Source organism: Solea solea, chromosome 2 (genome assembly GCF_958295425.1).
Source record: "Solea solea chromosome 2, fSolSol10.1, whole genome shotgun sequence".
NCBI classification, from domain to species: Eukaryota; Metazoa; Chordata; class Actinopteri; order Pleuronectiformes; family Soleidae; genus Solea; species Solea solea.
In genome coordinates this window covers 39,718,861-40,005,501 of record NC_081135.1, presented here as the reverse complement: position 1 = coordinate 40,005,501, position 286,641 = coordinate 39,718,861, and the positions used below count along the sequence as shown (strand labels likewise).

Here is a 286,641-nt window from a genome sequence, read left to right as displayed (position 1 = left end):
ACAATCTGGAACCTAAAAGAGAATAAGAATGTACTTACCTGGGACAATTCGGAACCTAAAAGAGAACAAAAAGGACACCACTATTACGTATAAGGCCAATTCTTGGCTACGTAATATTCTCATAGGGGGTAGTGACTGTTTTTCGGAGTGCTGGGCAGTACCAAGGGGCGCGCTCAGACGTGGCGGACTCCGGGAAGGGACGGTGTCGTTGAGAGTGCACTGACTCCTCCCCCTGGGGGGGATGTCCTCCTTTTCCCCAACCTTACCCGCCAGGTCACGCACCGTACCCGCTGTGTTTCACAGATTGACTGGATCCGCCACTGAGGGCGTGCCCTGAGGCCTGTTTGGCGCTCTGATCTTGTTCATATCCCTAACCCAAATTACTTATCCTAACCTTACCCTAATTGGAAGCCCTGCCTAAACCTAAAACTCAATCTTAAACTAATTTGGCCCCTTTCTAATCCAAACTTAAACCCAATCTATCCCACCCCCCTTAATTAAAATACCTAATAATCTGGATCCTGCCTGCCTGAAAACCGTCCTGAGCCCCATGAAGCCTCCTTCAGCCTCACCTGAACCCCATCGCCCCCCCCAAAGAGGAGAGTGAGGCCAATTAAAGGGGAAAGTAATAGGTGAAGGCAAAAAGAAGGACTAATGAAGGCAATACTGGAAAGGACGAAAGCAGAGGTCAAAGGTCAGAGGGCAAATTATGCCAGGGGGAGGAAGAAAGGGAGAAGGAGAGGAGGTGAAAGCCTTAATTGATCACAAGCTGCTGTGCCCGCCCTGCATCCAGAGGGGCGTGTTTAGAGGGAGTACTTAAGGAGCTGCATCTCAGCCTCCAGCCTGTGGGTCCTCGCCTGAGGAAGGGCAATTCAGCCCGAAACGTCGCGACAGGGCCCACATATGAGCTCGTTTATTGTTTTAGTTTGTTATTTTTGGGGAATCAAAACAATTTGACACTGGGGAATTCACAAATATGCAATAAACACAATACAGTGTTATTGACAATAATAAAAATACGTAGTACTCACCTTATACCCACCATACTTACCTGGGAAAATCCTGGAAATACTTACCTGGGACAATTTGGAACCTAAAAGGGAATAAAAATGTACTTACCTGGGACAATCTGGAACCTAAAAGAGAATAAGAATGTACTTACCTGGGACAATTCGGAACCTAAAAGAGAACAAAAAGGACACCACTATTACGTATAAGGCCAATTCTTGGCTACGTAATATTCTCATAGGGGGTAGTGACTGTTTTTCGGAGTGCTGGGCAGTACCAAGGGGCGCGCTCAGACGTGGCGGACTCCGGGAAGGGACGGTGTCGTTGAGAGTGCACTGACTCCTCCCCCTGGGGGGGATGTCCTCCTTTTCCCCAACCTTACCCGCCAGGTCACGCACCGTACCCGCTGTGTTTCACAGATTGACTGGATCCGCCACTGAGGGCGTGCCCTGAGGCCTGTTTGGCGCTCTGATCTTGTTCATATCCCTAACCCAAATTACTTATCCTAACCTTACCCTAATTGGAAGCCCTGCCTAAACCTAAAACTCAATCTTAAACTAATTTGGCCCCTTTCTAATCCAAACTTAAACCCAATCTATCCCACCCCCCTTAATTAAAATACCTAATAATCTGGATCCTGCCTGCCTGAAAACCGTCCTGAGCCCCATGAAGCCTCCTTCAGCCTCACCTGAACCCCATCGCCCCCCCCAAAGAGGAGAGTGAGGCCAATTAAAGGGGAAAGTAATAGGTGAAGGCAAAAAGAAGGACTAATGAAGGCAATACTGGAAAGGACGAAAGCAGAGGTCAAAGGTCAGAGGGCAAATTATGCCAGGGGGAGGAAGAAAGGGAGAAGGAGAGGAGGTGAAAGCCTTAATTGATCACAAGCTGCTGTGCCCGCCCTGCATCCAGAGGGGCGTGTTTAGAGGGAGTACTTAAGGAGCTGCATCTCAGCCTCCAGCCTGTGGGTCCTCGCCTGAGGAAGGGCAATTCAGCCCGAAACGTCGCGACAGGGCCCACATATGAGCTCGTTTATTGTTTTAGTTTGTTATTTTTGGGGAATCAAAACAATTTGACACTGGGGAATTCACAAATATGCAATAAACACAATACAGTGTTATTGACAATAATAAAAATACGTAGTACTCACCTTATACCCACCATACTTACCTGGGAAAATCCTGGAAATACTTACCTGGGACAATTTGGAACCTAAAAGGGAATAAAAATGTACTTACCTGGGACAATCTGGAACCTAAAAGAGAATAAGAATGTACTTACCTGGGACAATTCGGAACCTAAAAGAGAACAAAAAGGACACCACTATTACGTATAAGGCCAATTCTTGGCTACGTAATATTCTCATAGGGGGTAGTGACTGTTTTTCGGAGTGCTGGGCAGTACCAAGGGGCGCGCTCAGACGTGGCGGACTCCGGGAAGGGACGGTGTCGTTGAGAGTGCACTGACTCCTCCCCCTGGGGGGGATGTCCTCCTTTTCCCCAACCTTACCCGCCAGGTCACGCACCGTACCCGCTGTGTTTCACAGATTGACTGGATCCGCCACTGAGGGCGTGCCCTGAGGCCTGTTTGGCGCTCTGATCTTGTTCATATCCCTAACCCAAATTACTTATCCTAACCTTACCCTAATTGGAAGCCCTGCCTAAACCTAAAACTCAATCTTAAACTAATTTGGCCCCTTTCTAATCCAAACTTAAACCCAATCTATCCCACCCCCCTTAATTAAAATACCTAATAATCTGGATCCTGCCTGCCTGAAAACCGTCCTGAGCCCCATGAAGCCTCCTTCAGCCTCACCTGAACCCCATCGCCCCCCCCAAAGAGGAGAGTGAGGCCAATTAAAGGGGAAAGTAATAGGTGAAGGCAAAAAGAAGGACTAATGAAGGCAATACTGGAAAGGACGAAAGCAGAGGTCAAAGGTCAGAGGGCAAATTATGCCAGGGGGAGGAAGAAAGGGAGAAGGAGAGGAGGTGAAAGCCTTAATTGATCACAAGCTGCTGTGCCCGCCCTGCATCCAGAGGGGCGTGTTTAGAGGGAGTACTTAAGGAGCTGCATCTCAGCCTCCAGCCTGTGGGTCCTCGCCTGAGGAAGGGCAATTCAGCCCGAAACGTCGCGACAGGGCCCACATATGAGCTCGTTTATTGTTTTAGTTTGTTATTTTTGGGGAATCAAAACAATTTGACACTGGGGAATTCACAAATATGCAATAAACACAATACAGTGTTATTGACAATAATAAAAATACGTAGTACTCACCTTATACCCACCATACTTACCTGGGAAAATCCTGGAAATACTTACCTGGGACAATTTGGAACCTAAAAGGGAATAAAAATGTACTTACCTGGGACAATCTGGAACCTAAAAGAGAATAAGAATGTACTTACCTGGGACAATTCGGAACCTAAAAGAGAACAAAAAGGACACCACTATTACGTATAAGGCCAATTCTTGGCTACGTAATATTCTCATAGGGGGTAGTGACTGTTTTTCGGAGTGCTGGGCAGTACCAAGGGGCGCGCTCAGACGTGGCGGACTCCGGGAAGGGACGGTGTCGTTGAGAGTGCACTGACTCCTCCCCCTGGGGGGGATGTCCTCCTTTTCCCCAACCTTACCCGCCAGGTCACGCACCGTACCCGCTGTGTTTCACAGATTGACTGGATCCGCCACTGAGGGCGTGCCCTGAGGCCTGTTTGGCGCTCTGATCTTGTTCATATCCCTAACCCAAATTACTTATCCTAACCTTACCCTAATTGGAAGCCCTGCCTAAACCTAAAACTCAATCTTAAACTAATTTGGCCCCTTTCTAATCCAAACTTAAACCCAATCTATCCCACCCCCCTTAATTAAAATACCTAATAATCTGGATCCTGCCTGCCTGAAAACCGTCCTGAGCCCCATGAAGCCTCCTTCAGCCTCACCTGAACCCCATCGCCCCCCCCAAAGAGGAGAGTGAGGCCAATTAAAGGGGAAAGTAATAGGTGAAGGCAAAAAGAAGGACTAATGAAGGCAATACTGGAAAGGACGAAAGCAGAGGTCAAAGGTCAGAGGGCAAATTATGCCAGGGGGAGGAAGAAAGGGAGAAGGAGAGGAGGTGAAAGCCTTAATTGATCACAAGCTGCTGTGCCCGCCCTGCATCCAGAGGGGCGTGTTTAGAGGGAGTACTTAAGGAGCTGCATCTCAGCCTCCAGCCTGTGGGTCCTCGCCTGAGGAAGGGCAATTCAGCCCGAAACGTCGCGACAGGGCCCACATATGAGCTCGTTTATTGTTTTAGTTTGTTATTTTTGGGGAATCAAAACAATTTGACACTGGGGAATTCACAAATATGCAATAAACACAATACAGTGTTATTGACAATAATAAAAATACGTAGTACTCACCTTATACCCACCATACTTACCTGGGAAAATCCTGGAAATACTTACCTGGGACAATTTGGAACCTAAAAGGGAATAAAAATGTACTTACCTGGGACAATCTGGAACCTAAAAGAGAATAAGAATGTACTTACCTGGGACAATTCGGAACCTAAAAGAGAACAAAAAGGACACCACTATTACGTATAAGGCCAATTCTTGGCTACGTAATATTCTCATAGGGGGTAGTGACTGTTTTTCGGAGTGCTGGGCAGTACCAAGGGGCGCGCTCAGACGTGGCGGACTCCGGGAAGGGACGGTGTCGTTGAGAGTGCACTGACTCCTCCCCCTGGGGGGGATGTCCTCCTTTTCCCCAACCTTACCCGCCAGGTCACGCACCGTACCCGCTGTGTTTCACAGATTGACTGGATCCGCCACTGAGGGCGTGCCCTGAGGCCTGTTTGGCGCTCTGATCTTGTTCATATCCCTAACCCAAATTACTTATCCTAACCTTACCCTAATTGGAAGCCCTGCCTAAACCTAAAACTCAATCTTAAACTAATTTGGCCCCTTTCTAATCCAAACTTAAACCCAATCTATCCCACCCCCCTTAATTAAAATACCTAATAATCTGGATCCTGCCTGCCTGAAAACCGTCCTGAGCCCCATGAAGCCTCCTTCAGCCTCACCTGAACCCCATCGCCCCCCCCAAAGAGGAGAGTGAGGCCAATTAAAGGGGAAAGTAATAGGTGAAGGCAAAAAGAAGGACTAATGAAGGCAATACTGGAAAGGACGAAAGCAGAGGTCAAAGGTCAGAGGGCAAATTATGCCAGGGGGAGGAAGAAAGGGAGAAGGAGAGGAGGTGAAAGCCTTAATTGATCACAAGCTGCTGTGCCCGCCCTGCATCCAGAGGGGCGTGTTTAGAGGGAGTACTTAAGGAGCTGCATCTCAGCCTCCAGCCTGTGGGTCCTCGCCTGAGGAAGGGCAATTCAGCCCGAAACGTCGCGACAGGGCCCACATATGAGCTCGTTTATTGTTTTAGTTTGTTATTTTTGGGGAATCAAAACAATTTGACACTGGGGAATTCACAAATATGCAATAAACACAATACAGTGTTATTGACAATAATAAAAATACGTAGTACTCACCTTATACCCACCATACTTACCTGGGAAAATCCTGGAAATACTTACCTGGGACAATTTGGAACCTAAAAGGGAATAAAAATGTACTTACCTGGGACAATCTGGAACCTAAAAGAGAATAAGAATGTACTTACCTGGGACAATTCGGAACCTAAAAGAGAACAAAAAGGACACCACTATTACGTATAAGGCCAATTCTTGGCTACGTAATATTCTCATAGGGGGTAGTGACTGTTTTTCGGAGTGCTGGGCAGTACCAAGGGGCGCGCTCAGACGTGGCGGACTCCGGGAAGGGACGGTGTCGTTGAGAGTGCACTGACTCCTCCCCCTGGGGGGGATGTCCTCCTTTTCCCCAACCTAACCCTTACCCTTACCCTAACCCTAACCCTAACCCTAACCCTAACCCTAACCCTTAACCCTTACCCTAACCCTAACCCTTACCCTAACCCTAACCCTTACCCTTACCCTTACCCTAACCCTAACCCGTAGATAACCTTTTTGATCACCCTTTCTCATTCTCTGGCTCTGCCTTACTTTTATTTAAATCAATATTAGAGAGGAGGGTGATCATATTTCTAAGGCATACTCAAATATTTTCTATATATGTTTATACAAATGTTTAATAACATTTGGAATTCTTTCCTCTAATATAATAATTTCATAAATATACCCTAACCCTAATTAAGTTATTTTTATAATAAAAGCATCGTGTACTATACACACCACAATAAAGCTACAAGCTTTTATTATGGCAATATTGTATGTTGCTTCACAGACCTGAAAATCCTGGGGGAATCTTTTAGGTGTTGTTTGTCTTTCTCTTCTTGTCTGGAATACTTCAGACTGGGGAGAGACAGGGAAATACAGACAACAATTAATAAATTCATAATTTAATTAGTTAATTCATAATTTTATTAATCTATAATTCATTATTAAACAATTTCATTTCATTATTAAAATACTTACCTTATTGATTTTAGAAATACTTACCCGATATATATAAATTTATACATATATATACGTATATATACAAACTAATTCACAATTTATACTTACCTTTTTAAGTCTCTTTAACCCTCGTTAGGGGATTTCTTTAGGAATATACAAATATTCAACTTTTAATAATTTATTTAATGTATACAATCCTTAATTATAAATAAAGGATAGGTCCAGGGGTGGACATTTAAAATATTTATATTTTTTTGGTGTCAACACATAACTCATTCTGAAATTTACATATTTATGTATGTACACAAATATTGTTTTATTTGTGGTTGACTGTGTACCAGACTGTAAATAATTTCAGTGCATTTTTTTCTGGATTCAGTAACCCATCCTTACATGACAGAATATGTCCTTGTCTTTATATTTCCATTTTTGTTCACAGGGGGATGTGGTTTATTTATTTACTGAATGATGTATTATGATTATTATTATTATAATTATTTATCTATTTTTGCACTATTTTATTTTATTCTAATTCTTTATTGGGTCACAGTTCACAGTAATATATGTTATCTCTTTATTTATTTATTTTCAGTGAGATTGGATTTTATTATGATTTTCATAGTCTCTCTCGTTGGGCACCTGCCTGCCAGAGGGCGCTCTATTCACTTTAGGACTTTGTTGTTCTGAGCGGGAGGATGGCGTCATGTGACGTCACTTCCGCCCCGCGTAAAGTTCAGCAGAGTTTCACTCCGAAGGAGAGAGCGCTCATCGACGGCTAATTGACAGTTGTTCAATCTGCGGATTATTCGCCTGAGGAAGATCGATTTTAGATCGAAACGTAGCGACACTGTGTGTGCGAGTCTCACTTTTATTATTTTGTGCATCTATTAGTGTTTTTTGTACATAGTTTTTTTCTGTGAAAAAATAAAAGTTTTCGTGTTTGGAAGAAGACGTTCACCGTTTCTTTCTTCACGGTCTTTAAGTGTTTTTTGCACAATTAGTACTGTCCCGGCCGGGACAAGTACAACTTTGACCGTACACATGGACGCATACGAGAGAGACGATGATGACGGTGACGGTGAGTGGATTCTCGTTCGTAGCGGACGCGGCAGACGGCGCGGCACGGGCGGCCGTTCACAGCCGCGTTACGACGGCTCTTATCCACGCCGCTTTCCCACACAGCGGCGGAGTTATGCTTCGGTCACCAGAGGTGATTCTTTTATTGATGGCCGCTTCAACACCGGACCTCGTTACGCTCAGCAGCCCATGGCAAACAGAGCGTCCCGCGTTCCTTCCCGCACGCGGCAACAGTGGAATAACGGAGAGCAGCGGCGGGATCGCCAGTTTTACCGCACACCCCCACAGCGTGCGGAGGAGACATACTGGGAGGATCGCCGACCACAGCAGGGTCCACCACAAGGGCGACAGCGACAGCAGCAGCAGCAGCAGCAGCGGCAGCAGCAGCAGCGGCAGCAGCAGCGCTATTTTCAGCAGGGACCACAGCTGCGCGAATTTCAGCGGCAACCGCCGCCGCGGTCACAGCAGCAGCCACCGCGGCGCCAAAACCAACGGTTGCCACAGCAGTTACGTCAGCCACAGCGCCAATTTCAGCGGTGGCCACAACAGCGACGACAGCAGCGGGTTGCATGGCAACGCCCACAGCGACCTCAACAGCGTCCACAGCAACGGCCGCAGCAGCGCCCCCAGCGGGCACATCAGGTAGAGAGTAATGACCCGGATTTCATTGAGAAGGTGCACATTTTGCACAGGATTATTAAAGCTGCACACCACCTTAACAATGTTTCCGGAGAGGCTCCGCCCCCCAATATATGCCGTATGACTGAGACGCTGGCGCTTTTTATTAAGCCAGCTTCTCCCAGTGAAGCGACAGCATTACTATTGGAGGGAAATGCTAAGAACTGGGAGCACACCTCCATCCTGGTGCTACAGCAGCATTATAAGGGGATTATCCGGGAGGATGTGAACAGTTTGGCTGTTTTTAATGATCAGAACTGGCAGGATCCATTCCAGGTGGCTTCTTCTTGGGCAAGAAGAAATATTGGGAGAAGGTTACTGCCTGAGACTTTACAGCAGGTGGAGGCAGAGATTATGGTGCGGCTCGCGGAACACGCCACAGCTCCAGCTGCTTTAATTCCAGCAGCCTCACCGCCAGTTCCAGCCTCATTGGTGGCTCCAGCTCCAGCTCCAGTTCAGGCTGCTCCAGCTCCAGTTCAGGCTGCTCCAGCTCCAGTTCAGGCTGCTCCAGCTCCAGTTCAGGCAGCTCCAGCTCCAATTCAGGCAGCTCCAGCTCCAATTCAGGCAGCTCCAGCTCCAATTCAGGCAGCTCCGGCTCCAGCTCCGGCAACTCCAGCTCCAGTTCAGGCAGCTTTGGCTCCGACAGCTCCTGCTCCAATTTTAGCAGCTCCAGTTCTGCTACCAGCCGCAGCTCCGGCTCTTTCAGCACCAGGGATAGCTCCCATAACAACTCCAGCTCCAGTTTCAGTTGCCGCTCCTGTTTCAGGACCCTGGACAGCTCCAGTCACAGCTCCAGCTCCCTCTACAGTAGCAACTTTGTTTTCAGGACTAGGGACAGCTCCAGCTGCAGCACCTTCTCTCACCACCTTCAGCACCATCGTCAGAGCGCAGGTACACCAGAGTGTGGGCACAAGTATGGTGTCTTCTGCCACAATGACAGACTTTGGTCACGACTGGAGCCCACAGCGGTTGGACATGGGCAATGACACGCCTCCTCCCATTCTTACCCCCTTCCGCTTACCTGTTTCACCTCCTCCACAGACGATGACAGGAGCGTCCCTACGGACTTCTTCTGCCCCAGCAGCAACCTGTGTAGGGTTTCTTCCTGCTCCTGCCCACGTTTTTTCTCCTCCACCGACTTCTGCACCTCTCATCTCTCCGCCTCTGGCACAGAGGCTCCGGAGAGCGAACACGGGCAGGGCGGCAGTGACAGCAACACCTGCAAACCCCTCCACCCCACAGCCACGTAGGGTTCTCTCTGCTTCTCGGGCAGAGGCCGTGTTTGATGTGGACACTATCTCGGTCCTTGTTTCAGAGGAGGAGGAGGACGACACTTTCAGCCTTCAGGCTACACCACCACACCCCCCTCCCCCTCAACGACCATCCAGTCTCCCTGCGAGACTATTTCAGCCCACAAGCAGCCCCAGCAACACTATGACCAGATTTCTGGCGGCTCGGTCACCGACAACGGGCATGCGTAGGGTGACGAGACACGTGAGCACCATGCGCAAGATGAAGGAATGGGGATTGAATGTGAGGAGGAAGAACCTCATTATTGGAGACTCTAACCTTTGCAGGTTTCCAGCTTTCCGGGAGCAGCACCTTCAGATAGATTGCTATCCTGGGGCCAACTTCCGGCATGCTGGGGCGATCATCTCCAAGGCCACCTGCACCACACAACCGGAGAAGATCATCCTGGCGTTCGGTCTTAACCACCGCTCACAGAGGCTACCTCCCACCTCGGTGAAGCAACTCCAGGCAGCTCTACGGGCCACGAAGCTGCGCTTTCCAGATGCCAGGGTCATGGTACCCATCATTAACTTCTCCCCTTCTCTCCCTCAACAGGAGAGGTTTGCATTACAGGCTCTGAATCGCTACATTTTCGAGAACTGCGAGTCGATCGAAACGATTCAGAGGGATAAGTTCAGCACGGGACCAGACAACGTGCACTGGTCCAAGGAAACGGCAAGTGCCATATTGTCTCACTGGTGTGAGGCATTAAACTAGGGAGCCCCTCAAGCTCTTGTTTATATGAGGGGTTTAAGAATGTTTTGGTTTTGTCTAATTCTGTTCATTTGTCCACCCCGCAGCTTGCTCTTCTTAACAGAGGCCTGACCTTTGTCCCCACCATTAATATTAATAGTAATATCAGGCAACAGTCTAGATTCGACCTTCAAAATTACCATAGAAGATTAAAGTTGGCAGCTTTCTATGGTGATGAGGGTGATTCCAGGCCCCCCCCTTTCACTCCCACATCTGATTGGGCCCCCCTCGATGCACAACTACCCCCCCAAGTTGTTAAGTTAATCAAAAAGGACTCAAAATATCTGGACCGTCATTTCAGGATCCAGCATGTGACTCCAAATTTGACAGGGGAAGAACAATTAGCACTAAAAGAGTTGATGAATAACAAAAATATTATTATTAAACCTGCAGATAAAGGCAGTGTAGTTGTAGTTATGGACCGAGGGCAATATTTGTGGGAGGGATACAGACAATTAAACGATAAAAACTATTACATTAAATTACAAAAACCAATTTATCTGGACACCATCCCATTAGTGACAAAAATCATCAATAAACTTCATGAAAAGAAGTTTATTAATTGGAAACAAAAAAAGTATTTACTTGGTGATCCAGAGCCCAGACCTAGACGTTTTTACATGTTGCCAAAGATACACAAGGACCCTGTTAAGTGGAGCAAGCCACATGTGATTCCCCCAGGTCGCCCTATTGTTTCTGACTGCAGCAGTGAAACCTACAGAACAGCAGAGTACCTGGACTTTTTTCTGAATCCACTGTCCACTACGCACCCTAGTTACATTAAAGATACATATGATTTTATAGATAAAGTAAAAAATATACATATTCCGGCAGATTCGATCTTGTTTACTATCGACATTGATAGCCTCTACACTAATATAGACATAAAGGAGGGAATTCAATCTGTGAAGAACATTTTTTCCAAAAATTATGATAAAAAAAGACCGGATAAAGAACTATTACAATTATTAGAGATTAATTTGACTAAAAATGATTTTGAATTCAATGATGAATATTTTTTACAAATTAAGGGCACAGCAATGGGCAAGAAATTTGCGCCCGCATATGCCAACATTTTTATGGCAGATTGGGAGGCAGGAGCCCTCCGACAGTGTGACAAGAGACCCATACAATATTATCGCTATTTAGACGATATTTGGGGCGTATGGACACATTCAGAAGATGATTTTAAGGTTTTCCTTAACACTCTTAATAATTACAATCCGTCTATTAAGGTTAAATCCACCATGGATCGAAATTCTGTAGATTTTTTGGACACAACCACATTCAAGGGGCCCACTTTTAATCAAACTAATCGATTGGACATTAAAGTTTTTTTTAAAGAGACGGATACACATGCATTATTGCACAATACCAGCTTTCACCCGAGACATACTTTTGCAGGTCTAATTAAATCGCAATTGTTACGCTTCCACAGGATCTGCACACAGAAGGAAGATTTTCAGAAGGCGTCTAGAGTTCTCTTCACTGCCTTGGCCAGCAGGGGGTACTCTAGGACCTTCCTTAGAAATTGTTACAAGAGGTTCCTTCAAATTAAACCCCAAATAGTGTCCTCTATGGTGCCCTTTATCACCACTTATTCGGACTCCACGGTGAAGCTGGTCAGAGAAGTTAAGAAAAACTTTGAAGATTCCTTTAAAGAAAGGGGAATTTTATATAATCATAGGATCATTGCTGCATTCAGAAAAAACAAAAATCTGAAGGATTACCTGGTAAAAGCAAAAATTCCTAAATTTACTGATCCCAAACCAAGGCCACTGGATAAATTCTTTAAACAGCAAGTATGGGTGTCTAATAATAGGACCAAATTTACATACCAAATTGATAATAAGGGAAATATTAATTCCAGAAACTGTGTTTATATAATAATTTGCAAACAATGTGGACTTAAATATGTCGGTGAGACTGGAAACACGATTCGCACCAGATTCTCACGACATAGACATAACATTTTAAGAAAGAAAGACATCCATACTCACTTGGTTAAACACTTTCTTCAGCACGGCTGGGATTCAGTTCAGGCCTCCGTTCTTGAATCAAACCCGAATTGGAACGTGGCCCAGAGACGGAGAGCCGAGAGGGCCTGGATAATGAAATTAGGCACTTTAATTCCACATGGTCTTAATGAGGTCTAGTTGTGGTGCTACATAGGACTGGATGGAGTGTGCACGAATTTCATCACTGCTTCGCAGTGATGAAATTCTCTTTTTTCCTTCCCTACCCTAACCCTTACCCTGACCCTGTCTCTAATCCCTAAACTTAACCTCTCTGTCTCCTTTCTATCTCTAACCCTGTCTTTAGTCCCTAAACCTAACTTATCTGTCTCCTGTCTATCTCTGACCCTTTATCTAGCCTACCTGCCTCTTCTCTATCCCTGACCCTGTCTTTAATTCCTAAACTTACCCTATTTATTTTATGTCTGTCCCTACCTCAAAATTAAGAAAAATGAAAAAAATTGTGGGTTGTAGAGGGTTGTGAGGCCCTGAAGAACTTGGTTTCGGTGCGTCCAATTGAGTTACTTTGAAAAAATGGATGAAGGAGCCAGAAAAAATCTGCCTGTTAGGTTGCTGGTTGAGAGGACAGCTGGCCTGCAGCGCCTGGCTCCGGTATGTCTGGAGCAATTTCACTCGGGGGTGTGTCTTCAACTCCTGGAGTATAAGAGAGGAATTTGCCTCTTGGAACTCACTCCTTTCACAGCTCTCGAAAGGGGAAGATTATCCTTCGTTAGCAGTGAGTTCAACTATCAGTCCACGTTCATTTTGTGCCGAAAAAACCGCCTGAAGAAGACCTTTTTTACGGTCGAAACGTTGCGGGTTTACGGCACGCGTACACATACATTCACGCACACACACACACACACACACACATACTTTTTCACCTAATTTGTTTTCCTTTTTTCCTTTTTTTCCACTCCCTTTCCTTATTATTATATATTATACCTAACTATAGATATCTACTTAATAAATAATTCATAGCTTCCTATTAAATAAATAAATAAATAAATAATTATTACATATGATACAAAGCTGCCTGTAAAAACATTTGGACATAATAAATACATAAATAAATAAATAAATAAATAAATAATTCATATTGATCTAATAAATACATAAATAAATAAATAAATAAATACCCATTGGATTGGGACTCAGGATGGTCCGTCCCCAAGAAGGGTTATGGACGGAGGTGCGATATGGGAGGAGAAAGAGGAGCCCATACGCTCGCACTGCTACCCACACAAAAAGTGTGAGGTATTTTGAGGTTGCTGGTCCTCGGTCTTGGGAGAGGGGGCGGGACGCTGTTCGGGGGAAGGACCGTGCTTTTCCTGTCTCCCGCTCAGGTGGGAGACAGGCTCTGCTTCCTTCACCTAACCCTTACCCTTACCCTAACCCTAACCCTTACCCTAACCCTAACCCTAACCCTAACCCTACTCCTCCCTCTGGGGGGGATGTCCTCTTTTCCCCAAACCTAACCCTAACCCTAAATCATAGCAATAATTATTAATGGCTAATCCTAAATTTAGGTCTATACTTGGCTGGCTTAATTTCTAAATATTCATTTAAAATAACAATTGCCCCTGACTATTAGATTAATGCCTAAGCCTAATTTATATTAATGTAAAATAATAAAAATAATGAAATAAATAATAATAATTAAAAAAATAATAATAATAAAAAAACAAATTCCTGTTTGGTTAAAATCTCATTCCTGGTCTTAGCAGAACCTCATGACTTGTTGGTGTGTGTGGGGGGGGCCCGGCCTTTCCATACGGGGCGGGCTTTTCATGGTGCGTGCACTCGCTCCGCTGCCCCCCGTGGGTGGTGGGGCACAACTCTGTATCCTAACCCCAGTGCACTGACTCCTCCCTCTGGGGGGATGTCCTATTTTCACCCAACCTAACCCTTACCCTACCCTTAACAGATTTTTCGGAGTTCTTGGCTGATATTATGCCCAAATATGACCGAGTCCTTATGGTTGGAGATTGTAATATTCATGTGTGTTGCCCTGAAAACTCTTTGGCACGAGACTTTTTAAACATCGTTGACTCTTTTAATCTTGTGCAGTCTGTCCTTGGCCCTACACATGAACGTGGTCACACACTGGATCTTGTTTTATTTTATGGTCTGCCTGTTCTTAATCTGGAGGTCTGTGACGCCTTTTTCTCGGATCATATGCCTGTATTGTTTGAGGCTGCTGTTTGCTGTCCCACAGTTAAACCTCGCGCTACTGCTCGCAGATGTCGAGTTCTTAACCCTTCCACTGCTGCTCACTTCTCCGCGGCTTTCAGTGAGAACTGCGTCATTCCCGAGTCTATGTGTGAGGATACAGAAGCTCTTAACTCATGGTTTCTGGACACCTGTCAAACTGCAATAGACATCGCGGCTCCATTAAAGACCAGGCAGCAGAAAACTAAATCAGAGCCTTGGCTGAATGAAACCACCCGCACTGCCAGACAGGATTGTCGAAGAGCTGAACGAAAGTGGAAAAAGGACAAATTGCAAGTGTCTTTTCAAATACTTAGGGATTGCTGGCGTCATTATCAATCCGCTGTGAAAGACGCTAAAAGAAAATATTTTTCTGATATTGTTATTCTAAACTGTCATAAGCCTTGTGTGATGTTTAAAGTGATAAACTCTATTCTGAATGCTCCACAGACGGGAATTGAGGCCGCCCCTGTTCTGTGTGAGAACTTTCTTCACTACTTCATTGATAAAATCACTTCTACCAGAGCACTTATTTCACCTCCTGCTTCTGATCCTTCAGTGTTTGCCCCCTGCTCTGCTGTGTTGGACACTTTTGAGCCTGTGACCCTGCCTGTTGTAAAGGAGATTGTGAATCATCTGAAGCCCTCAGGTTCTCCTGACGATACTGTCCCGCCCAGATTATTTAAGGAGGTTTTTCCCACTATTGGGCCATCATGTCTCACAGTTATTAATAGCAGCCTGTCCTCTGGAGTAGTCCCTGTGAATCTTAAACATGCAAATGTGCAGCCTTTACTTAAAAAAATCTGAACTGGACCCTGCTGTTTTGGCAAACTACAGGCCTATCTCCAAATTGCCTTTCTTCTCTAAAATCTTAGAGAAGATTGTATATTCCCAGCTGATGGACTTTTTAAATGAAGAAAATATTCTTGAGATTTTTCAATCTGGTTTTAAAACATTGCATAGCACAGAAACAGCGCTTTTAAGAGTTTTTAATGACATCTTTTTAGCTACTGACTCTGGTCACTGTGTTGTCCTTGTACTTTTAGATTTGACTGCAGCCTTTGATACAGTGGACCATGAAATCCTGATTGCTCGTTTGGAGCAGTGGGTGGGCATCAGTACTAGAATGGTTCAGATCCTACCTGTCACATCGGACTTTCTGTGTCAGCCTAGATGACTGTGTCCTGCACTGTTCCTCTTTCATATGGGGTCCCACAGGGCTCTGTGCTCGGCCCTCTTTTATTTTCTCTCTATCTTTTACCACTTGGTTCTATCTTCAGGAAACATGGCATTTCTTTTCATTGCTATGCGGATGACAGCCAGATCTATGTCCCACTCAAAAAGGCTGATTCCTACTCTGTTGACCCACTGCTGAAATGCTTACATGAAATTAAAGCTTGGATGTCTTTAAATTTCCTGAATTTTAATGAAGAAAAGACAGAAGTCATGGTCTTTGGTGGCACTTCTGTGACCCGCCCCCAAGTTGATTTGTCTTCTCTGGCACAGTATCACAAGCCAATTGTGAATAATCTGGGTGTAAAAATTGACTCGGGCCTTAAATTTGACAGCCAGATTAAAGCTGTAGTGAAATGTAGCTTTTTCCAGTTAAGGCAGCTGGCAAAAATCAAGCCAGTCCTTCAGAGACAGCAATTTGAAACAGTAATCCACGCCTTTGTGACCACTAGGCTGGATTACTGTAATGCACTTTATATGGGGGTTAGCGGGTCCTCCATTGCGCGCCTTCAACTTGTACAAAACGCTGCTGCACGTCTTTTAACTGGCACAAGCAAGTATGAGCACATCTCACCTATTTTAGCTTCACTCCACTGGCTGCCTGTTCATTTTAGGATTCATTTTAAAATTCTTTTATTTGCTTTTAAAGCCTTAAATGGCTACGCCTCACTGTACCTCTCTGAGCTGCTGCACCCCTACATGCCCAGCCGATTTCTCAGGTCAGCTGACCAACTGCTCCTGACAGTGCCTAAAGTCAGGCTTAAGCTCAGAGGGGACCGAGCATTTGCCATTGCAGCTCCAAAGCTTTGGAATGGTCTGCCGCTGCACATTAGACAGGCTTCCTCTCTGGCTCATTTTAAAAGTCTTCTTAAAACTCACCTCTTTTCTTTGGCTTTTAACACCACGTAGTGTTGATTTTATGTGACTGTATTTGTTTTATGTGTACACATGCGTATTTTATATTTATTTTATCCCTGTTTTATTCTTTGTACAGCACTTTGGAAACCTTGTGTTTGTTTAAACTTGTGCTATATAAATAAAGTGGATTGGATTGGATTGGACATTTAAGTGTTAAGTGTCTTTGCTGTTTGTTTCTGTGTGGTTGTGATGAGTTTCTGTTGTACTCACGCCAGCAAACCGAATCCATTCGAGTCTGTCCATGAAACCTAATCCAGGGTTTGTAGCAGGTTTGTAGCAGGTTTGCATTGTTGCTGCAAACAGAGAGTGAGACACTAACACATGACTGTGATTGTTTCATTAAAGACCAGAGATAAGAAGAAGACTGGTGTCAGTGAGGAAACAAAGTAACGTCAAACTTAGATCTGTCAGCATCTCCTCTCCCTCTGGTGCCGTCAACACTTCCAGCTTTTATAAGGAGTTTGAATATTGGCACGAATGGTCAGCCAATCAGGTGCGAAAGCTTGAATTGTTTGGGTCGTGGCTTTTTATTGAAAACAGGTGCGCTGTGACTGATTTGTTTTTTAACCATAACTTTATTTAAAGGCCCCATAGACCGGAAGCTCCAATTAACGCTGTGTGTGTGTGTGTGTGTGTGTATCTGCGTCATTACCTTGTTTATGAAACCCTAAAGTTTCAGAACAAACAGTTCAGCCACTGCTGAGAAAATAGTGTTGTATTGTTTTCCTGGGCTCTGCGAAGTGGATCGGCACTTCCGTAGTTTGATGTTGTCATCAGAAATCCTCACCACTCCTCTCACCACCGTAGCGCCTCCTGGTGTGGGCACTAGTCCGGGCACATCCGGTTGCGTACATTCAACCGCAGAAGAAGAAGAACTACTCTCGTTGTAGCTGCTGAGATGCAGAGCATCCACCGTGCCAGAGGGGGAGCTGTGTATCTGAGAGCTGGCCTATCTATTACGTCACTTCCAGGTACCTGGCCAATCACAGGACAGTGGGAAAGCTCTCGTTGGCTGGCCGATCACAACACAGTCCACGTTCTGGGGGTGTGGTTTTGGTCTGAAACAGCGCGGCTGACGAGAGCATCAGTGAGGAGATATTTTGATCGGCTCGTTTGCAGCGATTAGGAGGATTTTAACCATGAAAACAAGTTAATATATGTAAGTAGACCTCCATAACTAACATATATGTGACCATGAAAACAAGTTAATATATATAAGTAGACCTCCATAACTAACATATATGTGTGATACAAGCATTCTATGTCGCCTTTAAAACATTCCACAGACGTTGACAAAGAAACAACATCCCGTTCAAAAAGAGGAAAAGGGGATGTTGTAAATAAACAAGTGCTAAGTTGTAAATAAACAACTTGATATAAAATAATTAGAGGCAGTTTGTGGATGCAGTTGACAAAAAAGATAATTTTACATCAACGTCACACTTGAAACGTCTTTAAAAGTTTGATATTATTCTTTATAATAACTGTTCTCTTTAGTGACACACAGGATTCAGATAAATACATAACACACTTGTATGTCTCCTGTCCCTGGGGGGACACGGTGGACGGGTGGGGGCATTGTTTTGGGGGTCCATGCACACTCATTACATTACATTACATTACATGTCATTTAGCAAACGCTTTTATCAAAGCGACTTACAAGCACTCACACACACTAACAGACACACACACATCCCACTACATTATACAATAAATGTAGAGTGATGAAGCCATTGGAAGCTCAGATCGACCCTCTCGCTTTCTCTCTCTCTCTCTCTCTCTCTCTCTCTCTCTCTCTCTCTCTTCATGTGGTTGTTAACGTTACCATAGAAACTGAAACTATTATTTCTATAATTTCTCCTGTTGACAAAATGTCCTGTCACTCGTGAAGACTTATAAAGTTCACAGCTGTTACAAACTCATTAAAAACACACACAGAGCCACCAAAAACAATACATGTGCTGAAGTGATCAATTGTAATTAGGAAACAAACCATCAACAGTTTCATTTTTCAGACAAAACTACAGGCCAGTAGGTGGCAGTGTTTACCTGTGATGGTGTTGTATGGATGTGTAATAGCAAATGTGAGCTGTTCATCTTTGTTTACAGGTTGACAAGGACAGAGTAACATTTTACAAAAAGACATAAGATTTAATGTTGATATATTTATTGAGCACTTGACAAAAAACATATATTGTTAGATATTTGCTGTTTACATACTTATGTCTCTCAGATGCTACAATATTATTTTTGTCCACCAGATGGAGACAAAGTCAAATGATTGTAAGGTTGATTTAATTTGTGTTTAAATGAGTGTCTGTTTTGTGTCTGATATCAATATTACAAAAGTACACATACCAGAATCAATCACATCTTTTAACCCTTAAACACTGATTGATCGCTGACCACACGCTGGCACAAGCACACTTTACGTTACCGTAGTTACGCCACAGTCTGTGAAAGCTGAGAAGTGGCACGTCAAAGTCGACATGTGGTTATTACAGTGATTTGTGTAACGAACAGAACTGGTGAGTGAAACACATGAGCTGGATCAACGTGGACGTGGACACGGACTGGAACAGCTAAGAAGAGTTAACAAAGGCACTGAAGCACTCACGTGCATAAATCACTAACTGGATAATAAAAAACAACAAAACGGAGCGGAGAGCTAAAAAAAACGTGTTCACGGGGTGAGTGACAAAGGAAGAGGGTGTGGTTATATACACAGAGGGGATGAGGGTAAAGACCATGGATATATTATAAGAACTGGATAGAGCTCCACCCCTTTGGCTCCTTTAATTCCTATGGAGTTGCTCACCCAGCTCATATTCCAAAAACATTTCTGACTTCCGCATTTATTTCCAGGTTGTGCGGCCCACAGAGCATGTGCAGTAGTGTTACTCCCATAATGCCTATCGGATATGTGAACGAATTATTGTTCTTATTATGATGATTATTATTGTTCTAATTATTATTATTATTATTATTATTATTATTATTATTATTATTATTATTATTAATAATAATAACAATAGTAATAATAATAATAACATTATTTGCAAACTAAGAATAACTAGCAAAACTGCTCTTAAAAATAATTCAAACTCATTTTAAAAAACGGACATACCAGCAACCAACTGTTTGAGCTAATTCAAGCCACACATCATGGACAAAGCAATAACAACAGGAACATTCCCACCAGGCATGAACATATTTTATAAAACAGCCACACGCAATAAAATACATACAAACACAACACAATGACAGTATTACAGGCTCATTATGTCTCTACAATAACCTCCCTCACTCCTGAACCTGAACCAGAAAACATTAAGGCCCAAGACTGAAGCAGCGAACACTGCAGTCAGTCCACCACCACCTCCTACCGATTCAGCAACACCGGAATACAACCATCCCCCACAATGACCAACCCCCCCCCCCCCACACACACACACACACACTAAGATGCATCAATTTAAAGTACCTTATTGGAGTGAAATGGGAATATTTTTGATGCAAAGTGACAATGCACATACCTACAGATAGCTTAAGCCCTGTGTAATCCAACAGTACCACCACATCCATCTAGGCCACTCCCACCAGAGTGAGGAAAGTTTGCGGTTGAGGGTGATGGTTTTCATCCCTTACTCTAAATTAAAAGACACTGAAGGAAAGACTCTGTGACATATTTTTATGAATTTAAACACATATTACTTTGATATGTACACTCGACAGATAAGCCTCTAAACACACAACTCTATAGTAACTGTAACATTTAACAACAGCTTTCTTGAGCAGGAAATGAAGTTGCAACAGCAGCAATGTGACAGACGTTGCTCTAAAGAAAACCACGCGATGAATCATACTTCCTCTAACAGTCAGGCCTCCACTCTGCATTCATTCTCTCAGAGGACAGATGGCGGGTGCAAAGTAAGATTGCATTAAATTACTCCACCATGATCATAATTTCTGACTTGATGGTTCAGTTTTGACATTTGTTAGTGTCATGTTCATCCGAACATTTCTCATTATTACACTTATTTGTGTGTCAACCCTCACTCACTGGTGCGTAATAGATAAGAACACAAGAAAATGTCAAAATGAACTTAACATTCTTTTGTTGAACAGATAGATGAAGTTTAGTCTTTCTTCACGAGGAAGTGTTAATGAAAACTGTTTCTTCATAAATGTTTAGGTGATTACATTATTACATATGCACAGACTTATGTAAGGACATTATTGCAATAACTCTCAAATACGGTTGTTTGTTCAATTAAGAACACAAGGGTTCCAAAACCGGGCAAGGATAGCAGCATGTAAAAATGTTTCAGTTGTTTTGAATAATTCTTGTTACCGGATTTGATTCAGATTTAAATCTTAATGTTAATGTTACAGGATCCTGACAAGGACTAAATAGTCAAAGTAAAAATTATATTTATTCTTTGAATATTAATATGTTAATTAATATTTTAACTTTTCCAGAAAAAGTGTTTTTACCACTAAATAAATGTAACATAAATATCAAACTTACATGTTAGAGTTGGTGACAGTGAGGAGAAATTTTAAATACTGGAAAAATTATCCACATTTATCAACATTTATCCAGGTTGAGAACAAGCAGCACACACACAAACACACGACTCAATCATAGAGTTTAGTTCATCTTTACATTCATTTTAAACTCACTTCTGTTTCTGGGTTAAGGTTAGTCAAGTCATGTGATCATGTTTACATTCACTTCTACATGCAAAACATAATTTATATCCCACTATATACATTGTTATGTCACATTACAAAAGATTAACAATATCAAATCCTCGGCTCAACTAACAATTCAATTTTCAGGCCTCAACTCTTTTACTTTCACATGTTTTTTCCTTTAGCAGAAAAACAAGTGTTTTGTAACAGTGAAGCAACTCGAGCTGCAAACAGGAACCACACAGGAAAGTGTGTGTGTGTGTGTGGTTTCACAGGTTCAGTAATAGTCTTTGTGTCCTGAAGACATATTTAATTTTGATCTATGTAAAACAACGTCATTATATTTGGATACATACACATAAACACATACTTTAGCTTATAATTGTGAAAACATATGTGCAAGTGGGCCGAGGGGCATTTTGAGTTATTTACAGATTCTGAACAGCAACAACATCAAGCACATGAAGATGTGAACATTTATGTAAATGTAGGCACTCCTCAAACTGGTTTAGAGAGACTTGTACTTACTTATATAGACGCCATGTTTAGTTTACATTACTTAACATGTCCTTTAACATGGATGCAACATGTTCGAGCATGAAAATTCTGTCTGTTAGCTAACACTTATTAGCTCAGTTTCATACTTTTTTCACAAGATCAACTGTATGTATGTATATACATATATATATATATATATATATATATATATATATATTTGTTTGTAACTTTTAATGTTAAATAAGGTCTGAAGGAACTTTTGGCCCCTGGGAATCTTCACCTTGTTTAAAAAAAGTGTGGACACCTGTATGTTGATGTATATAATATATATGTTTAAAATATATATAGTTTACTACTTGTGCCCAAAACAGGCTCTTCACTCAAACACAGTCAGGATGACTGAGTGAGTTACACACAGAATCAAGAAAAAACACTGAATTAAAATCAATTCATTTGTCTTCAGAGTCACAAAACTGCAGAATCAGCTGAATCAGCATCAACAGCTGAGCTCAGTACAGCTGAGAACCAAGAGTTCACAGAACTGTGGAGAACGTCTGAGTCAGTCCAAGTCCATGGTCCTTCAGGACTCTGACCTTCCTGAAAAACCGGTACGTTAAAAAGCAAATGTGTTCTACTGATGATGTTCCACACACACACACACACACACTTGCTCTACTGATGTTCTAACGTTCTTCACAAACGTGATCTAACGTTCTTCACGATCGTGTTATAACGTTCTCGACGAACGCGTTCTTACGTTCTTCCCAAATGTGTTCTAACGTTCTACACAAACGTGTTCTAACATTCTTCACAAACATGTTCAAACATTCTCCACAAACCTGTTCTAACGTTTCTTATTCACCATGTTGTATCTGTAGATCTCTCGCCATCGCAGGAATCAGTCTCAGTACAGTGTAATTGTGGGAGGAGCTACAGCATTTGAAACACAGGTAATGTCTCATTACACAATATGGAAGTGTCAAGTCACATTCAAATCAATTTATTTGTATCGTGCAAAATCAAAACATAAATATGAAGAGCTATGGGTAGACAGAAAATAGTCCTACACTCTAATACTTCAAATGGGTGGGGCTAACTATTTTATAGTGGGTGGGATCATCTGCCTCAGCTGGTTGAGGTGAAAGGAAACAATGTGGGAAAGGAGAGAGAAGGCTGTAAAATGGAAGTAATCAAAACTTTGAATAATCCAAGCAGCAGCACCGACCGTTTCCTCTCTGAATAACATATATTTAATGTATTCTGAACATTATTCTTCATTCAGAAACATATTAGTAGCAATTTCTTTATATCTTACAAGAGTAAATGTTTCCAAAACATATTTAAATTACAATGTTTCCAGACTAATATAATCAACCTCAAAACAAATTTGCATTTACAAATCTTAAGATTTGGTTTCAAAGAACCTCTGAGTTTCCAGAGGTTTGTTCCAGACTTAGGTATCCCTTAAGTGGTTCACAACATAACAGCAGATCACAAATGTCTTTTGGTGCTTGAAAAAGTCCAATGTTTGGATCTGATAACTGGAGATCTGAAAACTGTTTATCATAATAAACAAGGAGACAGTTCAGAGACACAGGAGCTTTAAAAAAACACTGGGTTCTGTGCTCACAGGTCAAAAATGACAAATGATGAAAAACATACCAGTGAAACACATACACTGAGGTAAAGACCATGTGAATGCTTTGTATGCACAGGTGTCACAACCTGGCTCAAAGTATGTGACAAAAAGGTTGACCACACATAGTCTGCACATCATTTAAACATATGTTAATTATATATTACATTAAAGTAATCAAATACTTAAACATAATGTGTAAGCAAAACAGGAACAAATAATGTCAGTTGGCAGGCCAGAGGAAAAGAGTGAGCATTTATGGCAGGTCTGCTTAAATAGCCTCCTGAGCTGTGTGCAGGTGTACTGCATCACTCAATCAGCCACAGCTACGCCCACCTGAAAGAGAAGGAAAACAGCAACAAGGGAAGCAAACATGGCTCTGAATCCGTCACGCAGGTCGAGAAATCAATCATACCCATGGAAATTTGACAGGATGTTGACAATGAAAACAAACTGCCAAAATAAAGCAAGAAGTAAAAAAAATTAACACAAACTGTGTGATTTGTCAATTTAAAAGGAGTGAAGGATGCAACACTGACTTTGTAAATGTTTCTATGATTATGATTTTAAATTTGGCATTAACATTAAATCTTTTTATTATTTTAAGTTGTATCTTTATTTATCCTTTTTTTAAAGAAACATTAAAGGTGTGTTTGTGTGTGTGTACGTGTGTGTGCATGTGTGTGTGTGTGTACGTGCGTGTGTGTGTGTGCGCAGGAGGACTTTAGAGGTGAACAGCTGAATGTGACAAAGATCTCAGAGAGGGGTAAGAAACAGAGAAAGAACTGGACTTTGATGTGGTCAGTGTTGAAATCAGACCAACTGCTGTTTTACAAAGACAGACAACAAATCACAGCTCTGGTACGTATGTTTTCATGCTCATGTTTTCATGCTCATGTTTTCATGCTTATGTTTTCATCCTCATCCTTTTATCCTTCGTGTGTGTGTGTGTGTGTGCTCATGCATGTGTGCGTTCACACTCAGAAACCAGATGGGAGGACTGATGTGGTTCAGCTGTGGGGAGCTGTTATTGAGTGGATTACAGAAAAGTCAAGCAGGAAAAATGTGTTCCAGGTAACAATAGAACTTAAAGTTAACACAGAGAAAGTGACGATGAACACATTTGACTCCTCACCATTTATACCACCACCTCTTTATAACAGATCACAACAAACACAGGAAGTGAGTATCTGATTCAGGTTGACAATTTCTCGACTGCCAACAAATGGTATGATGCCATTAAAAGGGCCATCGACTCCTCAGTAAGAACTCACTTGCTTTTAATGCAAAAAGTAACTTTTCTTATCAGTGTAAAGATCCAGTTTTTGTTGTGATACAAATGCGTTTCTTTTCAGACTAAAGCAGATTTTCATCTGCGGAGATCAAACAGTACAGAGAACCTGCACAGACACTGCTCTCTGCCTGGATATGGCTCCGCCTCCACAAATACCAAACCATGCAACCTGGGTCACAGACGTTCTATCAGTAAGAGACATCATCACTGTGATCATCATAAAACATCAAAACCACAGACATTAGTTAACTATGAAACATACATGTTATACAGTGCTGTGCACATTCAGACAAACAAACAAATTTCAAACAAATGCTGGACCTGAAAGCAAACTAAACAGACACAAAATTAAACATTTTATAATAGCTTTATTCTCTTATATGCTAAGAGAATACACTTATAATAGACAATGAAGACTATGTACAGTACACACTAGAGCTGATGTGTCGACTCGTTGATGTCAGTGGCACAAATCGACAAGTCGGGTGTTTTTCCCCCTCTGTGTGTGTGCTTGTCTACACAATACTATCTCTCTTTGTCACCGCACCATGATGGTATTAGAGGTTCCGAGTGTGGCAGCGGGCGAGTCCAGTGGGGGGTGCAGTGGGGGGTCCAGTGGGGGGTCCAGTGGGGGTGTGGAGGCAACGCTGTCGAGTGGGTACGATGGGGACGCTGAGTATTGTTGGGGTTTGGGACGAACAGATTGGGGGAAGCACACCTCCGGGTGTGAACGTGGCCCAGACTAGAACCTCTGGGAGAGATCTTAATCACTTTCTGTTGTGCACTTAAAATGACCTGAAAATTCAAGGTATTAACCTTTGTTTTGTTTGTTTTCTTGACTTTTTTTACTGTACATGTTGACTGTTAATGTTACAGAGAACTTTAATAAAAGTTGCTCATTGCTGTACAGCTGTGTTCTTCCGCTGTGTCAATGTGATGACGTTATCAAACCACTGGTCGACACGACTTTGACTTTATTGACAGATGTTTATCTGAAACAATGTCATTAATGCCCTAGTACATACAGTATATGTACAGACTGTCCTAATCAGAAGGATATGGCCTCTTCTAACCCAGAAAGCGGCACAGGTTCTGGTCCAGGTTCTTCTCATCTCACGCTTGGACTAATGCAACTGTGACCTGTGGTCAAGTGGAAAGGGAACTTGGCTTGTAAACGGAAGGTCGCCGGTTCAAGTCCCCACTAGGTCGAAAGGGCTGGGGTACCCCTGAGCAAGGTACCCAACCCCCATTGCTCCCCGGGCGCTACTCAGTGTGGCAGCCCACTGCTCCTAATTCTAGGATGGGTCAAAATGCAGAGAATAATTACCCTAAGGGGATAATAAAGTATCTAAAACAAAAAAAAACTCCCTCCTGGCTGGTCTCCCTGCGTGTGCCATACGACCTCTGCAGCTCATCCAGCATGCAGCAGCTCAACTGGCCTTCAAGTTACCAACCACTCCTCCGCTCCCTTCACTGGCTTCCTGTAGCTGGTCGCATACGCTTCAAGACTCTAGTGCATGCGTTCCATGCTACAAACAGATCAGGTCCAGCCTACGCCTAGGACATGATCAAAACCTACACCCCAGCCCGCCCACTCCGCTCTGCAACCCGATGTGCCCCCTCACTGAGAGGATCGCAGAGGTATTCACTGAACTCACAACTGTTCACTGTCCTAGCTCCTAAATGGTGAAACAAGCTCCTCTTGACATCCGGACAGCAGGAAGCCTCCACATCTTCCGCCGCCGTCTAAAAACACATTTCTTTCGACTCTAAGACGACAACAAAGAGAAAAAAAGAAAAAAGCGCTTATACGTCGCACTTATGACTAGCACTTCATAGTTTGGCTTACTTGAATCACTTACTTATTTCTAGCACTTGTTTGTACCCAAATGTTTAAATGCACTTATTGTAAATGGATAAAAGTGGATATTGTAAATGGATACATTTGGATAAAGGGTCTGTTAAATGACACGTAATGTAATGTAATCTTTATATTCATAGACATGTTCAGCAGCTCAAAGCTGAAACACAGTTCATCAGACATTACCGACAAGAACGGGGTGAAGAACAGACTGAGGAAGTTCATAAGTCGACGTCCGTCCATAAAGACGCTGCAGGAGAAAGGCCTCATCAAAGGTTCCACATGGTGACACAGTCGCCATCTTGTCTTTACTCATGCAGCTTTTAAGTGGTTACAGTGAAACTAACAATTCATGTTCTTCTCAGATCGAGTGTTTGGCTGCAAACTGTCAACTCTCTGTGAACGAGAAGGAACCATTGTGCCGCAATTCATCCGAATGTGTTTGGACGCAGTTGATAAACGAGGTGTGTGACATCAGTACAGACGTGTAACAGCAGTACAGAAGTGTGACTTCAGTACAGACGTGTAACAGCAGTACAGATGTGTGACATCAGTACAGGCGTGTGACAGCAGTACAAACATGTAACATCAGTACAGACGTGTGACATCATTACAGACGTGTGACATCATTACAGACATGTAACATCAGTACAGGTGTGTGACATCAGTACAGGCGTGTGACAGCAGTACATACATGTAACATCAGTACAGACGTGTGACATCATTACAGACATGTAACATCAGTACAGGCGTGTGACAGCAGTACATACATGTAACATCAGTAAAGACGTGTGACATCATTACAGACATGTAACATCAGTACAGGTGTGTGACAGCAGTACATACATGTAACATCAGTACAGGCGTGTGACAGCAGTACATACATGTAACATCAGTACAGACGTGTGACATCAGTACAGACCTGTAACAGCAGTACAGACGTGTGACATCAGTACAGACGTGTGACAGCAGTACAGGTGTGTGACAGCAGTACAGACATGTAAATATTGTGTCAGTTTTGAAAATACAGACTGAATGTATATTTTCAGGTTTGGAAGTCGACGGTATTTACAGAGTCAGTGGAAATTTGGCCACTATTCAGAAACTTCGCTTTATCATCGATCAAGGTTTGATATAAAACACATATTGAACTAAACTGTACTAAAATGAACTCATTCGAACTAATGCAAACTCACTGGAATTAATCCCAAACTGAACTAACTGATACTATCCTAAACTCATTAAACCGTACTAATCTGAACTAACCAAGTTTTGTTTTCTTACAAATATCAACCATTATTGAAATAAAATAGTAAATTGGTAAAATGTGTTTTTTCTTTATCCTCTGGTACCATGTGACTCTACATTGCCTCTTGTGGACACTGATGAACAGAGGAGCAGCTGGACCTTGACCAGCATCAGTGGGACGATGTCCATGTCATCACAGGAGCTCTGAAGATGTTTTTCCGTGAACTTCCAGAACCACTGTTTCCCTTTACCTTCTTTCAGCCGTTTGTGGATGTGATCAGTGAGTTTCCAAAATTAACTTAGTACAGTAGCTGGGAGTGGAGCTACTGAGCCAGAGGGGGGAATTACTAAACCAGAAGGTGGGGCTACTGAGCCAGAAGGTTGAGTTACTGAGCCAGATAAAAATATAATTCTGGACTTTAGAGACTTTTGACATTTATGCTGGACAAATTTTATGTGCCCAACCATGGCAAGTTTCAGTTTTTTCCAGAGACTTGTTTCTGGGACAAGTCTCCCAAGGGGCATTTCAAAGCTTTTACAACAATGTCTAGCAAATCTCAAAATATTTGAAGATCATGTGGCCATTTGAATGTAGGCACTCCTCAAACTGGTTTAGCTGATATCTGTTAGCCCACAGGACAGAAACTATTGTAGTAGTTTGAACAGTGGTTATCAATAACAGGCTTAGGGACCCCAAGGGTTCTATGAAGAGGTCCCAGAGGGTTCCCAGAGAAAATGGATTACATTATTACATTATTTTTTTTGTAAAAAAAAAGAAAAATAAATTGAAATATGAATATAAATTTCATAAAAATGAAAAACTAGAAAGGTAATTTACTTAAGAGTTAGAAGGATCAAATATAGATACACATTTCTAATATAAAATAAAGTAAAATACATTTAAGTGGCTCTTCGGTGTAGTGTGTGTAGTGTATGAGCTAAATGAGCTCCTGGCTGATGATGTGCTAACTCTCAGCTAGTTGCTAAATCATTAGCATCACAGTCAAAGCTGTGTCATTCACACATTATTCAAGCACATCAGGTTGGTTTGCTATTCATATTAATAGCAGATGCTCACATGCTCCCGTTACAGCTTATAATATGATCATGTGATCCAACACAAGTTTCGATGTGCGTAAATTTGCATTTTAAATTGACAATACTGAGCTAGCTAATAACAATGTAGCCACGTAACATTCTGAAACGCACAGTAGATTATTAATAGACAGCGTCCAGCATGAAAAAACATTTACTAACGTAACGGCGTTAATGAAAACTCACCCCATAAGAAGATAGGAGGTTCATCAGAGGTTTGTGGTCCTTTCTTTTCATCAATGCCGTAATGTTGTCATCGCAGAAGTAACTAGTGTGTCGGTTCAGTTATTCTTATGTCCTGTCACTCTCTTTATGCCGTTAAAGAATCTATCCGTTTGTTGTTCATAAGCTCTGGACAAAGTTTACGGCTACATTTTGCAGTTGCTTCTTCCAAGCATAGCAGAAGTGAGATCGGCGTTGGGATCACCAGAAGTCTCTATATTCATTAAGAAGTACAGCCAAAGATTTGTGCTGTGACAGCCATGATTTCCTTGTCCATCTTCATTCACCGATGAAAACACACAGCTTCTGAAGCAGCAGTAGCAGTGAGGAGTCTCCATGAAGTAGCCATGTGTTTCCTCTGTGACGAGCAGCTGAAAAAACAACAAAAGCACTGGAATGTGACTTGTTGCTGGTTTTCTCATGGCTGGTCACATATATGTGAACATATATGTAAACAACTGTTTGTGTCTCTGAACAGAGATCAAAGACTCCAAACAAAAAGTTCAGGCTTTGAAGAAACTGATCCATGAGCTGCCAAGAGTCAACCAGGAAACTATGAAGCTGCTCTTCACACACCTGAACAGGTACACACACACACACACACACACACATATGATGGTATATGTATATGGTGACATATGATGGTACAGTGCCCTCCTACAGTATTAGAACAGTGAGGCCAATTCCTTTATTTTTGCCATAGACTGAAATCATTTGTGTTTGACATAGATGGACATTTCAGCTTTGACGTGACAGTATTTACATCTGGATCTGATTCACAACATAGAAGATAGCACCTTTTGGTTTGAACCCACTCATTTTTCATTGACCATCATGCTATCACCTTTAGTGTTCCTGCTCATGTTCCTAGGCGAACCATTACATTCAGGAACATCAAGGCTATTGGTGCACCGGCCTTGTCCAGTATGATTGCTGACCACTTGGACTCAGATTCCTCCATTCCTCGCCTGATGACATGGTTGCCTGTCAAATGCCTCCTACAGCCTGGACTCTCTTGCCCCTCTGAAAGTTCGGACTGTTTCATACACCTGTCCTCCCCCTTGATTTACCACTGAGCTTTGTTCCATGAAAACCAATGTCCAGCGGCTGGAGAGGCTTTATAAAAAAACTGGCCTCACTGTCCACCAGCTGGCTTTCAATTATGCATTGTTAATACATCTTTTCAACAAGGTACTGTACAAATCAACCTGAAAACTGCCTCTGTCACCACCATCCTGAAAAGGGCAGGTTTGGACTGCCGACCTTAACAACTATTGGCCAATTTCTAACCTTTCTCAGCAAGATCCTAGAAAGAGTGCAGCTGCATCATCACATGTCCACCAATGAGCTCTTTGAAACATTCCAATCTGCCTGCAGGACCCACCATAGTACTGAAACTGCCCTGATCAAGATCACAAATGATCTTATGATGGCTGCTGACTCAGGTTGCTTGATCTCACCGCAGCCTTCAACACTGTTTCCCACTCCATTCTGCTCAAGCACCTTTCCACTCACCTTGGACTTACTGGTACTGCTCTGTCCTGGTTCCACTCCTACCTTTCTGACTTTCTACTTTGCATCACGCCTGTTACGCTCGCGATAAAAGAGCGGTTTAACTACTAGTTGGATCCGAAAATGCAGAGGAGACAGATCTGGAATTAACAAGGTTTATTGCAGCAATGTATATAACTAACAATGGCACGGGGGAACGTGAGAGTGAGGGGGGCTCAGAGCGATGACCGATGCAGCTGTGCCGGGACAGTGGCGAGAGCCCAGGGCGAGAGTTGGTGAGCAGTGAAATCCAGAATGGAACAAACTCACAAGGGTGAATGGAAACAGGGGAAGTTCCAACTGCGGAGAAGGAAGGTGGTAATCCGTTGCTCTCGGGGAAACAGGAGACGTGGCGACCTGAGGCAGAACACACGGGGTGAGTAGTCCGGAAGTCAGAGTTAGAGATATCAAGAACAAAGTCATAGACGTTACCACTGGTAAAGCAAAAACAATCTGATGCTGGTGACTGGGACGGCAAAGGCTTAAGAAGCCTCCTGATTGCTCATCAGGAGCAGGTGAGGAGGAGCCGCTGCAGGTGTTGCTGATCACCAGAGTCCTCAGCGGAAGTAGGTCAGCCACGCCTCCTGCAGAGAGGGGAGGGAGAGAGCAGCACGGAGGAACCCCACAACAATAATAAAAGGTGGAGGAGAGTGTGATCGTGACCCAACGCCTGGACTACTGCAACACTGTCCTGTTTGGTGTCCCCAAGAAAACCATCGATAGGCTCCAACACATCTGCCAGAGTTCTCACTCAGACCAACCCTTGGCAACACATCAACCCCTCGCTGAACCAACTGCACTGGCTCCCCGTTAGGTTCCGGATCATCTTCAAGCTTCTCCTCCTTTGCTACAAGTCTCTCCATTCACTCGCTCCACATTATCTCTCTGACCTCCTCCTTGTGCACTGTCCTTCCTTGGTCTCCTCTCCATCCCCGCATCTGCAGGCAAAACTTTGGCAAAATGGCTTTCAGTGTGGCTGCGCCAACCCTCTGGAACTCCCTCCCTCTGGAGTTTGTGTTTCTGTTCTATTTTGTCTTTTTTCTACGTTTTATAAATCAAAGTTATTATTATATGTATATGATGGTAGATGAATTTTATTGAGTGAAGATGATTCATTCTCATATAAATGACACCATTCACTTCCTCCTCCCTCTCATTTCGTTTATAATATATGATCATATATATTCTATATAACCATGTGTGTGTTTGTCTTTCACTTTTCCCAGAGTTTTAGAATTCTCCAAGAAGAACCTGATGTCCACTCAGGGCATGGCAATCGTGTTTGGACCCACACTGATGTGGCCGGAGCTGGACGGAGGAAACATGGCAGTCAACATGGTCTTTCAGAACCAGGTCGTGGAGTTGGTCCTCAGGGAGAGTCCAGAAATCTTCAATCCAGACAGAAAGTGACAAATAAATAAAAATTAAAAACAAACAAACATGCTCCTGGTATTTTATTGTTTTATGCACTGCCTTGTCCACCTGCATCCATCATGCCTACTGTACCAGCCGCTTTGGTCTTGTTGCAGTTGGTCAGGTTTAAGTTCAGCAACATTCTGAGCCCAAAGAATGAGGTCAGCTGACACCTGAATATACTGAATGAGCAGATTATTCTTCCCTGATTGCACAAGCATATTCCAACATGACAATTCCAGGATTCACCGGGCTCAGATTGTGAAAGATTGGTTCAGGATTTTCACCACAGAGTCCAGACCTTAACCCTCTCCCATCATCAACACAAAACCTTAATGTCAAAGGGTTACCCTAACCCTAACCCTAACGCATCACTGGCCGCAAAGAAATCTGGTGACAAACAACGCCACAGTGATTGAGAGCCGGAATCGAAGGCAGTCCAACCAAATATTACAGTGTCTGTGTCTGTGTGTGTCTGTCTGTGTGAGAGACAGTGATGTCTGTCTCTATGTGTTTGACCTTTGATGGACTGGTGACCTTTGTCCAGTGTGTGACTCCACCTTGGCTCCAGCGAACCCTGTGACCCTCATGTGGAAGATAAAGTGGTAGAAAATGAATGAATGAATATCAACAAACATGAAACATGACAAGGTTTGAAGTTTATTACATCACAATTAACACGTTCATACATTAACATGTTCATACACAAAATCCCTGATCACTTTGACAAAGTAACATTTATATAAATACAATATCAATCATAGAAATACCACATGATGATCACATGATTCTCATTATTCTCATTTACATGATCACATGAACACATGATTCTCATCATTCTCATTTACATGAACACATGATTCTCATCATTCTCATTTATATGGTCACATGATTCTCATCATTCTCATTTACATGATCACATGCACACCTAATTCTCATCACTCATTTACATGATGATCACATGATTCTCATCATTCTCATTTACATGATCACATGAACACATGATTCTCATTTACATGACGATCACATGATTCTCATCATTCTCATTCACATGATCACATGATTCTCATCATTCTCATTTACATGATCACATGAACACATGATTCTCATTTACTTGATGATCACCTGATCAAATGATTTTTATCATTCTCATTTACATCATCACATGATTTTCATCATTCTCATTTACATGATGATCACATGATTCTCATCATTCTCATTTACATGATCACATTAACACATGATCACATGAGTCTCATCATTCTCATTTACATGATGATCACATTAACACATGATCACATGATTCTCATCGTTCTCATTTACATGATGATCACATGATTCTCATCATTCTCATTTACATTATGATCACATTAACACATGAACACATGATTCTCATTATTCTCAATGACATGATGATCAGCTGATGTTAAACGTGTATTTACTTGTGTCAATGTAAACATGTTGATACTTCATACATTTGTGATGATCAGTCATTACAAACACAGGCACACTAACACAAGTACACAAATACTACACAACAGTCAATAAAACAAATATAATGTATCAAAGTGTGTAGAAATAAATACTATATATGTATATACACACACGTGTGTGTATATATAAACAATCAAAGTCATTGTCATCATAAAAAATCCCAGCTTTAAATTGTTAACGTAACAAAAGTAACAAAAACATTTGTATCTCAAACCGTGTTTGTCTGTGGGTGTGTGTGTGTGTAGTAAAAATAAAGAAAAGTGAGAATTAAAACAAACATTTAAAATAAATAAAAAATCATAAATAGTTCAATAAAATAAATGAAATCATTATTTTGGTTATTTTCAGATTTAGATTTTTCACGAATTATAATTTTATTTCCTTTTTTATTTATTTTGGTTTTGATTCTCGTGTTCTTCACCCATTCATTTATGAAGTGGTGAATCTAGAAGATTCAGGCGTTCAGTGTTTGTGCTTGTTGGTCTCTGGGCAGTGAGTGAAAGGGTTAGTAAGTGAAAGGATTAGTAAGTAAAAGGGTTCGTGAGTGAACGTCATGGCGTCGCAGGAAATGGGCTAAAGGTTAAAGGTGAAACAAAAATGGTCAAAAAACACCAGAGGTGACAAGCAAATAACAAAAACAGGGTTACAAAAAGGAAACAAAAGTCTGGACAACTGCAAAAAAAAAGGTAGAACTAAAGGCGATAAAACTAACAACACAAAACATCTCGAGGACAAACAGGAATCACAAAAAACTACACGAGGAAACAAACTGACGATCTGACGCCGACAGAGGAAACTGCACATCTATGAACTGTTAATGAACTACATTAGGTGAACCAGAGCTGCCACACTCACAGTCACAACAGTGAAAGGGTTGGTGAGTGAAAGGGTTAGTGAGTGGGCAGATTGTGTAATGACAATAATTACAGTGTTAATGTAATAATATAATAATAATAATGGTTCTATTCTAAAATCATCATCTGATGATTTTTATTGTAATTACTAATTCAATTCAAATAAACCAAAAAAATCATCACACTCATGATTTCATCGTTCGTTTTTAGGGTCATTAAATAGGTTTTTATTCTGATGTAAAAGAATGTTTACAATAATACTTAAATATTAATATACTAATAATACATTTTTTAAAGGGGTAGTTAGGTGGAACGGTGGTTAAGGTGGAGACGTAGTTATAGTGGAGTGGGAGATAAGGTTAGTCGGCGTTAAGGTGGAGTCATGGTTATAGTGGTTAGAGTGGTAGTTAAGGTGGAGTGGTAGTTAAGGTGGAGTCGTAGTTATAGTGGCGTGGTAGTTAAGGTGGAGTGGTAGTTAAGGTGGAATGGTAGTTAAGGTGGAGTGGTAGTTAAGGTGGAGTGGTAGTTATAGTGGAGTGGTAGTTAAGGTGGAGTCGTAGTTGTAGTGGAGTGGTTCCAGGGAAGCCATTTCTTCATGTGCGACCTGAGAAAAAAGGAAGTGATGAAACTTATTGAAAAGTTTTTGGTCGTCATCAGTGGTGGTGGTGTTGTTGTTGTTGTCTTGTTGTTGCTACGGTAACTCACCTGCAGCCTACTTGCTGTGGCTGTGATGGTGTCGATGTTGCAGAGGAGTGATAGAGTGATGGCGTGGGCTGGATGAAGCTCCGCCCCCTCTGATGGGCATTCTGATGGGTGGAGACGAGGAGGGTTGCTGATGCCCGGCTCTGATTGGCTTAGCTTCATGGACACAGGTGACATAATAAGAATAAATTTAAACAGTACACAATACGTCAATAGAGAAAACTCCTCTACTGCCCCCTTCAGGACAAACCTTCCTCACCTATCTGAGCAGAGTGGCCTCTCCTGGGGACGTTCTTTGAATGGAGAGCTTCTTTGATGCGCTCCACTTCCTGTTGGTATCGCTTGCGGTCCTTTGCCGCTGCCTCCTTGGCGTTCCTCAAAGCTGTTTCTAGAGATTTCACTCGCTCTGCCGTTGCTCGCAGTCGCTTCTCGATCTTTGGCAGCTCACAGCGAAGGTCTGCGTTGTCCTGCACCAACTGCAGGAGACAAATGTATCAACATGATGTTTTATTTTAAAACTAGGATGAATGATGTGTGTGAGACAGACGATGGAAACAGTGGCTAAAGTTCAAGTAAAACTTGAAAATTAAAATATTTCTATGGTGGACACACAGACTATCAGTGATGTCATCACTCGCCTGTTTGTGGACACGACTCAGCTGCTCCAAGTTATTTTCTAAGAAGACGATTCTCTGTCTCTGAGACAAACTGCCACCGGCCTCATCACTGTCGCTTTCCAAACTCTGATTACACACAAACAAACTTGGGTTAGGGTTAGTTAACTAACTGCATGCACAGGCGTGTAATCCTGTAAATGTGATGATGATGATGTACAACCAGACGTTAGTGTTTCATCTGCTGCAAACCTGCAAACTACCATAACTCACAAAGTTTCAGAAAGTTTGTTAATAAAATAATAAACTTCTCTTTTTTTAGTGAATGATCCGTTTCTTTGATTCCTGACTGAATCTGCTGTTTGATTGTTACAACCCCAGTGGTCATGACTGTGTGTGCGTGTGTGTGTGAGAGTGTGTGAGATGGGTTGCAGGTGTGTATGCTTGATTAAATGCTGTGTGTGTGTGAGTGAGTCTTTCAGCTGGGAGTTGATTGGTCCTGCACAGGAGGTTCTGAGTGGACTTCCTCTCCACTCACAGTCAGACTTCCAGCATACATTTAGTAAAATACTTTGTTTAGTTTGTTGCTGGTTGCTAAAACCCCCCCCACCCCCCCCAATCTAATCGACTTTAATCTAATCGGTTCTGAATTGATCTGCTGTAATCTGCCCTGATGATGATAAATCTAATGTTCTCACATTTTTCATTCTCATGCCAAAGTCCTCGATGAACAGTTTACGAAGTTGACTCAGCGTCTGAAGTTCTTTGGCCTGAAATGAAATCAATATTCTGTTAGTGAGGAACAAACACAGAAACAGAAGATGAAGATGTTCATCATCATGACATTTACCACAGTCTCCTCCAAACCCTTCAGATCTTCTTTGGCTTGTTCTCTCTTCTCGTTCAGGAACCTGAGTCACACAAACGATCAATCATGATGTCATGTTTTTAAACTGTGGCTGATTGGCTGTCACTACACTATTGTTAAACACACAACTTTCTGTCAACAACACTAAAAGCAAGGTCAATTAAACTCAATGTCAACAAAGATCGAAACAACCATAAACTTACTGTAGTTTCTGAAGTTTTTGCTCTTTTTTCTCGTCCTCACATTTGACTTTGTCAAAGTCTGAGTGAAGCTTTCTGTTCTCCAGCTGTAGAGCCTGATGTACACTGTAACACAACAGAAACACAACGGAAACACACAAAGGAAACACAACATAGACACAACGGAAACACACATGGGAAACACACAAGGGAAACACAACGTAGACACAACGGAAACACAACAGAAACACAACGGTAACACATTGGTAACACAACGGAAACACAACAGAAACACAACGGTAACACAACGGAAACACAACGTAATGTTCACAGAAGTGTTGTTATATGTTAAAAATCATTTACAGAACATTAACATGTATGTAAATAATTTTCTCCATAAAGGAATCGACAGAGATAATACCTGTACCAGAGTTACTGTATCAGTAAAATCAATAGTTACTCTTTGAGCTGATCAAAGTCTCTGCGTTTCTGCTCGATCTCGTCTCGGAGTCGACTCAGCTGTTTCTGATGAACTTCTCTGTGGTTCTTCATCTGTTCCTCTAACGTTCTCTGCAGAAGGAGAAGATTTTAGACCTCTGACCTCTGATCCCTGACCTCTGTGAGTTTACCTTCATGTCATCAGCATCCTTTAATCGGTCCATGTGTTCTTTCTCTTTATCCATCACTGTCAGCTCGTGCATTTGACCTGAACACACACACACACAGCTATGATGTCACTCTGTAAGCAGTATTATTCTGTAACCATGGCGACCTCTGACCTTGAGCCTGAAGTTTTGCAAATTCCTCCATCAGAAGGTCATGACCTTCTTCCAACTGACGCTTTTTTTGTTCCAGCTGCTGCAGGTCAAAGGTCAGAGATGTTGTCTTTGCCTGTAGCTGAAAAAACAACACAAACTAACAATAAAATATACAATAGAACAGGTGTGTCTCACACAGGTGCGTGTCTGTTGTGTGTCTGTTGTCTGTCACTCACAGGTGTGTGTCTGTTGTCTGTCACACACAGGTGTGCATGTCTGTTGTGTGTCTCACCTGTGAGACGAGCAGCTGCAGACAGCTGATCTCCTTGTCGCTGTCCTCTCTCCTGCAGTTGTTCTCCTTCAGGTTCAGCTCCAGCTGTTTACAGCGACTCACCACAGATTTGACCTCAGACTTCATTTTACTGATGTGGAGACGAGCGGTGGTGAAGTCGTCCTCCATCACTGTACTTGTCTCCTGCAGAGACAGGTGATCAGCTGATGATCAGTCTCCTGCAGAGACAGGTGATCGGCTGATGATCAGCTGATGATCAGGTTTGTAGCGCAAGTCTTACAGCTTTGACTTCGCTGGTTCCGAGGATGCTGCCGACTTCACTGATGTCTCTGAGCAGCAGGTTGAGAATCTCTGACGATCTCTTGCGTTGATGACAGCTGACGCCCTGCAGAGAAGAGAAATCCCTCTGCAGCGTCTCCAGACTCACCTGGAAATAATTGACAGCAGGTAAAAAAAAACAGCTGCAGGTGTTGCAAACCTTGTTGTTTCTGTAAACTTACAGTTTTGAGTGCGAGCTCCTCATTGAGCTGTTGGTTGTAGCGATTCTTGTCGTCTACCTCCTGACTCTTGTGGTCGTAGTTGACGGCGAGCTCCTCCAGCGCCTGCAGCACCTCCTTCACTTCCTCTTTGGCTGAATCGTTGTCCCTCTGCAGCCGCGACAACTCGTTCTGCAGATGCTCGTAGTCGTGGCGACTCGATGTCAACAGCTGCAGGAGTGACAGGGTTACTATGACGACACAGGTGAAGTTACATGAATGACGTTTACTTACCTCGTCCTGATCAGTGAGTTGCTGTTTCAGTTTCTCAGATGTCTGACTGTGCTGGTTGATCTCATCGTCCTGAAACATCAATCAGCAGATTTTCAGTTTGTCACCACACACACACACACACACACACACACACACACACACACACATTCATGTATGAATCACCTTGTCGTCCAGCTGTTGGTACAGTTTGTTGATGAGTGTCTCATATTGTGTCTTTTCTTCATTGGACATAGGTTCAGCGGGCGGGGCCAAGCTGTCCATCACTGCTGCGTCACTGTTACTTTTCTTATTTCTGCTGCTCAGCTGCTGCTCCACAGGTACACACTCACCTAAACCAACCAATCAACAACTCCCAGATAATCAATCAATAATACAAACAAAATCAATCTATAATCATGTTGGCATCTTTCTAAATAATAAGGATTAATAATCAATGAAATCCGTGTTACATTTTTGTAATCAGTGAGAATAAATAATCCATAATAACCAATAAACATGTAAATATTGATGATTGAAGAACTGGTTCATATATTATTGATCAATGTTGATCAATAATCAATAACACTGTTGGTACCTTTCCTCCAACGTTTCAGCTCCTGCTCCAGTTTCTGGATCACTAGGTTCAGACTCCGGGTTTTCTCTTTCTCCATTTCATATTTCTTCTTCCACTCTTCAGCTGTGAGCTCCAGGTTCACACACACTGTGTTCTTAATAGTCTTAGCTCTGACACACACACACACACGCACACACACACACACACGAGAAAATGAAATAATTAATATCTTTTAGTTTAGTTTGTTGTTCCATCTGTATACAGTACAGTGTACAGTACTCTGTACTAACCCTAACCATGTGTTATCATTGACATGTTAACGATAACACGTCAATAACACGTCAATTATCAATGACGTGTTATCATTGACATCTTATCATTGACGTGTGATCATTAACGTGTGAACATTGACGTGTCATGTTATCATTGACGTGTTATCATTAACATGTCACCATTGACGTGTCATGTTATCATTGACTTGTCACCATTGACATGTTATTATTAACATGTTATCGTTGACGTGTCATCATTGACGTGTAATCATTAACATGTCATCATTGACGTGTCACCATTGACATGTTATCATTGACGTGTTATCATTGATGTGTGTGTGTGGGTTTTTCTCGTGTGGCCTCGCAGAACATTGTGTCTATGGGAGCGACGGACGCAAGTCACCATATTTTAAACAGAAGTAACGGGAATTTCATTTCACCATCAAGCAAGTCCTTGTTGGAAACATCTGCAGAGAAGAAACTGCCGTAACAACATCTTTAGTGACTGTTTACCACACAAGTGAGATAGCTCATGTGTCGACACACAAACATGATACGTTTCCTTCTCCATGATTAGCAGAGTCTTTCATGACATCATCCAGACAATCTCAACGCTGATTGGCCATCGCGTCATTGCAATTTTTCGCAAAAGTTGAAACATTTCAACTTGAATCAAGGATGCGATGTGTGCAATATCGCCCAGCTGACACATCTGTCCGTTGACTTTGATTGTCAACAAATTCATGTTGCATGCAGTGTGAACACAGCCTCAAGTGTACCTCTGTCCAAACATGAGCGTGGACTTGGTTTCTGTCTCGTTGTAAACCGATGGTGAACAGCAAATGATTATCGTTGTGCGGCAGTTTCCTCCAAGAGAATCCTGAAGGATTCGAGTCATCTTACTGTCTCTGTAGGGGACATGTGTCTTCTGTAGATGAGTCAGACATGAGACAAAGGTCAGAGGGACATTACTTAAAGCAGGAAAAGACACAAGGAGACAGACTCACCGTTCCTTCACTCAGAGCAGCAATGACGTTCCCCAGCGCTGACAGAGATTTGTTGATGTTCTTTGCTTCGTCCAACACAGAACCCTCTGCTCCCGTCTTACTCACCTGGATAACAGGAGAGACAGAGAGGTGAATACAGACAGGGAACAGACAGGTGAGGACAGACAGGTCATGTAATAGGTGAGACCTTCTCACTGCCAGCCAGGTCGACCAGGTAAAGTTTTCCTGACAGTTTTGTCTCGGTGTCCGTGTTTTCCTGCTTGATGTTGATCAGAAATATGCTGTGACTCCGAGAGCTGTGCTCATTCATGTCTGCAGGAGACAGACAGACAGACAGACAGACAGGTGAGGACAGGCAAGACATAAAGGTGAGGACATACAGACGGGTACTCACTGGTCACGGCCACATGTCTGTTTGATTTCCCTTCATCTATGACGTCCATCACTTCATCAGGACTAGAAACAAAACGTTCTGTGCAACCCTAAAAATAAAACACACATACACACCAGCATCAACATAGGTACCAGTACCAGGACCAGTACCAGGACCAGGACCAGGACCAGGACCAGGACCAGGACCAGGACCAGGACCAGCACCAGAATCAGTACCAGTACCAGTACCAGCACGAGTACCAGTGTAACAGGGTCAGTTACTACAGTATATTTTTTTAAGGTACTGCAATTTATTAAATACCTGATATTTATTTTATTTGCCTTTTCATTTTATAATTACACAAAATGTATGTTTTAAGTTTTTATTTTTATATTTTACCCTGACACGGCAGGTTAAGTTGTCCATGATTTTTTGTCCCCCATGTTTACTTTTGAGGTGCCCACCCAGTATTTAAGGGTGTCTGCCCTCACCTCTCCCCTTCTGCTGCTGCATGTTGTGGGAGAGGTGCGCTTGTGTGATTTCTGTATTGTTAAGCATTGTCATTATGCTAATATGGAGATTATCATGCTAAATTTGACAAGCTGTACATGTTTATTTTATAGAGGGCACGTTTCCCGGTGTTTCACATGCTGATGGGCGTTTTCTTTCACTTGCCTTGTGTCAGAAATAAACGGAGACTATCTCCGAAAGATATTTATCGTACGGCGAATTCTTCACAACGCACACCGCAAAACTACACCGGTTACACCAGCACCAGAATTAGGAGTGGTACTGCACAACGAAATGTCGAGGTCAGATGGAGGGTTGATCAGAGCCGCTGCGACTGAGCGCGCTGCCACAAGGGACCAACCTGACTGAATGTAACTAACATTCTAACATGTTTTGATTAGTACCAGCAACAGCACCAGCACCAGAATCAGCACCAGCAACAGCAACAGTACCAGCACCAAACTAATTCACTGTAGTATCAGTACTTTACTGTAGTCTCAGTACTCTAACTGTAGTCTCAGTACTTTAACTTTAACTGTAGTATGGATCACATACCTTGACGAAGGGAACCCGGTTCTTGTCCTCGTGAACAGCCAAGTTTGTCTTTGACACTGAAACATAAAATCAAAATATTTAACACAGTCATACAAATATTCATGTTATTAACACTAACTGTAGTACAAGTATTCTTAACTTTAGTACAAGTATTCTTAACTTTAGTACAAGTATTCTTAACTGCAGTAACAGTACTCTAACTGTAGTATCAGTACGCTAACTGTAGTAGCACTACTATAACTGTCATGATCTGTCACTTCCGTTAAGTATCTTGTTTTGTTTCTCCCTTCATGTTCCATGTCTTGTCTTCCTGTTTTATTTTGAAATCACTCACCCTTGTCTCTGTTTCAGGTTCCTGTCTACCCCGCCCCCTTCCTTGTCTGCGTGCACCTGATCCCTGATTGTGTCTACTACACCTGCATCCTATCACTCCCTAATCAAGCACTGCTTATATTCCCCTCTGTGTCTTGTCTCGTCGCCAGTTCGTTGTAGTTCATAGCTCACGTTCCAGCACTCTCGTTTCACAGCCATAGTTTAGTCTTCTCGTGTTTTGAACCATGCCTGCCTTTTTTGACCTTGCCTTTTTGCCTGAAGTTTTTGTACCTCTGCCTGATCTCTTTGACCTCTCGTGTACCGAACCTCTGCCTGGATTCAACTTATTTAATGACTGAATCGTGTCCAGAATCCTGCATTTGAGTCCACTGTTCTGCTTTGCCATAGTTCACGACATAACTAGTATCAGTATGCTAACTGTAGTAACAGTACTATAACTGTAGTATCAGTACTCCAACTGTAGTAACAATACGCTAACTGTAGTATCAGTACGCTAACTGTAGTAACAGTACTATAACTGTAGTATCAGAACTCTAACTGTAGTAACTACTCTAACTATAGTAACAGTACTCTGACTGTAGTATCAGAACTCTAACTGTAGTAACTACTCTAACTATAGTAACAGTACTCTGACTGTAGTATCAGTACTCTAACTGTAGTAACCACTCTAACTATAGTAACAGTACTCTGACTGTAGTATCAGTACTCTAACTAGTACCACTAGTAGTAGTATCAATACTGTGTCTGTAGGGTCAGTACTGTGTCTGTAGTATAAGTGCTGTGAAAGAGCTTGTTCCATGTTTTTACCATCAAGGAGATCTCTGATTTTATCCAGATAGATTTCAAAATAAGAGACCTGTAAAGACACAAGAGCAGACAGTGAAAACATGACAGTGAACACATGACAGTGAAAACATGACAGTGAACACATGACAGTGAAAACATGACAGTGAACACATGATTGTGGAAACATGACAGTGAACACATGACACATAACATCACACCTGACATGTTTCATCAGTAACATCATCACCTTGATGTGAAACTCCAGGTTTTCATCCATGGAGTAGATGTGGTCAAAAATGTCTTTAGAGATACGAGGAATGATTCCCATCTGACGAGCGTCATGCAGATTTCCCTAAAAACAAAAACATTATTATTATAATAATAATTATTATTGTTGTGTAATTAAATCTTATATTATTACATTTACTCATTATTCAAATGATTCTAAAGGAATTTACTCACCTCCATGGTGTGAGTTTTTCCTGATGACGTCTGACCGTAAGCAAAGATTGTCCCGTTATATCCACCCAACACATCTGAACCACACAACAACGACAACAACAACAACATTAAACACCACAACAACAACAAACAACATTTATTTGGCCGGGAGCTCCCGTTTTTCGCTGCCTATCATCTCATCAGCTAACCCAACAACAACATTAACAACAAACATCAACTGTGTGTGTGTGTCAGTGTGTTTCAGTGTGTGTGTATCTGTGTGTCAGAGTGTGAATGTTTGTGTGTGTGTGTCAGGTGAAGACGTGTGATTGGCTGAACTGACCTCGGACTATTTGTTTGGCACAGACGTCGTAAACCTGAAGTTGTTCCGAGTTTGGAGCGAGAACTTTGTCAAACACATACGGTTTCCCCTGTAACAGGAAGTACACTGTCAGAATAAAAGCCTGATTCAACTGATCATTGACAAGATTGACAAGGCAGTCCCCTTCAAAATAAAAGGCTTCACTTTCAGGAAGAACATATTCTCATCATCGGTCACATGACCTGTGTTGTCCTGGAAAAAACACTCCATCCTTTTAAAATAAGATCAGGAAAAACTGAAAAAACTTTATAATTATGCGTGTGAACACTAATCCACATGTATGTACATATATACAAACACACACACGTGTGTATGTACATATATACAAACACACACACGTGTGTATGTACATTTATAAACACACATGTGTGTAAGTACATATATACAAACACACACACATATGTGCATATATACAAACACACACGTGTATGTACATATATACAAACACATGTGTATGTACATATATACAAACACACACACATGTGCATATATACAAACACACACGTGTATGTACATATATACAAACACACATGTGTGTATGTACATATATACAAACACACAAAACCCTAAACCCTAACCCTAACCCACACACACATGTGTATGTACGTATACAAACACACGTATGTACATATATACAAACACACGTATGTACATATATACAAACACACACGTGTGTATGTACATACATTTATGTTTGTTACTCTCACCTTGTCAGGACCAGTCATCCTCATGGAGACCAAAACCTGGTCAAAATGAGGCAGAACCTCATTTCTGAGGAACTGGTTAAGTTTAGGACTAAGATTTGAATAGTGGTTGGGTTTGGGTTAGTCATTAACTGGTTATGGTTAGTGATAGGGCTTTGTTTAAATGGTTAGGGTCTGTTTAAATGAATGGACGTCAATGTAGAGTCCCGAGAAGAATAGCTGCATAAACCTGTGTGTGTGAGAGAGAGAGACTCAGGTTCTATAGTGTTTTCATTGTTACTTCACACAGACAGGGTGTGGCCGCAGGTTGAACCGTAGGTAACAGACGTCAGCAAACACTCACCGCCACCACCACCGTGTCTTCTCCGTTAAATTTGGGGATGAATTTGTCTCCGCGGCTTCGCTCGGCGTCGTTCAGCGGCCTGAAGCGACACATCACCTTCACTCTACACTCCGCCGCCGCGTCCATCACCGACACTGAGACGAAACACCGACACTGAGCGGAAACACCGACACTGAGCGGAAACACCGAAACTCAGACGAAACACCGAAACTGAGACGAAACACCGAAACTGAGTGGAAACACAGTCACTGAGAGAAAACACCGACACTGAGCGGAAACAGTCACGTCAGTGGACCAGAATCTATCCTCTCTCCATCAGAAGAAAGGATGCAGAATGAGGGGACACGCCCACCCTCAGTCTGGACCACAGAGCCGCGGGGAATCATGGGAAATGGAGTCTCTGCTCCAACACATAAACATCCACACAAAGAAACTTCTGTTTCACTGTTTGATGATGTCGTGAAACCAGGCTTTTATTCATATCATATTAATTATCACTTTAATCCATTAATCCTTCGCCAGTGATTGAAACATTGTAACTGTTTTATCTTTAATTATCTGTTTAAATGTTACAGAAACGTATGGATTCTCAGTTACAGCTGATGCAGTGACGTCATGACGCCACTAGAGGTTGATATGACATCACACATCCTGCAACGTTTGACTCAGAAAAGAAACATAATATACTCACACGCTCATAAACACATACATTCACACGTTCATAAACTCATACATTCTCATGTTTATTAACACATACATTCACACGTTCATAAACTCATACATTCTCATGTTCGTAAACATATATTCACACATTCATAAACATGCATTCACATGTTCATAAACACATCCATAAACACACATTCACATGTTCAGAAACATACATTCACACATTCATAAACACATACATCCACATTCATAAACTCATACATTCACATGCTCATAAACATACATTCACACATTCATAAACACATACATTCACATGAACTCATACGTTCATAGACACTGTTACGACCAGGCCTAGGGGAAAACCTGATCACAACATGAATAATGAGACTCCTTCTCAACTCCCAAGAAACCACCAGCAACAAGTCAAACAAACCATTTTACAGGTTTATTAAAATCAAGCACATCATGTCTGCTTGCAGTCTGGCTGTGAGCGGTTTGAGGAAGTTCACTGCACCTGCGATGTTCAGGCCTCTTATTCAGATTCCTTCCGGGCAGGACCAATCAGCTCCCAGGATCCACCTAGACTCACTCACACAGGTCAATCACTCTAAACATGCACACCTGCAACCCGTCTCACACTCACATGCAGACACATACACACAGGGAAAAAGCAGTCACGACCCTGGGGTCGTAACAACACATACATTCATATGTTCATAAACACATACATTCACACGTTCATAAGCATACATTCACACATTCATAAACACATCATCATTCTTTGAGGGTCAGACCATCACACTCTTCCTGCCACTAGGAGGCTTCCTGAGCTGTCAGCAGCTGAAGCTGCTGTTGCTAAGCGACAGGAGTTCAGCAGCGAAACATGTTTCCTGTTCCTGTGTCCAGACGCCGCAGGATCCGGACCTGCTCCGACAGAGTCTCAGCTTTGTCTCTGAGTCATGATGAAGAAAAGTGACCTGAGAGTTGGCAGCATGTGGACATCACACAGAGTTTTTGTCTGAGACAAAAAGTGTCTCTGTCTCACTGAGTGGACACAAACTATGTGTTTACAAGTCGATCTGCCGCCGCTTTGTTTACATGACAAACTCACTGTTGTACGTTTCCTCTGTTAGTTTAATGTTTGTTTGTTACATAAAGACGATGTCACTGCCTTTGACCAGACGCCTGCAGAGCATCAACGTTTCACTGTCCAAACACGTCCGCTGTGTCCTCAGTGTCCACCGTGTCCTCAATGTCCACTGTGAGAGACACAAATTAAACCTGATTTAAACACAAATTTAAACCTGACTTAAATATGTGTCCATGAAGGGTTCTTACATTGCATGTACTCTATGTATGTATATATATTATTTTAATTTTAGATACTTTATTAATCCCCTTAGGGAAATTATTCTCTGCATTTTGACCCTTCCAGTTACAAGCCAAGTTCCCTTTCCACTTGGCTCCCGCCTATATATGTATATATACATATACCTATATATGTACTGTATATATATATGTATATATACATATACCTATATATGTATATATACATATATGTATATATATATACAGTATATATACAGTATATACATATATATCAACACAATTTCATGTAGTACGCAGTGAACCAGGTCATTTATGACCACAGGTACCCTCACATGTACTGACTTAAATAAAGGTTGCACCGTCTCTTTAAATGTATTAATATTATCATTCTTTACATTCTTGATATTATTGTAATTCATTATAATTATCATAATTATAGTTAAATGTGAGTAAATAATGATCAGTAAGGAGAGGATTTAATGTTGAAGTTATCAATATCAAAACCACGTTAAAACAAGATGGATTCCGAGCTGCTTTATTAACATGTTGAATAGAAAGAATTGATTGTGAATTACATTACATTACATTCACAGCTGTACGAAGGAGTATTAGGGCTAGCCAAAAAAATAAAAAATTAAAAATAATCCGCTACAAGGGGAAAAAGGCAGGCAAAAAAAATCCGGCACAAGAAAAAAAAATGTCAAGCAAAATAAAAAATAAAGTAAGGCATAAAAATAAATTAATTTAGAAAATATCAAAGTGCTATAGTCGATGGCCATGGCTGCCTCTACAGATGCATCGATTAAGCATCGATTACTTCAAAATCTGCTATAATAATAAGGAAATTCTCTCTCTTTTGGCTCATAAACATGGTGTGGTGATAAGTATTAGGACGCTGAAGAGACGGAAGTGTCGGAAACTTGGTTTCTTCAGGAGGATAAACTATTCAAACTTGGAGGAGGTGGCCGCATTGATACAAAATGAAATAGCTGGAACGGGGCAGATGCAGGGGTAACGATGGTTGGGGTTAGGGTTCGGGGTTCCTAACCCTAACCCTAACCCATAGTTCTGATTGTATCTGTCTTCAGTACGAACTCTGGTAGGAGCTCAGAACAAGGTGCAGGAAGACGGTAAACTGGTTTCTGTGTTTTCTAATGAGGACGAGACAGATTAAGAACAAGGCTTTCAAAAGATGAATATCCTGGTTTGGGTCTGAGGTTGATTAATAATCTAGTATTAAAAATGGCTGCTATTGGACATCACACAGCTCTAAAATGTTACAAATAATCTTTGTTTTTATAAAATCAACAAATGCAGTGGTTACTAATGTTGCCTTACAGCAAAATACCCAGGTACGTGATCCAGTCTGTGTGTGTGTGTGTGTGTGTGTGTAATCCTCTGAACACTTATCAGTACTAAATATTTTTATGCCACCTAATCTGACCCTTTTAACAGATTAACTGTCATTTTACTGTCTCACTTTTGTCACACATACACACACACACACACACACACACACACATGCACATATTTCATCACATTTGTGTTCAAATAGATTTTCATCTTTTTTTAATCTTATTTATTATTTTTTGGAGTTTCTTTGTTAATTATTATTTTTAAATGTTTAATTTAGATTGATTTGATACTTGATGTCTTTTAGTTTGAATGAAAATTAATCTAATTATGACATTTACACAATTTTAACTCCAGGAGGACAGAAGACAGACAATAGGACTTGTTCAACATAAAAACATTTTTGTTTAATTTTCATTTAAATGAGCATTTTTTGTGTTTATGATTTGATTGAATTTGGAGCTTGTGTTTGTTTTATTTAAATAAAATAAATGAACTTAATTAAAGACAGGTCTTTAGAGACGTCTGTCCTCATCAGCAGAGTGAGATTACAACCATCTGAACACACATGTGAAAATCCAGAGAACTCTGAACCAAGTCTGTCCTTCTGTCTCTTTTTGTCTCCTTGGACACCAGACATCAGAAATGAAAATCCCTGTCCAACAGGGACATTTTAAAAACATAAAAAGGTGAAGGGAATCCATCCAAGGACTGTCTCACAATGTGGACAGTGAGGACATAGTGAGGACACAGTGTCTGTGGACAGTGAGGACACGGTGTCTGTGGACAGTGAGGACATAGTGAGGACATTTTGATGACATGTGAATGTTGAACAAGAACTTGGGTTTTTTGTGGACAGTTTGTAAAGTGAGGGACACATAAGCACATTTAAGACATGAATAAATATTGAGTTAATGTTTGTGTCAATAAAAGGACAGAAGGATTAAAGAGTGATGATTGTCCCCATGTCCTCTGTGTCTCGGTGTCCTCAGCGGTGGTGGGGGTTTGATCCCCGGCCACAGGAAGTTTGGCAGCAGCTTGATGTTTATTAATATTTTTGAAAGACTGAGAAAATCTACTTCCTGTCAAAGATGGTTGCCATGGCGTCTGAGAGCTGACACAGCACTGCATGTGTGTGTGAGTAAGTGTATATGAGTGTGTGTCTGTGTGTGTGTCTGTGTGTAAAATGAAGCAGACTGTGTGACAGATGATGTGTTTGTTGTCTCACTTTAAATCTCACTATTTGTGTTTGTGCAGGAATCTGAAGGTTATTAAAAAGAGCAGGTGAGTGTGTGTCTGTGTGTGTGTGTGTGTGAGAGAGAGAGAGAGAGAGAGAGAGAGAGAGGGACAGACTGTCTCTCACTCTGAAGACTCTTGGGTTGAGACTCAGGTAAAGACTCAGGTAAAGATTCCTGGGTAAAGACTCCATGAGTGTGTGTGTGGGGTCAGAACAGATGTTTCCTCACCCTCATGAGTTCCATCATTATTCATGGCTTCACCTCATTGTCCACAATAAGCAGAACTATGTTAGTCAGTCATGTTCAGATCCCTGAGGCCACAGTCTAAGTCCTGAATCAGACAAAAGGCTTGTCTGTTAACGGTGTCACTCTGTCCACATGTGTCCGCGGGTGCTCACATTAGCATATTGACTTGGAGGAGGGGATTTTTGAGAGTCAGTAGACAAAGGTTCCAGTAGGAGTGGTGATAATGTGTCCACTGTACAAATGATGGAATTTATGACCAAACCTCGTTTACACAAAACTCTTTCTCCAGCGCAAAATATTTTTTAGTCTGAACAAATAGATCTACTCTGATGCTCACTGAGGCCCTGTGTAACCCTAACCCTAACCCATATATACATATATGTGTGTGTATATATATATATATATATATGTATATATATATATATATATATATATATATATATATATACACGAGTATATACAGTGTAATCCTAATGGGAACACTGATACTGTGATGAGTGTAATATCCTTATAAACTCCCCCGATAATCCCCCCTCACACATACACACACACATTGAAATAATCCCTAATCTCAGCACAGATTGCATTCACCTGAATGTGAGGTGATTTATATTTGATGTCAAATATATAAAAATATAAATCTAATATGAAACATTATTGAACAGTCTACATTTGGAGTGAGCACGTGACAGGTCGCCTGCGCATGCTCTCAGGTGAAATCACCTGCTCAGGTGAACACAGTGTAACAGCCAATCACGTGCTTTGGCGCTGCCGTTTGTTCGTGTCTGTGCAGCGCGCGCACATGGTGAACCGGCACGATCTCCTCCTCTCACCCGGAACAAAGAGTGACGATGATGATGAGGAGGAGGATGGGGAGGGGGGGCTCTCCTCAACTATCCCTCTGCGTGCAGATAGGTGGCGCGTGTTGCCACAAGATCTCGCCCCTGTCTATGTTGCTGAGAAGAAACGGTGACAGGCTCTGGAGGGAGGAGCCTAACACACACACACACAGCCCCGACCTGCTGCATCTGCGGGACTTACCGGGACTCACCCGGACTCACCGGGACACACCAGGATTTACCGGGACTTATCGGGACCGGGACTTGCCAGGTGCCCTTTTTTTCTGGGCAGCGGGTGCAGTAGCAGTTGTCCCTGGTGGAGTTACGCGCGCGCACGTGTGTGTTGGTTTTCTTTCAGGAGCCAATCAGAACGCAGCGTTCACCTGCTCTCACCTGAGTCAGGTGAGAGCAGCTCCTGGCGCGTGCTCACGTAGGTATTTACCAAAGAGAGAGAGAGAGAGTGAGTGAGTGAGTGAATGAGTGAGTTTTTGTGTGTGAGAGAGAGAGAGTGAGTGAGTGAGTGTGTGTGTGTGAGAGAGAGAGAGAGTGAGTGAGTGAGTGAGTGAGAGTGTATATGCGTGTGTGTGTGTGGTTGAGTATATGTGTGTGTTCACAGTAAAGTGGAATTTACCGTGTGTGTGTGTGTGTGTCAGGAGTGGGTCTCAGGTCCGTGCAGACTGACTGATCAATGAAGACGGAGATCATGGCGGAGGAACATCGTTACAAGAGACGTAAACAGGCCAACCCACGCAGGAAGAATGGTAACACACACACACACGCACACACACAGGACAGATGGGCGAGACACATTAATAGACAGTGAGAGAGTGATCACTGGAAACTTCAGATACTGGAGCAAAAAAAAGTCCAAACTAAAGTATTTTTTCTTAAAGTGTGAATTTGTCTTAAAGGGATCATGAAAACCCTTATGATGACTTAAGTGAAAATGTTTTAACAACAATTTTGAAATTTGTTTCATTAAATATTGTTTATTTAGTTTGTGTTACTCAAGAGCGCCCCCTACAGTCATCACAAACCTGTCAATCATCTTCCTCCTTCTTCTTCTTCTTATAATAATAATAATAATAATGATAGTAATAATAATAATGATACACTGACGGTCACCTTCATGAAATGTGGGAGGAGTCTGTGATGCTGAGGTCAGGAGGGAAGAGTCTGTGATGCTGAGGTCAGCAAGGAGAAGTCTGTGATGCTGAGGTCAGGAGGGAGGAGTCTGATGCTGAGGTCAGGAGGGAGGAGTCTGATGCTGAGGTCAGCAAGGAGGAGTCTGTGATGCTAAGGTCAGGAAGGAGGAGTCTGTGATGCTGAGGTCAGGAGGCAGGAGTCTGTGATGCTGAGGTCAGGAAGGAGGAGTCTGTGATGCTGAGGTCAGCAAGGAGGAGTCTATGATGCTGAGGTCAGGAGGGAGGAGTCTATGATGCTGAGGTCAGCAAGGAGGAGTCTGTGATGCCGAGGTCAGCAAGGAGGAGTCTGTGATGCTGAGGTCAGGAGTCTGTGATGCTGAGGCCAGGAGGAAGGAGTCTGTGATGCTAAGGTCAGGAAGGAGGAGTCTGTGATGCTGAGGTCAGGAGGGAGGAGTCTATGATGCTGAGGCCAGGAGGGAGGAGTCTGTGATGCTGAGGTCAGGAGGGAGGAGTCTGCGGCTGAATGCTCTGCTTGGCATGGTGACGAGATGAGCAGGAGAGACAGTGAGGAAGAGGAGGAGAATCTGAGTGTGTGGGCGGGGAGGAGTGAAAATGCCTTCTTCATGTTCATCTTCTTCTTCTTCTTCTTCATTCTCATGTCTTGGTCTTCATGTCCTCACAAAGCTCGTCTCTGTTCCACCAACAATAGAAACTCTTCCTTCTTCGTATCCCATGATTCAGTGGACTGATGTTGGTGTGAAACTCTGGTATTTGTGATGTTTCAAGGTGACTGACACACACACACACACACGCGTACGCACGCACAAATACACGCACGCACACTCTCTCTCTCCTGCGGCAAGGTCGACCAAAATGGAACATTCAATAAATGGATAAAGGGGTCATGACCTCTGTGTGGGTGTATGACCCACTGACTCCACCCACATTTAGATGCAGGCCACACCCACCTCTGTATGAAATCAACTCCAGATCAATGACAGCGGTATTTACTCGGCTGTCCATGAACGTCTCGTGCAGTCCACATTAGGACCAGGTGATGAGTTCAAGGACATTCTGGAGAAAAGGTGAAGTGGTGATGCAGTGGGTGAAGGGGTGACTTAAAAACCTCTTCATAGACCATCTGATTATAAACATTAAACATGTTTGTTTGTTTGTTTTTGTGAGTCACAATTGTGAAATAAATAAAGTATCATCACTTCTGACCACACCCACACTCATCCTTTTAATCCTTAAGTGTTTGTTCACTTATTATAATAATATAATTATATATTATAATATATTATATAATTATATAATCACGACCATGTAAAGAGCCTCGAGTTTATTATAGTTTATAAGTGATTTTGTTTCAAATATTCAAAAAACGACAGAAGGACCAGGAACAAGACCAGAGGCAAGACCAGGAACAAGACTAGGGGCAATACCAGGAACAAGACCAGGAACATGGTCTGATGGTCTGTGTGATGGTGTGAAGGTGTGAAGGTCTGATGGTCTGTGTGAAGGTCTGATGGTCTGTGTGAAGGTCTGATGGTCTGAAAGTCTGTGTGAAGGTCTGATGGTCTGTGTGATGGTGTGAAGGTGTGAAGGTCTGATGGTCTGTGTGAAGGTCTGGTGGTCTGTGTGAAGGTCTGATGGTCTGATAGTCTGTGTGAAGGTCTGATGGTCTGTGTGAAGGTCTGATGATCTGATGGTCTGTCTGATGGTCCATGATGTTTATGATTGTCTGTTAGAAGATGGAGAGAAGTTCTGGAGGAAGAAGGATGAAGTCGTAGAGATAGTTTCCAGAGAAGAGATGATGAGGAGATGTTAGGTAAGAAGAATTGACAGATGGTTCTGGAGTTTGCAAAAGTGGGTGGAAATGTCTGGTGAATACCTATTTCAGGAAGAGGGAGGGGCTTAGGGTGACCAATAAGAGTAGAAGATGCTCACAGGTAGACTATAGTGAGACAGGAGACAGGAACAAGGTGATGCCAGAACGAGTGAAGGAGGAGCCAAGGGTTAAAAGATGGAAGCTGAAAACTTGGGAAAAGCTCTTGGAGGTGTTTGGTGTTTCCTCAGGAAACCTGGTCCCAGGGTGTGATTGACAGTGAAGATATCAGGAGTAAAGAGAAGAGAGACACAGTGGAAACTGTGTGTGTGAGGTCACTGAATCGCCGACGGCTACATGCTAACAGGATTAGCTGCTATGTCAGTGATTCATGTGCATAGTTAAGCTAACATCATCAATCAATACATTGTGTGTGTGTGTGTGAGAGAGAGATCAGGTCAATCAATGTAACAGCCTAAAGCTTGATAACATCTGATGATGATGATGTTGATGTTGTCTGTTTCCTGTTACATTGTTTTGACTTCAGTTTGACACAGTGTGACCTGTTACATTACATTACATGTCATTTAGCAGATGCTTTTATCCAAAGCGACTTAAGTACAAACTGCCAGGGGTGGAGTTGAACTTGCGACCATGATGTCTTTAGCACACGGGGTACAAGTCTTAACCACTGAGCTACCCCCACCCAGGGGTGTTCACTCTGAGACTGTTGTCCTGTTACAACGTCATACACACACATAGCATTATGGGATTATTGATGATAGATTATTGATGATGTCCACATCATCCATATTTGGTGAAGACCCAGTGATGTTAAAAGCTTGAACTGGTCTTCACGGAGACCTTAGTGTTGGCTGGGGTCACATGATGACGAGTACCATGAAGAGTGGGAGGAGTCTTAGAGAAAGTGAAGTGATGAATATTGGGGATGTTCTTCATCATCATCCTCACACGCCCCACCCCTACACAAAAGTTAATTTGTATACATGAATGTGAACGTGTGAGTGAAAACTGCTGACCTCAGCGTTTCTGTTCCTTTTGTTGACCTTAAAGAGACAGTCAGCGATTTCAGATCCTTAAACGTGTTCCAGGAACACACTGTGTGTGGTTAAGGTTAGTGTTAGTCATTAACTGGTTAACCCTGACCCTAGTAAACCTCTTTCACACCTGGACTAAGGTACGCAGGGTCAGAACTGCTCTTTGTCCTACAGAACAGCTCCAGTTCACTGACATGTGACATGTTGCTGTTGTGTTGTCATGGTAACACAAGGCTGTTGTGTGTTGTAGTGTTGAACTATGAGAAGTTGGTCGAGACGAGTTCTGAGACGGACGAGGACGATGGGATGTTTGTCCCCAAGGAGGTGGGCATGGTCACTGTGGGGACGTCACTCTGCGATAACAGCTGGACATTCAGAGACAATGACAACACTGGTGAGATGCGCACACACACACACACACACAAAACAAACAAAGTGTAACAGTGTTTTCTACACGATAGTAACGTGTTACCATCGTGTCAAACACGTTACATTCATGTTTTCGTTTCCTGTGCTCAGTGCGGCAAATGAACGACGTCTCCAAACTGGACGAGTTTTTCTGCAAGCATAAACCGGACCTTGGCGACAGTCGCCTGGAAACCATGGCTGAATACCTGCAGCGCAGCGGCACTGCAGTCATTTACCCAGAAGCCCCGGAGGAAGTGACGAGACTGAGCGCGCGCGACGTCATCGGTCAGGACGAGAGCGAACATGGTGAGAAAAACAAACAAACCTGTAAACATGATCATCAGAATCACAATAAACACACTTATTGAACTCTGACCTTTGACCTCTGCAGATGATTTCACTCAGCTGCTCACGTGTCCGTACTGCGACTGCGGTTACAAGCGGCTGACTTCGCTACAGGAACACATCAAATATCATCACGACAAAAACCAGATCAACTGTTCCCAACTGGAGCATCACATGACCCTGGAGAAACCTACCAGAGAGCAGGTAAGACCCACCCCCCACTTAGTTAAGTGACTCAGACTCATAAGACTTCACTTAAATGTGTTGTTATACACTTTAAGAAGATTCTTTGACTCACAGTTAGACACACTTTGTTTCTTTTTTATGGACTTTGGTGTGAAAGGGTGTACCCAACAAACTGTCACTCAGTTAACCCCCCCCCCCCACCACAGGTACCATCACACAGTGAAGACAATGGAAACAGGAAGTTCAAATGTAGTGAATGTGGAAAAGCTTTTAAATACAAACATCACTTGAAGGAGCATCTACGTATTCACAGTGGTGAGACACACACACACACACACATATTTGGTTTGGAAATATTTTTTAAGGTAAGGTAAACTCTTACTTTGAAAACCATGGTGTCTGATCTTGACTTCCTGTTGTTTCACAGGTGAAAAACCATACGAATGCTCCAACTGTAAGAAGCGTTTTTCGCACTCGGGTTCATACAGTTCACACATCAGCAGTAAGAAATGTATCGGCCTTCTTGCCATCAACAGACGAATGTGCAATGGAAACAACAGCAAACCTGGCTCCTCCCCCAGCTCCCCAACCTCATCATCAGGAAGACCCACCCTCACCCAGCTCCGCCACAAACTAAAGCACAAGCGATTGTCTGGACCTCCAGATCAGCAGGGTCATCCTAGTGTCAAATCCAAACAGATGGACTTCAGTGAGTACCAGCTGCTCATGGCCTCTCAGCACGGGTTTGGAGGACCTGCGGTCTACCTTAATGGCTGCAGCAGGAGCATCCACATCTCCTCCCACAGCCCCCTTCAAGACCTGAGAGGTATAGGACTAGAGCTCCCTCTGCTGGGCTATGCAGGAACTCTGGGGAATAATCTGAGTGAGGTTCAGAAGGTACTTCAGATCGTGGACAACACTGTGTGTCAGCAAAAGATGGACTGGAATTCAGAGGAGATCTCCAGGCTGAGAGTGTACATGAAGGAGCTAGGCGCACAGATAGATGACCAGAAGGTGGCGCTGGGTGGTTTCCATGGCAACACTCTGGAGATGGACAGCAAGGTCAAGGGTCTGATTGACAATGCAAAAAAACCAGTGGAAGTCAAAAAGGAGAAACCAAACCACTCAGCTTACCTGAGCAGGGAGGAGAACCACCGACTGCTTTTCTCCTGCCAGTACTGCAACCAGGCATTTCCTGGACCCATCCCACTGCACCAACACGAGCGCTACCTGTGCAACATGAATGAGGAGATCAAAGCTGTCCTGCCACCAGGTGATGGCAGCACCACATCCTCTGAGCCTCCTGGCAATGAGCAGGCACTCAGCCCCATCAACTGCTTCAAAGACCACATGTCCGTACCAAAGGCGCAATTCACTATGAACGCTGAGCTGAACTCTGAGGAGCTGCTGAAAGTTTCCAGCACTGTCGGTCTTCCTCAGGAGTTTGTGAAGGAGTGGTTCTCCCAGTGGAACCACCATGGTGGCAGGAAAACACTGCTGCTTCCTGACCTCAAGCAGAGCATGAGCCAATCACTTCTGTCACTTCCTGATGTAGATTCACACGGACGTTTTGCTGGCATTGACACTTTGCACCGACTCAACAATGGTCACCACTTTTCAGCCAACAGGCAGACGACAGACGAACAAGCACTGGACCCACAGGTGGCCCAGCTGAGGAGAGACACGCCTTCACCTCTCAACCTTTCCTCCGCATCCTCCAAAACCTCTCAGAGCAGCTTTTACACCCCGAATAGCCTCATGGGGGACAACAGGGAAATACCACTGGATCTGTCACTGCCCAAATCCACAGTGACACAGAGGCTCATGGTAGAGAAGCAACCCAGAGCTAACGGTTGTATCTTGGAGTACAGCGCTGAACATGGGACTGCACCCATAGACCTGATTAGCATCAAGACAGAAGTCCTGGGCTCTGATGGCAGAGCATCCTCTCTCCACCAGCTGGAGGAAAGCTCCAATTCAATCTTTGGGATAAACCCCTTCGCTGGTGGTCCCATCTACACCTCACGACAGCCACACAGTGCTTTTCCTCCACCCACCTTAATGTCTCCAGCCCAGGCCACCGTCCCGGGCCTCAGACCCTTCCCCAGCCTTGACCCCATGAGCTTCCTGCCCCAGATGGCCTACACCTACTCCACAGGCGCCGCCACCTTCGCTGACCTGCAGCAGCGGAGGAAGTCCCAAAAGAAACCAGGTTTCCAGGTAAAAGCTTCAGATTCAGATTCAGACTCTGATTCCTGATTGTCCCGTTGTCCTGATGGTAAATAAACATCTGGACAAGTCTTTTTAATAGAAACTGTAATTTCCTGTTTACACTTTTGTTTATGATTTATTAATAGACCACGCCCTCTTTGCGTGTGTTTCCTGGATGAAAGGCTTTTACCTTTAAGCTCTCTCCAGACTTGTGATCTTGGAAACGTGTGAGGGAAGGTGTGGGATTAACAGACAAGTATGTGTGTGTGTGTGTGTGCGTGTGTGTCAGAGTGAGCTGCTGGATGGACCGGCCGGGGGGACAGAGGTGGACTTCCTGTCCAGCCTGGACGACCTGACAGACAGGAAGAAGATGAAGAAGACTGAAAGTGGTATGTACGCGTGTGACGTGTGCGACAAAACATTCCAGAAGACCAGTTCCCTCCTCAGACACAAATATGAACACACAGGTATATAAACTGTATATATACATATATATGTATGTAAATATGTATGTATATATATATATATATATATATATATATATATGATGCTTTTGTGTCCCTGTCCTCATCTCTCATGTCCTCATGTCCTGTCTTTCTTTTCTTTACTTTAAGTCTCAGCTTACACCCTTTCTGTGTTTGTGATTATATATTATCTGGCGTCCTGACCCTCAGTCATCCCTCTCTTGTGTCTCTGCAGGTAAACGTCCTCACCAATGTCAGATCTGTAAAAAGGCTTTTAAACACAAACATCATCTCATCGAACACTCGCGTCTTCACTCTGGAGAAAAACCGTATCAGTGCGACAAGTGCGGCAAACGCTTCTCACACTCAGGCTCGTACTCGCAGCACATGAACCATCGCTACTCCTACTGCAAGAGGGAGGCAGAGGAGCGACAGGAGCAGGAGGAGCGTCAGAAGCGGGAGGAGCATCAGGAGTGTCAGGAGCGGGAGGGGCACCAGGAGCGTCAGGAGCCGGACAAAGGAGGAGGAGGAGATGTGGTGGTAGACATGGAGACCACTGAGCTGCTGATGAGGACTTCGTACCTGCAGGAACTGGTCACATTCAGATACTCTGACCCTGATGTGACCCTGAGGGACAGCAGAGAGGGAGGAGGTGGACAGGAGGACACCGAAGGAGACAGTGAGATGTTTGAGGAGGTGACAGACAGATTGGAGCCAAGTTTAAGGTAAGGAGACGAGGAAGAGGAGGAGGACGAAGGCAACAGTAGGGGCCAGAAGGACATGATGAAAGACAAAGACAGTGAAGACACACTGCTGCTGATGGACTGAAAATATCAGACCATAAGAGGCGGGGCCATTGTGATGGGGGTGGGGTTACATTTGTATTAAGTCAAACTAATTTCATCCACTAAAACAAATAGTTAGGATTTTATTTGTATTTTTTAAAGGTAATCATGGTTTGTGCTAATGCTAGCTCAGATTGATGCTAGTTTGCATCATGCTGAACTCACGCTAACATTAGCATGAGTTCATGCTAAATTCTAGGTTTTGATCTAATGGGATGCTAACTGCTACCCGCTGCTAGCCTTAGTCATGTGATCAGGTCATAGGAATTAGAGTAAAAGAAATTATGCTAACAGTTAGCTCAGTGATACATGTAGGTGTTTGACGGTGATGTTGTTGTTTGGTGAAACCTGTCGACAAAAAACACAAATAAACAGTTGCTAAACTGTTTTATCTTCAATGCATTTAAGGTCAACGAGCAACACGGGCAACGCGAGCAACACGAGCAACGTGAGCAAAGCAATAAACCCACATTCAGGTTTTGAACCCTTCAAAGAGGACGAGCAGCATTTGTCAGTGTGTATTGTTACTGTGACAGTTGCTGTATGTTATTGTAATTATAGATCATTTAGTGTTTGGACTGTTCCATTGGGGCCGGGGGTTAAAAATGTACAGGTGCTACTAAGTTCTTCGAAACACGACAGAAAAGAAACTTCCTGTTATTGTGTTTACTGTGTTTGTTTGTTTTGATCTTAGCTTCCTGCTGTTTTCTACATATGAACCAACATTTGAACCTGTGTGATTTTTAAAATAAATGTCATTTAATAGATTCTTAAAAAAGGAGGGGCGGGAACATGAAAGGGCTTGTCAAGGGGTGGAGCCATTAGCATGTTAGCTTCCAGAGAAAGTGTTATTATGCAAACCTCAGCACATGTGACTCAGCACTTCAGTATTATGACTACAGACGTTGACTTTTGTCTTAAAATTATTTCACCACAGTATTTTTTGTCAGTATTAATTTTGATGGAGTTTTTATTGCATTTGTTTTTTGTTTCCATTTTATTTATAAGACTTATTTTATGTCCTAATTGTATTTATTTCATTCTGTAATTATTTACACAAACACACATGTCTTTAACATTTAGATCAAAAACATTCATGTTTGTCAAATATATGATGAAGATGGTGGTGTTGATAATGATGATGGTGACCGTGATGATGATGATGATGATGAAGATGATGAAGATAGTGGTGATGATGAATGTGATGGTGATGATGAAGATAAAGATGAAGGAATCTGTGAAACGATATTGTTACATTTTCTCTGAAATGACGTGGGTCAAATAAATGTAGCCAAATACAATTTAAATAAAGTTGTTATTGTTTCTCTACAGATGTTATTGTTCACTTATTGATTATGTCACAGATCTCCTTAATATTGATTTCACTCACTCACTCACTCATTCACTCAGTCACTCACTCATTCATTCCACACATCCTGCATTATTCTATTATTATTATTATTGTTATATTATTATAATATACAAATAATAATAAGTAATTAATGTTGATTTATGAACCACCTTTCACAGAAATAACAGAAGTAATTATTCACAGTAAAAACAGTGAAGTTCATAATAAACAGCAGAAACAAGAACATACATGAGATAAAATATAAAATTAATTAATATTATTATTTATTATTTATTATTTTTATTATTAAACCCTTAAAATAACAAACATTTATAATAATTATAAACCCTCGGTAGATAATGATGGATAATAATAATAAAATCGTGATCCAAACACTTCCTGTCTAAGGAGCGGGACGTGATGACGTTTGACGTGAGGACGCACACGCCGCCGCCCACACATGCAGTCAGAGGTGAGTGTTGTTGTCGAGACGCTTTGAGAATGATTTCCTATCTCGTTGTCTTCTGTCTCTCCTCCCGTGTCCTCTGTGACGTCGTCATGACCGAGGACAGACGTTTCTGTCCCGCGTGTTTGTGACAGTTGACTCTGCGGAGGATTAAGAAGATTTTATTGAGGAAAGTGTTGTTAGCTGATAGCATGTAGCTTCCGCTAGTTTTCACATTTACTAACTTCCTGTGCACGAGTGAGTCACGTGATTCCACTCTTTGTCTCAGGTTTATTTCGTCATTTTTTGTTTCCATTGAAATGAACAATTGTGACTGTTTTTATAAACCTTATCATTTTATTATGATCATAACTTTAATTTAACCAGGAACAAACAATATATACAATGACGTCATCACAGATATAAAACCACATAATAAAATCAATAATGTTAACTTGTATAAAGAATATATACAATGACGTCATCACAGATGTAAAACCACACAATCAATCAAATCAATAATGTTAACTTACATAAACAATACATACAATGAAGTCATCACAGATATAAAACCACATAATTAATGAAATCAATAATGTTAAATTATATAAACAATATATTACAATGACGTCATCACAGATATAAAACCACAGAATCAATCAAATCAATAATGTTAACTTATAGAAACAATATATACAACGACATCATCACAGTACAGATATAAAAACACAGAATCAATCAAATCAATAATGTTAATTTATAGAAACAATCTATACAATGACATCATCACAGATATAAAACCAAATAATCAATCAAATCAATAATGTAATAATCAATAACAGCCTCATGTTTCTGTTTGAAGTATGAAGTCAGTGTTTTAACATGAACTGACACATCACTGCAGTCACAGACCGACAGGCAGACAGACAGAGAAGGCGTCTCACTGAAGACACAGAAGCTGTCTCACTGAGGACAGAGAAGGCGTCTCACTCAGGACACAGAAGCCGTCTCTCTGAGGACACAGAAGCCGTCTCACTGAGGACACTGAAGCCGTCTCTCTGAGGACAGAGAAGCCGTCTCGCTCAGACTCAGAACTGTGGAGGACTCACAGACTCACGTAGACCTGGACCCCGTAAAGGTCACAGAGCCGCAGAGAGTTCATCACAACATCTGTGACTCGTTCACATTTTCATATTCACATTATTTGGACACATTCAGAAATAAATTGGACTCTTTTCACACAAAAGACGACACAATGCTTCACTCTTTAATCACATCTGTATTTGTGCCGTTGAAGCTTCGCTCATTTCCTGCTGCTGATACGAGACGACACGCTTCCTCTTCCTGCTGCTGATACGAGACGACACGCCGCCGCCCGCTTCAGCTTCTATTGTGGAGTTAAATGGAGGCAGATTATGGTCTGACACGCTGGAGGTTACGACCTCTGCAGTAACTCACTGTTGTTTCTTCCTTGTCTGTCAGTGTCGCAGTGAACAATCCTTTATTTTCTCTGTTTATCTGTGAATTGATCAATCAGTGGTTGTCAAACCTGGAAAACAAAGATATTTAATTATTAATCAACATATCACACTTTAGTAATAATGAGTGTAAAATGTGATCATTACTTTTATTCTTTCATATTTGTCGTACTTTTGTGTGTTAACGTTTAATTTGATCAACTTAATAATTGCATTAGTTAAGTGCCGTGTCTTAAACATTATTGTGAGTGGACAATTAAGTGGACAGCATTGTCGTCCCTCTGACAGAGCAGTCCTTCTCCCAGTGTCCTGCTGGTGGAGCCGTTCTATGGCGGATCACACAAACAGCTGATTGACCTGCTGCAGGAAAACATCGACGGCTGCGTCGTCTTCTCGCTGCCGGCCAAGAAATGGCACTGGAGAGCGAGAACCTCGGCGCTGTACTTCAGCCAGAACATCCCCACCTGTCCCACATACAGGTGAGTGTCCCGTCTCTGCTCTGCAGCTACACCATCACCCAACACCAACACCAGGTTCTGCATGTTTGTCTTCAGAGTTCTGTTCAGCAGCTCAGTCCTGAACCTGTGTGAGCTGGTGGCTCTCAGACCAGACCTGGGTCGTCTTAAGAAGGTCCTGTACTTCCACGAGAACCAGCTGGTTTATCCAGTCCGTAAAGAGCAGGACAGAGACTTCCAGTATGGATACAACCAGGTGTTGTCATGGTAACGTCCTTTCATGTCTTTTCACGTTGGTTGTGTGTGGTTGTGTGTGCACTCACCAGACCAAGACGTATTTTGAATATGAAAATAAGTCATAATAATTGGGTGTGTGTCCACGTGTCCATGTGTCCACATCTGTTCTTCACTACAAACACATTTTGTGGAAGTGTATTGTGAGTAATAACGTTGCCACGGTGATGTTTCACATTGATCTTAATGAGTGTCAGGCGGCTGGTGATTGTGATGATGTCATTCATCAGCTGTGTGACAGTAACGAGCCGCTCATCAATAACAGTCTGCACTAATGTCGTTAAATCATTACCCTCCTCTGATTGGCCGACAGCCACAAGCACTTTACTAAAGTCCCCGAGAATCAAACGATCGATTGATCAGCTGATCAAGACAAACACATTTATATTCATCCGTTCACATCAGGGGGTAGAGTGGGTCAGTGGTTAAGACCGGTACCCTGTGTGCAAAAGACATCATGGTCACAATGGTCGCAAGTTCGATTCCACCACTGGCTGATTGTACTCAATTCCATTGTAAGTCGCTTTGGATAAAAGTGTCTGCTAAATGACATGTAATGCAATAATATCAGTTCACTTTATCAAGAAAAACAAAAGTCAAACTTCAACAGTTCATGAGTTTATGACAGAAAACAATAATTAGTTCATCGATCAATCAGGTGACCTTCAGGTGTGTCTCTTTGTCGTCCAGCCTGGTGTCGGACGTGGTCGTCTTTAACTCGCGCTTCAACATGGAGTCCTTCTTGTCCTCCATCTCGCTCCACATGAAGAAGATTCCAGACCATCGGCCCAAACACCTGGACCAGCTGATCCGGCCCAAGTGTGTGGTCCTGAACTTCCCGGTCCAGTTCCCTGAGGTCAGCAGGTCAGTGATCGTGGTTCCATCGCTCAGCTGTCAGTCATGTGTCTTTGTGTTCCATTAAAAAGTAACATTGTTTGTTTGTTTGTGTGTTTGTTTTATTGTTTGTGTGTTTGTTTTATTTTTGTGTGTGTTTGTGTTATTGTTTGTTTGTTTTATTGTTTGTTTGTGTTATTGTTTGTGTTATTGTTTGTGTGTTTGTATGTGTTATTGTTTGTGTGTTTGATTGTGTGTGTGTGTATTTGTTTGTTTGTTTGTTTTTGTGTGTGTGTTTGTTTGTTTGTTTGTTTGTTTGTGTGTGTGTGTGTGTGTGTGTGTGTGTGTTTGTTTGTTTGTTTGTGTGTGTGTGTGTGTGTGTGTGTTTGTTTGTTTCAGGCTGTTGCCCAAACACAAGGTGGCGCTGCAGCAGCGTCAGACTTGCAGGTAAAGACAACTTATCAACAACAGCTACGTGTCAACAAGGAGACATTTGTAACATATGTCACTGTTTGTTTACATGTGGATTATTAACAGTTGTGAGGGTGAATCTGGACCAGGACCAGGACTGAAGCAGGAGTGTGGAGAGCAGATGAAACCTCTTCACATTGTTTGGCCTCACAGATGGTAAGTAACCTTTTGAATTCATGGAGTCATGAGTTTGAAATGAAGTGGTGAAATAAAGTGGTCAGATGATGTGGTGGGATGAAGTGGTCAGATGACGTGGTGAAATAAAGTGGTCATATGATGTGGTGAAATGAAGTGGTCAGATGATGTGGTGAAATGAAGTGGTCAGATGATGTGGTGAAATGAAGTGGTCAGATGATGTGGTTAAATGAAGTGGTGAGACGTGTTTTAAATCAGATTATTGGACACAAAGTGCAGCCTGGTGTTTTTCACCTTCTCTTGTAATCTGAGCAAAACACAGATGGATTTTTTCTGTTAATCTCTGATTGAAGCTGTTTTTCACTTTAATCTGTGTGTGACCTGGATCCTCAGATTACACACACACACACACACACACAGCCACACACACACTCAATCACACAGTCTTATTGCTGCTGCTGATGGAACAGCTGTTTCAGGTGAAGATGATGCTGCAATACAGCGTGTGTGTGCGAGTGTGTGTGTGGTTAAGAGCTTTATGATGATTGAAGTTGATGACAGAGAAACAGCAGGTTGTGATGAAACCTCAGAAGAAAGAAAACGTTGTTAATCCCTGGGATTATTTAACCCTCAGATTTCAGATCAGTTCACACGGAATTTTCGACTTTTGAACGTGTGAAGAAAAAAACGTCATCAGCTGATTGTACATCACACTGAACTTTGATTCAGTGACAAAAATCATCAACTGTGTGTTTGTGTGTGTCTGTGTGTGTGTGTGTTTGTGTGTGTAGGGAACATGATAAGAATCCTCAGCTCTTCTTCTCGTCGCTGCTCAAACTGAAGGAGAAACAACTCGACTTCCACGTGTCTGTGATCGGAGAGACATTCACTGATGTTCCAGGTACACACACACACACACGCACACAATTTTAATGATCAAACACACTCTGTGATATTGTTGTAAATTCAATCCCATAATGACAGTGATTTTAGTAAAAGGGTCAAATATTGATGATTATTTTCACCTCTGTCATAAATAGAATATAAATAATAATATCATGTTCTTTATGGTCCTTAGATGACTTTTATTATAAATGACCACAACCTGCACACACACACACTAAAAATCATCACAACAACAAACATTAAATAAACCGAATATTTCATGGGTTTAATTGTGTAGTTGAAAATTACTCTGAACCACATGTAGACCAGGGTTTTGGACTGAAGTGGTCTCTGTGATGCACGTGCGGATTGTGACCTGTAGAGGGAGCCAGTGTCATCTGTGGGTACTTCCTGTCAGCATCTAATCTAGATGTAACAAGTTCTACAGGTGGATGAAGGAGGTTCTGATGCTGTGAGCTGACTCCGCCCCTTCTCCTCCTGCAGAGGTCTTCGTGGAGGCCCGGCGTGAGCTCGCCGACCACGTGCTGACGTGGGGTTTTCAGGCGAGTAAAGACGATTACCTGAGAGTTCTGTGCGAGGCCGACGTCGTCGTCTCCACCGCCAAACACGAGTTCTTCGGTGTCGCCATGTGAGTTTGTTTTTCTCTCAGACAGGAAGTGTGGACTTGGATTTCAAAATAAAAGCACATGAATCACAGCAGTAAAACCACTTTGTTCAGGTTAGAAGCTGTTTACTGTGGATGTTTACCCGTGTGTCCAAACACTCTGGTTTATCCTGAAATATTCCCAGGTAAACAACAACAATGTTTCTAAATATTACAACACTGCACAAGTCTGATCCTCCTTCCTCTCCTCCTCCTCCTCCTGCAGCTCAGTACCTGTACTCCACACCTGAACAGTTGTGTAAACGTCTGCAGGAGTTCTGCACAAGGCCGGACATCGTCCGCAGTCACGTTGTCATGGTAACAACCTAGCTTTACATTTACTAATATAGTCATCAGTGATGTTGTGGCCTGTTGTGTTCACTTGTGTTCACTTGTGTTCCCTTGTGTTCCTCAGGTTGACACTGACTCGTTCTCCTGGACTCGGTTAAAGAATCACTTTCAGACTCTTCTGACTGATGCAGGTCCCTGAACATAGACCAGAACTCAACATGAACCATGAACTGCTCATGCCAATCTGTCTCTCTCTTTCTCTCCAAGACTCTGCCTGTGCTGACGTTCACTGTCTCTGTCTTTGTGTTTGCAGATTATTTGACAATGTTACCAACGCCTGTCACTGAAATGTAACTACTGTCCTCAGAGACATCACATGGACATGTCCTGTCCTCAGAGACATCACATGGACATGTCCTGTCCTCAGAGACACTTCAGACAAAGGATTGAAGAAAAAGATTAACAGTGAAATAAAGAAAACAAAATTGAACACATGAGTGATTGTTGTTGCTCTGGTCGTCCACAACTCTCTCTGTTGTCACTGTCTCTCTCACAGTAAATGCAGACAATGAAGCTCGCTCGCTCGCTCGCTCACTCACTCACCCACCCACCCGTGCAGCGGAGTGTCTTTTTTTAAAACATCAACACTGTAACTTTGTCTCTGCTGCAGTGTAACTTTGTCTCACCGTCTTCAGCCTTTGATAAATTTAAAGGCTAAACAAACTCCTCTGTCTTTAAATAAAAATGTTTTTTTTCTACTTTTAGAAAAATCAAAGTAACGTCGACTGAAGCAGCTCTTTCTGAATGAAGACTGAAGATTCAGAAGACGACGTCTCTCTGGAGACAAAGTGTCCCCTGTGGAGACAAGCAGCATGAAAGGTGTTGTAATTATCAGAGAGCTGCTACATGCTAACTGCAGACATACACTGTGTCTGTGTATCTCTCTGCGAGTGTGTGTGTGTCTCTGTGAGTGCGTGTGTGTCAGTGTGTGTACAGATAATCTGATGATCACAGAAACTTTCCTTCATCACAAACGTTGACACTTCATCTCACAATCTTAAAGTAGAGCAGATTAAAGGGGAATTACAACATAATCTTAAATAATCCAAACAGCACGGACGAGTTCTGACAACTGTCAATCAAATTAGCACCAAAACTCCCTGTTAATGTGTGTGTGACACAGATGATTAATCCCAGAGAGGTGTGTGTGTCTCAGGATGACCGTGTTGACTCAGCTGCTCGTCCTCAGTATCATGTCCTCTCTTAAATGTGGACAAACATTGTCCCGTTGTCGTGGTGGTGATCACATATCAGTGACATCAGTGATTGAGTCCCTACAGTTCTCACCTTCCACACACACACTGACACCTGAGAGCAACACAAACACAGAGAGGAAGAGCAGGTCAAACACTCTCTGCTCAGGTTCTACGTCCTTGGCCGGAAACACATGTGACAGGAAGTGAGGTTAGCTGTGACCTTTGGAATGTTAGTGAGGTGTTTGTCAGGTTTTATTTCTCAAGTAAAAATGTCTCCAACATCTTATTAAAGGGACAGTTCAGGTGTTTCAGAGCTCACGCTCCCACACACACACACTCTCACACCAAACCCCATAGAAAAAGTCAGTGATTTTAGCTGCTGCTCCTCTGCTGCCTCGTGTGGTCACTCTGTGTCACTGACGTCAATCTGAACACTGAAGAGACAAAATCAGACATTTGAACTTAGTAATGGAGGCAGCAGTGTGTGTGAGTGGTTTACAAACTTCAGTCTCACAGTGAGATAAAGACGTGATCATGTGACCTTAAACTGACGAGTCTTTAGTTCAGTGGATAAAATCAGTTTTTCTTGTGTACCTGCTGGCAGCCATTTCGTTATTGTGTCTCAGACACATAATGGCTGCCTGTCACTCAACGAAGTGGACAGAGGACATGTTGAACATCATCAGTTCAGGGCTTCATGTCTTCAGACGGTCAAAGGTCAAAGTGCACACCATGTAATGGCTTGTCATTAGCAGGTTATTATTAGTTATTAACGGAATCAAATCTCCAACCTTCAGCTCAGAAGACAACGCTATACCCCCGAGTCACTTTTATTCTGAATAATCTCATCTGAAACATCATAATCTGAACTCAGTAAAGAGATTACTGGTTTCTATGGAAACATATTCAGTTTGAGTACAGGGTCTGACCACAGATGTTTGTCTGTCTGTCTGTCTCTCTCTCTCTCTCTGTGTGTCTCTGTGTGTTTCCTTGGTGAAGTTCTGCCCTCTGCTGGACACTCTGCATCAGTGCAGGTGACATTATATAAAAGATTATTTGTGATAATAAAAATCATTATAAACTTTTCACTTTTATGACAGTAAAATTTTAAATTATCATTACTTTACTTTTAGTTAGTTAGATAGTTAGATAGATAGCTAGGTAGGTAGTTAGATAGGTAGGTAGATAGTTAGTTAGTTAGAATGAATGAATATAGTTTTATTTTGGTTACAATATAAATACTTAAATTATGTGCAGTCAATTGACAAATACTACCATACATACTTCCACTCAACATTTTCTCACAACCAAATTTTTAAGCAAACTCTGTAACCGAAAAAGGAATAGGCTGAAGCCAAGGCTTATTTTTGCCTGTCCTGTGCAATCGATAAAATAACCCAAAATATCAGTTATACAAATCAGAAGAAAAAAAAAACATAACAAAATTTACTATAAATTCTTACTTCTTAATCATTTCACATTTCAGTCATTTTACATTGTAATCCTTAAGTATTTTACCTTTCAATGTTTTTTTGAAACTCAACCGTGTTCTACACAATTTCACTTCATCACTAAGTCCATTCCATAATTGAACTCCCAAAAATGAAACACATCTATATTTAACATTAGTTCTCACTTTACATATTTCAAAGACACACAACCCTCTTAAATTATAGTTTTTTTTCTCTCAGTTTAAAAAAAATGTTGAATACAGGTGGGAAGACTTTTATTCTTTGCTCGAAATAAAATTTCGAATGTTTTTATATGTACAATGTCTGAGAATTTTAAGATGCCAGACACTAAATAATTTATTAGTGGTTTCACGATAGGAAGCTTTGTTATAAGTGAAAAGTATACTATACGCAGACATTTATTGTTCAACAAATCCCCTACTTAAAATAATACCAATAGATTTAGCTCATTTCTGTATTCTGTATGTGGCTTCCAACTTAATTTATGATCTAAAATGACTCCCAAGAATTTAGTCTCATATACTCTTTCAATTTTTACTCCATTCAGGGATAAATTAATTTCACAATTAACCCTAACACCACCAAACACCATAAATTTTGTTTTATTTTTTTATTTAAGGATAACTTATTAATATCAAACCATTATTTTAACATGAACAACTCCTTTTCTACTGTTGTCAACAATTCTTTAATGTATAGTCCTGAACAAAATAAAGTTGTATCATCCGCAAATGTAATGAATTTCAACTTATTAAATACTGTACAAATATTATTCAAATAAAGTATAAATAACTTAGGTCCCAATACTGAACCCTGTAGTACACCACAAGTTACTAAATGTGACACTGTATTATTAATTTGTACTGTACATACTGAAACCTATTATTTAAATAACTTCTTGTAACACCTCTTATTCCATAACACTCCAATTTCTGCAGTAGTAAGGAATGATTAATTGTATCAAACGCTTTACGTAAATCAACAAAAACACCTAACCCTAACCCCAGCATCTATATCCGTAGCTATATTTTCTACACATTCCATCACTGCTAAGGATGTTGATCGTTTGCTCCTAAAACCATATTGATGGTCACTCAGTAAGTCATATTTCTCCATAAAATTATCCAATCTATTTCCAAACAATTTTTCGAGTATTTTTGAAAACTGAGGTAGCAAAGACAATGGTCTATAATTTGATATATGTTTGTCACCATTTTTATAGATTGGGACCACCTTAGCCATTTTCATCATATCAGGAAAAATACCCGTTTGAAAAGATTTATTACATATATAAGTAAATGGTTTGAGGACACAGTCCATTACTTCCTTTATAAGCGACATATCAATTGTATTATCCTCTGTGGATTTTTTACTCTTAAACTTCTGTACCACTTCTAATACATCACTCTCACAAACTCCACCAAGATACATTGAGTTGTTACTGTTGAATGCAAAATCATAATTATGGTCTACATCATTAATTTCCCTTGCTAAATTTGGGCCTACATTAATAAAAAAAAATCATTAAACTCATTAGCAATTTTCAATAATTGAATTGTCATTACTTAGAAAATATGTTGGAAAATCATTTTTACTACGGTTTTTTATCAAACCATTGAGCACTCTCCAAGTACCCTTAATGTTATTTTTGTGTTTTTGCAGCAAATGATCAAAATAGTATTTTTTGTGCAGTCTCATAATAGATATCAATTTGTTTTTATATTTTTTATACTTGTCCTCCTTTTCCTTTGTTCTGTATGTGATACATTCCCTATAGAGCCTATTTTTCTTTTTACAATCTTTTTCCATCCCATTGTAAACCATGGTTTTCTCTTCTTTTTTGGATGTTGTCTATACTCTTTCAATGGACAATGGTGATCATAATATAACAAAAATGTATCTAAAAATGCATCATATGATTGATTAGTATCGTCTACATATACTTCCTGCCAGTCATGAGTCATAAGGTCTGCCTTGAGTGCCATAATTGCCTCTTGTGATTTTATTCTAACTAAGTTATTAGTCTGTGTATTTGTTCCCATTTTTAATCTTTTGTTCATTTCTAACCCAACAAAAACAGGCAAATTATCACTTACATCAGCCACTAATAATCCACTAACTATTTTCACATCAGTTACGTTTGTAAAAATATTATCAATCAATGTTGCAGCATCTTTGGTTATTCTGCTAGGTTTTACAATTAACGGATGGGTTAGGGTTAGGATTAAACTCAAACTAAACATAATATTTACAAACTCTTCGGTTTTCATATGATCATTAGATTTCAGCAAATCAATGTTGAAGTCACCACAAACTAGAATAGTCTTATCATTATGTTTTTCATATCATTCAGAAATCTTCTCATTAAATTGATCAAAACATGATCCTAGTGTTCTATAAATGCAACTAATTAATATATTTTTAGATCTTTCAACCTCAATTTCAATAGTTATACATTCCATCACATTGTCAATAACAATGGTCATATCCCCAATAACTTTGCATTTAAAGGCAGTCATCACAAACAGGGCAACACCCCCTCCCCTTTTATTACCCCTATTTTGCCAATACATTTCATAACCCTCTAATCCATCCTGTAGATTTTTTTCCATCGCTCAACCAAGTCTCTGAAATTGCTATTATACTAAACTTTTGTTGAAGCTACTTTTAAAATGAATCACTGAAAAACCCTCCATCTTCATACTGGAATTAAACTCATCTTCAGAATAATAATCACAGTTCATGTCAATGTTCTGGTAAAAGTGGATCTCTGGATCAGTGTCATTTTCCAACTCATAAAGCTTGTGATCTTCAAAATCATAAAACTTAAAATCTGTGTGTTCACACATTTTTACCATATTCTGTCACTCACAAACAGTATTTCGCCATATATCTGTTTTCCATGACACAACATAAATGTTAAACATTTCCCCACTATGCCACCTCTTTATCTTGTAATTCATCATTTTCATTTGTATTGTTCCAGCTCATTAATGAACCTCAAAAATGGCATGAAATAATCATACCAATTGAAAGGTCTCTTTCTTGCAGAACTGAAAATACAACTCAAACATGTGGATTTCAAGTTATTTTCCTGATTTTTGATGGATTGGATGCAGCATGCAGCAGCTCCTCCATGCAACACCAGCTTGCCAATCAGTCACGAGTGTGTTGTCGATTACCTCTGTTCTGCCAAACTCTCTCCACTGCTTGGACTCCACGCCCTGGGTGTACAACACAACCATTGGGTCAGATTTGGTAAAAGTGTCTCGGTCCATGAGGTTCCGGAGGAGGTGGACTGGTGGACAAGGCTGGCAGGCAGGTTCAGGATAAATGAGGCAATGAGGAGACTGGAGGCTTCAAAGAAGTGGACCTTGGTCACAGGAAAAAGCTCAAATTAGTCACAGAAAAAGATTAATACTGATACTAGAAACAACAGAAACAATGCCTTAATACTATGTACATGCACAATTTAGTTAGTTAGTTAGATAGATAGATAGATAGATAGATAGATAGATAGTGATTGGTTCTTTAGTTTGGCTGTGAAACCTGTTTAGACCGTGTTTAGATTAGTCCAAGACGTTTTGTGGTGTGTGTGTGTGTCCACGTATTAATAATGTTGTGGGGACCTAAACCTGTTCACACACTCACATTATGGGGACTTGTTTTCCTTGTCAGATATGTTTTAAGGTTAGGTTGAGGTTAGGGTTAGGATTAGGCTAGTAGTAATTGTGGTTAAGGTTAGAGTAAGTCACCAGGAAATTAATGTAAGTCAATGCAATGTCCCCTCAAGTCATAAATGTCAAACAACATAACAACACAGATCGTCATAACCCGCAAAAGGCATGTTTTTGAATAATGTATATGGTTTCCAGAGGGGGAGGGGCTTCTGCAGGTCATCATCTTCATCACCATCATCTTCATCCCCAACTTCATCATCATCACCATCTTCATCATCATTATTGTTTTTGACGGTGAGAAAAAATGTGTGTTTGCCAGCACCAGTGGCTAATGCTTATCTAGTTAACGGTTTAGCTATTTCAATATTAAATTGAGTCTTTGTGTCGTGTTCTGTCCAGATTATTCTTCCCTGATGGCACAAGCATATTCCAACATGACAGTGCCAGGACTTCCTGTTCTCCTCAGAGGACTTCCTGTTCTCCTCAGAGGACTTCCTGTTCTCCTCAGAGAAAACCCAGCAGATTTCTGTAAGTAAACCTTTATCATGGTTTGATCGTTTGTGTGTTTGACAAAGATTGTGAGCAAATTTTGAAACATGTTTGTTTTATAAACCAATCATTCATGTGATTACATTTTATATCTTAATGTCACTGATTGTTTCATAACAAATATCATGATGACGTCTTCTTGCACCTGGACATTGGGATCATCTTCGTTTAAAGTACGTACATGTACTGTATGTCCATGTATGTACATGTATGTCCATGTACGTACATCATCCAACAGCAGAGGAGCTAAAGGTAGTGAGGACTGGGTCTACACCACACCCCCACCCGACACTTCCACTGAAGACCAGGTTCAGAGACCGCTGAGAAGATCAACAGGTTTCATCACCTCCTCAGGATGAGCCTGGCTCTGCTGTGGAAGACGTCCGGTCTCGTTCCTGTACTGAAGACCCTGGAGAGACTCATCCTAGACCAGCTGTGACCCGTGGTCAGACTTCAGCTGCTGACCTCTGTTTCACGACCTCATGCAACCACACGTGTGTTTTTAACAGCAGAGACGAGTCAGCATCTTTCAGTGAGATGAAAATGAAACAGCTGAGTCATGGTTTGGTAACAGTGGTGGTTGTCGTGGTTACCAAACTTACACAGAGTTTGAACTGTGATAAAATGAGTGAAGAGGAGGAGGAGGAGGTGGTGAAGAACAGGAGGTGTGTGTGTGTGGGGGGGGGGAGTTCCGGGGGTGGGGTATAAGTGTTTGATTGACAGGCACAGCCTCTGCCTCCTGTTGCTCAGCAGTTATTAAATGTCTTCCTGGGTCTTTAACTTTTAGTCAAACTCTTTGTTTGTGTCTGTCTGTCTGTCTGTCTGTCTGTGTGATCAGCTGTCAGATGAGCAGAGACTGATCCTGATTAAAACCAGGTCCACATTGAGGCTGGACTGTTTCATAAATGGCTGCCATGTCCCATCATGCCCCCCTGAGACCGCTGATCGGCCAATAGGGAGGTGAGTGTGGGTGATGATGCACCCCCCCCCCCCACAGTATAAAAGGTCACAGTGGCGTGTGGGCCCTCCTGAGCAGTTGGAGCATTCCCAGCCTCGCCTCGGGTGGAGGGAATCAGGACTACTCTGCGTCAGGGGGGAAATATTCCGAGGCTCGACCGTTCTCACCTGGATTTCTGTGTCAGGATTTTTTCAGGATAAGGAGACGCAGTGAGTTCTGAGTCCACCGGGCTTCGTCCCAACAGTCCCGGCACTCTTGTGGAGACAAGTGAGTAATGTCCACATCATGTCCCCACACGTCCCTACATGTCCTCTGCACCTGTGTGTGTTGGTTGTTGTGGTTTACAGGGACTGAACGTGTCCCGTCACAGTCGTGTTTCAGTGTTTTTGGTGTGTTTTTGGCGTGTTTTTGGCGTGTGCAGTAAACGCAGCAGCAGTGATCTGAGAAAGGCCCAGAATAGCCTGGGGTGTGTGTGTGTGTGTGTGTGTGGTGTGGTGTGGGGGGGTGGCTGGGTGAGGGTTGATGGCTTTTTAAGGGAATCAGCTCGGGGTCGGTCACTCAGTTATGTGCCACATGGTGGCTGTCAATCAAAGAAGCGGGGCAACACGGGGGGGCAGCGGGTTATTTTTGGCCACTGCCTTTTCTGTCGCTCAGATTCCTGCTTTAAATAAATATCAGCTGATTCTAACAGAGTTAAACTCTGATCACATCAATATCACTTATTGATCGTCAGTCAGCTGATCTGTTTTAATGTCACACAAGCTGCTTCTCGTCTTATTGATTATTGATGAATGTGAACATGAATTAACATCACACACACACACACAGTGTTGTGTTGAAGACATTTGTGATGTGACACATTTAACAGATTTAAAATCAGGACACATCGTCATGACAACTGTGAAAAAGGGTAAATACATGAATGTTTGTTTGTTTTTATTTTGAATTCATAGAAACAAACATGAAAGTGAATAAAACTGTTAAATAACTTCATCTCAGTGAAGATGAAGACGAGTTTCACTTAAATATAGTCATTCGTTTTGTATAATCATGTGTAATGAAGGATTTATAAAGTATCAATAACATGGTGATTCACTTTGTATTTCTATTATGGTTTAAAAGATTATTAATTATGTTTCAACTCCATCGTAATTCATGTTATCATCAGTGACGTTTAAATAGTGCGTGTGTGTGTGTGTCACAGTATGTGTGCTGCAGCTGCTGTGACTCATCACTTAGTGCGACCTTTAACTTTCACTAGTTTTCACTAAGTTTAGTTTTCTTCTTTAAAAAGTCTGTAAATGTCCCTTGAAAATCATCTGTGATTTTTATAAATCACATTGATTTGACATTAAAAAGGTTTAGTCGGATATCAAATGTTTATTTTCATTAAACTGATTTAATTTGATTCACAGATTTAAAAAATTAAACATAGTTTAAACTGAAAAGTTTTAGTTTATTTGTTCTAAAATAATAGAAACAGGACTTTTATTCTGAAAATATTTAAAAACTGTTACATTCTGACAAAGGAATGATGTCATTAATAAAGTCACTCTGTGTGTGTGTGTGTGTGTGTCACTGTGTGTGTGTGTGTGTGTGTTCCCATGATGCTTTGGGAAAGTGTAAAATGAGTCAAGGATCTATTTGTGGAACAGAGAAGCAACAATGTCTCCTTTTCTGAAGGTTCCTCCTGTATTTCCTGAACTCAGGAAGGAAAGGAGACAAGTTTTTTTTTTCTAACTTCCTGTTTTGGTTGGCAGGGTGCCGCCCATCATGTCAACACAAGCGCCAACATTCACGCAGCCGCTACAGAGCGTCGTGGCACTAGAGGGCAGTGCCGCCACGTTCCAGGCTCAAGTCAGCGGTAAGAATCTAATCTAAAAAAAATTTTTAAACCGTTAGAAACGTTCGACACAAACGTTACATTAGAAACTTTCAACACAAACGTTACATTAGAAACGTTCGACACAGACGTTACATTAGAAACTTTCGACACAAACATTACATTAGAAACATTCGACACAAACGTTACATTAGAAACAATCGACACAAACGTTACATTAGAAACGTTCAACACAAACGTTACATTGGAAACTATCGACACAAACGTTACATTAGAAACGTTCGACACAAACGTTACATTAGAAACGTTCGACACAAACGTTACATTAGAAACAATCGACACAAACGTTACATTAGAAACGTTCAACACAAATGTTACATTGGAAACTATCGACACAAACGTTACATTAGAAACGTTCGACACAAACGTTAAATCGGAAACGTTCGACACAAACGTTACATTAGAAACATTCGACACAAACCTTACATTAGAAACATTCTATCATTCTATGGTTCCTCTGTCCACAGGTTCTCCAGCTCCTGAGGTGAGCTGGTTCCGTGATGGTCAGGTTCTTTCCGCCGCCGCTTTGCCCGGCGTTCACATCTCGTTCAGCGATGGCCGCGCTGTTCTGAAAATCCCTGCTGTGACCGCCGCACACAGCGGAAGATTTTCCATTAGAGCAACCAACGGTGCTGGACAAGCCACAAGCACAGCTGAACTCCTCGTTACAGGTGAGACTCAGGTAGACTCATGGTCGCAGGTAAGACTCAGGTAGACTCATGGACACAGGTGAGACTCAGGTAGACTCTCTGTCACAGGTGAGACTCAGGTAGACTCGTGGTCACAGGTGAGACTCAGGTAGACTCATCAATCTGTTTCTCTGCAGCGGAGACGGCGCCACCTAGCTTCCTTCAGAGGTTGCAGAGTTCTACAGTGAGACAGGGCAGCCAGGTGAGGCTGGACGTGCGGGTCACAGGAATCCCCACACCTGTGGTGAAGTTCTACAGAGAAGGAGCTGAGATCCAGAGCTCAGCCGACTTCAGGATCCTGCAGGAGGGCGACCTCTACAGCCTGCTGATCGCTGAGGCCTTCCCAGAGGATTCTGGGACGTATTCTGTGACCGCTACCAACAGCAGTGGACGGGCCACGTCCACCGCCGAACTGCTGGTTCAGGGTGAGAAGCTTCATCCTATTGTTATCTGAGAAGGTTGAAGGTTTTAGCTCAGGTCCAGGATCTGTCAATTTAGCACCGAGACAACATGATAACAGCTAGGTTCATAACTGGTCATCTCTGGCAGACAAACATGTTTGGTAAAAAGCTGATAATTGGCTGACTGGAGGACAGGGTTGGACATGATGATGATGTCTGTCTCTGTTCAGGTGAAGAAGCCGTTCCAGCAAAGAAAACAAAGACCGTGATTTCAACATCTCAGATTTCACAGGCTCGTCAGACCCGAGTGGAAAAGGTAACGACGGTGACGTTTAAAAAAATGTAAACGTGGACGTGTCTCTCCGTCTCACCGCCTTTGTCCCTCTTTGCTTCTCCTTAGAAGATGGAGGCCGGTTTCCAGGCAACTGCCATGATGGAGATGCAGGTTGAGGGGGCGGCGCTGGCTCTGCAGCTCGCACACAAGACTCCGCCCAGAATCCCTCCTAAACCCATGTCAAAGTCCCCGACACACCCCTCTCTGATCACAAAGGTGACCGGAGGACGTCAGCAGTCACCGTCACCTGTTCGACACGTGAAAGCACCCACGCCCACACCTGTCAGGTGGGTGGAGTCTATATTTAGATTGTAATTGTTGTGATTGTACGGTGGCCCTGAGGTCTCCCTCTGCCCCTCCCACTAAACAAATCTCTGTCTCCGCCTTCAGGCCGGTCAAGTCCCCCCTCACCATGCGCCGACAGGTCGTGGTCGGTGCAGACGTTCTGCCGCCGTGGAAACAGGAAGGTTACGTGTCAGAGGTCAGCTACAGCGGCGTGAGCGGCTCCATCACTCAGCTGAGTCACGAGCAGCGCTGGGAGCAGCAGGTCACTGGGGTCACTGGGGTCACCGGGGTCACCAGGGTCACCGGGGTCAAAGAGGTGAGTGAGGAAGTGGGGTCAGTGAAGGGCGGAGTCAGATCATAACTTTGAAATCCTGTTTTTATGAGGTTTCACTGACAACCTCCATTTTAACTGACCTTGGACCTTTGACTGTTGATGACTCATTTGTATTACACAATCTGTGTGTGTGTGTTTGTGTATTTGTGTGTGTGTGTGTGTGTGTGAGCACATTTATCGTACCAACATTAAAAACGTGACACATCAAAGTCCAGACGTTATTGAAAGGTTTTGCAGTTTGAAAAGGATGTGGCCACGGCAGCCGGGTTAGGGTGACACAAGACACAAACTTGCCGGTTTGAATTTAGCCGCCATTTGGCCATGAAACAGGAAGTGGCCTGTAACTTGGCCAGGGTCAGAGAATCGCTACACTCGACGACCCTTTCATGAGTCTTAGTTCTTCTTCTTCTTCTTCTTGTCTTTTTCTCTTACTCTCACTTTCTTTTTTGACTCCCTGAAGCGTTCGCGTATTTCCTGGTTCATGTGATGGCGAGTGAGTTAGCATTCTGTGAGCTAGCACTCTGTGAGCTAGCACTCTGTGAGCTAGCACTCTGTTTCTCTACTGTGAGACTTCTGTGCTGCCTGTTGTGTCTCCAGGCTGTAGGAGGTCAAAGAGCCGGGGCAGTGGCCACTGTAGTGGCCGCAGTTGACCACGCTCGTGTTCGTGTGCCTGTGCATGGCGAGGGCGATCGAGCTGAAGAAGAGGAGGAGGAAGCTGTAGATGCAAAGTTAAAACAGCAGGTCGCCGCTGCTGCTGCTGCTGCTGCTGCAGATCAACAGTATCGTGTCGGGTGGACAACAACAAAAACTCTTACTGCGCAGGCGTTCGTGCCTGAACCACCGCTGCAGCCTCAGGTTAGGGAGGCCACGAGAAATAACCTCTGCACAGTCAGAACCGCCGCTGCCTCATCAGTGTTGTTAATGTTCTGAACTCTGTTGGTTGCTGCAGATTCAGAAATTGACAGAAATCCGCTCCCATGAGGACACTGGTCTCGCCTCGTCCTCAGGTCCACAGTTCATTGTCTCTAAAGTTTCTGTCCCAAAACCTGAGGCTAGCGCTGAGGTAAGACGTGAGGTAACTTCAGGCAACGTCAGATAAGTAGCTGAAAAGTCTTTGATTTAAGATTTGATCACCTGTAACTAACGAACCAGTGCGCTGATGCTAACTGATGCTAACATGTCCAAATAGAGATTTAAAGTTTAGATTATATAAACTGAAATCACTAAATGTAGCCATTAATCAGATGTTGCCTGAAATGCCAACTTGGTGTGAGCTGTAGTGTAGACGTAATAAACTAAAACCACATTAAACTTTGTTTTTCCTTTGCTCTCTTTATCAATAAACACATTTAATCCAGTTTTCATTAATTAATCTGGCTTTATCTAAACTTTGCGTATCTTTAATCAAACTAACGCTGTAGCTCGTCTCTGTTGCTGCTGTTTAACACAAACTTTTCAAACGTACCACGCGTATTCTTCCTCCTCTTTGGCTCGGTCAGGTGTCCATCGCTGGCTCGGCCATTGCTGCTCTGCACAAAGAGTTTTCTGCATCGACTGTCACCACGAGAAAGATCATCAAGCCGGTCAAGTCTCCCAGTCCGAGTCGTAAAGCAGCGGAGGTCCGACTGATGTCAGAGTCCATTCCCCCACCATTCAAAGACTCGTCTGGGAAATATCAGAGTCTCATCGGAGTGGAAGTACAGAGGGGGGCACATGAGCAAATACACGAGGAGTGGAGAACCCAGGTTTGTGACAGAGTCAGACATGATCTGGACCTTAACAGGACTAGAAACCTGATGAATACATTAAGGTTAGATAGTCCATTCAAGGCTTTGTCCAACAACCACTGGCCTGAATCTCAGAGGCGGGGTTTTCTACTCCATAGAAGCTGAACCATTTGTGATCATTTAGCAGCAAACTTTACGTTTTCATAGAGAAGAACCAGCGATGATTTCTGTGAGAATCCAGGATGAACTCGCTTGTTGATGCTTCTGACACTTCATCACCTCTTCAGCTCATCCTGTGTTGTCCTCCTCACGTGTGTCTTTGTTTGTGTCGTTGCCATGTTGTGAATTTTAGAACAAGACGTGGTTTGTGTTGTTTTTCTCTGTGCTCACACATCTGTGACTGTACGACAGGTGGTGGAGGCAGCAGCCGTAGCTTCAGTCAGCGGTGACAGTGTGGCTCCACCGACGCTGGTGTCAGTAAGTAACGCCGTCCTTTCCCAAACCTTTACAATACCTCGCTGCAACTTTGCAAATGCGTAATCACTCTCTCTGTGTTCTTAGGGTTTGAAAAATACAAATGTGACAGAAGGCGAGTCGGTGACTCTGGAGTGTCAGATCAGCGGACACCCGACACCGGTCATCATGTGGTTCAGAGAAGATTATAAGATAGAGAGCTCAATTGATTTCCAGATCACCTATGAGAAGGGATTTGCCCGACTGGTGATCCGTGAGGCGTTTGCTGAAGACAGTGGACGCTTCACTTGCACCGCCACCAACGAGGCTGGAACCGTCAGCACTTCATGTTACCTGCTAGTCCAGGGTCAGTGACAAACCATAGACCAGGAGAAATGTCATTGTTCTTCTCCATGAAAATGTTTCGTGCAGTCACTTCTGTCTCCATTGAATACTTTACAATGCAGTATTTTATCGTTACCACCATTGCTATAGTAACATGATGCTTACCTTTGAGACCAACTCTTTCCCTTTCAGTGTCCGAGGACATCGAGAGCAGAGAGGAGTTTGCTGTCATCACTGAACATGAGAAACTGTGAGTCTCATACAGGGACAGTTGTGTTTTGTATGGTTGTCAGCAGCAGGGGGCGCTCTGACTTTGTCTGATTGCCCCTTTAAAGATAAAAGCTTATAGCACCATTTGTTCATGAAAGTCCTAAAATGAGGTTTGTATTTGTAGTTTAACTGAAGAATCCAGAGAAGAAACCATGTCCCAAGTGAGCGCGGCTGAGTCCGACACTGCGGCCGCCGCCCCCTTCTTCATCAGGACACCCAGTGTTCAGAAGCTGGTGGAGGGAGCATGTGTCATGTTTGAATGTCAGGTGGGCGGAAGCCCCAAACCACACATTATCTGGAAGAAGAGTGGCATCCCACTCACTACTGGATACAGGTATGTGAGTGTGCAGAAGATAAAGTCCTGCCCCCTCCTTAGGGGGGCAGGACTGCGGCCTTTAGAGGTCATAGGTCAGATCATTCCCTTCTCCTTTACCTTCAGGTACAAAGTTGCTTACAAGAAGGAGACTGGAGAGTGCAGGTTGGAGATCTCCATGACCTTCGCTGACGACGCTGGAGAATATTCTGTGTTTGCCAAGAACAAGCTGGGAGAAGTCTTTGCCTCCACCAGCCTGATGGAGGAAGGTACGTAATCTGCCATCCTGCTGAAGAATGACACAGAGGAAATGAAGCTTCTGACTTTGTCATGTGACATAAATGTGTTTGTCCAACAGAGGAATACGAAGCATACATGAAGAAACAAGAAATGACCTTTATGACCGAAGTAACGACTGTGGTGCAGGAGCCGACAGTGGGCGACGTCGCCCCAGTCAGTGTCACGACGATGCAGCACATGACCACCACTATTATCTCAGGACAGGTGAGGTGTGGGCCCCCTGGTGGGCTGTGAATGCACTGCATAACAGACCATTCAAATAAATGTTAAACTTCTGGAAAGTAAAAGGGGGGCCAATCAGAATTATGCTTGAAGGTTTTGGTTCCCACAGCAGAATTTCAGAACACTCCAGGTTCCAAATGGACTTAGACTTGTTAGAAACCAGGACCCAGCAGATTATGGATCGATAAGCAGTGATTCTAAATCATAATTTATAAAATAAGAATGTACTTGTCTACAGGAGTTCCACCTCTCTGCCATTGAGCAGAGGATAATCCAGGAGATTGAGTTCTCCATCATGAAGATAACCTACAGAGAGCTTGTGACAGAGGACGGAGAGTTGATGGTGACCGCCGCCGCCACAGAGGCCACACAGCCGACCTTCGACACACCTGTCAAAAACTACAGGATCATGGAAGGAATGGGTGTCACGTTCCACTGCAAACTGTCAGGACTGCCACTCCCCAAGGTACGACAGGTGTCACTACATGAAACCTTTTTGAAGCGTTGGTTCTTCCAAGTGGTTTTATCTTGACATTTTGTTTTCTATCAGATCGTTTGGTACAAAGACGGCCAGCGCATCAGGCCCGGCGACCGTTACCAGATGGAAGTTCTTCAGGATGGACGAGCTAGTCTTCGTCTGCTGGTGGTGCAGCCAGAGGATGAGGGCGTGTACACTGCCTTTGCCACCAACATGAAAGGAAACACCGTCAGCTCTGGGAAGCTCTACGTGGAGCAATCTGGAGCTGGAGCTCCTCATAAATACACAGCCCAGCCTGCAGTGCAGAGGATCAGGTGAGGTGCACCACAGTCACAGGTGAGGTTTCATGTATAATGCTCAGGTATTGACTTAGAGTCTTCTGTCCTAAGGTCCACCTCTCCTCGCTCTATGAGCCGCTCACCTGGTCGCTCTCCCAGTCGCTCTCCTGGGCGTTCTCCCGCTCGCCGGCTTGATGAGACGGATGAAGCTCAGCTGGAAAGACTCTACAAACCTGTGTTTGTCTTGAAGCCTTCGTCGTGCAAATGCTCCGAGGGTCAAACTGCCAGGTTCGACCTGAAGGTCGTTGGCAGACCAATGCCCGACACATACTGGTTCCTCAATGGTGGGTAAACATTATTACTTGCCAATATTTGTTAAGAGAATTTGAGCTTCTTTTTTTTGATCATTGATTTGTTGTGTCCTCAGGACAACAAGTGGTCAGTGACATCACCCACAAGATTGTGGTTAAAGAGGACGGTACTCAGTCTCTGATCATCGCACCGGCAACACCACAGGACTCTGGAGAGTGGACGGTCGTGGCTCAGAACAGAGCCGGACGTTCTTCACTCTCTGTCACCCTCAGTGTTGATGGTAATATTCTCTAAGTCTTTTAGCAGGAGATAATTTGACGACTGGATTATTTTATTTTTATGACAATCTTCCTGTTTTTGTTGCCTCAGCTAAAGAAACCCTGGTGCGACCGCAGTTCACTGAAAAGCTGAGGAACTTGAGCGTGAAGCAGGGGACTCTAGTGGAACTCGCTGTTAGAGCCATTGGAAACCCGCTGCCCGACATCGTGTGGCTGAAGAACAGCGACATTATCACTCCACACAAACATCCCAACATTAGGTACATTCTGTTATCTGGACCCAAAGTGTTCAAAGATGAATCACCGAACAATACAACAGTGGTTATTGTTTTATCTTGAAACATGATTCAAACATGATGAAGAAATTTCTCCAGTAGATGGCAGGAATGTTGTAGCTTTGTTCTTTGTTTGTTTTCAGTCCTTTAGAGAATTTAAAAACCAACATTCCCAGAACATTCTCTGAGATTTCCAATTAAAAAAGGCTGCAGCAAAAGTTATTAAGGTTATTAAATAGGTCCTACCTTCAGTAATAGTTGGCTGGCTGCATGACTCAGATGTGGGAAGTGGCGGCCAATCAGTCTGCATTTGTTTTCTCATCATAATAGAATTGAATAAAATGAACTTTGAACAGTGATGTTGTTATTGTAGCTAAAATCCACCAATGTTAATCTGAAAATGACAAATTCATGTTCCAGGATTGAAGGAACAAGAGGAGAGGCCAAATTCCAGATCCCGTCTGCGGCAGGTGTGGACAGCGCCTGGTACACAGCCACAGCAATTAACAAGGCAGGCAGAGACACCACCCGCTGCAGAGTCAATGTGGAGCTGGACTATGTTGAACCTGAACCAGAGAGGAAGCTCATCATTCCCAAAGGAACCTACAAAGCCAAAGAAATCAGTCCTCCAGAGGTGGAGCCACTCCACCTGCGTTACGGTCAAGAGCAGTGGGAGGAGGGCGACCTTTACGACAAAGAGAAGCAACAGAAACCACTTTTCAAGAAGAAGCTGAACTCTGTTCGCATGAAGCGCTTCGGTCCAGCTCACTTTGAGTGCAGACTGACTCCTATCGGTGACCCCACCATGGTAGTGGAGTGGCTGCATGACGGCAAACCGCTGGCAGCTGCTAACAGGCTGCGCATGGTCAATGAGTTTGGATACTGCAGCCTTGACTATGAAGTCGCATACGCTAGAGACAGTGGTGTCATCACCTGCAGAGCCGCAAACAAGTTTGGAGTTGACCAGACCTCGGCCACCCTGATCGTCAAGGATGAGAAAGGTCTTGTTGAGGAATCACAGCTTCCTGAAGGCAGGAAGGGGGTGCACAAAATGGAGGAGATTGAGCGCCTGGCCCATGAGGGTCCTACAGGAGTCACTGTTGAAGAAGAAACTGAGAAAATGAAACCTGATATTGTCCTTCTCCCTGAACCAGTCAAAGTTGTAGAGGGTGAAATAGCCAGATTCCGCTGCAGAGTCACTGGTTATCCATCACCGAAGGTCAACTGGTACCTAAATGGACAACTTATCCGCAAAAGTAAAAGGTACAGACTTCGTTATGATGGTATCTATTACCTGGAAATCACTGAAATCAAGTCCTATGACTCAGGAGAAGTCAAAGTGGTGGCCGACAACAACCTGGGCTCCGCCGAGCACACGGTGAAGCTGGAGATTCAGCAGAAAGAGGACTTTAGGACTCATCTGCGTCGAGCTCCTGAGGCCAAACCAGCCGTGGTTCAACCTGAACCTGGGAAAGTTTTATTTGAAGTGGTGAAAGCAGAGAAACCAGCAGAGGACTCTCAGCTTAAAGAAGTGGTCAAGCTCAAGAAATCCCAGAGAATTGTTCATGAGAAATCCACAGAGGAGTCGGAGGAGCTGAGGAGCAAGTTCAAACGCAGGACTGAGGAAGGCTATTACGAGTCCATCACAGCGGTGGAGCTCAAGTCACGGAAGAGGGATGAAAGCTATGAGGATCTGCTGAAGAAGACAAAGGAGGACCTGCTTCACCATGCCAAGGCGAAAGAGGAGGCTGAGAAGAAGAAAGAGGAGGAGCGTCGCAAGCTGACAGCTAAGGCTCTGAAGCCAGAGAGGGTCAAACTCTCAGCCAGCATGGAAGCTCCCAAAATCCTGGAACGCATCACGAGCCAGACAGTCGCACAAGGAGACGAGGTCAAGTTCAGAGTACGAGTTGTTGGCAGACCAGAACCCGATTGCCAGTGGTTCAAGAACGGTGTTCAGCTGGAGAAGTCTGATCGTATTTACTGGTTCTGGCCCGAGGACCATGTGTGTGAGCTGGTGATCAGGAACGTTAGTGCAGAAGATTCTGCCAGCGTCATGGTCAAAGCTTCAAACAAAGCTGGAGAAACTTCAAGCCACGCTTTTCTGCTGGTGCAAGGTAATGTAACTTTCTCAAGTTTACTTAAAGGTTTACATCAAGGTTGGGAACTAAAAGTCAGTTCAGAGTTGGAACTGGTCCCATGTGTGCCAGGTAGCCATGGAAGGAGAACTGTGGTTCTACTAAAATGTGTTTACATTTTTAAAAATGTTTATATGTGTTGTATCAGGAAACAACACTGAACAATCACTGAACTGTGCCTCAGTACAGCAAGACCTAAGAATAAAGAACCAAAAACAAACACATTCAGGGAAGATGAGACCTGAGTCTACATCAAAGTGTTGTCTTTACTATCAAATACTTGTTGTTTTTGCAGCAAAACAAGTCATCAGCTTCACGCAGAAGCTGGAGGATGTCAACGCCAAAGAGAAGGACACCATGGCAACCTTTGAGTGTGAGACCAACGAGCCTTTCGTCAAAGTCAAATGGCTGAAGGACAACATGGAGATCTTCTCTGGAGACAAATACAGGATGCACTCGGACAGAAAGGTTCACTTCCTGTCGGTGCTGGTGATCGGCATGAGGGATGATGCAGAATTTACATGTGTAGTCATTGACGACGATGTCAGAACAAGTGCCAGGCTCAATGTGGAAGGTGATTACATGAATGAATTTCTCATATTAATGTGATCATTTTAATATTATAATGGACTATATTATATAATAATATATGACTGTCCCTGACTGTTATATATTATAAAATAATAAAGGAATTTTCTTATCTAATTCCTTCTGTATGCAATGAACCTTTTTTTGTTCATTTTTGAAAGATTCCAGAAAATGTGCAGATATGTGTTTGTTTGAAAACATTAACATTTTAAAGTGAAAAATAACATAATTATAAATCATGAGTGTGTGATTTGGGGGAACTGTCTTTCCGTTCTGCCCATGTCCAAATGTGCAACATCACCTTTATTCTTCACTGAGCAGGAGCTCCCCTGGAGATCCTGGAACGGTTGGAGAACACCGAGGTGCCGGAGTCGTACTCTGGAGAGTTTGAGTGTCTGGTTTCCCGTGAGGATGCGGAGGGAAGCTGGTTCTTTGGAGAAAAGTGTCTCTCTCCCAGCAGCAAATACGTCATGTTGTCCCGTCGGGGACGACACTCCCTGACTGTAAAAGACGTCAAGAAGGAGGACCAGGGAAAATACACCTTCAAAGTGGGCGAGTTCAAGACGAGTGCCTCACTCAAGATGAAACGTGAGTTTGTGTGGTTTGGATATGGAGTTGTGATGTGTCCAGTGTGTAACAGGTTTGCTTTGGTGTTTTAGTGCGTCCAGTGACCCTGATGCAGCCTTTGACCGACCTGACGGTCTGCGAGGGCGACATCGCTCAGATGGAGGTCAAGTTCTCTCAAGAGAATGTTGAAGGTAACTGGATGAAGAGCGGGCAGCAGATCACAGCCTCAAGCCGTGTCCACGTCGTCGTAGACAAACAGAGCCACAAACTCCTGATCGAAGACACAAGCAAGGACGACTGTGGAACTTATTCATTTGTTGTTCCCACTCATGAGATCTCAACCTCAGCAAAGCTGCTCGTTCAGAGTACGTTGTCTTAGATTCAAGGTGACACGATTTCTTCTAACAAACTTTATCATTTTAAACAAAACACCTACATTTCCTTTTCAGCGATTGGTGTGGTGATCCCACTGAAGGACATGAGTGTTGTTGAGGGGACAAAGGCTGTGCTGGAGACAAAGATCTCTGCCCAGGACATCAGCTCGGTCAAATGGTACCAAAATGACCAGCTGCTGGTTCCCAGTGACCGAGTCCAGATGGTGGCAAAAGGAGTTAAGCAGCGTTTGGTGTTGACCAGGACGTTCGCCTCCGACGAAGGCTCCTACAAACTGATCGTTGGCCGAGCCGAGACCCGCTGCAGGTTAACTGTTCAGAGTAAGTCACACGAGTACCTGTTAATCTGTTTATGTGTTCACAAACAGCTCCACCCACTGGACAATGCTTTAAACCTGGTTCCATCTCTCAGCTGTTCAGATTGTGATGCCAATTAAGGACAAGGAATGCTCAGAGTCAGACAACGTCATCTTCGAGGCTGAGGTGTCTCACCCGGGTATTGATGCCTTCTGGACCTTCAAGCAGCAGCCACTCAAAGCTGGTGGCAAGTATAAGATGGAATCTAAGAACAAGTGCCACACTTTGACGGTCATGAATGCCATGAAGGACGAGGAGGGCGAGTACATGTTCGCCGCTGGTCAGAAGACGTGCAGTGCATCTCTCACTGTAACAGGTACCAGGAGTTCACTCACTTATGCTTAATTTAATCCCAGTTATTAAGATTTAACTGGAAGTTACCATTTATTTCCTGTCACCAGGTGGCGCTATCAAAAAGCCCCTGCGGGATATGGTGGTGGCTGACTCCCAGACTTCTGTGCTGGAGTGTGAGGTCTCTAACCCGACTGCAGAGGGTAACTGGCTGAAAGATGGAAAGCCTGTTGACATCAGCGAGAACGTGGTGAGCGAGGTGGATGGCACCGTCAGACGCCTCGTCATCATCATCACCAAAGCCACCGACATCGGAGAGTACACTTATCAGGTGGCCTCCTCCAAGACCTCCGCCACCCTAAAGGTTGAGGGTAAGTCCACATTCAAGTGCCCATGGTGATGGTTGCTCACATCATCAAATGACCCAACTGTGGATTAACTATGATGTTTGTCACCACAGCTGTGAAGGTGAAAAAGACTCTGAAGAACCAGAATGTGGTTGAGACCCAGGACGCCATGTTCATCTTGGAGCTGACCCACGAAAATGTGAGGGGAGCGCAGTGGATCAGAAATGGAGTGGAAATCCAGCCCAGTGATAAATGCGAGATTACCATCGAAGGCACTGTCCACACCCTGAAGATCAACAACTGCAACACACAGGATGAGTCGGTCTACTCCTTCAAACTGGGCAAACTTTCAGCCAATGCCAGGCTAAACGTTGAAAGTAAACAAACACTGATTTATTAAAACACAGCAAAGCAAGAGTCATACAGTTTTTAACTGAAACATTTCCCAACAGCGATCAAGATCCTGAAGAAGCCAAAAGATGTGACATCACTTCTGGGTGCTAGTGCTACGTTTGATGTCAGTATCTCAGAGGAAAATATTCCTGTGAAATGGATGTTCAACAAAACGGAGCTGATGCCAAATGAGCACTACATGATGATCTCAGAGAAGAAGAACCACAAACTCATCATCCAGGAAGTGGACAGCAGCAAAGAGGGCGAGTACACTGTGCAGGTCGGACACCTGCAGTGCAGCGCTCGTCTCTTTGTGGAGTGTGAGTATCAGCACGGCAGCCATCTTTGAACATGTAGAGACTCTTCTAAGTCTGAAAGATTCCTCTTTATACTCTTCTTCAGCACTGAAAGTCACCAGGTCCATGAAGAACGTGGAGGTGCCAGAGACCCAGGTGGCCCTGTTCGAGTGTGAAGTGTCTCACTTTAACATCCCGTCCACGTGGTTGAAGGATGGAGTAGAGATCGAGATGAGTGAGAAGTTCAGGATTGAAGTTCAGGGAAAAGTACATCAGCTGAGGATCGTGAACGCGAGCAAGAACGACTCTGGAGAGTACACCTTCGTCTGTGGGAGTGACCGCGTCTCGGCGACACTCACTGTCAGCCGTAAGCCCCGCCCCTCACCAAGTTTACACACTTTCGACCTTCGTCTGAACATTTTGTTGTTGCATTTTTTTCAGCTATTCTGATCATGATGATGCTGCAGGACCTGAACGCGCAGGAGAAGGACTCGGTCACATTTGAAGTAAATGTTAACTACGAGGGAATCACTTACAAATGGCTGAAGAACGGCGCAGAGATACGGTCCACAGACCGCTGCCAGGCTCGCTGCAAACAGCTCACACACACTCTGAGCCTCAGGAACGTCCACTTTGGAGACAGCGCCGAGTACACCTTCATGGCCGGGTCCGCAGTCACCAGCGCCAAACTCGACGTGGAGGGTAAAAACCTTTACTCTTCAAAACTAGTCAGTGAAAATTATTCATCTGTGGAAATCTTGGACTTGACCTGTGACCCTGCCCTTCGCCCTATGTCAGCTGGGATGACATAGCAAGCTTTGCAACTTAGAGCAAAAATGAAGGACCTTTGACTTACCTTTGGTGTCTGAGGTTGTGAGTTTGAGCCTCTAATGCATCAGGGCTCAACAGCAATTGTCATTTATTTGTTTTTCATCCAAAGTGTGAAATGTGTGTATGTAACACGTCGATGTTCTATCGCAGCTCGTGTGGTTGAGTTCACCAAAAATCTGAAGGACCTGAAGATCACAGAGAAGAAGAGGGCAACGTTTGAGTGTGAGGTTTCTGAGCCAAACGTCCAGGTGATGTGGATGAAGGACGGTCAGGAGCTGGAGATGTCCGACAGGTGTTATGATCACTCACACTCACCTGTTCAAAGAAAAACATTAGAGAAACTTAATTTTCTAACTTTCTGTTTCCTGTAGATATAAAATTAGCTCCGATAAATTTGTGCACCGTCTGGTTCTGCCGTCCGTCCGTCTGTCTGATGCCGGAGAGTTCACCGCTGTGGCCGGGTCCAGCATGTCCAAGGGACACCTGAGTGTCGAGGGACGGGACATTAAAATTTCTGCTCCTGTTAGCAGAAACATCACTGTGAGCACACACACACACACACTCTCAGGACTGAGGTCCTGAGATTTGTGTCCATTTTCACAGCAAACAAAAACAAACAAACAAAAACAAACAAACAAACAAACAACGTTTTTAACTCCGCCCACTCTGACTTTCTTACAGGTGATTGAGAAACACAGAGCAACGTTTGAGTTTGAAGTGGACGAGGACGATGTGGAAGGTCACTGGATGAGGAATGGCGTGGAGATCCAGATCACAGAAGAGGAACGGTTCAGCTACGCTGTCATCAGGAAACTGCACCGTCTCACCATTTCTGAGACGTACAGAAGCGACGCCGGAGAGTTCACCTTTTTAGCCGGGAAAAACAGGAGCACCATCAACCTGCACGTCAAATGTAAGAAACTCAAACAAACAACTGCTATAAATTTGTAGGGATGTCCCGATCCGATATTGATATTTGTCTGATATCAGCCAAAAAAACGAGTATTGGATAATATCGGACTGCCTCTAAAATCTCCGATACAACAGTCAGCTCCAGCACTTCTATCCAGCAGCGCCCGTTGTGATCACATGGGCTCTGTGTGTTGGATGCATGTAGATCACATGATCACAACAACAGTGTGTGTGTGCTACTGCTATTTCAGAGGTTATACATGTTTTTTTAACCTCTGATATCAGAGGCTTCGAAGCGCGAGCTAGCCGTTAGCACCACACTAGCTCATCCTGAGGCGAGCTGCTAAAACAACATTATTTCATAAACCAGCAACCAGAAAGTTGATGATGAAGTTCTGTCCTCTGTTTCCTGACTGAAGTTCTGTCCTCTGTTTCCTGACTGAAGTTCTGTCTGTTTCCTGACTGAAGTTCTGTCTGTTTCCTGACTGAAGTTCTGTCCTCTGTTTCTTGACTGAAGTTCTGTCTGTTTCCTGACTGAAGTTCTGTCTGTTTCCTGATTTAAGTTCTGTCCTCTGTTTCCTGACTGAAGTTCTGTCCTCTGTTTCCTGACTGAAGTTCTGTCCTCTGTTTTCTGACTGAAGTTTTGTCCTCTGTTTCCTGACTGAAGTTCTGTCCTCTGTTTCCTGGCTGAAGTTCTGTCTGTTTCCTGACGGAAGTTCTGTCCTCTGTTTCCTGACTGAAGTTCTATCCTCTGTTTTCTGACTGAAGTGCCGGAACCTCCTGAGATTGTGCGACAGATGACACCACAGACGGCGATGTCCGGCCGGTCAGCACGGTTCTCCGTGCAGGTGACTGGACTCCCTCAGCCTCAGGTTTCCTGGTACAAAGACTCTGAGGTTCTTGTCATCACCGACAAAATCAAGTTCCTCCACGATGGCAGCGAACACACGCTGCTGCTGCTGGAGGTCTTTGTGGATGACTCCGCCGTGTACAGCTGCCAGGCCAAAAACGACTTTGGAGAAGCGACAAGCTCCGCCTCTCTCACTGTGGAAGGTACTTTATCAGAACAGTGTTGTCTTCGTGTACCAGCTTCACTCACACAGCAGATTATCATAATCTCTGGTGTCTGAACTTGATCAGTAACTATGTGTGATTGATTATTCCTCATAGTCCCTGAAGTGGTGGAAACCATGGCTCCGGTCTTGGCTCCAGTCCTCATCAGTCCACTGCAGAATGTCGTGGTCTCTGAGGGAAGCCCCGCCAGGTTCCAGTGCAGTGTCTCTGGAGAAGGTGACGGTCATTTGTTTTTCATGTGTATTCTCAGACATGTTTACCTGTCCCTGACACATGGTTAGCACTGACTGTGCTGTGAGTGCCCCCTGCTGCTGAAAACCAGTCTGAGATACAGAACTCCACTCTCAGTGAAAATATGTCAGAGACACAAGAAACAACAGGTTTTATCCACTTTAACAAAAGACTCACGTCTTTATCTCGCTGTTAGACACTGTTTATGTTTAATTGTGTATGTTCTGAGAACACACGTGTGACATGTAACCCTGATGTTTGTGTCCAGATGTGCAGGTTTCCTGGTTCTGTAAACACCGGGAGCTCAAACATTCAAAAATCTTCACCATGTCTCGCGTTGACAACGTCTGCCAGTTGGACATTTCTAAAGTTCTCCCTGATCACGAGGGTGAATATTCATGTGTTGCCGCTAACTCGGCAGGAATGGTGACGTGTGCGGCAGCGTTGCATCTCGACGGTGAGTTTAACTGACTAACACTGTAACATCCACGTCTGTTCATCAGAGAGACGCCAGTTTATTCAGATCAGATCAGATCACATCCTTTATTAACCAGCCACGGGGATCTGAGCGTCTGTAACTGGTTAATGTGTTTTTATGGTTCACTATTAAATGCAGAGATTATTTTAAAATATAGTTATTTGAACCACAGTAAATTGAAATGATTGTGAATTGTTTTCTGTCACAGCATTTTATTTAATTTAATCTAAAACAATAAATAATTGTTATTTACAGCAAACCAGAGTTTATTTATAAGAGAAAGAAGTGAACAGCAGAAGATCTGAGCCAAGAGTTTCAGGTCTCTACAGCTTTGTCAGCCTTCAAAGACTTTAATACTCCAACACTTAACTTTAGCCCTGGACTGTATGTGCTAGCATATGTTCGCACAGGTGATAGCTGTACAGGTGTGTCACATGATGCATGATGTAATCTTGTCCAGCCCTTTTTTTTAAACACGTCTTGACTTGAGAAGAACACAGAACTGTCAAACAGCTGGTTCCTCTGGGTTCCTCAGGGTGCCTCAGGGTGGCTCAGGGTGCCACAGGGTTCCTCAGGGTGCCTCAGGGTTCCTCACACTGGAGCATGGACACGGATCAATAATATTATTTTTGATGTATTTGATTCATTTTTGGTTTTAAATGACGTCTCCAGTCAAACTTGCATGATTGACAGTGGACACCAGCGTCCGCCCACTCCCTCACTGATCCTGACTGATCCTCCAAGCTCCACCTTCATGAAGACATCAGCAGAATCATGTGTTGACCTAATTCTTCTACTCTTTTTACTGCCTAGATGAAAAAGCCGTAGCTAGTGTGTGGAGCTGTGCGTCCGATGCTCAGCTAAGTGAGCATCTGGAGGCTCACACTGAGAGTTTCAGCTCTCACTCAATGGTACAAACGAGCCACAGTGTTGACTTTACTGAAACAGTCTCTCAGAGCTCGTCTGTGTCTTGGAGGACGGTGGAGACTCAGATGGAGAGTGTGAGTCTGGTGGAGACGAGCTCCGAATGCAGCTTTAACGTGGAACTCTCAACTTTCCCCAAACTGCTGATGGAAATGAGCGATATTTGGGTGAAAAGCGGTGAAATGGCAGAGTTCAGCTGCCTGTTTGACGGACAGCCATTCACCACGGTGGTGTGGGATCATAATGGACAGAATCTGAAGGACACAGAGCGGGTGAGGAGCTCTCAGAGCGAGGGCTTGTTGTCTCTGCTCATCCAGGGTGTTGGTGTGGCAGACCAGGGTAAATACCGCTGCACCGCCACCAACCAACACGGTTGCAACAGCTCCTCCGCCCAGCTCACTGTTGAAGGTGGTTAATATTATTCTTTTTTTTAATCAGTCTGTCACATCATCCGGTCCATCCCATCGCTCCTCCGACCCCCCCCCCCCCCCCCCCCCCCCCAATTAATTATCTCATTGTAGACTGTAACCTGTTAGCATAATAGAATAACAAGCCTTGTAGTCGTATTGTCCTCTTCCTCCTGTTGCAGCTTTGCTAATTTCATCATCATCATACTAACACCTTCAGTGTGTCGAGTAATAGCTTTGAACTCTGACCCCTAATTACTCTCCCTAACTTTATTCTCACCCAGCTAAAGAAGCAATTCTCAAAGCAGAAACCCCCGTTTCTACAGATTCTGTACGCAAACTGTCTCAGATTGACAGGGTGTCTGTTAGAGACTCTCCCGAACAAGACCAGCAGGAGGCAGTGGAGAAACCGGGACCTTTGCCTCCGTCTTCTCAGAGACCGTACAGCTTCATCAGCCTCCCGTATTTCCCTGATGTCACACATGTCGACGAGCGAGGCCTCAACTTCCTGGTCAAACTGCCCCCGGAGCTGCTGCTCACAAACAGAGCCGGCGGCTCGTTGGGTTGCGTTATAAAGGGAGTTCCGTCTCCCTTTGTCATTTGGCTTTACAACCGTTTGAATGTAGAAGATTCTGTGTCGTACTCTGTGAAACGTGACGGCCCTCTGTGCTGTTTAAACGTTAACAATGACACATGTGGACAAGCAGACGCTTACATTTACAAAAAACTCTTCTCAACTGGAGATGCTGAGAGCAGCCCAGTCATGAAAGGTTGGCATCTGCATGCTTTTGGTCTTTTGGTCTCTGTGTTGCTTTGATGAGCCCCACACTCATCTACACTGCTTCCACCCAAACATTCAGCAGCAGAGACACCACTTCCACAGGTTTAACCCCAGTGTGCAGGTCAGCAGAGGTCACTGACCTTTACTCACTCAAACATGGACAGTGATACAGACAGACAGACAGACAGACTGACAGACTCACAGGTGCTGCACACTAAAGGCCAACAGAAGCATGCAGGAATGTCAGTCACGTGACCAGAGGGATGATATGGATGCACGTCACTGATTCTAACAGTCTTGCACCATATGAGACTTTATGTCCAGTTGTGAGTTTCAGCTTTTAATCTGTGAACCTTTGTGTTTTTACAGTAACTGAAGTGGGAAAAGAACCTGAGATTCAGGTCCAGGACAAAGTCAAAGGTAAATAAATGTCACATTTTGTCTGGAAGAAGAATCTTTTTATTCATTTGACTTTGTTTCCAGGTTGAAATGGTGGGAATTTGTGAAGCTAAGATTAGAACACATCACAGTCTCAGGTCCTGTCCTCTTTGAACTGAGATACAATAACTGTCCAGATCAGCAGGTGGCAGCATTGCTGAACCTGGAAGACTCACAACACAACACAGCTGAACCTCACACCTGTTTATACAGTTGTTACTTCACTGCAGCTGCAGTCGTTTGTTTGGTTTCATTATTTCCATTTTTCTTCTGAAATTGATTCAAACTTGAACACTTATGCATAAAGTAAAACACAGTCCTGACCTTTACACTTGTACACTTACATGGATCTTTTTCAAAGGTGACTGCGGTTTGTCTCACATGAAGTTAAACTGTCTTTATTCCACTCAGCCTTTTCTAGCTCAACCATCACAGTGGAAGAAGAAAGGTCGTTCCACACCGGCCTTAAACTACCAGACAAAACCAGAACACTTGAACTCAAACCAGAATCTAAGAAAAGAGAAAAGCCTGTTTTCCTCAGTGAGTTGTCTCCTGCAGCCGCAGCTGCTGGAGAAACTGTGATGTTTACAGTCAGAGTGTCTGGCTTTCCTAAACCCACCGTTCAGTGGTTCCACAATGGCCAGACCATAACGAGCTCGTCAGTCTATGTGTTCATTCACGAGCAGGATGAGTACAGTCTGGTCATTAACAACATCCAGAGGGAGAGTGAGGGCGAGTATAGCTGTACAGTGGGAAACAGGTTCGGTCAGTCCACGTGCATGTCTTATCTGCACGTCCAGCTGCACGAGTCAGAGAAACATGTCGTCCCAACAGGGAAAGCCCCAGAGTTCAGTCAGACCATCAAGTCGATGCAGGTGTGTGAGGGAGGTGACGCGTCCTTCAGGTACACAGTGAGTGGAGATCCTCTCCCTCAGGTTCAGTGGCTCCGAGGTAGAGTCCACATTCAGCCCAGCGGCTTCTGTATAATCGTAAACAATCCAGACGGGTCGGGTCATATTCACATTAAGAGTGTCCAACAGGAGCACAGTGGTGTGTACACATGTAAGGCCTCCAACACACAAGGGGAAGAGTCTTGTACTGCAGAGCTGCTCGTGTTCAGGAAAGAGCAGCCTTTTGTGAGAAAGACTACAGGATTAAAGTTTTCCATGACTCAGCAAAGCTCAGGGTCTCTGTTACATGAGGAAAGAAGCCGCTCTGATCAGATGATCTATACCATCAGCACCAAAGACGGGCAGATTATTCCCAGCGAGGAGGCGGGACCACTCAGAGATCTCGATATCTCTGCAGCCACTCCTCATCGAGAGCAGTTAACCCAGCAGGCAGCAGTTCTGCAGTCTCTTGAAGTCCAGGAGAGGGTTTCTGTGGTTCCCACCCAGCCTGTCCAGGTCTCCGCTGTTCCTGTTAGGCAGCTTCACACGGCCACCTTCTTATCCTCTGTCCTGGAGAGGCAGAAGATCACCGAGCAGCACTCTGAGCGCATCCTCAGCCCAGAGGTTGTTGAACTCCAGTTAGCCAAAGAGCAGCCATCCAAGCTCATGTCGGCTACATCTGAACAGGTCCTCCCACTCACCACAGTGAGAGCTGAGGCACTGACAGACCAGGTTCCAGAGCACATGAAGACCTCAACTGAGCCCAGGCAGCTTGTTGTAGGTCCTCAAATAGAGTTGACTCTACCCATCCTCGAAGAAAGATCGGGTTTTATTCACAGACCAGAGGAAGAAAAGAGTTTCAGGATAGCAGAAGGGGTTAGGATTTCATACTCAGCTCAGTGTACAAGTCAGCAGCCAATCACAGAGAGGCACTCTGAGCTGCTGCCAGCTGTAGATGCAGCAGTCCAACCCCTCATTGAGAAAGAGATGGCTAAAGCAGCGGTGGCACCTGTGAGCGAAACTAGAATGGTTTTATCGAAAGAGCAGAGATTTGAGATCCACAGACCTGAGCAGGAGAAAATCACCTCATGCAAAGACATTCTTTACAAGTCAGCTGTAGCTGCTGAAGAGAAGTATGAACTCCAGGCTGAACAGGTGGGACAGGTGCCAGGTATCGAATCCTCTGTATATTTACAGCCTCAGCAGGAGGGAGAGAGAGTCCTGAACCTGCAGGTCATAAGTACACAGGATATTTTACAGTCTGAAGGTAGGTTCAGCAGTGAAAAGCCTATCACAGAGCAGGCAGAGGCCAGGAGCAGTCCGACTCTGCTGCATTCAGTGAGTCAGGAAGAACAGAGGACTGTTGTTTGTGAAGGAACCTCAGAATTAGCAGCAAAAACAGATGCTATGTCAGTTCAACCAAAGAAAGAACTGCCACAAACAAAATACCTTCAGTCCATTCATTCTGTATCAGTTTTACCAAAGGAAGGCAAGCTTACTGTCACTAAACCCGACCAGCAGGTGGCGATACAGAAGCAGGAAAAGGCCAAAAGGCACACAGCTATTTCAGAGGAAAGAAGACAGATCACTGCAGATTTTCACAAAGATATGGATCAGGCAGTGAGTGGCATTCAGTTGCAGCATCGCACTGAACCCAGACCTTCCAGCATCCTCGCTGTCTCCTCACAGCCCAGGCAGCTCCCAAAAGAGGAGCCGTTTACTGCTGATGTGAAACTGCAGCGAGCGCTGATCCAGAAAGAGGACTACTGGAATATCATGCAGTCTTTGAACGTCACAGACACTCAGACCCTCAAGGAGGGTCACACCATTGCTCTCAAAACCGATGAAAAGTTCAGGCCTCAGGTAAAAATTGAGCCTAAAATCCCTAAAAAGCCTATTTTCATTGAAGAGAAGGCTTTGGCCACTGAGAGCTGCCAAATCTTAGAAGCTGCTGAGCAAGACTTTGCAGTCCAGATTCAGGAGGGTCAGTCAGTGCGACAGTCGGTTCTACTGCAAGAAAAGCAGGTCATTGTTGGAGAGTGTTCAGGGGAAATATTTAAATCTGAGGGTTCATCTGTGAGCGTTCTGACGCAGCCCAGACATGTTCTGTTTGTCCATGAGTCTCAGGACACACAGGTTCTACCTAAAGAACTTACCTTTGTTATTCCTGTCCCTAAATCATCCAGTCTGAACATACGCCGTCAGCTCAGAGACACCCTCCAGTCTGCTGTGGCCAGAGACCAGCCGCTGTTACTGGCTGATGTTGTAGGAAGGTTAGCTACTGTGGAGGTGCAGGAGGTGAAGCGTACGAAAGAACCAAAACACACCATGCACACTTATCTGATCACAACACCAGATACTCCAATGGAGATCACACTGTCATTTGAGGGCAAGTACCCTCAGACCGCTGACCTCAGATCTGAGCTACAGGGTGCTCTGCATGCCATGGTTTTCCAGGAGCAACAAAGTCTTACTTCAGACCATCCGGGCACCATGCAAATTGAAAAGCCTGGTAAAGTGCAGGTGACCACAGCAGCCTCTAAAGAGGTGTTGTCATCTGTGGTGGACACAGTCATGGTGGCGGAGAGTGCTGTCGGGTTTCCTTCAACTGTGTCTCAGTCTGCAGCACTCAAGACTGAAGAGAGGGCTTCTTTCAAAAGTGCAACTGTTAAGAGTCAAACTGAAATCTGTGAGTCAGGGAGGGAGTTCACCACCACTGTCTCTGTAGGTGGAGCCTCTGTTCAGCAACATGTGGATCTTACTGTCCATAGCGAAACCAGAGAGGAGTTCCTCTCAGAGGCCGTCATGATCAGTGAGTCTTCAGACAGTCTGCTAGATTATCCTGCAGTTGTTAACGCTCTGAGAGACATCTGTGCTGAGGAAAACAGAGAGGCAGTTTTTACTGCCACCATCAAATATGTCACCATTGTCAACTGGTTTTTCAATGGACAGCTGGTGAAATCTGGCAAAGAGTTCAAGTGTTCTAAAGATCATGACACATACAAACTGGTTATCAACAAGGTTGTCAAGGAGAGGCATCAAGGAGAATATGTGTGTGAGGCTGAGAATGAAGCCGGCCGGACTACAACGTCTTCAAGACTCACTGTGGTCTCCAGAGGTTTGATGATGGGCATTTCTTTGATTTCATCATCAACTAACCCAGCACATTTACTGTCTGCAAACCTCAACTGTAACTCAGACTTTGTCCAGTCTTTTTTATTAGAAATCTAAAGTTTTAAAGTCTTTTCAAATCAAAAAACAAAGTCTGGAGGTTCAAGGTTTTTACCAGACAAAAGCCATATCCTCACGTTTCTCAGCTTGTTAGGGTTGGGTACTGTTTATATTTGAATCAATACTGGTATTCAACTACAGAACTGGTTCAGGTTTAACTCAGTCTGGTCTCTCTTGGACCTGAGCTACACTGTAGCATCTCTCACTCAAAGTTTTGTTAAGCTGTTTTCAAACTGTCCAGATAATGTCCACGTATTTATGTCTCCGTCCATTTTCATTCACATATGAGACAAATGCAGAGGGACATTATCAGAGTGAGAGATGTTCACAACAGCAGGAGAATCTCTGGAGAGTCTTGGTGAGCGGGTGAAGCCTGGACATTCACCTGCTCACTCACTGTCCAGATTTCTCTAAAAATGTAGTTGATTTCAAATAAATCTGAACCTCGGAGCATGAGTGTAATCTGGTCTGGTACCCATCCCTACTGCTCAAACACCTTCATGTCATTACCTTGTCCTTTCAAGAAATCACCTTCCCTTTAAACATTCATTCATCCTGGTCCACTCGTCTCTGCACGCTCTCTTTTCTTCTCACAGAATTCCTGTTCATCATATCTTCATCCTAAACCAAATCCCATTTTCCTCATAACAGGATATGTCTGTGTTTTCATCACAGGTTCACTTCATCACCCCCTTCATCTTCTTCTCTGTTTCTTCCTCTTGTGTCTGATAAGATGTTCATTTTTTTCTTCTTCCTCTCTTGCAGTGAAACCTGTGTTCAGACACAGGATTGAACCTGTGGAGGTCAACATCGGCCATCACGCCAAGTTTGAGTGTGAAACCGAGGACTCTCCAAACGTGAGCTTCAAGTGGTTCAAAGATGGAAACCCCATCAAAGAGGGCGACAAATACCGGATTATCAGTCGCTTCAGCACTTCTTCACTTGATCTTTTGACACCAACCAAGGAGGACAGTGGTGAATACACCTGCAAGGCATCCAACCAGCACGGCAGCGATGAATGCTCTGCTTCCCTCATTGTGACAGGTAGGAGCGACGCATGTTTCCTCTTTCTTGTTCTTTGCTGGTTGAGTTTGGAGCCGTTGTGGTGATGAACCGGCCGTTACTGGTGCTTTGGCCAGTTCATGTACGTTAATGTTGTGCTACTAACATTTTCTTTCTCCCTCGATTCCTATAGAAAAATATCCTCCTGCCTTTGTGAGTAAACCTGACCCTCAGACTGTGTTTGTGGGTAAGAGGGCAGTGATTCAGTGTGTCATAATGGGATCAGCTCCTCTGAACATTGTCTGGCTCAAAGACAACGAGGCCTTGTCTAAAGAGCTGAAACGCTACCAAACCTCTTGTGAAAAGAACAAACACACTCTTGAGCTCAGTGAGCTGGAGGCAGCTGACAGGGGGCTCTATGTCTGCAGAGCATCTAACGATGTTGGGACTGATGAGTGCAGCACGGAGCTGCGTGTTATTGATAAGCCCAACTTTGTGAAGCCCCTGGGTCCTGTAGCCGCTGTGGTCGGCACTCCTCTGCACCTGGAGTGTCAGGTGGATGAGGACACAGGAGTGAGTGTGACATGGACCAGAGATGGACGGAAAGTCCACCAGTCTCCCGACTGTAAACTGTCCTTCGAGAATAAGATGGCCACCCTCGATATTCTTAAGACCACACTGAGGGATTGTGGAAATTTTGTGTGTACAGTGACGAATGAAGCCGGGAGTGCGACATGCTCCACTCTGGTGAAGGTTCAAGGTAAGATCTGTCCCGTTGATTTTCATGGATCGTTTTCATAGACATGAAAATGAACATTGTTTATTTTGAATGAACATAACACCTTTCACATTTGCTGGGTTGTTTCTGTTTTTCTTTGACCTAATGTCGGCTCTTTTAAACCGTGCACCTCTGCAGAGCCGCCGGTCTTTGTAAAGAGGCTGGAGGGCACCACTGTGTGGAGACAGGGCACTACTGTACGGCTGCAGTGCTCTGTCAAAGGTTCCCCCGAACTTCATACTACTTGGTTCTTTAATAACAGCGAGCTGTCAGCAGGGGGCAGACATGGCATCAGTCTGAAGGAGGGCGTTGCCACTATTGAGATTCAGGAAGTTGCTCTGAGTGACAGTGGAAATTACACCTGTGAGGTTCTCAATGAGTCTGGCTGTGAAAGTTGCAGCACTAAAGCCACAGTCAAAGGTGTGTACGCAGAGCTCATTTACACTTAATCAACAAAGATGATTTCATTGTTCGTATGTTGTTAAGCAATGCACCACTAGAGGGCAGTGAATAAAAAAGGGACAATGTTTTATTTCTTAGCAACTCGTCAAAACTTTAAACACGTCTGTTTAGTACGTTATTAGCTTTCAGGAGAGATTCATTCAGTTTTATATGTGCACATGTATGAAGACGTGTACAACATTACCCATGAAAGCTAATTATTTTAGCTACATAAAGGTACATGATAGAAACTCATATGTTGAGCGTTTATCACAGAAAGTCTTTATTCCTCTGTAGCACCGCCGTCTTTCAAAAAGGAGTTAGCATCCGTGGAGGCGGTCAGAGGATCTGTGGCCGTGCTGGAGTGTGAACTCGCAGGTTCCACGCCATTTGAGGTTTCCTGGAAAAAGAATAAGAAGCGTCTGTCCACAGATAAGAAGTTCAGAATAGTGTCGCAGGGTTTCCTGACTTCTCTGGAGATCCACTCATTTGAGAGCGCCGACGCTGGCGAATATGAGTGCGTCGTGTCCAACGAGGTTGGCTCGGTCAATTCAAAGTCTGTGGCCAAACTGAAAGGTCAGTGACGAGTGGAATTTAAACGCAGGTACGTTGTCGGTGCGACAGTCACTCATGTTACTGTGACTGTTATTTCAGAACCACCAGTATTTTCAAAGAGGATCGAGAGCGCTACCGCGGTGTTGGGAAACACAGTGAAGCTGCAGGGAACTCTGAAAGGCTCAGCTCCCATCACTGTGAAATGGATGAAAGACTCTGAGCTGCTCAGAGACGACGATCCAAACGTTCACATGACCTTTGAAAACAATGTAGCCTGCATTTCCTTTTCCTGTGTTGAGATCAAACATGGAGGAAAGTTCACGTGCCTCGCTGAGAACGAGGCAGGGCAACAGAAATGTGAAGCTGTGTTAACAGTTCAAGGTCAGAACTTTTAAATACCTTTGCAGTTAAAGGGATATTTCATGCAAGTGTATTTGTTTGAGATATTGACACAAATTAATAATGAAAACAAAAAGGTTTTTTTTGATGAAGATAAAAATAAAAAACTATGACCCCGCCTTTCACCCTATATCAGCTGAGATTGGCACAGCGCTCTCTGTGGCCCTGATGTGGAGGATAAAGTGGCAGAAAATGTTTTTATATTTTTAATCTGAACTGAAATTACAGAATTACAGTCGGTATCTCATGCAAATACATCAACATAAACCCTATCACTTTAAGATACAGATTATTCTCTCTTCTAAAAACCGTGTTATAATTTTAGAACCAGCCAGGATCTTAGAGAAAGCAGAGTCCATCAGTGTGACTGCCGGAGAGTCTGCCACTTTGGGGTGCACAATTTCAGGAAGTCCAGAACTGAAAGTAAAGTGGTTTAAAGATGGAAGGGAGATGATCAGCGGCCGCAAATATAAGATGATGGTGAAGGAAAACACGGCCATTTTAAAGATCCTCTCAGCAGATAAAGGAGACACGTCACAATACAAGATGGAGGTTTCCAATAAAGTGGGCAAAGACGAGTGCACCTGCTCCGTCACTGTTATAGGTCAGTTTCAGACAGACACACAGAAGTCGTCATGCCTGAGGGTCAGACAGATTCATAGTTACATGTTTGACATGTTTGTCCACACAGATCGCGCAGTTCCACCGTCCTTCACCAAAAGTCTGAAGAAAGTGGAAGCAAACATCGGCACTAACGTTACTCTGCAGTGCCGCGTCTCCGGCTCTCAGCCGATGCTTGTTTGTTGGTTCAAAGATGACAAAGAAATTCATAGCAATGACAAATATCAGGTGGATTTCACTGAGAGCACCGCTTCTGTGGTGATCATCAGCCTGAACCAGAGTGACGGAGGAGTTTATACATGTCGAGCCTCTAATGATGCTGGCGAGAAGGAGACCAGTGGTTCTTTGTCCATCAAAGGTCAGAGCAGTGAACTGCTTCTCCTCAAACCTGAGATAAACCTGAGTTTATCAATGACTGAAGCTCACATTTTAGGTTTTAAGCATTCATGTTGTTTTTTTCCCCCTAAACTACTCCAGAACCTCCAGCCTTTATGGTGAAGCCTGAGTCCCAGGACACTTCACCAGGTTCCAACATTGTCCTAAAATCAGCCTTCACTGGATCAGCTCCTCTGGTCATTAAGTGGTTCAAAGAGGAGAAAGAGATTTTCACTGGAGGAAAGTGTTTCATAAAGAAAGAATCTTCATCCAGCTCTTTGGAGCTTCACTCAGTGAAATCCAGTGATTCTGGTAAATACACATGTCAAGTGTCCAACAATGCCGGGAAGGTGGACTGCACCGCAGTGCTCTTTGTGAAAGGTGCCGTTTCATTCTTTGTGTTAGTTTGTGCTTCGCTCTGTTTACTCTCTTTAATTAACCTCTTCCTCTGACTAACTTTGAATTTACAGAAGCTCCAAAATTTACGATGACGCTTGAGCCGTCAATGCTGCTGAAAAGTGCACAGCCTCTAAAGCTGTCGTGTAAAGTGCAGGGAACACCTGTGATCACGGTCATGTGGTTGAAAAACGGCTCTGAAATCACGTGTGACCACAGACACGTGACATCTTTCGATGGCTCAGTGGCGTCTCTCGAGATAGAAGACTGTTCTGTAGGAGACAGCGGACAGTATGTGTGTGTGGCCTCCAGCGAGGCCGGCAGAGACGAGTGCAGCAGCTCGGTGACCGTCAGAGGTGAATCCTGCTTTTTCTTTGACTGACATCAGCCCTGGTATAACCTGGTCCACGTTCTTCTTTAACATGTTCAGGGCTGACTTGGGTACTGTTTGCATTTAAATCTTTAACCCAACTCTTTAACCCAACAGTTGACTCACTGTCGTCATAAAAACATAGTGGAACTTTTCACTTTCAGTATGTTATTCAGTTGTTCCACAGTCAAGAGTCCAGATCCTAATCAGACACAAAGAGTCTTTGTTTTTATTTTTTATTTGAAATTTAAAGATCTATTCATATTTTCCACATCTGTGATGGATGTCTATGATGGACTGTGCAGATCCTGTGGTGATGAATAGATGTTTTGATGACACATTCACTGGACCCTGAACATCTAAAGGAGCTGTGTGGACCAGACTGGCTGCATGAGACCAGAACCTTCTAACATTCATCATGTGTTCTCTTGTAGAGCCTCCAGTGTTTGTGAGGCCTTTCGAATCAGCAGAGCTTATGAAGGGATCTGGTCTTATCTTGGAAGGAACTGTTTCAGGTTCTGTTCCTTTTGAACTCAGTGTTTTCCTCAACGATAAACTGATCAGAAATGACAAAAAGCACAAAATCAGCCTGGAAAATGACACAGTCACTGTTGAGGTGTTGGACTGTGATAGTGGAGATGCTGGGACATATCAGTGCTCAGTTGTGAACGATGTCGGAGAGACGTCTTGTTCTTGCCAGATTTCACTGAAAGGTCAGTCACAGTGTTGTTGTTGTTGCATGTTGTCTAATGTTTCCATCAACAATGTGTTTGAGGTCTTTAAATCCAGGAACTGAGACATTTTCACCTGCACATGCTTCCGTAAGTATGCTGAATTTGACCTGTGACCTTCTCTCATCAGAACCACCATCATTTGTTCAGAGACTCGAGGACATGTCCATTATTGTGGGCTCTGAGGTCTCTATGAGGTGCATGTTGTCTGGGTCACTGCCCATGACTTTCTCCTGGATGAAGGACGATAATGAGCTCATGGAAGACGAGCATTTTAAAATGTCCTTTGATGCCACGAGTGCAGTGTTGACTTTGAAAGATGCTCAGTTGTTACATGGAGGCAAATATGTGTGTCAGGCTCAGAACCGAGCCGGGACCCAGCGAAGCACTGCCGTGCTTACTGTCACAGGTTTGTATGATGTTCATGTTTCACTGCTGTCGCTTTTCTGTCGAGCTTCTATCTACCTGTGATATTAACACTTGTGTGTGAGGAACAGCTGATTCACCTTTGGATCACTATGTTGTCACAGAACCACCAAGTATTTCAGAGCATGCAAAGTCCATCAGCGTGACTCGGGGCAACACGGCCCGTCTGGAGTGCAGGTTCTCAGGCAGCGAACCACTGACGTGCAGGTGGATGAAGGCAGGAAAAGAGCTGAGCTCAGGTTTGGGATTCAGAGTCCAGATCAGTGACAGCAGCTCTGTGCTCAGCATCAATAAAACTCAGATGAGTGACTGTGGCGGATACACCTGTGAGGTGTCAAATGTAGCCGGGTGCAGTTCTAGTGAAGCATCAGTCACTGTGTTAGGTCAGAGAATGAGAAAGTTGTTTACATTTGTTCCTGTTTGTTATATTTGAACCAGGTTAACATTTCAGGTTTTCATACTTCAAATGTAACAGATCAGATCATTAAACCCACTTTCACGAGAAAACTGAAGCAGACCGAGGGAATCAAAGGGTCCTTTGTTCACCTGGACTGTCTGGTCTCCGGCTCGCTGCCTGTGACCACGCAGTGGTTCAAAGACGATCGACAGATCCAGACTGACGAGAAACACAAATGCACCTTCTTTGACAATGTTGCATTTCTGGAAATCACTAATCTTGATAGTGATGACGGCGCCAGCTACATGTGCGTCGCCACAAACGTGGCAGGAAGCGTGTGTTGCTCCGCGCTGTTGCTCGTTAAAGGTTAGAGTTTTATTTTAAAGTTAACACAGAGTCACATCGTCAGTGTGATGTTGTAACAATGTTGTTTTCCCAACAACAGAGCCACCCAGCATTCTTGAAAAGCCTGAATCCATGAATGTTATTCCCGGCTCAAAAGTCCAGTTTCATGTGCATTTCTGTGGAACACTGCCGCTGAACATCAGATGGTTTAAAAATGGGAAAGAGGTTTTTTCTGGCGCCAACTGTTCTGTGATTAAAGATGACAGCTGCAGTTCAGTGGAACTCTACTTTGTCAAAACAAGTGATTCTGGAGACTTTGTCTGTGAAGTGCAGAATGATGTCGGCTCCACTTCCTGTCAGGCGACACTTTTTGTCAAAGGTTTATATTGATCCTCATCACCTTCTTTATGTTAATCACCACTGAAAAGTCACTGTAATAAATGTGGTCATTTGTTTTCAGAGCCAGCGTTTTTCACTGACAAACCTGCAGGTGTGTCAGTGGTGAAAGTTGGAGACAGTGCGACGTTTGAGTGCAGGGTTGTCGGTTCTCCTCCGATCTGTGTGCGCTGGTTCAGCGACGCAGTCGAGCTTCAGCACAGTGTCAAACACAAGCTGGCGTTTTCCAATTCTGTCGCCACGTTAAAGATCTGTCAAGTTAGTGAAGAAGACAGTGGGAAATATTTCTGCGAGGCTCGCAATGAAGCAGGCGCAGAGAGCTGCGGTGCCGAGTTAGACGTTAAAGGTCGGTTTTCCTCTGAGGTTTTTCATGAACGTGTTCAGATCCAGTAAAATGTTGAAGGAGATGAAAAATTGATTTATTCTGTTACTTTCAGAACCGCCTGCATTTGCTGAAGAGCCGAGATCTCTTCATATTGTTAAAGGTTCCACTGCAGCGTTTTCTTACCATGTGACAGGAAGTGCTCCACTGAAGATCACATGGTTCAAAGATAAAATGCCAATCATCTCCGGTTCCAAGTATTTTATCAGTGATAGTGAGAAGGGAGGCGTGGAAATCCAGGACTGTAAAGACCATGACGTTGGCTCATATCGGTGTGTAGTTACCAATCAGGTTGGAAGCTGCACCAGCTTTGCAACTTTGTCTCTTAAAGGTTGGTTTAGTGAAGATCACGTGACCTTTACATTACTATACACTCTCTGGTATTAAAGTTGTCTTGTTTGTGTTAGCACCTCCCACATTTGTAAAGAAGATGGAGAACACGTCTTGTGTGGTAGGAGACGAGGTGGTTCTCCACTGCATTGTGGACGGTTATCTGCCTCTTGCTGTTCATTGGCAGAAAGATGAAAAGTGGATCTCAGAAAATTCAAAAACTAAGATAAAGTTTGAGAAAAATGAGGCCACGCTCGTGGTTCCTGCGTGTGAGGGGGCTCATGGTGGTCGGTACACCTGCCAGGTCATCAACGAAGCTGGACAGGACCAATGCTTTGCCACTGTCGTAGTGAAAGGTACTTTTTATTCCTGCACAGTTTGAATACTTTAGCTCTAATAAGTACACTCACCTGTTTGTGTTGGTGCTGTAGAACCACCTACAATCCAAGAGAAGCCTGCAGAAGTCAGAGTGACACGCGGTGATCCGGTCAGTCTTGAGGTCAGAGTCTCTGGAACTCTGCCGATCAGTGTGCAGTGGAGCAAAGACGGTAAAACATTAGAGTTGAGTAGAAAACATCGTCTCTTGTACGAGAACCACCTCAGCTCCTTAAACATCCAGTCCTGTCAGCTGGACAACAGCGGACTGTACCTGTTTGAAGCGACTAACTCTGTGGGAACATGCAGCTGTAAAGTTGTGCTGGTTGTTTTAGGTTTGTAAAATATTCCTCAAATCTTAAACAAATACAAGCTGCAGAACTTTTCTTTCACTGACTCAATGTTTGATGCTGTTTTAAACAGAAAAGCTTGTTCCTCCAACATTTGGGAGGAAGTTAACAAACATTCAGGCAGTTTTGGGTTCAGTGGTGAAGATGGAATGCAGAGTGTCTGGTTCTATTCCGCTGTCAGCTGACTGGAGCAAAGGGAAACAGAGAATCACAGCGAGCGCTAAACACAAACTTCTGACCACTGAGGATTCTGTGTCTCTGGAGTTTATTCTAACTGAAGGCTCTGACACTGGAGAATATTCCTGCAGAGTCACAAATGAAGCCGGCAGCTGTGTGTGCAGTGCTGTTCTCACAGCTAAAGGTTAGCATTCATTCACTGTTAGGTCAGAGTTGACTTTTCGTTAGTCATGTTCCGTCATCTTGTTTTATCTTGTGGTTTTAGTGCCACCAATGTTCGTGTCTGAACCCGAGAGTCAGACAGTTCTTCCAAACTCTGCAGTTGTCTTCAGAAGCGTCTTTGAAGGCACACCTCCGTTTATCATCACATGGTTAAAGAGTGGCAGTGAACTGGTCACAGGGCCGTCCTGTGTGATCCGACAGGAGACGTATTCTTCGTCTGTAGAGCTTCACTCAGTCGGGATTCTGCAGAGTGGGACTTACTTCTGTCGGATCAGCAACGGAGCTGGTGTCGCGACATGTGCAGCAGAGTTGCTGGTGGAAGGTTGGACTGCTCTTTTTTTTGTCCACTGTCGCCATTTGATCTTTTAGTTTTCACGTTTTTACAGTTTCTCTTTCTTCAACATCATTATCTTCTTTCCAGATGTGTTGTTAAGATCACCCGTCCATTCTCTATCCATCGCTGTGATGCTCCACTGATGCTTCCTCTCTCATGTTAACGTTATCTTCTTTTTTTATGACTTTTCAGAACCTCCTCAGTTTGTCCTCAAACTGCCTCCCACCATCTTCGTGAAGCAGGGTGAGGGACACCGTTTTGAGTGTAAGCTAAAGAGCTCACGCTCCGTCAATGTGAGCTGGTACAAAAATGACCAACAGTTAAACGATGGAGGAAACTATAAAATACTGCTCGTCGACTCCACGCTGCACCTGCAACTGCTCACCACACGGTTTGAGGATAACGGAGTCTACAGCTGTGAGGCCCGTAATCTTGCTGGCTGCACGAGCTGCTCCAGCGTTCTCACAGTACAAGGTCAGATATGGATGCTCTGTGTCGCCGTAACATTGTTCCTCTGAACGTTTGTAGCATGAAAAACAAAGAATGAAAGATCTTGTTGTTACAAGTTTCAACTGTTGGAGAATCTGGTGTAAAATCATCAGCAAAGATCAGAGTTGACTGTCAGCATGATACTGAGCAGTATTTCTTTTTTTCACATTAACATCTGTTTGACCTCGACGTCATGTGACCTTTCCTCCCACTACAGCATGAGCGTTAGCGAGTGTTCCTCTTCTCTCACTAATGATCTTTGGTTTTTTTCCCATCGTTCCTTCATTGGATCCTCGAGCATGGACTGAACCTCAGCATGACCTTCAGTCAGGACTGATTTCCCGTTTGCCTGCAGCAGCAAGGACGTGTTTCATATCCAGTTAATGAATTTCACTGTATTTTCCAGAGTCTCCGTCTTTTACTAAAACTCCGAGCCCAGTGGAGGGCGTCACAGGCAAAGATGGCAGCCTTCACTGTGAGATGTATGGAACTCCACCTCTAAAGATCAGCTGGTACAAAAACAAAAGCCCCTTAAAGGAGAGCAGGAAATATAAGATGGTCAGTGAAGGCAACTCTGCTACACTGCACATCCTGAGACTGGAGCAGGACGACGCCGGCCAGTATGAGTGCAGAGTCTCAAACCATGTTGGAAGAAATTCTTGCCAAACCACCGTCACTATTAAAGGTTAGTGCAGAACCCGAGCCTGTTTCTTAGCAGCCCAGTCTCAGTGCAGTCTTTTCACCTTCCATCTGTCTGTCCTCACTCAGAACAACCAGCATTTGTCCAGAAGCTGGTTGACCAGTCAGTGAGAGTTGGCGAGCAGCTTATACTCACAGCAACAGTAAAAGGCTCCGAGCCACTGACTGTGTCCTGGGTTCAGGACAAAGATCACATTCTCAGAGATGGCGACAACAGGAGGATCACGTTTGAGAACGACGTGGTCACCCTGGTTGTTCCTCAGGTCGACTCCACCACAGGTGGTAAATACATCTGCCAGCTCAAGAACGACTCTGGTGTTGCGGAGTCTGTCTCCCAAGTCACAGTTCTAGGTTTGTAACATCCAGACGTCATTTCTTTGCCCTTGTGATGGTGTTAGGCTTCATTTCGCATAATATCTCCTCCCTCACTTTCTAGAACCCGCTGCAGTTGTGGATAGCCCAGACTCTTTGAGTGTGATGTCAGGAGAAAATGTGACTCTAGAAGTCAGAGTTTCTGGTTCTCCAGAACTGAAATGTAAGTGGTTTAAGGACAACAAAGAGATCTCTGCTGGTGCCAAGTGCCAGATGTCCTTGACAAAGAAGGTCGCCACCCTGAAGCTTCGCTCTGCTGACAAACCCGATGCTGGAGAATATAAATTTGAGGTTTCAAACCATGTTGGTGCAGCCACATGTGTAACTCAGCTCGTTGTCTCAGGTTGGTAGTTAAAGTGCAAACCTCATTTGATTATTTTCTTATGATATCTCGATTCTTTAAATCAGCTCTGAGCTCAGGAATGCTCTCTAACATGTCACGTTTGTTTTTTGACGATAGATAAATTGATACCTCCGAGTTTCATAAGGAAGCTAAGAGACGCTCACCTGGTTGCGGGTAAGCCTGGTGAGATGGAGTGTAAGGTTACTGGCTCAGCACCTTTAACTACTTCCTGGTTCCACGACGGCCAGGAGATCCAAAGTGGACCAAACTATGACATTAGCTGTTCTGATAACAGCTGCAAACTGAAACTTCCGACTATAACAATGTCAGATTCAGGTAAATACACCTGTAAAGCTGTGAATGCTGCAGGAGCCAGTGAAACCAGTGCGTCCATGAAAGTCACAGGTCAGTAGGTGTTAAAAAAGTTCTCTCCTTGTCAGCACGTGATCCAACAGAAACTAAAATGATCATCCAACAATTCATCTTTTTTTATTTGAACCAGAACCTCCGTCTTTTGAGGAAACACCCAAAGCGGAGGAAACGTTGCCAGGCAACAATGTGTCTTTCTTAGCCAAAGTGAGAGGCAGCTCCCCCCTGAGGGTGAAATGGTTCAGAGGAGCCAAAGAATTGCAGCATGGACGACACTATGAGATCAGCTTGAAGAACAATGTAGCCACATTGGTTCTTCTTGGAGTTGAACCAGCGCAGGCAGGAGAGTACACCTGCCAGATCATTAATGACGCAGGGAAGGAAAGCTGCGAAGTTTACCTGTTTGTCAAAGGTTTGTCTCTTTTTAACCCAGTGTGAGCTCTGAAAATGAAATGAGTGTAACTGACGATGGGATTGCCTCTCTCAGAACCTGCCCGCTTTGTAAAGAAGCTTCGGGATGTTTCCTGTGAGAAGGGAAAGCCGCTGAGGCTGGAGGTCACGTTCAGTGGAAGCCCCATCGTCAATGTGTCCTGGAGGAAGGACGGTCAAGTCGTCTGGACTTCGTATCAATACAATGTGATCACCACTGACTCCTCCTGCATCCTGGAGGTTCTTAACTCTGACAGTTTGGAGGCGGCAGGTAGATATTCTTGCGAAGTCAACAATGGATTTGGAAGCGACAAATGTGACGCTCAAGTGTCCATTCTAGGTAAAATAAAACTTCCGTTGTTTCATTCAAGGCCGTTTGTTTTCCTCTGAAACTCATCTGTCGTCACATTAATCATCATAATCACATCTTTCACTTTAGAACGACCGTACTTTGTTGAACACATGGAGCCAGTGGAGCTAACGGCAGGCGACCCTCTTACACTGAAATGTCGCGTAGCTGGAACTCCTGACATTTCCACAGCTTGGTTCAAAGCTGAGGGAAAATTGCGCAGGTCTGACATTTGCTCCATGGAGTTTGCAGATGGCGTCGCATCTTTGCATCTTCTTACAACCACCAAGCTCAATCATGGCGAGTACGTCTGCAAGGCCGAGAACCGGGTCGGTTCTGCCGCCACCAGCTGTGACGTGACAGTGAAAGGTGATGCTTGTTTTCTATATGTATATTTTTGTACAATAACAAAACAGACAAGTTGTGTTTCAGGATTTTAGGAGTGACTTTAGATCAGGTTTCAGTGATTCATCCTCAGTTTACTCTCTTTAATGTGCTTCCTCATAATTTCTCATCAACATAGAAGCTTAGCAGTGCATGGCGACTAAACATGTTGACATTTCTAACATCAGCATTGCTTCCCTCAGAACCTGTGCACTTTATTAAGAAGCTGGACGACACAACTTTCATAGTCGGTCAGCCACTGAAACTCGTCTGCACGTACGCCGGGAGCCAACAGGTCTATGTCACATGGAAGAAAGACAACAAGCTGATTTGGGCGTCTTATCAGTATAACGTTAGAACCACTGATTCCACCTGCTCTCTGGACATCCTGAACAGCGACAGACCCGACGCAGCTGGAACGTACACTTGTGAAATTTCCAACAAAGTTGGAAGTGACATCTGCCACGCTCGTGTCAGCCTAGGTAACTTCACAAACGCCACATGCTTTCAATTCATATATTAACTGTTGAAGACGAGATGACTGCATGAGCTCCAAGCCCTGCCTGCTAGCATGAGATGGTGTTAGCTACATGCCGTTTACTTTCTCAGAACAGCCAGGCTTTGTCAAAGAGCTGGATGGACACGAGTTTCACATTCAGGTTCACATACTCCAGAGAGAGTGAGCATGACCTGGAACATAAAAGCACACACTCGTGAGCAAACAGCACTTTTTTATTGTCATCACCAGTAACCGATAAAAGCACTCACGTTGACTTTCCACCATCAGTGGCGCTCTGAACCTGCACGTCAGGAGATTGTGGACTTGCGCAACCGTTTGTTTTGTGCATGAAATATTGGACGGACTCGCCGGGACACAGCGCCGTCTCCTCGTCTTCAGTGTTTCTGCTTTGACTCATGTCAACGTTACTTCTCTCAGAACCTGTACGATTTGTCAAGAAACTGGAGGACGTCTGCCATGAAGTGGGCAAACCGCTGAGGCTGGAATGCTCATACACGGGCAGTCAGCGAGTCAACGTCACTTGGAAGAAAGACGATAAGCTAATTTGGGCGTCGTACCAGTACAACGTCAAGACCAGCGAGTCCTCCTGCGCTCTGGATGTCCTCAACAGTGACAGAGAAGCTGCGGCGGGAAAATACACGTGTGAAATTTCCAATGCAGGAGGAAGCGACGTCTGTCACGCTCATGTTAAAATAGGTAACACACTAACATGCCATTCCACTCGTGTTGCTGTCATCCCTATGGTAAACTCGTCTAACTGTCGCCCTGGATCGTGTTGTCGTTGTTTTTGAGATCATTAGAGGCACTGGTTTTATGAACTCATGTGATCCATGTCACTTTGGTGAATCAGATATTTTATTTGTAGCTTGTCCCTGTATCTGTTTGCTGTTGCGTTGCAGGTCTTGTTGCTGTCTCAGGTGCTGTTTTGTCTCTGTGACTCTGGTGTTGGCCCAGTGGCCCAGTGGATGATTGGTGTCCGAATTCGAACCACAGTCACCGTGTCGCAACATGATCTGACTTTCTTCCTTTCTCCCCACAAACAGAACGCAAAGTTGCTCCAAACTTCACCAAGAAGCCATCAGAATCCATGACGGAGTCCGTGGGTAAGATGGTGAAGATGGAGTGTCGGGTGTCAGGCTCGCAGCCGCTGAGCATCACCTGGTACAAGGACAACGTGGAAATACACGCCTCTGACAAGTACGACATCAGCCTTAAGAACAATGTTGCTGTACTCTGCATCAGAGACTCCACCGGCTCTGACAGAGGCGTGTACACCTGTGAGGCGTCCAACGAAGCCGGCAAAGCTTCGTGTCGGGTTTCCCTCTCCATCTCAGGTATGAGGCCATCGCTGTTTCTGTGACACTTTCCAAATATTTACCCGAAACTGACGAAAAATCAGGGGAGATCTATATTTGTTCACTGAAGATGTTTGGTTCTGTCCATCAAATAACTTCTGTCAACAGTACTGGAACCAGTCCTTAGTTCTGGTTCCTGGGTGGTCTGCAGTGTTGCTGAGTGTCTGTACAAATAATGCTGCTGTTGATATTTGTGATATATTTACTGTAACTTTCTCTAATAATGACAGAGCTGACAGATGTTGTCCTGCCTTTTATCCTCATGGTGGACGAACACATGATGGACACTTTTATATCCAAACAGAAAAAGCTAACCCTTGTTATGTTAGATGTGTCGCTGCTATTAGCATCACCTTAACTTTATGATCTGAAGAAACAGCAGTGAAATAACAGTATTAATAAATATTGGTATTGATTAACAGAATCAATCAAATCTTAAACTTTAGTCAGTATCTTAAGTGTGGTGATGTCCAGACGTGGACTCATGAAACAGAAAGATCTCAGATGCTGGTTTTTACTGTGGCTTCTGGATTTCACAGCAGCTCAAAGTTCAGTCAAACAGAAACTTGCTCTTTATCATGTGACTGTCTGAAAAGCGAGTATCTGCTTAATTTCTCCAGAAACCGGACAACCTCCCAAATTTGATGCCCTTCTGGAGCCACTGACTGTGAGTGAGGGGGAGAAGCTGAGTCTCAAATGCCACGTCAGTGGTTCTGCTCCACTGAACATCCAGTGGATGAAGGACCGGAGGGAACTGAAGTCCAGTGCAAATACCAGGATCACATTTGTTGGAGGGACGGCTTGTCTTGAGATCAGCTCCGCCTCCAAGTCTGATGCAGGAGATTATCTGTGCAAGGCGAGCAACGCGAGTGGCAGTGACTTCTGCAAGTCTAAAGTCACTGTTCAAGGTACCACATGCACTCTGGCTAGCTCTGTGATGCTGCTTCATTTTGTTTGGTTTTCTTGTTCTCTCACCTTCTGAACTTCTTCTCAGACAAAGGAGCCGCCCCTGCTGCTGCTGCTGTCCTCACCCCTGCTGCTGCTGTCTCCGCCCCTGCTCCTGCTGTCCCCGCCCCTGCTCCTGCTGTCCCCGCAGCTGCACCAGTCAAAAAACTTGACAACTTATTCTTCATCGAGGAACCAAAAAATGTTTCTGTCACAGAGAGTAAGTGAAGACTTTTCTGGACGTGATTATTGATCATAAAAGCAGAGCAGAGATGTAGCACAGATGTTTGTCTTCGTTCACAGAGGGAACTGCAACCTTCATCGCTAAAATCGGCGGTGACCCAATCCCAAGCGTGAAGTGGATGAAGGGCAAATGGAGGCAGATCACAGCCGGAGGTCGTATTTCCATCGTGCACAAGGGCCAGGACGCTAAACTGGAGATCAGAGAGGTGACCAAGTCCGACGCTGGTAACTACAGATGTGTTGCTACCAATAAACATGGGGAGATCGAGTGTGGTGCTGAGATGGAAGTTTCCAAAAAGGAGGCAGTGGAAGAAATTGGAGATTTGAGGACGAGGCTGAAGAAGTAAGAGCTTTGTAACCAGAAACTGGTTTTCTTAAACTAAAGTCTTTGTTTCTAACAAACTGTGTGATGTTTGATCTAGAACACCGTCAAAGCAGAAAAGCCCCAAGAAAGAGCAGGAGGTCAATATTGTGGAGCTGCTCAGAGGTCGTGAGCCCAAAGAGTACGAGAAAATCCTTCAGGATCACGGAATCCACGACTACCGTGCGATCCTGCAGGCCATCGAGTTCCTGAAGAGGGAGAAGGAGATGGAGACGGGAGTCGTGGTGAGGAGAAACCGAATGTCCTGAATGTACTGTGTCAGATTAAATCATGGAGATTTATTGCACCAAAGTAACTTCAGTAATAATTTCAGTCACAACAAAACTTTCAAAAGTAAGGCTGGGAGTGGATTTCATTCACAAGAAACCAATCAATCAATAAATGTAACAAACTTCTGCAGGAGGTGGAACATGGAGGTCGGGTTGAAGAGGAGGACATGGCCCGACTGATCCAGCAGCTGGAAGGACGTGTCACCACTGAGGTACCACCTGATGTAGAGTTAACCAGGTTAACAAGGTTAAATACACAACCATGTCGTTTCTGTGACTATTGTGTTTGACTCTATGTAGATGATATTGTGATCTATAATTCTAATTATATATTCAATAATAGAATTAGTTTGATTTGCACACACACAATTAGTGACAGTGATTTTGACCTTTGACCCTCAAACCCAATCCACCTCCACGTGAAAGAAGTGGAAACGTCCGACAAATGATAGATTTTCTGTTTGTGAGAATAAAAGACTGATGAATGAAAAAGGTTATTCAATTATAAACAAGAGCAGAATCATAGAAATCATTGATGTTTGTTTAAACTACAGCTGTGCATTCAAACTGTGTAACTGACTCCACTCAGCCTGTCTCTGTCATGGAGGACATCACAGACCAGACCACGGCTGAGAACCAGACTGCCACCTTTGAGTGCCAGATCCGGATCAACTACCCAGAGATCTCTCTGACCTGGTACAAGGGGACACAGAAACTGGACAACAGTGACAAGTATGACATCAGCAGTGACGGCGAGCGCCATTATCTGAGGATCAACAACTGCCAGGTCAAAGATCAGGGCAACTACCGTGTGGTGTGTGGTCCTCACATCTCCAATGCCAAACTCAGTGTCTCAGGTGAGTGTTTGTGTCTTTGTGTCCTTTTGTCCCGTCTCCTCATTTCCTACCAGCAGGTGGCATACACTGACCTCTTTGACCTTCAGACCTGGACCTTGTCTTCTGTGTTTTGTTCATGTTTTGTGTTTTTTACTTTCTGAAAATATAAAAAACATCAACTCAATCAACTAAGAATCAATAATCTAGTTGTCAGACGTTAACTCAGATTATCTGCTTTTAGCCGAAAACATTCAGTTCACTAAAAGCATCAGAAGCATCGAGGTGAGTGAACTCCACAGCGCCACCTTCCAGTGTGAGCTGTCCTTTGACAGCGCCTCTGTCACGTGGTACAAAGGCTCTTGGGAACTTACAGAGAGTCCAAAGTTTAAGTTCAGGGCTGAGGGCCGTCACCATTTTATGACCATCAGTGACGTGACGTCAGCGGATGAAGGTTTGAACAGCTGCTGTTTCTCTTTGCTCTGATTGGATGAAGCTGTTTCACACCTGATCACAACTTTAAACTCCTCCTTCAATCTTGTCTCCGCCCCCATCAGGCGTTTACTCCGTGATCGCTCGTCTGGAGCCAATGGGAGAAGCTCGTAGTTCTGCCGAGCTTCACCTGTCGCACAAAGGTCATGATTATTCTAGAATATTTATGATTAAATGTTATCACGGAATATTTAAGTCTGAGGTTCAATTTGTGTTTTTGGTTCAAACCTTCAGACGTTACAGACGCTCCAGAAAGTCAGTCTGCAGTCGTTTACAGAGGTGAGTCTCTGTCGACCAATCAGAGTCAACTTCACCTGCTCGGCCTCTCATGATTGGCTCATTCATTCATTCATAAACGACCTTTTTTTCATCAAGATTCCTCTGAACTTTAATAATGGACTGTAATAATCTCAATAATCTGTAATAATAATAAAAAAAAGGAATATTAATCTGTAATAATCTCAATAATCTGTAACAATAATAATGTACGTATGTTTATGTTTGTTTAAACATACATTATTATTGTTTGTTTAAACAAATAATACAATAATCTCTAATATCCTAAATTTTGACTGTAATCAGATTACTTAGTTTAAACGTACGGAAGAGGATTCAGTTTGAGATTATTTTTACAAAAAGAAATGAAATCAAAGATTATAAAACAAATTAGAGATAAATCTGAATTCCACTAAACTTTGACATCAATATCTGATTAAAGTCTGTTTTATTTTATAATCTCTTATTTCCCAACATTAAACATTTATTCAGTATAATCTCAGAGTTACCCAGAATCCTCCTCTGTGCACTGATGACACATGTGGACGCAGATCTCTAACAGCTGATTTGCTCTTTAGCGTTTGAGCGTGTGACGGTTCAGGAAAAGAAGGTGTCTGTACAATATTCGTCCACAGGTATGGACATTGTCCTGTCTGTCTGTCTGTCTCTGTGTCTTTGTATGTTAATTTTTTCACCAGCGGGGGGCGTCCTCTCGGCTTTGTGGTGGTTTTAAATTTCTCTAAGTTCACTTTTCTTCTTTAGCAGAAGAGAAAAAACACGTAGAAGAAGAAATCGTAGAGAGGAAAGAGTTCAGGATCACAGAAGAAGTTTCTGAAGGTACAAACGCTTTGTTCTCACAGCGCTGCACCTGCTGCTTTTACAAGCTTTAACTTTCCTAATACTTTTTACCCACGAGTGAACCTTCAAGCACAATGTTCATGAGGAACGTTTGAGCAGAACGTTCGAGCAGATCATTCACAAGGAACGTTCAAGCAGAATGTTTTCCGAGGAACATTCGAGCAGAATGTTTTCTGAGGGACATTCGAGCAGAATGTTTTCCGAAGGAACGTTCATGCAGAAGGTTTACAAGGAACGTTCGAGCAGAACGTTTACGAGGAACGTTCAAGCGAAATGTTCACGAGGAACATTCGAGCAAAACGTTCACGAGGAACGTTCGAGCAGAATGTTTACGAGTAACGCTTGAGCAGAACGTTTACTAGGAACGTTCGAGCAGAACGTTTACGAGGAACGTTCATGTCGAACGTTTACGAGGAACATTGGAGCAGAACGTTTACAAGAAACGTTCATCCCGAACGTTTGCCAAAATGTTTGATGCTGGTAGAAATTTGCTTTTTTTTCCTTCTAATTTCATGTTTGTGTTTCCTGTGTTGTGTTTCACGATGAACATACAAGCAGAATGTTTTCCGAGGGAACATTCATGCAGAATGAGGAACGTTCGAGCAGAACGTTTATGAGAAATGTTCGAGCAGAACATTTACGAGGAACGTTCATGCTGAACGTTTACGAGGAACGTTTGAGCAGAACTTTTTGAGAAACGTTCATGCCGAACGTTTGCCAAAATGTTTGATGCTGGTAGAAATGAGCTTTTTTCCGTCTTCTAATTTCATGTTTGTGTTTCCTGTTTGTCCGTTCGCTCTGACTCTTTCACTCTCATTAATCCTTGCTCGCTTGTTGCTCAGTCAATGAATCTGAGTAGATGAAGTTCAGTAGATGAAGTTCAGTTGATGAAGTTCAGTAGATGAAGTTCAGTAGATGAAGCTCAGTTGATAAAGTTCAGTAGAAGTACTCTGTAGATGACGTTCTGTAGATGAAGTTCAGTAGAAGTTCTCTGTAGATGAAGTTCAGTAGATGAAGTTCAGTAGAAGTTCTCTGTAGATAAAGTTTAGTAGATGAAGTTCTGTAGATGAAGTTCAGTAGATGAAGTTCTGTAGATGAAGTTCAGTAGATGAAGTTCAGTAGAAGTTCTCTGTAGATGTTGGTTTTAACATGAACTCTCTCGATCCTTTAAGCTGCTGAAATTTTAAGGCGTGAGGAAGAGAAACGTGCCGAGGTTGCAGCTCGACGTCCGGCTCCAGGTATCAACACTTGTGTCTCTTTATCGTCATTTTGATGACTTCTTCAGTCACTTTGTTTTTTAAAGATTGAAATTTTAAAAACATCTTGATGTTGGATTTTTACTCTTCTGGACTGAAATGTTTTAAAGAAGCTGTAGTGAAGAAGCTGCAGCCTGATGTCACTGACGCTGCACGCCAGAGGGAAGAAGAAGCTCCGCCCCCTGAAGGTAATCTATTATCATAGGGTTCTTTGTTCTTTTATTTTCTCACACTCTTACATATTTATTTGAAACTTACAAAAATAATGTTTTTCTTCACATTTATTAAAAACAATATTTTTTAAATGGAAAAAAAGCTTAGGATTGAAAATCTGATCAATAATTGTAAATGTTTTGCTGAGATTTAATTTTATTCTGAAATCTCAAAGAATATTATCTTCATTCTTCAGTGTTTCTTCACGTCACTGTGTTTTTCTTGCTTCAATGCGAACAGAGCATTGTCTGTCTGTCTGTCTGTCTGTCTGTTTGTTTGTTCGTTCCCTAAACTCTTGAAGCTGGTGTGACTCTGTGTAAACTCTCAGTCATATTTTTCTGTTGACCTTGAAGAATGGTGGAGTTACACTGAACCAGAACCTGAAGTGGTTCGCAGACAGGTCCCTGCTGAACCTCATCCACCCAAAGCAGCAGAGCCAGAACCAAAACCTGCTGCTCCTGGACTCAAAGAGGTTGAACTGAAGCCTGAGGACGCTTCTAGACTCAGAGGTAAAGTGGACAAAACTTTGAGTTTTCCACTAGAAAAACATTAGGTTTGAACCTGTCTGTGTGGAACCTGTCTGTGTGGAACATGCTAACCTCTTCATCTGGATTTTTAACGTGGTCTCAGACCAAAGACCACTTCAGTTTGGATTAAGCTTTTTTCTAACTTAGCTTCTGAAACGTCAGGATGTGTCCAGTGAAGCCTGAAGATATTATTCACAGAGTAGCTAAAATCTGTTTTCCTTGTGTGTCTGCTGGCCACCATGTTTTCATTGAGAGTGAGTCTCTGTGTCTCAGACTGGTTCTCAGCAGCAGGGGGTCATGTGTCCATACCTCATACAACCTGAACTGTCCATTTAAATCTTTCATATGTGCTGTTGTGTGATTGGTTCATTCCTGTTGTGTCTTTTTGTTCGAAGCACTCGTCAGAGTGTGATGCCACCACATCATTGAACACATGTAAATGTTTCTTTAAAGCACCACAACCGTCAAATTCTGAAGAACCTGTCATTCTGCCAAAGACCACCAAGGTTCCTCCTCCATCACAGGAACGTGTTCCTGCCGCAGGTAACAACAGTAAAACTGTGATGTCACTCGCTACAAGTGCGATCTCTGGTTCCACTTTAGTGTCTTTCAGCACCTGTAGCTTAAATATTTAATGTTCTCTTAAGCCCAAGATGTGACCAAACCAGAAGGACCTGCACCACCTCCTGCTCCTGCTGTTCCATCTGAAGGTATTGCAGAGAACTTCTCTGCTGTTTTCGTGTTGCTTAATGAGCTGCTGTTAATAATGTGGAGGATCTTAGCACTCGTCAGAGTGTGCTTTAGCTTGAAGGTTTTTCTATCAAATGTGATAAAAAACCATCTTATAAATAAATGTTCTTCTAAGTTGTCTTAGAAACAAAGACACCCGACACGTCCAGAAAACCACGTCTGACCCCAGATAAACCTGAACCACCAACCTACATCCTGGAACCAAAACCAAAAGAACCAGAGGTTCAAGAAGAAACAAAGAAGGTTACCCGAGTGCCGAAGAAGGTTCAAGAAACAAAGAAAAAAGTTCCAGAAGAAGCAGAAAAATTTGTGGAGGAAATAAATAAGGCTCCAGAAGAAGCAAAGAAGGTTCCAGAAACACCAATAAAGATTCCAGAAGAACCAAAGATAGTTCAGGTAGAAACAAAGAAGGTTCGCAAAGCTGAAAAAACGATCCCAGAGGTACCGATAAAGGTTTCAGAAGAACCAAGGAAGACAGAAGAACCACCAAAACAAGTTCAGGATGCAAAGCAACAGCAACAAGGTAGATATAGATGGAAACACCAAGTTTGAACATCATAATAACTAATCCTCGCTCATCTTGATCTTTAACACACTGTCTATTATTCTGTTATACCTTAAACTGAGTCATCGAGGACTTTTGTCATCATGTGTTGTTCTGTGTTGAATCCACAAAGAAACCACAAAAAACAATAGCACAGTCAGCACAGCATAGTTTGTGTAGAACGCTGTGTTGTTCTTGTGTGTTGATGGTTTTTGTTTTGTCTTGTTTTTGTCTCTTGCCACTGCTCAATGGTGCATATCTTCATTCTTGGGTGAAATCTTAAAGATGACCCAGTTGTCCTTGAGACCGATCTTCATCAAACACTAACAACTAAAGACCGACAGACGTCTCTTGCAGCAGAAGATGGACAAAGACAAGAAGTGAAGACACATGACACATGTGACACATCTGTCCTGAGAAAAGAAACCTTCTTAAAACATGAAATAAAACAACTCCTAAGGGAAGATCAAGAGATTTCTCCCTGGTACAGTGAAGATACCCAACCAACACACACAGAACATGAGGAAGAAGCTGTGAAGTGTTTGAGGGTTGTCTCTCCACCTCTAAAGAGACCATCAAAAACAGATGCCACAAAGACAAAGACAGAAGTTTCACCTTCTGATTCTGGATCCAAACGAGATGTTTACAAGAAAATAAGTCCAGTGAAGAACATCAGGGAACAGAAAAATGTTTCTGAACCATATGTGGTTTGTCATGAAGAGACTGGAGAAGAAGCTGCATTGATGATGTCTACCGTACCTAAAGATGTTCTGAGTGGCAGATCCATGTCTTTAGTTTTGCCACAATCTGATAAAGATTCACTCAGTACTCCCTCCAGATCTGCTCTCTTTCATCCTTCAACCTCTCTTCCTCCTAAGCCAGAAGCAGTGCCATGTAAAGAGACACATTCTTCAAGAGAAGACATCAGAAAAACGTCCACAACGACAGAGGAATCAACTCCTGAAGAACTGTTTCTTGAGGGAAAATGTGCAAGTAGAAAAGTATCACCTCTAGTTACAGTTCAGCCTCCACTGTCCAAGAAATTGAGCCATGAAGAAGTTTCCTTAACCAAAGACACTCAGACAAAACATCTACACTGTGAAGAGGAGACTCTTCACCTGTGGAAACTCGCTGTTGCTTCACAAGAACAAACTAAAGGTGATTTGGACAGACAAGAAGATAACAAGAGACCAACGAACAGATGTGAAGAGACACAACGACAAGCTCTTAACAAAGGTATTCTTTTGTACTTGAGCCATGCAGGTTCATGATCTCCATCATGTCATCTTACTTTTCTTTTGTGTCTTCTGAACAATAACAACAAAGATCCTAAACATCTTACACTAATCTTCATTTCGCTGAAACTTGTTTTTGAACCTCACTCTTAACATCTTTCATTGAGAGTTTGTTTTTCCTCTCACACAAATGTGTTGGTTTGTGTTATTCTTGTGGTTCAAAGACCACTTTGACGTCTTGTTGGTGATCTTGGCATCTTGTTTTCTCAAAGTCTCTCGTCCAGAGGAGAAGAAACCATCTGTACCTGCGCCGAAACCTTCAGCTCCTGCAGCTCCTTCAGCTCCTGCAGCTCCTGCAGCTCCTGCATCTCCTGCAGCTCCTGCAGCTCCTGCAGCTCCTGCTGCTCCTACTACTCCTGCAGCTCCTGCTGCTCCTACTGCTCCTGCATTTCCTGCAGAGAAAGTAGCTCCCCCTGCAGGTAGTTAGTCTTTGCTGACGTTTGCACAGTCAGCCATGTTGTGTTCCATCGTTTGTTTGTTTTTCTTCCCGTTGTCTCACCTTCTTGTCTTCTTGATCATGATCTTGGCATCTTGTTCTCCCAAAGTGTCTCGTCCAGAGGAGAAGAAACCCTCTGTACCTAAGCCAAAACCTTCAACTCCTGCAGCTCCTGCTGCTGCTCCTGCTGCTCCTGATGAGAAAGTGTCTCCCCCTGCAGGTAGTTTGTCTTTGCTGACGTTTGCACAGTCAGCCATGTTGTCTTCCATCGTTTGTTTGTATTTCTTCCCGTTGTCTCACCCTCTTGTCTTCTTGATCATGATCTTGGCATCTTGTTTTCCCAAAGTGTCTCGTCCAGAGGAGAAACAATCTGTACCTACACCAAAACCTTCAGCTCCTGCTGCTCCTGCAGAGAAAGTGTCTCCCCCAGCAGGTAGTTTGTTTCCACACAGCCAGTCAAGTTGTCTTTTTGTCTATTGTTGTTTGTTTGTTTTTCTTCCCGTTGTCTCACCCTCTTGTCTTCTTGATCATGATCTTGGCATCTTGTTCTCCAAAAGTGTCTCGTCTAGAGGAGAAGAAACCATCTGTACCTACACCAAAACCTTCAGCTGCTGCAGCTTCTGCTGCTCCTGCTGCTCCTGCAGCTCCTGCTGCTCCTGCTGCTCCTGCTCCTCCTGCACAGAAAGTAGCTCCCCTTGCAGGTAGTTTGTCTTTGCTGACGTTTCCACAGTCAGCCATGTTGTCTTTTCTATTTGTCCATGTTAAGATGGTTTTGTTTGTCTCTCCTTCCTAACGTCTTGATTTTGACCTTGGCATGTTGTTTTCCTAAAGTGTCTCAGGAGGAGAAGAAACCATCTGTACCTACACCAAAACCTTCAGCTCCTGCTCCTCATGCAGAGAAAGTATCTCCCCCTGCAGGTAGTTTGTCTTTGCTGACGTTTCCATAGTCAGTCATGTTGTGTTCCATCGTTTGTTTGTTTTTCTTTCCATTGTCTCACCCTCTTGTCTTCTTGATCATGATCTTGACATCTTGTTCTCCCAAAGAGTCTCGTCCAGAAGTGAAGAAACCCTCTGTACCTACACCAAAACCTTCAGCTCCTGCTGCTTCTGCAGAGAAAGTAGCGCACCCTGCAGGTAGTTTGTCTTTTACTCATCTCCAAAAGCCATTTAATCTTAATTAAATTCTTGAAGTCCAGTTGCTCCTGATTAAATGACTTTAAGAGAACTATGATCTTGATGAAGGAGAAAACGTCTGGTCTATCTGTTGTTTGTTTTTGTTGTACCACCTCATTTTCTTCTTGATCATCATTTTGGCATCTTGTTTCCCAAAGTGTCTCCGTTAGAGGAGAAGAAACCCTCTGTGCCTACACTGAAACCTTCAGCTCCTGCTCCGGCTGCTCCGGCTGCTCTTGCAGAGAAAGTGTCGCCCCCTGCAGGTAGTGTTTCTTTGCTGATGTTTCCACAGTTAATCATGTCGTCTGTCCTGTTTGTCCATCATTTGTTTTCCTCGCCTTTCTGTGACCTTGGCATCTTGTTTTGTGAAAGTGTCTCCTCCAGAGCAGTGGAAGGAACCTTCACCTCGCTTTACTGCTCCTACAGAGAAAGTGTCGCCCCCTGCAGGTAGTTGTGTTCTATCTGTTTGTGTTCTTCTTCTTCTCCTCGTCTTCTCTATGTTGTCTTAATTGTGATCTTGGCGTCTTGTATTTTGAAGTGTCTTCTCCAGTGGAGAAGAAACCACCTGCTCCAGTGTCAGAGCCTCCAGCTCCTGCTGCTCCCCCTGCAGGTCTGTGATTGTTATTGTTTTTCTGTTTTCTTTCTGTCTGAACTTTTCTTCATTCTTACATGTTGAATTTGTCCTCTCTGTGTTTAAATGTGTTGTCTCTCTCTCTCTCATATCTTGTGTCTTCTTGGTTGTGACCATTGGTATTTTGTACCCCTAAGTTTCTCCTCCTGAAGAAAAGAAACCATCTCAAGTGAAACCAAAGCCTGATGCAGAAAAGGCTAAGCTTCCAGCAGGTATTTTCTTACATTTGTTGTCCAGGTTTTTTGTTTTGCGTCTGTTGATTTTTGGACTAAAATCTTGATTTTTGTCTGTTTGAGTCATTCGTCGTATCTTTGCCAGTGATTTATTAATCAAATTGGCATTCTTGTAGCTCAAGTTGCACCAGTGGAGAAGAAACCATCTCCTCCGGTTGAAATGGCTAAACCATCTCCTGTGTTTGAGGAAATTGTTGCACCTGAAGGTAACTTCATTTTTTAATTTACCCTCATGTTGCTCTTCTGTTTTTCTTCCATATTTCTTGTTTGTGTCAAATCTTCATAAAAAAAAAGAAGAAGAACTTTGTTCTCTGACTCGTCTGAATGTGTTGGGCTGGTGTTAATATTCTATAATCTTTCATATTAACATCATCTGTCCAATGAGACCAAGTCATTGTTATGTTGAAACATGTGAACATCAGAATATTGATTTCACAGAAAATTAACATTGATCTTATTAAACTCTTACAGACATGGAGCCAGTTTCAGCACCTGGACCAACTAAAGGTATATACCAAATATTGGCTTCTTTCATTAAGAAAGAAATTGGATCTGAGAATACGTTGCTATGTTGTGTGGTAGTCCTGTGTTTATGGGATGTCCGTATACCTGCTGTAGAAAATGAAATGTATCTCTATGTCAATGTTATAAAATATGTATTTACTGCTTCAACCACAGTGACACCTCTTAAGCGAAAGGGTAAAGTTCCAGTTCAGGAAACAAAAACACCTGATTTACCTAAACAGAAGAGCAAATTCACCAGAATACCCCAAGGGAAGGAACCAGAACCAGAAACTGTCAAGTTGAAGAAGGTACCGGTAAAACCTTCAGAGCCTGAGAGGCAAGTTGTAACTCATAAAGCCGAAGTGGTGAGGCATCACGATCCAGAACTTATGGTTCACGGACTTCATGACAGAGAGGATCGAGAGATCATAACACTTGGCAGAACCGATCGAGTCTACACTGCAGAGGAAGAGACAGTTGCATTAGGGCAGTTAGAGGAACCTGACAGTGTTGTGGCTGTTCATAAAAAAGAGGAAGAAGGTTGGACAAGAACTCCAAAATCAGAGAGAGAGGAGAAACCTGAGGGGGCAAGTGTGGACAAGAAGAAAATAACTAAACTGCCAAAGGCAGATGAGCAGAAAGAATCTGTTAAACTGAAACCATTTAAAAAATCTGACAAAGTAGAAGAAGAACCAGAAAAGATCACACTGAAAAAGGTCCCAACAAAGCCCAAAGAGCCTGAGAAGGAAATAGTAACACACAGAGTTGAAGTTACAAGACATTATGATACAGAAGTAACAGTTCAGAAGCTTTGGGAGATACAGGATCGAGAGCTCGTAACATTTTCCAGAAGTGAGCAGGCTTTTACTGCACCTGACGAGGTCCATGATTCGGGGTCTATGGTGGAACCTGAAAAAGCAGAGGCAGAATATGAGAAAACAAGATGGATGAGAACCCCTAAAGCTCCAAAAAATGAAGAACCTGAGCCAGACTTAACAAAAAAGAAAATAAAGATATTACCAAAGAAAGAGGACAAGCAAGAAGAAGTGACATTAAAACCATTAAAAAGACCTAAAAAACCTGAGGCAGTCGAGCCTCCAAAAGCAAACAAAGATGCTGAAGGAAAAACAGATGCTGAGCGTTCACCGTTCAAGAGAAATGATCCACCACAGAGAGAACAACCCAGTGCTGCGATGAAATATGTCGCAGACAAAGGCGTCACAAGTCCACAGGTGATTCCTGATGTCAACAAAGAACTGAGAGAGGACCAGCAAATGAAAAAGGTTGAGCCTTGTCCCGAGTACCAGGAACCTACAGCTGCTGACAAGCTTTATGGAAAACCTAAAACCTTCACAAGTCCAGATAAAGAGATGGAGCCTAGTCAACCTCTGAAAGAGCTGAAAGATGAGAAGCAGAAGAAAGAAACACAGAAAAAAGAAAAAGTAGAACCAACAGTTCCACTGAAGAGACCGAGTCCACCAGCAAAGACGGAAGTGATCCATCCCAAAGAAGCTGCAGAACAGCTCCCACAAAAACAGACGTCTGTCCTGAAGAAAGGAGATGAACTCAAAAAGACGCCATCACCAAGAGTCATTAAAGACAAGCCAGTCAAATCTACTGAACAGCTTGAGAAGGTGAAGCTTAAAAAGACACCATCACCAAGATCAGACAAGACAAGGACTGAAGAACCACAAAAAGTCCTTGTTGAAAAGAAGCCCAGTCCTGAAAAACCCAAACTGAAAAGTGTTTCACCAAAAGACTCGACCAATGCTGTGACACTCAGGAAGGTCCTGCAGAAGCCTTCAGAACAGGAGGTGACAGAACCCAAGAAAATCCCCCTGGTGAAGGAGGTCTCCCCTGGAGCTGTGCAGCTGACAAAGGTTCCCACCCAGCCAGAGGAGGAGGTCTTTGAAGAGGAGGTGGAAGAAAAGGAGGAAGAGGCTTGGGCCTGGGAGCTTGTTCCTGTGGACTGGGAAGGTGAAGGAGTGGATGGGGCTCTGGAGACTCCAGGAATGCCCAGCGGTAAACGAGGTGAGACGAGGCCTGGAAAAACTCCCCAAGATGATCCTGGAGTGGACTCATCTAATCCTCATCAGCTCCTCATCACCTCCACTGTCTTTAATCATATCGTTCATCACACGTCCATCTTTTTTGCTCATCATTGTATAATGCCTTCTTCCACATCATTCACTCAGTGTTTGTCCTCACCGTTGTCTTTCCTCCAGTTCCGTCTCTGCAATCAACCCGTTGTCTTTTGTCCATCTCGTCGTGTGGTTTCTAACATCTGCTGTTTCCTCTGGATTATTTTACGTCTGCAGTAAAGATCTCATTTGTCTTTTTCTTTCCGGTCCAGATGGAAAACCGACAGAGGAGGCTCCTAAAGGCAGAGGCCGAGGATTTGGGGGTGAGAACAAACAGAAAGTGTCCAACTGTTTAAATGATGTTCACAGTGCCCTGTAGGGCGCAGAGTGACACAATTCTTATTATCTATTTTCTAATGCTGCATTTACACTTCATTTACACTGGACATGAAACAAAATGAAACACAAGCTCCAGAGTCAGTCACTCCTGACATCTCTCCAGGAGCTAAGGCTAAGTTAACTATTCTCTTGAAGCCAATCTTTGATTAAATCTATGACTCGAGTTCATAAAATACTTCTTGATACTTAATGTGACTGAGTCATGTCTTGATGAGACAGTGGGATGTTGAATTGGACGTTGTGTCACAAAAATCTTTTTGCTTAAGTTTTAATATTTCTATATTTTAACTTCAGCGTCTGAAGTGAATTTTGTGTCTTTGCATCGACTTTGTCTGTAATTTGCATCGCGACCAGTGTGGGTGCAGCATAACGACAAAAACTCATATTTGTCATGTGGTTTGTGGTAAGAAAACATCTTAAAACCGGACTGTTTCATCCTCTGATACTAATCTGATGAGCTGTTGTATCTGATGTTGCAGTGAGACAAACACCGTCACCAGGTGATGGCGGCAGAGGTCGTGGCCTGAGGCCTGGCGGGAAAGGCCCATCACCACCAGAGGAACCCTTTGGAGGGTTCAAGCTCAAAGCCGTCCCTCTGAAGTTCGTCAAGAAGATCCAGGACATAGTGCTGAAGGAAGCCGAGTCCATTGGTTCGTCTGCAGTGTTTGAGTGTGAGATCTCACCTTCCACTGCCATCACATCATGGATGAAAGACGGCAGCAACCTGCGCGAAGACCCCAAACACAAGTTCACCGCTGATGGAAAAGATCGCAAGTTGCACATTATTGACGTGCAGTTGTCAGACACCGGTGAATACACGTGTGTGGGTAAAAACGCTGGCAAAGAAATAACATGCACAGCCAAGCTCATTGTTGAAGGTAAACAAACCCGATTTTTATTGATCAAAACTTGAAAACCATTCTGTTTGTGCAGGACATCAGCCTCTTGTATTTTTTCCGTGGTTAACGTGAAATTTTTTTGTCCATGCAGAACTGCCTGTAAAATGGCTGAAAGAGCTGGAACCTGAGACGTCATGCATGAAGGGTCAGCCCATGTATCTGACCTGTGAGCTCAACAAAGAGCGTGATGTCCTCTGGAAACGCAACGGCGCCCCCCTGAAGACACACGCCGGAAAAGTGGCCATCAACATCATTGGTATGCAGCACGCTGTGACCATTCAGAATGCCACTGACGAAGACGCCGGCGACTACACGTGTGAGGTGGTCGGACAGGAGGACATCAAGACCACAACCAACGTCAAAGTCATGGGTGAGTCCTCTGTGAATTATCACCCATGCAGGATTAGATAAGAATACATGAATACTGGAAGTTTAGGTTGTTAAGTCTTTGCCACATTTTAACATTAAACTATGAACTTTATCTTTTCTATTTATATGAAGCCAGACTCAAAATAACAAGTGTGGTTTTATGAGTTACTGACATATGATGTGTAGACTTGGGTAGATACAGATTTGATCAAAGTCCTGTTCTCCTCAATGGCAGCCATGGCAACACCTGTGTTTGCCTGCTGGATTCTAGGCATAGGGGGCGCTCACAGCACAGACAGCTCTGTCTGTGAGTCAGAACCTCATACAACTGCACTTCAAAAAATCTTTGAACTCACCCTTTGAAGTAACCCCCAACATGTTTCCAGTTCAGGTTTGCGATGTGTTTACTGCACCAGATAAAGCTTCTGTGTGATCCTCAGAAATAATCAAAGACTGGTTGGTGAAGCCACTGAGAGACCAACACGTCAAGCCAAAGGCCAAGGCCACATTCAAGTGCGAGCTCTTCAAGGACACGCCCAACTGGAAGTGGTTCAAGGGCGACGACGAGCTCACGCCATCTGACAAGGTGGAGGTCAACAAAGACGGAAAGGACATGATGCTGACCATCAACAACTGTCTGCCCGACGACGTGGCGGACTACACCATTCAGGTGGAGGATCGCAGATACACAGCTAAACTCACACTTGGAGGTCAGTGAAAGATCCATTTGAGTATGAAAATCACAACGTTTGAGTCCAATCTAAACTGTGCATTTGATTTCAGAACGTGAGGCGGAGATCCTGAAGCCTTTGGCCAGTGTGGAGGTGGTGGAGAAGGAGGAAGCCAACTTTGACACAGAAATATCGGAGGATGACGTGATGGGAGAGTGGAAACTGAGAGGCCAAGTGCTGACCAGAACCCCCGTGAGAACCACTTCTGATCTTGGATTTGATTCTCTAGATTCATTATTCATTCATGGCTGAGCTGTTTGAAATCTAAGTTCTTCAATAACAGTAACATGGGAATCAGTAAATCAGTGAAAATATGGACAAACCAAACCAAACAGATTCAAGCCACTTAATAACTTGTGTAATAAAATCTACGTTAGTTTAAGAATATGTTCTCACAGTTAGACTTTTCCAACGCTGTGGTGTAACATCACAAATCTGCCTCTCCATGAAGTCACAATGGATGTATTTGCCCTGACTTTGAACCCCTTCTTTTTTTAACTGATTGATCAACGTTGTTTTGCAGACCTGTGACATCAGAGCTGAAGGTGGGAAACGCTTCCTCACGCTGAAGAACGTGCAGCTCGACCAGGCGGGCGAAGTGTCGTACCAGGCTCTAAACGCCAACACCAGCGCCATGCTCACCGTCAAAGGTACAAACACACCACAACACAACACTCCATGCTTCCTGTCTGTGTTTTGTCGTTGGTTCCGTTGTCTGCTGGTTCTGTCCAACTTAGAAACAAAAAAGTGAGGTTTTACTCAGTGGACCGCATCAGAGAAGTGTCTTTGAGAATAACTGCTGAATCATTCGCACCTCCCAGAGATCGAAATGGGCTTTGTCGAGCAGCTGAAGGATGTTTCTGTGCCTGAAAAGAAACAAGCTAAGTTTGAATGCACCATCACCAAGGACGTGCCTAAGGTCATGTGGTTCAGGGGGGCGGAGATTGTCACCCCGAGCCCTAAATTTGAAATCATTGATGATGGGAAGAAGCACATGCTAATCATAAACAGCTGTGAGTTTGACGATGAGGCTCAGTACACCATCGAGGTGTTGGACCAAAGTTCAAGCGCTCAGCTGTCAGTGGAAGGTAAGTGATGGACAGAAACCTCTTGCTTCATGTCGCTCTTGTTTCTTCTGTGTTAAATTCAATGTTGGTCATGTCAAACTTGTCCAAACCGTCATGTCTGTGTGCTGACCTGATGTATTCCAGGCATGAGGCTGAAGTTTGTGCAGCAGCTTCACGACCAAACGGTCAAAGAAGGTAAAGTGGCACGATTTGAGCTCGAGCTGAGCCACGAGAACGTGCCCGTGGTTTGGTACCGAAACGAGGTCAAACTCCACGTGAGCAGAACGGTTCTCACACACGTGGAAGGAAAGAGACACACGCTAGAAATGAGGACGTTGACTCTAGATGATACCTGCCAGATAAAGGCAGAGGCCAAAGGAATTTACACCATGGCCAAACTGACGGTGATAGGTAACCAAACTCTCTGCTCCTTCTTTCAACACGAGGTCGTTACACAAATGTCTTTGTCAGTGTTTCTGTTTCTATTTAGAGAGTTTTTCTCTTGTTGTTTAGGATTGAAAATGTCTCCAGCAGTGACTGTTTTTCTTTATCCTTAAAAATAAGTACAAAAAAATAAAATAAAACTCTTATTGATCAATTAGTAAAATTTAAATGATTATAATAAAATCCTCACATTTGTAAACACAAGTTTAAAAATCATGAAAAAGAGATTCTGGTTTTTCATAAAGTTCCACTAAACACTGCGTTGGCTTCATGCTAACAACACAACACTGTTAGCTTCATGCTAACAACACAACACTGTTAGTTTCATGCTTCATTATGGTTCATGATATGACAGAGCTGAAGAAAAATCCTGTGTGTGTGTGTCTGCATACACAAACTGTTCATGGTTTCACATTTAAGACTCTTTAAAGGTGTTTTCTGTTCTTAAGTAAAATGATCAAAACTGTGAAAGTTGTCGTTTGTGTTCCTGACTCTTTGTCGCACGTCTGTTCCAGAGGGCGACGCCGTCTTCGTGGTGAAGCTGCAGGATTACACGGCCACAGAGAAAGACGAGGTCAGTCTGGACTGTGAGCTGAGCAAAGACGTCCCCGTCGCCTGGTTCCACAATGAGAAGGAGATCATCGCCTCTAAGATGGTGGTCATGAAGTGTGAGGGCACACGCAGGTCACTGATCCTGAAGAAAGTGGAGAAGAGCGACGAAGGCAAATATGCATGTGACTGTGGAACAGACAACACGTCAGCCAACATCAGCGTTGAAGGTAAACCCGCGTTTACTGAGACCAGACCACTGTGTCCACTGTGTCCATGTGTCTCTGCATTCAGTCCAAATCTACAGAAACATGAACGATTACATTTCACTGGGTTAGGGTTTGTTTTATCTGGATCTCTGTTCCTTTACGCATCAGCTTCTGTGTCCAACTGTCCACTGTTTCTTCTACTTTTCTTCAACTGAAAATAGCATGCCCAACCTAATCTTGTAGCCATAGCCGTATTAACCTCATAGCCTCGCCCATGCTAATCTCGTAGCCCTAGCCATATTAACCTCATAGCCTCGGTCATGCTGATCTTGTAGCCCTAACCATATTAACCTCATAGCCTTGCCAATGCTAATCTCGTAGCCCTAGCCATATTAACCTCATAGCCTCGGTCATGCTAATCTTGTAGCCCTAGCCATGTTAACCTCATAGCCTCGCCCATGCTAATCTCGTAGCCCTAGCCATGTTAACCTCATAGCCTCGCCCATGCTAATCTCGTAGCCCTAGCCATATTAACCTCATAGCCTCGGTCATGCTAATCTTGTAGCCCTAGCCATGTTAACCTCATAGCCTCGCCCATGCTAATCTCGTAGCCTTAGCCGTATTAACCTCATAGCCTCGCCCATGCTAATCTCGTAGCCCTAGCTGTATTAACCTCATAGCCTCGCCCATGTTAATCTCGTAGCCCTAGCCATATTAATCTCATAGCCTCGGCCATGCTGATCTCGTAGCCTTAGCCGTATTAACCTCATAGCCTCGCCCATGTTAATCTCGTAGCCCTAGCCGTATTAACCTCATAGCCTCGCCCATGTTAATCTCGTAGCCATAGCCATATTAATCTCATAGCCTAGGCCATGCTGATCTCGTAGCCTTAGCCGTATTAACCTCATAGCCTCGCCCATGTTAATCTCGTAGCCCTAGCCATATTAACCTCATAGCCTCACCCATGCTAATCTTGTAGCCTTAGCCATATTAACCTCATAGTCTCGGCCATGCTGATCTCGTAGCCCTAGCCATGTTAACCTCATAGCCTCACCAATGCTAATCTTGTAGCCCTAGCCATATTAACCTCATAGCCTCGCCCATGCTAATCTCGTAGCCTTAGCCGTATTAACCTCATAGCCTCGCCAATGCTAATCTTGTAGCCCTAGCCATATTAACCTCATAGCTTCACCCATGCTAATCTTGTAGCCCTAGCCATGTTAACCTCATAGCCTCGCCCATGCTAATCTCGTAGCCTTAGCCGTATTAACCTCATAGCCTCGCCCATGCTAATCTCGTAGCCCTAGCCGTATTAACCTCATAGCCTCGCCCATGTTAATCTCGTAGCCCTAGCCATATTAATCTCATAGCCTAGGCCATGCTGATCTCGTAGCCTTAGCCGTATTAATCTCATAGCCTCGGCCATGCTGATCTTGTAGCCTTAGCCGTATTAACCTCATAGCCTCGCCCATGTTAATCTCGTAGCCCTAGCCATATTAACCTCATAGCCTCACCCATGCTAATCTTGTAGCCTTAGCCGTATTAACCTCATAGCCTCGGCCATGCTGATCTCGTAGCCCTAGCCATATTAACCTCATAGCCTCACCCATGCTAATCTTGTAGCCTTAGCCGTGTGAACCTCATAGCCTCGCCCATGTTAATCCCGTAGCCCTAGCCATATTAACCTCATAGTCTCGGCCATTCTGATCTCGTAGCCCTAGCCATGTTAACCTCATAGCCTCGCCAATGCTAATCTTGTAGCCCTAGCCATATTAACCTCATAGCCTCGCCCATGCTAATCTCGTATCCTTATCCGTATTAACCTCATAGCCTCAGCCATGCTAACCTGGTAGTCCCAGCTATGCTTACTGTGTTGCTTTAGCTAAGCTATCCTCATTACCATATTGCGAGAAGGCAAGCAAACCAAGCAATTGCTTGGGGCCCCGAGCTGGCCTGGGATCCCCCTCAAGGGGGTTTTATTTTCTGAAAAATGTTAATGTGAGTGTGTGCATGTATGTATGTAAAATTATCAAATCTTATGCACAGTATATGCAACAGCAGTATTTGTCAACATTTTTATTTATAAAGTGTGGGTGAACTTAAACTGTATGGCTATGCTGTGGTTCCTGTAGGCTTTGCACGTGTGTGTGTATGTGTGTGTGGGGGGTTGTGGCGTGGGGTGAGGGGGGGCCTCCATGTCCATTTTGCTGGGGATCCTAAATTCCTTCAAGCGGCCCTGCACATTACATTACATTAACACTGACAATGAGACCTTTCATCACTTTCTCTTTTTTGTCTTCGCCAGCGCGGGACATCAAGGTCGTTCGGCCAATTTATGGCGTTGAGCTATTTGATGGAGAGACGGCTCGTTTTGAGGTGGAGATATCTGAGGACGATGTCCATGGTCAGTGGAGGCTGAATGGAGAAGTCCTGACACCGTCCTCTGTGAGTGCTAACTTCGTTTAATCACATGATATACTGTACATGTATATTTTTATTGATCTGTGTTGTTCATCATCTGCTTTGAAGGACGTTGACATCATTGAGGAGGGAGGAAAACACACTCTGATCCTCTACAACTGTAAAGTTCCCATGACTGGTGAGGTGGCGTACGCTGCCGCCAACGCCAAATGTTCTGCTAACCTGAAGGTCAAAGGTAAAACAAAAGCATTTCAATTCAAGTGAAACTGAAGACAGAGTTGGTGATGATGACCTCGTCTTCCACAGGTCTTGGTCTTTCTTTGGTTTTCAAACTTTTGGTCTGTTTTTCTGCAGAACTTCCTCTGAACATCCTGGTTCCGCTCAATGACGTCCAGGTGTACGAGAAGGATGAAGCCAGGTTTGAGGCCGAAGTGTCAAGAGCACCCAAGAGCTTCCGCTGGCTGAAGGGTTCTCAGGTGCTTGAAAGTGACGAAAAGTACGAGATGATCCAAGAGGGCAACATGTACAGTCTGGTGATTCGCTCATCCGCTTACGATGACGAGGCAAAGTATATATTTGAGGCCGAGGACAAGAGGACGACGGCCAAGCTGGTCATTCAGGGTGAGTTTGAGTTTTCAGTCTTGTATAAAGTACTTTACAATGATACTTGATATGTTACCAGAAAATGTCCCTTTTATAATCTTACTTAAGTAAAAGTACTAAAAGCATCAAAAGTCATTTTCTGATATAGCATTTAAGTAAAAGTTAAAGTATTATAAATAAGTGAGGAGTTAAATCATTTTCTTCCTCGAACATAACCAGACCCCAAAAAGCGATTAACTCCTCAAACAGAGTTCAATCTGCAGAGTAAAGCACACGAATGTGGTGAAAAACAGGGAAGATTCTTGGATAGGACTTTAGCTGAGATAAATGATGAATCACATCATACTGAGATGAATTCATGTTTCCATAGATTTCAATCTGAAAAGCTGTATGATAGTGACACTTTATTTAATTCATTTTTCAGGAAAAGAAATGAAAATAATACTTCATCCGAACTAGACAAAGCTTTTTCTGTAGAGGAACTTATGAATGCAAACTGGAAAATCTTTGGGACCCTATGGGTTCCCAAGTGAATTCTTTAAAAAATGTGCAGAGCAGCTTTCTCCCATCCTGCTCTCTGTATTTGAGGAGTCATATGTCACTGGTTCCCTTCCTCTGACGATGCGACAAGCGCTCATTTCTGTTATTCCTAAAAAATTGATTGTGTATTATCTGAAACCCATAAGGACTGTTTTTACTTATGTATCATACTGTTTTGACTAAATTAATATAATATGTATTTATGTCATTTTGATATGTAAGTGATGCATGTAATATAAGTTCGATCAATACTAGGCTGTTGAAAAGTACAGTAATATTGTTGCAGGGAGGTGGGGGGTATGATGTTTATACTTGTATTGTTTCTGTTTACTGAATTTATGTACTTTGTACATTATCTCTCTATCTATAAATATCAATAAAGAAGTGAGGAGTTAGGATTGATTTAGTGGAGTTTTCTAGTAAAAGTTACTAGAAAACCAAAAGTAAAAGTAAAGATATGTGAAATTTGTACTTAACTACAGTAACAAAGTATTTGTACTGTGTTACATTATAACGCTGGTGAACTTTTTCTAAAAGCATGTGTGCACGTTCTTCTACGACAGGTATTCGTCTGGAATTCATCAAACCGATTAAGGATGTGACAGTGAAGGAGCGCGAGACAGCTGAATTCAGTTTTGAACTTTCCCACGACAAGATTTCTGTGGTCTGGTACAAAAACGACGTGCGTCTGCATCCCAGCAAAGTTGTGCACATGTCGGACCAGGAGAAGATCCACACACTGGCCTTCAAGGAGGTCACCATCGACGACACGTCCATGATCAGGGTGGAAGCCATGGACAAGACCATGAACGCCATGCTCACCGTCATTGGTCGGTCACCTCAGCCTCTGAATATACGCAAGGATTCAAAATGAAAGTTTGAAAACCTGATAACGCGTAACGTGGTCTTCTTTGAATTACAGAGGGTGATCCATACTTCACCACCAAGCTGCAGAACTACACGGCCGTGGAGAGAGACGAGGTGAAGCTGATCTGTGAGCTGAGCAAAGCCACTGCTGACGTCAAATGGTTCAAGGATGGAAAAGAGATCACGCCGTCCAAAAACATCGCCATCAGCACCGACGGCAAGAAACGCCTCCTTGTGGTCAGGAAGGCGGAGAAGGCGAATATCGGAGCATACACGTGTGACTGCGGCTCCGATAAAACCACCGCCAACCTCAACATCGAAGGTGAAAACATCTGATTTTCAAATAAAATGATTAACATTGAACTAAAGGAAGATTTTTCTTCATTTAAGCAGCAACACCAAGGACTTGTGTGTTACTGTAAATGTGTTTATTTTATGTTAACAGAAAACAGAAATAACACAACCACTCACACCAATTAAGAACCTTCACAGACGTTTAAGATTATTGGTTAAGATCTGTTCCCTCTGGTTTGGATGATGTGGTTCAGTGTAAAGTCTGGATTGATCCTGTGGTTAAAAAAGAACCTGAAACTGACTCTTTTTTTGGGGTCTTTGCAGAGCGAGACATCAAAGTTGTCCGTCCTCTGTACAGCGTGGAGGTCACAGAGACAGAAACTGCCAAGTTTGAGACAGAGATTTCAGAGGAGGACGTCCATGGAAACTGGAAACTGAAAGGAGAAGCTCTGCATCAGTGTCCAGTGAGTCCACATCCACCTGAAAATCACTCGTCTCTGTGAACTCATTCAATGACATGTCCCTGTTTTCTTTCAGGACGTTGAGATCAGAGAAGAGGGAACCAAACACATGTTGATCCTCTTCAACGTCCGCATGGACATGGCAGGGGGCGTGGACTTCTCCGCCGCGAACGCCAGATCTAACGCACAGCTCAGGGTCAAAGGTCATTTCATTTCTACATTTTTCAGGTTTTCAGGATTCTAGATCGCTGTTTCATCACAAACTTCAGAAAAACACGAAATATGACATTTTTGATTTTATTTATTTAAAAATAAATAAAAGTTGGTGCATATATACAGTAAGTGTATATAAATATAAATATGTCACACATACATACGTAAAACTGTGATTTATTATAAAAGTTTGAATCATCTGTGAACGACAGAGACTCCTTTTTTTTTTTCTTTATCTCACATTCCAAAGTGTCACGTGTCAGCCAATCAGCTGCCAGAGTATTTTCAGACTTTATCTGAAGTGAGAGGCCGCTCTCTGATTGGCTGAACAGGAATTCCTCTTGTCCACAGCTCGCTCCATCAGCCTGATGCGTCCACTGAAGGACGTGACGGTGACGGCTGGAGAGACGGCCACCTTTGAGTGTGAGCTGTCGTACGAGGACATCGAGGTGGAATGGTTCCTGAGCGGAGACAAGATGGAGGCCAGTGATCGAGTGAGTGTCTTTTTATTCTGAGTGAAGAAATTAGAAGAAACTGATTTATCGCTTAAGTTTAAGTGAATTCAACTAAAAAAAGAAGAAACTGATTTATCACTTAAGTTTAAGTGATTTCAACTAAAAAAATAAAAGAAAGTGAATGAGTTTAATTCTGACATTTAAAGATTTTATTTTAACTGTGAACTGTGTCTGTCCCTCTGTCTCTGTGTCGCTCTGTCCGTCTCTGTGTCTCTCTGTCTCTCTGTCTCTGTGTGTGTGTCTGTCTGTCTGTCTGTCTCTGGGTGTGTCTGTCTGTCTGTGTGTCTGTCTCTGTGTGTGTGTGTCTGTCTGTCTGTCTCTGTCTGTGTGTCTGTCTGCAGGTAAAGACTCGCATGGAGGGCCGCGTTCACACTCTCACAGTCAGAGACGTGAAGTTGTCGGAGGCCGGTGACGTCAAACTGTCGGCCAAAGACTTCCAGATTCAGGCTCAGCTCATGGTCAGAGGTGAGACGGTACCGTGGACGGTGGACACATCACAGCTGTTGTTGTTATTATCTGACGATCATGTGACCTGTGTGTTCAGAACCAGCGGTGGAGTTCACCAAACCTCTGGACGACCAGACGGTGGAGGAGGAAGCCACCGCAACGCTTGAGTGCGAAGTTTCCAGAGAGAACGCAGAAGTCAGGTGGTTCAGAGACGGACAGGAAATCAGAAAGACCAAGAAGCACGACTTGACCACTGACGGTCGCAAGAGGGCGCTAGTCATCCACAACTGCTCCCCGGACGACGCCAAGATGTACACCTGTGACGCCAAAGAGTTCAAGACTTCCTGTTTCCTGGAGGTCACACGTAAGAGCTAACTCAAATATTATAATTTACGGTTTATATTATTAAATGCCAACATCTTTGTAGGTATGTTGTAAAAACAGTTTAAATTAGATTTTTATAAATAATCATTAAAATCACTTGAGTGACAAAGAAAAGTCTGTTCATAACAATTTTGTCCCACTTGAGCTTCCATGCATAAATGTATGATTTATTCAAATGTAAAAATGTTTTTAAATGTTTCCTGTTGCAGTAATGATATCACTATTACTATTATTATTGTTGCTAATATTCAGTGTGTTGAATCCTCTGTGTGACATTGCGGTGTTTGTGCGTCCTCAGCTCCTCACGTGGAGTTTACGAAGCCTCTGCAGGACGTCGAGGTCAAAGAGAAAGAATCTGCCAAGTTTGAATGTGAAGTGTCTCGTGAGTCCGCCAAGGTGAGACCGGAGTCGCTACCACTGCTCGTGTCACATGACCACTCAACCACCTGTTGATGCTAACGTCTTTTTTTCCCTCGCTCCAGGTTCGATGGTTCAGAGACGGTGCCGAGATAAGAAAAGGAAAGAAGTACGAGATCTTTGCCAAAGGCGTCCAGCGTGTCCTCATCATCCACAAGTCGGTGTTCGACGATGAGGCCGAGTACGAGTGCGACGCCAGAACCTCCAAGACGTCCGGCATGCTCACAGTCATTGGTGAGCCGCAGCACTAGCACTAACGTTATCGTCCTGTTCTGTAAGTCCAACACGCTGACCGTCTTTCTGTTCACAGAGGAAGACGCCAGGTTCACCAAGAACCTGTCCAACGTGGAGGGGACAGAGACGGACAGTGTGAAGATGATCTGCGAGGTGTCCAAGCCCAGTGCCGACGTCAGATGGTACCGAGGAGAAGAGGAGCTGCCCGAGGGAGGTCGCTACGACCAGATCGTGGACGGACGCAAGAGGATCCTGATCATCCAGGATCTGAGGATGGAGGACGGTGGCGAGTACAGCTGCAGGCTGAGTCCAGCCGTCACCACGTCCGCCACACTGAAACTCAACGGTGAGGAAATGGACATGAAGGTTAAAAGATGCCACCAGATGTTTCCTTCTTCTACTCTCATCTGTCTTCTTGTGCTTGTCCTCTTCTGTCTCCTTCACAGAACTAGCAGCTGAGTTCATTGCTCGTCCCCAGAACCAGGAAGTGGTTGAGGGTGAAAAAGCCGAGTTTGCCTGCTCCGTCTCCAAGGAAACCTACGAGGTGAAGTGGTTCCGAGGTGATAAAGAGTTGGAAGATGGCGACAAGTTCGTGATCATCAGTGAAGGAAAGAGACGTGCTCTTATTGTGAAAAGCTGTCAGCTGAAGGATGAGGGAGGCTACGTGGCACACATTGGCAGCGTGAAAGCGTCGGCCAGTCTTTGTGTCCTTGGTACGACTCGTCTTCTCTTCTCACTCTTCTTTGTTTTCCTTTATCTTTTCTTTTCTGGTTCTAATGCAGTTTGAATGTGTTTCCTGACAGAGAAACTGAGGATCATCACGCCGATCAAAGACGCTGAGGTGAAGGAGGGAAGTGAGCTCGTGTTTAACTGTGAGACAAACCAAGAGGGAGTGAAGGCCAAGTGGCTGAAGAACGAGGAGACGATCTTTGAGAGCAGCAAGTACCTGATGATGCAGAGGGACAACGTCTTCTCTCTGAGGATCAGAGATGCACAGAAGGCCGATGAGGCCAGCTTCACCATCAGCCTGACCAATCAGAGAGGAGAACATGCTAAGTCGACTGCCGGCGCTAAAGTTGCAGGTACGTGAATAATTCACTTTTTTATTCAGTCTTTTAACAGAAACTTTTGTCACTTATTTACTTTCGTCCTGAGCACCTGCTTCCTGTCTCCTCCCTCTTTTTCTGAAACCTCAGAGGAGAAACTAAGGTTCCTGGAGCCCATTGAAGATGTGGAGACCCAGGAGAAGAAGACCATCAGCTTTAGCTGTAAGGTGAACCGCCCCGGGGCAACGGTGCAGTGGCTGAAGGCCGGCGAGGAGCTGACACTCAGCAAACGCATCGTCCACAGAGTGGACGGCCTCAAACACACGCTCACCATTAAGGATTGTGTCATGGATGACGAGAGCGAGTACACTGCCGCGGTTGGAGACGATAAGTGTTCGGCTGAGCTCATAATCAGCGAGGCGCCGACAGACTTCACTGCACATCTCAAAGACCAGACCATCACTGAGTTTGAGGATGCAGAGTTCACCTGCAAGCTGAGCAAAGAGAAGGCTGCTGTCAAGTGGTACAGGGACGGACGTGAGATCAGAGGAGGACCCAGGTACTGACCCCACGTGTGTTTGGTGCTTGGTGGTTTCTGATGAGATGTCAAAAATTTGTTTCGCAGATAAATGGAGAAAAGATGCACATGATGATCAATAAATATCCTATAATTTGTTACATGGATTTATTCAAATAAATGTCGTGCTTTACAATCTCAGGTCATGACTCACAGGTCACAGCAGGTGAACATAAAGTAACAAGCACTTGCCGTGTGTGTGTGTTTCTGCAGATATCACATGGAAAAAGAAGGAAAGGTGTGCAAACTGATTATCAAGGTTTGCAGACCTGATGATGAATGTGAATACGCTTGTGGCATCGACGAGCGCAGAACCAGAGCAAGACTCTTTGTCGAAGGTACATTTCTCTTTTTAACAAACACAGAGTAGAATTGGATCCCGGTGTTTGACAATATTTGGTGTCTTGCAGAAACCCCGGTGGAGATTGTCAGACCACCTCAAGACATGTTCGAACCGCCAGGCTCGGATATCGTGTTTGAGGTGGAGCTCAACAAGGACAGAGTGGATGTGAAATGGATGAGGAACAACATGATCATTGTCCAGGGTGACAAGTACCAGATGATCAGCGAGGGCAAAGTCCACCGACTTCAGGTCTGTGAGATTAGACCCCGAGACCAGGGAGAGTACAGGGTTGTAGCCAAAGACAAGGATGCCCGAGCCAAGCTGGAGCTGGCAGGTGAGTCCATATCCAGAACCTGATCACAGTATCACAGCTGAATATAAGAGATGACCGTATTAAAAAAAAAAACTTTGGTTTCCTCTTGTCTGTAGCTGCTCCTCAGATCAAAACCACTGACCAGAATCTGGTGACGGACGCCGGTAAACCCTTTGTTATGACTGTGCCCTATGACGCTTACCCTCGTGCTGAGACCGAATGGTTCTTCCTGGGAGCCAGTCTTCCTGTCCAGAACATTGACACCTCTGCTGACAAGACCGAGTATCGTCTGAAGAGCCCCAGCAAGGAGAACCAGGGTCGATATAAAGTGGTCATCAAGAATAAGCACGGAGAAGGTGAAGCCTTCATCAACTTGGACGTGATTGGTGAGTTCATTATTTTAATGATTAAAAGGGTTCAAGAAAGTTGGTGTATCTGTGGACATCAGACGAGTTTGTCATGTTGATGGTTTTTAGATGTCCCCGGACCTGTCAAGAGCCTCAGAGTGGTGGACACTGCAGATGGTGAGGTCAGTTTGGCCTGGGAGGAGCCTGAGTGTGATGGCGGAAGCAAGATTGTTGCCTATGTTGTGGAGAGACGTGACGTGAAACGCAAGACTTGGACTCTGGCCACAGATCGCACAGATGCCCCAGAGTACTGTGTCAGTGGCCTCCAAAAGGAATCCATGTATCTGTTCAGAGTCTGTGCCCGAAACAGAGTTGGAAGTGGACCCACTGTTGAAACAGAAGATGCTGTTCAGGCCAAGAACAAGTTTGGTAAGTAAAAACCACCAACACCAGCTCCACAATCAAAATTCAGATAGAACAAGTCTTGCGTAATGAAATACTTTTTTTCCACTGATAGACGTTCCTGACGCTCCAGAAAATGTCACAGTAGCCAGCGTAAACAAGTTTGGTGCCACTGTTGCTTGGGAGCCTCCCAAGTTTGACGGCGGCTCCGAAATCATTTCATATGTAATTGAACTCCGCGACAGGACGTCTGTGAAGTGGGAGGCGGCCTTGGTTTGCGGTGCCAGTGACCGCTCAGCGGAGCTCAATGACGTAGTGGAAAACAAGGAGTACATCTTTAGAGTACGAGCCGAGAACAAGGCCGGCATTGGTAGACCCAGCGCTGCCACAAACCCTGTCAAGATCATGGATCCCATTGGTGAGTGAAAAAACAACAGCATTAGTTTTCTCATGCTCGCTAACCAGCAGGAATTAATTTAACCTTTTTTGTTGTGGCCTTGCAGAGAGGCCAAGCCCACCGCTGAACCTGAACTTCACCGACCAAATCAGCTCAGCCGTCACTCTCACCTGGGAGACACCCATCAGCAACGGCGGCAGCATGATCACCGGTTACATTATTGAGAAAAGTGATGAAGGCAGTGACAAGTGGCTCCGCTGTAACACCAGACTGTGTCCAGATCTGGTCTACCGGGTACAGAGTTCAAAACCTGTCCCATCCTTTGCTTAATTTGTCCGTTAACATGCACCCGTCCCACCATGATTCCACCTTCTTTGCATCTTTTGTGTTTTCTAAAGCTCAGTTTCATGAATATTAACTGATGTTACAATGTTGTTCTTTAGGTGTCGGGTTTGAAACCCAGTCAGAAGTACCTCTACAGAGTTTGTGCTGAGAATGCTGCTGGAGTCTCTGACCCAGCAGAACAGCTGGGGTCACTGCTCGCTGACGATCCTCATGGTACAACACATTTTAACCAAAACCTGTGTTTTTTGTTTGTTTGTTTTGCACAATTATTACAAAAGACCTGCCTCTTTCTCTGCAGTTGGTCCGACCTTTGACCTGAGCGGCTTCAGGAAAGGCCTAGAGGTGATCGTCCCTCAACCTCTCTCCATTAGAGTCCCGATCACTGGATACCCGACCCCTGTCGCGAAATGGACCTTTGGAGACAAGGAGCTGACCACAGAGGATGAGCGTGTCTCCATGGTTACGAAGCCCACGTACACTGAGCTGACAATCACACCGAGCGTCCGTCCAGACAAAGGAATCTACTCGCTGCAGCTGGAGAATGACGTGTCCTCAGTGTCAGGAGACATCGAGGTCAACGTCATTGGTAAATGCTGTTTTTCTAAACTCAAGATCTAACTCATAATCATGATTGAAGAAAGTCTTTTATGTTTTCACCAACATACAGTCCAGCCATTTATTTTAAAGTGCCACAAGGAGGAGCTGTCATTCCAGGACCTCATGATTTATAATGATGCTGTTTAAGATTTCTATTTTTTACTTTTTGGAGTACAAAGATTTTTCACTTCCCATCTTAATGTTTTCCCAGCATGCCCCAGTGCTCCCAAAGACTTTAAAGCGGCCGAGGTGACGCGACACCATGTCCACCTGATGTGGGAGGCTCCAGAACATGATGGAGGAAGTCCAGTCACCCATTACCAGATCGAAAAGAGAGAAGTGACACGCAAGACCTGGGCCAAGGTTTGTCAGACAATGATTACGACAGAATCATGGAAATGTCTCCAGTTAATGTCTTTTTGAATATTTAAAACGAGAGAACCATGTTTGTTCCAGGTGGCAACTGGTGTCCTGGACCTGGAGCACACCGTAACAGATGTGATTGAAGGGAAGGAGTATCTGTTCAGCGTTACCGCCTGCAACAAGTGTGGACCTGGCGAGCCAGCGTACATTGACGATCCTGTCAACATCTCGTCTCCTGCCAGTGAGCATTTCTTCACTCAGAGCAACAGCCAGACCATGTTAGAAATATCAAGACTTTCGACGACATGAATGTTTTCCTCTTCCTCTGCAGCTGTACCTGATCCTCCTGAAAACCTGAAGTGGCGTGATAAGAGTGGCAAGACTATATTCCTGTCGTGGGAGCCTCCAAGGTATGACGGTGGAGCCCACATCAAAGGCTACGTTGTAGACAAGTGTCAACGTGGTTCTGACAAGTGGGAACCCTGCGGTGACCCCATCCCTGAACTGAAGTACGTTCATCTGTTTATCTTTGAGAACAGTGCTAATAAATGTCCTTTTGTCCTCTGAGTGACATTTTCCAATGATATTTGTGTTATGTTCCCAGATACCAGGTCACCGGCCTAATTGAGGGTCAGTGGTACGCCTACAGAGTCCGAGCATTCAACAAGTTGGGAGCCAGCCGACCCTGCAGGGCTACCGATGAGATCCAAGCTGTGGATGCTAGAGGTCTGATCCCGATATGTGTCAGAATTGCTGGATCAGGAAGGGTAGAAATGGATAAGGTGTAACTAAGTCACAGAAGGATCTGACACGTTTCTTTTTGTAATCCTCACAGAACCTCCAGAGATCCAGCTGGATGTGAAGTTGCTGGCTGGTCTGACCATCAGGGCCGGCACCAAGATCGAGCTTCCTGCTGATGTCAAAGGAAAACCAGATCCCCGGGTGAAATGGACTAAGGCTGACCTAGTCCTGCGTGCCGACAACCGCATCAACATCGATACCCAGCCAGGACACTCGAAAGTTTCCATTACGGACACCGTCAGAGGAGACACCGCCACTTACATCATTGAGGCCGTCAATCTCTGTGGACGTGCTACAGCCACCGTCGATGTGAACATCCTCGGTACAAAGACAAATGATTATTTATTTATTCAAGTTTTCATTGAGTCGTGTGTCTTGGTTTGGAGTGACTGCTGTCGACTGGTACCAATTTAGAACCAGATCTTGATACCCAAGAATACAGACAGCAATACAGAGTAAAAACTGTGGGACTAAAAGTAAACAGCATATCGAACATGATGTAGAAACATTTAATTAATTGTCCAAACAATAAACAAGACTGACCTGGATTTCCCCTTCAGATAAACCGGGTCCTCCAGCTGCCCTTGACATCTCTGAGATCACCAACGAGTCATGCTTCATGGCGTGGAATCCGCCCAGGGACGACGGTGGTTCACCGATCACCAACTACATCGTGGAGAGTCGCCTGACAGACAAGGAGGAGTGGGTGAAGATGTCAGCCACAGTAAAACACACCACTTTCAAAGCATGCAAGCTCACAGCCATGAAGGAGTACATCTTCAGGGTCAGTGCTGAGAACCAGTATGGAATTGGTGAACCTGCAGAGCATGTGCCACTCATTATCAAGTATTCCTTTGGTAAGTTTTACATGAATATCTGTCAAATGTCCTGCACAGAAAATATGAACACCCAATGATGAAAGGCACTATTTTCAGATCCTCCTGGTCCTCCAACCAGAGTTACACCCTCTGAAATCGCCAAGGACGCAGTGACTCTTACTTGGTTTGAACCCGATGAAGATGGTGGCAGCCCCATCACTGGTTATTGGGTTGAAAAGTTTGATCCTGAGACTGACAAGTGGATCAGATGCAACAAACTGCCAATTACAGATACAACCTTTAGGTAAATGATCACAACTGTCAATCAAAAAGTAATACTGAAAATATAACAAAGTAAAGGATCTGTGTTTGTGTTTACCCTGCGCGGCTGCAGGGTAAAGGGACTCCCTACCAAGAAGAAGTACCGCTTCCGTGTTCTGGCTGAGAATCTGGCTGGACCTGGAAAACCAAGTGTTGAAACTGATCCTGTTCTCATCAAGGACCCCATTGGTACATCATATGTCAATCAATCAATCAATCAATACTGTTACTGTTATTGATTACAGACTGTTGAGATCAATGTGTTGACATCACTCTCTTCAGATCCACCATGGGCTCCTGGTAAACCTATTATCAAGGATGTCGGCAAGACCTCTGTGCTGCTGGCCTGGACCAGGCCTGAACACGATGGTGGGGCTAAGATTGAAGGCTACGTCGTTGAGTTTCAGAAGACCGGAAGTGAGGAGTGGATTAGGATAGCAGAGGATGTTCCTCTGACAGAGCACCAGTTGCAGGGTCTGATGGAGAAGCAGGAGTACTCATTCAGAGTCAAGGCCGTCAACAAGGCTGGCGAGAGTGAACCTAGTGATCCCAGTGACTCAGTGGTCTGCAAGGAGAGACTCTGTAAGTTCAACAAGAGGTGTTCACAATGCTGTTTCTTGAGTTTAAGGTTGTGAAATTCAAGGATGAATGATTACTCACAGTCTGGTTGTGTTCTGTTTCACAGACCCTCCTTCACCTCCTCAGTGGCTGGAGGTGACCAACATCACCAAGAACAGTGCTGACCTAAAGTGGCAACTGCCCAGCAACGACGGAGGCTCACCCATCACCAATTATGTGGTAGAGAAGAGGGATGTGAGGCGGAAGGCCTGGCAGGGCGTTGACACCACCGTCAAGGAGCTGAAGTACACTGTGACTGCCCTCAATGAAGGGTCACTGTATGTGTTCCGTGTCGCTGCTGAGAACGCTGTTGGAACAAGTGAATTCTGTGAACTGGAGGATGCCGTGCTTGCCAAAGACACTTTCAGTAGGTTCTCCACAGTTCTGGTTCAGTGTTTTCATGTCCAAGTTTGTAAAGGGTTTAGAACTGAGATTTTCCCAGTGGTTGCAGCTAATGATCCTTTCGGGAATTTGATGATGCTAATACGAAAATGACATTAATATTTGTCCTGTTCTCTGCAGCGACACCTGGACCTCCTTATGCCCTGACAGTGGTGGAGGTCACTAAGAGACATGTGGAGCTGAAATGGGAACCTCCCAAGAGTGATGGCGGAAGACCTATAATCAAGTATGAAAACAAACTGTTGTTAAACAGCTGCAGAGACTAAAACATCTAATTTAATAATATAAACTGAAACTATTTGTTGAGACACTTGTTGTTTCCTTCACAGGTACGTGATTGAGAAGAAAGAGAAGGTGGGAACTCGTTGGCTGAAGTGTTGTAAGACTCCAGACAGAAAGTCCCAATTCAAGGTGACAGATGTAGATGAAGGATCAGAGGTTCAGTTCCAGGTCAGAGCTGAAAACGAGGCTGGAGTTGGAGACCCAAGTGAACCGACGGAGATCCTCACAATTGAGGATCCAACCAGTAAGAGACCATCAAATAACTTTGTTGTATGGCTCAACGTGTTCTGTATGTTTGTTTATACATTCTTGGGTCACAGTGTTTTATGGCAGGCAACATTTCAGATGTGATGACAGTTGTTTTCGTCACTCTGCAGGTGCTCCATCTCCTCCCCTTGATGTGGCCATTCCCGATGCTAGCAGGGAGCACATCAATGTCACTTGGAAGCCTCCGTCCAAAGATGGAGGCTGCCCAGTAACCGGGTACCACGTTGAGGTGGCGGAGGCGCGCCCGGAGCTGAAGTGGTTCAGGGTCAATGCCCGACCCATCAAAGAGCTCAAGTTTAAGATTGATGATGGAATCAAACCAGAGAAGAAGTATGTCATTAGAGTTCGTGCCATCAACTCCGTTGGGGTTAGTGATCCTTCTGAGATCTCCGACAAGGTCTCTACCAAAGATCCCGATTGTAAGTGACTGTGTATCCCTCTTCATTTAAATTGTCCAATTGAAACGCTGAAGATGAATTTTAAATAATAAAAATGTCCCCTTCTTCCAAGGTGCTCCAACCATGGACTTGGAAGCACAGGACATGGTTGTAGTTGAAGGTGAGAAGCTGCACCTGAACATCCCCTACCGGGCAATTCCAACACCCAAGATGGTGTGGCAGAAGGATACAGTGGAGTGTAAGGCCGATGAGCGGCTCTCCATGACGGTGGAGATGAACAACGCTCATCTGGAGCTACTCAAGTGCACACGTGCTGATGCAGGCGCCTACGCCATCACCCTGGAGAACGATCTAGGAACTGCCACCGGAACTGTCAATGTCAAAGTCATCGGTACTTGGTTTTCTGTTTAAAACAACCCTGTTTAAGTTGTAGAATCCAGTAGTCCAGTGAAGTCTTTAAACTAGTCCAGATTTTGATTTCAACCAGTGTTTCAGATCAGTTATTTGGAAAAATCACATCTGTATTTTTATTGCTCCGTCTAAACAGTAACAGCCATTTTCTGACACCTTTCTCGTTTCTAACTGAACCTGTAGGACTCCCTGGTCAGTGTAAAGACATCAACTCTAGTGATGTCACCAAAAGTTCCTGCAAGATCAGCTGGGAAGCTCCAGAAGATGATGGGGGAACCCCCATCATCAGCTACACTCTGGAGCGCCGCGAGGCCAACAAAAAGACGTACATGCCTGTCGTGTCGGGAGAGAACGTCCTGACATGCACTGTTAAAGACCTCTTCATCAACTGCGAGTACTATTTCAGAGTGAAGGCAGTCAACAAGGTCGGAGCTGGAGAATATCTGGAGCTACGCAACGCAGTCATCATCGAGGAAATCAAACGTGAGTCGTGTTTTCAGCTCAACACTTTACTGCATTCGTCTTATTGTCATATCAATGCAAAGTGTGCAATAATTATTGATTAGTAAAATCCTTAGTGTGCCATTATTAGATCAACCACTGGGGGGTTTATGGAATCAAACTGACTAGTGTGATGTTGGATTGTTGTAAACCTTGTGAATACTTCTCGTATTTATTGTTTGTGGTGAAAATCAATTACACAGAGAAACCAGACCCACCTATCCAAGTGGAGGCTCAAGACCCAACATCCAAGTCCATCAAAGTGACATGGAAAGCCCCAGATTACGATGGCGGCTGTCCCATCCAGGGCTACATCTTGGAGAAGATGGTAAAGGATGGTGAACAATACGAGAGGGTAACGCCAAGCCTTGTTCCTGGTTTCTCCTACGTGGTGATGGGCCTGGAGGAGGATATGGAGTATCAGTTCAGGGTCAGAGCTGAGAACGCTGCTGGAGTCAGTGAGCCTTCACGCAGCACGCTGCCAATCAAGGCTTTGATTCCTGTTGGTAAGAAGAAAGGAAGAAAAACATATGATGCAAGGAGTAGTTTTGGCTTCAGACATTAGCTGAATTTCAAATCCTCTGTTCTGTTTCCAGAAAAACCAAAGGTCACCCTCCATGCCCGCGTGCAGTCTGGTTTATGCATAAAGAAGGGGGAAGAGATCTGCATTGATGCCCTTATCTCTGGGTCCCCATACCCCAAAGTCACCTGGCTAAGGAACGATGACGACGTCACTAAAGAGCCGAGCAAAAAGATGGTTCCTTTGGTAAAGAAGAGGAAGACCAAGGCAAAGGTCTGTGTCCACAGAGATGTCTGACTGTCGAGGTGTGTCTCTACATGTTTTTAACTCAATGATGACTTTGGATCCTTCAGGTTCCAGAACCAGAGGAGGAATATGTGACTCCACTGCGTGAGCGTCTGGGTCTGGATCAGACCAAGAAGGGTCATTCTGCGCTGATGATCCGTGAGGCCGTGAGACCTGATCACGGAAACTTTACCATTAAGGTGGAGAACATGCATGGCGTTGACACTGCCTCCTGCATTGTCAATGTTCTCGGTAAGACCGAAGTTTGAACACTGAGAATTTTAAAAATATTAATAAAATGTAAACTTGATTGACAACATTATCCAAAATCTTTTCTCACAGACAAACCCGGTCCTCCGATCAACATCACCTTCGATGACATCAGGAACACATCAGTCGTCTGTAACTGGGAGCCTCCAGAAGACGACGGTGGAACCGAGATCCTGAATTACATCCTGGAGAAGAAGGACAACAGGAACGAAGAGGTTGGCTGGGTCACCGTCACCTCTACAGTGAAGGGCACCAGTTGTCCTGTCACCAAACTCATCGAAGGAAAGGAGTATATCTTCAGAGTCACCGCGGAGAACAAGTGTGGCAGCGGGAGACCGTGCGTCTCTGAGCCAGTGGTCGCAAAGAACCAGTTCAGTGAGTAGACACAGAAAATGTAAAGGTCACGAGTCTCTGTGATAAATATAATGAAATCCCGTTTTGTTTTTTGTTTTTTAAATCGTTCAGTAGAATAAGTCAGATCAATATATCACATTATTTTAATAATCTGACAACATAAATATATGTTGAAATAATGACGTGTACAAATGCATACACTAGTACTCAGTAGTACATTTCGAACATAATTTCTAATTAGAATTGTGTTATTGTAATTTTAATGTTTTTGGGTAACTAAAAAAAGACAAATACAATCATTTGTAACTGCAATTTCCATATTTGTAGTTCATTTGACTAGAACAAAAACTAAATTTTAATTTCAGTTTGTTTATGTTTTTAAAAATGTTGATTTATATATATTTAAGTTTCATTGTAAATATATATATGTATGTATATATATACTGTATATATATATATATATATATAAAAAATAATAAGAATAAAGATACTAATCATTTCGATATGAAAAATTATGTTCCCTGGATTTATGTAATATTTAAAATAATAATAAAAAATTTAATTAATTTGTAATTATGGAAAACATACTAAACAAAGATCCACCCACACCCAGATCCTCCCGACGCTCCCAATACTCCCAGAGTGCACGAGGTGACAGCAAGCTCTGCCCACCTCTCCTGGCACGAGCCGAAGGACAACGGCAGTCCAATCCTGGGCTACTGGATTGAGAGGAAGGAAGTGAACAGCAAACACTGGTCCAGAGTGAACCGCGCTCTGCTGAACTCTCTGGAGGTGAAGGTTGGCGGTCTGATGGAAGGACTCACCTACATCTTCAGAGTGTGTGCTGAGAACCTGGCTGGACCCGGACCCTTCAGCGAGCCCAGTGAACGTGTCCTCACCATGGACGCCATCCGTAAGTCTTTACTTTGTCAGAACAGAAAGCTTTAGTTTCATTTTCTATCTCCATGTTTTCAGGTTTGTTGTTGTTCATGGATGCTCAATGATTCTATGACTGAAAGATCCAGAACAGTTTTTGTGCATTTGTTACCACATTCCTCATCATATATTAAAGGGATAGATCAGGTTTTTGAAGCATAGGTGTATGACATACTGTGAGCGCCCCCTGCTGCTGAGAACCTAAATCACAAAGACTCACTCTCAGTGAAACATGGTGGAAAAACAGACTTTAAAATATTAAATATTCACCACTCATCTGTGTGTAGAGCCTCCTGGGCCACCCATTCCGTGGATTGTGGACACTGGGAAGAATTCAGTGATTGTGGCTTGGAAGCCGCCACTGTATAATGGTGGAGGAGACATCCTGGGATACCATGTAGAGAAGGTACTGGACTTTAAGATTTACATTACCTTCTACAACATCTTTAAACTGAAATCTGAAGAGTTTGATAACCTGCTAAATGAAACTCCTGGTTTCTGGTGATAGGTTTTGGTTGGAGACAAGGACTGGACTCGGAGCACAGAGTTCAGGTGTAAGGAGTTGACATACACGGTAACAGGCCTGACCGAGGGAGCAGATTATTACATCCGAGTCCTCGCCGTCAACGACGCTGGTCCTGGAGCTCCCGGAGTTACAGACTCTGTCACTGTCAAGGAGCCTCAAGGTGAGAACAGTTGTTCAAGTGTTTGGGTGTTTAGGAACCTGTCTCAGAAGAAAATCAGTCTTCATTCTGTTTCTCTGTGGTGTTCAGAATCTCCTGCTGTGGACTTTGATGACTCTGTAAAGAATGGCGTCCTGATGAAGGCGGGCGAGCCTCTGAGGCTTCCTGCTGTAGTGACTGGCCGACCTCAGCCCGAGGTCAAGTGGACCAAAGGCGAGGCTGAAATTGACAAAGAGAGGATGATTGTGGAGACAGTAGGTAAGAACAGCACACTGTTCATTAAGACGACCACGAGGGCGGATCACGGAAAGTACCAGATCACGGGCACCAACAGCAGCGGGACCAAGACCGCCGAGACCAGAGTGGACGTCATGGGTCAGTGTTACAGAAACAAACCTGTGAACATTCCCTGAATCCCTGTAGAGTTTTCTGGAAAACAATTTATATTTCTCCAAAGATCATATTTCAGTTGTACTTTGAGTGGAATGAAAAGCTCTGGCTGACGTTTTTACTGGTCTGTTGTTTCTGTAGACGTACCTGGACCAGTGGTGGACCTGAAGGTCATAACGGTAACCAAAAAGAACATCACCCTCACCTGGTCTGACCCCTTGGACAACGGTGGCAGTGACATTGTTGGCTATGTGGTGCTGAGGAAAGACAGTAAGATGAAACTCTTCCGCCAGCCAATTGAGACAGCTTCCTGTAAGTGTGATGTCCAGGGCCTGTTGGCTGGTGAAGAATACGATTTTAGGGTCTTTGCAAGAAACAAGTATGGAGATGGTACTCCATCTGACCTAGGACCCATCTTGGCCGTGGATCCTAAAGGTAAATCCATAGAGATCTGATCTGTTGGTGATGTTTGCAGACATTTTATGGACTGAAATGGAAAGTGAAAATAATGTGATAATGTTGCAGGTACTCCCTCTGCACCGGAGAAGCTGCACTACACTGACAGAGGAAAGAGCACCATCACTCTGGCCTGGCAGCCACCGAGCAGTAATGGTGGCAGCCCCATCTTAGGCTACTATGTGGAGAAGATGAGGTCGGATGGAACTGAGTTTGATGTGGCCAACCACAAGATGTTCCCTACATGCTGCGGGACCATTGAGAATCTGTCAGAGAACCAGGACTACCAGTTCCGTGTCAAAGCTGTGAATGAAGTCGGGCAAGGAGACCCATCAAAGCCAATCAGTGCCAAGATCAAGGACGATGAAAGTATGAACCTTGTTTTTTTTAAATTTCTAACAAACAGCAATTAGATAAAAAAAATCAAACATATGTCTGTTGTCCACAGTTGCTCCTGTTATTATGATCCTAAAATACTTCAAAAGCAACGAGATCATTGTGAGGAAAGGCGCTGCCATCGACATACCAGCAGAGGTGAGGGGACTTCCTCTGCCATCAATTCAATGGATGAAGGACAATGTGGTGATCGAGAAGCCTGAGGACGAGAGGATGACACTGGATTCTGAAGAGGTGAGGAGTGCACATGAATGCTAACGTAAATAAAACTTGCACCTGGTGTGAAAATGCCTGGAGTCCAGAGGACTGTCAGCAGAGGCTCGTAAGGTTACAGCGTCAAGGTTCTCCTAACGTCCTGATGTTGTATTGGAAATGAAAATTTGTTGAAGAGAAAGGGAAAAGAGCAGGGCAGAGATTATCTGGCAGTTTAGCATTAGCTCCAGGAGAGAACTTTCTATTGTATTAACTTGTGTAACCTAAGTGAGTAAACACAAATTATCTAGTAACTAGTGAAGCTTGAAAATTTGCTTTGAATTTGGTGTAAATGCATTGTTTTCCTGTGGGGTCGCTGGAAAACTTTTCTTTTCGCTAAAATGGTTGTTTTGTTTTGTGTATTTGTGCAGTCTGGTCTTTTTGAGCAACAGATAACAAATAAAACATTGTTTAATCGTCAGGTTGACCGGACAACTCTAACAACAAAGATCGCCATTCCAGACACCATCAGGCAGGACACAGGCAGCTACATGCTGGTAGCTGAAAACTGCCATGGTAAAGCTCAACATGTCATCAAAGTCCAGATTCTCGGTAAGACCCTTAAAATAAAATGTGAAATGTTTTCATCTGCCCACAGTGAATATCACATTAACCCAAACCTGCATTTTCAGATCGCCCTTTTGCTCCAAGGAACATTGTGGTCTCTGACATCAAGGCGGACTCATGCTACCTGACCTGGGATGCTCCAGAAGACAACGGAGGCAGTGAGATCACCAACTACATTGTGGAGCGCAGAGACGCCAGCAAAAAGAAGTCTGACTTTGATGTTGTCACCGACAACCTGATCGACAGGAGATGCGCAGTAATTGAAAACTACTGTTTATGTTGTTAAAAAAAATACTAAAACAATCATTAATTACAGTCATTGTATTAAGACAAACCTCCTCTGCTGCTTCAGGTCAACAAAATGGACTTGAACGGTGTCTACCAGTTCAGGATCAAAGCTGAGAACAAGTATGGTGTCAGTGACGGCTGTGACTCAGAGAAAGTCCAGTTGAGAGATCCATTCGGCCTCCCTGGACCGCCACGTAATCCCAAAATCATCGCTGCCACAACAACCTCCATGACTGTGGCCTGGGATCCTCCTCTGGACAACGGTGGATCCACCATCCAGGGATACTGGCTGGAGAAGAGGGAACGTGGAGCCGTGTACTGGGGTCGTGTCAACCGCGGTCCAGTCACTAAACCGGCGGTGAAGGGACTCGAGTACACTGTGCTCAGACTCATTGAAGGAACAGAGTACAAGTTCAGGATTGCAGCCAGCAATGCTGCAGGAATTGGACCATTCAGCGAGTCCACAGAAAGCCGCATCGCCAAGGATCCCTCCTGTGAGTTCTGCTTTATAGGGTGAAATTTATTCATGACTTTGTTTTCTCAGATTTAAGTGAAGTAACCATCAATCCCTCTGTGCTCTCCTTGTAGACCCTCCCAGCTCACCTGGATCCCCCCTGGTTAAAGACAAGACCAAAAGCAGCATCACTCTCTCCTGGACTCCACCAGACAAAGATGGTGGTAGCCCTGTCAAGGGTTACATCATTGAGGTCCATGAGGAGGGTTCTCCAGATTGGAGGAGGGTGAACCCTGCAGACAAGCTTCACCCATCCACTGAAATCACTGTGCCTGACCTGAAGGAGGGCAAAAAGTGCAAGTTCAGGATCTATGCTGTGAACGGCGCTGGAAACTCGGAGCCCGCTAGGACTGCTGACATACTGGTCCAGGACATCCTGAGTAAGAGTTACATCTGCTCCCAGCACAGTGATGATGATTACACAGATTAATGTTAATGACACCAGGATCAGCATCAGTCCCCGCTATATTTATTCTCTTGTCATTTCCACACCTTGATTTTGAAATTAATCACGCCTCTATGTTCTCCAGTCGAGCCAACTGTCACTCTAGATTTGGGTGCTTGTGACCTGATGAACTGCAGAGCAGGAACCCCCGTCAGGATCCACGCCACCGTCACTGGACGGCCTATTCCAAAAGTCACCTGGACCTTTGACGGCACCGCTGAGACAGAAAAGAAAAACGAACTTCACACACTGCCTGTTGACTCTGAGGTTTGCTTCTGTTTATTAACTTAACCGAAACCTAAAGTCTACAGAGCCATGTAACAGTTTGTCAACTGCAATTCTTCTTCAGATCCACTCCACCGACACCACATCTGTGGTCATGATCCCAGAGAGCAAACTGAACCACAGTGGCCGGTTTATCATCAATGCTGAGAGTCCAGCTGGCCACAAGGTGGTCAAAGTCAGAGTCAACATACTTGGTATGGAAAGATCCAGTATTTTTTTGCTTCAAACCGCCTGATGTTTCTTTCTTCTGTTGTAAATAAACAAGCAATCTGAGTCTGATAGTGAGATCAGGTAAAGGATGACAAGGTCTTATCTCGTGGCTCTGCAGATCTGCCTGGACCTCCCAGAGACCCGAAGGTGAGCGATGTGACGAGGGGAACCTGCAGACTCACCTGGAAAGCTCCAGAGTGTGACGGTGGTGACAGGGTGAAAAGTTACTTCATCGAGAAGAAGACAGTAAAAGGAAAAGCTTGGACGAAGGTACTCTGCACCTGCAGGACCGTAAACCAGGAGCTGTGGGCTTTTTGAAACTTAACAATAAACCAGCCATCCTGATCTTGTTTGTTTCAGGTGAACACAGCCTGTGCCAATCAGTCTCTGGTGGTTCCAGACCTGATTGTTGGACAGGAGTATCTGTTCCGTGTCCGTGCTGAGAACCGCTTTGGGTTTGGACCCTTCGTTGAGACTACCGAGGGGACCACAGCCAGAGATCCTATTCGTACGTTCTTTTATCTTTAGTATCACATCAGAAGGCCTTATATTCTGATGTAATAAAGTCACTTAAGTGTAATGTGTTTAAATGGGTTTTATTACGATAATAAAAACAGTGCTGTGTCTCCATTGGGTCTGCAGATCCTCCCGATCCTCCCACAAGGCTGAAGATCCAGAATGTGAGGAAGGGTACAGTGACTTTGACCTGGAAGGCTCCAAAGAACGATGGCGGTTCCCCTGTCACCCACTACAGTGTGGACCTGCTCTGCTGGGATGCCAGTGGCACCCAGAAGGAGTCATGGAGGAGGTAACGGTTTACATGGTTCCTGGTAACTTAGAGTTGAAGCATTTTTGTGTCTGGTTCGGATCAAAATCAAAATGTGAATCTTGTGAACCCTGGTTCTCTGAGACTGTTTGTGGCACTGGAATCAAACTGTGGCTGTTCTCTGCAGGTGTAACAGGAGAGACGTGGACACCACCAGCTTCAAGGTGGAGGATCTGACCCAAAGGGATGAGTACGAGTTCAGAGTGATGGCATATAATGAGGCTGGAGCCAGCCGACCCTCAACCACTGCTGGACCCATTATCATCCAGGACCAGACCTGTAAGATCACAAATCTGAGAAGTTGCACTATGGGGAATGGAGAATCTAGTTTTATGTCACCGACTCAGGAGTCCAACGACTCAAATCTTTTCAGTTCTTCCTTCACTTTTAAACGTTCTGGTTTCCTTTCTTATGCTGCAGGCGCTCCATCCATTGAGCTGAAGGAGTTCATGGAGGCCGAGCAGGGCAACGACATCAGCATTGTGGCCAAGGTTCGCGGCTGTCCATTCCCCACACTCACCTGGTACAAAGCTCCGCCCCACAAGTCCGATGCCAAGGTGGAGGTTCAGTACGAAGAGCACATCAACAAAATTGTGTCGGATGACAGCTGCACACTGCTCATCCAGCAGGGCAAACGCCCCGACACCGGCCTCTACACGTTGGTAGCGTCCAACAGCCTCGGCAAAGCTTCAAAGGAAATGAGGCTCAATGTGCTTGGTATGATTGAAGAAATGGAATGCAACATTTCTGCTTTTCACATTTCACACACAGCAGGTTGTCAGTTTAGTAGATTTGTTTCCATCTCTGAGCGTTTTCTGGTTCTCCAGGTCGTCCCGGTCCACCCTCTGCCCCCATCAAGTTTGAGGAGATCGGTGCCGAGAGGATCACTCTGTCCTGGCTGCCGCCAAAGGACGACGGTGGGTCCAAAGTCACAAACTACGTCATTTGGAAGCGGGTGGCGAGCAGGAACACTTGGGTGCCTGTGACCAATGAGCCCAAAGAACGGATCTGGACGGTGGAGAATCTGATGGAGGGACACGAATATGTGTTTCGTATCATGGCCCAGAACAAGTATGGAGTGGGGGAACCACTGGACAGTGAGCCCGAGGTTGCCCGAAACCTCTCCAGTGAGTAGAACATGAATCTATAAAAAACCTGAATCTGTCTGGACACTGACTCCACTTACGTTATGTTTTCAATCTGTACGTCCTCCTGCAGCCATACCCGGTCAAGTTGAGAAGCCGACAATCACCAACATCACCATAGACTCCATGACGGTGAACTGGGAAGAGCCTGAGGATGACGGCGGTGCCCCAATCACTGGCTACTGGCTGGAGCGTAAAGAGACCACAGGCAAACGCTGGACCCGGGTCACCCGTGACCCCATCCGTCCCATGGGCATGGGCGAGTCATTTGTCGTGAGCGGACTCATTGAGGGCTCACAGTATCTGTTCAGAGTCTCCGCTATCAACGCTGCTGGACCTGGACCTGCCAGCCCCCCCACAGACCCCATCTTTGCCAGAGACCCCATCTGTGAGTCAGACTGTCACACCATACAAGTTCATGTTCCAAACTCACAGAGCAAAATGTTAACTGTCTGACATCCTCTTCCTTAGCCCCGCCCTCTCCTCCAACCCCAAAAGTTTCTGATTGGACAAAGTCCAGTGTGGACTTGGTATGGATCCCTCCCCTGAAAGATGGAGGCTCAAAGATCATTGGCTACTGGGTGGAGTACAAGGAGGAGGGCACCGAGGCCTGGGTCAAGGTGAGAGGAGACTTCTAAGGACCATGAAACCTGGATTTACTTGACCTGGACTTTACTTAAACTGTCCTGTGACTTCATCATCTGTGAGCAGTGTTGGGCAGTAACATGTACCAGCATTATGTATTTACAATACAAAGTATTAACTGTATTCATTACAGTTGAAATAGATGGTATTTAGAATACAGGTACATTGTTGAAATCAGGTATATTGACTACATTAGACCACACTACACCACTGATATTCACCTGTGCTCAATCACACCTGTCTGAAATTAAGATTGACTTGAAAACATTTATTGTATGTTTTAAACACAATGTGTGACCTCTGTTCAGAGTATGACTCTGCCTTTCACCTCATGTCAGCTGGGATTGACTCCAGCTCCCCCATGACCCTCATGTAGGATAAACAGTAGACAATGAATGAATGAATGAATGAATGAACACAATATCATTATTATGAAAGAGGGGTTCAGGATGGTCTAATGTAATGGCAATGCTTCCACTGAACGATGAACAGACCTATGCAATTCAATGTTGATTAATCAAAGTATTCAGAATACGTTAGCTTCTTTTAGAAATTGAAATTTTTTTTTTTTATTAAACCCATAATGTTTTAAATTTTCAGGCCAAGGAGATTGAAATTCGTGGCACAAGGTTTGTGATCACTGGTTTGAAGACTGGTGGTCATTACAGATTCCGGGTAATAGCCTTTAATGCTGCTGGTAATGGTGAGCCAGGTGAAGTCCCAGAAGTGCTCGAGGTCACTGACAGATCCAGTGAGTTGTTCTGAAACTTCACACACAAACTTTTACAAAGTGTTGAGGGAAACTGTTTATGGTCATTTCTATAACCCTGGAATTCTTCACCTAAGTTGCTCCGGAGGTCGACCTGGACGCTTCGGTGAAGGAGAGGATGGTGGTCCATGCTGGCGGTGTGATCCGCCTTATTGCTTATGTGTCCGGTCAGCCAACCCCAACTGTTATCTGGACCAGAGGTGGAGCTGCACTGCCTCCTGATGCTAAAGTGGAGACGACAGCCATCAGCTCATCTTTAGTCATCAAACCCTGTGCCAGGAGACACCTCGGCATCTATACACTGACTGCCAAGAATGCAGGAGGCGAGAAGACAAAGAATGTAACTGTGGAGGTTCTTGGTGAGATACAGTTTTCATAGAGACAGAATATTTTAACATGTGGAAATCCATTCAAATGTCACTTATTCATATCTAACCTGGTTGGATACTTCTTCAGATGTCCCTGGACCAGTTGGTATCCCCCTAACCGCAGAGAACTTGAGTAGCGATTCCTGCAAGATCAACTGGTTCTTCCCCGACAATGACGGCGGCTCTCCCATCAGTAACTACATCATAGAGAAGCGTGAGGCTGAGCGTCAAGCTTGGACATCACTCACCTACACCGCTAGCAGACAAAATGCCATTGCTCACAACCTCACTTATGGGAAGGCCTACTTCTTCAGAGTGGCCGCCGAGAACGCTATTGGCGTCGGACCCTTTGTGGAGACAGCAGCCGAAGTTGTGGTCAAGGAACCAATCAGTGAGTTTTTAAACAATCAACTGATCTCTGAAGAAATTGTCATTTATAAGTGATAAAACAAGGCTCTCAGGGTTGGTGTGTGAGTCAGAGAAAACTTTGTTTTGTGTTTCTTTCAGGTGTGCCAGACCGACCTGAGGATGTGGAAGTTACTAAGGTCACAAAGGATTTGGTCAGCCTCACCTGGAAGGCACCCAGGTTTGACGGCGGCTCAGAGATCACCATGTATATCGTGGAGGCCCGTATGATTGGTAAAGACAAGTTCATGAGACTGACGAAGGAGAAGCTGTTGGAGAGAAAATTCACCTTTGATGGCCTAAGGGAAGGTGACAGCTACGAGTTCAGAGTCCTCGCCGTCAATGAGGTTGGACCCAGCAAACCATCATTCTGCACCAAACCAATCACCTGCAGGGATGAGCTGGGTGAGGACTTTCATACAGTTTGGTTGACAACAGTAAAGTTTCAGTTTCAAATTCAGTTTAATTTGAAAGATTTAAGATTTTTTCCCAGAAAATTTTGAGTAATCCATTAAAGAAAAACACTTTTGTACAGTATAGTTTTTGTGGTTTGTTGACTTAGAGTTGACCTAAACGCAAAGGATAAAGGTTGACATCACATGACGACAAGTGTTATCATGATGATTGCTTACAATTACTTAAATGTTTCAATTGACATTATACAGTAGATGCCAACTGCTATAAGTCACCAAAACCAAAGACCAAGATCTCTGATCTACATCATGGGAAACTAGATTAGACCCCGGTGGGACAATGCAGCATTGTGTATCTGAAATACTAAATTCCTCTGTCACCCCATGCCATCCCTCTCCCCCTCAACTAGTATATGTCAAGTGGAACGGAAAAAAAAGTCAGTGCTAACTGTGCTTGATTTTCTGCTCAAACAGAGCCACCAACTATTGAGTTGGATTTCCGTGATAAAATCATTATCCGTGTTGGTGAAAGCTGCCTGCTGCAGGGACGCTACACCGGCAAACCTTCCCCATCAATTGTGTGGTACCGGGACGACAAGGAGCTGAAGGCCGACCAACACATCATGTTCAAGAACACGCTGACCACCATGTCACTGGGCCTGATCAAGGCCAAGCGCGAACACAGCGGCAGATACGTGGTGGTAGTGGAGAACAGCACCGGATCCAGGAAGGGAGTCTGCAACATCACAGTGGTCGGTAAGTAGACTGAGATAACTTGGCTTGATAAAAGCCAGGCTCCAAGGATTCTAAGAATAAAACCCTGTGGGTCTTTACATGAACCATAGTTTAAGCAGAACCAAGTCATAGCTAAGTGTTTAATCACAACATCACTGATGATTTCTTTCTGCTCCTCAGACCGTCCCACACCTCCTGTTGGCCCTGTGGTGTTTGAGGAGGTTCACAGGACATACATGGTAATTTCCTGGAAGCCTCCTCTGGATAGTGGTGGTGTGGACGTCTCCAACTACATCATTGAGAAGAGGGATGTTAACAGAGACATCTGGTCCAGTGTGACATCTGCCACGACCAAGACTGTATGCAAGGTTGGTCAAGCCCTAACTTTATGTTGCAGGCACAAAATTATTATTATCTTCAAGACCTGAACCAAGTCTGGAAAGAGCTGTCTTTCCTGAGGGAGAGGCTCACGAAGTTCTACAGATGTTGAGTTGAGTTGTTGTTTTTCTCCCAGATCCCCAAGCTCACAGAGGGCAGGGAGTACATCATGAGAATCTGTGCTGAAAACATGTACGGCATCAGCGATCCACTGGAGTCTGAGGAGATGAGAGCAAAAGACCTTTTCAGTGAGTTCTCCTCACACACATCTTTATTTACTGTATTTCCACTATCTGGGTTTAAATTATACAAGAGTGATTGAACTACAAACAACACCCTGATAACCTGGTGTCTGTCCTGTGACCTCATCCAGGAGTTCCTGAGGCCCCTGAGATGCCCACAGTTAGGGAGGTGTATGCCACCAATGCCCTGGTTCTGTGGAACCGCCCTCGTGATGGCGGGAAGCCCATCACTAACTACATCCTAGAAAAGAAGGAGCCCGCAGCCAAGAGATGGTCCAGAGTAACAAGAGACACACTGTATCCAGCCACTCAGTACCGAGTCCAGGACCTGATAGAGGGCTGCGAGTACGAGTTTAGGGTGATGGCTGAGAATGAGCTTGGAATCGGCGACCCCAGTGAACCGTCTAAACCCATTCTCGCTAAAGATCCTGTTGGTACGTATCATAAAGTCTTTCAAAGTTTTGGTTTTATTGTTATTTAATTAATTTATTGTTTATTTGTTTCTTTTGTTCTTCATTTTTGTAGAAACAGTTTAAATATTTAAAACTTCATGGTTAGGGATGGAATGATGTAAGATTATATTTCTTTTTGTGATTAAAGCACTCAGTCCCAGTGATGTATACCTTGATCAGGATAATCAGGATAATTGTGTTGTGAATCTTTCATATAGTCCCATGCCAGTACATTTATTAACAAATTAATATTCTGAAATGGACATTTTTAATATTTTCATCAGTGCGCCCAAGTCCTCCAGTGACACCTGAGGCCTACGATAAGACCAAAGACTCTGTCAGCCTGAGGTGGCAGATGCCTCGCCATGATGGCAGAGGCCGGATATTAGGCTACCTGGTTGAGTACCAGAAACCGGGTGCCGTAGAGTGGATTCCAGCCAATGAGACTGCAGAGCAGTGCCCTAACCTTCACTATGTGGCGACTGGCCTGGCTGATGGACATGAGTACGCTTTCAGGGTCTTCACAGTCAATGCAGCTGGCAAATCTGATCCTGCCTACGTCAAAAATCCCATCAAAGTCCATGACAGACTAGGTAAGGGGTTAATTTGTATCTACTCCCTCTTTATCAATATGGAAGCCGTTGTGTAGTTTGAAATCAGTGCACCTAAACCCAAAGTGTAGTAACCTCGTTCCACTTTCTGTGCACAGAGGAGCCAGAGCTGCTGCTGGACGCTAACATGGCACGTGACCACCTGGCCATGTTGGGCACAGACATCACCCTGAGTGCCACAATCAAAGGTGTGCCAACACCGACCGTAAGCTGGAAGAAGAATGATGGAGACATTCCTTCTCACATCGGCACTACCGTCACTGCAACCGGCAGTAAACTGTTCATTCCCAAGTGTGTTCGTCCAGACTCTGGCAACTACACCATTACTGTACAGAACGCTGCCGGCAAAAAGTCTGCAACTGTTGCCGTACTTGTGTTAAGTAAGTGAAACATCCATCGACACAAAAACAGGTGAACGGTTCAAAAGTAGAAGACCTCTATCTAAATTGATCTCAAATCACTTTTGTTTCCATCAGATAAACCATCTCCACCTAGAGACCTGGTAATCTCTGAGATAACCAGTGAGTCCGCCTATCTGACCTGGAAGGCTCCGGAAGACAATGGTGGCGCTGTCATCTCCCACTACGTAGTGCAGAAAAAGGACGTAGCCTCAGATCAGTGGGTTCCTGTCTCTGCGTCCAATAAGAAGCTGAGCCTGATGGCCATGTACCTGATTGAAGGCATCCAGTACTTGTTCAGAGTGGCTGCTGAAAACCAGTTTGGCAGAAGCGACTATGTGGTAACCAAGGCACCCATCAAGGCTGTTGATCCGCTCTGTGAGTAAAACTGCATTTATTTGTAAAATAGAGCCACTGATCAGCTGTTCCTTTATGCCACATCATCTCTGAAGATATTTCAGTATTTTAAGCAATTATTAATCGTGACTGGACACTTTTCAGATCCTCCTGGCCCACCGAAGAACCTGCACCACACTGACGCAGAAAAGACAGAGGTGTGGTTGGCATGGGAGTGGCCTAACCGTGATGGTGGAAGTGAAATCACAGGCTTCATCGTGGAGCACCAGGAAGAGGGCCAGACTGACTGGGTCACCTTCAAGACTGTGGCCAATGAACATACCCATGTTACCGGTCTTGTGGAAGGCAAGACTTACCGTTTCAGGGTCAAGGCTCAAAACGCCATTGGCGTAAGCCAACCAGACACCAGTGTCCCTATCACCTGCCAGGAAAAGACATGTGAGACATGTGATTCTTGTTAATGAGTTTAGTGTACTGTTTCAGTTGAAAGTCTGAAAATATTGTAATATTGCTGTTTTGTTCTCTTTCAGTGGCACCAACAATTGAAGTCGATGTTAAACTTATTGAGGGTCTTGTTGTCAAAGCTGGCAGTGCTGTTGTCCTTCCAGCCAAAATGATGGGTATCCCTATTCCCACTGCCAAATGGATAACAGATAACCAAGAGATAGCATCTGAGGGTCGCTATTGCATCGAGACTGCTGGATCATCAACTACCCTCAGCATCCCTGAAAGTCAGAGAGGAGACTCTGGAGAATACATTCTTACTGTTTCTAATCCTGCAGGCAGCAAGACCGTTGCCCTGCACGTCACTGTGCTGGATCTTCCTGGGCCACCTATTGGACCCATTAATATCTTGGAGGTCACCCCTGATTACATGATGATTCAGTGGAGAGCACCCAAAGATGATGGCGGAACACCCATTACCAATTATGTGGTTGAAAAGAAGGATGTGAAGAAGTCATGGGTGCCCTGGTCTGTTGTTAGCTCTAGTGGCACGAGCACCAGGGCTAAGGTGTCCAGGCTGGAGAAGGGTCGCGAGTACATTGTCCGTGTCCGTGCAGAAAATAAGATTGGTATTGGTGCTGAACTTGAGAGTCCACCCACTATTGCTAAGCACATGTTCAACCCTCCTGGACCACCAGGTCCTCCAGAGTGTTCAGATATTACGGAGAATGCTGTGACACTAGAATGGACCCTGCCTGACTACGATGGGGGAAGTCCTATCACCGGCTATGTTGTTGAGCGCAGAGAAATGACTGGAAAGTGGATCCGTGTCAATAAAACTCCTGTACTGGACCTTAGATACAGAGTTTCAGGCCTGCTTGAAGGCAACACATATGAGTTCAGGGTGTTTGCAGAGAATGTTGCTGGTATCAGTGAGCCTTCTTTCACCTCAGACCCCATCAAGGCCACTCGTGCCATCACCAAACCTGGTCCTCCTAGCAATCTTAAATTGAAGGACTGGAGCAAATCCTATGCTGACATTTGCTGGAGCAAGCCCACAAGAGATGGTGGCAGTCCTGTTCTTGGATATGTTATTGAGGCTCAGAAGTCAGGAAGTGCCCAGTGGGACAGAATTAACAAAGACCTCATCAAGATGTGTGCATACAGAGTGCCAGGCCTCATTGAGGGAATGGAGTATAGAATTTGCGTCAGGGCCACTAACAAGGTTGGAGACAGTGAACCAAGGGAACTGCCCCAGACAGTCTTGGCAAAGGACATCTTGGTGCCTCCTGAAGTTGTTGTTGATATTGCCTGCCGTGACTCTCTGACAGTGAGAGCAGGCCAGATCATCAGTCTGATTACGAGGGTGAAGGGCAGACCAGATCCAGAGATTACGTGGACCAAAGATGCCAGAGCCTTGTCCCGGGATAAGCGCACAGAAATTAATAATAATTATCCTCTATGTGAACTGGTTATCAATGAGGCAGTCCGATCAGACTATGGTAAATATGCCATTCTTGCTAAGAACAGTAGTGGACAGGCACAGGCTACAATTCTTGTCAATGTCCTGGACACACCAGGACCCTGTGTGAACATAAAGCTAGCCTATGTGACCAAGAAATCCTGCATGGTGTCATGGGAGAACCCTGAGGACAATGGAGGCACTGAGATCACACAGTACATTATTGAGTGCCGTCAACCAAGCCAGAGAGGATGGACAGTTGTCTCCAATGATTGCACCAAGCGCCTGATTAAAGCACCTCTTACAGAGGGTTGTGAGTATTTCTTCCGTGTCAGTGCAGAGAACAAGATTGGTGCCGGTCCATCTACTGAGACCAAGACACCAGTCCTCGCAGTTGATCCTATTGAGAAGCCAGGAGAACCTATTGACTTCCATATTTCTGAGATTGGTAAGACCTTCTGCTTTCTCAAATGGAAGAAGCCAGACTACGATGGTGGTAGCCGTAACCTTGGTTATCACATTGAGAAGAAACCAAAGGAGGCTGAGGAATGGGAGAGGCTTCACAAAGGCACCATTAAAGAGACTTACTTCATGGCTGACAGGTGCATTGAAAACCAGATCTACCAGTTTAGAGTCCAGACTAAGAATGAAGGAGGTGAGAGCAACTGGGTGTCAACACCTGAGGTCCTGGTAAAGGAACAGCTTGTTGATCCTGAGATCAAGATTAATCTTGATGGAACCCTCATTGTCAAGGCAGGAGATTCCATTCCCATTGAGGCAATAGTGAAGGGAAAACCCCAGCCTGATGTCAAATGGACCAAGGATGATAGCACAGAGGAGATCAAGAAGAGCCCAAGGCTTCAGATTGAAACTGGTGCCGACTTCTCCAAACTGCTGCTTACCAATGCCAGGCGTACCGATAGTGGCAAATATGTTGTCTCTGCCTCCAACAGTAGTGGAACCACCTCTGCTCATGCTAAGGTCATTGTATTGGATCGACCTGGCCCCATCAAAGATCTAAAGGTGTCTGGTATTACCAGTGACAGGTGCCATCTGACCTGGGAAATCCCAGATGATAATGGTGGCTGTGATATCTACAACTACATTATTGAGAAGTGTGAAACAAAGAGGGGAATTTGGTCTGTCCACTCCAATGCTGTCATTACAAACAAAGCTAAAGTCACTCGCCTCATTGAAGGTAACGAGTATATCTTCAGAGTCCGTGCTGAGAACAAAATGGGTCCTGGTCCTGCAGTGCTGACTGAGACCATCTTTGCTGGCACCCAGTTCAGTGTACCCGATGCTCCTGAAGCACCTGAGGTCACCAAGATTGCCAAGGAGGAGATGATTGTACAGTGGTCGGAGCCTGAGCGAGATGGAGGAAAACCAATCACAGGTTATCTTTTAGAGAAGAGGGAAGAGCATGCTGTTAGGTGGTCTCCTGTCAACAAAGATCCAGTCCCTGGAACCCGTTTCACAGTTACTGGACTCCTGCCTCTCCATGACTACCAATACAGAGTCAAGGCCGTCAATGAAATTGGCATAGGCAACCCAAGCAAGGCTTCGCGTGCCATCACTGCCAAGGATGCAGTTGGTATGTAACAGTGTAACTCAGGTCGCTAATGTAGAAGTGACATAATCTCAAGCTTTTTTTCACCCACCCTTTTATTTTCTTTCAGAGCCTCCTGCACCTCCTACCAACCTGAAAGTCCGGGACAGCACTAGGTCCAGTGTCACCCTGGGCTGGACCAAGCCTGTATCTGATGGTGGAGCTCCCATTATTGGCTATGTCGTAGAGATGCGAGTGGCGGGAAGTGCTAAAAAAGGAGATGATGGTTATAAACGGTGCAACGTGGCAGCTCAGCTGATTGTGTGTGAATTCACTGTCACAAGTCTGGACGAGACTCTTGCATATGAATTCAGGGTTTCAGCTCAGAACCAGGTGGGCATGAGCCTGCCCTGCGACCTGGAGGGTGCAGTGATCCCCAGAGAGATTCTAGGTGAGAACTGGTTTTAATGTGTAATAACAGATTACAGTGCAATATGAAACTGTGATATAAGCTGACATTTATTATTATTTCCAACAGAGGCACCAGAAATTGATATGGATGCTAACATGAAGCAGGGACTGACAGTAAGAGCTGGCTGTCCCATCAGGCTTTGTGCTACGATTAGAGGCAGACCGGCTCCCAAGGTAACCTGGAGAAGGATGGGCATTGACAACGTGGTCAGAAAGGGAAATGTTGACCTCATCGACACCATGACTTTCCTGGTCATCCCTGACAGCACTCGTGATGACACTGGCAAATATTGCCTGACCCTGCAGAGTCGGGCTGGGGAGAAAGCTGTTTTTGTCAACGTTAAGGTTCTCGGTAAGTTTCTGTATGAATTTGTTGAAGTTGCAAAATTACGAAAAAATTACTGTTCATTTTCTAAGTAAAATCTAAACATCACGTTTTTTTCTGTTAGACACTCCTGGACCTGTGATGAATCTGGAAGTGACTGACGTCACACAGACATCTGCCATGCTGTCCTGGAATCTTCCAGAGAACAATGGCGGCAGCGAGGTTACTCATTACATAGTTGAGAAGCGTGAGATTGACCGTAAGACCTGGGCGACTGTGAAGGTTGAGGTCGCACTGGATAAGATTCCCTTCAAAGTTAGTGGTCTGATGCCAGGAACCGAATATTATTTCAGAGTCACAGCCGTCAATGTGTATGGTTCTGGTGTTCCCAGAGTCACACCGACGTCCTACCTGGCCTCTGATCCCGTCAGTAAGTATCAAGAGACATTGGAGCTCAGACCCAGCTCACAGCTGCCCACTTTGTCTTTTTCATTTGTCATCTGAGTCACCTGAACACACTAATGCCTGATTTTGCTTTTCAGGTAAACCAGATCCATGTCAAAAGATTGAGATTTTGGAGATCACCAAGAACAGTGCAGCAGTCGGCTGGGTAAAGCCTCTGAGGGACGGTGGTGCCAAGATCGACGGTTATGTGATTGAGTACATTGAGGTCAAACCTCCTCCGAAGCCTCCAGCACCTGTTGAGGTTCGTCTGTGTGTGTCTATATGTGTTTGGGTCAGTTTGACATCATGGCAAAAGCTAGTGTCGCTTCGTTGTGTTCCTTGATTTTGCTATTTTTCTGCAGCAATTTGTGTCCATCTCTGTGTTGGGTTGCTTGGTGTCTTTGAACAAAGAAATAATAATAATCAATCATTTCTGGCTGTACAGTAAGAGATATAATGCTTTCCTCCATATTTTGAAGTTCTTAAAGTTCTTTTACACAGTCCAGAGTTCTTCATCATCATTCTTATTTTCTCTACCTCTTTCCACAATCATTCTGGATTCTTTCCCCCTCTCTCTCTCTCACTCAAAGCTCTGCCATATGTTTGTACACTCGTGAGATCAAAATACACTAACCTGGGTGTGCCCATAGCTCACCCTGGTTCAATGGTCTCCCCAAGATCACTTAGTGCTCTGCACTGATCAGGGTTTGGTTCTGCTTTCAGCCCTTTGATGTGTTGCCCTGCACAATATCTCACCCCTCTCATGCTAAATTCAATAAGACCAATGAAAATATCTAAAAAATATATGCTATTCTGCCATTATGCAAATATTGAATTCAATGAAAGCTCTTTTCTTGTTATTGAGTAAATGTGTAGTAAGTGTCATTAATCTCAGTGCTCAAATCACCACAGGTTGCAGAAGGAGAGGAGGCTCCTCCACCTCCTCCCCCACCTTCAGTGGAAGAGGAGAAAGAACCTGAGAAAGAAGTGTGGAACGCCTACACTACAGTGAAAGGTTTGAGCATCAGCATCAGTGGCCTGAAGGAAGGCAAGAAGTACAAGTTCAGAGTCGCTGCCAAAAACATCATGGGCATGAGCCTGTTCACCGAGACAAGGGAGCCAGTCGAGATCAAGGAACAGATGTGTAAGTTCATAAGTCATATTAGTAAAAGATCATTTAGAAGTGGTTTGGAGTTGCACTGTGAGATCTACCAATGGCTCATAAAATGCGACTTTATGTCTACATGCAGTGGAACCAAAGATTGTGATGCCAGAGACGGCTAGTGCCAGAGCTGGAGCCAAGCTTAGAGTGGAGGCAATTGTCTCTGGAAAACCTTTACCGACCTGCAAGTGGATGCGTGGGGAGAATGCAGTGGTCCCATCCAGTCGCCTGGCAGTGCATCAGTCCGGCAACCTGTGTGTGCTGATCATCAAAGATGTATCAAGAACGGACAGCGGAGAGTACAGTCTGGTTGCTGAGAACAGTTCTGCCAAGGTCACGCAAGCCCTGAAAATCACCATCAAAGGTCAGTTTTAAGACAAGTCAACAAATAATTTTTCACTTAGAAAGCCTGACATGCCTCAGCTGACTGTCCTGTATGTTTCAGACATCCCTGGTCCTCCTGAGGGCCCTGTGGTTATCAGCGACATAGACTCTGATGCCTGCTCCTTTTCCTGGAACAAACCACTGGAGGACGGAGGCAGCAATATCACCAACTACGTGGTGGAGAAATGTGACGTGAGCAGGGGTGACTGGGTGACGGCTCTCTCCTCCTGCCCAAAGCCCAATTGCAGGCTTGGAAAGCTCATTCCAGGGAAGGAATATGCCTTCCGCATCCGTGCTGAGAACCGCTACGGTGTGTCAGACTTCATCCAGTCTGAAAGGATGGTCGCCAAATTCCCCTTCGGTTAGTGTCACTGCAATATTTCACATTTAGGTGCTCATTTCTGTCCAGTTGTGACAAGTTTTGTTTCTTCTCTTCTGTTTTCATCAGATGTTCCTAGTGAGCCCCTCAACTGTCACATCAACAAGACCAACAAGGATTGTATGTTTGTTGCATGGGATAAGCCTGAGAGCGACGGCGGCAGTCCTATTACAGGTTACTACATCGAGCGTAAAGAGAGGAACAGCCTGCTGTGGGTTAAAGCCAATGATACAGTTGTCCGCAACACTGAGTACCCTTGTGCCGGCCTCATAGAAGGCCTGGAGTACACCTTCAGAGTGTCTGCCATTAACCGTGCTGGCCAGGGCAAACCAAGCAAGAAGACTGATTTTGTCACAGCCAGAACACCTGTTGGTACGTTCACTGCTAGTGTCAATGCACTTATTCTTTGTCATTTCATTTTGTTTTCTCATGTGTGATCATTTGAATTTGGTTTGTTTTGTTGCAGACACACCAGGTAAACCAGAGATCCTGGATGTTACCAAAAACTCTGTTACTCTGGTTTGGACGCGCCCCAAAAATGATGGTGGAAGTAAGATCATTGGCTATTTTGTTGAGGTCACGCGGGTGCCAGGAGACAGTTGGATGCGCTGCAACACCAGCTGTCAGAATGTGCCAACAGAAGAGTACACCGTCAGTGGTCTGGAAAGAGACCTGCAATACCAATTCAGGGTTATTGCTAAAACTGCTGTCAACATGAGCAAACCCTCTGAGCCCACAGACCCTGTACTTGTCTGCGCAGAGAATGGTGAGGTGTTTGATTTGATTAAAGTTTTTAGCTTAAAGACCAAAGATTTGAGTGTGACACTGATTTATCTCCTTTTTCATCAACACAGTTCCTCCCAGAGTAGAGCTCAGTGCCAGGATGCAAAAAGGTTTCAAGGTGAAGGTTGGAGCCACAGTTCTCCTGGAGGCAGACGTGTTTGGGAAGCCCATGCCCAGAGTGACCTGGAAGAGGGGCGATGACAACCTGAAGTCCTGTGAAGGCCAGGTCATCACCCAGCAGAGACATCACTTCAAGTTAGAGATGACGGGAGTCACCAAAGACCAAACAGGAACTTACACTATTCTAGCAGAGAATGCCAGTGGCTCCAAGACTGCTCAGGTTGAGGTCATCGTTCTGGGTGGGTGCTTTCATCTTTTAGTTACGAGTAGTAGGTTTGCCCACAGCTTCACCGATCAATGTGTTGATATTCTCTGACTTTTTTTCTCCTCAGATGTACCTGGTGCACCTGTATGTTCCAAATATCTTGAAGTGTTTGCCGGCAGTATCAAGGTGTCCTGGCAGCCTCCTCTGAAGGATGGTGGCGCCCCCATCAGTACTTACATCATTGACAAGCGTGAGACTAGCAGAGCAAACTGGGCTCTGGTATCCAACAAGATCAAAGGGGATGTCCTGCAGTTTAACGTGGAGAAGCTGATTGAGGGTCACGAGTACCAGTTCCGAATCCGTGCTGAGAACATGTGGGGAGTTGGAGAAGCCCTCATCACTGACCCTGTCATCACCAAGAACCCATTCAGTGAGTCGTTGCAAGCATTTAATCTGGGTATACTTGTAGTATGACATCAGCTGGCATCTGACATGGAGACCCTGACATTGTTTTTTCTTACAGCTGTCCCTGGTCCCTGCGAGGCCCCAGTGATCACCAATGTTACAAAAGATCAAATGACCGTGAGCTGGAAAGAGCCTGTCAATGATGGAAAGTCCACAATCCTGGGCTACATGTTGGAAAAGAAGGAGGTCAAGGGGTTGGAGTGGACTAAAGTGACCAGAAAGCCTCTGACAGAGAGGAGTCTGGAGGTCACTGGCCTCACAGAGGGAACTGAATACGAGTTCAGAGTCATCGCTGTCAACGTGGCAGGACCTGGCAAACCCAGTGAGCCCTCTGAAGGTGTTACTGCCCAAAATCCTATCAGTGAGTCCCATGATTTCTTAAAACGTATTACTTCATAAGATATCACATATTTATATATTTTTTCTTTTTTCCTTTTTATACATATGTTTCAGTTCATATTTAGACTGTACATAGACTTGCATGCCTCTTATGTTTCTATCGTGTAACATATTCTGGAGCTGCTGAACTGTGAATTTCTCTGTGAGATGAATAAAGTATCTATCTATCTATCTATCTATCTATCTATTCAAAGAAATCCTGTAAGTAACCATAACTGTATCAACTTACTTCTCCACAGCACCTCCTGGCCCTGTTGTGAACCCTAGTGTGACGGACACCACCTACAGCACCATCAGTCTTACATGGGCTGCCCCCGCCAACAATGGTGGAAGCCCCATCATTGGATACTTGGTGGAGTGTAAGAGGGCCAACACCACTGACTGGATCCGTTGCAATGTCCCCAGGAACCTGCAGGAGACCAGCTATGTTATCCAAAACCTCATTAACAAGTCAGAGTACCAGTGTCGCATCACCGCTGTCAACAAGGTTGGCTTCAGCGAGCCTGTGGAAGTACCAGGCACACATGTCGCCCAGGAAATCCTTGGTATGTAAGATTTCAAGTACAGTTATTTTTATTCTGTAGGAGAGTGATGTGACAACACAACCAGGAAAAGGTCTAAGGACTTTTCACAAAATTTATCATCAGAAACTTAAATAAGCTTCCTGCAGGAGAAAGGTTACCATAGTTGTGCTTTTATATCTTTCACTTCACTCATATGGAATGATTTAGCATCCTTTCATCATAACATCTGCAAACTGATGCCAAAATAAAGTAGTAGAAGAAGAAATGACTGCATTCACTCTCATATTTAATACTGCTGATCGAAGCTGGAGCCAACTAAAATCCTGCTGCTGAGTCATGTGACCTAGGAGTGAATGTTGATTGTATCTTTTCACATTGCAGAGAGACGATCCACATTGTTAGTAATCTTCCTCTTTGTGTTTGTGTAGTTCCCCCTGAGGCAGAGCTTAGTGCACGTCTGAAGGACGGCCTGGAGTTGAGTGCTGGTGCCACCATGAGGCTGCATGCCACCATCAAGGGTCGTCCTACTCCTAAAGTTACCTGGGCAAAGATGAACACAAACATCAAGGATCGCCAAGGTATCATCATCAAATCCAGTAACATCGACACCATGGTGATGGTGGAGAACGTGAACAGATATGACGCCGGCAAATACATCCTGAGCCTGGAGAGCTCAGCCGGCATTAAGACGTACACCGTCGTCGTCAAAGTTCTCGGTGAGTGAAGGACAGAGGGCTGATGTGGAAAATAAAATCTTCAGTATTTACAAAGTTGTCACTTTTCTGCAGACACTCCCGGTCCACCAGTCAACCTAGTGGTTAAGGAGACGAACAAAGAGAGTTCTTCCATCTACTGGGACGCTCCTCTGATTGATGGTGGCTTTGAGATCACCCACTACATTGTTGAGAAGCGTGAAACTGAGAGGAAGGCCTGGTCCATGGTCTCCAATGACTGCACCAAGACTGCCTTTGACATACCAGATCTGGTTGCTGGTCGATTCTACTGCTTCAGGGTGTCGGCGGTGAACCGGCTTGGTGCTGGAGAGCACTGTGAGACTGCTGATTCAGTCAGAGCCACAGGTGGGTGGTTACAGATTTTATGGTTGACTTTCGCTATGGTGTGTTTACACAGAAGGTGATTTTGTTTCACACTATGAGATGAAGTCATTGAAAAAACACAAGTAGATGCATGAGTTGTGTCAGGCAACACAAACTGAGCAAAGATGCAAGAATTCACAACATTCACTCCAGTCACTTAAGATGAAAAATTTAAACTCCATTTAAATATTTTGCGTGAGGTGACACTGTGAAAGCTAATTAGCATTGAGATACCTCCAAAGTCGCAAAGAAATGGAGGACAGTTGCTGTAAGTGTGTGTGTGTGTGTGTGTGTGAGAGAGAGAGAGAGACAAAGAATGAGAGGGCGCAGCAGAAACTGGAAGACTCCTAGATCTCAACTGAAAATATGTGTCCTTTTCACACTTAACTATGAAAGCAAGTAGCTTAGCTTTAGCCCCAATTCGAGTCATTGTCGGTTGAGCAAAGTTGTGCAAAATATTGCTTCACATTTGGAGTGAACACATCATTTGTGTGTTGATCTCATGCTCACTTTTTATGTGTGTGTTTTTCAGAGGAGCCTGGACCGGTCATGGACTTCAAGACCCTGCTCGTTACTAAGGACTCTTGCACTCTGAGCTGGAAGAAGCCACTCACTGATGGTGGCAGCCGCATCACCTGCTACGTGTTAGAGGTTCTCAATGGTGATGACAAATACAAAGAGCTGATGAGGTCCAAGAATATGCAGTACAGTGCCAAGGACCTGGTGGAGGACAGAGAGTACAAGTACAGAGTCAAGGCTGTGAACGATTCAGGAGAAAGCTCCCCCAGGGAGCTGATGGTGGTTGCCAAGGACCAGATCAGTAAGTGATCTTATTTTTAAGAGTTGATAAAAGAAATGATTAAAAAAAGTAACACCTTTTCCTTCTCTGTATAGTACCTCCAAGCTGTGACTTGAGGGAGCTTCCTGACATGTGCTACATTGCCAAGGAGGGCAGCACCATTCGTCTTAAGATCCCTATCATCGGCAAACCTACGCCAAAGGTCTCCTGGAAGAAGGGCGATGATGAAGATCTGACAGACACTGGTCGCATATGCGCCGAGTCTTCTGCAGTTAATACCACTCTCCTGATCAGAGACTGTCAGAGAAGTGATGCTTCCAAGTACACCATCACCTTGAGGAACAGCGCTGGAAGCAAGGAGTCCACCATCTTCATCAGGTATGGATCAAACTGTGATACACAGTGTAAAGGCATTTTCCCTTAAAATATGTCACAGAATGGTAATCCTAGAGACCTTTGACCAAATAAAAAAACTAAAAAGCAACTTAATCTTACTTCTCTCGTCTTTTTTAGGGTGGTGGGTAAACCTGGCATCCCCGTCGGACCTATTAAGTTCAAAGACATTACTGCTGATGGTGCTACTCTGAAGTGGGGCATTCCCAAGGATGACGGTGGTTCAGATATCACAAACTACATCTTGGAGAAGAGGGACTCTATCACCAAAATGTGGGTGACAGTGTGCTCTGCTGTGGCAGAGCACACTATGAGGGTAACCGGTCTCCATGAGGGCACAGAGTACATCTTCAGAGTCTGTGCTGAGAACAAGTATGGTGTTGGAGAAGGACTCAAGTCTGATCCGATTGTGGCCAAACATCCCTTCAGTAAGTCACACCAAACATAGTGTTTATTGTAAAAGCTGGCAACTAAGTGTACATTTTAATCAAATCACTATTCTTCCACAGATGTTCCCGATGCTCCTCCTCCTCCTCAGATCATGAGCATGCGTCACGACTCCGCTTACCTGGCCTGGTCCGATCCTAGAAAGACCGGAGGGTCTCCGATCACAGGTACAGTCCGCCTACACGCCAACAACACTTGTAACTTGTGTATCACACATACATCAGCACTGTAATGGATTTCTGTTTTAGACCCGTTTGTGCCATGTGAGATTGATATGAATATTTTTCTTGCATCTTCTGGACTATGTTCAGGCTACCATCTTGAGTTCAAGGAGAGGAACAGTATGTTGTGGAAAAGAGCAAGCCCTGCTGCCTTGAAGATGAAGGAACACAAAGTAACCGGGCTGACTGAAGGTCTAGAGTACGAGTTCAGGGTCATGGCAATCAATCTTGCTGGTATCGGCAGACCAAGCGCTCCCACTGACCCACAAGTTGCACTGGATCCTATTGGTAGGTGTAAAGAAATGGCAATGATTGTAATGAAATACTTAAAGATGCATCAGATGCATCATTATTTTTGCATTTGTCTGTATCGTTAGATGCCCCAGGTAAACCTGACGTGATTAGCATCACACTGAGCACCGTGACCCTCCAGTGGACTGAGCCAGAGTTTGATGGCGGCCACCGACTGACTGGGTACATCGTTGAGAGGCGTGATCTGCCATCTAAGATCTGGGTGAAGGCCAATCATGTGAATGTCGTGGACCCTGCATACACTGTCATTAATCTACAAGAGGGTTGCAAATACGAGTTCAGGATCAGGGCCAAGAATGCTGCTGGTGCTCTTAGCCCGCCCTCTGAGCAGACAGACACAATCATCTGCAGAGATGAATATGGTGAGACATGGACATAAAAGTGTTAAAACCTTTAGAGAGATTATTATCCTGCACGATATATTAAATGTTTCCTCCATTATTTCCTCCAACAGCTGCACCTACCATTATCATTGATGCTCATGTGATGGAAGGTCTGACGGTCAGAGCTGGTGACACCATTGTCATTACTGCCACAAGCATTTTAGGCAAACCTGTGCCAACCTCCTGCTGGTCAAAGGGAGGGAAGTACTTTAAACCCTCCGAACTTGTTCACATTGAGACCACTCCAACTTCCTCCACACTCTCTGTTAAATATGCCAGTAGAAAGGACTCTGGAGAGTACACAATCACTGCCAGCAACCCTTTCGGTGTGAAGGAGGAAAATGTCAAGGTCAAAGTCTTGGATGTCCCTGGTGCTCCCGGGCCCATTGAATGCAGCGGCATCTCTTCTGAGAAAGTGACTCTTACGTGGACGGCTCCTACTGAGGATGGAGGCTCACCTATCAAATATTACACCTTAGAGAAAAGGGAGACCAGCCGTCTGCTTTGGACTATCCTGGAGGAGAAGGTCCTTGACTGCCACTATGTGGCCAAAAAGCTCATCCAGGGCAACGAGTATTTCTTCAGAGTCTCTGCTGTGAACCAATATGGTACCAGTGAGCCGTCTCACTCCGAGGCTGTCAAAATGGTTGATAGATTTGGTAAGTACAATTTACAGTTTATTTTAATGTATTGCTGCTTACCATAAAATGTCCGTGGCCAAAAACAGACAAATAATATTTATTAATTCATCTCTTTAGGTCCTCCCGGTCCGCCATCCAAACCAGAGGTTGAGAAAGTAGATGGACATTCAGTGACTGTGACCTGGAGAAGACCAGCTGAGGATGGGGGAAGTGACATCATAGGTTACTGTGTTGAGAAGAAGGAGAGGAAGGGTATGAGATGGGTCAGGGCCTCCAAGAAACCTGTCGCTGAGCTCAGCTTCAACATCACTGGACTAACTGAGGGCATTGAGTATGAGTTCCGTGTTCTTGCTGAGAACAAAGCCGGGTTTGGAGAGCCAAGTGAACCATCCATGCCAGTCAGAACGATAGTTGCTGCCTGTAAGTGAAATAGTTTCAGCTCAATGTTCACATTACTTTTATAATTTACTCATGATAAAGTGTTGTTAATTTGTTCATCAGTAGAAGTTTCAGAAGGCATTTTCTATTGGTTTGACTGCACTTAACTGTGCACTTCCGACCAAAAAATAGTGCAGTCACAGTAATCAGTGCTAATTAATCTCCACTTTAAACTACTCCATGCAATAAAACTGTTTTTTACAATGTTTTTTTTCATGCTCAAATGCACTTACCACTTCTTTCATGTTTGGTAGATGTGCCTGGACCTCCTGTCAATCCAAGAGTTACAGACACAACCAAGACCACTGCGACCCTGAACTGGGGAAAGCCTCTTGATAATGGTGGTCTTGAAGTCACTGGGTATGTGATTGAGCATAAGAAGGATGGAACAGAAGACTGGATCAAGGATACCTCTCTTCTGAGGATCACAGAGTTTGTTGTTCCTCAGTTGGAAACAGGAGCAAAATACCTCTTCAGAATCAGTGCTGTGAATGCCAAGGGGGTGGGCAAACCTGCTGAAACCCAGGAGCTGGTAGATATTGTAGAGCGTGCAGCTGAGCCAGACTTGGAGCTGGATGTTGAGCTGAGAAGAACGCTTGTTGTCAGAGCTGGCTGCTCCATTCGCCTCTTTGTGCCAATCAGAGGACGTCCTGCGCCCACAGTCACCTGGACAAAGGAGGGCGGTCCAGTCCCACGTGCAGTCATTGATAGCACTGAGTCATTTACAATGCTGCTCATTCCTGAGAGTTCCAGGATTGATGCCGGCAAATATGAGCTTACCCTAGAGAACACTGCTGGAAAGAAGAGTGCTGATATTCATGTGAGAGTTCTTGATTCACCTGGGCCTCCTCTGAACTTGAAACCACTCAAAATTGACAAGGAAAGTATTGCTCTTCAGTGGGAGATGCCGCTGATTGATGGAGGAGCCAAAGTCACAAACTACATTATTGAAAAGAGAGAATCGACACGCAAGGCTTTTGCCACTGCTGTGACAAAGTGTCCACACACTTCAGTCAGGATTGGAGAGCTAGGCGAAGGCTGCGAGTATTATTTTAGAGTGTCTGCTGAGAATGAGTATGGCATTGGTGAGGCGGTCGAAACTACAGAGCCAATCCGTGCATCACAGGCACCAACTCCTCCAGAGAGTATTATTCCTACAGATATCACCAAGAACTCTGTGAGCCTGGCTTGGACCAAACCCAAGCACGATGGTGGAAGCAGAATCTCAGGATATGTCCTGGAAGCCCAGAAAAAGGGAACCGATCAGTGGTCCCACATAACAACAGCCAAGACCATGGATTTTACAGTGAAGAATCTGAACGAGAATGAGGAGTACATTTTCCATGTAATGGCTGTCAACCAATCAGGTAGAAGTGCTCCACGCGAGAGCAAATCCATCATTGTAAAGGATTCTACTTCTCTTCCTGAGTTCGACCTGCGTGGCATATGTCGCAAAACTATTATCGCTAAGGCAGGAGAAGACATCAAGGTTGAAATTCCAGTTATGGGACGTCCTCGACCAACCATCTCCTGGCAAATAGACAATGCAGCCTTCAAGCCTACGCAAAGAACCAATGTAGAAACCACTGCTGCTACAGTAATCCTCAGCATCAATGAATGTAACAGGGCTGACAGTGGTGTGTATACCATGACAGGAAAGAACATTGTTGGCTCTGTGACAGATAACATTACAGTAAAAGTACATGATGTACCTGGGCCACCCAAAGGACCAGTTGCGATTTTGGAGATATCCCGTACTTACTGCATCTTTACATGGGATCCTCCTGAGAATAACGGAGGTGTTCCGATCACTAACTATGTGGTTGAGATAAGAGACACCACCTCCCAGACTTGGACAGAACTGTCTTCTTCTGTTATTCGTACAGTCTTCAAAGCCATCCGGTTAACGACTGGGTCAGAGTACCAGTTCAGGGTAAAGGCCAAGAACAGATATGGTGTTGGACCTCCCATCACCTCAGAGTCAGTGGTAGCTGGTTATCCATTCAAAGTCCCCGGACCTCCTGGTACTCCAGGAGTTGTGGCATTTACCAAGGACTCCATAACAATCGGCTGGAATGAGCCAGTGACGGACGGCGGTAATGAAGTCATCGGCTATCACGTTGAAAGGAAAGAAAGAAGCGGTATAGTGTGGCAAAAGATCAGCAAGGGTCTTGTGAAAGGAAACATCTTTAAATCCTCTGGGCTTGAAGATGGATCTGCCTATGAATTCCGTGTCATGGCTGAAAACTTGGCTGGAATTGGTAAACCCAGCAAAGCCTCAGAAGCAATACTGGCCTTGGACCCTGTAGATCCACCAGGCCAACCTGTCCCAATATTTGTCAGCAAGAATGTCATCACTATTCAGTGGACAAAGCCTGAGTATGATGGTGGATTTAAAATCACTGGCTACACAGTGGAGAAGAGAGAACTGCCGACCGGCCGCTGGATCAGGGCTAACTTCACTAACATTATCGAGACAATTTTCACTGTCAGTGGACTGTCTCAGGATTTGTCCTACGAGTTCCGTGTCACTGCCAGAAACTCAGCAGGTGCAGTTAGCATTCCTTCTGAGCCCTCTGACCCGATCCTCTGCAAAGATGATATTATTGAACCACGCATTATGGTCGATGCCATCTTTAAGGATGTTGTTTTACTGAAGGCTGGAGACTCCTTCAAACTTGATGCTGACATTGCTGGTCAACCAACACCATCTATGGTTTGGACCAAGAATGGAAAAGAGGTTGAAAACACAATGAAACTGGAAGTTAAGTTCACTGAACTGACAACCACACTGACCAACAAGGACTCCATCAGGTCAGATGGAGGAGAGTTTGTGTTGACGGCCACTAATGTAGGTGGATTTGCAAAGCATATCTTTAAAGTTAAAGTGCTTGACAGACCTGGACCACCAGTTGGACCTCTTGAAGTATCTAATGTCACAGCTGAAACCTGTGTGCTGACATGGGCTCGACCTGCAGATGATGGCGGTGCTAAGATTGAAGGATATGTGATTGAGAAACGTGAGTCTAGCAGACTGGTTTGGACCAATGTGGTTTCAGACCTACAAGTTACACAATACAAGGTGACCAAGCTGCTCAAAGGAAATGAATACATCTTCAGAGTTATGGCTGTAAACAAATATGGACTTGGTGAGTCCCTTGAGTCACAACCCACTATTGCTGATAATCCATATAGGGTTCCAGATCCTCCAGAGAATCCTGAGGTGACAGCTATCACTAAAGATTCAATGGTCCTTATGTGGCAAGCACCTAAGTGTGATGGCGGAACTCCCATCACTAACTACAGCATTGAAAGAAAAGACAGAATTGGCCTCCGCTGGATCAAATGCAACCAAAGGAAGGTCAAAGATCTTCAGTTCAGGGTGACTGGCCTCATTGTTGGACATGAATATGAATTCAGGGTAATTGCTGAGAATGCTGCTGGAGTGAGTGCACCAAGTGTCTCCAGTCCATTCTACAAGGCAACTGATGGTCTGTACAAACCAGGGCCACCATGTAACCCCAGAATCCTGGACACAACCAAGTCCTCAATTACTGTTGCCTGGAACAAACCTGTTTATGATGGTGGCTCTGACATCACTGGCTACATTGTTGAGACCTGCATCCCATCTGAAAAGGTGGAGGAGGATGAGTGGACCATTGTGACACCCAAAGAAGGTCTTCTTGCTACCTCATTCACCATTGTTAACTTGAAGGAGAACCAGGAGTACAAAATCAACATCTCTGCTGTCAACAGCGAGGGAATCGGAGAGGCAGCATCTGTGCCTGATAATGCCAAGGCAGAGGATAGGCTCCTCCCACCTGAAATGGATTTGGATGTTGAACTCCGCAAAGTTATCAGTGTTAGAGCTTGCTGCTCAGTTAGACTCTTTGTTCCTATCAGAGGCAGACCAGCTCCTCAGGCTAAATGGACAAAAGGAGATGGTGAGCCTATTGAGAGGGCAACCATTGACAGCACAACATCATATACATTACTTGTGATTGAAAATGTCAACAGATTTGACAGTGGAAAGTACAATCTTACAATTGAAAACAGCTCTGGCTCCAAGACTGCTACAGTTCAAGTCAAGGTGCTGGATACACCAAGTGCCCCACAGAATTTGAAGATAACTGCTGTAACCAAGGAGGCCGTCACACTGACGTGGGATCCACCAGTAAATGATGGAGGGGTTAAGATTAAGAATTATATTGTTGAAAAACGCGAGTCCACGAGGAAAGCATATGCCACAGTCAATGCTCTCTGCTATCACACAACCTTCACTGTTGGCCAACTCCTGGAAGGATGCAACTATTACTTTAGAGTTTTGGCTGAAAATGAATATGGTATCGGTTTGCCCATTGAGACCGGTGAATCAGTTAAAGTGTCTGAGAAACCACAGCCTCCTGGAAAAATCACCCTGAAGGATGTTACCAAAAACAGTGTCACTCTGACTTGGGAGAAGCCAGAACATGATGGTGGCAGCAGAATCGGCTGTTACGTTGTTGAGATCCAGCCTAAGGGGGTTGATAAGTGGACCCAGGCTATGATTGTGAAGGAAACGGAAGCTACAATCAGTGGACTCAATGCTGGTGAAGAATACATGTTCCGAGTTGCAGCAAGAAATGAGAAGGGAACAAGTGACCCACGTCAAATTGGGGTACCTGTGATTGTAAAGGATCTTGTGTTTGCACCTGTTGCCAAATTGTTATTCAACACATTTAGTGTGTTGGCAGGAGAAGACCTAACAGTGGAGGTTCCATTTGTTGCTCGTCCCAAAGCAGCTATCTCCTGGATAAAAGATGGTCAGCCTCTGAAAAGAACTACCAGAGTAAATTTTGATTCTACAGACACAGTGCTGAGCCTTCACATTAAAGAGGCCATTAAAGATGACGTTGGATGCTACCACATAACTCTGACCAACACAGCTGGCGAGACAACTGCAGATATCAACATTGTTGTTCTCGACAAACCAGGCCAGCCAGGTGGTCCAGTTAAGGTTGAAGAGGTCACGTCTGACAGCATAACAATCTCCTGGATCCCACCAGAGTATGACGGTGGCTGCAGCATCAAAAACTACATTGTAGAAAAAAGAGACACATCCACGACTACCTGGATGGTTGTATCTCCTAACCTTGCAAGGACCAAACTGAAGGTGGGCAGACTGAAGTGTGGCACTGAATATCAGTTTAGAATAACAGCTGAAAACAGATATGGGAAAGGCCCAACTCTGCAATCAGAGTGTATCGTGGCACAATACCCATATAAGCTCCCAGGACCCCCAGGAACACCATCCATTGCCACCTGGACGAAGGAAAGCATGGTTGTGGCCTGGAACGAGCCTGTTAATGATGGTGGAAGTTCTGTCTTGGGCTACCATCTTGAACGTAAAGAGAGAAATAGCATTCTGTGGGTCAAACTTAACAAGTCTCTTATTACTGACCAAACCTTCAAGTCCACTGGTTTGGAACCAGGAATGGAGTATGAGTACAGAGTTTATGCTGAAAACATTGTTGGAATAGGCAAAGTTAGCAAAGTGTCTGAGGGTCATGTTGCTCGAGATCCATGTGATCCTCCTGGCACCCCAGAGGCAGCAAAGATCACCAAGGACTCTATTACCATTGTTTGGACCAAACCGGAGTACGATGGTGGTGCAAAGGTTACAGGCTACATTGTGGAAAAGAAGGAGCTTCCTGAAGGTCGTTGGCAAAAGGCTAACTTTACAAACATCATTGAGACAGAATATGCTGCAACTGGACTTGTGCAGGACAATCAGTATGAGTTCCGTGTTATAGCAAGAAATGCAGCTGGTGTTTTCAGTTTGCCCTCTTACAGCACTGGTCCAATCACTGCCAGGGATGAGATTGAACCACCACGTATCAGCATTGACCCTGAGTACTCCAAGACCATTCTGGTTAATGCTGGAGACAACTTTAAGATAGATGCAGATGTTCAGGGGAAACCACTACCCTCTATCCACTGGATGAAGGCAGAGCAGGAACTTGGCAACTCCATTCACAGAGAGATTAAGAACACACCCACCAGAGCTTATATATCTGTCAAGGAAGCAAAACTTTCTGATGGGGGCCAATACACTCTGCTATTGAAAAATCCAGGAGGTGAAAAATCTGTACAGGTCAATGTGGTTGTTTTAGATAAGCCCGGAGAACCTCTAGGACCTCTTACTATTACAGGCATTGCGAAAGACCGATGCTGCCTTGCATGGAAACCACCAGTACAAGATGGTGGCAGCAAAATTTCTCACTTTGTTGTGGAAAGGAGAGAGACAAGCAGATTAGTCTGGACTGTAGTTAGTCCAAAAGTAGAGAACATTTATTTGAAGGTCACTAAGCTCTTGGAAGGAAATGAGTACATTTTCAGAGTCCGTGCTGTCAACCAGTTTGGAGTGGGTGCACCACTTGAGTCTGCTCCTGTCATAATCAAAGATCCATATTTGCCCCCTGGATCACCCAAGAGTTTAGAGATTACAGAAATTAAGAAAGATTCAATGTTGATCACCTGGGAGGCTCCTTCTGAAGATGGTGGCAGTCCCATCACTGCATATATTATTGAGAAACATGACAAAGATGGCATACGATGGACCAGATGCAACAGGACATCTGTCACTGACTTGACATTCAAGGTCACTGGACTTATGGAAAATCATATTTATGAGTTCAGAGTTACTGCTGAAAATGCAGTTGGTGTAGGTGAACCAAGCTCCCCAACTGTATTCTACAAAGCTCTTGATCCCATCTTCAGGCCAGGCCCACCACACAATCCAAGAGTTACTGACTCAACAAAGTCATCTGTGTTGCTTTACTGGGGCAAGCCTGCCAATGATGGAGGCTGTGAGATTCAGGGATATATTGTTGAATGCTGCACTACCACCATGCCAGTTGAGGTACCTGCTGAAGCCTCAGCTCCTGAGGCACCTGCAACAGATGCACCTGCTGAGGAGTGGATAATGTGCACACCACCAACTGGTGTCAAGAAGACTAAATTTGAAGCTGCAAACCTGAAAGAAAACCAGGCATACAAATTTAGAGTATGTGCCATCAACAAAGTTGGAGTCGGTGAGCATGCAGATGTTTCTGGAGCTGTTGTTGCCCATGACAGAGCAGAAGAGCCAGACCTTGACATTGACCCAGAACTGAGAAAGATTGTGATCATTAGAGCTGGACTTTCCCTTAGGCTGTTTATCCCAATCAAAGGAAGGCCCACTCCAACACTGAAGTGGGATAAGGATGAAGCTTCTCTCAAAGAGACCGCTCAGATTGAGGTGACCAGCAGTTACACATCCCTCGTAATTGACAAGATGAGCAGAAGTGACAGTGGAAAATACACAGTCACTGCAGAAAACTCCAGTGGAACCAAATCAGCATTTGTCGTAGTCCGTGTTCTTGACACACCAAGTGCTCCTGTTAACCTGAAAGTGCAAGAAATCACTAACCAGTCAGTGACATTGGCGTGGGAACCACCTCTGTTGGATGGTGGATCCAAGATCAAGAACTACATTGTTGAAAAGCGAGAAAGCACACGCAAAACATTTGCAGCTGTTGTAACGAACTGTCACAAGCTTTCGTGGAAGATTGACCCACTCCAGGAGGGTTGCAGTTACTTTTTCCGTGTCATGGCAGAGAATGCATATGGTGTTGGCCTTCCTGCAGCAACTGCTGATGCTCTTAAGGTGTCGGAGGTACCTCAGGCTCCAAAGAACTTAATTGTTACTGACCAAACCAAAACAAGCATCTCTTTGGCCTGGGAAAGACCAGAGTATGATGGTGGTAGCAGAGTCATGCAGTACCTGCTTGAGGCGAGGCTTAAGGGCCAGGATAAGTGGTCTGCTGTTAACTCATTTAAGACATTGGAGGCTACAGTTTCCAATCTCAACCCTGGACAAGAGTACCTCTTTAGAGTTACAGCTGTCAATGATAAGGGCAAGAGTGATCCCAAAGTTCTTGCTGGGCCAGTTATGACCAAGGATTTGGTGTTTGAGCCTGATGTCCGACCACAGTTCAGCAGCTACAGTGTCCATGTGGGCAAAGACCTGCATGTTGACATTCCCATTTATGGACGTCCTAAACCGACAGTCGCATGGAATAAAGATGGTGCTCCTCTGAAGTTCACTACTAGAGTTAACATTCAGAATACACCCACACACACAACACTCAGCATAAAGGAGGCAGCAGGTGATGATGGTGGTATGTACAGTATCAATGTTGCCAACTGTGCTGGAAAGAAGGACACAACTGTTGAAGTCATAGTGCTTGACAAACCTGGCCCTCCATCTGGCCCAGTGAGGTTCGATGAAATCACAACACAGAGTGTTACTATTTCATGGGACCCACCAAAACACAATGGTGGTTGTCAGATCTCAAATTACGTTGTGCAAAAGAGAGATACTACTACTACGACATGGGAGAATGTCAGCACTAATTGTGCCAGAACCACCATAAAGGTGTCGAGACTGAAGACTGGAGCTGAGTACCAGTTCAGGATCATTGCTCAGAATCGCTACGGCAAGAGTCATGGCCTGGACTCCTCCACTGTGGTGGCTCAGTACCCATACAGAGAGCCCGGCCCTCCAGGCACTCCCTTCATTGCTTCTCTCTCCAGGGACCACCAGATCGTTGAATGGCATGAGCCTGTCACAGATGGCGGCAGTCCTGTTCTTGGGTATCACCTTGAAAGAAAAGAGAGGAATAGCATTCTCTGGGTCAAGATCAACAAGACACTTATTCATGAGACTATGTTTAAAAGTTATCCATTGGAGGAGGGTATTGAGTATGAGTACAGGGTTTATGCCGAAAACATTGTTGGCATTGGCCGATGCAGTAAAGTCTCAGAGGGCTGCATTGCCCGTGACCCATGTGATCCTCCTGGTATGCCAGAGGCCATCCATGTGACCAAAGATACAATTGTCATTCAGTGGACTAAACCCGAGTATGATGGTGGCAGTAATATAACAGGCTATATTGTAGAGAAGCGTGATCTGCCAGAGGGCAGGTGGGGCAGGGCGAACTTTACCAATGTGATTGAGACCCAATTTACCATAACTGGACTGACTGAGAATGCTCAGTATGACTTTAGAGTTATTGCTAAAAATGCTGTTGGCACCGTCAGCAAGCCATCCTACAACAGTGGGCCAATCACTGCAAGTGACAAGGTTGAGGCACCCAAATACTCCATTGACCCTGCATTCACCAAGACCATTGTCATCAATGCTGGGGAGTCATTTAAGCTTGACGCTGATGTCCGCGGAAAACCGCTGCCTACGATCCAGTGGTTCAAGGATGAAAAACCAATTGAAAACACACTCAGGCTAGAGATCAAAAACACAGAAAACCATGCAATGATTGTCGTCAAAGACTGCGTCAGGATTGATGGCGGACTTTATGTGCTTCAACTGATTAACGAGGCTGGCAGTGAAACAGTGCCATTTAAGGTTTTGGTGCTTGACAGACCCAGCCCATGTGAAGGACCGTTCCGCATCACTGGAGTTGCTGAAGACAGATGCACACTTTCATGGCGTGCCCCTCTAAATGATGGAGGAAGTCCTATCAAACATTACATCATCGAAAGAAGAGAAACCAGTCGTCTTGCTTGGACTGTGGTTTCCAACTCCTGTGACACTACGTGCTACAGAATCACCAAATTACTTGAAGGTGATGAATACATGTTCAGAGTCATGGCAGTTAACAGTCATGGTGTCAGTGATCCACTGACATCTGGAGGAGTGATTATGAAGACTCCATTTATTCCTCCTGGACCACCGCACATAGAGGATGTGTACAACATTACACATGATGGCATGACCGTCACCTGGTCTGCCCCAGAGTCCGACGGTGGCAGTGAGATTATCAATTACGTAATTGAAAAGAAGGACAGAACTGGAATTAAATGGACTAGGTGCAACAGACAGAAGATCACTGACCTCTCCTTCAGAGTCACAGGACTTACCACAGGCCACCAGTATGAGTTTAGAGTGGCAGCAGAAAATGCAGTTGGAGTTGGAGAGCCAAGCCTTCCAAGTTCAAACTACAAGGCCTCCGATCCCAAATACAAACCTGGTGCCCCAGCATATGTTAATGTAACTGACTCTACAAAGAGTTCTATCACAGTGTCATGGGGTAAGCCTCTGTCTGATGGTGGCAGTGCCATTCAAGGCTACATTGTTGAGGTTTGCAAGGCTGAAGCTGAGGAATGGACCATGGTTACTCCCCCCACTGGCCTACGTGTTAACAAATATGAAATTACCAAACTTACTGAGGGTCAGGAGTACAAGATCCAGGTGTGTGCTCTAAACAAACTAGGAGTTGGTGAGCCAGCAGTTCTCCCTGGAACAGCAAAGCCAGAGGAAAGAGTGGATCCGCCAGAGATCCACCTGGACTCTGAGCTAAGGAAGGGCATCACTGTGAAAGCTGGTGCTTCTGTTAGAGTCCATATTCCATTTAAGGGCAGGCCACCACCTGAGATTAGGTGGACTAAGGATGAGAAAGCCCTAACTGAAAAGGCAGTGGTTGAGAAGGCTCTTAACTTCACACAGCTATCTATTGACTCATGTGACAGAGGTGACTCAGGAAAATACATCCTGACCCTTACCAACAGCAGCGGCTCTGTATCTGAGGTTGTGGCAGTTAAAGTCCTGGACACACCTGGAGCCCCACAAAATCTGGTTGTTAAAGAAATCAAAAAGGACTCTATCACGCTTGTATGGGATGTCCCACTTATTGAAGGAGGTTCCAAAATCAAGAACTACGTCATTGACAAACGTGAATCAACCAAGAAGGCATATGCAAATGTGTCCACTAAGTGCAGTAAAACAACATTCAGAGTTGAGAACTTGATCGAAGGAGCCTTATATTACTTCAGAGTCATGGCTGAGAATGACTACGGAGTTGGCCAAGCTGTTGAAACAAAGACAGCATCAAAGGCCTCCGAGGTACCTCTGCCAGTTGGAAAAATCTTCCTCACAGATGTCACTAAGGCCAGTGCCTCATTAGCCTGGGAGAAACCTGAACATGATGGAGGCAGCAGAATTGGTGGTTACCTGATTGAGATGCAGCCTAAAGGTACAGATAAGTGGGGAGTTGCCACAAACACAAAGACATGTGAGGGCACTGCCACAGGACTCACAGCTGGAAAAGAATACCTATTCCGTATCATTGCATACAATGAGAAGGGAAAGAGTGAGCCTAAGGCTCTTGCTGCACCTGTTGTTGCCAGTGACATGACCATTGAGCCAAGCATAAAGATGCAATTCAACACATACAGTGTGCTGTCTGGTAAAGATCTAAAGTTGGAGTTCTCTGTTCTTGGCAGGCCGAAGCCTAAAGTCGCCTGGTCCAAGGATGGTCAGACTCTTAATGTTACATCCAGAGTCAGTGTGGCAAACACTGAAGCAACAACTGCAATTCACATTACTGAAGCTTGCAAGGATGATTTCGGGAAATATTCGATCACAGCAACCAGCAGTGCTGGTACTGTAACAGAGGATGTGTCTATCATTGTCCTTGACAAGCCCGGCCCTCCAGTAGGCCCAGTCAAGATTGTTGAAGTGAGCAACACCTTTGTCCATCTTGCCTGGGAGCCTCCAGCATACACAGGTGGATGCCAAGTTAAGAACTATATCGTGGAGAAGAGAGATACAACCACCACAGTATGGCAGGCTGTTAACACACAGCTTGCTAGAACAGCATTCAAGGTCACCAAGCTGAAAACAGGTGCAGAATACCAGTTTAGGATTACAGCTGAGAACAGATACGGAAAGGGTGCTCCTTTGGACTCCAAGTCCATTGCTGTGCAATACCCATACAAGCCACCAGGGCCTCCAGGAACTCCAAATGTCAAGTCTGCAACTAAGGAAATGATGATCATTGAATGGAATGAGCCAGTCAATGATGGTGGCAGCTCAGTCATTGGTTACCACCTGGAGAGCAAAGAGAGGACCAGCATTCTTTGGAACAAACTGAACAAGACTCTTATCACTGATACTCAGTTTAAGATCTGTAATCTTGAGGAGGGTATTGGATACGAGTTCAGAATTTATGCTGAAAATATTGTTGGAATCGGTAGATGCAGTAAAGTGTCTGAGTCCTTTGTTGCTCGTGACCCATGTGATCCTCCTGGTTCTCCTGAATCTGTGTCTATTTCCAAAAATCTCATTAAGATTCAGTGGACCAAGCCTCAATATGACGGTGGCAGCAAAGTGAATGGATATATCGTGGAAAGAAAAGATCTGTCCTCCCCTGAGGGACGCTGGGTAAGAGCAAACTTCATTAACATCATTGAGACAGAGTACACCAGCACCGGTCTGACAGAGAACGAGCAGTATGAATTCAGAGTTATTGCAAGAAATGCAGCAGGAGTCTTCAGTGAACCATCTGACAGCTCTGGACCTATCACCGCAATTGATGAAATTCAACCACCACGGGCCTCAATGGATCCCAAATACAAGGATGTCATTGTTGTAAATGCTGGAGAACACTTGGTTCTTGATGCAGACATTCATGGAACACCAATCCCCGATGTTGCCTGGCTAAAGGAGGGTAAGGAAATTGATAAAGCCCTGCGCATTGAGGTGAAAACCACACAGAAACGTGCAACCATAACCATCAAGGATGTCACCAAGCTCGACAGTGGCCACTATGACCTTGTCCTCAAAAATCTTGGTGGTACAAAAACTTTCCCCATCACTGTCAAGGTTCTTGATAAACCGGGTCCACCCACTGGACCCATGAAAGTGACAGGAGTCATGTCTGACAAGTGCATCCTTGCTTGGGCTGAGCCCACTCTAGATGGTGGTGCGAATATCACTCACTATGTCTTGGAGAAGAGGGAGACTAGCAGGTTGTCCTGGACAGTGGCTGCACAAAATATCAAGAGTCTGTACCATAAAGTAACAAGTCTGCTAGCTGGAGATGAATACATTTTCAGGGTCAGGGCAGTGAACAAATATGGCATTGGTGATTATCTGGAAAGTGAGCCCATAATTGCACGCAATCCATACAAGCCACCAAGTGCACCTGGAACTCCAGAGGCCAGTCAGATCACAAAGGACTCAATGGTTCTGTCATGGACTGCTCCAGAACAGACTGGTGGAGCTGATATTGAGGGTTATCACCTTGAGAAACGTGACAAAGATAGTGTCAGGTGGACTAAATGCAACAAACAAAAGCTGGTAGACACCCACTTCAAGGTCATAGGTCTGATGACGGATCACTTCTATGAGTTCCGTGTTGCTGCTGAAAATCAGGCTGGAATAGGAGACCTAAGTGAATTATCCCTCTTCTACAGAGCATGCAATGCAACAATGCCACCTGGGCCTCCACATCATCCTAAGGTGACGGACTACACAAAGTCCTCTGTATCTCTGTCATGGGGCAAACCAGACTTTGACGGTGGTGCCTATGTCAAGGGCTACATCATTGAAATGAGGGAGTATACACCAGTACCTGAATCCACAGAGGAGGCAGAAGTAGCACCAGCAGTAGAGGTGCCAGTTGAAAAAGAATGGACCATGTGCACTCCACCTACAGGTATTCAAGCCACTAAACTCACTATCACAGACCTGAAGGAGGGTGGAGAGTACCAGTTCCGCATCTGTGCCATCAACTCTGAGGGAGTTGGAGAGGCAGCAAATGTACATGGCACAGTGGTTACCTCTGACAGGGCGGAGGCACCGGAGATCGAGCTGGATGCAGATCTCAGGAAGGTGGTGTCAGTCCGTGCAGGTGGAACTCTGCGTCTGTTTGTCACCATCAGAGGAAGACCCGAACCTACTGTCAAATGGGAGAAAGTTGAGGGTACCCTTACAGAGCGAGCCACAGTCGACACTACCACTTCCTATACCATGCTAGTCATTGACAACGTCAACCGATTCGACAGTGGAAAATACTCACTTACACTGGAGAACAGCAGTGGTACAAAATCTGCAATTGTTGCGGTGAGAATCCTGGATACACCAAGTGCAGCACAAAACTTTGCCGTGAAGGAGCTGAAGAAGGATTCAGTGATTCTTGCTTGGGATACTCCACTCACTGATGGTGGGGCTAAAATCACAAACTACATTGTAGAGAAAAGAGAGTCTGTCAGAAAGGCCTATACTACTGTCACTAGCAACTGCACAGCCAACTCATTCAAGATTGAAGATCTGCCTGAGGGTGGCATTTTCTACTTTAGAGTCTGTGCCGTGAATCAATATGGCCAAGGACAGATGGTTGAAACCAAAGAAATCAAAGTAGCTGAAGTACCTCTGCCACCTAGCAACATTACCCTAGTTGATTTGACAAAGACCAGTGTGACATTGGCATGGGACAAACCTTCCCATGATGGAGGAAGTAAAGTAATGTGTTACAATGTTGAATTCAAGCCTAAGAGTGGAGATAAATGGGGCACGGCATGCACAGTCAAGTTGCCTGAAGCAACTATTTCTAATCTGACTCCCAATGAAGCCTATCTTTTCAGAGTTGTTGCAATCAATGAGAAAGGAAAAAGTGAACCAAAGGAGTTTGGCTTGCCAGTGACTGCAAAGGATGTTGCAATTGAACCCACCTTCCACCTACTGTTTACTACATACAGTGTGAAGGCTGGAGATGACCTAACTATTGAGGTTCCAGTAAGAGGTAGGCCAAAACCTGTGGTATCTTGGAAGAAGGATGCTCTCCCTCTCAAGCAAACATCATCAGTGACCATCTTAAACACTGCAACCTCATCCAAAATACTCATCAAAGAGGCTAAAAGAGAACATGTTGGCAAATACGAGATAACCCTAGCCAACAGCGCAGGAACCGTGACAACTGATATCGGAGTTGTTGTGCTTGATAAACCAAGTCCACCCACAAGCATTAAGGTGGACTCTGTTACATCAGACAGCATAACACTGTCCTGGTCACCTCCTGACTATGATGGCGGCTGCTCCATCAGTAACTACATTGTAGAGAAGAGAGACACAAACACACAAGAATGGCAAATGGTAGCAAGTAATGTTGCCAGAACAATTTTCAAAGCTAGCCGCCTCACGCATGGAGCAGAGTACCAGTTCCGCATCTATGCAGTCAACCGTTATGGAAAGAGTCCATATCTGGATTCACCTGGAATCACTGCTCAGTATAACTTCAAACTACCTGGACCTCCTTCCACACCTATAGTGAGGTTTGCCTCCAAGTCTAACATGTTGGTGATTTGGAACGAGCCAGTCAGTGATGGTGGCAGTCCTGTTCTGGGCTACCATCTGGAGAGGAAGGAGCGCACTAGCATTCTTTGGACAAAGATGAACAGAGGAATGATCAAAAATACAGAATACAAAGTTAACGGACTTGAAGAGGGTATGATGTATGAATACCGTGTCTATGCTGAAAACATTGCTGGTATTGGTAAATGCAGCAAAGCTTGTGAACCTGTGGCAGCCAGAGATCCATGTGATCCTCCAGGCACCCCTGTGGTCATCGCTGTGTCCCGAACATCTGTCTCCCTCTCTTGGGATAAACCAGAATATGATGGAGGAGCTAAGGTTTCTGGCTATGTTATTGAACGCAGAGACCTCCCTGAAGGACGCTGGACAAGATGCAACTTTACCAATGTGCCAGAGACCCACTATGATGTGACAGGCCTTACAGAAGACAGTAAGTATGACTTCCGTGTCATTGCTAAAAATGCAGCTGGACTTTTCAGTGAACCATCTGACAACACCGGCTCCATCACAGTGAAGGATGACGTTGAACCTCCACGCATCATGATGGATGTGAAGTTCAGAGAGACAATGTTTGTGAAAGCAGGTGAAACTCTTAAGATTAACGCTGACTTTGCTGGACGCCCAGCACCAGTCATTTCCTGGACCAAAGATGGCAAAGAGATTGAGCTGAGAGCCAGAATCCAGATAATTTCTACAGATACCAGCACATCTGTCATTGTTAAGGACTGTATCAGAAGTGATTCTGGACAGTATGCCCTGACTCTGCAGAATATTGCTGGTCCAGTTACCATGCCTATAAACTGTGTGGTCATTGATAAGCCTGGACCCTCAGCAGGACCCCTGCAGATCCTGGGTCTCACAGCTGAGGAGTGCACTCTGTCATGGGGTCCTCCTCAGGAGATTGGTGGTGCTGCTATCACACATTACGTTGTTGAGAAGCGTGAGACCAGCCGTTTGGCGTGGACACTGGTGAAGGGAGACATCACAAAAACTTACCTCAAAGTCAAAGGACTGCTGAAGGGCAATGAATATATGTTCAAGGTTTTGGCTGTCAACAAATATGGAGTTGGTGAGGCTCTGGAAAGTGATGTAGTAAAGGTTACAGACCCTTACACTATTGCCACTACCCCGGTTGGTGTTGATGTCACTGCCATAACTGGAGATTCAATGACTCTTACCTGGTGCAAGCCGGCCAGTGATGGAGGCAGCCCCGTAACAGGGTATGTGATTGAGCGCCGCGAGAAGACAGGCATGCGCTGGGTCCGTGTGAACAAAGATCCAGTTGTTGAATGTACTGGTGTAGCTACCAAACTGCGCAAAGGTTGTGAATATGACTTCAGAGTCTGTGCTGAAAATGCTGCTGGTCTGAGTCTCCCAAGTGAACCGTCTGCAACATTCAGAGCCACGGATCCTCTGGTCGTTCCTTCTCGCCCAACCAAACCAAAAATTGTCAATTCAACCAAGGACACTGTGTCCATTGTGTGGAAGCCACCAACAGATGATGGTGGTGCTCACATCCTTGGATACAGTGTAGAATACAGAGACTACATCCACAAGCCAGCCCCAGAGGCTGCAGAAGAGGAGGAAGAATATGAGGAGGAAGAGGAGGTACCTGAATCTCCTGAAGAATTAGCAAGATGGGTTGAGGTCATCCCACTAACGAAAAGCTTGGAATTCACAATTACAGGACTGAAGATGAGTACAGAGTATGAGTTCTGTGTCAAGGCAGTAAACAAAGTTGGCAGTAGTGTGCGTAGCCCATGTTCAGATGCTGTTGTAGTAATAGACAGAACTGCAGAGCCATCCTTTGATGTCGACATTGAGCTGCGTAAATTACTTATTGTTAAACATGGGACAGCTTTTACGCTTAATGTGCCATTCAAGGGCAAACCTTTGCCCTCAGTGGGATGGGCCAAGGAGGGTGTTGATCTTAAAGTCAGAGGAACGATTGAGTCAACAGATTCCAACACTAAGTTGACTATTGAGAAATCAACTAGAAATGACTCTGGAGAGTATTGTGTCACAATCGAATCACCACTGGGAAAAGCAACACTACCTATGGTCGTCAAGGTGCTCGACTCTCCTGGACCCCCTATCAATGTTAAAGTTTCAATGGTAACAAGGGACTCTGCCACACTCACATGGGAGGCTCCAGAGAATGATGGTGGTGATCCAGTGAAGGCCTACCATGTTGAAAAACGTGAGGCCAGTAAGAAGGCCTGGGTGTCAGTAACCAGCATCTGCCGCACACTGACTTATAAGGTGGAAGACTTACAGGAAGGCGCCATCTATTACTTCAGAGTTATCGGAGAAAATGAGCATGGCTTGGGTGTTCCCCAGGAGGCCAAGGCTGGAACCAAGATCACAGGTAAGATATGGTGGTCTTAGGATCTTTCCATTTTATCTTAACACTTTTTTAAAGTCAACACAATGTGCTTCATTACGAATATATCATTATCTGTTACAGAGGTACCAAGTCCACCCATGAAACTTGGAGTTGCTAATGTCACCAAAGACAGCGTCACCATTGCTTGGACAAGACCAGAATACGATGGTGGCAGCAGAGTTAAAGGTTATGTTATTGATGCTCTGGAGAAGGGACAGACAAAGTGGGTGAAGTGCGCCACTGTGAGGACCATGACTCACACCATCAAAAGTCTCAGGGAGTGTGCTGAGTACTTCTTCAGAGTACGTGCTGAGAACCACGCTGGACTCAGTGAACCCAAGGAGATGATCGTACCAGTTATTGTCAAGGAAATAAAAGGTATTCCATCCAGTTACATCAATTTATTATCATTTGCAAAGAGTGGGTCAGGGATTGTTTTCCCAGCTTTAACATTTATTCCTACAGTACACCTGTGAATCACATAATGAAGCTTGTTTATGTTCCACACAGTTGCTGTTTCTACCATAATAGTAATCCATGATTAAGGCACTAAAAAATGGAGGAACAGAACAGACTGTAGCTTAAGTTAGTAAGACTATCGTGAGATAAGGGCCAGAAGGATGGATGTGTTTTATGTGTTTTCAGCGTCACATGCATTAAATAACGTGTCTGATTAATACTTATTATTTGTTTAAATAGCATCGGTTGTCATCTTATTTAAAAAGTGGGTCCACAAACTGAAAGTATGGGAAACACTGATTTAAAGGAACTCATGTGTAAAGTAATAAATGGATATGCTCTATTTTCCAGAATACCAAGTGAATTCTCAAATGTGGTTACTGATGACAGTCTTGTCTCTTTTTTCCAACAGAGGCTCCAGAGTTTGACCTGAAGAACTACCCCAAGAACACAGTTTATGTTAAAGCAGGATCCAAACTTACCTTTGACATTCCGCTCACTGGCAGGCCCACACCTAAGGTGACTCTGTCTAAGAACAACGTGGTCATCAAAGGATCCACCAGGCTGCTGACAGAAGTAACACCAGACAGCTTAATCATTACTCTGAATGAAAGCATCGCAAGTGATGCTGGCAAATACGAAGTAACTGCCTCAAATGCAGGAGGTACCACAAAGATTTTCATCATCTTCATCGTGTTGGACAGGCCTGGTCCTCCTATTGGTCCAGTTGAGGTTGGAGATATCGGAGAGACCACAGTCTGTCTGAAATGGGCTCCTCCAGACTATGATGGTGGCAGTCCTGTTACTAACTACATTGTTCTGAAGCGTGAAACCAGCACTCCCTCCTGGGAGGAGGTATCGACCAACATCGCAAGAAGCTCCATCAAAGTGACCAAGCTGACAAAGGGGGAGGAGTATCAGTTCAGAATCAAAGCTGTGAATCGCAATGGTGTCAGCGACCAGCTTGACAGCAAATCTATCATGATCAAGCTTCCATACAGTGAGTTTGATTACGTTACATTACTAAGTAGCTTCACTGACGCAGTTCTTTAATTGTGCTGTCGCCATGAGGCAAAGATAATAGCTTGAAGTTATAAATCATTGATATAATTTTAAAAATCTGCTTCAATTTCAGATTCATAAAGAGAAAATAGAACCCTGTCATGATGCAGGTTTTGTTTTATGTTGATGATTCAACACTTTTGTTTTGATTCTCTCAATAACAGCTGTCCCGGGACCTCCATCCACACCATGGGTTGGCTTTGTGTCCAGAGAGACACTTACCATCTGCTGGAATGAGCCAGTCAACGATGGTGGAAACCCCGTAATTGGATACCATCTCCAGATGAAGGAAAGGACCAGCATCCTCTGGCAGAAGGTCAATAAGACGGCAATCACAGGAAACCAGTGGCGCATAACAAAAATCTGCCCTGGTCTCTTTTACGAATTCAAAGTGGCAGCTGAAAATGCCGCTGGTATTGGAAAACTGAGCAAGACGTCTGAAGAGGTGCTTGCAATTGACGCCTGCGGTGAGTCTTTGCATTTGTCTCAGTGTACTCAGTCTACTTTTAGGGAATCCACATCATCTACTGTAAATTAAATGAATTAATAATAAACCTGCAACGGAACATTCACATGTATGTGTCACTTAAATACTTGACAGTGTCTAATGCCTGGTTCTGAGAGCAGAGCAGTGTCATAAGAAAACTTGCTAATTTGTCAAAGTGATGAAGGCAAGGTCACCACGCATGTGTGTGAGTACAGCATTAGAAAGTTCACTGATTTTTAAATAACATTGTGTTTCATTTAAAATGCACAGAGCCTCCAGCAAGCGTACGCATCACAGAAGTCACTAAGAACTCGGTCAGCCTGGCCTGGCAGAGGCCTCCATATGATGGTGGCAGCAAGATCACTGGCTACAGTGTAGAGAGAAGAGAAGCTCCCAGTGGAAGATGGGTGAAGGCCAACTTCAGCAACATCATTGATTTGGGCTTCACTGTTTCTGGACTGAGCCAGGATGAATCTTATGAATTCCGAGTGTACGCCAAGAACACTATTGGGTCTGTCAGCAATCCATCTCTGATTGCTGGCCCAGTCACATGTGTGGATGCATGTGGTGAGTCTTGATTTACATTGATTGTTTAAGTTTTTGTTTTTGTTGTACTTAATGTATTTATTCATCTGTGAACCACAGGAGCTCCGGCCATTGACCTTCCTCCAGAGTATCTGGATGTGGTCCAGTACAAAGCTGGAGCATCAGTAAAGCTCAGCGTTGGAATCATCGCCAAGCCCTTGCCAACCATCGAGTGGCTGAAGGATGGAAGGGAGCTGGTACAGACCTCGACTCTGTCGGTGGAAAGCACAACAGATTCCTCAGCTGTGCTGATTAAGGATGCAACTCGCTCTGACACTGCGTCATACGAGGTCAAGATCAAGAATGTTCTTGGATCAGCCTCTGCAACCATCAGGATTGAAATCCTGGGTATTTGGAAATTCTTGATTCTTTGTCAGATACATTTTAATATATTGAAATGTTTTCTTAACCTTTATATTAATACGCTGCCATTTATTGTTACCTCCTCTTAGACAAACCTGGACCCCCCACCGGCCTTATCAACTTCAACTCCGTCACAGCAGACAGAATTATCTTCAGCTGGGAACCTGTGCCTGAGTCTGACCAGGGAGGTTCCAAGGTGACCCACTACGTTGTTGAGCGAAGGGAAACCAGCCGAGTTGTCTGGTCGACGGTTTCAGACAAGCATGAACAGACACACATCGCTGTTGGAAAGTTAGGACGTGGAAATGAATATGTTTTCCGGGTCATGGGTGTGAATAAGTTTGGAGTGGGAGAAGCACTGGAGTCAGAGCCCGTCATCGCCAAGAACGCCTTTGGTAAATCCAAGCTGTAAAGTGCTGACTATGAAGATTAAAGTCTAGTGATGTTTGAAATATCTGATTGTCTAATGTATTTCTGGTCCAACCTTTTTCCAGTAACTCCTGGTCAGCCCCAAACTCCAGAGGTAAACATCATCACCAAGTCCACCATGGTGGTGCAATGGGACAAACCAGGTGTAGACGGAGGAAGCACTGTGACTGGCTACTACCTCGAGAGACGCGACAAGAGGAGCCTGCGATGGATCAGAGTCTACAAAGACCCCATCACTGATATCAAACAGACTGTGTACCACCTGACTGAAGGAAATGAGTACCAGTACCGTGTCTGTGCCATCAACAAGGCTGGAGAGGGTCCGTTCTCTGATGTCTCTGACTTCTATAAAGCCGCTGACCCAGTTGGTACGTCACTTAACCATCGCAAAATAAGAAAGACTCATGAACAGCTTGGCCTGACAAACACATTTCCTTTACAGATCCACCATATGAGCCACGCAAGCTGAAGGTGGTGGACTCCACCAAGACCTCCATCACCCTGGGCTGGTCCAAGCCAGAATGGGATGGAGGCAGTGAGGTCACCAGCTACATGGTGGAGAAGCTTGTGGAGGGAGAGAGCGAATGGGCCATGATTTCCTCCAAGGGAGAGGTGAAGACGACAGAGTACACAGTTCATGACCTAAAACCAGATGTCAACTACTTCTTCAAGGTTTCTGCTGTGAACTGTGCTGGACGCGGAGATCCTCTGGAGATGACTGAGCCTGTGCAGGCTAAAGATATCTTGGGTAAATTTATCAGCAATGCCAAAATATGAAGTTGTTTGTGAACTGTTGTGCTTTTTGTATGACCCTGAATATTTTTAAATTTTTTCATAGAGGAGGCCCAGATTGACTCAGACGTGGCCATGAGGACTCACTACATTGTGAAGGCTGGAAAGGATGTGGAGCTGTGTGTTCCCCTGAAGGGCAGACCTGCTCCCACTGCTTCTTGGAGTAAAGGAGATGAATGCATCGATCGCAACCACAAGTACGAGTTCCACCACTCAGACACAAGCACTGTTCTTGTGATGCGCGAGGTGACCAGACTGGACACTGGAAAGTACACAGTCAAGATAGAGAATGGTGTGGGAGAGCCAAAGACACTGTCCCTGTCCGTGAAGGTCCAGGATACCCCAGCTCAGTGCAGAAACCTGGTCCTGAAAGAGGTGACACGTGGTAAGGTGACTCTGTGTTGGGAGCCTCCTCTCCTAGATGGCGGTGCTGAGATCACCAACTATATTGTCGAGAAGAGGGACTCCTCCAAGAGATCCTACTCTGCAGTGATGAGCAAATGCACAGAGACCACATACACCATTGAAGACCTCTCTGAGAAGACTCCTTACTTCTTCCGTGTGCGAGCTGAGAATGAGAACGGTGTTGGCGATCCTTGTGACACGCTGGAGCCTGTGAAAGCCACAGAGACTCCAGGACCAGTCAAGGAGGTCTCCATGAAGGACTCATCAAAGACGTCTGTCACTCTGCAGTGGCTGAAGCCTGATTATGATGGTGGAAGCATCATTTCTGACTATGTTATTGAGAAGAAGCTGAAGGGTGAGGAGTGGTCACTGGGAGGAACCAGCAGACAGTGTGAGTTTGAGGTCAAGAAACTCAAAGAGCATTCAGAAATGTTCTTCAGAGTCTCTGCAAGGAACGATAAGGGACAGGGTGATTTTGTTGAGAGTGGACCAATTAAAGTCATAGACTACATCATCACGCCTGAGGCTTGCCTCACTGAGTATCCAGATGGCAGAATCAGCGTCCGTCTGGGTCACAATGTGCACATCGAGCTGCCATACAAAGGCAAACCCAGACCTGCGATTCTGTGGCTGAAAGACAATCTTCCTCTGAAGGAGAGTGACCAGGTTCGCTTCAAGACGACCGAAAACAAAGCCACGCTGACGATTAAGAACGTGACAAAGGAGAACGAGGGTAAATACACTTTGACTCTAGACAACAAGGTCAACAGGAGATCATTCCACATTCATGTCATTACTCTTGGACCGCCATCAAAGCCTGTTGGACCCATCCGGCTGGATGAAGTAAGAGCTGAGAGCATCATGATCTCCTGGGATGAGCCAAATGACGATGGCGGCGGCGATATCACCTGCTACTCTGTGGAGAAGCGTGACACCTCCCAGACCAACTGGAAGATGGCTTGCTCCAGTGTAGTAGATACTCAGTTTAGAGTCGCCAACCTGATCAAGGGCATCCAATACCAGTTCAGAGTTTGTGCAGAGAACCGATATGGTGTCAGCGAGCCTCTGGTCTCACAGATGGTCATTGCCAAACACCAATTCAGGCCTCCAGGTCCACCAGGCACACCTTTTGTTTATAACATCACTAATGACGGAATGACCATCCAGTGGGAGAAGCCCATCTATGATGGTGGTACCCCCATCCAGGGCTACCATGTGGAGAAGAAAGAGAAGAATAGCGTCATGTGGCAAAAGGCAAACACCATGCTGATCAAAGAAACAGATTACAGGATTCAAGAGCTCATTGAAGGTCTGGAGTACTCCTTCAGAGTCTACGCCCAGAATGATGCTGGCTTCAGCCGAATGAGTGACGAGAGCAAGTCCACCATGGCTGTCAGTCCTGTTGGTGAGTGCTTATCCACAGGAATACGTTTCAGTTTGGCCAACTTCAGTAAATATCACTCAGAATATGTGTTGTTTCCATGTTACAAAGGAAAAAAAAGTAATATTATTTTAATGTGGAAAACAAGAATCTTAAATAAGATTGTTCTAAATCAGGAGGCTCTGCTGCAATGACTGAAATAATAATAATAATAATGATAATAATTTTCATAATAAATGATTGTTATAGTTGTCAAATTGTAACTTGTCCCTCCTTTGTTTCAGATCCTCCTGGTCAGCCTGACTACACTGATGTGACCAGTGACTCCGTGACACTGAAGTGGGAAGCACCCAAACGTGATGGTGGCAGCAAGATCACCGGCTACACCGTTGAGAAACGCCAAGGACAAGGTCGCTGGTTCAAGGCCAACTTGACCGACGTGCACGATTGCCTCTACACTGTCACTGGTTTGGCAACAAATGAACGCTACGAGTTCAGAGTCATTGCCAGAAACGCCATCGGTGTTGTCAGCCCGCCCTCCAACTCCTCTGGCTTGATTGTTGTTAGAAGTGAGAATGGTGAGTCATGATGGGACTCGTGATAAACACTGCTGTTGTTGTTCCTGTTTGGTGTTTTAGAAGTTCATCATTTTTGCATTACTGCCTCCTTTACTTTGCACACTTTTGCCTCCACTGCTTTTCTTACTGTTTTGTAACTGAAATCATACATTCACACTAAATGCAACATAAATTTAAAGGTGCAAACAGAAATGTTATGTCAGCAAAGATGCTTCATTTGATGTGAAATTTGATGTGAAATTTGAAAAAGAGTAAAATATTTGTGAGGCACAATGTTGTGAAAGCTTCGTCCAAAGTCTGGATCTTTTATCAGAAATGAAAACCAAAGCTAGATTTTAGATGAATTTCATGTCAGATATACCAGTACAGATGAGACAAAAAGTCAATAGAAAGGCGGGGCAGAAAGTGAGTGAGGAATTTGGACTAACTGGTAACTTATGTAAATATGAACATATTTAGCCTAGCATTCACTCCAGCAGAATAGTTAGCCTAGCATTATGACATTAACACATTTAAACACTAACTATCTAATGACTAAAGTCGTATCAGGAACACTTGGCTTGGTTTAAACTCCGCCCTTCCATATTTTTGAAAATGACATTGTTAAAGCTTGATAAATTCATACTTTTAATTAATGCCTCTCCTTTTTTACCAGCTTCTCCAAACATCGAGTTTGGTCCAGAGTACTTTGAGGGTTTGACAGTCAAGGCAGGAGACAACATTCGGCTGAAGGTAACCATCACTGGGCGTCCAGTTCCCAAAGTCATCTGGTTCAAAGATGGTGTGCAGGTCACTAAAAGGATGATGGACATCGTCAATATTGCTGGATCCAGCACTGTGTCTGTCAGGGATGCTGATCGTACACACAGTGGCCTCTACACTGTGGAGGCAACCAACGGATCTGGAACCAAGAAGGAGAAAATCCTTGTTCAAGTCCAAGGTACTGGGTTTTTACACGTTTCTCTTCATATATCTATCATTTGTTACCTGTGAATGTCCTAACATCTTAAACATGTGTGATGCAGACACACCTGGGGAGCCAGTGGGACCTATCACCTTCACAAATATTTCAGAAGGAAGGTGCACTCTGTCATGGAGCCCACCAGAGAACAATGGCTGCTCAGAAATAACCCATTACATCATTGAAAAGCGAGAGACTGCCAAGATCTCCTGGGCCTTGGTATCAGATGAATGTAAGACGACCACTTTCACTACAACCAAGCTCATCAAGTCCAACGAGTACCAGTTCAGGGTCTCTGCCATGAACAAGTTTGGAGTTGGCAGACCTTTGGAATCCAGCCCCATCATTGCCCAGCTGCAGTACAGTAAGTGGAGAAATCAACAAATGAGTAAATGAATGAATGAATGAGTAAAAATACAGAGTACCTATCATTTATCATCACTCAACAACTACTATGTCTTCTGCAGCTACTCCTGATGCTCCAGGAACTCCTGAAGCCACTGAGGTGAGCGGAGAAAGCATCACCCTCTCTTGGGCTCCTCCAACATCAGATGGAGGAAACCCCATTCAGTCCTACATCGTGGAGAAGAGAGAAAAGAAGACCGTTCGGTTCTACAAGGTGATCACCAAGAAGCCCATCATCGATTGTGCTCACAAGGTGCTTCACCTGACAGAGGATATGGAATATGAGTTCCGTGTCATGGCTGTCAATGATGCCGGCATTGGTGCTTTTAGCAACATCTCTTTGCCAATCAAAGCTGCTGAGCCAAAGGATATTCCTTGTGCTCCATCTGTAGTCTGCGTGTCCGACTCCACCAACACATCCATCAGTCTGGAATGGAGCAGACCTGCGGAAGATGGTGGCATGGAGGTCCTGGGCTACATCATTGAGATGGTGAAGGGAGACGAGCCAGAGTGGACAAGAGCAAACAAGGAGCTGGTTCCAGAAACAAACTATACCGTAACAGGTCTTCATTCGGGAGCTGATTACAGATTCCGCGTTGCAGCTGTCAATCATGTGGGTAGAGGTGAGGAGAAGGAGACTCCTGAGCCGGCCCAGGCTGTAGACCGACTTGCTCCACCAACAGTGGACATCGATGCATCCTTCAGGCAGACACACATTGTCAAGGCAGGAGGTTCAGTGTGCCTCGGCATCCACTTCCGAGGAAAACCCGTTCCCACTGCCACCTGGGTAAAAGAGGAAGGTGAGTTGGGTGTCATGTCTGAGATCATGACCACAGATGGCCACACTTCTCTGAGCATTGACAACTGCTCAAGAAATGATTCCGGCAAATACACCGTGAACCTAGAGAACACCAGCGGCAGTAAGGCTGTAACATTCACTGTAAAGGTGATGGACACCCCTGGACCTCCACAGAACTTTGTATTCAAGGAGGTGTCCAGAGGCTCAGTCAAACTTGCCTGGGAGCCTCCTCTCAATGATGGTGGAGCTAGAATCTATCACTATATTGTTGAAAGGCGTGAGGCTTCCCGCCGCACCTGGCAGCAGTCTGGTGGTAAGTGCACAAAGCACACCCTGAGCATCCAGGACCTTTTGGAGGGAGTACCATACTTCTTTAGAGTCTCAGCTGAGAACCAGCACGGTGTTGGCGAGGCATTTGAAATGACAGAACCCGTCATTGCCACTGCAGAGCCGGCATCTCCAAAGAGAATGGATGTGCTGGATACCACAGACAGTTCTGTGGTCCTTGGTTGGGTGAAACCTGAACACGATGGTGGCAGCCGTATCCAGGGCTACATCATTGAAGCAAAGAAAAAGGGAACAGACAAGTGGATTGTGGCAGGTAACACCACTAATCTTTTCTATGTGGTTGAAAGGCTCAACAAGGGCGACGAATATGACTTCCGTGTGAAGGCTAAGAATGAATCTGGCTTCAGCAAACCCAGGGAAACGTTGGCATCCGTGCTGGTCAAAGAGCCTCACATTGAACCTGCTGCCGACCTCAGTGAGATCGCCAACCAGCTGATCACATGCAATTCTGGCAGCACCTTTATCATCGATGTTCCTATCAGTGGTAGACCTGCTCCTAAAGTCACCTGGAAGCTGGAGGAAATGAGGCTGAAGAACTCTGACAGAGTCACCATCAAAATCGCTAAGGACCGAACCAGCATCTCCGTTAAGGAGGCCATGAGAGGAGATGGTGGGAAATACTACCTGACTCTGGAGAATGTGACAGGTAGCAAGACCTTCACCATTGAAGTTAATGTCACAGGTAGACCCAGTCCTCCAAGTGGACCAATTGAAATCACATCCATCACCTCTGAGTCCTGTGTCGTGAACTGGCAACCACCCGAAGATAATGGTGGCACTGATATCACCAACTACATAGTGGAAAAGCGCGAGTCTGGTTCCACTGCCTGGCAGCTGATTAACTCCAGTGTGAAGCGCACGTCTCTTCACGTCAGCCACCTGACAAAGTACATGCAGTACACATTCAGAGTGTCTGCAGAGAACAGGTTTGGGGTCAGTAAACCTGCCGAGTCTGAGACCATCGTCGCCGAACATCCATTCAGTATGTACTTTTAACTCCCTGAATAATAAGATCTTCTCTTAAAATAAAATGTGACTCTACTTAAAAATGAAATATGTTTTTATTCACAGCGCCTCCTGGTCCACCAACCAGACCTTCAGTGTTCAATATAACTGCTAACACAATGACCCTGAAGTGGGAGGAGCCTTACCATGATGGTGGTAGCAAAGTGACGGGATACTGGATCGAAAAGAAGGAGAGGAACAACATCCTGTGGGTGAGGGAGAATAAGATCCCTTGCTTTGAGTGTTACCACAAGGTGGAGGATCTGGTGGAAGGCCTGGAATACCAGTTCAGGGTTTATGCCATGAACAGTGTTGGACTGAGCAAAGCCAGTGAGGCCTCAAAGGGTGCAGTCGCTCAAAACCCAGTCGGTGAGTTCAGATACACTTCAACATCAAACTTAAACGCATCTCTGTGTGTTTCTCAATTGCTTTGAAACAAATGTTTTTCCTACTTTTTAGATCCTCCAAGTAAACCTGAAGTCACAAACGTTACAAGAAGCACAGTCTCCCTTAAATGGTCAGCTCCACTTAACGATGGCGGCAGTCCCATTGTGGGCTACATAATCGAGCGTAAGCCGTACACTTTGACCGGTGAAGGCCGCTGGCTCAAGTGTAACTACACCAATGTGACAGACCAGTTCTACACGGTTACGGCTCTGGGAGAAGGAGAGCCCTACGAGTTCAGGGTCATCGCCAAGAATGCCAACCAGGTCTTCAGTATGCCTTCACTGTCCACAGGCTCTGTACAGTGCAAGACTGACTTTGGTACGATCCTCATCTGTGACCATAAAAAACATATATATATATAACTACAATGCTGACTGATAGTAATAAAAACAATAATAATAATGATAATAATAATAATGATGATGATGATGCATGTGTGGAAGTATAATTGTGTTTCATCTGTATTGAAATATTAACTTATATTTTATTGTTATCATTATTATTATTATTATTTATGAAATGACCCTGTGGAACTCAAAACAAATCTCAAATCATACCTGAAATGTACACCTACAGTTTTACACATTGAAATAAAACATCACAATCAACAGTGTTTTCTACAGGCAGCTGCTGAGAGACGTCTCCTCAATGTTACCTGGTGATTTATCAGCCATCAGTATTTTAATACTTGGTTCTTTGTATTAACTCAACAGAGCCTCCAAAGGCTCAGCTCGACAGCAAACTCATGTCTGAGACTGTGAGGGTCAGGGCTGGTTCAGACCTGGTCCTGGATGCTGCTGTAGGAGGCAGACCAGACCCCAAGGCTTCCTGGTCCAAGGGCAACAGGGAACTGGACATGTGTGAGAAGTACCATCTGCAGTACACCTCGACACGGGCCATGGCCATCATCAAGTTCTGTGACAGAGATGACACCGGAAAGTACATCCTGACGGTCCGAAATGTGAGTGGAACCAAGACTGCTGAGGTCAACGTAAAAGTGCTCGGTAAGAAAATGTCTATTTTCCAAACATTTTGTATGTTTAGAGATTCCACCAGAAAGCAACATAACACGAGCACATGTGTTTTTTCCCAGACACACCCGGAGTGTGTGAAGGCAGCATTAGTATCAGTAAAATCACTGAGGAGTCGTGCACCTTGAGCTGGAATCCTCCGCTGGAGGACGGTGGTGAAGAGGTTTCCCACTTTACTGTGGAAAGGCGCGACACCAACAGGCTCAACTGGGTCATCATGCAGGCAGAGTGCAAGGAGATAACCTGCAACATCACTGGCTTGTTCAAGAACACAGAGTACCTGTTCAGAGTCCGGGGAGTCAACAAATACGGCGCTGGAGTCCCTCTGCAGTCAGAACCCATGATCGCCAGAAACACTTTCAGTAAGTGACTTTAAAGACTTGCGACAAACTTAGTCTTTGTTACAAAAATCAAGCTCACTAAACTAAAATCTCAACTGAACTTGTGTTCTGCCTTTCCTTAGCTGTGCCATCTCCTCCTGGAGCTCCAGAAATCCTGGCATCAGGAAAAGACTTTGCCACCATCGGGTGGCTAAAGCCTGAGAGTGATGGTGGCAGCCCACTGACCCACTACCTGGTGGAGCGGCGTGAAAGGAAAAGTGCCCGTTGGGTGAAGGTGAACAGGGATGGAAGTTACCTGGACACCACTCTAAAGGTGTCCGGTTTGACTGAAGGCAACATCTACCAGTTCAGAGTGACAGCCATCAACAAGGCCGGAGATAGTGAGCCCAGTGACGTTTCTCTGTACATCGTCTGCAGAGTTCCCACAAGTGAGTCCTTTTGGTCCAAATATGTGACGGTAACTATTGTCGATCTTCTATGACATCACAGATGTGTTGATCTTCACTCTTGTGTCTCCACCTCAGGCACCCCAGCTCCTCCTTCTATCCCTCGTATCACCGACACCCATGCTGACAGCATCAGCCTGGCGTGGTCCCGTCCAGTGGAGGACGGAGGAGCTGATGTGATTGGATACATCCTGGAGATGCAGGAAGCCGGAACAGAGGAATGGAAGAAGGCTCACGAGAAGACACTGCGTAGTCCAGAGTACAATGTGACTGGACTTTCTGCTGGAAAGAAATACTGCTTCAGAGTGGCCGGCATCAACATCAATGGCACCGGAGACTTCAGTGAACCGTGCGCTGAGACTCAGCCAGTTGAGAGGATTGGTGAGTCATCTGGAATATAAGTTGCTGCTGAAGTTCGGACGTGATTCTGTTTGTCCCTGTAACACAAATCTCCACAAAAGTTGTTCCAAACAGTCGGTGGAAGTTCCACCGCTACTCAAAATTTTAGGTTAATGTGTGAGTGAGCTCATGTGAGAACAGAACAGGAGCATTTCCAGATAATTCATAGTGGGTGAGCAAGTGTCCTGCAGGCTCCTGTTGTGATCATCCTGAACAAAACAAAAATAACAAAAGATGCCTATTTTAGATAAGATAAAAAGAAAAATATTCATGTTTATCTTCACAATAGAAGGGATTTTTACTGCAGTGTGTCGCATTATTGTTCCTCGTCTCGTCAATAATCACTGACATTACAAACGAGTGCTTTTTCCCCACACAGAAATTCCCGACTTTGAGCTCCATGATGACCTAAAGAAGACCATCTGTCTGCGGGCCGGCGGCTCACTTCGCCTTTTTGTCAACATCAGTGGTCGTCCTAGTCCAGCCATCACTTGGAGCAAACCAGGTGTCGACCTCCACAACAGAGGTTTCATCGAGATCACCAACAAATCCACTACACTCATTATCGATAAAGTTCATCGCTATGATGCTGGCAAGTACACGCTCATCGCAGAGAACTCTGCCGGCAAACAGGAAGTCAACATTCTGGTCAAGGTCTATGGTAAGTCCCGGAAGCGAGTTTAAAATATAACATTAACTGCACTCTTTTGTTTTTGACATTTATACAGTATGTTTTTGAACATACAAGTCACAGCTTAATTACAAAACAAATTTTCATTTTTAGATACTCCGGGACCAACTGGGCCACTTAAGATCAGGGAGCTGACCAAAGACTCGGCCACCATCTCTTGGGAAGCCCCAACTGTCGATGGCGGTGCTCCCGTCAACAATTTCATCATTGAGAGGCGTGAAGCTTCTATGAGAGCCTACAAGACCGTCACCTCCAAGTGCAGCAAAACGTCTTACAAGATTGACAGCCTGATGGAGGGCATGCTCTACTACTTCCGGGTCATGCCTGAGAACATTTACGGAATCGGAGAACCCTGCGAGCATCCCGATGCTGTCCTGGTTTGCGAGGTTCCTCTGTCACCTCAGAAACTGGAGGTGATTGACGTCACAAAGACCTCTGTGACTCTGGGCTGGGAGAAGCCCGAGCATGATGGAGGCAGCCGACTGACGAACTACGTCATTGAGGCCTGCAAGTTTGGCACAGATAAGTGGATGAAGGTGGCCACACTGAAGCTCACAGACTTTGAGCACACTATTGACAAGCTTAACGAGCATGAACAGTACCTGTTCAGAGTCAAAGCCGTTAACAGCAGAGGAGCCAGTGAACCCAAAGAGCTTCTCACACCCATCACTGTTCAGGAACAGAGAGGTAAAGAACTCAGCACAACAAATTAACAGCTTAATAGCATGAAAGACAATTTCGACCTTCATCACAAACTTAAGTACATTTAACAATGTGTCTTGTTTTCCTCATTTTCAGTTATGCCCATGGTGGACTTCTCCACTATTCCTCAGAAGGTTGTCAATGTCCTTGCCGGTAAGACTCTAGAATTGGACCTGCCCATCATCGGCCGGCCTCCTCCTGTCTGTGCTTGGTACTTGAATGATAACAGAATCAAAATTACCGACCGCGTCAAGATCAAGAGCAGCGGCAAATTTTCCAAACTCACAATGTCCAACACCACCATTGATGACAGCGGCGACTATGTGCTGGAGGTGAAGAATGCAGTTGGCGTCATCACTGAGGTCATCAAGGTCATCATCCTGTGTAAGAAACCACACCTTAGTGACTTGGCCAGTCACTTATTAAGATTTCAAATAGAACCACGTATTTTTATGAAAATTTTTCTCAAACTGCAACAATTTATCCTGTTCTAGCTAAACCCGATGAACCAACAGGACCCATAAGATTTGATGAGATAGACGCTACCACAGTCACCTGCAGCTGGGATCCTCCAGCCAGAGATGGCGGAGCACCCATCAGTGGTTACGTGGTGGAGCAGCGTGATGCCCACAGACCAGGCTGGTTGCCCATTTCTGAAGCTGTCAGCCGACCAACATTTAAGTTTGAGAACCTGATCGAAGGAGATGAGTACGTCTTCCGTGCTGCTGCTGTGAATCGCTATGGCACTGGAGAGTTCCTACAGTCAGAAATCGTCACCTGCAAGAGCTTGAATGGTTAGAAACTGTTAGCGTTCAGCTGATATTACAGTAAATGAGATGATATGAAAACTTCATCACCAAACTTCAAACACCAAAATAATTATAATTCACAATATGAAAGAGTTCTGTAACATGTTTCTCGTCTTCCGCAGATGTACCTGGACCTCCCGGGCGTCCCACTGTCTTTGATGTGTCTCGTGATGGCATGACCGTGGCCTGGAACCCGCCAGAAGAGGACGGCGGCCTGGAAGTTTCTGGATACATCATAGAGCGCAAAGAAGTCAGGTCTGACAGATGGGTACGCGCTAACAAGAACCCGATCACCATGACCAGATACAGGTCAACAGAGCTGATCGAGGGTCTGGAATATGAACACAGAATCACTGCCATCAATGCCCGAGGCATGAGTAAACCAAGTCTCCTATCTAAACCAGCAGTGGCAGCAGATCCCATTGGTAGGATTGAGTGTTAAAACTCTTAACAATAGTAGATCTGTATTTTCAAGCAGCAGCCTGAAACACTAACATGCTTCTTTTTTCCTCAGATCCACCTGGGTGTCCTCAGAACCCAAGGATCACCGATACTACAAAGTCCTCTGTGTCACTGGCATGGAGTCCACCTGACGATGAGGGAGACGCAAGGGTGGACGGTTACCTGATTGAGATGCAGAAGGTGGGCACATTGTCCTGGATCAAGTGCAACACAACACCATCTCTGATCTGCGAGTACACACTGACCAACATGCCGCAAGGAGAGGAGTTCAAATTCCGTGTGATGGCCTGTAATGCTGGTGGCTCTGGAGAGCCTGCTGAAGTACCGGGAACTGTCAAAGTGACCGAGATGCTTGGTGAGGACATAGCAGTTGCTTTCATTAGAATTGCATTAAGATCACTTTCATTTGTAAACTGACTTTTTGAACTGTCAATCTTCTCCAGAATCTCCTGATTTCGAGCTGGAGCTGAAGTACAAAGATGTGTATGTGGTTCGCCAGGGTGGAGTCGTCAGACTCTCTGTGCCCATCAAGGGTAAACCTCACCCAGTCTGCAAATGGTCCAAGGATGGTGGTGCTGTCTCCACAATGGCCATGATTGCCTCCACCGATGACACCAGTGAACTGGTGATCAAGGGAGCTGAGAGGAGTGACTCTGGTGAATACAACCTCCTGCTGGAGAATAGGGTTGGCAAGAAGAAAGCTCAAATCAAGGTGAAGGTCATCGGGCGCCCAAGTGCTCCAGAGGGACCACTGGTATTTGAGGAGGTTCAGGCTAACTCTGTCAAGGTGTCCTGGAAGGCACCAACCGATAACGGTGGCTCAGAGCTGTTGGGCTACATTGTAGAAAGACGTGAAGTGACCAGAAACGCCTGGTATACCGTTGACTCCAGAGTGACTGACACTCAATTGGTTGTCAAAGGCCTGAAGGAGGGAACAGAGTACCACTTCAAGGTCACAGCTGAGAATGCCTTCGGTATCAGCAGCTCTCTGAAGTCAGAGCAGCCACTGGTGCCCAAGACTCCTCTCTGTAAGTATTTCATGTTGTTCTATTTTCCTGAGTGTGAAATTATTTTTGCCTGACATCAGTGATTTTTTTTTTTGATTTTTTTAAATCCAGGTCCTCCTGAGCATTCAAGCATCCCACCAGAAATCATGGACATCACCAAGAGCTCTGTGGCTCTAGCCTGGTCCAGACCAAAGGATGATGGAGGTTCTGCCATCACTGGGTACTTTGTTGAGTTCAAGGTGGTGTCTGCTGAGACGTGGTCCCGCCATGAGACCAAAATCACCTCCACTATGTTCACTCTGCATGGACTTACTCCCGATGCGGACTATCAGTTCCGCATTGTTGCTGTCAACGACATTGGGGAGAGTGAGGCTGGTCCTGCATCTGACCTGGTCACATGCAAGGATCCATTTGGTGAGTCCTCTCTCCTGATGAACTTATATAACCAATAATCAACAGCACTTCAGTTATGCTAGTAGTGATGCCATGTCATGGTCATGAGCCAATAACATTTAAGTAATGTTTCACTCTAAACCAGTAGAGAACTGTCGGTAAGCTGATCAAAGCCTCTGATACTTAGAGGAGTGGCTGTTAGTTTCAGGAAGTAGAAAAAGCTTCAAACTAACTGGTTTTTGTCTGTTTCTCTCCAGACAAGCCAAGTCAACCGGGTGAGATTGACGCTGAGGCTGTTACAAACAACTACATCACAATACGCTGGCAACCTCCAGAGTGCGATGGTGGAAAGGAGGTCCTTGGCTACTGGGTGGAATACAGGAAGTCCATTGAGAGCACCTGGAAGAAGTGTAACAAGCAGAGGCTGAAAGAGAAGGAGTTCACAATGCCAGGGCTGAATGAGGCCACAGAGTACGAGTTCAGAGTGTTTGCTGAAAATGAGACAGGAATGAGCAGACCTAGAAGGACTACCACATGCATTAAGACCAAACAGAGCGGTAGGTAGATGAAAATATACATATACAATATACAAGTTTTACTTGTGGTGGTTAGCTAAAGGCAACTGGACTTCCCACCAGTCAGTCAAAATTGAAGACGCGTCTTGGAACTTAATCCAAGCTAGTCCAGTTATCCAGTTGTCTACAGCTAACTACGGTAGATGACTTTGACGTGGATGACTGAGAGTCGCCCCCCCACCCAGACTCCTCACATAAATAAATAAAATAGATAAATAAATAAACAACTACTCTCTGGTTTGTATTTACAGCTGAAGCAAAACCAAGCCTGAGGAAGGAAATGGATGAATTAACTATCAAGCTTGGGCAGCCTGCTGTCATGAAGTGCCAGATTATCGGCAGACCTGTCCCTGAAATGAAGTGGTATCATGCTGGCAAAGAGGTCGTGGAGTCCCGCAAGTATGCGATGAGTTCCGACGGACGAAACCACTCCTTGTCCATCATGACTGACCAGCAAGAAGATGAGGGAGAGTACACTTGCAAGGCCATCAATGATGCCGGAGAAGCAGAAACCACCGGCGTCCTGGTTCTGGAGGCAGCTCCATCCTTCCATAGCGACTACCCACTGAAGGAAACCTACTATGCTGGTCTGGGAACCACTCTGCGTATCCACGCTGTCTACATTGGACGCCCAGAGCCAAAGATCATGTGGCTGCATGGAGCAAAGACACTGGAGAACACAGACGACATCAGTATTGAGACAACCGAGCATTACACACACCTGGTCGTCAAGAATGTGCAGCGCAGAGTCCACGGAGGCAAATACAGGATCAGGCTGCACAACCACTTTGGCAGGGCTGACATTGCATTCAACGTGGAGATCTATGGTATGTTAAGGTTCATACCTTCAGTGAGGGCAACAACACACTGTGTGCGTCAGTGCACCAGATTTATTAACTCAATCCATTTGCTTTGTTTTCAGACAAACCTGACATACCTCAGGGTCCAATAGTTCTGGACGCTCTCCTGAAGAATTCCGTCATCATCAGCTGGAAGCCTCCCAAAGACGACGGCGGCTGCATGATCACCAACTACATTGTTGAGAAGCGTGAGGACAAGGAGGGCACACAGTGGCAACTGGTGTCGTCATCCATCAACGGCACATCGTGTCGCGTTCCTAACCTCATTGACAGCGCCGGATACTTCTTCCGTGTGTATGCCCAGAATCGCTATGGGAATAGTGAACCATTGGAGCTCACTTCACCTATTCTTATCAAGAGCCAGCTGGGTGAGTGTAATTAATTTTTAGTGTATGTTTTTAAAGCACTTCACAAGTAGATTATGTCAGTGTAGAACTTTAATAAATATCTGCAATGGCTACTGACACTTGTTTCTGTCCACAGAGAAACCATCACCACCTTTGTCACCTCTTGTGTCCGGAATCACCAAGGACTCCTGCGTCGTTTCATGGAAGCCTCCTCTCAGTGATGGCGGCTCCAAGATCAAGAGCTATTTCCTTGAGAAGAAGCACAAGAAGGACAAGAAGGAATGGACCGACTGGACTCTAGTGACCACGGATGAGATCAAACAGACAGTGTTCTCCGTCAAGCATCTGACAGAGGGCATCCAGTACATTTTCCGTGTAAAGTGCGAGAACCTTGGTGGACAGAGTGACCACAGCGAGGAGACGGCTCCCATCATCCCAGCCACAGCTGTTGAGATCCGTGCTCCAGCCTTCAAGGAGGAGCTGAGGAACATGAGCGTCAAGTACAAGAGCAATGCCACTCTTGTGTGCAAGATCATAGGACAACCCAAGCCTGTGATTAAATGGTTCAGACGAGGGAAGGAGATCCATTCTGATGGAAAGAAAATCAAGATCCAGGAGTTTAAGGGAGGTTACCACCAGCTGGTCATTACAGAGGCAGATGAGGAAGACTCCACTGTCTACCAGATCAGAGCCACCAACCAGGGAGGTTCAATCTGTGCTACTGTCTCTTTGGATGTTGAAAGTAAGCCCACTTCCTTTCATTCCAAAATACTATTGTTTGTACAACACCAGTATAAGCATATGATTATACCTTTAATATTTATATAAAATGCTGTTCATCTTTTTCCCCATTTCTAGTCCCCGCCAAGATCAACCTGCCAAAGAACCTAAAGGACAAGGAAGCCATCCCTGCCCTGCGTGGAGAGGTGGTCAACATCAAAATTCCTTTTGGAGGAAAACCAGATCCTGTCATTACATGGCAGAAAGGACAAGATCTCATTGACAGCAATGGCCACTACCAGGTCATTGTAACTAGGTCCTTCACTTCATTGGTGTTCCCCAATGGAGTTGAGAAGAAGGATGCTGGGTTCTATATCGTGTGTGCCAAGAACAGATTTGGCATTGACCAACAGACAGTTGAGCTGGATGTGGCCGATGTGCCTGATCCTCCACGTGGCCTCAAAGCCAGCGACGTCTCCAGAGATTCTGTCTCACTGAACTGGGTGGCACCAGCTAATGATGGTGGCAGCAGGGTCATCAACTACATCATTGAGAAATGCCCCACTACCGCTGAGAGGTGGGAGCGAGTGGTTCAGTCTCGTGACACCCGCTATACTGTCACCAATCTGTTTGGAGGAACCAGCTATCAGTTCAGAGTCATCGCAGAGAACAAGTTTGGACAGAGTGCACCATCTGAGACGAGTGGACCTGTCATGACTAAAGAGGACAAATCCAGAGTTCTGCTCTACGACAGAGAGGTCGATGACACTGGACGTGTTCCCACAGGCAAAGCTCAACACACTGATGCTAAAAATATGCACAACAAATATGCTATTGCTGAGGAATTGGGCAGAGGTCAGTTTGGCATTGTCCACCGATGCATTAGCGTCACCTCTGAGAGAACGTACATGGCTAAATTTGTCAAGGTCAGAGGCGCTGATCAAGCAATAGTCAAGAAGGAAATTGCAACACTCAACCTGGCCAAACACACCAACTATCTCCTCCTCCATGCGTCCTTTGACAGCCCAGAGGAGTTGGTGATGATCTATGACTTCATCTCTGGTGTCGACATCTTTGAGCGTCTCAGCACATCTGAGTTTGAGTTTAATGAGCGGGAGATTGTTAACTACATCAGGCAGATCTGCTCAGCTGTCGAATTCCTTCATGCCCAGAGCTACGGTCACTTCGATATCAGACCCGAGAACATTGTTTACACGACCAGAACCAGCTCTAATGTGAAGATTATTGAGTTGGGCCAGTCCAGACACCTGACGCCCGGAGAGATAATCAAGATTCAGTATACCACAGCAGAGTACGCTGCTCCTGAGATCCACCAGTGTGACATGGTCAGCTCCGTCACAGACATGTGGTCAGTTGGTGTCCTTGCATATGTCCTCCTCAGTGGACTCAATCCATTCACATCTGAAACCAACCAACAGATGATTGACAACATCTCTAGTGCAGCCTATAGTTATGATGACGAATCCTTTAAACAGGTCAGTGTGGAGGCATTAGACTTCACAGACCGCCTGATGACGAAGGATCGCAAACATCGTATGACTGCTGCCGAAGCTCTGGCGCATCCTTGGCTCATCAAGCCTGCAGAGGAGATCAGCCCGAGAGCCATTCCAACTGGTAGACATAAGAGATACTATCAAGCAATGGTGAGAAAGGAGTGGAGCACTGTTGTCTCTGCTGCCCGTGTGGCCAGTGGTGGCTCCATCAGGTCCCAGCGTGGAGTCTTTGTCGCTAAAGTGAAGATTGCTCCATTTGAACATGGTCCTCTTGCAGGCCAGGTTGGACATGCAGTGGTGAATGAAGGCGACAGTGTGAAATTCATCTGCCACATTGACAACTACGACAGCACGACTGAGGTCACATGGTACTGCGGCGTCAGACAGCTCGAGGCTGGTGACAAATATGAAATTGAATACGAGGACGACCTGGCTGTAATCACCATCAACCGAGTCACACGAGCAGACGATGGCACTTACAGATGTAAGGTTGTGAATGAGTATGGTGAAGACAGTGCCTATGCAGAGCTGTTCATAAATGGTGTAAGATCTTACCGGGACTTCTTCACCAACCGTGTGGTCAAGAGAACCAAACGCAGAGTGGATACTGCCAGAATGCTTCAGAAACCGCCTGAGTTTACGCTTCCTCTGGTCAACCGTACGGCTTACATCGGCGAAGACGTGCGCTTCAGTGTCACCATCACTGTTCACCCTGAGCCGCGTGTTATTTGGCACAAATCTGGACAGAAACTCATCCCTGGACAAGATGAAAGGAAATATACCTTCATCAGCGACAAGGGTCTGTACCAGTTGATCATCCACAAACTTGAGAATGAAGATGACGCAGAATACAGTGTTGTGGCTCGCAACAGGTTCGGTGAGGACAACTGCAAGGCTCGTCTCACCGTTGTTCCTCGACCTAAACCAGCAGATCTGACCCTGAGGCCAATGTTTAAACGTGTGCTAGCAAATGTGGAGTGCAAGGAGGGCCAGAATATCCGCTTTGAGATCAGAGTATCTGGCCATCCCACACTGAAGTGGGAGAAGGATGGAACCCCTCTAGCCTTTGGACCATCTATTGAGGTTGTGCATGAGGGTCTTGATTACTACATCCTCCATGTTAAGGACACTCTCCCTGAGGACTCTGGTGTGTACAGAGTTACTGCTACCAACTCTGCAGGATCTGCCGGTTGCCAGGCCACACTCAAAGTCGAGCGTGTCACTCATGTGAAGAAGGAATATGAATTGTCTGAAAGAGAGAAAAAGCAGATAGCTGGAAAGGAGGAATTGGAGAAAAAGGTGAGGCTGGCTCAGATTCTGTCTGACACTGTTGTTACACCTTTGCCACCTGCAGCCGTACAAGCTGTGAGAGAGGCTGCCACCATGTTCAAACCTGCGGTGACAACAAAGAAGGGTGAGAAGACCAAGGCTGAGATACAGAAAGAACAAGAGGAGAGGAAGAAACGTGCAGACGAAAAGAGGTTGCGTATGCCCTATGTCGTCCCCACTCCTCGTGTCATTAACCCAGCGGTTCTTGAGGAAGACGTGGAGATAAAACACTTTAAGCCGTTCTCTGACATGAAATGGTACAAGAAATTGCGTGATCAGTATGAGTTCCCTGAGCCGATGGACAAAATCAAGCAGAAGAGGATGAAGCGCATTCGCCTCTCCAGGTGGGAGCAGTTCTACGAGGTGCCAATCAGAATCAAGGACCAGTACAAGCCTAAGTGGCGCATCTCCTCCATGACTCTGGATGACTTAGAGACTGTGAGGCCTGCAAGGCATCGCACTCCTTCCCCTGAGATAGACACATACCACAGGATCAGGAGGAGATCCCTGGGTGATCTGTCAGATGAGGAACTGCTGCTCCCTGTGGATGAGTATTTATCCATGAAGAGAACTGAGGAGGAGAGGCTTCGTCTGGAGGAAGAGCTGGAGCTTGGCTACTCTGCTTCTCCACCGAGCCTCAGCCCAGTTCGCTTTGAGCTGTCTGCCCTGCGCCCCTCATCTCCCAGGAGAGTTTACAGCGAAGATGAGGAGGGAGAAGAGATTTATAGATATGATTCCTACAGAATTCCATCAAAGTACGAGGCTGGGCCAAGTTTCCTTGACCTGCGCCGGCGTCACGACAAAGCCACATACAGACCTCCAAGACAAGGGGTATACGAAGAGAGAGAGGATCAGGAGCTGCTCCGCCCCCACAAAACTGCACAGAGAATCTCATCCTACAAGAATGAACTTAAACGCATTGAGTTTGAGGAGAAGACACGCACCTCTAAAAAGGAAACAACTTCCACTGTTGTGACCTTTTCTGAGGGCATTGAATCTGAGCATCTGACCACCTTTACCTCCGAATATATTGGCAAGCCCATTAAGAAGCTCCCAATGCCTGAACCTGAGAGGAGAAGATCTCCCACCCCAGACAGGTCAACGAGGACAGACATTGCCCCTCCCAGAGTCGACTTTGCATACAGGTATGAGGAGAGGAAGCAAGCTCTGAGATCAGAGAGAAGATCCGTGGAGAGGAAATTTGAGGTAGTGACACAGGCTCCTTTCAGCCTTGACCACGCCCCACGTATCACCATCAGGATGCGATCTCATCGTGTACCCGAAGGCTCAAACACCCGCTTCACCCTGAATGTCCAGGCCAAGCCCGACTCTGAGGTCACGTGGTTCCATAACGGAAAAGAGATTTCTCAGAGCAGCAAATACCACATGACCAACATCAGTGGAGTCCTAACCCTCCACATCATCAACTGTGTTAGTGAAGATGCTGGCACGTACCGTGTGGTTTGTAAGAACATCAAAGGAGAAACTTCCGACTATGCCACTTTAGATGTGGCTGCAGAATATGCAGCTTTCTCTTCACTCCGAAAAGATGAGGAACCTCCATCCTCTCACCTGCCAGAAATGACCAGAACTGAAGTGTATCATGTCTCATCCTCTGAGACAACGGAAACTGTGATCAAGACCATGACAGAGACCACCACTGTTGTCGAGAAGCCCAAAGAGACGCCTAGGGAGACACCGAGGGAGACACCGAGGGAGACGCCCAGTGCTCCTGCTCAGATTGTGAGCAAACCACAGTCTCTGACAGTCGAGGAGGGAGGCCTTGCCAGATTTGAGTGTGAAGTGTCTGGTGAGCCAGTTCCTTCTATCACCTGGATGCGTGAAGGAGAAGTTGTTGGTTCTTCTGCTCGTCACCACATTGTCTCTACTCAGTATAACTCCTCCTTTGAGATATCTGCTGTTGAGAAGACGGATGAAGGCAGCTACACACTGCTGGTGGAAAATTCTGCAGGTAAACAAGAGGCTCATTTCACTCTGACCATCCGTAAATCTGAGTCCAAGGAGAAAGTAGTCGCCCCTCCAAAAGTCACCACTCCAGAGGCCAAGTCTCCTCTTCCCAAGTCCCCTGAACCGGTCAAATCTCCTCAGAGAGTCAAGTCCCCTGAGCCAGTCAAATCTCCTCAGAGAGTCAAGTCTCCAGTCTCACCAAAATCCCCAACACCTAAATCCCCAACACCAAAATCCCCAACACCTAAATCCCCAACACCAAAATCCCCTACTCCAAAATCTCCAACTCCATCTGAAAAGGAGCAAGGCTTAAAAGGTTCCAAAAAAGTCCTGCAAAAGGAACTAACCTCTGAGGAAGATGTGTCCTCCCACAGCCAAGTGTGTGATACGACAGCCACCACCAGATGCTCAGGTGCACCTGGTTTTGTGTTGCAGTCCAGGTCCCAGAATGTGAATGAGGGACAAAGTGTCAAATTCACATGTGAAATTGCTGGAGAACCTTCAGCTGAAGTTGAGTTGCTGAAAGACGACGTGTCGGTGAGTAGTTTCCTCCAGCAGGTTTTCAACGGAAGTGCTTTGAACCGGCACCAGGGTTCAGGTGAAGCTGAACTCTCTGTTTTTCTGCAGATATTATACACACCTGATGTTCGACGGAGCCGCTCTGAAAACTGTTTCACTCTGGAGATTCATGACAGCGGGAAAGCTCTGAACCAGTTTGGACAATGTTCTGCAACATCGTCGCTCGATGTCCTCAGTGAGTTTCCGCCCGCTCTTGACTAACTATCCTGAAAAGTTACGTTCCCACTAAACGATGTTTCTCATTTGGTAAAGAAACAGATGTAATCTGGCGTTTCCTCGCAGTCAGAAAACCACGTCAAAAAAAAACAAGGAAAAAAATTTAGTTAAGAAATGTTGACATGTGGGAATTTAAGATCGCTGCATCGTCTTCTTCCTTATAGGTTCTTGTTTGTCCATGTGACGTCAACAAACGTCCGACACGTCCAACCTTTAAATCTGAAACGATTGGGTTTGACCTCAGTGTCAGTGTCTGTGTAAACTACTCATTCTCCCACACCAAAGTCCACAGTGGTGTTCGTTGATCCACTGCTGCCTCGTGTGGTCACTTTGATCCACTGCTGCCTCCATCACTGAGTTCAAATGTCTGATTTTGTCACTGTTTGAAATCCTTCAGTGACACAAAGTGACCACACGAGGCAGCAGCTCACAGCTCCCTCATAGACAGTTTTAATATTTCAAACTATCTGTTTAGATAAGATAAATAAAACTTGTCGTTGACTCTGCCTCTTTATTTGTGAACAGGTGTTCCTCCGAAGGTTGAAGCTCTTCCACGAGACGTCAGCACCGAGCCGGTGGCAGGACAGTTTTCTGGAGACCCCTCCCCCTCTGTCCAGTGGCTCCACGCCCTCATGACCTCTACAGTGAAGGAGGGCGGAGCTTACACCCTCCAACTGTGCAACGAGTTTGACTCTGCAACTGTTGACGTCCACATTCGGTCCATGTAAAAAAAATAATCTTAAATTTCTCCCGTTTCCTGATCCAGAACCTTTTTATTTAGCGAATTAGCATCAATAATCTATGTGTCAAAGATCTGGATTTCTTTTCTTGTAAATATGAACTCTTTTTGTACCAAACGTGACATTAATTTATGCAAAACTAGACTCTCGTCTAACGTTGTTATAAAATGTGCCATAGTGGATCATGATGACTTTCTTTGACATGTACATAATGTATATAGCCGAATTGAACGGTTATGGGAAATGTATGCATTGTTATTTATGACAATAATATGAACTGAAACAGAATGAAACTGAATGATGTTTAACAGGAGAAAGTTCCACGAGGAACGAATACCCTGTCAACCAGAAACTAAACTCTGCGCCTCAACGACCCGTTGAAGTCTAAGATTGCCTCGGCAGGTAGAGAGGCTCCCTGCCGACGTTTGAACCTCAAACACCTGAAAGTTATTGTTCGCACACGCGAGTCTGCGTGTGATGTTTCACTTTTCTTACGAGTTGTGCCGTGAGCGCGAGACCCTGAGCGCTGTGTGCATGGCCCTCATGTAAGCAGCGTGAACGGCCTCGCGCTCAGACTGACCGTGTCGTACCACCGCGATCTGATGACGTGCAGCGAGCGAGCGGCCTGCGCTCTCTGCACTTACGTACTTTTATAAAAGGGTTCTGTTTCTGCGCGGCACAGCGGCAGATTGGCTTTTCAAACACAACATCACCTGACCCTAAAGCCAGCTCTGCTGCGCAGATGCAGCGCCCTCTCCTGGAGGATGTTGTGTGTTAGTGTGTTTGTAGCTGTAGTTGTTGCAGGTGTTTTGTGCCGTGTCAGCAGTGACTCTGAGTCCTGTGATGCAGACGCCACGTTTCCTGCACTTTGGTTTGATTCGTCTGTTGATGTAGAACAAATATTTCCTCCTCCGAGTTTGATGCATTTCTGATTTAATAAAGCATGATTTCAGCACGACTGTCCTCGTGGTCATTCTGTTCTTCATGTGGAGGCTGTGGGTCAGGGGGTCAGCTTCCAACCAGAGGGTCAGGGTTTGATCTCTACATGCTGATGAAGATTACATTCAGAACATGTTCATGTCTTTATCTCACTGTGACACACGTCTGTAACACACTCACTCACACACACCAAAGTCCAGAGAGAACATCAAATTTTTTAATGAACAAATGAGAATGTGTGTCAGTACAACATGCTGTGTGTGTGTGTGTGTATATGCTGTACACACACACACACACACACACACACAACTTTAGCTTTGTTGTTGATATTTTCTTTAGTAAAACAAACAGAAAACAATGATTATGAAACATTAATGAGTGTGAACAACTTTAAATGTTTGACTGTTCATAAACGTGTGATTGAAACATTTTAATCATCTTAATAAACAGCTACGTATTCTTCTACTGATGCATACAATTTTGAAATAACATAAAAATATAAAAAAGGTTTCTTTAATACTGATTTAGAATGAATTATAAACAGCTGTTTCCCTCCTTCACCTTTTTTCACTCATTCATCTTCTTCTCGACTTCCTCTGTCCTTCACTTACATCAGTTCCTGGTGTGAGCAGCAGGGGGCGTCATGAAGATTTAACATAAAAAAAACTCACACATTCAATACACACACTTCTATATAAAAAAGTGCATAAAATATTTGACCTTTGACCCCATTAAACCAGAGCTGGAACCATGAACTGCTACAGCTGTTAGCATCGAGCTGAATTATCTAAACATCAGACATGATCATCTGATTTCATCAGCAGCTACTTTAATAGATGCTACACAATAGTAGCATGTTTATTAACTAAAGCTAAAAGTTTGGTTTGCCTTAGTGTTAGCTAGAAACAGGTCATCACATCAGGGTCAGAGGTCGCCTTGGCTCCTCCCCCAACCAAAAACACAGCCATGCTGGATTTTGATTGGACGATGTTTGGGAGGTTAACGTCGAACTCAAAGTCTGGGTCAAGGGTCGTTTCCGTGGAAACCACCCAGGAGGCCGGACGCCACTTTTTCAGAGTGTGCGGAGTTTTTACTCGACGTTTGATTTTCTCACCTGAGGAGCTGAGACTGTCGCCATCTGAGGAGGAGGAGCAAGAGGAGGAGCAAGAGCAAGAGCAGGAGCAAGAGCAAGAGGAGGAGCAGTAGGAGTTGATTTAAAGTTTTGTAGGAAACAGGATCAGATTTATTTCTTCAGCTTCAGGAAACATGCTCATTAATATTTACATTTATAATTTATATGAATATTCATACGTTCATCTGTGTTTATGCTCTGAAAGTTTACTGATGAAAAAAAGAGACGTTACAACAACATATGTGAGTGACAGATGAAGGTCGTGAAGTGGACTGACCTGAAGGGAGGCAGCATGAGGACAGGTCCAGAGAACACGGACGCTCCGGCCGCCTGGTTCTCCTTGGTTCCACCTGAACTGCAGCTTCTTCACTGATGCTGGTTTCTGAACCTTCAGGTTGAGGAGCTGGATCTTCTGGGTGTGGATCCCGTTGAGAAGAAGCTTCTGGAACTGAGGCCTCTGGATCTGAGGCTTCTGGAACTGAGGCCTCTGGATCTGAGGCTTCTGGAACTGAGGCCTCTGGATCTGAGGCTTCTGGAACTGAGGCTTCTGGAACTGAGGCTTCTGGATCTGAGGCTTCTGAATCTGAGGCTTCTGGATCTGAGGCTGCAGGATTTGAGGCTGCTGGATCTGAGGCTGCTGGAGCTGAGGCTTCTGGAGCTGAGGCTGCAGGATCTGAGGCTGCAGGAGCTGAGGCTGCTGGAGCTGAGGCTGCTGGAGCTGAGGCTGCTGGAGCTGAGGCTGCTGGATCTGAGGCTTCTGGATCAGAGGCTTCTGGATCTGAGGCTGGCGCTCGTGCAGCTGGACCTTCTTGGGTCAAGCTGGGTTCGAGAACATCTTGAAGCTCTTGGGCTCCTGAGGCGTCTGGACGAAGCCTCTCTGGTGCTTTTGTTGACTCAGACCCGAGGACCTCAGGGACGTGGACCACAGAAGCCTCTGGAGTTTGGGAACGGCTGGAGTTCAACATCTGTTCTGGAACCAGAACTTTGACCGTGACCTCTGACCCCAGCGCTCCTCTGTTGTTGTTATTGTTGGAATTGGAGCCTCGTCCCGACAGGATGTTTCCTGCTCGTGGCTGACGGTGTGGGAGGAGCTCTGGACTCCTCAGCAGTGGCTCGTGTTCATCGGGACTGAAGTTGACACGTCCGTCATCTTTGGTCGGTGTCTCCTCCTCGTCCAGCTGCGGTCCTGCTGGATTTGTCCTTCCTCCGCCTGTCATTCCATTGGTCACCAGCGTGGGGGCGCCGGCGCTGTAGCTGTGGGCGCTCGCTGTTGTGCAGTGAGCGTTGTTGCCAGTGTTGTAGTTCACTGCGGTGACCACGTGTGGCGCTGCAGCCGCGACCACCGTGAGTGTGTTCATCTTAGCGACGCCTGTTTCCACCTGAAACACATGCTGCTGTTGAGCTTAAGCTAACACGCTAACAGTGTTAAATGCTAACGGCGTGTCTTTAAAGTGTACCTGTCTGTGGCTCTTGTCCTTGTCTTTCAGGACGAGCTGAAGGCTGCTCGGTCTCACAGGCAAATTCTGCTGTTTGCAGAGAGGGTGGGCGGAGCATGGAGGGGGAGGAGTCTCAGTGGGACCAGCTCCTCCCAGGTCACGATGAGGAGCTGATCTAGGACTGTTTACCTAGTGGAAACACAGGAGCAGAAGAGGAGTGTAAGTGTGTGTGTGTGTGTGTGTGTGTGTGTGTGCGCAGCGTCACAGTCGTACCTTGTCAGTGAGCAGCAGTGCATGCTGGGATAGCAGAGTGGTCTGTGGCTGAGAGCTTAAGTGTTTCTGTGAAAGTTCCATCAGGATTTCATCAGAGTTTTCTCTCGAATTTTTATCCACCTGCAAATACACGTGGTATTAAAGGGGTATAGAGAGAGAGAGTATGAGATTATGAGAGTATGAGATTATGAGAGGGACCTGTTTGAGGTCCAGCTTGGTGGCCCCTAGGTCTTCTTCTGTCAGCTGCAGACAGACTGGGACACTTGACACAGCGCCACCTGTAGGACAGTAGGGACGGTTATCAGTTATCAGCATGTTAGCTGGTTAGCTTTTGTGTGGTAACTCACTGTGTTCAGATTCACAGATAGTGATGAGGCTGGCAGGCGTCATGGCCGCCCTGTTTGAGGCACCGCCGTCTGAAGTGGATGAGCGAGCTTGACTCTGACAGTGAGAGAAAGAGAGGGAGAGAGTGATGCTGTCAATGGAGTTTTCACGCCCGTAACGTAAACGCCAGCGACATCTGTGACGCAAACACCCGCGACATCTGTGACGTAAACGCCCACGAGGTAAACGCCCGTGACATCTGTGACGAGGCCCGTGACATCTGTGACGTAAACGCCCACGATGTACGCCCGCAACGTAAACGCCCACGATGTAAACGCCCGCGACATCTGTGACGTAAACGCCCGCGATGTAAACCCCCGTGACATCTGTGACGTAAACGCCCGCAGCGCAAATCCCTGTGACGTAAAAACACCTGTGTCGTAAACGGGTCCGGGTTACTAGCGATGTTTACCTTAAATGCCCGCGATGTAAACACCCGTGACATCTGTGACGTAAAGGCCCATGACATCTGTGACGTAAACGCCCACGACGTAAACGCCCGCGATGTAAACCCCCGTGACATCTGTGACGTAAACGCCCAAGATGTATGCCCGCAACGTAAACGCCCACGATGTAAACGCCCACGATGTAAACGCCCGCGACATCTGTGACGTAAATGCCCACGATGTAAACCCCTGTGACATCTGTGACGTAAACGCCCGCAGAGCAAATCCCTGTGACGTAAAAACACCTGTGTCATAAACGGGTTCGGGTTACTAGCGATGTTTACCTTAAACGCCAGCGATGTAAACCCCCGTGACATCTGTGACGAGGCCCGTGACATCTGTGACGTAAACGCCCACGAGGTAAACGCCCACGATGTAAACGCCCACGATGTAAACGCCCACGGTGTAAACCTCCGTGACATCTGTGACGTAAACGCCCGCGATGTATGCCCGCAATGTAAACGCCTGCGATGTACGCCTGCAACGTAAATGCCCGCAACATCTGTGACGTAAACGGCCGCGATGTAAACCCCCGTGACATCTGTGACGAGGCCCGTGACATCTGTGACGTAAACGCCCACGAGGTAAACGCCCACGATGTAAACGCCCACGAGGTAAACGCCCACGATGTAAACGCCCACGATGTAAACCCCCGTGACATCTGTGACGTAAACGCCCGCGATGTATGCCTGCAATGTAAACGCCTGCGATGTACACCTGCAATGTACGCCTGCAACGTAAAAGCCCGCAACATCTGTGACGTAAACGGCCGCGATGTAAACCCCCGTGACATCTGTGACGCCTGCGGGTTCGGGTTACTTGCGATGTTTACCTTAGCCTGCTGTCGCTCATAGTTGATGGCGTTTGTGTTCTTTTCACTTCCTTCACTGGTCGTCCTGACAACAGCTGATGCATCTGACTGGAGATTCTTAACCACGCCCACCTGCACATCCTCAATGTAGGGGGAGGAGGAGCCAACCTGAGGAGACCACTGCCCATGAGACTGATTCCTGAGAGAGAGAGAGGGAGAGATGTAAGTAACTCTCAAAACAGATTATTGCTACCTGTATGCTTTTATTAGTTGTTTCTGCCTTTTTATTACATGCTTTTATTTTGGTGCTCTCGGGCCGGAAGTAGAGGTTGTGCATCGAACAAATGAATTGATCACGCACGGAGCAGACGATAACACGGGACGGCCAGAGTTCAACAAAGCTCTACAATGGAAGGATTTCCCTGCACGTGTGAAGCACGTGGTTAGAACTGGGAACAAGGTATGTTGTAAAAATGGGTTTTACTTTGTTTTACTTTTGTTTTGTTTGAGTTTAGCGGACTTACTGTGAGAAAGTGTTTATTTTCAACATGCTGGTCAAGCTAATGTTAGCCTCTGCAGCGCGTACATGTGTATGTGTGGCGATGTTAAGTTAAAAGGTTAAGATTGTGTATTTGTGAGTCACGTGAGGGAGACCTGGGAAATGGCAGCGCCTTAGATGTTCTCCCGTCCTTCGCCAACAATTAATAACAATTAAACTAAGTAAACTCTCCGTGAAAGTATAGCTAATGTCGTAAACAGTCGGTGCTCCCACACAACCCAAAGTTACACGGAGTCATAAGGTCTGCGGTACAATGAATCAAGGGAATCGAAGGGTACAAACACGCTTGAAGATCTCAGCTACCATGGAAGCTAAGGAGCCAGGGAAACAACATGGGGGATATCTTCGCGGAAATTGCTAAGATGAACACAACTCTGAATAAAGTGGCGAGTGATGTATCGACAATCAAGTCGGACACAACAGAGCTCAAAAATAATGTGAGTGCTTTGCAAACTCGTCTTGAAGAGGTGGAAAGTCGCATCGGTGACATGGAGGATAGCACAGCCAGCATGGCTAATAAAAACAAAATGCTACGACAGAAAGTGGAGCAATTATGTAGTCGTGTTGATGATCAGGAAAATCGAGGGAGACGCAAAAACATTAGGCTGATTGGACTGAAAGAAGGAAAAAAAACGGGGAATACAATGAATGAGATACTGAACGAAGGATTGGGACTACAGGGGGCTGAGTATGAGATCGAGAGGAGCCACAGAAGTGGGGGGCCACGGCCAGGTAATAATAATCCACCGCGGGTGATACTGGTGGTATTTCTACGTTACATGACCCGCCAGAAAGTTTTGATGGCTGCGAAAAAAGAGAGAGGGATACGATGGGAGGACTGCATCTACGAAGATATGACCAAGGAGCGCGCCGATCAGCGAAGGCAGTTCTCCCCAATAATGAAGGCTCTGTGGGATAAGCAGGTGAAACACACGCTGGCACACCTGGCAATCCTGAGGTTTACATAGAAGGGGGAGAGACTGAGCTTTACCGACCCGAAGAAGGCTGAGACCTTTGTTTGGGAAAATATCCAAAACACGGAGAACGACTGACTGTGATATGAACATATGGGAGAGTGAAACTTTATTTTGAAGATATGGCGGGGACGCGGACTATCGGGGCACTGCTGTAACCGGACGGTTGGCGAGAGGAGTAGGAGGAACCGTCTACAGGACCTGTTTATTGAGTTATTGTTATTTTGTATTGTGTATGGGAGGTGTTTTTATTATTATTTCCATGATGGCAGGACTAAGGCATTAATGGGTATTGAAGGAGTGAGGGGCAGATGTATGGATGAGGGTAAAAGGAGGCAGGTGTATATACTCTTTGGAAGCAATGGGTAGTGGACATATCAATATAGTAACATGGAACATTAATGGCTGCAGTACACCAATTAAACGTAAAAAATACTCACCTATCTTAAATCTAAAGGCACAGATATTGCATATATTCAGGAGACGCACTGCAGAGACCAAGATGAAGCTATAAAAATGAAACGGGATTGGGTTGGCCGTGTTTTTCATAATTCAGTATCAAGCAAGAGCTGTGGGATTGTTATATTACTGTTATCCTTGTCAACAAAAAGTTGAATTTTGTTGTGTCAAATAAATTTAAAGACTCTAATGGACGAATTTTAGTTGTGGAAGCACTTATTAATGGAGTTAAAATGGTACTTTGCAACTTATATGCTCCAAACAAAGAAAACATCCTTTTTTCATGAGGTCAATAAAATAATAGAAAATGTAGATGGTCAGATTATCTTGGGGGGAGATTTTAATCAAACATTAGATGATCATATGGATCGCAGCAAAATCAGAATAGGTACATCCCCCAAAGACAGAGCAACATTAGATATTCTACGGGAAGAACTGGGCTTGATAGATATCTGGAGACTCATAAATCAGAAAGAACGGGAATACACATTTTATTCTCATTCTCACAGATCTTATTCAGGAATAGATTCTTTTCTGGTTGCTAGCTCACTTGTTGATTTGGTGATAGACTGCAATATAGGAGTTATAGCGATTACAGACCATGCACCTGCTGAATTACATATAGATTTGTGTTCTGATAAAGGTCAGGTTGGAAGATGGAGACTAAATACGGGTCTATTACAGGGTGAACAATTTGCTGCAAAACTTGGTGGGGATGCGCTCAGGGCGTTTATCAGGGGGAAATGTATAGCTTATAGCTCATGGAAGAAAAAGGACAATAAGAAAAAAGTACAACAATTAGAAGAGGAAATAGGTAAATTAGAGAAGCATCTAGCTGAACAATATGATGAAGAAGGTTTCAGGAAAATCTCTCAACCAAAATTTGAGCTACATGAAATATATTATTTTCAATAATGTATTGTTTTCAAAAAGTTTTATGAAGATCTGTATACGTCCACATGTTCGGCTAGAAACGAAGACTTGAACTCCTTCTTCCAAAAGGTGGAGTTACCACAGCTTTCCTCAGAGGAACAGGATAGTTTGGATACTCCCATAACAGAAGCTGAAGTTAGAACTGCAATTAAGGGTATGAAAACCAGGAAGTCGCCTGGTGTGGATGGCTTCCCAGTGGAGTACTATAAGAAATATGTTGACATTCCTTGTCCGTTTCTCACAGAGGTTTTTCAAGAAGCGTTTCAATATGGTTCACTCCCAGAAAGTTTTAATGAGGCCATTATATCGTTAATACCGAAAAAAGACAAGGATTGAACGGACTCAGCTAACTATAGACCCATAAGCCTAATAAATGTTGACTGCAAAATATTATCCAAGAATAAAACATTCTAAATAAAAAAAAAGATGGTGTATTTGTTTGTAAGAGCTCATTCTGTCCTTAGCTCTTACAGTGAACGAAAATAAGAAAGAACGGCTGCACATGTACTGCAGTATGCTACTGTGTGTGTGTGTGTGTGTGTACCTGTGGTTGTGTGTGTGTGCAGTCAGCAGGTCACACAGTCTCTCCTCTGCACACTGAGCAGAGAGTCGAGCTTCAGCGTCTTGATCCCAACAATCTTCCATCGTCTCCTTCAGTGAATGAAGCAGCTGTAACACACACACACACACACACAGGTGTGTCTGTTGTTGTTGTGTTGTGTGTGTCTGTTGTTGTGTGTGTGTGTCTGTTGTTGTTGTGTTGTGTGTGTCTGTTGTTGTGTTGTGTCTGTTGTTGTGTGTGTGTGTCTGGTGTTGTGTGTGTGTCTGTTGTTGTGTCGTGCGTGTCTGTTGTTGTTGTGTTGTGTGTGTCTGTTGTTGTGTTGTGTCTGTTGTGTCATGTGTGTGTCTGTTGTTGTGTTGTGTGTGTGTCTGTTGTTGTGTCATGTGTGTGTCTGTTGTTGTGTCATGTGTGTGTCTGTTGTTGTGTAGTGTGTGTGTCTGATGTTGTGTCGTGTGTGTGTCTGTTGTTGTGTCGTGTGTGTGTCTGTTGTTGTGTCGTGTGTGTCTGTTGTTGTGTCGTGTGTGTGTGTCTGTTGTTGTGTCGTGTGTGTCTGTTGTTGTGTCGTGTGTGTCTGTTGTTGTGTTGTGTGTCTGTTGTTGTGTTGTGTGTGTCTGTTGTTGTTATGTCGTGTGTGTGTCTGTTGTTGTGTCATGTGTGTGTCTGTTGTTGTGTCATGTGTGTGTCTGTTGTTGTGTCGTGTGTGTGTCTGATGTTGTGTCGTGTGTGTGTCTGTTGTTGTGTCGTGTGTGTCTGTTGTTGTGTCGTGTGTGTGTCTGTTATTGCGTCGTGTGTGTCTGTTGTTGTGTTGTGTGTGTGTGTCTGTTATTGCGTCGTGTGTGTCTGTTGTTGTGTCGTGTGTGTCTGTTGTTGTGTCGTGTGTGTGTCTGTTATTGCGTCGTGTGTGTCTGTTGTTGCGTCGTGTGTGTCTGTTGTTGTGTCGTGTGTGTGTCTGTTATTGCGTCGTGTGTGTCTGTTGTTGCGTCGTGTGTGTCTGTTGTTGTGTCGTGTGTGTCTGTTGTTGTGTTGTGTGTGTCTGTTGTGTCACTCACTGAACTGTTTTCCTTCCAAACTTCAGGAAACTTTGGTCTGTGTTTTTCTCTCAGGACGAGAATCTGCATTTCTTCAAAGCTCGGATGATTCCCGACCTCGACCTGGAACGCCAGCTGGAATTCTGGGACAGATTCACCTGAACACACACACACACACACACACACACACAGAGAAGATCTTTTTGCGCCTGTGTGTGCAAGTGTGTGTGTGTGTGTGTGTGTGTGTGTGTGTGAGTTACCTGGAAACAGGTCCCTGCACCTCCTGAAACTCTCCCAGTAAATCAAAGCCAGAGCGTAAACGTCGACCTGCTTCAGCGCAGACTCACAGTCTCTGAGGTTCAAAGCTCCGCCCAGAACCTCGGGCGCCATGTACCGCACTGTCCCCACCTAAACACACACACACACAGTGAACGCCGTTCCACATCCTGCCATCCCTTCCTCAGATACCTTCATCATCATCATTGTCATCACATGACCTCAGATATCGCCATGGTGTCATCATCTCCATGGCGACTGCTCCTGGTTCCTGTCAGTTTCATGGAGAGGCCGAAGTCTGCGAGGACACAGGTAAGATCTGACCGAACCAGGATGTTCCTGCTCGTCACGTCTCTGTGAGCCACAGCCGGTTTGTACTGGTCTGAGGACAGACGCACACCATGTGACATCACTCAGCCAATCACAGGACAGTCGCACACCATGTGACATCACTCAGCCAATCACAGGACAGACGCACACCATGTGACATCACTCAGCCAATCACAGGACAGACGCACACCATGTGACCTCACTCAGCCAATCACAGGACAGTCGCACACCATGTGACATCACTCAGCCAATCACAGGACAGTCGCACACCATGTGACCTCACTCAGCCAATCACAGGACAGTCGCACACCATGTGACCTCACTCAGCCAATCACAGGACAGACGCACACCATGTGACATCACTCAGCCAATCACAGGACAGACGCACACCATGTGACATCACTCAGCCAATCACAGGACAGTCGCACACCATGTGACATCACTCAGCCAATCACAGGACAGACGCACACCATGTGACATCACTCAGCCAATCACAGGACAGACGCACACCATGTGACATCACTCAGCCAATCACAGGACAGACGCACACCATGTGACCTCACTCAGCCAATCACAGGACAGACGCACACCATGTGACATCACTCAGCCAATCACAGGACAGACGCACACCATGTGACCTCACTCAGCCAATCACAGGACAGACACAACATAGTCATCAATAATGATGTAGGCCACGCCCCTTCAAGTTACATTTTATGTAATGAATGTTTCTTGCTTTTCTTTGCTGTGTCTCCACAAGGGGGAGCTCTATGTGTGTCTGCGTGCATGTGTGTGTGTACCTGCCCTACACAGCTCAGTGTGGAGGAAGGATAATCCTCTGGTGACACCGAGACACATCCTGAGACACGTCCACCAGTCCACCGTGTGCAGAGACAGGTACTGACACAGACTGCCCTGAGGGGGGAAACAGAGAGTAACATGACAAGAAAACCCTTTGAAGTAGAAAGAGAGAAAGTTTGTGTGTGTGTGTGTGTGTGTGTGTGTGTGTTATGTCCAAGACCTGTTGTGCCATGTTTTACAGTGTACCTGGAGTCTCTCCTCTCCTCTCCTCTCCTCTCCTCTCCTCCTCCTCCTCCTCTGATTGTTAAAGTTAAGTGAGGTAGTTGTTGCTTTATGGAGAACAATTGTGGTAACGTGTCCAGGATCCTAACTTTGTATTGTGTGTGTGTGGGGAAGTCATTTACAGTAAATTCCTCAGATATCACTCAGATCACTACAGAGGACTGAGTGTGTGTGTGTGTGTGTGTGTGTGCGCGTGTGGGTGTGTGTGCGTGCAGACAGGAAGCAGGAGTCCCGGCGCCGTCTTTTTTAAACACAATAACAAGACTGAGATCCAATCAGTGTTTGGTTCTGCCCTGGACTAACATACACACTGACTGAGCTGTGAGCGCCCCCTGCTGCCGAGAACAGGACACGGTCATGTGAGACGTGATCATGTCACGTAGATAAAGACGAAATCATGTGACGCAGATAAAGACGCGATCATGTGACGCAGATAAAGACGCGATCATGTGACGTAGATAAAGACGCGATCATGTGACGCAGATAAAGACACGATCATGTGACAAAGACGCGGTCATGTGACGTGGACAAAGACGTGGTCATGTGACGTAGATAAAGACGCGATCATGTGACGCAGATAAAGACGCGATCATGTGACGTAGATAAAGACGCGATCATGTGACGCAGATAAAGACGCGATCATGTGATAAAGACGTGGTCATGTGACGTAGATAAAGACGCGATCATGTGACGCAGATAAAGACGCGATCATGTGATAAAGACGTGGTCATGTGACGTAGATAAAGACGCGATCATGTGACGCAGATAAAGACGCGATCATGTGATAAAGACGTGGTCATGTGACATAGATAAAGACGCGATCATGTGACGCAGATAAAGACGCGATCATTTGATAAAGACGTGGTCATGTGACGTAGATAAAGACGCGATCATGTGACGCAGATAAAGACGCGATCATGTGATAAAGACGTGGTCATGTGACGTAGATAAAGACGCGATCATGTGACGCAGATAAAGACGCGATCATGTGACGCAGATAAAGACGAAATCATGTGACGCAGATAAAGACGCGATCATGTGACGTAGATAAAGACGCAATCATTTGTGTTTACACGTGCAGGTCACTTTAGGCCCCGCCCCTTCCTTCTCTGCAAAAAGCCAAACTCCGTCTTTAATTCTGTGCTTTACTGTGAAGGTGCAGTGAGTGAGAGGGGGCGGGGCCTGGCCTACATGAGGGTAGTTCTCCATGACGATGAGCGGCTCCGTGCTCCTGTGGTCCGCGGTGAGGAAGCGGGCGATGTTGTCGTGCTGCAGCAGAGGGAGGCTGTAGATCAAACACTCGTTGGTGAAGTTCTGCCTGTTGGTGGCGCTGAAGAGTTTGACGGCCACGCAGCGGCCGCTCAGGTCACCACGGAACACTGCGCCGTAACGACCTCGACCAATCAGCTGCCAGAGAACACAAGTGACACTTAAAGGGACAGTACACCAACTTCATGTTCAACCGCGGATCATCACAGAGGTCAGAGGTCAGATTTACCTCCAGCAGTTTCAGATTGTCCAGGTCGAAGGACGAGTCAGTGTTTGCTGTTTCCATGACGTCCAGAGCAGAGAGAGAGGGTTTGTGTTTACCTTTAACACACACACACACACACACACACACACACAGTGTAATGTGTTAAAGGGTTAGTTCAGGCTTTTTAAAATATCATTAAATGTAGCTATGTTAAAAGTTCCCCTCTGTGTGTGTGTGTGTGTGTGTGTGTGTGTACCTCTCATCATGCGATATCCCAGAAACAGTGCTATAATGAGAACAGCTGTGATGGCGACAGTTACCAGGGCGATGAGCGCCGTCTCCTCCCTCTTGAGCTGCTGTTGATCTGTGGGATGATGATGTCATCGTTTACACAGCTGTGACATAACACACACACACACAGTGTGACCTCACCTGTCTGTGTGCCGCCCCCCTTCATGAGTCTGAGGGCGGGAGTATCGGGTGTGGGCGGGGCCTCGGTGAAGTCGGCATTGCAAAGATCTCGACTGCAGCAGCAGAAACGATAGCTGCCATTTTGGATCTGTGAGGGCGTCGCCGTCACCAGGCAACGGTCGCCAAGACACTCCTGCTCGTCGCCGACGTGGATCCAACACCCTGGAGGAATGACATCACAGACCTGAGACAGCTGCCACGCCCCCTCTGTCAGTGGCCACGCCTCCTCACAGGTGTCGTCTCACCTTGTTTGACCAGCTGCATTCTGCCGTCGCCTCGTTTCTCCCACACGCCGTAGCAGCGAGAGCCGCGGCTGCAGCGGACCGTACCATTGTCTCGCACCTCTCCACGCACAGCATGGTCTGCTCCACTGTAAGGCTCCGCCCCCTGCAGGTCAGTGAACGCACACTCTCTGTCGTCGGACTGGAGGCCTGCACACCCACACACACACACACACACACACAAAAAGGAATGCCCCCCCGCCCAGTTTAGGAGTCAGGAGGAGTCTAATGCACACACACACATTACACAGTGTGTGTGTGTGTGTGTGTGTGTGTGTGTGTGCGTGCGTGTGTGTGTGTGTGTTATCAGCAACATCAGAACAGAAAAAGAAAACACAGACTGGTCGGCGACAGACTGTGTGTGTGTGTGTGTGTGTTAGCATTAAGCTACATGACTGACCGCTCACAGCAGACAGCAGCAGGACACACAGAGACACTGTGAACGCAGCAGCAGCCATGTTGGATCCACCTCAGCGTCAAACACTGGACGACATTACGGATCTGCTCCTCCTGTCAACACACACACACACACACACACATACAGGAGATCACATGAGGACAGGAGATCACAGGAGGACAGGAGAGGACGGGAGGACAAGACGTTCCTATCATCCATGAACATCTGTGGAAACCATGTGACTGGACCTGAGGAAGACAGGGTCTCAGTGTGTCCAGGACCAGGACAGAGCAAAGCCTGAGTCTCATGTCAGAGCACAGATCCAGAACCATCAGGACTAAGGACTCAAACCAGGTCCAGGTCCAGGTCCTGTGACTTCTGTCACAAACTGACTGAAACAGTCACTCACTCACTCACAGCTCAGTGGTAGAGGGAGGTTGTGAATTTGATTAGTTCTGGTCTACATGCTGATGTGTCCTTGAACCCTGAACCCCACACTGTTCCTGATGACTGAGTGAATGATGAGTGATAGAAGATGCACTGTATGAAAGTGTGAGTGAATGGATGAATGGCAAAACAGTGTAAAGCAGCTTTGAGTGTCATCTGACCACTCACTCACTCACTCATTATTATAATAATAATATTACAGTGTTATGAATATTATGACGTGTACAACAGTGTTGTGACGTCACTGACTCTGTGACCTTCATGATCCTCCCTGTCAATCACCTGTAGGTGCAAGAGGACAGGGAGTGGCGCGCGCGCACACACACACACTCGCAGACGCACGCACAGACATACAGACGCGCGCGCACATACACACACGGTGGGTTCATACCGGTGATGAAGAATCTGCGGGTCTTGATGAAGATGAAGGTATTTGTCTGTCCGGGTCTCTGCACTGGCTCGGTTCTTCTCGGTCCGGACTCGGTCCGGACTCGGCTCTCTGTCGGATCAGGACTCAGGTTCGTGGTTCAGGTTGAGAAAGTGCGCAGAGATGAAGCTGCGTTTCTTCTGGACTGCGGACACATCCAGACTGTCAAAGTAAAAGACTCTATCCAGATCAACTTCCTGCTAGCTCCTTCAAAATAAAAGCCCATCATGTGTCTTCTTTTTTTTCATTGAAGTCTAATGTTTGTATTTGAGTTATTTATTCAGTTCAATTTCATGTTTTCATGACGTCACATGTTTGTTAAAAAGCATCAAATCTTTTTGTAAATGTTTGGGCTTTTATCTTCGCTGTCCTGCTTTATTTTGAAATGTCTGTGCTTCACTTCCTGTCTGGGATTCAGCAGCAGCAGCAGCAGCATGTGCGTGTGTGTGTGTAAATTAGTGCGGGAGTGCAAGAGTGCGAGAGTGAGACCCGGAGAAAAGCAGCAGCTTACACCTGGACTGACGGTCTCATAGAAGAGCAGACCTCCTGCACCACTGCCCCTGGAGGCTGAAAAGAGAACTACAGTATTTCTCCTGATTATTATTATTATTATTATTATTATCATCAGTTATCAGTTATGTAATTATTATTATTGTTATCATTATCATTACAATTACTATTATCATTATTATTATTAACATTATTATTACTATTATTATTATTACTAGTCCCGACTCGTCCATCTGTAACTCATGATGATGTCATTAGAAGTTAAAGGTCAGAGGTCACTGTGTGTGTGTGTCAGGGTCGTGAGGAGGTCTGGGTCTGGGTCTAGGTCCGGCCTGCAGTTTGAGGACATCCCTCTTGACCAGGAGATCACAGAGGGACGACAGGTAGTGACCACCTTCAGCCTGTAGGGGGTCGTCTGTGTCCTGACCGCTCTCACCTGCTCTCCTCAGTGTTGTCTGTTGCCGTTGCCATGGTGACCTGGCTGAAGGACGGGAGTCAACACTGAAGAGACAAAATCAGACATTTGAACTCAGTGATGGAGGCAGTAGTGTGTGTGTGTGTGTGTGTGTGTGTGTGATGTCAAAAGCCCTGATTGTCTCTGTGGACGGTGCAGCAGGGGGCGCTCACAGCACAGTAAACTAAGTCTCTCATACAACCTGAAATATAAGTAAGTCACAGTCACCACTGACATGTCCAGCAGAGGGCAGCAACGAGACACGCACACACACACACACTCTGTGTCCTCATAAATCATAAATGTGTGAGTGTGTTTGTTAAAATAATTTCTGTCTTTTTTGTTTCTCAGAAACAAACTGATGTGAAAACACTCAGGAGGGACAGTGTGTGTGTGTGTGTGTGTGGGGGGGGGGGGGGGGGCGTCGGCTTGGAGGAGAGTTAAACAAATATGAGAGCTGGAAAACCAAAACCATATAAAGACAAAACACGCTGGTCCAGTGAACGCAGCACACACACACACACACACCCAACAAGGACATGGTTTCTGTCTCTGTCTCCTCCAGATGTTTCACAGCTGTTTTCACATCAGCAGCAAAGAGGAAACTGTCCTTTGTCCTTAAAGGGACAGTTCAGAGTTCTGTTAATGACTCATTCATCTCCCAGCTGTTAGCATAGCTGTTAGCCACACGATGTCCATAACAAACTCACTAAGTTCTAATGTCTGATTTTGTCACTTAAGCGTTTAAAATATTTAATGTCGACATTCGTCAGTGACACACAGTGACCACACGAGGCAGCAGAGGAGCAGCAGCTACAATCACTGCTTTTATCTCTGAGGTTTGGTGTGTGTGTGTGTGTGTGTGTGTGTGTGTGGGAGAGGGAAATGATTCTCTGTCCTTATAAGGAGTCGGGATTTCCTTTTCCATCTCTTCAAAGTGTGTGTGTGTGTGTGTCCGTCCTCTGTGGCATGTCTGATATGTACACAGACCAAAGCCTGTTTACCACACACACACACACACACACACACACACACACCAGCAGAGACGCCCCCTGGTGGATATGTAGGCTAGGCAGTGCTAGGCTAGGCTAGACTAACTGTTGATTAATGTGTAACTTGAGGTGTTGTGTTGGTGCAGGCCGACTGCAGGGTCAGAGGTCATGGTGTGGGAGAGTGAGTGTGTGTCTCTGTGTGTGTGCAGTGGTATTTCCTGTGAAACCACCAGAGAGATGGTGAAGACGAGATGAGGACAAATTTACTAATGCTTCATTTCCTGTGTGTATGCGTGTGCGTGCGTGTGTGTGTGTGTGTGTGTGTGTGTGTGTGCAGTCAGTTCACTGCTCCTCCAGTAAAGAGCCTCACCTTGTTGGCAGAGCGTCTCAGAGAGCGAGGCTTCTGAACTCCTTACTTAGTCGTCGTACTAAACCCCAACTGAAGCTCCTCCCTCCTCCGACAGTCACATGTGATCAGTGCGTCACTGACATCAGCTACATTTCCTCTGCGTTCAAACACGCTTCAGGTAATAAACCGTCCCTCACTCGGTGTTCAGTGATCTCTGAGTTCCTCTCCTGGAATCACCTCCTTGACCTGAACCAGTCTAGCTTCAAATGTGTCCACTGATCCGGCTCCGGTGTCTGTGACAGAAGCTCAGTCCTCAGTACTCATGGGCATCACTCCTGGTTCCAGTACTACCTCACTGGGCGAACGTTCACTGTGTCCTGGCTCGGTCACACAGCCTTGCCACAGGGGTGCCCCAAGGCTCAGTGCCGGGGCCTCTCCTCTTTGCCATGTTCACCCGCTCACATGGCTTCTCATATCACTGCTATGCTGATGATACTCAGCTGTATGTGTCACCTGACCACAACACGGTCTCTCTCCCTCCAGGTAAACCGCTCCAGACCTGAACTGCTGCTCTTCTCAGCCGAGCCAACGATACATCAGAACATCTGCATTCATATCCACTCTCTATCTCTGGCTCATTCTGACTGATGACCTGTTGACTTTTACAGATCGTGTTGCTTCTGTCGCTTTGTTCTGTTTAATATAAGAAAAATCAGAGCGTACCAAACTCAACAGACTCCAGCTCCTACAGACTCTGGTCATCTCCCGCCCTGACTACTGCAATGTACTGCTAACGCCCTGCTAACACCTGCTAATGCCCTGCTAACAGGCCTCCCGACCTGTGCTGTGAAACCACTACAGATGGTCCAGAACATGGCGGCATGCTTGGTCTTCATGTCCCCCCTCTGGCCTACACAGGTCTTCATGGGTCTGCTCTCCTAAAGGCTCATGTTACCCCTTGGTGACTCTGTTCACCAGAGGATTATGGTCTGGTGGCGCCAACATCAGAGACACACAGGACAATCCAGACTCTGGACTGTGGAATTTGTGGTTCCATGCCGGTGGAACGATCTACTGAGTGATATCAGGGCACAGGACGTCCCCGTCTGTCTGTCTGTAAGAAGCTCTTGAAAACCCAGCTCTTCCAAGAGTATCTTCTGTCCTAGCACTTACCTTAGCCCCGCCCCTGCACTTTAGGCCCTCCCCTGCACCATCTCCTTCTGCACTCTCACCCTCTATCAGTCCACTGTTCTTTCAAAGACTTCTTCTATGGAGCTTATTCCTCTCTTTGGATTAAAGCGTATGCTAAATGCTTAAATGTTAAATATAAGTTAAGTTATCATAAAGATATGAACACTAAGACTAGACAGAATATACACAGTATAGACATGATGTTTCCATTCTAAACAAAGACGTGTGTCGTCTCCTGTCACTCATTAAACTTTGTATGGTTCTTCTTCTGAGTTTCTGCTCATTATCACTAGTTATTTCTAACCATTAACTAGTTATTCTCCGCATTGATGAACTCCAGCTGATGGTGTCACTGTGGTCCTCAGGTCGTCCTCCTCAGCTGCTCTGGCTCCATGATGGTCTGGAGGTGACAGAGTCTGTTCAGGGAGAAGAACTGCTGCCCCCTGCTGATCCAGGAGCTTTTCCCCGAGGACACAGGGACGTCCAGCTGCCAGGCCTGGAACCAGTGTGGAGAGACCTGGACCCAGGCCCAGCTCACTGTGGAGGGTAATGTCCAAGAGAGGACACCTACAACACCTGAAGACACCCGCTAACGCTTGAAGACACCTGCTAACGCCTGAAGACACCTACTAACGTCTGAAGACACCTGCTAACGCCTGAAGACACCTGCTAAAGCTTGAAGACACCTGCTAACGCCTGAAGACACCTGCTAACGCTTGAAGACATCTGTTAACGCTTGAAGACACCTGCTAACGCCTGAAGACACCTGCTAATGTCTGAAGACACCTGCTAACACTTGAAGACACCTACAACACCTGAAGACACCTGCCAACGCCTGAAGACACCTGCTAACGCTTGAAGACATCTGTTAACGCCTGAAGACACCTGCTAACGCTTGAAGACACCTGCTAACATCTGTCTTCTGTCCACACCGTCTATTTCTGGACAGAGCCTCTGGATGATGTCCAGTCCTGGTTCATTTCCAAACCCAAATCTGTGAGTGTGGTGGTGGGTCAACATGTCCTCCTGTCCTGTGCCGTCGCTAGAGACCCGTCCCCCCAGTACACCTGGACCAGCGCTGACCTGAGCCGACCTCTGACCTCTGGAGAAGGGTTTGTGTGTGTGTGTGTGTGTGTGTGTGTGTGAACAGGAACACAGTTGGTGTGTGTGTAGCTGTTGATCTGAGACATGTGACCTGCGTTCATCTCATTGAACCAATCAGAGTCAGCGAGTCTGTGTGTGTGTTTGTGTGTGTGTTTGTGTGTGTGTTTCCAGGTAGTACTAATGTTGTGGGACCTAAACCTGTTCACACACTCACATTATGGGGACCTGTCTTCCTTGTGGGGTAACAAATCAAATCATAACATAACATTTAAGGTGAAGATATGTTTTAAGGGTAGGTTGAGTTTAGGATTAGGATTAGGTCGGTAGTAATTGTGGTTAAGGTTAGAGTAAGTCTCCAGGAAATGAATGTAAGTCAATGCAATGTCCCCTCAAGTCATGAATGTCAAACATGTCTGTGTGTGTGTGTGCATCAGTTCAGGGTGTGTGTGTGTGTGTGTGTGTGCATCAGTTCAGGGTGTGTGTGTCTGTGTGTGTGTGTGTGCATCAGTTCAGGGTGTGTGTGTGTGTGCATCAGTTCAGGGTGTATGTCCTTATAAGGACAGCGAGTCACTTGTGATGTAACGTGGACATTTTGAGTTGAGGTCTGTTTCCTCGTCCTGTCTCCTCCCCCAAATGTAAGTGGGCGGGGCTTGGCCTCTTGTTCTGGGGCATTAACCCAGCTCTGTTTATTCTCTCTCTCTTAGTCTGTGTGTCTGTCCTCGTCCGTCCAGCTCTGCAGCAGGAGGAGGAGGAGGCCACGGCCTTCAGAGGAGGAGGTTCCAGAGGAGGAGGCGTGGAGCAGAGTGGCAGCAGCAGAGTTGGTGTCAGTCAGCAGTGGCAGGAGGCCAACCAGGAGCAGAAGGAGAAGCAGCCACTCCTGCACCTGCAGCAGGAGGAGAAGAAGGAGGACCATCAGCCCTGTCCTAGCACCTCCACCACTGCTCCCTGAGACCTCCTCACACACCGTGAAGACACCAGGGAGCCCGAGGAAGAGGAGCTGCGACAGAGGGAGGTGCAGCCGCCAGGACGTCGATCTCATCACGACCAGGGAGACGAGCCAGAGGAGGACACACACACACACATGGATTTTAAGTCCAACCTCAAGGGGGTCAAACCCAAGACGCAGGAGGAGCGCAAGGTGAACTCCTCACAGCAGGTGGACTTCCGCTCTGTGCTGGGGAAGAAGAGCGCCACCAACAGCAACAGCAGCAAACTATCCGACATGCCCGAGAAAAGATCTGTGCTCGCCAATAAGAGGACGACCGGAGACGAGGACAAACTCAACAACTGTGTGGACGGACACATTCATGACAGGAGTAACGGAGGAGCAGCAGGAGCAGCAGGAGCAGCAGCAGCAGCAGGAGAAGGAGCAGCAGCAGCAGCAGCAGGAGGAGGAACAGCAGCAGCAGCAGCGGCAGGAGCAGGAGGTGGAGGAGTGAAGGTGCTGGAGTTTGTGGAGGAGCTCAGTGATGTGACGGTGGTGGACGGACAGCGTCTCCTGCTCCAGTGTCTCCTCAGCACAGAACCCTGTGACCTCGCTGTGACCTGGACTCTGGACGGAAAGACCATCAAAGCGTCCAAGTTCATCATCCTCTCCAACAGAGGTCAGAGGTCACACACACACACACACGTCTAAACTAAATGTTGTTGTTTACATCGTAAGTAAATACAATGCTTGTTGTCATTAGCCTAGCAACACAGCATGCTAACCAATGTTAGCTTTATGATGCTAACATTAGCTTTGTCAGATTCAGAGAAATCTCATAGGAGGCGGAGCTAAGAGTCACACACACCTCAACATCGTCACCGTGTGAACGAACAATAAAGTTTAACTGTAGTTTATGAAGATGAAGCTCAGACTCTATTAATAGATGACAGATCTGAGACAACAGAGATGAGACTGCAACAGATCACTTTACACACACACACACACACACACACACTGATTGACTGACTTCAGATTATTTATTTATTGTATTGACAAAGAAAATAAGTGACATTTATTTATCTTTAAGATCAAACATGTGACTCAGTGATGGAGAACAGTAAAGACCTGAGGCTATATCTGAACATGTGTGTGTGTGTGTGTGTCTGTCTGTGTGTCTGTGTGTGTGTCTGTGTGTGTCAGCACTAATCCTCCTTCTGTTATTTCAGTCGGTCCCTGATCCAGCCTGTTAAAGGTCAGAGGTCACTGTTGTCCTCAGACTGTGTTTGTCCTCTCACATACACACACACACACACATGCACGCGCACGCACACACACACACACATTAGTCACATACACATGAATATAAATACAAAGACACATTTGTTTATTTTGTGTTGGAGCAGTTTTCTCATTCAAATGTGATGTTGTTGTTGTGTTGTTGTTGTTGTTTGTTGTTTCTGACGTTGTTGTGATGTTGTTGTGGCCTGTGCTCTCTGACCACCGTGTTTTTGTGTTGTTGTGTTGTGGTTGTGTTGTGGTTGTGTTGCAGGTGGCCTGTGCTCTCTGACCACCGTGTTTTTGTGTTGTTGTGTTGTGGTTGTGTTGTGGTTGTGTTGCAGGTGGCCTGTGCTCTCTGACTACCATGTTGTGTTGTCGTTGTGTTGCAGACAGCCTGTGCTCTCTGACCACCATGTTGTTGTTGTGTTGTCGTTGTGTTGCAGACAGCCTGTGCTCTCATACCACCATGTTTTTGTGTTGTTGTGTTGCAGGCGGCCTGTGCTCCCTGACCACCGTGTTGTTGTGTTGTTGTGTTGTCGTTGTGTTGCAGGCGGCCTGTGCTCTCTGACCTCCGTGTTCTTGTGTTGTTGTTGTGTTGTAGTTGTGTTGCAGGCGGCCTGTGCTCTCTGACCTCCGTGTTATTGTGTTGTTGTTGTGTTGTCGTTGTGTTGCAGGCGGCCTGTGTTCTCTGACCTCCGTGTTGTTGTTGTGTTGTTGTTGTGTTGCAGTCGGCCTGTGCTCTCTGACCTCCGTGTTTTTGTATTGTTGTTGTGTTGTCGTTGTGTTGCAGGCGGCCTGTGCTCTCTGACCTCCGGGTTTTTGTGTTGTTGTTGTGTTGTTGTTGTTGTGTTGCAGGCGGCCTGTGCTCTCTGACCTCCGTGTTGTTGTGTTGTTGTGTTGTTGTGTTGTCGTTGTTTTGCAGGCGGCCTGTGCTCTCTGAACTCTGTGTTGTTGTGTTGTCGTTGTGTTGCAGGCGGCCTGTGTTCTCTGACCTCCGTGTTGTTGTTGTGTTGTTGTTGTGTTGCAGTCGGCCTGTGCTCTCTGACCTCCATGTTTTTGTGTTGTTGTTGTGTTGCAGGCGGCCTGTGCTCTCTGACCTCTGGGTTTTTGTGTTGTTGTTGTGTTGTTGTTGTTGTGTTGCAGGCGGCCTGTGCTCTCTGACCTCCGTGTTGTTGTGTTGTTGTGTTGTTGTGTTGTTGTGTTGTCGTTGTGTTGCAGGCGGCCTGTGCTCTCTGACCTCAGTTTTGTTGTGTTGTTGTTGTGTTGTTGTTGTTTTGCAGGCGGCCTGTGCTCTCTGACCTCTGTGTTGTTGTGTTGTCGTTGTGTTGCAGGCGGCCTGTGCTCTCTGACCTCCATGTTTTTGTGTTGTTGTTGTGTTGCAGGCGGCCTGTGCTCTCTGACCTCCATGTTTTTGTGTTGTTGTTGTGTTGCAGGCGGCCTGTGCTCTCTGACCTCTGTGTTGTTGTGTTGTCGTTGTGTTGCAGGCGGCCTGTGCTCTCTGACCTCCATGTTTTTGTGTTGTTGTTGTGTTGCAGGCGGCCTGTGCTCTCTGACCTCCATGTTTTTGTGTTGTTGTTGTGTTGCAGGCGGCCTGTGCTCTCTGACCTCTGTGTTGTTGTGTTGTCGTTGTGTTGCAGGCGGCCTGTGCTCTCTGACCTCTGTGTTGTTGTGTTGTTGTTGTGTTGCAGGCGGCCTGTGCTCTCTGACCTCCATGTTTTTGTGGTCTCGTTGTGTTGCAGGCGGCCTGTGCTCTCTGACCTCCATGTTTTTGTGTTGTTGTTGTGTTGCAGGCGGCCTGTGCTCTCTGACCTCCATGTTTTTGTGTTGTTGTTGTGTTGTTGTTGTTTTGCAGGCGGCCTGTGCTCTCTGACCTCTGTGTTGTTGTGTTGTCGTTGTGTTGCAGGCGGCCTGTGCTCTCTGACCTCCATGTTTTTGTGTTGTTGTTGTGTTGCAGGCGGCCTGTGCTCTCTGACCTCTGTGTTGTTGTGTTGTCGTTGTGTTGCAGGCGGCCTGTGCTCTCTGACCTCTGTGTTGTTGTGTTGTTGTTGTGTTGCAGGCGGCCTGTGCTCTCTGACCTCCATGTTGTTGTGTTGTCGTTGTGTTGCAGGCGGCCTGTGCTCTCTGACCTCCATGTTTTTGTGGTCTCGTTGTGTTGCAGGCGGCCTGTGCTCTCTGACCTCCATGTTTTTGTGTTGTTGTTGTGTTGCAGGCGGCCTGTGCTCTCTGACCTCCATGTTTTTGTGTTGTTGTTGTGTTGCAGGCGGCCTGTGCTCTCTGACCTCCATGTTTTTGTGTTGTTGTTGTGTTGTTGTTGTTTTGCAGGCGGCCTGTGCTCTCTGACCTCTGTGTTGTTGTGTTGTCGTTGTGTTGCAGGCGGCCTGTGCTCTCTGACCTCCATGTTTTTGTGTTGTTGTTGTGTTGCAGGCGGCCTGTGCTCTCTGACCTCTGTGTTGTTGTGTTGTCGTTGTGTTGCAGGCGGCCTGTGCTCTCTGACCTCTGTGTTGTTGTGTTGTTGTTGTGTTGCAGGCGGCCTGTGCTCTCTGACCTCCATGTTTTTGTGTTGTTGTTGTGTTGCAGGCGGCCTGTGCTCTCTGACCATAGACAAAGCTCTTCCAGAGGACGAGGGTCAGTACAGGTGTTTGGCTGAAAGTGCGTCAGGACGAGCTGAGAGTTGCTGCACGGTTCTCGTCGACGGTAAGAAAACTTGAAGAAGGACAGAAGCCAGATTTAATCTGTAATCACGGATTACAGATTACAGATTACAGTTTCTTGTCATAAAGAGAGAGAATTTAGCTGTGAGCGCCCCCTGCTGCTGAGAACCAGAGAGTCATTATTTACTTTAGTCTCTGAACAAAAGACAACTGTTCAACTTTGTATGAGTTATTTTTTATTTATGTTACACAAAGTTACTGTGTGTGTGTGTGTCAAAGAAAAGAAGAATTTATCTATAGCTGTAATCATCTCTTTCTGTCTGTCTCTCTCTCTCTGTCTGTCTCTCTCTCGCAGACCCGGCTGAAAACTCTCCCTCAGTAAAGAAGTCGACTGCGACCTTAGAGAGTGAGTTTCCAAAATATGCAGCAGCTTTTTTTCCTTTTGTCCCAATATGGAGCTGAAGACTGAGAGCGCTGGTTCCCACACACACACAAACAGACACACACACACACACAGTGTTGTTCCTGTGTCTACGTCTGTGAGGTACAGACAAGGTATAGGCGATGTACAGACAAGGTGAAGGCGAGGTACAGACAAGGTGAAGGCGAGGTACAGACAAGGTCCTGGCAAGGTACAGACAAGGTACAGACAAGATAAAGACGAGGTACAGACGTTTCCATGGAAACCTCAGCTCCTGACTTTGATGTGCAGATAAAGAAGATGGTTCACAGTTTCCTCATCACCATATATGGTCGTCATAGACAGACGAGTCCTCACTCATCATTGATTTGTTGTCATTTTATTTCCTACAGGTGAAGCAAGGATCAAGAAACCAACAACCAAGACTCCTCCAAAACAAGGTGACAGACACACAGAGACACACACACACACGGACACACATACACACATACTGATCACCTGTTGTTGGCAGCTCTTCCTCCTCAGATCCTTCAGTTTCCTGAGGACATGAAGATTTTGGCCGGAGAGAAAGTCGAGATTATCTGCAGGTTTACTGGAGCTCCGCCCATTAACTGCACCTGGCTCAAGTTCAGGAAACCAGTGAGTGTGTGTGTGTGTTCTGCTGCCTCACATACATAGTTCGTCTTGATCACATGATCACTCCTCTGTGTGTGTGTGTGTGTGTGTTCAGATCCAGGAGGGTGTGGCCGACATGTCCATCATCAGTGATGACATCACCAGCAGACTGACCATCAGCAGTGGTCAGCAGGAACACTGCGGCTGTTACACCATCGAGCTCAGGAACAGTTACGGCGTTCGACAGGCGGCGCTGAACCTCACCATCGTTGGTGAGAGGCGGAGCTGGAACGCTGTTGTTGTCATGGTGACGTGTAAAGTGTGAAGCAGTGTCATCGCCTGTAGGGGTCAGTGTTGTCGCTCTGTGTCTCGCTCAGATAAACCCGACCCTCCGGCTAAAGTCCCGGCCGCCTCAGACGTCCGTGGCTCCGGTTTGACGCTGTCATGGTATGGACCGACGTACGACGGCGGCAGCGCCGTGCAGTCGTACCTGCTGGAGGCGTGGGACTCTGTGGAGCAGCAGTGGCGCCACCTGGTGTCCTGTAACAGCACGTCCTACAACGTCCAGGTGTGTACAGGAGCTTCACAGACAGTGAGTGAGACGTGTTTGTGATCTGTGACGTGTCTGTGTGTCCGTGTGTCTGTGTCCAGAACCTTCTCCCCGAGCGTCAGTACAAGTTCCGCGTCCGAGCGCAGAACGTTTACGGCGTGGGAGAACCGAGCGCCGAGTCCGAGCCGGTGACCGTGGGACTGGTGGACGATGACGGTCAGTGAAGTTAAAAAAACATTAAATAACCTAACGTTTGATGTCAGGTGAGTTCACGCTGGACGCTAATGCTAAGCTAACAGTTAACAAGTTTTCATCGCGTTGTTGTGAACACATGAACGTCATGTGACTGAGCTAACAATGCTAACGCCGCTGCTGTTTGGTCCCTGACAGAAAACCACGAGGAAGAAGTCGAGGACGACGACGAAGGTACGACTTCCTGTTTACGTCCAAACACCACACACACACACACGATAACATGGCGTCATATGACCTCCCCCTGACCTCTGACCTGTGTGTGATGCAGATAAAGAGCCTGAATACAGAGACGTGACGATTCGCACCGAGGTGAAGGTGAAGGAGCTGTATGACGTGGAGGAGCGGCTGGGAACGTAAGACTCCGCCCGCTCACCCACAATGCACCTGTGTCCCTGTCCTCATCATCATGTCACAACATCTGAAACAAAGTTACCATGACGACTGTTATCGTTGCAGGGGAAAGTTTGGACAAGTTTTCAAACTGGTGGAAAAAGCCACGAGAAAAGTTTGGGCGGGAAAATTCATCAAAGCTTTTTCAGCCAAAGACAAACAAAATGTCCGACAGGAAGTGGACATCATGAACCGTCTCCACCACCCCAAACTGGTCCAGTGTGTGGACGCCTTTGAGGGGAAGTCTGACATGGTCATGGTCCTGGAGATGTACGTCCAACTGTCCACTGTCCAACTGTCCACCCTCACTGTCCAACTGTCCACCCTCACTGTCCACTGTCCCCTGTGTGCAGGATCTCTGGCGGTGAGTTGTTTGAGCGGATCATCGATGAGGACTTTGAGTTGACCGAGCGTGAGGTCATCAAGTACATGCTTCAGATCATCGACGGCGTCAGTTTCATCCACAGAGTGGGCGTCGTCCACCTGGACCTGAAACCCGAGAACATCATGTGTGTCAACAAGACGGGGTCAAAGATCAAACTCATCGACTTTGGACTCGCACGACGACTCGGTAACGTGTGAACGTGTGTGAACATATATGGACGTGTGAATGTGTGAACATATATGAATGTGTGAATATGTAAACATGAATGTGTGAATATATAAACATATGAACGTGTGAACATATATGAATGTGTGAATATGTAAACATATGAATGTGTGAATATATAAACATGAACGTGTGAACATATATTAATGTGTGAATATGTAAACATGTGAACATATATGAATGTGTGAATATGTAAACATGAATGTGTGAATATATAAACATATGAACGTGTGAACATATATGAATGTGTGAATATGTAAACATATGAATGTGTGAATATATAAACATATGAATGTGTGAATATATAAACATATGAACGTGTGAACATATAAATATATGAACGTATGAACATATATGAATGTGTGAATATGTAAACATATGAATGTGTGAACATATATGAATGTGTGAATATGTAAACATATGAATGCGTAAACATATATGAATGTGTGAATGTTGTCCTGGACAGAAAACGCAGGAACACTGAAGGTTTTGTTCGGGACTCCAGAGTTCGTCGCTCCTGAAGTTATAAACTACGAAGCCATCAGTTACCCGACCGACATGTGGAGCATCGGAGTTATCTGCTACATCCTGTGAGTTCATCCTCTCACTCATTCACCTCCTCCTGCTACGTCCTGTGAGTTGATCCTCTCACTCATTCACCTCCTCCTGCTACGTCCTGTGAGTTCATCCTCTCACTCATTCACCTCCTCCTGCTACGTCCTGTGAGTTCATCTTCTCACTCATTCACCTCCTCCTGCTCTGTCCTGTGAGTTCATCCTCTCACTCATTCACCTCCTCCTGCTACGTCCTGTGAGTTCATCCTCTCACTCATTCACCTCCTCCTGCTACGTCCTGTGAGTTCATCCTCTCACTCATTCACCTCCTCCTGCTACGTCCTGTGAGTTCATCTTCTCACTCATTCACCTCCTCCTGCTCTGTCCTGTGAGTTCATCCTCTCACTCATTCACCTCCTCCTGCTACGTCCTGTGAGTTCATCCTCTCACTCATTCACCTCCTCCTGCTCCGTCCTGTGAGTTCATCCTCTCACTCATTCACCTCCTGCTCCGTCCTGTGAGTTCATCCTCTCACTCATTCACCTCCTCCTGCTACGTCCTGTGAGTTCATCCTCTCACTCATTCACCTCCTCCTGTTACGTCCTGTGAGTTCATCTTCTCACTCATTCACCTCCTCCTGCTCTGTCCTGTGAGTTCATCCTCTCACTCATTCACCTCCTCCTGCTCTGTCCTGTGAGTTCATCCTCTCACTCATTCTCCTGCTCAGTCCTGTGAGTTCATCCTCTCACTCATTCACTCATTCACAGACTCAGCGGTTTATCTCCGTTCATGGGTGACAACGATAACGAGACTCTGTCCAACGTGACGTCGGCGTCGTGGGATTTTGAGGATGACGCATTTGACGAAATCTCTGAAAACGGAAAAGATTTCATCACCAAACTCCTGAAGAAAGACATGAAGTAAGACGTGAGGACACGTGGACATGTCGACACATGGACAAGCGTCAAACTCTAAATCATTCAAAGAATATTAAATGTGATTATGCAGCACCCTCTTGTGGCTCGTCAGAGTAAATAACAGAGGATTCTCAGAAGTATTTCACCATGACTGTGATTTGATGATAAAGGGGGCGGGGCTTGTGTCTCTCAGGGGCCGTCTGTCATGTGCTCAGTGTCTCGAGCACCCGTGGTTAAAACAGGACACGAACACCATGAAGACAAAGAAGCTCTCTAAAGAGAGGATGAAGAAGTACATCCTGAGGAGGAAGTGGCAGGTAAACTGACCCCTACTGGTCTCTGTTTTTTCTCTGCTGGTCTCTGCTGCTCTCTGCTGGTCTATGTTGGACTCTGCTGGTCTCTGTTTGTCTCTGTTTGTATCTGCTGGTCTGTGTTTGTCTCTGCTGGTCTCTGTTTGTCTCTGATGGTCGCTGCTAGACTCTGCTGGACTCTGCTGGTCTCTGTTCATGTGTCGGACTGGTTCTTTTTCTGTGGTAGAAAACGGGTCACGCTGTGCTCGCTATTGGGCGACTGTCGTCGATGGCGATGATGGCCGGCGTCAGCGCTAAGAAGGGCTCGCCCACTGAAGGTCAGGTCACAGGTCACCAGAGGTTTGTCTCACCTCGCTAACGTGCTAACATGCTAACATGTCTCCGTCCAGAGGACAACCAGTTCCTGGAGTGTCTGGAGTACGAGCAGAAGGCGGAGTCAAAGCCGTCGTTCACCGCGGTCATCAAAGACGTGGAGGTGGTGGAAGGAAGCGCCGCCCGCTTCGACTGCAAGATCGAAGGTTAAACAACTAACTAACCATCAACTATTTCAACTAACTAACTGTCAACTATTTCAACTAACTAACTATCAACTCTTTCATATAACTAACCATCAACTCTTTCAACTAACTAACCATCAACTATTTCAACTAACTATAAACTATTTTAACTAACTAACTATCAACTCTTTCATCTAACTAACCATCAAGTCTTTCAACTAACTAACCATCAACTATTTCAACTAACTAATTATTAACTATTTCATCTAACTAAATATCAACTATTTCAACTAACTAACAATCAACTATTTCAACTAACTATCAAGTATTTCAACTAACTAACAATCAACTCTTTCAACTAACTAACAATCAACTATTTCAACTAACAATCAACTATTTCATCTAACGAACAATCAACAATTTTAACTAACAATCAACTATTTAAACTATCAACTATTTCAATTAACGATCAACTCTTTCTTGACTTGCTGAAACGTGATTTGCTGACATGATTTGCTGAAATGTGACTTGCTGATGTGATTTGCTGAAACGTGACTTGCTGAAGTGACTTGCTGAAACGTGACTTGCTGACGTGATTTGCCGATTTGACTTGCTGAAACGTGGTTTTCTGACATGACTTGCTGAAACGTGACTTGCTGAAACGTGATTTGCTGACGTGATTTGCTGAAACGTGATTTGCTGACGTGACTTGCTGACGTGACTTGCTAAAACGTGACTTTCTGGAACGTGACTTGCTGACGTGACTTGCTGACGTGACTTGCTGACGTGACTTGCTAAAACGTGACTTTCTGGAACGTGACTTGCTGACGTGACTTGCTGAAATGTGACTTGCTGACGTGATTTGCTGAAACGTGACTTGCTGACGTGATTTGCAGGTTTCCCTGACCCCGAGGTCGTTTGGTACAAAGATGAACAGCCGATCAAAGAAACGCGACATTTTCAGATCGACTACGATGAAGAAGGAAACTGCAGTCTCATCATTTCAGAGGTCAGAGTTCAAACTGTGACAATCAGGACAGACTGGGAGACGTTCAGGGACATGAGGACAGTGTGAGACGTTCAGAGACACAAGGACAGTGTGAGACGTTCAGGTACACGAGGACAGTGTGAGATGTTCAGGGACTCGAGGACAGACTGTGAGACGTTCAGAGACTTGAGGACAGACTGAGACGTTCAGGGACACGAGGACAGACTGTGAGATGTTCAGGGACCTGAGGACAGACTGAGACGTTCAGAGACACGAGGACAGTGTGAGACGTTCAGGTACACGAGGACAGTGTGAGATGTTCAGGGACTCGAGGACAGACTGTGAGACGTTCAGAGACTTGAGGACAGACTGAGATGTTCAGGGACACGAGGACAGACTGTGAGATGTTCAGGGACCTGAGGACAGACTGAGACGTTCAGGGACACGAGGACAGACTGTGAGATGTTCAGGGACCTGAGGACAGATAAGTCTTGACTCACTTCCTGTCTGCAGGTGTCAGGTGACGATGACGCCAAATACACGGTGAAGGCGGTGAACAGTCTGGGGGCGGCGACCTGCACCGCTGAGCTGCTGGTGGAGGTGATGGGTGGGGCAGAGGAGGAGGAGGAGGAGGAGGAGGAGGAGTAAAGCAGTGACTGTCTGGGCTCCCACAGGAATAGGAGGTGGACTCTTTGACCCTCCTCTCCCTGTTAGACTTGAGCAGAAAAAACACCCACAAATATCAGGTTATGATTGGAGGAGGAGCAGGGGGTGGGGTTTCAATACACTCATGTTCTCTTTAAATTCTTTGCAGCTTCTACCACCAGAGGTCACTTGACCTGCTAAACTCCACCCACCTGTAACCCCGCCCCCTCACACCATGTGCTCTTACTGTGTTTGATGTTTATGACACAAGTCTTATTTATGTAAACACTTTGTAACATTTGTAAAAGTTGAAACACAAACACGCTTCACTTTGTTCCACCGGTCGACACCAGAGGGCGGTCACGACAAAAACAACACAAACAAACAAACATTTAAATTCATAAATCAAAGTAAAGAAAAGAAAGAACGTAAGAATTTTTGTTTTTGAACACGTGAAAAAAATATTCAGCTGCAGCTGCAGGGGGCACTCTTTGACTTCCAGTTGAAGAAGAAGTTAGTTCGTTAGTTAGCAACAGAACTAGTGAAAACATTACAGAGTAAAATTCTGGATCATTTGTGTTCAATCCTCTGCTGAGGCTAATGCTAAGCTAACTATGTTTATAGTGAGGTACACACACATATGGAGCTTTTCCACGACACAGTCCCAGCTCAACTCGGTTTAGTTTGTTTTCCGTGACTTCATAGCTCCTTCTCTATGTGGGCGGAGTCATCATCTCACTGTGGTGACACAAACGCATGACTTGTGAAGCAGTCGTTTTGGGGGGAAATGAATCATTAGAATCATTAGTTCAGATGAGTCTTTGGTCAGATGAGTGACAACACTCTCCGACCAATCAGAGGTGGGCAGTCTGATGACGTCACAGTTTAGTGTCAGCTGACCCTCGTCAGGTTCACTGATGGAGAAAAAAGCTCCGGTTCTTTCAGAAGTTTCCAGATTATCCAACTTTGTGTCAGATTAAAAAAACTATCTGGGTTGTTAGGAGCTGACGTTAGCTTCCATGCTAACAAAGCAACAGTCTGACTTTCAGCTGTAATTGAGCTTGTTTAGCTTGTTGCCTAACAAACATTAGTTCATTAGTGAAGATTATTTGACTCAGATTAAAAAATTGTAATCCAACGCTAACATGGATGATGTCACTCACTGTGACTAGTGTTAGCTTTTATGTTAGTGACAATTAGCTTACACTTGTTGATGTCAGGGAGATAAGCTAACGTGTGTAGTCAATTTAGCACAGTTAGCTCACTTTGTCGGGATGAAGCTCAGAGACGATGAAACTGTCAGACAGCTAGCTGCTAACTGCTAACACCTGTGCCTTCTGGCTTTAGCCTTTGAGCAACACGACGACACTTTACTGTCACATGGTGGGACATTCATCTTTAAAGGGAGAGTGGACAGTGACAGTGAGCGCCCCCTGCTGCTGAATCTAATGGGCAGACTGCGGATGACAACAAAGTGAATCAGGGAACTTCGGTGGCCTTTACAGACCAGAAAATATGTTTTTTGTGGGCGGAGCCAACCTTTGTTTGTAAACGTCCACCTTTAAAATAACATGAAAAAGTCTTATTGTTACGCCATAACAACAGCATTTATATTTAAAACATGTTTATATTAAAGTTGAGTAAACAACAGGGGGCGCTCACAGCAAAGTGTCTCTATTCAAAAAGATTCACATTCCAACGTATTTGTTTGTTTGGGTTTGTTTTAGTTTGTTTGTTTGTTGTGTTTGTTTTTATTTGTGTTTGTTTTAGTTTGTGTTTGATTTGTTTGTTTGTTTGCTTGTGTTTGTTTGTGTTTGTTTGTGTTTGATTTGTTTGTGTTTGTTTGTTTTAATGTGTTTGTGTTTGTTTGTTTGTGTTTGTGTTTGTGTTTGTGTTTGTGTTTGTGTTTGTGTTTGTGTTTGTTTTTGATTTGTTTGTTTGTGTTTGTTTGCTTGTGTTTGTTTGCGTTTGTTTGCTTGTGTTTGTTTGTTTGTTTGTGTTTGTTTGCTTGTGTTTGTTTGCGTTTCATTTGTGTTTGTTTGCTTGTGTTTGTTTGTGTGTTTGTTTGTGTTTGTTTTCATCCACAAACTAAAGCAGTGTCACAGTGTGTGTGTGTGATCATCTACATTATACTTTGTTGTTGTTTTTTTTTAAACTTATTTAATGCACAGATTTATAGATTATTTAGATTATCTAGATGATATGGATTATTTAGATTATTTGGATTATTCGTCCTCTTCTCGTCAGCACTTCATGTTCGTGTATGAAACAGTGAATTCACTCGTAGACTGATTTGTATAATCTGTATGTAGATTATAATCCTGTCATTCTTAAATGTGAGTTTGATGAGAACACAACTGTCATTCCTCACGGACACTAAATCAATAAATCACCAAATAAACACAGCGGCTGTGTCTCATCATTATCATTTTATATATATAACATCTATGTCCTCTGTGTGTCCTCGGTCAGTCCTCTGTGTGTCCTCTACGTGTCCTCTGTGTGTTGGTCAGTGGCGTTAATGAGGTCCTCAGAGAGCAGCAGCTCATTAGTCGTCTTCTCAGGACAAACACCTGGGGCCCGTTTCAGAAAGCACGGACACTCAGAGCACGGACTTGAGGTGTATTTCCACCGGCTCTACTCGCCTTGGGACGGCACAACGTGACACGACATGGTTGTGACACGTCCATTATTACAAGCCTGTACGTCTACTTACCTTAAGTCAGCTCATATCACCACGTGTCGACTCCAACCTCCACACACGCATCAAATCTTAATCAAATCAATCAAAAAACAATATTTTGCCAATATTTTAGAGACGCCCCCAAAATCTCACAAATCATGTTTCCAGGGGAGCTCATGTGTCATTAAGGGGGGCTGAGACCCCCCTGGCTCGCCCGTAGTTCACACCAAGACTGTGCACATTAATAAATAATAATAATAATGACTTGGATTTATAAAGTGGGAAATCTTAATGTTTGACAGCATTTCAGTGACTGTGTTTATATTTACACATGGAAATATAGTCATGAAATAGTGTTGAGCAAAATGTTTTCATGTAAAATAAAAGTCAAAAAAGTGAGTCAGTTTGAACATCGACACTTTTATATTTATACGTCCATAAGTAAACTATCAGTTTGATCCATATTCTCATCTTCAGTTTGTGTCTCGTAAGGTTACAGCTGAATAAATATCAAATCAGCATTTTATCATCCATTCATGAAATGGAAGTCTGTTAAATGATGAATGAGTGGATTACACTGTATAAAATGCAATAGTGTTCATTTGTTGACTAAATCAGCTCAGAGTTGGCCAACCTAGAGTTAAGGTTTTAACTCAGAGTTTGTTGAACCTGCTTTCTGAAACAGGCCCCTGGTCTCAGCTTACCCTGAGGACCTAATCGCATGCACACTCGTTTTTTTAGTCCCGATGACGACGTCATACTCGTCATTTTCTACCACTTATCCGAGGCAGAGTCGTGGGGGCAGCAGCAAGGCCCAGATTCTTCAGTTGTCCTAGTGGGACATGGCCAGTCAAGAGACATTATCTCTTCAGTATGTCCCAGCTCTGTCCCGGGTCTCCTTCCAGTTGGACATGCCAAAGAAAAAACTCCCAAAGGACACATTCAAGAAGCATCCTGGCCAGGTTCCCGGACCACTGGCTGCTCTTGATTCAAGGCCTAAGCCTCTCCAGGATGTCTGAGGACCTCACCCCATCTCTGAGATAGAGCCAGACACCCGTGGACAGAACTCATTTCAACTGCTTGTATCTGCGATCTCCTTATTTCTGTCTTCATCCACAAACTCCACCTGACTGTCTCTCGCTCCACTCTCTCCTCCCTCATGAACAAGACTCCCAGATACTTGAACTCCTCTACTTGGGAAAGTGACATCTGACTGACCCCTGAAGTGGGCAATCCTGGACCGTGCCCTCAGATTTACAGGTGCTGACCTTCATCCCAACGACTTCACACTCAGCTGCAAACTGTCCCAGAGTGAGCTGGAGGTCATACGGACAATTTGGCCAACGTCGGACACCGGCATCTGCAAAACACAGGGACTGAATACTCAGGATCCTTGAACCTGATACCCGGCTGCACCAGTATCGATGATGAAGGCAGAGTCCGACTCTCACTGGGAACAAGTCTGACTTACTGCCGGCAATGGACTACCCATAGCATTGAACTGTCAGGACACCTCGAGGGACACAATCCTTAGCCTCTTTCAGGTTCACAAGACACATGTAGACTGTTTGGGCGGACTCCCATGCCCCCTCCAGTGCCCTTGCGGGGCATTAGACCTGGTCCACTGTTCCACAGCCATGATGAAAACTTAATTACTTCTCCTGGATCAGAGGTTCAACTCTGAGTCTTTTATCCAGGACCCTGGTGTAGACCCCCTGTGATCCCCCTGTGGTACCCCTTCTTAAATTCTAGATCTTAATGAAATAATTTTCAGTTATTCTAGTGATTGTTTTCATTATCCATTTACAATGCAATACACACTGCCACCTGTTGGATTGCCAGAGAAATTACATTTATGTTAAACAAGGAGAATGAGTCAGTATGATGTTAGACGGCATATAGCAGTGGCTAACTGGTCATGTTGGCTAATGTAGCAGCAGCTGCTAACTGGTCCAGTTAAATCAAATCCCGACAGATGGACTGCTGAAGGACAGGTGAAGGACAGATGAAGGACGAGTGAAGGACAGATGAAGGACTGGTGAAGGTCTGGGGTTCTTCTGAGCGTTGCTAACCTGCTGCTAACTCTAGTAAAAGATAAATGTAGAGATGAATGAAGTTTTTTTAAAAGTGACAAACTTCTGAAAACAGTTTCTAATGAAGCTGATGATGATGTCGTTGTTGTTGTTGTTATCGTTGTTAATGAGTTCCACAGAGAACCAGGAGTTCTATAAAAGCAGACGAGAAACAGGAAGTACATTTACGCTAACACACGTTCACTCTGATGTTCTGTTCACAGTAATGTTCTGTTCACAGTAATGTTCTGTTCACTCTGATGTTCTGTTCACATTAATGTTCTGTTCACTCTGATGTTCTGTTCACTCTGATGTTCCGTTCCCTGTTCACACAGATGTTCTGTTCACAGTAATGTTCTGTTCACAGTAATGTTCTGTTCACACAGATGTTCTGTTCACACAGATGTTCTGTTCACAGTAATGTTCTGTTCACTCTGATGTTCTGTTCACTCTGATATTCTGTTCACACTGATGTTCTGTTCACAGTAATGTTCTGTTCACTCTGATGTTCTGTTCACAGTAATGTTCTGTTCACTCTGATGTTCTGTTCCCTGTTCACACAGATGTTCTGTTCACTGATGTTCTGTTCACTCTGATGTTCTGTTCACTCTGATGTTCTGTTCCCTGTTCACACAGATGTTCTGTTCACAGTAATGTTCTGTTCATTTTGATGTTCTGTTCACACTGATGTTCTGTTCACAGTAATGTTCTGTTCACTCTGATGTTCTTTTCACAGTAATGTTCTGTTCAATCTGATGTTCTGTTCACACTGATGTTCTGTTCCCTGTTCACACAGATGTTCTGTTCACTGATGTTCTGTTCACTCTGATGTTCCGTTCCCTGTTCACACAGATGTTCTGTTCACTGATGTTCTGTTCACTCTGATGTTCCGTTCCCTGTTCACACAGATGTTCTGTTCACTGATGTTCTGTTCACTCTGATGTTCCATTCCCTGTTCACACATATGTTCTGTTCACAGTAATGTTCTGTTCACTCTGATGTTCTGTTCACAGTAATGTTCTGTTCACACAGATTTTCTGTTCACAGTAATGTTCTGTTCACTCTGATGTTCTGTTCACAGTAATGTTCTGTTCACTCTGATGTTCTGTTCACTCTGATGTTCTGTTCACACTGATGTTCTGTTCACTCAGATGTTCTGTTCACACTGATGTTCTGTTCACACTGATGTTCTGTTCACAGTAATGTTCTGTTCACTCTGATATTGTGTTCACAGTAATGTTCTGTTCACTCTGATGTTCTGTTCACAGTAATGTTCTTTTCACTCTGATGTTCTGTTCACACTGATGTTCTGTTCACACTGATGTTCTGTTCACTCTGATGTTCTGTTCACACTGATGTTCTGATAATGACGTTCTCAGGTTCTGTGACATCAAAGCTCTCTTCTTCTTCAGCAGTTGTAGATGTGATGATGTCATCAGGTGGGAACATGACGTTGGTGACATCTCTGGTTCTGGACGGCGTGCTGCAGCTGTCTGATCACAGGTGGTTGTTCTTCGTCTTGTTCCTGGTGTTCTACGTGTTTGTGGTGACCAGCGACTCTCTGGTTCTTTACATCATCTGTTCTCAGCGGAGCCTTCATCGGCCCATGTTCATCTTCACGGCCGCTCTTCTCTTCAACTCTATGAGTGCCGGCACGGTGGTTTATCCGAAGCTTCTGTGGGACCTGGTGTCAGGGCGGGACTTCCTGGAGGTGTCGGCCACGGCGTGTCTGGGCCAGGCCTTCGTGATCCTCTCCATAGGCGGCGCCAGCTTCATGCTGTTGGCAACCATGGCCTTTGACCGCTACCTGTCCATCTGTCGTCCACTGCACTACGCTGCGCTGGTGTCCCCTGGCCTGGTGGCGGCGCTGCTGCTGCTCTGCTGGTTGCTGCCTGCGGGCCTGGTCGGCTGCGTGGCGCTGCTGAGCAGCCGCCTGCCGCTGTGTCGCTCCAGGCTCAGCAGAATTTACTGCGACTTCTACAGCTTCATGCATCTGAGCTGCGGCGGCAGGGAGCTGCTGCTGGTTCAGGTCTACAGCCTCGTGGCGTCCGCGGTGACCGTCCTCCTGCCCGTCCTCTTTGTGCTCTTCTCCTATGGCAGGATCCTCTACATCTGCCTGCACGGCTCATCCAGCTTCAACAGCAAAGCCCTGCACACCTGTGTGCCGCACCTGCTGGTCTTCATCAACTACTCGCTCAGCACTGGCGTGGAGCTGCTGCAGCGCCGGCTGGACGGGGGTCTGCAGACCGCTCCCTCCATCCTCTCCTCCCTCCTGATCGTTCTGGTGCCTACCGTGTGCAACCCGGTGGTTTACGGACTGAAGATGAAGGAGGTGTTCAGACACGTGAGGAGGCTTCTGAGCTGCTGATCAGCTGACTGTGACAACACTCGTGTTTCTGATGTTGAACAAAGTGAAAATGAAACAGCCCATAATAATGTTATTCACTGACGTCAGTGACATGAATGACAACGTCTGAACTCTAACCAACACATTGTTTCTCTGTAAATGTTGATAGAAATAAAGTCTCGGCTCTGAGTTCAGTTCATGTGTTCATTAACACACACACACACACACGTCAGAGCAAAGCTGCAGCTTTTCTTCTTATTTGGACATGAACTGAATCACTGCTGTGATGAAGTGTACGCCAAAGAATGTGTGTGTGGGGGGGGGGGGGGGGGATTATACTGCGTTTGTGTGTGTGTGTGTGTGTGTGTGTGTGAGACAGCAGACTGTATGTGTGCGACAGACTCTGTGGTGCAACTGTCTGACTCAGACCAGAAGGTTGCGTGTTCAAATCCACGTCAGGGTCTTGGGCAACGTATATAAACATGTACACACACACATACAGAGACACTCCCACTCTGTTGGGTGAAGTAACAAGCAGCAGTGCTTTTGTTTTGAAAGGCTTAATCCGGATGTGGTTGCTCCCTCCCTCCCTCGCTCCCTCCCTCTCTTTCCTCGGGCTCCGTATGTTTCCGTGTATTTCCGTGTTTGATCGTGTTTCTCCGGCTCTTCACAGTTGAACAGGACAGAACTCGGACTGTGTCTCTGTTGTTGTTTGAGGATGACGTTTATCTGACCCGTTTACGTCCAGAACCACTTAGTTCGTTAGTTAATTCATTAGTTAGTTAGTTAGTTTGTGTAAACGCTGCTCGCAGACGCAGGTTAACTAGCTGGGCAGCTAACACACTTAGTGACTAGTTAGCAGTCATGGCGCGAGCTGTGTCCTCGGTATCTGTGTGTCTGTCTGTGGTCCTCTTCGCTCTGCGCTGTTTGTCCTTTAATCTGGACGAAGACAATGCGTATGTCTTCTCTGGACCTGAGCGGAGTTACTTCGGCTTCTCTGTGGACTTTTTCAAACCCACCAACAACCGGAGGTAACGACACTTCACTAACTAACACTAACCATAACTAACACTAACCAAACCCAGCTACTGCTGATGATGGACAACTTTGTCTCGACATGACTGTGACGTCATCATGTGTTGCCTCAGGCTACACATTCTGCAGTAGTTATAAACATGGTTGTAACAGATCGTGCATAAACGTCCATGTAAACAGTCACTACTTCATGTCTCCTCACGGTGGCGCTGCTCACGTGACTAAAGAGGTTAAAGTTGTGCTGAAGAAGAGGGATAAGCCACGTTCACGACCTTTGACCTTTCTCTATGCCGTGAATCAACAGAGAAATCCTGCACTTTTACTGACACAGATATCATCACGTATTATGATATTATTGTACCGTTGAACATGTATTATGATATTATTGCTATCGTTGACCGTGTATCGTGATATTATTGGTATTGTTGACTGTGTATTATGATATTATAGGTAACGTTGAACATGTATTGTGATATTATTGGTATCGTTGACCGTATATCGTGATATTATTGGTATCATTGACATGTATCGTGATATTATTGGTATCGTTGACCGTGTATTATGATATAATTGGTATCGTTGACCGTGTATTATGATATTATAGGTATCGTTGACCGTGTTTATGATATTATTGGTATCGTTGACCGTGTATTATGATATAATTGGTATCGTTGACCGTGTATTATGATATAATTGGTATCGTTGACCGTGTATTATGATATTATTGGTATCGTTGACCGTGTATTATGATATAATTGGTATCGTTGACCGTGTATTATGATATTATAGGTATCGTTGACCGTGTATCGTGATATTATAGGTATCATTGACCGTGTATCATTAAGGTTCCCCGTGATCGTACCATCTATACGATTTTATCATGTATCGCAATTGAAATCGCTCGGTTGATGGTAAATTTTCATTGAGGACAAAAATCATTAAACGTTTCGGTTATAAAATGTATAAAGTGTATTTTACAGTGTATTTAAGTGTATTTACAGTGTATTCTACAGTGTATTTTACAGTATATTTACATGTACAGATTTATATCCACATATATCTGGTGTAAGTCAGAGTTACAGGATTAATCCTGACAGGGATTTTTCCTCACATTAACTTCCTGTTTCCTGTGCTTGTGTCTGGGTCACCAGGGGTCACCAGGGGTCACCAGACATCCTTACAATCTTTCCACACTTGAAAAACATTCTCACTCTAAATGAAGCAGTTTTTTTATAAACAGTCTGAAAGAGCTGAGTCATCTGAACCGTCTCAGTGTGAGTGAGAAGGTGAGAGGATGAGAGGGTGAACAGAGCTGTGACTCATGTGGTTTTATACCAGAGCAGCTCTGTGGTGGTGAGGCTGTAAATTCACTCACACTGTTGTTTTTGTTTTCAGCCTGTTAAATGTTTCTGTTTCAAATGTAGAAAACCGTGGACAGATGAATTGTTGTTGTGTTTCTGTTTTCTAACATGTGTGCTACAGTGGTTCCTGAAGGTTAAAGGTCACGTGTGTGTGTCCTCAGGTCAGATGTTCTGATCGGCGCTCCTCGTGCTAACACATCAGGGTCCAGTGTGGTGGAGAGAGGAGGCGTCTTCTCCTGTCCATGGAAGGATTCTGTTTCCTGTCAGCTGATGCAGTTTGACTCCTCAGGTTCTCATTCACCCTCTCACCTTCATCCACTCACTCACTCACTCACTCACACACACAGCACAGTGTTAATGCTGCTTACAACACACATTCCTGACGTGTGTGAACATGAATGTGAGGCAGGAGCTGTGTGTCTGTCTGTCTGTCTCTGTGTGTGTGTGTGTGTGTGTGTATCTGTGTATGTGTGTGTGAAGTGTGTGTGTGTGTGTGTGTGTGTGTGTGTGTGTGTCCTGTGATAAACATGACTCGGTGTCATTGTGGTGACAGCCACAGTTAAACTTCTGAGTCATGTTCTACCATCAAACCACCACATCCTTCTGAGTCCAGCTGATAAACAACAACGTGTGTGTGTGTGTGTGTGTGTGTGTGTGTGTGTGTGTGTGTGTGTGTGCGCGTGTGTGCGTGTGTGTGTGTGTGTGTGTGTGTGTTGTCGTCATCATGGAGACCAAAACTTGGTCCTAACGAAGCAGAAGCTCTGGTTTAGTTTAGTCCTGTAGTAGTGTTGGGTATGGTTAAGTTTACTCATTAACTGGTTATGGTTAAGGTTAGTTATTTACTGGTTATAGTAGTTATGTGACAATCATGTGTTCATGTGTGAAATAATCTGTCAGTCCTAGTGATTTCATCTTTACAGGATGAATAATCATGTGATCATGAGAAAACAAACATGACAACATGAGTGAGGCGTTAACTGTGTTTGATGATCCAGATGGACACATTATTTTTTACAGCCTGTGGTCACATGACAACATGAAGCAGGAGCATGGACAGAAAGCTCCAACATGTTGTTATTGTTTTCATCACTGTCACATTCATGTGTTCATTCACCGTGTGTGTGTGTGCAGATGACAGGAAGAAAGATGGAGCTCAGATGGAGTTTAAGTCTAAACAGTGGTTTGGTGCTTCAGTCAAATCTGATGGAGAACACGTCCTGGTGAGCATCGCTGACCTCTGACCTCTGACCTTTACCCACAATCATGGCTTCAATCCTGTGTGTGTGTGTGTGTGTGTGTGTGTGTGTCCAGGCCTGTGCTCCTCTCTATCAGTGGTCCACCTTCGGTGTCTCAGAGCGAGAACCTGTAGGAACCTGTTTTCTGAAGAAGGGAACGTCGGTGGTGGAGTATTCACCCTGCAGATCACGTGTGTCCCTGTCCTCTTCTGTCCTCATCTGTCCTCTTCTGTCCTGAGCTGTCCTCTTGTCTTCTCCTGTCTGTCTGTCCTTCATGTCTGTGTCTTGTGTCCAGGTGCCTACTCTCCTGAAGGACAGGGCTTCTGTCAGGCCGGCTTCAGTGCAGACTTCCTGAAGGTAGGTAACCATAGAAACACCAGAGCGCCTCCCTGTGCACAGTTTGAGGAACATCAGCTCGTTACTCTGACGATCAAATGAAAGGATGAATCATTGTGACACAGGAAGTGGGCGGTTCCTCGTACAGACACTGTTACAGTAGAACCAGCAGAGGGCAGTGTGTTAGTGAGTGAACGTGTGAATGTGTGTGTTTCAGAACAACAGAGTGGTGGTGGGAGGACCGGGAAGCTTCTACTGGCAGGGTGAGTCTCACACGTTCACTCATTCAAACATAACCCTCAGCCATCATCACATGATCACAGACCATATAGTTTGTGATCATGTGATGATGGTGATGATACTGTTGATTATTATGGGATAGAAGGTTCATTAGAGCAGTAGATGCAGGAGCATGTTTATGTCTCTACACACACACTTACACAACTGACCACACACACACACCCTCTACTGTCAGACATGGATTACAACACACACACACACACACACACACACACACACAGTCTCTGTGGCTTCTTTAATTACAGTGTGTTTTTTTTAAACTGGTAAACACTCATGGCTTGTTTTATCATGAACTCTGTCTGTCTGTCTGTCTCTCTCTCTCTCTCTCTGTCTGTCTGTCTGTCTGTCTGTCTGTCTGTCTGTCTCTCTCAGGTCAGCTGATTTCAGACGACATCTCAGAGATCTTTTCCCGCTATGACAGCAGCAGTTACGTGATGCCGTATGGAAACACACAAACCACTAAGTCAGCGGGCGCTCAGTATGACGACAGTTACCTCGGTAACCAAATAATCACATGAAAAATCAAACATAAGATTGATCTGAAGTTTGTGAACCACTCACTCTCCCACACCAAAGCTCACAGAGAAAATCAGTGATTTTAACATCACACACACACACTCACTGATTTCGTCTCTTCATTGTTTGAAATCTAACGTTCATATTGACCTCAGTGACACAAAGTGACCACACGAGGCAGCAGAGGACTCTGTGAGGTTTGGTGTGAGAGAGTGAGTGGTTTACAGACGTCTGTGTGTGGAGGAAGTGACTGATCACTGTGTGTGTGTGTGTGTGTGTGTGTCCTCAGGTTACTCAGTAACAGTTGGAGACTTCAATGATGATGGAAAAGAAGGTGTGGTCAAACATGTTCTGTTATTCTGATAATCAGTAGTTTTACCTGTGAAGTTTGATGATGATGATGATGATGATGATGTGTGTAGATTATGTGACTGGAGTTCCTCGAGGAGACAAAGCACTGGGTTATGTAAGTGTGTCTCACACACACACACACACACACACACACACACACGTGTGGTCACATGATGTGATTGACGGCTGCCCTATTGTGTTGTCATGTTTCAGGTGAGCATCTTCAACGGCATCAACATGGAGTCCATGGTCAACTTCACAGGAAGTCAGGTGGAAGTCAACTTTACTACCACACTGTTATGTCCTCATGTCCCCATTAGTCCTCACGTCCCTGTTACATCAGTATAAGGTCAATAATAACAAAGTAACCTCCTGTGTTTCATAGATGGCTGCTTATTTTGGACACTCAGTATCAGCTGCAGATCTGAACAACGATGGGTGAGTGTGTGTGTGTGTGTGTGTGTGTGTGTGTGTGTGTGTGTGTGTGTGTGTGTGTGTGTGTGTGAGTGTGTGTGTGTGTGTGTGTGTGTGTGTGTGTGTGTGTGTGAGAGTGTGTGTGTGTGTGTGTTGGTTTTTGTGGTTTAGGCGGACATTTGACCTGAATACGCACCGACATTAGGTGGACATTTTGAATTATTATTAATTATAATTTGCGCTGTGTATTTGGGCATGTCCCTCTAATACACATGTACCTGATGTTATATATATCTGTGTATCAGCATAGCGCCCCTCTGAGCTTGGTCAGTTGTACTGCAACAGCTCATGAATATTCACACTAGTGTATGATTTCACAGCTTCTGATTGGCTGACTGTCACAGAGTCACGATAATTCCTAGAATTAGGAAAAATGTTGTGTAACCCTGATTTTAACACAGAATCATAATTTCCTCACAAAACCTCAGCTACTACAACCTTAACACAACTTTGACTTCATTGAAGTTGAGGTTATCAGTGAACACACTCAGGCTAAATTGACTTGACTTGTTATTTATTTGTAGTATTTCAGACACATGATGTTTTTGACAGTTGCTAAATAGTCATGTAATCGTTGTCTTGTACCCTGGTGAGAAGTGAACCGCTGTCTTATCCCTGAGAACCTGAAAACACTTAAACCTGAAGTTATCTCACTAACACCAAATCCTGTGTTGGAACTCAGCTCATTGAAGATCACATGCTTCTGAAATGAAGACTCTTTGCAATATTCCTTGGTGGAGAAAAGTACAGGGGCCTGTTTCAGAAAGCAGGTTCAACAAACTCTGAGTTAAAACCTTAACTCTAGGTTGGCCAACTCTGAGCTGTCAAACTCTGAGAGTTTCCCTCATCTGAGGGTTAACTAACTCAGAGTTTGCACTAAACCTGCTTTGTGAAACAGGCCCCGGGATGCAGGGAGAGGACACAGACACAGACACAGACACAGCTTTCTAAATGAAGCTCCTTCACCACAGAGATTTACAGATCTTTGCCTCTAATATGAAGGAGGTATTGAAACCGTGCCCTGGATGACTCTTTTAATTCAAACTAGAACTACACTGAGGGCGACCACTGAGTATTCTTTTTCTACACTTTGGGCCAAAGTGAGAGTCCCAAATATAAGTATTGAAATGGTTAAAAAGTGGATTTTGCATAATGTGTCCCCTTTAAAATCATTGCAGAGTTCTAACAGTACAGGTGTGTGTGTGTGTGTGTGTGTGTGGTCCCAGCAGCGCCACATGCTGGTTTAATGAGGCAGGAACATAAATGTTCTTCCTGTCTGTCACAGTCTGGTGGACGTGTTGGTCGGAGCTCCTCTCTTCATGGACAGAGGCTCAGACGGAAAACTCCGGGAGGTGGGACAGGTGAGGACACACACACACACACACACACACACAGACACACACAGACACACACACATTAAAGACAGCTGCTGGTTCACCAGCAGGAAACTGGAGACATGAAGCAGCAGGAAACATTAATGAGCTTCAGCTTCAAAGACATTTACTGCTGCTTTAAAGGGACAGTTCCACACGTTATCCTCTTAACTAAACCACACAGACACACACAGACACACACACAGACACACACAGACACACACACACCAAAGCTTACAGAGAAAATCAGTGGTTTTAACATCACACACAAGTTCTAATGGCAGAGTGAGTGGTTTACAAACTTCTGTTTGTGGTGCAGGAGGAGACTGATCACTGTGTGTGTGCGTGTGTGTGTGTGTGTGTGTGTTCAGGTGAGTGTTTACCTGGGTCGAGGTGGGTTTTCCTTCCACCTCCCACAGACGCTCACAGGGTCAGAGGTCTACGCCAGGTATGGCTCTGCTATCGCAGCACTGGGAGACCTGGACATGGACGGGTACAATGGTGAGACACACACACACACACACACACACACACACACACACACACACCCGAACTGCAGTATAACTCTGTGTGTGTGTGTGTGTGTGCGCAGATGTTGCCATCTCTGCTCCATATGGAGGTTCAGATCATCTTGGTCTGGTTTACATCCACAACGGAGGACCTCAGGGTCCAGACCCTACACCATCACAGGTACTGATGAAGACGGCGATGATGGTGGTGGTAGTGGTGAAGATGATGATGATGATGATGATGATGTTGTGTCTCAGGTCCTGAGGGGGAAGTGGGTGTCCAGACACATGCCTGCTAGCTTTGGTTATGCTATGACTGGAAACACTGACATAGACGAGAATGGATATCCAGGTACACACACACATACACATGCGCGCGCACACACACACACGCACACATGCAGAGCAAGAATAAAGTGATTGTGTGTTTTTCTGTGTTTTCAGATTTAATAGTTGGAGTGTTTGGAGCTGACAAAGCTGTTTTATACAGGTAAACTGTGTGTGTGTGTGTGTGTGTGTGTGAGATATTGTTACCCTCTGATAAAGAATTCACCATGAAAGAAGAAGGATTAAAAATGTCATACTCTCACGTGTGTGTGTGTGTGTGTGTGTGCGTGTGCGTGTGTGTGTGTGCGTGTGCGTGTGTGTGTGCGTTCCTCAGAGCTCGTCCTGTGATCAGTGTCAATGCCACGTTGGACCTAACACCTCAGATCATTAACCCAGAGGAGAAGACGTGTTCACTGCCTGGAAGCAGCACAGCTGTTTCCTGGTGAGTGATCAGCTGTGAGCGCCCCCTGCTGCTGAGGATGATCTTAACAACATCTCACTGTGAAACTGAAAAACAAACACACACAGGAGTTGTTAATCTGCCTCCATCACTAAGTTCAAACGTCTGATTTTGTCGACATTTCTCAGTGATACAAAGTGACCACAGGAGGCAGCAGAGGACCAGCATCTGCTGTGTGTGTGTGTGTGTGTGTGTAAAGTGTCTCAGTCTCTTGTTCTCTTGTGTTTGTCAGTTTTAAAGTCAAGTACTGTTTGAAGGCCAGTGGTCGTGGAGCTCCTGCTTCTATGGGTGAGTCAGTCAGCAGATGATCATGTCGTCTCCTCCCCTCCCGTCCTCTCCTCTCCTCTCCTCACTTCCTCTCTCCTGTCTCCTCCCAGCGTTCCGTGTGGACCTGATGTTGGACCGTCTGAAGCAGAAGGAGACGAAGCGCGTCTTCTTCCTGCACACTCAGAGTTTCCAGTACTCGAAGAACATGACGGTGTCGAACGGCAGAGCTCCGTCCTGTGAGGAGCAGTTTGTCTTCCTGAAGGTGAGCATCTTCTTCATCATCTTCATCACGTGCTGCTGATGACACTCTGTGTGTGGTGCAGTGACCTGAGTGTCCACACGGTGGCAGCACAGTCACACACACACACACTTAATAAAACCTGAACTGTGTGTTTGTTTGTGTGTGTGTGTGTTTTAGGACAACCGTGAGTTTCGGGACAAAATCACACCCATCTCCGTGGCGATGGATTATAGTCTGGATTATCAACAGGCTGCAGATAAAACTGGACTTCTACCCATTCTTGACGTGTCCACACCGTCTAATGTCACCAAGCAGGTGAATGAGTGAGGGACTGAGTGTCAGAGTGTCTGAGTGAGTGAGTGAGGGACTGAGTGTCTGAGTGTCTGAGTGAGTGTGTGAGTGAGGGACTGAGTGTCTGCGTGAGTGAAGGACTGAGTGTCTGAGTGAGTGAGTGAGTGAGTGTCTGTGTGAGTGAGGGACTGAGTGTCTGAGTGAGTGAGTGAGTGTGTGAGTGTCTGTGTGAGTGAGGGACTGAGTGTCTGAGTGAGTGAGTGAGTGAGTGAGGGACTGAGTGTCTGAGTGAGTGAGTGAGTGAGTGTCTGTGTGAGTGAGTGTCTGAGTGAGTGAGTGAGTGAGGGACTGAGTGAGTGAGTGAGTGAGTGAGTGAGTGAGTGTCTGAGTGAGTGAGGGACTGAGTGTCTGAGTGAGTGAGTGAGTGAGGGACTGAGTGTCTGCGTGTCTGAGTGAGGGACTGAGTGTCTGTGTGAGTGAGGGACTGAGTGTCTGAGTGAATGAGTGAGTGAGGGACTGAGTGAGTGTGTCAGATCTGATCCGTCTGTGGTGTTTTCTCCCCCCTCTGGCCCCTCCTCCTGGTCTTGGCTCCTCCCTCCTCAGGCTCACATCCTCCTGGACTGTGGAGACGATAACGTGTGTAAACCTGACCTCAGGCTGTCAGTGAACAGGTAACTAAAAAAAGCTGAGTCATGTTTGTGCTGCAGTGATGAGACTAAAAATGCTGAGTCATGTTTGTGTTGCAGTGCTGAGATAATAGAAGCTGAGTCATGTTTGTGCTGCAGTGATGAGATAATAGAAGCTGAGTCATGTTTGTGTTGCAGTGCTGAGATAATAGAAGCTGAGTCATGTTTGTGTTGCAGTGCTGAGATAATAGAAGCTGAGTCATGTTTGTGTTGCAGTGCTGAGATAATAGAAGCTGAGTCATGTTTGTGCTGCAGTGCTGAGATAATAGAAGCTGAGTCATGTTTGTGCTGCAGTGATGAGATAATAGAAGCTGAGTCATGTTTGTGTTACAGTGATGAGATAATAGAAGCTGAGTCATGTTTGTGTTGCAGTGATGAGATAATAGAAGCTGAGTCATGTTTGTGTTGCAGTGATGAGATTATAGAAGCTGAGTCATGTTTGTGTTGCAGTGATGAGATAATAGAAGCTGAGTCATGTTTGTGTTGCAGTGATGATATTATAGAAGCTGAGTCATGTTTGTGTTGCAGTGATGAGATAATAGAAGCTGAGTCATGTTTGTGTTGCAGTGATGATATTATAGAAGCTGAGTCATGTTTGTGTTGCAGTGATGAGATTATAAAAGCTGAGTCATGTTTGTGCTGCAGTGATGAGATTATAAAAGCTGAGTCATGTTTGTGCTGCAGTGATGAGATAATGGAAGCTGAGTCATGTTTGTGTTGCAGTGATGAGATAATAGAAGCTGAGTCATGTTTGTGTTGCAGTGATGAGATAATGGAAGCTGAGTCATGTTTGTGTTGCAGTGATGAGATAATAGAAGCTGAGTCATGTTTGTGTTGCAGTGATGAGATAATGGAAGCTGAGTCATGTTTGTGTTGCAGTGATGAGATAATAGAAGCTGAGTCATGTTTGTGTTGCACTGATGAGATAATGGAAGCTGAGTCATGTTTGTGTTGCAGTGATGAGATAATCGAAGCTGAGTCATGTTTGTGTTGCAGTGATGATATTATAAAAGCTGAGTCATGTTTGTGTTGCAGTGATGATATTATAAAAGCTGAGTCATGTTTGTGTTGCAGTGATGAGATAATAGAAGCTGAGTCATGTTTGTGCTGCAGTGATGAGATAATGGAAGCTGAGTCATGTTTGTGTTGCAGTGATGAGATAATAGAAGCTGAGTCATGTTTGTGTTGCAGTGATGAGATAATAGAAGCTGAGTCATGTTTGTGTTGCAGTGATGAGATAATGGAAGCTGAGTCATGTTTGTGTTGCAGTGATGAGATAATAGAAGCTGAGTCATGTTTGTGTTGCAGTGATGAGATAATGGCAGCTGAGTCATGTTTGTGTTGCAGTGATGATATTATAGAAGCTGAGTCATGTTTGTGTTGCAGTGATGAGATAATCGAAGCTGAGTCATGTTTGTGTTGCAGTGATGATATTATAAAAGCTGAGTCATGTTTGTGTTGCAGTGATGAGATAATAGAAGCTGAGTCATGTTTGTGCTGCATTGATGAGATTATAAAAGCTGAGTCATGTTTGTGTTGCAGTGACCGTGATGAGATCTACATCGGCGATGACAACGCTCTGACTCTAGAGGTCAGCGCAGAGAATCGGGGTGAGGGAGCATACGAGGCCGAGCTGCACGTTTACCCTCCGCAGCAGGCCGACTTCACCGGCGTGGTCCGCAGTCAGGTGACCTTCTGACCTCATCACACCCACACACTGTCCACCTCACTGTGAGAGCGGACAAGAGGTGACCTGTGCTGTTGTGTCTCAGACTCTGTCCAGACTCTCATGTGCTTATAAGATGGTAAACCAGACCAAGATCGTCGTGTGTGACCTTGGAAACCCCATGAAAGGAGGAACCAAGGTCAGTGATGACCAGCAGGTGTCACTGTGACACAATGTTTACATTCTCTGTCACCTCCTGCTCTCTGATTGGTCTTCTTCTTCTCTCTGATTGGTCCCCTTCTTCTTCTCTGCTCTCTGATTGGTCTTCTTCTTCTTCTCTGCTCACTGATTGGTCCCCTTCTTCTTCTCTGCTCTCTGATTGGTCTTCTTCTTCTTCTCTGCTCTCTGATTGGTCCCCTTCTTCTTCTCTGCTCTCTGATTGGTCTTCTTCTTCTTCTCTGCTCACTGATTGGTCCTCTTCTTCTTCTCTGCTCTCTGATTGGTCCTCTTCTTCTTCTCTGCTCTCTGATTGGTCCTCTTCTTCTTCTCTGCTCTCTGATTGGTCCTCTTCTTCTTCTCTGCTCTCTGATTGGTCAGATTCTGGCAGAGTTGAAGTTCAGTGTTCATCAGTTGTCGGAAGAGGACACATCTGTGAAGTTTGACCTGCAGATCGTCAGGTAACCGTGTGTGTGTGTGTGTGTGTGTGTGTGTGTGTGTGTGTGTGTGTAGATGTGTAGATGATTAAACATGTGTGTGTTTCAGCTCTAACCAGTTTGACAACACCAGTCCTCAAGTTTCCAGCATCACCAAGCTGGCAGTGCTGGCCAGAGTCTTCATCAGAGGGTAACACACTCACTCACTCTCTCACTCACTCACTCACTCACTCACTCACTCACTCACTCACTCACTCACTTGTGTGTGTGTGTGTCCTCAGGTCGTCGTTTCCTGATCAGGTTCTTCTCCCCATCACTAACTGGAAACCTAAAGATCTTCCTCATGTTGGTGAAGACATGGGTCCACAGGTCGTCCACGTCTATGAGGTCTTTACACACACACACACACACACACACACACACAGAGGAGGTGAGTGTGTCTCCATGGTAACACTGTGACCTCTGACCCTCAGCTGCTGAACAGTGGACCGAGTACGATCAGTAAAGCTTCAGTGGAGGTGGAGTGGCCGTACGCTCACAACCACGACTTCCTGCTCTACATCACCAGCTTCAAGACAGACGGACCAATCAACTGCACCGCTGACCGAGAGATCAACCCCCTCAACGTCACGGTGTGTGTCTGATGGACAGAGACATGTCCTCTACACATGTGGACACAGTTACATACTGAACCTTTACCACGTGTGTCTATGTGTGTGTGTCAGACCTCAGTCACCTCACAGAAGAACACCAGTGTGGTTCCGCCCAGAGAGAGAGAGACAGAAGGACGGAACAAAAACCACATACGTAAGAGAGACGTGGACATGAAGGACGGACAGAGTGACCAACAGATACTGGTACAAACACACACACACACACACACACACACACACACAGAAACAGTGCTGACTCAGCTAAATGTGGAGGAGGAGGAGCTTCAGAGACACAGCATGAATCTTCTGTGTTCTGTCAGTGGTTCTCCATGTTCCCCTGGTTCTCTGCTCCTCACAGGAGAACATGGATGAGAACACTGAGGCTGTATCTGCTCCACCACACCCCCTCCTGTCATCACAGTGAAATAACTCAATATTCACTAAACAGTGAAAAGTTCAAAACTCCGTTAAAATTTGAAATAGTTGTTCATATAAGTGTGTGTGTGTGTGTGTGTGTGTGTGTGTGTGTGTGTGTGTGTAGGACTGCAGCACAGTTGATTGTCTGAGGCTCAAATGTCAGGTTGGTCGTCTGGAGAGGAAGAAGAACGCCATCCTCTACATCAACGCTAACCTGTTTGTAAACACCTTCATGAAGGTAACACACACACAGAGACACACACACACACACATCAGGTTTACTTCATTGTCAGTCTCTCTCTCTGCCTCTCTGTCTGTCTGCCTGTCTGTCTGTCTGTCTGTCTGCAGCCTGACTATCAGAACCGGTCCTTTGAGGTCCGGTCTTCAGCATCCTTCAGTGTGATCGAGATGCCGTACAAGAACCTGGTTTCAGACCTTCCATCAAACAGCACCTCAGTACGAACACACCTGTCAATCACATTGAGCCACGCCCCCTCTCTTTCACCTGTGTGTTCACCTGTGTGTGTGTGTGTGCTTTCAGATGAGTGTGGCGGTCATGTGGTTGGCTGACGTTCCTCAGTCAGTTCCTGTGTGGGTGGTGGTTCTGGCCGTGTTAGCGGGACTATTACTGCTCGCTCTGCTCATCTTCATCATGTACAAGGTGAGGAGGAGGAGCCTCACACACACACGTTTGTCCAGCAGAGGGCGCTGTGAGCACAGCTCAGCTTCTGTGAGGAAAACGAAGCGTCTTCTTCTTCTGTGGTTTCACAACAGCAACAACGTTAGCTTGTGCCGCTCACAGAGCTCCTGACGTTAGCGGTGAGACTCGTCACGTTGTGAGACCACAAAAGAAGAAGACGAGAGTTTGTCCTCAGCTGTGTGTGTGTGTGTTAGCTGTTAGCTCCAGGTTAGCTCACGTGTGTCTCCGTTGTCTCGTCCTCAGCTGTGTGTGTGTTAGCTGTTAGCTCACGTGTGTCTCCGTTGTCTCGTCCTCAGCTGGGCTTCTTTAAGAGAGTCCGTCCTCCGCAGGAAGACAGCACTGAGAAGGAGCAACTGCAGCCGGAGGAGAACGGCACCACTGACACCTAGAGGTCAAAGTGTGTCAGTGCAGAAAGAATTTTCAGGGTAAAAACAGAACCGTGCTCAGATTTTATTGCATTTTTATTTGGGTTTTTTTAGTTGTATTTTCTCTAATGATGTGTTTGTGCCAAACAAGAAGCTCCGCCCACATCTCACCGCTCACACGTGAACTCGTAGCCTCACCGCGAGAGCTGTAAACATCGTAAATATCGTGCTAACATCAGTGATAGATCACGGGTCGTTACCGTGGAGATACAAGGTCATGACTTTGTTAGGGGGCGGAGCTTGGCCTGATGTTTGATTTGCACTTTCTAAAAAATGTAAAATAAAAATAATAATAATAATAATAATTCACACTCGTCCAGAACTGCTGATTAACTTGTTGCCATGGTTACTGCAGCGTTTACAATCCTGAAAAAAACAGACTTCCTGTTTACATTCACACGCTCAGTGACCCTGAAGGTCACCTGACCCTTATATTATATAACAACATGTTTTTGTGCAACATTAATATTTTTATCTGTTTTTTACTTTTCTATTGTGTGTGTGTGTGTGTGTCTGTCTGTCTGTCTGTGTGTTTGGGTGTTCAGTTCAGGAGCCTGGATGCTAATGCTAACTGTGGCAACAGTAGTTTAGGTGGGCGGGGCTTAATTAACTCTGCGATTTTCTTAGTTCAATTATCCTTCGACGTGTTGTCAATAAATAAAAAAACAATCAAAGATGACGCCCACTGCCTCAGCCAATCAGAGAGCAGGACGAGTCAGGAAGAAGAGTGATGTTGTTTGTGTGTGTGAGCAGCAGGAGGCGCTCATTCACATTAATCTGCTGTAACCATGTTCTTAATCTGATTATTTATTTCTGCTTCACACATTAATCTGAGATTAAAAGTGTCTTTCATGGTTTATTTTTGTCACTTTGTTCACATGTTGTTGTTTATGTTTCCTCACTGATAAAATCCTCACTGATAAAAAACGTTTGTGTTTAATCCAAAAAATAAAAGTTTATACTTCTGAAATGTTTTTTTTAATTTTCTCTCATTTTGTAAAAAACTGATGAAATTCTTCAAAAACAGTGAGACAGACAGTGAGACAGTAGGGGGTGTGACCCTCCTGAGGATAAAGTGGTAGAAAATAATTTAAAAAAAAAAAGTTATTGGGATCATTAATAGTTATTATTATTTTATAGTTGTGTTGTCAGCTTGACGCTAATACAGTCTAGCATGATGCTAACAAAGCGTAGCATAATGCTAACATAGCTAACATGGATTTAAATATAAGCAAATAGGTAAGGGGTTGCTGTAGTTGGTCTGGTCTAGGTTCAGCAACATTATGTGCCCAAAGAATGAGGTCAGCTGACTACGTGAATATAACGAATGACCAGATTATTCCATCAATGCATTGTTTCTTCCCTGATGACATGGGCATATTCCAAGATGACAATGCCAGGATTCATCAGGCTAAAATTGTGAAAGCGTGGTTCAGGGAGCATGAGACATCATTTTCACCACAGAGTCCAGACCTTAACCCCACTGAGAATCTTTGGGATGTGCTGGAGAAGGCTTTACTCAGTGGCCCGACTCTTCCATCATCGATACAAGATCTTGGTGAAAAATCAATGTAACACTGGACGGAAATAAATCTTGTGACATTGCAGTAGCTTATGGAAACAATGCCACAGTGAATGAGTGCCGTAATCAAAGCTAAAGGCGCTCCAACCATGTGACCCTTTTTTTTAGGTGGCGACTTTTTTGGCCAGGCAGTGTATATATGTACATATACACTGCCTGGCCAAAACAAAAGTACATATATGTACATTTATATAATATGTCGTCCAAAATGAGACAAAAAAGTCGTAGTTTAGTGTGTCGTCCAAAATGAGACAAAAAAGTCATAGTATAGTTTGTCGTCCAAAATCCGACAAAAAAGTCATAGTTTAGTATGTCGTCCAAAATGAGACAAAAAAGTCATACTTTAGTATGTCGTCCAAAATCAGACAAAAAAGTCATAGTTTAGTATTTCTTCCAAAATCAGACAAAAAATTCATAGTTTAGTGTGTCGTCCAAAATCAGACAAAAAAGTCATAGTTTAGTATGTCGTCCAAAATCAGACAAAAAAGTCATAGTTTAGTATGTCGTCCAAAATCAGACAAAAAAGTCATAGTTTAGTATTTCTTCCAAAATCAGACAAAAAATTCATAGTTTAGTATGTCGTCCAAAATCAGACAAAAAAGTCATAGTTTAGTATGTCGTCCAAAATCCGACAAAAAAGTCATAGTTTAGTATGTCGTCCAAAATCAGACAAAAAAGTCATAGTTTAGTATGTCGTCCAAAATCAGACAAAAAATTCATAGTTTGGTATGTCGTCCAAAATGAGACGAAAAAGTCATAGTTTAGTATGTCGTCCAAAATGAGACAAAAAAGTCATAGTTTAGTATGTCTTCCAAAATCAGACAAAAAAGTCATAGTTTAGTATGTCGTCCAAAATCATACAAAAAAGTCATAGTTTAGTATGTCAACCAAAATGTGACAAAAAAGTCAGTTTAGTATGTCGTCCAAAATGTGACAAAAAAGTCATAGTTTAGTATGTCGTCCAAAATCCGACAAAAAATTCATAGTTTAGTATGTCGTCCAAAATCAGACAAAAAAGTCATAGTTTAGTATGTCGTCCAAAATCAGACAAAAAAGTCATAGTTTAGTATTTCGTCCAAAATCCGACAAAAAAGTCATAGTTTAGTATGTCGTCCAAAATCAGACAAAAAATTCATAGTTTAGTATGTCTTCCAAAATCAGACAAAAAAGTCATAGTTTAGTATGTCGTCCAAAATCAGACAAAAAAGTCATAGTTTAGTATGTCAACCAAAATCCGACAAAAAAGTCATAGTTTAGTATGTCGTCCAAAATCAGACAAAAAAGTCATAGTTTAGTATGTCGTCCAAAATCCGACAAAAAAGTCATAGTTTAGTATGTCGTCCAAAATCAGACAAAAAATTCATAGTTTGGTAGGTCGTCCAAAATCAGACAAAAAAGTCATAGTTTAGTATTTCGTCCAAAATCAGACAAAAAAGTCATAGTTTAGTATGTCGTCCAAAATCAGACAAAAAAGTCATAGTTTAGTATGTCGTCCAAATCAGACAAAAAAGTCATAGTTTAGTATGTCGTCCATAATCAGACAAAAAAGTCATAGTTTAGTATGTCGTCCATAATCAGACAAAAAAGTCATAGTTTAGTATTTCGTCCAAAATCAGATAAAAAAGTCATAGTTTAGTATTTCTTCCAAAATCAGACAAAAAAGTCATAGTTTAGTATGTCGTCCATAATCAGACAAAAAAGTCATAGTTTAGTATGTCGTCCAAAATCAGACAAAAAGTCATAGTTTAGTATGTCGTCCAAAATGTGACAAAAAAGTCATAGTTTAGTATGTCGTCCAAAATCCGACAAAAAAGTCATAGTTTAGTATGTCGTCCAAAATGAGACAAAAAAGTCATACTTTAGTATGTCGTCCAAAATCAGACAAAAAAGTCATAGTTTAGTATTTCTTCCAAAATCAGACAAAAAATTCATAGTTTAGTATGTCGTCCAAAATCAGACAAAAAAGTCATAGTTTAGTATGTCGTCCAAAATCAGACAAAAAAGTCATAGTTTAGTATGTCGTCCAAAATCAGATAAAAAAGTCATAGTTTAGTATGTCGTCCAAAATCAGATAAAAAAGTCATAGTTTAGTATTTCTTCCAAAATCAGACAAAAAAGTCATAGTTTAGTATTTCTTCCAAAATCAGACAAAAAATTCATAGTTTAGTATGTCGTCCAAAATCAGACAAAAAAGTCATAGTTTAGTATGTCGTCCAAAATCAGACAAAAAAGTCATAGTTTAGTATGTCGTCCAAAATCAGACAAAAAAGTCATAGTTTAGTATGTCGTCCAAAATCAGACAAAAAATTCATAGTTTGGTAGGTCGTCCAAAATGAGACGAAAAAGTCATAGTTTAGTATGTCTTCCAAAATCAGACAAAAAAGTCATAGTTTAGTATGTCGTCCAAAATCAGACAAAAAAGTCATAGTTTAGTATGTCAACCAAAATCCGACGAAAAATTCATAGTTTAGTATGTCGTCCAAAATCAGACGAAAAAGTCATAGTTTAGTATGTCTTCCAAAATCAGACAAAAAAGTCATAGTTTAGTATGTCGTCCAAAATCAGACAAAAAAGTCATAGTTTAGTATGTCGTCCAAAATCAGACAAAAAAGTCATAGTTTAGTATTTCGTCCAAAAACCGGAAAAAAAAGTCATAGTTTAGTATGTCGTCCAAAATCAGACAAAAAAGTCAGTTTTTTATGTCGTCCAAAATCAGACAAAAAAGTCATAGTTTAGTATGTCGTCCAAAATCAGACAAAAAAGTCAGTTTTTTATGTCGTCCAAAATCAGACAAAAAAGTCATAGTTAGTGCCTGCAGCTGCAAGGCATTCTAGTGAGAACCCTAGGGTTCTCACTAGAATGCCTTGCGCTGCAAGCATCTCTTGTTATCCTGCGCGTTTATTAGTGCCTGCAGCTGCAAGGCATTCTAGTGAGAACCCTAGGGTTCTCACTAGAATGCCTTGCGCTGCAAGGCATCTCTTGTAATCGTGCGCGTTTATTCTGCTTTTTATTCTCGCGCCCTCCCGTTATTTCGGCACGCTACTCCTCCTGCATCTTTGAGAAACCCCCAACACAAGTTATATCAAAATGTGCGCCTTGACCGGGAATGGTGTGCTATGACTTTTCTAAGATTTTCATATAACCATTGGGATAATATTTACAAAAAACTGAACAAAAATTAACATTGAAGTGGATGGGAGACCGAAAAAAACCAAGCCCGCTTTGGAGCATCACAGTGTCGTCATACTTTAACGTAGAAACGTGGTTGGAAGTTTAAACGGGTCACAAGACTTGGGACTTTTCTGACCTAAGTCGACATTTTGATACATGTTACGGTTTTTGAACTATCGCAGTTTAAGTTTTGTACTTTTTTTCAAAGCTTTCTGATTTTATAATGGGTGTGTGTGTGGTCGTTAGGTGTGAGCTAGAGTGACACACTCTAGCAAGATCCAGCAAAATAATCAGAAAAACTTCTAAACAAACTCTTCTCCTGCCCACAATTTCCAACCTACAGAGACAATTTTTACATCAAAATGTTGCCATGGTTGTCGTCTAACCCTGTGTGTGTTTGTCATGTTCATATGACTTGTAGTTTTTCTTAAAATCACCTCAAAGCACAGAGAACTCTGGTCACAGTCTCAATTCACTCCCATGTTAAAATGTCTGCTTTGGAGTTGTGGAAAATCAAGATGAGGGTGATTTTAAAACTGTGATTTCTCTGTCAATTCACGCCCGTTTGTCACAAATTTTGAGATGGGAGCTGCTGAAAGCCTCCTGGCGCTCACAAACCAAAATTTTTATCTCTATCATCAACCGTTCTTGAGATATGACAACTTTAAAACATGCTGTTTTCTCTGTGAGAATGGGAAACAGAGGGGATTGTGAATCTCTCTCTCTCCCTCTCTCCTGTCACTCCAGCAGTTTGCCCCGCCCCCTCCTCTGCCGGCCCTGATTACACACACCTGCTGACAATTAAGCCATGTGGACTATAAAAACTCCCTGTTCCCCTGTTTCAGTGCCAGTGTGTTTTCGTCCATGCCTGATCACCATAGCGCCTCGTCACAGCCCCAGAATCCTCAAGTTTTTGATCCTCTTGGTGAGCGATGCTTTATTTTGTAAGTTTTCTTATCATAGCCTGTTAGCTGATACCTTAGTTAAGATTTATAGCTTTTGTTTTCCTCCTTGGGAGAGATTTTTTGTTTGTTAATTTTCACAGCCTTTTAGGAACTCCAATCACTAGGCTTGTGACTTACCTTTTATTAGTTAGATCCAATCATTTAGATTGCGTTTTGTTTTTTATCTCATTCTTAGTTGGTTAAGGATCGCCAATCATTAGGATTGTGCTTTTGAGTTAGCTTTTGTTTTGAAGTGTTTAGAGCCGTGTTTTCCTCCGTTTGGAGAGTTTTCTGTTTAAGTTTTACATGATAACCTTAGTCCGAGTATGTTTCCTCTTCGGGGTGATTTTTTTGTTCCGCGTTTATAGTTCCACAACGTTTCTCTTGTAGAGCGTTGCACTCGCAATTTGTTATAGGTTTTCATAGCCACGCTTTTGTTTTTCCTCAGTAAAGAGGACCTGCCTTGAGAATTGTTTACGAGTGCCAATAAAGACAATTAAAAGGCCTCTGCGTCTGAGTCTCTGATCCGTCTTGTTATCTCCTCTAAAACTTGGTGTTTTTAAAGGGTGAGTCCACCAAAATACCACTCTGTCTAAATGCTCTTAAAGGTTCAATCCACATTTTTAGATTTTATAACGCAGGTGTTCGGAAGGGGGAGGGGGCATCAGGGAGTGGGAGGGGTTTATGAGTTATTCTCTTTCAAAGGGTGATAACACCAAAATACCACTCAATCCTTTACCAGCACAAGTCCTGCACGCGAAGACACATGCCGCAAGAACTGCAGGCACACTCGAAATTTCGGCACGGAATTGCGGAAATCTAGTTAGTGCCTGCAGCTGCAAGGCATTCTAGTGAGAACCCTAGGGTTCTCACTAGAATGCCTTGCGCTGCAAGGCATCTCTTGTAATCGTGCGCGTTTATTCTGCTTTTTATTCTCGCGCCCTCCCGTTATTTCGGCACGCTACTCCTCCTGCATCTTTGAGAAACCCCCAACACAAGTTATATCAAAATGTGCGCCTTGACCGGGAATGGTGTGCTATGACTTTTCTAAGATTTTCATATAACCATTGGGATAATATTTACAAAAAACTGAACAAAAATTAACATTGAAGTGGATGGGAGACCGAAAAAAACCAAGCCCGCTTTGGAGCATCACAGTGTCGTCATACTTTAACGTAGAAACGTGGTTGGAAGTTTAAACGGGTCACAAGACTTGGGTCTTTTCTGACCTAAGTCGACATTTTGATACATGTTACGGTTTTTGAACTATCGCAGTTTAAGTTTTGTACTTTTTTTCAAAGCTTTCTGATTTTATAATGGGTGTGTGTGTGGTCGTTAGGTGTGAGCTAGAGTGACACACTCTAGCAAGATCCAGCAAAATAATCAGAAAAACTTCTAAACAAACTCTTCTCCTGCCCACAATTTCCAACCTACAGAGACAATTTTTACATCAAAATGTTGCCATGGTTGTCGTCTAACCCTGTGTGTGTTTGTCATGTTCATATGACTTGTAGTTTTTCTTAAAATCACCTCAAAGCACAGAGAACTCTGGTCACAGTCTCAATTCACTCCCATGTTAAAATGTCTGCTTTGGAGTTGTGGAAAATCAAGATGAGGGTGATTTTAAAACTGTGATTTCTCTGTCAATTCACGCCCGTTTGTCACAAATTTTGAGATGGGAGCTGCTGAAAGCCTCCTGGCGCTCACAAACCAAAAATTTTATCTCTATCATCAACCGTTCTTGAGATATGACAACTTTAAAACATGCTGTTTTCTCTGTGAGAATGGGAAACAGAGGGAATTGTGAATCTCTCTCTCTCCCTCTCTCCTGTCACTCCAGCAGTTTGCCCCGCCCCCTCCTCTGCCGGCCCTGATTACACACACCTGCTGACAATTAAGCCATGTGGACTATAAAAACTCCCTGTTCCCCTGTTTCAGTGCCAGTGTGTTTTCGTCCATGCCTGATCACCATAGCGCCTCGTCACAGCCCCAGAATCCTCAAGTTTTTGATCCTCTTGGTGAGCGATGCTTTATTTTGTAAGTTTTCTTATCATAGCCTGTTAGCTGATACCTTAGTTAAGATTTATAGCTTTTGTTTTCCTCCTTGGGAGAGATTTTTTGTTTGTTAATTTTCACAGCCTTTTAGGAACTCCAATCACTAGGCTTGCGACTTACCTTTTATTAGTTAGATCCAATCATTTAGATTGCGTTTTGTTTTTTATCTCATTCTTAGTTGGTTAAGGATCGCCAATCATTAGGATTGTGCTTTTGAGTTAGCTTTTGTTTTGAAGTGTTTAGAGCCGTGTTTTCCTCCGTTTGGAGAGTTTTCTGTTTAAGTTTTACATGATAACCTTAGTCCGAGTATGTTTCCTCTTCGGAGTGATTTTTTTGTTCCGCGTTTATAGTTCCACAACGTTTCTCTTGTAGAGCGTTGCGCTCGCAATTTGTTATAGGTTTTCATAGCCACGCTTTTGTTTTTCCTCAGTAAAGAGGACCTGCCTTGAGAATTGTTTACGAGTGCCAATAAAGACAATTAAAAGGCCTCTGCGTCTGAGTCCTCTCTGATCCGTCTTGTTATCTCCTCTAAAACTTGGTGTTTTTAAAGGGTGAGTCCACCAAAATACCACTCTGTCTAAATGCTTTTAAAGGTTCAATCCACATTTTTAGATTTTATAACGCAGGTGTTGGGAAGGGGGAGGGGGCATCAGGGAGTGGGAGGGGTTTATGAGTTATTCTCTTTCAAAGGGTGATTCCACCAAAATACCACTCAATCCTTTACCAGCACAAGTCCTGCACGCGAAGACACATGCCGCAAGAACTGCAGGCACACTCGAAATTTCGGCACGGAATTGCGGAAATCTAGTTCTGCTTGATATTATTCTCGCGCCCCCAAAAGTTTGGCACGCTACTCCTCCTGCATCTTTGAGAAACCCCCAACACAAGTTATATCAAAATGTGCGCCTTGACCGGGAATGGTGTGCTATGACTTTTCTAAGATTTTCATATAACCATTGGGATAATATTTACAAAAAACTGAACAAAAATTAACATTGAAGTGGATGGGAGACCGAAAAAAACCAAGCCCGCTTTGGAGCATCACAGTGTCGTCATACTTTAACGTAGAAACGTGGTTGGAAGTTTAAACGGGTCACAAGACTTGGGACTTTTCTGACCTAAGTCGACATTTTGATACATGTTACGGTTTTTGAACTATCGCAGTTTAAGTTTTGTACTTTTTTTCAAAGCTTTCTGATTTTATAATGGGTGTGTGTGTGGTCGTTAGGTGTGAGCTAGAGTGACACACTCTAGCAAGATCCAGCAAAATAATCAGAAAAACTTCTAAACAAACTCTTCTCCTGCCCACAATTTCCAACCTACAGAGACAATTTTTACATCAAAATGTTGCCATGGTTGTCGTCTAACCCTGTGTGTGTTTGTCATCTTCATATGTCTTGTAGTTTTTCTTAAAATCACCTCAAAGCACAGAGAACTCTGGTCACAGTCTCAATTCACTCCCATGTTAAAATGTCTGCTTTGGAGTTGTGGAAAATCAAGATGAGGGTGATTTTAAAACTGTGATTTCTCTGTCAATTCACGCCCGTTTGTCACAAATTTTGAGATGGGAGCTGCTGAAAGCCTCCTGGCGCTCACAAACCAAAAATTTTATCTCTATCATCAACCGTTCTTGAGATATGACAACTTTAAAACATGCTGTTTTCTCTGTGAGAATGGGAAACAGAGGGGATTGTGAATCTCTCTCTCTCCCTCTCTCCTGTCACTCCAGCAGTTTGCCCCGCCCCCTCCTCTGCCGGCCCTGATTACACACACCTGCTGACAATTAAGCCATGTGGACTATAAAAACTCCCTGTTCCCCTGTTTCAGTGCCAGTGTGTTTTCGTCCATGCCTGATCACCATAGCGCCTCGTCACAGCCCCAGAATCCTCAAGTTTTTGATCCTCTTGGTGAGCGATGCTTTATTTTGTAAGTTTTCTTATCATAGCCTGTTAGCTGATACCTTAGTTAAGATTTATAGCTTTTGTTTTCCTCCTTGGGAGAGATTTTTTGTTTGTTAATTTTCACAGCCTTTTAGGAACTCCCATCTCTAGGCTTGTGACTTACCTTTTATTAGTTAGATCCAATCATTTAGATTGCGTTTTGTTTTTTATCTCATTCTTAGTTGGTTAAGGATCGCCAATCATTAGGATTGTGCTTTTGAGTTAGCTTTTGTTTTGAAGTGTTTAGAGCCGTGTTTTCCTCCGTTTGGAGAGTTTTCTGTTTAAGTTTTACATGATAACCTTAGTCCGAGTATGTTTCCTCTTCGGAGTGATTTTTTTTTTGTTCCGCGTTTATAGTTCCACAACGTTTCTCTTGTAGAGCGTTGCGCTCGCAATTTGTTATAGGTTTTCATAGCCACGCTTTTGTTTTTCCTCAGTAAAGAGGACCTGCCTTGAGAATTGTTTACGAGTGCCAATAAAGACAATTAAAAGGCCTCTGCGTCTGAGTCCTCTCTGATCCGTCTTGTTATCTCCTCTAAAACTTGGTGTTTTTAAAGGGTGAGTCCACCAAAATACCCCTCTGTCTAAATGCTTTTAAAGGTTCAATCCACATTTTTAGATTTTATAACGCAGGTGTTCGGAAGGGGGAGTGGGAGGGGTTTATGAGTTATTCTCTTTCAAAGGGTGATTCCACCAAAATACCACTCAATCCTTTACCAGCACAAGTCCTGCACGCGAAGACACATGCCGCAAGAACTGCAGGCACACTCGAAATTTCGGCACGGAATTGCGGAAATCTAGTTTAGTATGTCATACATAATCAGACAAAAAAGTCATAGTTTAGTATGTCGTCCATAATCAGACAAAAAAGTCATAGTTTAGTATGTCGTCCAAAATGAGACAAAAAACGTCATAGTTTAGTATGTCGTCCAAAATGAGACAAAAAAGTCATAGTTTAGTATGTCGTCCAAAATCAGACAAAAAAGTCATAGTTTAGTATGTCGTCCAAAATCAGACAAAAAAGTCATAGTTTAGTATGTCGTCCAAAATCAGACAAAAAATTCATAGTTTGGTATGTCGTCCAAAATCAGACGAAAAAGTCATAGTTTAGTATGTCTTCCAAAATCAGACAAAAAAGTCATAGTTTAGTATGTCGTCCAAAATCAGACAAAAAAGTCATAGTTTAGTATGTCTTCCAAAATCAGACAAAAAAGTCATAGTTTAGTATGTCGTCCAAAATCAGACAAAAAAGTCATAGTTTAGTATTTCGTCCAAAAACCGGAAAAAAAAGTCATAGTTTAGTATGTTGTCCAAAATCAGACAAAAAAGTCATAGTTTAGTATGTCGTCCAAAATGAGACAAAAAAGTCATACTTTAGTATGTCGTCCAAAATCAGACAAAAAAGTCATAGTTTAGTATTTCTTCCAAAATCAGACAAAAAATTCATAGTTTAGTATGTCGTCCAAAATCAGACAAAAAAGTCATAGTTTAGTATGTCGTCCAAAATCAGACAAAAAAGTCATAGTTTAGTATGTCGTCCAAAATCAGATAAAAAAGTCATAGTTTAGTATGTCGTCCAAAATCAGATAAAAAAGTCATAGTTTAGTATTTCTTCCAAAATCAGACAAAAAAGTCATAGTTTAGTATTTCTTCCAAAATCAGACAAAAAATTCATAGTTTAGTATGTCGTCCAAAATCAGACAAAAAAGTCATAGTTTAGTATGTCGTCCAAAATCAGACAAAAAAGTCATAGTTTAGTATGTCGTCCAAAATCAGACAAAAAAGTCATAGTTTAGTATGTCGTCCAAAATCAGACAAAAAATTCATAGTTTGGTAGGTCGTCCAAAATGAGACGAAAAAGTCATAGTTTAGTATGTCTTCCAAAATCAGACAAAAAAGTCATAGTTTAGTATGTCGTCCAAAATCAGACAAAAAAGTCATAGTTTAGTATGTCAACCAAAATCCGACAAAAAAGTCATAGTTTAGTATGTCGTCCAAAATCAGACGAAAAAGTCATAGTTTAGTATGTCTTCCAAAATCAGACAAAAAAGTCATAGTTTAGTATGTCGTCCAAAATCAGACAAAAAAGTCATAGTTTAGTATGTCTTCCAAAATCAGACAAAAAAGTCATAGTTTAGTATGTCGTCCAAAATCAGACAAAAAAGTCATAGTTTAGTATTTCGTCCAAAAACCGGAAAAAAAAGTCATAGTTTAGTATGTCGTCCAAAATCAGACAAAAAAGTCAGTTTTTTATGTCGTCCAAAATCAGACAAAAAAGTCATAGTTTAGTATGTCGTCCAAAATCAGACAAAAAAGTCAGTTTTTTATGTCGTCCAAAATCAGACAAAAAAGTCATAGTTTAGTATGTCATACATAATCAGACAAAAAAGTCATAGTTTAGTATGTCGTCCATAATCAGACAAAAAAGTCATAGTTTAGTATGTCGTCCAAAATGAGACAAAAAACGTCATAGTTTAGTATGTCGTCCAAAATGAGACAAAAAAGTCATAGTTTAGTATGTCGTCCAAAATCAGACAAAAAAGTCATAGTTTAGTATGTCGTCCAAAATCAGACAAAAAAGTCATAGTTTAGTATGTCGTCCAAAATCAGACAAAAAATTCATAGTTTGGTATGTCGTCCAAAATCAGACCAAAAAGTCATAGTTTAGTATGTCTTCCAAAATCAGACAAAAAAGTCATAGTTTAGTATGTCAACCAAAATGTGACAAAAAAGTCATAGTTTAGTATGTCAACCAAAATGTGACAAAAAAGTCAGTTTAGTATGTCGTCCAAAATGTGACAAAAAAGTCATAGTTTAGTATGTCGTCCAAAATCCGACAAAAAATTCATAGTTTAGTATGTCGTCCAAAATCAGACAAAAAAGTCATAGTTTAGTATGTCGTCCAAAATCAGACAAAAATTCATAGTTTTTTATGTCGTCCAAAATCAGACAAAAAAGTCATAGTTTAGTATGTCATACATAATCAGACAAAAAAGTCATAGTTTAGTATGTCGTCCAAAATCAGACAAAAAACGTCATAGTTTAGTATGTCGTCCAAAATGAGAAAAAAAGTCATAGTTTAGTATGTCGTCCAAAATCCGACAAAAAAGTCATAGTTTAGTATGTCAACCAAAATGTGACAAAGAAGTCAGTTTAGTATGTCGTCCAAAATGTGACAAAAAAGTCATAGTTTAGTATGTCGTCCAAAATCAGACAAAAAAGTCATA

General features: G+C 44.6%; 9 protein-coding genes across 11 annotated transcripts; 7 read left to right on the top strand and 2 right to left on the bottom strand.

The window, feature by feature from the left end:
- Window positions 1-20,343: 20,343 nt before the first annotated feature.
- Window positions 20,344-32,176, top strand: arhgap15 (Rho GTPase activating protein 15). The gene is made up of 13 exons (XM_058653819.1): window positions 20,344-20,577; window positions 22,307-22,451; window positions 22,722-22,793; window positions 24,197-24,340; window positions 24,464-24,553; window positions 24,643-24,741; window positions 24,835-24,964; window positions 26,775-26,909; window positions 27,000-27,098; window positions 27,684-27,761; window positions 28,028-28,162; window positions 29,678-29,783; window positions 31,977-32,176. The coding sequence occupies exons 1-13, from the start codon at window positions 20,564-20,566 to the stop codon at window positions 32,158-32,160; spliced, it is 1,431 nt and encodes a 476-aa protein (XP_058509802.1). The 5' UTR covers window positions 20,344-20,563; the 3' UTR covers window positions 32,161-32,176.
- Window positions 32,177-32,800: 624 nt separating this feature from the next.
- Window positions 32,801-45,297, bottom strand: LOC131455277 (kinesin heavy chain-like). Its single transcript, XM_058622812.1, has 26 exons — window positions 44,954-45,297; window positions 43,868-43,955; window positions 43,546-43,619; window positions 43,331-43,435; window positions 43,105-43,153; window positions 41,965-42,020; window positions 40,921-41,008; window positions 40,714-40,838; window positions 40,527-40,631; window positions 40,299-40,447; window positions 39,269-39,417; window positions 38,857-39,023; window positions 38,695-38,763; window positions 38,425-38,631; window positions 38,205-38,351; window positions 37,925-38,107; window positions 37,654-37,771; window positions 37,504-37,580; window positions 37,335-37,444; window positions 36,899-37,000; window positions 36,678-36,738; window positions 36,526-36,597; window positions 35,852-35,956; window positions 35,473-35,689; window positions 35,217-35,369; window positions 32,801-35,115 (listed from the first exon to the last, which is right to left on the bottom strand). Exons 1-25 carry the CDS (start codon window positions 45,077-45,079, stop codon window positions 35,224-35,226), a joined length of 2,895 nt encoding a protein of 964 aa, XP_058478795.1. The 5' UTR covers window positions 45,080-45,297; the 3' UTR covers window positions 32,801-35,115; window positions 35,217-35,223.
- Window positions 45,298-50,812: 5,515 nt separating this feature from the next.
- zeb2a (zinc finger E-box binding homeobox 2a) lies at window positions 50,813-60,403 on the top strand. Of its 2 annotated transcripts, none has more exons than XM_058654520.1 (9): window positions 50,813-51,054; window positions 51,278-51,385; window positions 54,906-55,049; window positions 55,175-55,369; window positions 55,455-55,612; window positions 55,801-55,909; window positions 56,022-57,814; window positions 58,095-58,194; window positions 58,505-60,403. In XM_058654520.1, the coding sequence occupies exons 2-9, from the start codon at window positions 51,313-51,315 to the stop codon at window positions 58,996-58,998; spliced, it is 3,066 nt and encodes a 1,021-aa protein (XP_058510503.1). In that variant the 5' UTR covers window positions 50,813-51,054; window positions 51,278-51,312; the 3' UTR covers window positions 58,999-60,403. The 2 variants fall into 2 exon arrangements, with proteins under 2 accessions (XP_058510503.1, XP_058510496.1); XM_058654513.1 differs by having other exon boundaries at window positions 58,095-58,272.
- Window positions 60,404-60,885: 482 nt separating this feature from the next.
- On the top strand, window positions 60,886-66,907 carry gtdc1 (glycosyltransferase-like domain containing 1). Of its 2 annotated transcripts, none has more exons than XM_058623307.1 (12): window positions 60,886-60,937; window positions 62,677-62,867; window positions 62,943-63,110; window positions 63,828-64,001; window positions 64,371-64,418; window positions 64,509-64,598; window positions 65,369-65,478; window positions 65,967-66,111; window positions 66,202-66,272; window positions 66,353-66,444; window positions 66,542-66,608; window positions 66,731-66,907. In XM_058623307.1, exons 1-12 carry the CDS (start codon window positions 60,926-60,928, stop codon window positions 66,769-66,771), a joined length of 1,209 nt encoding a protein of 402 aa, XP_058479290.1. In that variant the 5' UTR covers window positions 60,886-60,925; the 3' UTR covers window positions 66,772-66,907. The 2 variants fall into 2 exon arrangements, with proteins under 2 accessions (XP_058479290.1, XP_058479291.1); XM_058623308.1 differs by lacking the exon at window positions 60,886-60,937 and adding an exon at window positions 60,954-62,328.
- A 7,517-nt stretch (window positions 66,908-74,424) lies between these two features.
- Window positions 74,425-221,967, top strand: ttn.1 (titin, tandem duplicate 1). Its single transcript, XM_058614083.1, has 238 exons — window positions 74,425-74,599; window positions 76,093-76,196; window positions 76,703-76,906; window positions 77,062-77,349; window positions 77,556-77,641; window positions 77,726-77,946; window positions 78,050-78,260; window positions 78,876-79,133; window positions 79,228-79,341; window positions 79,778-80,023; window positions 80,417-80,482; window positions 80,567-80,825; window positions 80,996-81,053; window positions 81,198-81,407; window positions 81,513-81,655; window positions 81,745-81,890; window positions 82,147-82,374; window positions 82,459-82,700; window positions 82,776-83,008; window positions 83,092-83,256; window positions 83,346-83,514; window positions 83,950-85,643; window positions 85,960-86,238; window positions 86,574-86,840; window positions 86,912-87,184; window positions 87,269-87,532; window positions 87,624-87,884; window positions 87,970-88,230; window positions 88,320-88,583; window positions 88,659-88,919; window positions 89,002-89,262; window positions 89,337-89,597; window positions 89,877-90,018; window positions 90,098-90,266; window positions 90,408-90,639; window positions 91,407-91,691; window positions 91,809-91,928; window positions 92,212-92,400; window positions 93,235-93,753; window positions 94,037-94,522; window positions 94,903-94,953; window positions 95,383-98,979; window positions 99,858-100,136; window positions 100,288-100,854; window positions 101,011-101,292; window positions 101,611-101,889; window positions 101,968-102,249; window positions 102,593-102,871; window positions 102,959-103,246; window positions 103,366-103,644; window positions 103,734-104,015; window positions 104,464-104,742; window positions 104,891-105,169; window positions 108,687-108,968; window positions 109,390-109,668; window positions 109,752-110,033; window positions 110,119-110,397; window positions 110,515-110,802; window positions 110,900-111,178; window positions 111,254-111,535; window positions 111,635-111,913; window positions 112,132-112,410; window positions 112,866-113,144; window positions 113,492-113,782; window positions 114,424-114,711; window positions 114,798-114,968; window positions 115,052-115,334; window positions 115,414-115,597; window positions 115,774-115,854; window positions 116,232-116,499; window positions 116,720-116,929; window positions 117,033-117,110; window positions 117,202-117,246; window positions 117,822-117,878; window positions 118,009-118,080; window positions 119,274-119,339; window positions 119,468-119,545; window positions 119,924-120,079; window positions 120,551-120,640; window positions 120,745-120,807; window positions 120,963-121,370; window positions 122,899-123,105; window positions 123,232-123,342; window positions 123,469-123,555; window positions 123,680-123,823; window positions 123,954-124,040; window positions 124,167-124,256; window positions 124,454-124,558; window positions 124,668-124,742; window positions 124,834-124,905; window positions 125,064-125,138; window positions 125,276-125,365; window positions 125,631-125,666; window positions 125,838-127,694; window positions 128,017-128,067; window positions 128,623-129,021; window positions 129,134-129,412; window positions 129,852-130,121; window positions 130,195-130,334; window positions 130,666-130,792; window positions 130,964-131,230; window positions 131,354-131,620; window positions 132,169-132,432; window positions 134,717-134,856; window positions 134,941-135,067; window positions 135,187-135,453; window positions 136,539-136,805; window positions 136,898-137,164; window positions 137,461-137,600; window positions 137,674-137,800; window positions 138,162-138,304; window positions 138,667-138,790; window positions 138,870-139,136; window positions 139,455-139,552; window positions 139,639-139,807; window positions 139,884-140,153; window positions 140,254-140,520; window positions 140,611-140,889; window positions 141,004-141,412; window positions 141,644-141,768; window positions 141,841-142,107; window positions 142,203-142,472; window positions 142,563-142,862; window positions 142,951-143,253; window positions 143,339-143,526; window positions 143,676-143,790; window positions 143,876-144,163; window positions 144,386-144,537; window positions 144,631-144,778; window positions 144,869-145,046; window positions 145,142-145,263; window positions 145,373-145,660; window positions 145,899-146,195; window positions 146,274-146,460; window positions 146,551-146,666; window positions 146,760-147,059; window positions 147,163-147,462; window positions 147,618-147,723; window positions 147,827-148,023; window positions 148,157-148,465; window positions 148,557-148,835; window positions 149,039-149,338; window positions 149,560-149,862; window positions 149,953-150,149; window positions 150,230-150,413; window positions 150,504-150,806; window positions 151,399-151,698; window positions 152,009-152,127; window positions 152,230-152,407; window positions 152,495-152,779; window positions 152,936-153,229; window positions 153,320-153,619; window positions 153,699-153,880; window positions 154,321-154,450; window positions 154,531-154,721; window positions 154,818-155,247; window positions 155,342-155,647; window positions 155,798-155,979; window positions 156,062-156,191; window positions 156,326-156,477; window positions 156,568-156,715; window positions 156,850-157,015; window positions 157,161-157,312; window positions 157,454-157,750; window positions 157,861-158,160; window positions 158,252-158,566; window positions 158,650-158,798; window positions 159,424-159,574; window positions 159,670-159,951; window positions 160,049-160,351; window positions 160,468-160,770; window positions 161,253-161,534; window positions 161,694-161,881; window positions 162,028-162,139; window positions 162,265-162,567; window positions 162,870-163,178; window positions 163,295-163,576; window positions 163,673-163,972; window positions 164,096-164,389; window positions 164,482-167,451; window positions 167,537-167,857; window positions 167,945-168,229; window positions 168,327-168,632; window positions 168,745-168,908; window positions 169,559-169,790; window positions 169,897-170,172; window positions 170,254-170,553; window positions 170,641-170,943; window positions 171,038-171,337; window positions 171,426-171,713; window positions 171,807-172,109; window positions 172,203-172,505; window positions 172,783-173,088; window positions 173,496-173,783; window positions 173,856-174,146; window positions 174,697-174,984; window positions 175,059-175,341; window positions 175,477-175,784; window positions 175,866-175,970; window positions 176,115-176,312; window positions 176,402-176,698; window positions 176,791-177,378; window positions 177,478-177,780; window positions 178,053-195,359; window positions 195,459-195,755; window positions 196,249-196,836; window positions 197,063-197,365; window positions 197,656-197,952; window positions 198,031-198,318; window positions 198,423-198,728; window positions 198,828-199,130; window positions 199,205-199,510; window positions 199,601-201,364; window positions 201,625-201,918; window positions 202,574-202,858; window positions 202,944-203,243; window positions 203,347-205,413; window positions 205,503-205,805; window positions 205,896-206,201; window positions 206,597-206,887; window positions 206,977-207,276; window positions 207,378-207,683; window positions 207,780-208,082; window positions 208,480-208,761; window positions 208,885-209,478; window positions 209,590-209,877; window positions 209,988-210,287; window positions 210,425-210,727; window positions 210,817-211,119; window positions 211,208-211,792; window positions 211,883-212,185; window positions 212,422-212,721; window positions 212,991-213,566; window positions 213,662-213,967; window positions 214,083-214,688; window positions 214,805-220,014; window positions 220,105-220,231; window positions 220,798-221,967. Exons 2-238 carry the CDS (start codon window positions 76,106-76,108, stop codon window positions 220,998-221,000), a joined length of 91,650 nt encoding a protein of 30,549 aa, XP_058470066.1. The 5' UTR covers window positions 74,425-74,599; window positions 76,093-76,105; the 3' UTR covers window positions 221,001-221,967.
- A 179-nt stretch (window positions 221,968-222,146) lies between these two features.
- On the bottom strand, window positions 222,147-236,311 carry LOC131443984 (bone morphogenetic protein receptor type-2-like). Its single transcript, XM_058614095.1, has 19 exons — window positions 236,099-236,311; window positions 235,264-235,373; window positions 234,828-235,013; window positions 234,544-234,744; window positions 234,368-234,475; window positions 234,136-234,227; window positions 233,829-234,044; window positions 232,355-232,469; window positions 231,446-231,606; window positions 231,209-231,356; window positions 230,970-231,106; window positions 229,903-230,027; window positions 226,455-226,632; window positions 225,140-225,233; window positions 224,991-225,070; window positions 224,793-224,912; window positions 224,541-224,708; window positions 223,361-224,462; window positions 222,147-223,089 (listed from the first exon to the last, which is right to left on the bottom strand). The coding sequence occupies exons 2-19, from the start codon at window positions 235,319-235,321 to the stop codon at window positions 222,851-222,853; spliced, it is 3,528 nt and encodes a 1,175-aa protein (XP_058470078.1). The 5' UTR covers window positions 235,322-235,373; window positions 236,099-236,311; the 3' UTR covers window positions 222,147-222,850.
- A 5,214-nt stretch (window positions 236,312-241,525) lies between these two features.
- On the top strand, window positions 241,526-254,749 carry LOC131443999 (myosin light chain kinase, smooth muscle-like). The gene is made up of 19 exons (XM_058614115.1): window positions 241,526-242,338; window positions 245,518-245,634; window positions 245,947-245,997; window positions 246,405-246,452; window positions 246,524-246,651; window positions 246,743-246,899; window positions 247,005-247,195; window positions 247,279-247,393; window positions 247,568-247,603; window positions 247,701-247,785; window positions 247,889-248,092; window positions 248,176-248,393; window positions 248,899-249,022; window positions 249,754-249,906; window positions 250,097-250,220; window positions 250,441-250,531; window positions 250,604-250,732; window positions 251,608-251,720; window positions 252,213-254,749. Exons 1-19 carry the CDS (start codon window positions 241,816-241,818, stop codon window positions 252,345-252,347), a joined length of 2,742 nt encoding a protein of 913 aa, XP_058470098.1. The 5' UTR covers window positions 241,526-241,815; the 3' UTR covers window positions 252,348-254,749.
- A 2,958-nt stretch (window positions 254,750-257,707) lies between these two features.
- LOC131444194 (olfactory receptor 11A1-like) lies at window positions 257,708-259,611 on the top strand. The gene has a single exon (XM_058614396.1). It carries the CDS (start codon window positions 258,466-258,468, stop codon window positions 259,465-259,467), a length of 1,002 nt encoding a protein of 333 aa, XP_058470379.1. The 5' UTR covers window positions 257,708-258,465; the 3' UTR covers window positions 259,468-259,611.
- A 469-nt stretch (window positions 259,612-260,080) lies between these two features.
- Window positions 260,081-274,579, top strand: itgav (integrin, alpha V). The gene is made up of 32 exons (XM_058614107.1): window positions 260,081-260,477; window positions 262,004-262,131; window positions 262,974-263,062; window positions 263,154-263,268; window positions 263,373-263,434; window positions 263,631-263,676; window positions 264,086-264,211; window positions 264,519-264,563; window positions 264,652-264,695; window positions 264,794-264,850; window positions 264,966-265,018; window positions 266,340-266,415; window positions 266,799-266,928; window positions 267,020-267,117; window positions 267,195-267,288; window positions 267,381-267,426; window positions 267,598-267,705; window positions 267,956-268,011; window positions 268,101-268,252; window positions 268,409-268,546; window positions 269,126-269,193; window positions 270,751-270,895; window positions 270,981-271,073; window positions 271,472-271,551; window positions 271,637-271,717; window positions 271,809-271,914; window positions 272,001-272,159; window positions 272,253-272,384; window positions 272,722-272,835; window positions 272,946-273,053; window positions 273,139-273,258; window positions 273,594-274,579. Exons 1-32 carry the CDS (start codon window positions 260,311-260,313, stop codon window positions 273,684-273,686), a joined length of 3,129 nt encoding a protein of 1,042 aa, XP_058470090.1. The 5' UTR covers window positions 260,081-260,310; the 3' UTR covers window positions 273,687-274,579.
- Window positions 274,580-286,641: the final 12,062 nt, after the last annotated feature.

Excerpts from the sequence above, each read along its gene's own strand:
- zeb2a (XM_058654513.1), top strand. The coding sequence starts at position 51,313 with ATGAAGACGGAGATCATGGCGGAGGAACATCGTTACAAGAGACGTAAA. Across the intron at positions 51,386-54,905 it reads CAACCCACGCAGGAAGAATG|TGTTGAACTATGAGAAGTTG; the intron begins GTAACACACACA and ends TGTGTGTTGTAG. Across the intron at positions 55,370-55,454 it reads TCAGGACGAGAGCGAACATG|ATGATTTCACTCAGCTGCTC; the intron begins GTGAGAAAAACA and ends TGACCTCTGCAG.
- arhgap15 (XM_058653819.1), top strand. Across the intron at positions 24,554-24,642 it reads GCAGGAAAAATGTGTTCCAG|ATCACAACAAACACAGGAAG; the intron begins GTAACAATAGAA and ends TCTTTATAACAG. Across the intron at positions 27,099-27,683 it reads GGACGCAGTTGATAAACGAG|GTTTGGAAGTCGACGGTATT; the intron begins GTGTGTGACATC and ends GTATATTTTCAG.
- LOC131455277 (XM_058622812.1), bottom strand. The coding sequence starts at position 45,079 with ATGGACGCGGCGGCGGAGTGTAGAGTGAAGGTGATGTGTCGCTTCAGG. Across the intron at positions 43,956-44,953 it reads AAGACACGGTGGTGGTGGCG|GGGAAACCGTATGTGTTTGA; the intron begins GTGAGTGTTTGC and ends TTCCTGTTACAG. Across the intron at positions 35,690-35,851 it reads TGAGTCGTGTCCACAAACAG|TTGGTGCAGGACAACGCAGA; the intron begins GCGAGTGATGAC and ends TGTCTCCTGCAG.
- LOC131443984 (XM_058614095.1), bottom strand. The coding sequence starts at position 235,321 with ATGGCTGCTGCTGCGTTCACAGTGTCTCTGTGTGTCCTGCTGCTGTCT. Across the intron at positions 225,234-226,454 it reads ATGAGCGACAGCAGGCTAAG|AGTCAAGCTCGCTCATCCAC; the intron begins GTAAACATCGCA and ends TCTCACTGTCAG. Across the intron at positions 224,913-224,990 it reads CCAAGCTGGACCTCAAACAG|GTGGATAAAAATTCGAGAGA; the intron begins GTCCCTCTCATA and ends GTGTATTTGCAG.
- gtdc1 (XM_058623307.1), top strand. Across the intron at positions 63,111-63,827 it reads TACAACCAGGTGTTGTCATG|CCTGGTGTCGGACGTGGTCG; the intron begins GTAACGTCCTTT and ends TTTGTCGTCCAG. Across the intron at positions 64,002-64,370 it reads CAGTTCCCTGAGGTCAGCAG|GCTGTTGCCCAAACACAAGG; the intron begins GTCAGTGATCGT and ends TGTTTGTTTCAG.
- itgav (XM_058614107.1), top strand. The coding sequence starts at position 260,311 with ATGGCGCGAGCTGTGTCCTCGGTATCTGTGTGTCTGTCTGTGGTCCTC. Across the intron at positions 268,547-269,125 it reads CGTCTAATGTCACCAAGCAG|GCTCACATCCTCCTGGACTG; the intron begins GTGAATGAGTGA and ends CTCCCTCCTCAG. Across the intron at positions 273,259-273,593 it reads TCATCTTCATCATGTACAAG|CTGGGCTTCTTTAAGAGAGT; the intron begins GTGAGGAGGAGG and ends TCTCGTCCTCAG.
- LOC131444194 (XM_058614396.1), top strand. The coding sequence starts at position 258,466 with ATGACGTTCTCAGGTTCTGTGACATCAAAGCTCTCTTCTTCTTCAGCA.
- LOC131443999 (XM_058614115.1), top strand. The coding sequence starts at position 241,816 with ATGGATTTTAAGTCCAACCTCAAGGGGGTCAAACCCAAGACGCAGGAG. Across the intron at positions 245,998-246,404 it reads GTCGACTGCGACCTTAGAGA|GTGAAGCAAGGATCAAGAAA; the intron begins GTGAGTTTCCAA and ends TATTTCCTACAG. Across the intron at positions 247,196-247,278 it reads GCACGTCCTACAACGTCCAG|AACCTTCTCCCCGAGCGTCA; the intron begins GTGTGTACAGGA and ends GTCTGTGTCCAG.
- ttn.1 (XM_058614083.1), top strand. The coding sequence starts at position 76,106 with ATGTCAACACAAGCGCCAACATTCACGCAGCCGCTACAGAGCGTCGTG. Across the intron at positions 150,150-150,229 it reads AGAGGAAGACCAAGGCAAAG|GTTCCAGAACCAGAGGAGGA; the intron begins GTCTGTGTCCAC and ends TGGATCCTTCAG. Across the intron at positions 156,716-156,849 it reads CACAGCCAGAGATCCTATTC|ATCCTCCCGATCCTCCCACA; the intron begins GTACGTTCTTTT and ends TTGGGTCTGCAG.